At 40.1% G+C, this 288358-nt stretch overlaps 4 protein-coding genes across 9 annotated transcripts; 2 read left to right on the plus strand and 2 right to left on the minus strand.

Annotated features, from left to right (window-relative positions):
- Window positions 1-16601: 16601 nt before the first annotated feature.
- ZDHHC2 (zDHHC palmitoyltransferase 2) lies at window positions 16602-85799 on the plus strand. Of its 2 annotated transcripts, none has more exons than XM_081220720.1 (13): window positions 16602-16919; window positions 45928-45954; window positions 47066-47160; window positions 58346-58466; window positions 62329-62398; window positions 63138-63170; window positions 68899-69019; window positions 71186-71318; window positions 74621-74747; window positions 75022-75114; window positions 78876-78979; window positions 80788-80862; window positions 83828-85799. In XM_081220720.1, exons 1-12 carry the CDS (start codon window positions 16793-16795, stop codon window positions 80826-80828), a joined length of 1092 nt encoding a protein of 363 aa, XP_081076846.1. In that variant the 5' UTR covers window positions 16602-16792; the 3' UTR covers window positions 80829-80862; window positions 83828-85799. The 2 variants fall into 2 exon arrangements, with proteins under 2 accessions (XP_081076846.1, XP_081076845.1); XM_081220719.1 differs by having other exon boundaries at window positions 16604-16919; window positions 78876-78988.
- Window positions 85800-89646: 3847 nt separating this feature from the next.
- On the minus strand, window positions 89647-106527 carry CNOT7 (CCR4-NOT transcription complex subunit 7). The gene is made up of 7 exons (XM_081220721.1): window positions 106364-106527; window positions 104622-104832; window positions 102572-102765; window positions 99018-99179; window positions 96147-96291; window positions 93702-93812; window positions 89647-92071 (listed from the first exon to the last, which is right to left on the minus strand). The coding sequence occupies exons 2-7, from the start codon at window positions 104736-104738 to the stop codon at window positions 91943-91945; spliced, it is 858 nt and encodes a 285-aa protein (XP_081076847.1). The 5' UTR covers window positions 104739-104832; window positions 106364-106527; the 3' UTR covers window positions 89647-91942.
- An 86-nt stretch (window positions 106528-106613) lies between these two features.
- VPS37A (VPS37A subunit of ESCRT-I) lies at window positions 106614-144762 on the plus strand. 2 transcript variants are annotated; one of them, XM_081220717.1, is made up of 12 exons: window positions 106614-107038; window positions 118788-118862; window positions 120762-120876; window positions 121419-121519; window positions 131889-132114; window positions 133801-133871; window positions 136450-136577; window positions 136658-136716; window positions 136795-136863; window positions 140535-140678; window positions 142171-142247; window positions 143821-144762. In XM_081220717.1, exons 1-12 carry the CDS (start codon window positions 106914-106916, stop codon window positions 143828-143830), a joined length of 1200 nt encoding a protein of 399 aa, XP_081076843.1. In that variant the 5' UTR covers window positions 106614-106913; the 3' UTR covers window positions 143831-144762. The 2 variants fall into 2 exon arrangements, with proteins under 2 accessions (XP_081076843.1, XP_081076844.1); XM_081220718.1 differs by having other exon boundaries at window positions 106616-107038; window positions 142171-142251; window positions 143821-144544.
- Window positions 144763-150892: 6130 nt separating this feature from the next.
- MTMR7 (myotubularin related protein 7) lies at window positions 150893-254163 on the minus strand. Of its 4 annotated transcripts, none has more exons than XM_081220713.1 (14): window positions 254021-254163; window positions 211523-211645; window positions 210151-210313; window positions 201955-202112; window positions 192445-192573; window positions 185452-185586; window positions 175706-175838; window positions 162852-162961; window positions 161644-161769; window positions 159755-159804; window positions 157461-157661; window positions 155705-155845; window positions 154019-154145; window positions 150893-153306 (listed from the first exon to the last, which is right to left on the minus strand). In XM_081220713.1, the coding sequence occupies exons 1-14, from the start codon at window positions 254069-254071 to the stop codon at window positions 152944-152946; spliced, it is 2010 nt and encodes a 669-aa protein (XP_081076839.1). In that variant the 5' UTR covers window positions 254072-254163; the 3' UTR covers window positions 150893-152943. The 4 variants fall into 4 exon arrangements, with proteins under 4 accessions (XP_081076839.1, XP_081076840.1, XP_081076841.1 ...); XM_081220714.1 differs by lacking the exon at window positions 254021-254163 and adding an exon at window positions 249213-249268; XM_081220716.1 differs by lacking the exon at window positions 150893-153306 and having other exon boundaries at window positions 153538-154145.
- Window positions 254164-288358: the final 34195 nt, after the last annotated feature.

A 288358-nucleotide genomic window follows, 5' to 3' on the forward strand; every position in this document is an offset into this window, starting at 1 on the left:
TTTAAGCTTAGAAATTTTAAGCTCCCAATTTGATAAATATTGTCATATATTTTTATGGCTTATATTTTCTTTGTATTTAACTAAAAAAAAAAATCCACTTGGGATTAATTTTGTTACATGGTTTTTTAAAAAATGAGGCCCTAACACTAGATTTCCCTGCCAATTTATCCAGCACTATTTACAGAATAATTCTTCCTTTTTGCCATCTAATATAATGCAACTTATTTTTAAGTATTTTTACATACCTGAATCTGTGTTAAGAGTCTGGCTATCCTTGTAACCACATTGTTTTAATTATTTACAATGTTTTCATCGTTCCTAAAACTAGTCTATCTCCCCCTCTCAAAAGCCACACACAGATCTCTCTTCTCTTCAGAAAATTTCTTAACTATTACTTGTTTATCCTTTCAGATTAACTTTAGAACATATATAAACATATATAGATATGATAGATATGTTTAGAATCATATCTCCTCCAAATAGTGTTTTTATTGGGATCACTTTGAAATGATAAATTTGGAAAGAACTGACACCTGTATTAGGGTTCTCCACAGAAACAGAACCAATAGGATGTAGATATACAGAGAAACAGATTTATTATTATAAGGAATTGGCTTACAAGATTATGGAGCCTGACAAGTCCCAAGATCTGCAGAGTGAGTCAGCAAGCTGGAAATCCAAGAGAGCCAATGGTATAGTTCCAACCTGCATCTGAAGTCCCGAGAACCAAAAGAGCCGTTGGTTTAGTTCCAGTCTGAAGGCTGGCAGGCTCAAGAGCCAGTGTTTCGGTTCAAAGGTAGTCAGGCAGCAGGAATTCTTTCTTACTTGGGGGGAATTAGCCCTTTTGTTTTATTCAGGTCTTCAACTGATTGGATGAGGCCCACCACCTTAGAGAGCTAATCTGTTTTATTCAGTCTATTGATTTCAATGTTAAACTCATCCAAAAACACCCTCACAGAAACACCCAGAATAATGTTTGACCAAATATCTGGGTACTCCATGACCCAGGCAAGATGACACCAAAAAAAAAAAATTAACTATTACAACATCTTTATAATATTTTCATCCCATCCAGGAACAGTTATTCCAATTATTCTCAAGATCTATGGCTTTCACTATCTAGGTCATACTTCTCATAAGGTCTTTTCTAGATCCTACATACTTACTATTGCTTTTAAGAGTAGGATTTTTTCCCATTAGGTTCTCTATCTGATTACTGTTGGTATATAGAAAAGAAGTTTGATTTATGCAGCCACTAAACTGAACCCCTAGTAGTTCTGACATTATTTTCCCTTGAGTCTCTTAAGTTTTCTGTTGGCCAGTCATACTATATGCAGATGACGGTAACTGTCTTTGCCATTCCTATATTATTGCTCTTATTTCTATTTCCTGTATTTTTGTGTTGATTATAGCTTTCAGAACAATGTAAAATACCAATAGCAATAGGAATCTTTTGATTTCCTGTTTCAATAGGATTATATCTAATGTTTCAAATTAAGCATAATATTTTCCTGTTGAGTTGAGACAAATACTTTATCTTGTTAAGAAAGTATCCTTTATTTCCTGAATTTGAAAGAGTCTGGAAAAAGGAGTGTTGAATCATCTCAAATGCCTTTTCAGCTTTGACTGACATGATTATACATTTTTCCAATTTGATCTCCACATGCAATATATCTGCTTTACAGGCTTCCTAGTATTAAATTATCCCATGTTATTGTAATAAACTCTGATCATAGTAGACCATTCTTTTTATTCCCTGGTCTTAGACAAGTTGCCTTCCCTGTATCAGGTTCCTTATCTCTAAATTGGGGCTAAAAACTGTATCTGCCCCATGTTACAGGGATGAGATGAGATGAGATAATTCACATAAAGTAAATTTGTATGATTTGCAGTTACCATCTTGAAATTCTTAATAATGTTATCTTTGAATTTTTGTTTTGTAACTGAAGTCAGTGGGCCGATGGAGCTTGTGCAGGGGCTTGGAGCCTCTGCTCACACCCAGGCCTCCTTCCCACTCCCAGGGATGGGTTCTTGGCTACCCTCTGCTTTGTCCAGCTTCACCCTCCCCACCCCTGCCCAGTAACTGTCTCCATACTCCAGCCCCTTGGCAGGGGTCTAGGTGCAGGAATGGGGAAGGGCACCCACACTGTCAGAGTCTTGGGGCAGAGTATGGTGGAGACCATCCTGCTCTGGACTGGCAGTGCAGCCACGGTGCATCAGCTGGCAGCCAGCCAAAGGCCACAGGTTGGTGGAGATGAGCCTTTCTCCCATTCCTAATCCGAGTGCTTAGAGCTTTCTAACTCCAAGGTTTCGATACCCTGGGGGTTGCTTATTCACTGTGGGTTGGGGTATCACGCCTTTAGGAAGAAGAAATGTCTGCCTGAACTTCCCCAGGGTGCTCCCCAAGCTGAAGCACAGTGCATCAGTCCAGCAGCTGGTGTGAGCAAGTGTATGTGCATCCTGAGTCACAGGATGGGGACCCAGGACACCTGTGAGGGTCCACACTCACCTTGGAAGCATCCCCGTACCAGAAGGAGCATGCCCTTGGCTTGCTTCATGCTGGATGGACCTTCTCTTCCTCCTCCTCCTCCCAGCCTTCCTGAGTCTGACTCAAGATGCCTCAGAAGCATTCTCAGAAGCTGTGCCATTAAATACGAATTATGTAATTTTGGTGATTTCACATAGAAGGTAAATGCTCTGCTATTTGCACTTTAAACAGACATTGTACAATATAAAGATGAATGGTAAAAGTCATGCTAATAACAAAATTTTTAAGTTTTAGTTACTTAAAATGACATTAATTAGCAAATTAAAAACATCATGACATGTTGAGAGAGAGAGACTATGGAAGAAAGAAAAAGTTTTCTATTGTAATACCTTAGCACTTTTTCCTGCTTTGTTGAACAAAGAGCCCTGCCTTTTCATTTTGCACGAGGCTTCAAAAATTATGTAGCTGGTCCCTCCCTGGAATGTGAACATTTGGGCCAGTGTGCAGGGGTGTCTGTGGGTTTGGTGAGATATGGGATGGTAAGACACACAGGAAGAAAAGAGTAACATTTTATGCTACTTGAAAGTGGATATTGATTTTCTCAAAACTATAATGGAGAAAATGGTTTTTGTGTTAGAAAAAACAGAAGAGGAAAGAAGGCTAAGATGGTAAGTGTGCTGCTTATGATATGGGAGGTATATGGCAACAGCATAGCATTAAGGCCTAGGAGAACTTGGTGTCTAGAGAGCAGTTTACGATGAACTGTCTGAACTGACCCCCTGAGTATCAACAATATGACTTAGGGACTCTACTTAACAAAATTCCAAGTAGGTTCACTTATTTAAAAAATGTACAAAGTTAAGCTATAACTCCAGCAGAATGTAAATTTATAAAGAATAAATCATAGCAAGATAGTATAACATGTTTAAATTTCACATGAGGCAGAAGGTATTTTGATAAAAACAGGGGTTTAAAGGACACACAGAACATACCCTAACTGTGGGTTTGCGCTGTGGGCTATGGGCAAATGACTGTAATAGATAACCTAACCAAAAGATAACCTAACCTTGGGGCAAATTAAAGGAAGGAAATGAATGACAGCTGGGGAAAAAAAGTAAGAACTAGCGAATAACAAAGTCACCTGCTGCTGCTTTAATGTACCTAATGCTGGAAAGAATACTGGTCACCTTAATAATAAGTAGACAAATCATCATCTTCAAACACAGAAGAAAAGGGTAAGGAACAATTCTTTAAAAGACATAGCAATGGTCCTCACAACAGGTACTTCAGTAATTACTGTTGTCACACAGTGTCTTGCTAGAGAGGCATTTTCATTCAAGATGAATATGTGGTTGATTAGCACTTTTCAAAAAGCAATTGTCTGAGGTTCTCTGTACTTGATATCCTGGTACCATTTTCTCATTAAGGTGATTCATGAAATTTTTCAATGAGGTTCCTATGGTATTTTTAAAAAACGATTTGGTTTCACCCTTTCAACTAAATGAATGAGTCAGTGTATCATTCAGACAGATGTGGACTTGCATAATTATAAAGTTAAATGGTCTTTGCATAGAATTGAGAAGATGAGCAAACACTAAAAGCAGAATTCAAGATGACATAACTATATCAAAAAGGATATATCAGAAAATATGCATAAACAGGTGAAATGCATTTAGCCCATCCATTCAGCACAGCATGGTTAAGCAAGGGCTCTTGAGTCAGCCTTCCCGAGTTCAGATCCTGGCTCTGTCACTCCCTACCTTTGTAGTTAAGCCAGGTTCTTACTACACTTTCCACACCTCAGTTTCTTCGTGTGTACAATGAGGTAACAGAGCAGCTGAGTCTTAGGGTGGTTGTGAGAATTAAAGGGGAAACTGCCTGTAGAGTACTGACTTTAGCAAACACACAATCAATATTATTATTCCTAAAATAATATTCCTATTCATTTAGAAGTTGCTTATTTGTAATCATGTTCATAAACTTGACCTTGAAGATTAACACAAAGGTAAAAATTCATGGACTATTGAAAAATATAAAGTACTTATTATTAAAGTGGACGAAAAATAGTGAAAAGAAAATATCTTTTTAAAATCTCTTTTGGTAAATATGGCTAAGCACTTTAACCCTATCCTGTACATGGTTCCTACTTTAGTTGTTGTCACCATCTTCATCTCTTAGATCCTCTTGGTTTCTGGGCACCTACTTAACTTTAATGAATATTTTATGCTGTGCATGTGAAATATATAGTCCATGTACCTAGGACTACTTCTGTCTACTAGTTTTTCTTGTTTCTAAAAACAGAAAAGAGGAATGCCTACAGCTAAAACGAAAACTTCTCTCCCTCTGTCAGCTCCTTCTGCTGATATTTCAGCACTCCAAATTATATATTCGCATAATTTGGATTTTCCGACTCTTAGTTTTCAAAACAACAACAACGAGAAGTCATCACTAAAATACATTGCTTTTTATAGCAGAAAATAGCTTCCATTGCTCAAAGCTAATTTGGAATAAAATCCGGTCAACCCGAAAAACATATATATATATATATATATATATATACATATATATATATATACACACACACATGTATATGTATGTATATATATGTAGACATGTATATGTATATATGTATGTATGTATTTAAATTTGGCTGCAGATCCCTTGTCACACATATTCCCACACAAACGTCTTTTTAATTTTTTTAATGTAATATTTTCCTTTAAGAAGTGGGAATAAAGCTTTATTCTTGTTGAAAAGCCTTGTTCAATCCTATGCTTAGCATAGTACCTGGGATCTGGTCAATACAAGTCTGTTGAAAGAATAAGTGGGTGAATCTATGAATGAATGAATAAATAAACAAAGTAAGGCATATCAAGCCTGAAAAGTAAATATAGTCTTTGCCTGACTATTACTTTACTCCTTAACGTATTTCCTAAACTGTGTCTCTGCCTTCCAATATTAAAATTAATAAATACAATCACTCACATACTTGAGAGTTTCCTAGTAAAACACACATCCCAACAACTAAAGTGCTTCAGCCTCAATAAAATGAATTTTCCTTCTGTGATAGTAAATGCTGACAGTAGCTAAATATATTCCTCATGTATATTATGCATATAAAATGCTTAGTACAGTATATACATATGCTCTATACATATAGCTTCTCTTTATATGCTGGACACGAGGCTAAGCATTTCTTATACATAGTCTCATTAATATCCTCAACAATCCTATGAGGTAGTAGATACTAATATATTTCCCAGTTTATAGCTGAGGCTTAAAGAAGTTAAGTAATTCCCTTAACATCAAATAGCCATTAAGTATCAAACCAGGAGTCAGACCCACGTTTGCCTAATTCCTGAGTCAATCTCTTAACTGCTGTGATGAATTCATTACCGTGATACAAGATCACTGGGAAGTGGACAGAGGTGAATTCTAATTCCTAGAAGAGGTATTAGTGGCAGGCTATGGTTTGGTGAGAGATGAAGGCTTCTGAGCAGATTGGAGAGAGGTTGTGGTCTACTAGGCATGGGGGATAGATGGAATATTAGACAGAAAACTGGGCGGAGGGAGGGCTGAGGTACTGGCCTCTATCTAGGGTCATATAATTTATCATCCAAACCAGGACACTTTTGAAAGTGAAAGAGGGTTCCTGCATAATTACACCAGGATAGCACCACAAACTGGACTATCCTGGTAAACTAGGACAACAGTCACCTTCCCCATGTCCCTCTCTTACTAACTTTTTCTCTTTTATTCCTTCTTTCTTCTTTCCTCTCTTCTTTCCCCTCTCCTTTCTCTTCCTCTTTGTTCTCCCCATGTCTCTCACCAACTCGTTCCATGCAGCTTAACTGGCAATAATTTGCCATGATTATCAGGAATTGGTATGCTCACTAAATCCCTCATATTTGAACTTATTTAGACAAATGCTACAAAGCAACATTTTCTTTGCTACTATATTAGTTGTGGCTGCATAACAAATTACCCCAAAATGAAGTGGTCTAAGAAAACATTTATTATCTCACACAATTTCTGAGAGTCAGGAATTCAGGATCAGCTTAGCTGGGTGATCCTGGCTCAGGGTCCCTCATGATGACCAATCAAGCTGACAGCTAGGACTGCAGTCATCTGAAGACATGGCCGGAACTGAGGGATCGACTTCCAAGCAAGCTTACTCACATGGCTCTTGGTTGGAGGACTCTGTTCCTTGCCACCTGGGCCAACCCACAGGGGTGCTCATGACACAACAGCTCACTTCCCCAAGAACAAATGATCCAAGATAGAGGAGAGAGGCACAATGCATTTTACGACCTAGTTTCTAAAGTTTCCCTCTCTCAGTTCTGCTACATTCTATTTATTAAAAATTAGTCATTAAATCCAACCACACTCACAAGAAGAGGAATTGGATTCTGCCTCTTGAAGGGAGGAATATCAAAGAATTTGAGGAGACATTTAAAACCACCACAATCCATCCTCTGGCCACAAATTATTTACATTTTCCCACCTGCAAAATATACTCACCACTCCCAAGGTCCACAAGATCTAATGCATTAGCTCGAACTCCAGAATCTAAATCAGTTCCTGGTATGGATGAAGCTCCTTGGGTATAGTCCTTAAGTACAGGTCCCTAAGCACAGTTCCTTTCAACCTGAAAATGTGTGAACGAACAAGACAAGTTACCTGCTCCCCCTGCCACACACACACACGCGCGCGCGCGCGCGCACACACACACACACAAAACCAATATACAATATATTGTACAATGGTGGAACAGAGATAGCATAGCCATTATAGGCATTCTTCTTTAAAAGGCAGGAAACTGGAGGAATGAAGGAGTCAATGGTTGATAGCATTTCTGGAAGTATGTTAAAGTGCTGGAAGTTCTTGACAAAGATTTACTATTACTCCTGCCTGGGAATAATTCTCCATGGCTCTTAGATCTATTCTCTGGGCTCTTGGTTCTGCCACCTTAGTCATCCTTCCTTTTCCATAAAGGGTACCACGTGTTTGCAGCTGTGCGATTTCCTTAGTAGCTTCCCACTTATAGAAGTCTGGAATCCCAAAGGCCTCTTTTTATTATGTATTGTCTCTGTCCCTGGTAGTCCGAGCCAGCTCTATTTCTATGAAGATAATTCTCTTTAAAACTTGGTGGCTCTCCTATGTATCTTACTGGGATTCTCTCCATTAGACAAATGCCACACTAACAGATGTCTTTGAGATCAGACCTTCTCTATGTTGGATATGTGCTGAGACACAGAAGACTTGCCCAGAGCTAGACTATTCACCTCCAAGAAGACTCACTCTCATGGCTGTTGACTGGAGGCTTGTGTCCCTTGCTACAGGGCCCTTCCATAGGGTTGCTCGTGACATAGCAGAGCAAGTGATCTGAAAGAGAGAGGAGAAAGTCACAGTGTTTTTTACCTAGTTTTTTTTTTTTTAATTTATTTTTGGCTGCGCTGGGTCTTCGTTGCTGTGCACAGGTTTTCTCTAGTTGCAGCAAGCAGGGGCTACTCTTCGTTGCGGTGCGTGGGCTTCTCATTGCAGTGGCTTCTCATTGCAGATCATGGGCTCTAGGCTCACAGGCTTCAGTAGTTGTGGCACGTGGGCTCAATAGTTGTGGCTCGCTGGCTCTAGAGCCCAGGCTCAGTAGTTGTGGCACACGGGCTTAGTTGCTCTGTGGCATGTGGGATCTTCCTGGACCAGGGCTCGAACCCATGTCCCCTGCCTTTGCAGGTGAATTCTTAACCACTGCACCACCAAGGAAGTTCCTTTACCTAGTTTTTGAAGTCATCCACCATCAATCCTGCTCTATTCTATTCATTAGACATAAGTCACTAAGTCCAGTCCACACTCAAGGGGAGGAGAATTAACCTCCACTTCTTGAAATGAGGAGTATCAAAGAATTTGTAGACGTTTTTAAAAAATCACTACAGCTGCATAACTTTTTCAAACTTTAACTGTTTAATTTTATCTCTGGGACTGTATCCAAAGAAAACAATAAAATATAAGGGAATGCTATGTGAGCCAAGCTATTTACATTATGTTATACCAATGAAACATTAAAAAACACAACTAAATATCCAGCAATAGAGGAATGGTTTGATGAATTACAGTACTTCTACAGAATAGAATATTGTACAACTATTTAAAATTATTCCAAAACCTGTATAGTAACATGAAAAACGTTTGTGATGAAGTCTTTATAAGAGAGGACAGAAAATTGTACATTGAAAAAATATACACAAAAAAGAGACCAGATAGAAACATACCAAAATAACAATGATGGTGAAATCATGGGAGGTTTATTTTTCTCTGTTTTCAAATTTTCTGTTATGTAGCTGTTTCCAAAATTTTTCTTATGAATTGTTCTGTAATGTATAATTCTGTTATGATTTTTTTATTTTAAAAGAGATAATTAAGATAATACTGACTTTATAAATAAGGATTCAGTAGGCATTTATGTATTTTTTTTTCCTATGTAGCAAAAAATAGACTGTGCTCAGATTTATAGATAGACTTGTGAGGGGTTATATTACTGATGGAAGAGGTAGGGAAGAGGTGACACACTCGAAAGTGGTAATTAATTGAGAAGAATTTAATTAAAGGAGACAGAGTATGGTTGAACACCCTAGGGAGTTAGGTACTCACCCTGCTTTGGCTTGAAGAGGCAAAGGGAAAGAGTATCTGTAGCTCACAGAAGCTGTGATCTTCAGTGATCAGGCTCAGGGAGGTGAAACAAACAACCCTATGTTATTCTCTGACTCTCTAGATCACATGTCCACTTCCCACTGATTGAACCAACCAGAATCCAGAGTGGAAAGAGTCTTCCAATAAAAGGTGAGCCTCCCATAACACAAAGAAGGGTAGAAAATGGATCTGGAAGAGCAAATAGAAATATCTAGCACATGGGGATTATTTAAAATAGCTGCGTGGTGCTCTGATGAGAAGATTCCAAAGCTCTTACATACAATTTATACCTTTATACTAAAACTGTATATCAACAATGTTTGAGGAATATACATTTTGGCATCAAACTGTTTACATAAAGATGTCCAGATATCACACTAGTTATGGACATTTACACTTTTAGACACAAACACACTGCCTGCATTTTAGATCATGGCAATTCAAACTGATTCTTGCATCTGTTCATACATATCTTATACCAGGTTTTATATTAGTATAGGCAGATGTACACAAACCAGAAGGACATTTTCAATGATACACCAGTGACCCTCCTGATAAAGTTATTCTCATTCAAGGAAGAGATGTAGAAGTGGACATTTCCTTTAGCTGGACCATGAATTTCACCAAGGCAAGCCCCTTATTGGGTTGGGTTTAATTTGGTTCAGTTTTTGCTCACCATGCAACCATCACCTATCATAAATGTTAACAGGAAGTCAACAAAATTTGTTCAATGGATGAATGAATGGATTTATTAAAGACTTTATCTTTTAAAGCCCCTAGTGATATTTAAGGAGGCTCAATAGATCCATGATTTTTAAATTTTATAAACATATTGGAAACTTTAGCTGTTTTCTAATGATTATAGTTATAACTGACCTTTCTATAGAAAAAATTAATTAGTACTTTTAGCCAAACTAGATAGTTTATTCCAGTGTTGGAGGCAGTATAAGTCATTGCAGTGCTCTCTATTTAACAAATAATGGAACACTGATGTTTTTAACGTTAAAGTCACTGGAATTTGCATTCAAGTATGTATATTCGTATTCCTGCTGGTTAAAGAGTAGTTATAAATTTCTATAGGTAACTATCTTTACCACTGTAGAAGTTTCATTATCACATCGTGTATAAAGTCCAATTTACCTCTTACATCCATTCAAAATATTTTAAACCTGCATAATTTCTGCATTATTATTAAATTAACATACTTTCCAACAATTCACAAGGTAACTATTCCAAGCTGTCAAATCTTTTCCACTTCTTGGGAATTAAAACTGTTATCGTTACTATTTTATGGAGTTCAAGGGAAAGCTTAAAAGAATGAAAATTTATTACCCAAACCCATTATTTGGTTTAAAGCATAAAATCCAAAACCTCTAATCATTTGGATTTTGAACCTTCAACCACTATATAGAGTTTTTGAAAAACAAAAAAACACATGTCTCATATTCCAAAGGTTACTGATATTCCACTGCCAATCTAGCATTTCATAGCATGACCCATTATCAAAAAGACTGAAATATAAGCAAATGGAGAAAGGTTTTAGCAACCAGTGAAACAGTCCAAAGAAATTCAGAATCCACAGTGTCCAAGTATCACTTGAAAATAATTGTAGACTCAAAGACTCTGAGGTATAAGACATAACTTACACTGAATACATTCTAGCTGATGGAAGAATCCCTGATAATCAAATTTTTTTCTACTACAAATCTGAAGCCAACATACTTTTTTGTTAAATGTCATCATTAAATATTTATTCTCCATTTTCCCTGCTCTTTTTAAAGGCCTGAGAAAACCCTGGTAAGATTCTTTTTTCCCTTCTACAGTAACAAACTGCAATGTGAGCTTGATCGCTAAGTTACATTTAAAGTCTTTGACAACACTTGGAAATACTTATTAATATTAAACATTGTATATATTTTTTCTTTTTTTTGCAGGACAAAAGAGTGTCTTGAACCAGAGCCAGTGTGAGTTTCTACAAACCACTGGGCAGGACATATTAATTCCACCTCCTCCCACATCTGCCATACAGAAAATCCAGCATGACTAATCTAGCCTACAGCTTGACAGAGACAGAACTGAATATAACCGATTATTCTTCCGGTCCCCCAGTTATTATCTGCTCAACCAACAGAACAGAAAGTGTCCTGACGGCCACTGGATGAAGACAGACGATCCTGTGCTCAAAGGCTGGAGTTATCCCAGAATAAGGCTGTATCAAGCACTATCGGATGAAAAGCTAAACCCAAGATTTAGCTTTATGAATAGGAATTTGAGTGAAGTATTGTAATATGTTTCTCCCTTCATATCCCTTGAAAGTAATTATTTGTATATAAACCTCAGGTTGAAGAATCTATAGTGTGACCTCTTGTCCCTTTAGTATGGCTCCTGACTCTTTAGATTCTTGTCTTCAAAGGAAGAAATCTCCTAATACTATTAACCTAAAAGTGTCTTTAACTTCCTATTACCTTTTTTTTTTTTTTTGGTTTCTGTAAAACAGTAGAGATCTAATTAAAGGCAATTTTTTTGTTTCTTGCAATTATAAATATAGAGCTTGCCTCATGAATATTCAGACAAGATTAGTTAGCTCTATCCAATGGAACCTTCTGTGATGATGGAAATGTTCTAGATTTTCACTGTCCAGTACAGTAGCCACTAGCCACATGTGGCTCTGAGCACTTGAAATGGGCTGCTGCAATTAAGGAAATGGAATTATTTTATTTTACTTTAATTAATTTTAATTTAAATTTGAAAAGCCACACGTGGCTAGTGGTACTTACGGGACAGTGCAGGTCTGGAGAGTGCAATTTGAAGGCACCAAGTTGGCTCCCCTGTCCCCAAATTCCTGTATCCCTATTTCTCATAATGCCTCGGTCTCCATGACCCTTTAAGAAATGGGATGCTGAATGAAATTAAAATTCTGTTCCAGTCAAAGTTCTTGGTTGCAAACACAAGTCAATGCCAGTGGACTTACACAAAAAATGTCTTTGCGAGTATGTATACACCCCACAGAATCAACCAGAAGCCTGGAGAATCAAGCTTGAGCTGACACAGAGGACGCTGATGCCTGGCCAAGGGCCTGCCACTGAGAACAGTCTCCTAGGATGCCATTGCTGGCCTTGACATTGTTGGACGCTTGCCACCACACTGCAGGATTCTGCTGCCCTTGGTCACTCTCTGCTGGCCATTGAACTCTCCATTCCACAGTGGCCACGTCTCATCATCTCTAATTGAACTTTTGCCATTGTGTCACCACTTAAAGATCATGCCAGTCCATGGAGAGGAAATATCTGCTCAACTTTTGGGTTCATAGATTCTGCTTTCTCCCCATGTAGGGGCAAGGGGGGGGGGGTTCGGTGTAGGCAAAAGCACTCATTTAAATGAAAAGTTCCAATTTTATTTCTAAAGAGATTAACCTTCGTGCAAACTGTTAAGAAGTGGAAGCAGAAACAGAGCAATTGCATTCTTTTCAATTTTCTGAATATGGTTTTTATTAGTCATTAGCCACTAAATTATAGCATAAAATTGTATAAATATAACATAATTATAATTAGTTATAAGTATATATAATTAGTCATGAAGTTATAATTCATCATTTATAATTGGCTTGGTTAAACTAGTGGCTGATTCTATCGAAATCTCTACAGAAAGATTTCAGGAGAGCTGCACCGCTTGGTGTGCGCCTGCCCTCTAGTGGCAAGATGCTATTAACACTATCATAGAGATCCCACAGGGCTGGAAAGGCAAGGTTTGCCAGAGTTTTTCCCACTTTACTGTTTTCCTAACGTTTTAACCCAATCCACCAGATACTCCTTAGGACTTTGAAATGCTCTTCCATTATATTCCATTCCATTCCACACCAGGTTGACTGCAAACTATAAATCTCTGAGAACCAAAGTGTATCTTAGCAGCACTTTGAACCACATTCCCTAAACCAACTTCACTAAGACTGCTTTTATGTTACTTGTGTCCAGAAACGATGCGTGGATTGGGCATACCATTAAGGTCCCACAGAGAATATCTTGGCCACTATTACGAAAATGCAAAACACTGGAGTCCTTGATGTCATGGATTTCTGACTTCTAAAGGGATTTTTGTTTTTTCCCCAAGAGAGTGATAAGCTTAGTTTAAGAAAACAATGAAAGAGGATCTATCGGTATTTTTTTCAGGCCGCTCTAAGGTGGTGTGGCTGAAAAGATGAGATAAGGTTGCGATAGGCAGCATGAATGGAAGTCCATGCTCCCCAGGGACAGGCTGGGTCCAGGGGCTCCCTGGGCTTGGTTCAGGCTATTCTTGATTCATACAGTGAAAGGCAATAAGTAAACATTTTTAATCTGGATCTGGAAGTAGGGGGAAGATTTGGAGTATTAACCGGGATGGCAAGACAGATTTGAGGTTTGGGGACTGAAGAATCTGGGGACCATTTCAAAGTAGATCTTGACTGGAGAAGAGAAAGATCGTTTCCTCTGTGGGGGTCAGGGTATGATGACAGGGGTTTTGAAAAGTGAATGACTTCCATAAAGCTGCTGAGTGGGTGGAGCATGGAGGCAGAGGTCTGGTAAGGGCGGAGCTATGGTTCTTAGGGACTGGGTGGGCCAGGTCAGGGGGACTCGCTCTTCTTCTCAGCCGCTCCCCTGCCCTGATGCTTGCCTGGCCATCCCCTTCTTTTTTGCCTTTGTGTTACCGTCTCCCTCCTTTGCAGTGGCTGACTCGTTTTTTTCATAAATAGCTGTAGCAGTTTTATCAAAATTATTACATGGAATTCATAATATGACTTACTGGGTATCTAAAGTTGGTGAGTTGAACCTTCTGTACTCCTCTTTTAAGTATCCAGTGAAGTTCCTCTCTTAAGAGTAAGTCTCTAGTGAAGTTTCTTCTTAACGGTTGATGACCTTCAAATTGTTTTCTTGTTGATGCACAGCTCTAAATAAAGCCCCCCCCCCCAAAAAGGCTCTCTAGTCCTAAAAATTAAAGTTACCTTTCCACTCTCATCAGAGCCTAATATCTAGAAACTGGCTACTCTCCAAAGAGCTTACATTTGTGCATGCATGCTCATGCCTGTCTAATTAGAGCCTAGGCACAGCTATCATCCTGTGGCTTTAGAGACAATTATTCCTGAGCTAGACTTTTTTTTTTTTAGGAGAACTCAGTAATAGTAGCACTCTTAAAATGACCCAAAATAAGTCGCGATTATTCCACAAATATTTATTATAAATATGAACAATAACATGTTAGATACGTAATAAACATGTAGCCTCGGGGCTTCCCTGGTGGCGCAGTGGTTAAGAATCCGCCTGCCAATGCAGGGGACATGGGTTCAAGCCCTGTTCCGGGAAGATCCCACATGCCGCGGAGCAACTAAGCCCATGCGACACAACTACTGAGCTACTGAGCCTGCGCTCTAGAGCCCGCAAGCCACAACTACTGAGCCCCCATGCCACAACTACTGAAGTCCGTGCGCCTAGAGCCCGTGCTCCGCAACGAGAAGCCACCGCAATGAGAAGCCTGAGCACCGCAACAGAGTAGCCCCCACTCACCGCAACCAGAGAAAAGCCTGCGTGCAGCAACGAAGACCCAACGCAGCCAAAAATTAAATGTTTTAAAAAAGCATCTTAAAAAAAAAAATGTAGTCTCCTTCAAAGATGTTACACCTGCATATTCTTCCAAAAGGGTAAAAGATGTGAAAACTGTCGAATGTTCTCCATTTCTGATCTCAAGACCCTGTAAGACTGTTTGCAGAGAAGCAGCACAGGGCGCTATAGCATCCAATATCTAAAGAGGCACACTTTGCACTTTCTTCCACTGTTTCCAGTATGGGAAAATTGATCCCTTACTTTTCATTGCTTAGAATTCTTCAGTGACCTTCAACACTGATTTTCTCACTTTTGTGGAGGTATCTCAGTCCTGGTACGAACTTTTGTTTCTTGTTTTTAGTCTTCGGACTGGGAGCATAAATTTGATATCCATGGGAAAAGTTGTGGATTCCAAGGAAGTTATATTCTTATATTAACCTACCCTATAGGATATCCATAAAGGGTATAAGGCGTTATAGCAATATACAGTGATTCACTGGGATAGAAATGATCTCAGAAAGATAATTGCAAAGACATAAGAGCTTAAATTTCTTTATGCAAATCAGTACTTTTTATCTATTCATTCTATAGATGAATACGAAGTCATTTCATCCAATATGGTTGCTGTGTTGTGTACACACATATATCCATTAATGTTAAAATCGTGCACATTATATATAATGATTATGCACATAATTCAGAGACACTCCATTTACTGGGGTGCTTCCGTGCGGAGTCAGGTGCGTTCATAATCAAAGGAAAGAAGAAAGAAAACAATCTCAGAAGCATTCGTTTCTTTTCCGTTTCACCAACCATAAAGCCGGGCCTTCAGTCTCACTACCTTCAGGATTCTTTCGGGGTTTTCAGCAACCACTTTAGAACCAGCTGTATGCTAAGTTGAGAATTGCCACCACAAAAGAAAACACTGTAGTGAAGAACCGGCTGGGAAAAAAGCGTACACCGAGAGAAGCCCCGGCCTTTCGGGAGGCGGCGGTGGCGATGGTTGCTCCTACAGTCCCTAAGTAGCTTAAAAGAGTTCAAATTCTCAGAGCACATGATTTGTGTTTCTAACTCCGGTGGTCTCTGGATTCACAACCCAAGGTGCTTCCTCCTCACGCACAGTCCACGGCGGACGTCGGCCCCGCAGCCCCTCTTGGTGGTGCATTCCCGCGTCCCCCCAAAACGCCGCGTGCAAAGGAGGCGCCCCGGCCGCTCGCGCCAGCCTCCGGGTCTGGAGCACCGGCCCCGCCCTCGCTGCCCCCCACCTGTTTACCGGGACCCGCAAGTTGAGGCTTCCCTTCCTAGCAGGAGGCAGGGACGTTGGCCCCGGCGCCTAAGGACGTCGTCGAGGCGCGTCCCCAGGGGTGGCGGCTCGCCCCCTCCGCGCGGTGCCGGCGAGGGGTCCGGTCAGTGCACACGACTCCCGGGGCTCTCCCCTCCCCGGCCCTGCCCCGCGGGCGTCTCCGCGGCCCGCGTCCGCCGCCAAGGGTCCTCGCCCCCTGCCCGGCGCGTTCGCCCCAGCCCAGGGGCCAAGCCGGGCTCCTTCACTCCCCGCCTCGGGCGCCCCTGAGGTGCCCAGCGACGAGGGCGCGAGGCCCCGGGGAGCAGCGGGGACGGCCCGGAGTGCCGTGAGAGGCCGCCGGAGGGCGCAGCGGGCCACCTCGGGCAGGCGGCCGCGGGGGGGCTGGGGCGCGGGCAGGACGCGCGGAGGCGGGGCGGAGGCTCCCGCCGCCTCCTCCTCCCGGACCTCCTCCGCCTCCGCCTCCGCCTCCGCCTCCGCCTCCGCCTCCGCCTCCGCCTCCGCCTCCGCCTCCTCCACGCCCTCCTCTCGCAGCCACCGCCTCCGCCGGACGGAGGAGCCGGGAGTCCGCGGCGCCGGCTCGGGGCTGCGGGATGGGGAGTTAGCGCCACGGCGGCGGCAGTGGCCGCGGCGCAACCGGCCGCCGCCCCCGGGCCCGTCCCGCCGGGGACGCCGGGAGCGGCCAGCCAGGCCCGCGGGCGGCGGCGGCGGCGGCGGCGGAGCTGGGCAGGTGGATGCGGCTGGAAGATGGCGCCCTCGGGCCCGGGCAGCGTCAGGCGGAGGTGCCGGCGGGTCCTGTACTGGATCCCCGTGGTGTTCATCAGCCTCCTGCTCGGCTGGTCCTACTACGCCTACGCCATCCAGCTGTGCATAGGTGAGTGCGTGCCCGCCCTCGCTCGGCCCTCCCACCGCCCCCGGAGGGCCGGCCCGGCCACTCAGCGGCCTCTGCGCTCGCCCCTCGCCCCCTCCGCCGCCCACTAGACAGTCCCGGGACGCGGGGACGCCGAGCGCACGGCGCCGCGCGCCCGCTCTCCCCAACTCGGAGCCTGTCGCTACCCGGGCGCCGCCAACTGGCTGCTTCTCGGCCGGCGCCACGGCCGAAAACAGCCTCGCGGCAGCCTCCTTCCGCTCGCGCTACCGTCGCCTTCCCCTCTCAACTCTCCGGCTACGGTGTCACCTCCACCCCGACGCTCGCGCAGCCCAGCCACCCCCGCCTTCGGCAGGACGGCACCCGGGACAACGGCGGTGTCCGCCGCCCCAGCCTCCGCCGAGGGGTGAGGCCCGGGGAGGCTGCGCCGGAGGCTGGAGGGCTCCGAGCTGGGCCCAGGATCTGAGCTGCGCCAGAACCGCGCGGGGGACGGTGGCCTCGCGTGTCAGAGCTGGCCGTTTCTGGTTGTCCTTAATCCACTTTTTAAAAAATTTGTGACAGCCCACAGGGGCGTTTTTGCTGCCTTTATGATCTTTGAGCATTGCCAGTTGGACACTTGCTAGTGAAGAGGAGGTGGAGGTGGGTGGGTGGTCAGCTACTATAAAGTATTTTCGAAGATACATGCAGTACGCAAGACCGTAATTTACATGTTAGAATAATAGAAGGAAGAAAGGAGGCGACCATCTGATGTTTCTTCATCCAGAGAGCCAAGTGGCTCCAGTCCAAGTTTTAGGCTCCAGAATCGGTTGGATGGGGGTATTTGCAGCGCTGAAGAGGAGAAGAAAAAAAGTTGATTACGCACGATTAGGGAATACAATTCTGTTCCTTAATGTAAGCCGGTTTCTACCTTAGAGGTTTTGTGAAAGCTCATCTGTGTTATCAGAAAAGGTGATAAACCAGAGGATGACCTTTCTGCCAGTGACATGTGAACGCTTTTTGTGTTTTGTGTTTTCGCCCTCCGGAGCACTAGCTTCCCGTGAGGCCAGGAAAAAGGTTAAGTGGTGGCCTGTTTAGTTGAACCTTCTCAATTTAAGCGTTTTTGCAAGCTGGAAGATTCAGTCATAGAATCTTCTCTGAAGCCATCTTACCTCAAAATGTTGCCCCTTGTGAGAAATAATAGGTGTCAGAAAAATACACCAAAATAATTACTGGCATAACTTTTAACAGAATTGAGACTAACTTCCCATTTCATATAGTTTTAAAATTTGATATTATTACTATATTGTTTATTGAATTTAGAAACTATTTCAGTACAAAAGTAGCTTTTTTAAAAAAAAAAGGATTGGGTACCGAAATCATCAAGACAGTGCAACTGAGTATGTAGCATTCAAGTTATCAAAAATGTATAGGAAAAAATTTTCAGAAACATGTACTTTTTGTATTAACTGTTAATATTAAAACAACTTGCCTTATTGAGGTATACTGAAATGTTACATAACTATTAGAAACGTTTGTTGTATTTCATTCCTTCTCTTAGAAGCAGTGAGCAGTTTCAATTACTGTAACTGGTGCAAAAGAGGAAAGTCTCAGAAGGCCTCAGTTATCAAAACAGGCAATTTATTCACCTACATTATCACATTAAGATAAGAAGCTTAGCCTGATGCAGTCTCATGCCCATCAGGAAGAAACACATGAAGGCTGGGAGAGCTTTTCTTCCCTTACAATGACCTCTGCCCCAGCTGAGTTCTACATAGTATGTCTTACTGTATTGAGTGGACAGGTGATGGGGGAGGAACTAAATGGAAAACCGCTGTGTTATCTGGATATTATTTATATTTTTTATATATTTTTATTTTAACTTCGGTAAGTTTAAGGTAAATCTAAAGTATCCATGAAATCCACATCACTATTTTAGTAAGTGAAAATTTGACTGAGAGGGGAATGCCTCTTTTTAAACTGCCTAGGTGACATGGCCTGTTTTTGATACTTTCCCTGGAGGTCAAAAGTGAAGTCTCGTATCGTTTCTCATCACTGCCTCCCTCGCCGGGTACAATGCCTGTCATGTTGAAAGCAATCAATAAATAGCCTTGAATAAACAACAACAACAAAATGATTCAGAGACAATCTCTCTGAAATTGTCAGAAAGTAGTTTTTATATTAAAGCTATAGAAACAAATTGTAAGGAATCATATGAAACGTCTAGATCCTAGAGGCAAGAAGACAGAGAAAATTGAAAATGAATTTGATTCTAGACGCTGTGACATTTTAGGAGGGGTAAGCTCTAAGAGCTTGGATAGCCTTGGTTGGGTGGGAAGTTGAAATTAACTGTAGAGTTCCCTTACAGGCACTGGGAGAGAGGGGCACCAGTGTGGCAGGCACACAAAACCAGGCTTCTCTCCTTTTCACAGACAAAGCAAAGAGGAATGCCAACCTTCCCTACCCCCCAGCATTATTCGAATCTCTCTGACGGCCCTGCCCTTTGTGGATTCTGTTTCTCTTGAAAGTTGCTGTTTACCATCAGATTTCCCAAATTTTACTCATAAAACATTGGCTGGGGTTGGGACCAGAGGATGGGGGTTGGAGGTTGGGAGTTAAGAGTGAGTAACAAACAGAATGGAAACACAAGGCGGTTTACCCTGGCCTTCCTTCTGTATCTGCTGTCAGCAGAGATGACCCTGAATATAAATTACTTTGTGCCCTTTGCTGAATTAACTGCAATTTAGGAGTAGTGCTTACCCTGGTATCCTTGGAAACCGGAGATAATGATTCTCATTACAGTTAGTTTCTATATTTAACGACGTGGATGTGTGTGGCTCTCAAGGCACTTTTCAATTAGCATAATGTTTGCTTAGTGTTTGTATTTTAGAAAAAATAAACATCTCTTTTTGGAATATGTGTACATAAAAAATATATGGGATGTACATATATTGTATGAGAGTCAAGTATTTGGGGTTAGTTTCCTTCCTCGTCTGCCAAAGAAGAGATAAAACAGAGCTGCTGCTGTTTGTGATCATTTCAGAACATGTTTATCTAGTTAATTGATTAACTGGTCTCTTCTAGTCCCTCCTTCTGGCTCCTACTGCTCTCTCCACTCCAGCTTCTTTTGTGTCTTATCTGTCTTTTGATCCCTTTAATTACTAATTAGCTCATTTTCCATAAAGTAAGATAAATTCAAAGGGAAAAATTTGTAAGGTGGGTAATTAGGATGCAGAATAGAGGGAATGAGGGTAATCTGCATTCATGCTTGGTTCAGGGAACATACTAAGCACAGCTTATGTGTTCTCCAGATCCATTATGGCAGTCATTGTGTTAACTTTGTTGAATACGGTAACTGAAGTTTTCCCTTTTAAGTGCTAACATTTAAAATTGTTTTAACTATTTTTATACCTTTAATTTGATAATAATTTCAAAGTTACAACAGAGTTTCAAGAATAGTACCAGAAAGCTCCACATACCCTTGTTTAATAATTTTGGTTTCTACTTTTCTAAAATGTATTCCTTCCCTGCCTTCACCTTAGGCAGGTGCCATGGAACATTTATTATTAAGTTGTGTGCTCATGTGGTTCTGAGTTTGCTTATGGATTTACTGAAGTCATTTCAGAGAATCATGAAGATTGCTGAAAGCTTAAAGATCATTTAGGCCAACTCTCTCTGGCGTTTGTAGATGCAGACATGAAATGTCCAAGAGTTGCTACCAGTTCTATGTCCTTTTTCCAAATTAACCAATGTGACTTCAGCTTCTGTGGTACAAATGTTAAAATGTCTCCCTTTCCTTGCAAACCCCTCACCGAATCTCTCTAGCCCAATGAACTCCTTTAGCAAGTTCATTAAACTTTATTGTTGTTGTTTAATAAGAGTTAACACAGCTCTGAAAGTAAGGGAAACAGCCTTTATATAATGATTTCAGACTTTTCAAAGGGTTTACAGTTTGGGCCAGGTAGTTACAACCACTCAACACTACTGTTGTAGCACAAAAGCAACTTTAGATAATTTAACAAATGGGTGTGACTGTGTTCCAATAAAACTTAATTTATAAAAATAGTCAGCAGGCCAGACGGCCCTTGGGCAGTAGATTGCTGACCCTGGAGTATGTTAGAAGTTAGACCATTAGAATATTGGGGTTTTACTCATGGTTTTGCAGTCTTTATTATTAATAAACCCTTCTCAGAAATGACTGCAACCTTTTATATTCCACAGTGATTATTGAAGATGTTCAAGAATTAAAAGATTAGTCTACATACTTAGGGATCAGTTTAGGAGATAGAAAATTACGTCTTCCTTCTTTTAAGGATATCTTTAAGGATAAAACATATAAAACCTCATACGTGGATTCTGTTATGATCTACCATTAATTCAAGGCCATTGCACGTTCAAAGATGGAGACTGAATGGGGCTCTAAGTTGTTTTCCATCATGAAATGAATTTGAGCCCCACAGAGAAAGAACTGTGTTTTTGTTATTGGTAAACTATCATTTTTTAAAATTATGCAGGACATTAAAACTTTTTTAGAAAAAACTACTGACAAATGATCTTGAGAATACAAGTGTTACAAGTCTATAATTATTAAAATGGTTTTAAATGACACAGAAAGCACATCCATAGAAGATGTACACATGCTAAATGTTTAATGCCTAAATACTTAGAAATTATTTCATGTTGACAGTTGATTTAAACTATATTAGTTCTTAAACTTTTCTTGATATTATCAAATACTTTCAAGATTTTTAATTGTCTAAATAGAGGGATAAGAACTCAACATTTCTTCAAATCTAAAATTCAAATGTATAAAATGTGATATACTCCACATTCTTGACCTATGTACCATTTGACTTTAATATAAATGGTCAGTGGGAAAGGAGAAAAAAAGACTCTGCTTAATGCTTTCTTGGTTCCATTTAGTGTGTCAGAAAACTCTTTTTAATTTATATATTGGACAATGCAGCATTACTGTTTGCTATTAAATCCTATTAGAGATGACATAGGTAACGCAGTTACCATGGTACTTAGCATGCAGAGTTGCTCACTAAAAGTCGAATGAATTAATGTCTGATTTTTATGAAACAATTGTATAATGTAAATAGGTTAGAGAAGAGGGTCTAGAAGTCAAAACTCAATTTAAAGTTTGTTGTGGAGAAAAAAAGTTTACTTTCAAATGCTTACTGAGAATGCCGTGTCCACGCCATCAAATTAAATACTTGCTCAAGTGTTTCCAGTAGTTAAGCAGAAGCTGAAGGGATGGTTTCTTAAGTCAGGATAATTGTCTCTAGAGAAGGTGCATTTCCGCAAGGTTAGGAAGAGGCCAGCTTCCGAGGGGTCTGAGCAGGGTCCATTCAAAAGCGTTTATTGAACCTTTGTTATGTGCTGGGCACTTGTTCCCCACAGAGATGATTTAGAGGAGAACTGAATAGACATCTTTTCCTCACAGCTAAGGGGGAAAATTGCCTCTGGAAAAACAAAACAGAACAAAACTGAAGCCTTCCCTCCAGCTTGCGCATGAGGAGAAGGGTTGGTAACTTTCAAAATGCGGCTCCCGTGGCACAGGGGCAGGAAGGAGAAGTGGAAAATGCAACACCCCACTCCTGGGAGCCTGTGAGTTGGTTGCTGTACCAGTGTTAAATCAGAATGAGCAATACAGCAGGTTAGAAGGGCTGACGGAGAGCACTTCACTGGTAATGCCTGTCTAATCATGTCATCCATCTGCCACAGACAAATAGCTCAGAGCGAGATTATGACCAGCAGTTTTTGCCTCAGCTGCGTACTCCATGGTTGTTTCAGTTGCCTCATTTCTTACCTAATGCTTGGGCAACTTTTACTCTGCTCTCAGCTTAGGGCCTGTGACTTGGTGAGTAAATGTGAGAACTTCCTGAGCACAACTCATTGAATCCACGGGAAGACTGGAGAACCTAGCTTAGAAAATGAGCAGAAACCAAGAGATGGTGGCTGAAGCAGAGGTGACGTCATACCCTTGGAAGGAGCTGCTGCCCTAGTGGCCAGCCATCCCAAGCACTGGAGCCATCCCTGCGCCCTGTGACTCCATAAAGATGGTTCTGGGAGCATCGGCTGGCCGAGCTGTTGTTGTGCCCACATCCCAGGCAACAGGGTTTATTTAGCAAGAGCAGGTGTTTGATCCCTTTGGCCTCCATGGTAGGAAGAAGTGCCAGGCGGAGAAAAACCAAACAAACCAAGAAGAGGAGTATTCCAGAGATTAGTGTAGCTGAAGAGATTCTTCAGTGAGAAGATTCTCAGTGATCTTTGTTTGCTTCATTTGTTTTTCTTTTTCATCTTGATGGAAACTTTGTGGGTTTTCTTCTCAGAAAAATGGAACCAGGACTTACATGTTGTAATTTATACTGCTGATTTCGCGCATTTTGACTGTTGTATCACATCGCTCAGCCTTCTTTCCTCTAGGAAGTGGTGAGTTCGTGGGTCCCCTGAGACTCCAACATTGTCATGACTGGAGAAATACTATCTCATCTTACTTGCAAAATGATAGATTTGCCATAGATTCTTAATGTTCTCCGTTGGGCAAACAATTTTACAAAGATTGTTTAGAAAGAGTCTTAAAAGTATGTGGAAGCCTACGATTTTCTATTACCGTGTAGATATATAACAGAGAATTAATAATAAAAAGCATAACATAATCGAATTAATTTCTTTAATAGTCCATTAAACATTGTTGAAATATTTTTCTCTAATTCTTTTAAGGGTAATTTTATGTTATCTTAATTGTTATCTCAGTCAAAAATGCTGAGAATGGAAAAGGGTGGAATTTGCAGGGCAGGGGGTGGGGTGAGGGCAGCTGGGAGGAGGTAGGTGACCTGATTTCTTAAGAAGCATATGTTAGCAATGAAATAACCGGCTATGATTGCCTGAAGTTTTTCCTTTCAAAATTAAATCACATTTGAAACGCCTGTGTAGCATTTTTCCTAATTTGACTTTTCATCTGTGACTTTTAAATTCAATTATAAATGTTTGTGCCAGAAATGTTAAAAATCCATTTTTATTTGGGAGACACTGGAGCAAAAATATCTGCATTTATCATCTTAGCGCTTCTCTGCACTCTAAAATGCATACTTGATGGTAGTTCATTTTAGATATGTTGTTGATTACATTTTTAAATGCAAATGAAAGAGAAGTGCTTTTACAGATGACTGAGCTTTATTTCTTTGCCAGTATTTCTCCATGGTATCCTGAAATTTCTCCTCATGTAGAGTGTCAATTAAGCTTTCCTGCTATACTTAAAGTATTTTGACCTCTGGATTTATTCACTAGCATCACCACCCTAAAGGAACAGCATGGTCCAGATTAGTTCGTCAGTAAAATAAACACCAAGCAATAATCAAAAACCCTTTTTCTCTACATCCTTTAAAACCAAATATCCAAAGAGTACAATAGTTTCAAGGTAATTTGTTTATCTTCATGGTCATCTTATAATAGATACAGTCCTTGTAAAAAGCAGTTCACGTATTTACAAGAACTTTATAGATTTATTTGATTATAACTCGGTGAAATTTGGCAGACCAGAATGCTTTTGTAATGCTTATCTGTTTTCTTATATATACAGATAAAATTAAATTTCTGACTCTGTTTATTGCATTATGTAAAAAATGGATTTTCACTGTATTTGAATGCGTATGTTTAGAATGAGGTGACTGAAAACCCAGACCAGATTGTGTCCCTGATGGTTTTGGGGGCCCAAAGGTCATCTCAGGAGAGGTAGTAGGTGGCTGAATCTGAAGTGTGGCTTTTCGCCAAATTGGTAGGGATGTGAGAGATGGTGCAACTTCAAGTACAGTCTCTGTAATGTCCGTATAATTCACACTGGGAATATGATAGTGGGAAAGACAGCCTGCTTCAGAACAGCTGATGCTGAGCCCTAATGAGAGACACCTGGTACCATTTACCGATGGAGGAAAATGATTTCAGTGTTATGAGCCTCAGACTGTAAGTCCCAAGCCTGCTCTGAATTGCAGGGACTAATTTGTGATCAGGTTTTTTACTTGGTGGCCAACTCCATGTGACATGTTGTAGGAAGAAAGGCAGTAAGGGATGTATGTGCTTAACTATGACTAGTGATTATACAGGACACCTCCAGGGAGGTCCGTTAATGTGAAGGGATGACAGGGCAGAGACCAGCTGGACTTAATCAAGGTTTTAATTGTAGCATATTTTTAATGAGATGCAGCTTATTCCAGGGCTAGGACATACTAAAAACTAAGATATGCACAACTGAGAGCTGTCTGTCGGTTGGAGGGGGTGGAGAGCAGTGATTCACTTGGAGGCCCCCATAAACTTGCATTTTAGCAAGCAGTTTTAAAATCCAAGAATAGAATGCATTTCAAACCATCCATAATTTATTGAGTACCTCCCTAATTTGTTCATTCATTCAAAAATATTTGTTGGGCTTCCCTGGTGGCGCAGTGGTGGAGAGTCCGCCTGCCGATGCAGGGGACACGGGTTTGTGCCCCAGTCCCGGAAGATCCCACATGCCGCGGAGCGGCTGGGCCCGTGGGCCATGGCCGCTGAGCCTGCGCGTCCGGAGCCTGTGCTCCACAATGGGAGAGGCCACAGCAGTGAGAGGCCCACGTACCGCAAAAACAAAACAAAACAAAACAAACAAATATATATATTTGTTAACGGCTCTTAGAGTTTACATTCTAGTTGGAGGATAGGAAGAACAAGAGACACAGTAGCTTATATAATGTGTTAGAGGCTCCTAAGTATCATGACAACAAAGCAAAAAAGCAGAGCAAAAATGATGGGGAATGCCAGTGGAAGTTTTCCTTTTTTAGTTTTTAGATCTCCATAATAAGTCTAGTTGTCATCTGTCACCATTCAAAGATATTACATAATTACTGACTATATTCCCCACACTGTACTTTGCATACTTGTGACTCATTTATTTTGCATCTGGAAGTTTGTACCTCTTAATCTCCCCCACCTATTTCTCTCCTCCCCCCACCAACCTCCCCTCTGGCAAACACCTGTTTGTTCTCTGTATCTAGGACCGTTTAGTTGTGTTGTTCATTTGTTTTGTTTTTTAAATACTACATATAAGTGAAATCACATAGTATTTGTCTTTCTGTGTCTGATTTATTTCACTTAGCATAATGCACTCTAGGTCCATCCATGTTGCTGCAAATGGCAAGATTTCATTCTTTTTTATGGCCAAGCTATATTCCATTGTATATATAGACCACATCTTTTTATCCATGCGTGTGTGTGTGTGTGTGTGTGTGTATGTGTATGTGTGTGTGGTGGGATGGTCAAGGAATTTAAGCAGTGACTCAAAGATGCTGAGGGATTGAACCATGCTTGCACTGGGAAGAAATGCATCTCAGGCGGAGGGAACCGTCAGTGTGGAGGCCCTGAGGCAGGAGTGTGCGAGCGGGTTAGAGGAGGAACACAGTCATTTTGGCTGGAGGGGTGTGAGCAGGGGGAAGGGACGTAGGTGACAAGGTCAGAGAGGTGCAGAAAAGGCACAGATTATGGGGCCTCCTAGGCCATTGTGAGGATTTTGGCTTTACTTGGGGTGAAACGGGGATCCACGGCAGAGTGCTGCGTAGCACAGTGACGTGCTATGACATATATTTAAAAAGCTCATCCTGGCTGCTGCGTACTCTGCGCTGTCTGCTTCATCAATCCAGGTGAGAGATGATGATCTGTCAGACCACGGTGGGGACAGTGGGAAGGGAGAGAGGTTGCCAGCCTCTGCATTTATTTTTAGAGACAACAGGATTTCCCGATAGACATTTGGGAGTTGTGAAAGAAAGGAAGGAGCCAATCGATTCCAGTGTTTTGGCCTGAACAGCTGGACGAATGGAGATGAGCTGAGATGCACAAGATGTAGGCAGAGCGGAGCTGGGTGGGGATGGGGTGACGTTAGGTCAGCAGCGGTATGTGGACATGGAAACAGAGATGCTGAGTGAGCAGTTGGGTAGATGAGTTTGGCATTGGGAAGAGAGTCTGGACGGGAGGAGTGAATTCGGGAGTCCTCAGCGTTTAAACCGATGTAAAGACTTAACATCGGATACATTTCTCCCAACAAGAGAGTGAACGTAAACTGAGCAGAGACGAGGACCAAAGATGACCAGCACTGAGAGTCGAGATGAGTAGGAACCAGCGAAGAAGCCTGAGAAGGGACGACTAGTGGAGTGGAGGAAAACTAAGAGGATGTGGGGTCCTGAAGCCCGGGGAGAAGGTGTCAAGGAGGAGGGAGCAATCGATGTTGACAGATACGCTCATATGTTAAGTAAAATAAGGACTGAGAGTTTAACAACGTGAGATTGAACTCTTGTTTTAATTTATTACTGACTAGGCTCTGAAGACCCCCGAATTTAATTTTTAAAGTTTTACCAAAATGAAACACATATACCAGTGGTGTGAGTCGCTGGGCTATCTGGATTCCTTCAATGCAAATTAAAAAGACCTTATTCTATTAGACAAGCTTAACTTTCTTATTATCTGAAGATTACCTATAGAAAATTTCATGAGAGCAGTAACCACGTCTGGTTACAGTTATAGCCCTGATGCCTGACACAGAGTAGCATTCAAGACATACTTTTCTTCAGTGAATGGATGCCCACTGAACTTGTTTAATTGAGCCTTTTGTGATCGCAGTAGACATTTCAAGCTTCAAAGAACATGAATCCTTTATGAGAGAATTACCTGCTTAGCTTTTTATTATTTGATCACTCAGATGTTCATAAACGAGTTTGTAATATTTTTATGGTTTCAAATTATTATGGGCCAAGTTGTACCCTTCCCCCCCCATTTCATATATTGAAGTCCTAACCCCCAGTACCTCAGAACATGACTGTATTTGGAGATAGAGCCTTTAAAGAGGTAATTAAATTAAAATTAGGTCATTAGAATGAGTCCTAATACCATATGATGGGAGGAAATTTGGACACACACATATAGAGGGAAGACCATGTGAAGACACAAGGAGAAGTCAGCCAGGGAGAGAGGCCTCAGAAGAAACCAAACCTGCTAAATCTTGATCTTAGATTTCTGGCCTCCAGAATTGGGAGAAGATAAATTTCTGCTGTTTAAGGTACCCAGTCTGTGGTACTTTGTTATGGCAGCCCTAGTGAACTAATACACAAATATAATAATCAAATGCCTCCATTTTTCTTTCTGAATATTGAAATGTAATCATCTATAATAAGGATTTAGATGACAACATTAATTTTATAACCCACTTGAAAAGTTAAAAGATTAGGAACAATTTAGAGTATGCAAAATATTTGCCCTAATATATAAATATAAAATAATCACTAAAAAAATGAGTGAAATGCATTTGCAGGAAGCACTCAGACTTAGCCAGCATTGCCCAAAGATGCTACATTCCATTTTTAAAGTTTTCAGCTAACTAAAATCTCCCCTGATTATGCTAAAATTTTTACCCATTTTAGATTAAAAAATAAAAGACTTTCTAAAATATTCAACTCCCCCTTCCTCGCCCCAGCCTTCTTAAATAGAGTCTGCTGTACATAATTTAACTTGAATTTGAAGCTGTCAATCTGAGATGGATACATGTATGCAGTTAGTATCCAAAAATACCCAAGACCCTTGAAGCCTTTGGATTTTGCATTCATTCACTGAAAAAGGCCAAGGAGGTGTGGAATTTGTAATTTTGCCTGGGTGTTCTTCTGAATCTCAGACACTGAGAATCTGGGAAGACTCATGAATGAACCACTTCAGTGGAAATGCCTAGCTAGACATCTGCGTCTCAACAAAGCTTTGTTTTTCTTTACTTACCAGTTTTGAGCTTACTTTCTTGAAAAGATCAAACAACAAAAATTCTTCCTTGTAGAAATAACCAGAGATGAGAAAGAAAACTTTAGCTACAGGTGAATATTAGTTTAATTTGTGGTTTGGGAATAGTCTCAGGAGCAGGTGATTTTTAAATGTTTTTCTTGTGATAAGATATACGTAGCATAAAATTTTGCCATTGTACCCATTTACCATTTTGACTGCATTTTAAGTGTGCAGTTCAGTGGCATTGAGTACATTCCCACTGCTGTGCAACCATCACCACCATCCATCTCCAGCCATTTTTAATCTTCCCCAGATGACACTCTGCATCCATTAAGCAATAATTCCCCATTCTCCTTTTCCCCCATCCCCTGGCACCCACCATTCTACTTTCTGTTTCTATGGTTTTGACTATTCTAGGTACCTTGTATATGTGGAACCATGTATTTGTCTTTTTGTGTCTGTTTATTTCACTTAAACATATGTCTTTAAGGTTTATCCATGTTGTAGCATGTGTCAGAATTTCATTCCTAATGACCTATAATATTCCATTGTATTATATACCACATTTTGTTTATCTGTTCATTTGTTGGTGAACATTTTGGTTGTTTCCACCTTTTGGCTATTGTGTATAGTGCTGCTGTGAACGTTCGTCTGCAAATACATGTTCAAGTCTCTGATTTCAGTTCTTTGGGTCTATACCCAGGAGTGGAATTGTTGGATTATATGGTAATTTTGTGTTTAATTTTTGAGGCCTGCCACGCTGTTTGCTTGGAGCAGGTGATTTTGATGGAACTGTGATTCCAAGAGAAGCCTGTATATACCCTTGTAAACATATCTAAACTTGAAGGTCTCTGGAAGTGTCTGTGAGGTCCATATTCAATGTCACCGGAGTAGTTTTTAACTACCTTGCCCTTTCACAGTGCAGCAGGAAAGCTGGTGGTCAGGGAATTGTGAGCAACTCCATTTTGCCCATGCAGTAGCTTTCTTCATTCCTAGGGACTGTGTCCCTCATGAGAACACCGGCCATCAGATACGGCCAAGGCAGAAATGTTGAGAGCTGCTGGCCTACTTTACGTAGTCTAAAATTCAACAACAATTCTTGGGTAACCAGAGCACTAATGATAACTGGTAGAAATTTTATCTTTTTAAAGAGCAACATGTTATGAGTTTAAATGGTACATATACTGGGTAAACATGAACTGGTGGCATGAGCTGGTAGGGAGAAGTCGAGGAAACATACCTGTGTCTGTGGATGCGTCAGTATCCCATGGTGTTAGTATGAGCTATGTCCTTATACACAGCACAGGGAGTGAACACGATTCATGAATGAATATCAGGGTATTTGTTTTGCCTGCCGATCTAGAGTAAGTGACAATGGTTTCAGGGACAGAAAGCAAAAATCAGCACATTAATTTGTGGAGAGATACAAGTAGGAAACATGAGATGCAACTCACACATTGAGCAGAGAAAGGGACTCAGTCCAAGTATTGATGACTGTCTTAGTTCTGTACACAATGGTGTAGAACTTCCTGTTTACATTAATGAATACATCTAGTTATAATTAGGTGGTACTTGTATACTATTGTGCTCTTATACTGTGCCTTAAGCAGTAGTAGGACCCGTCTTTCATCTGTGACCTGCCAGTTTACAACTATGTCAAATTTGCTTTCGCTGCAACTGAATATAGGTACTGTCACCACAATGACTGTCCAGCGGGCCGTGCTAGTGCTGTTGGTAAATGCAGTATAGAGTAAGGGTATGATTTGCTGCAAGTAAGAGGAACAAGGCACACTGTAATTCAAGCTGAGATCAAAGAAAGATTGTGTGTGTGAGAAGTTTACTTCATGAATATATGACAGTGAAGTTATAAAAGAAAATACTGACTCACCTTTCAATACCCAGCACAGAAGGGTGAGTCAGTGAACAGTTTAATACCTTTGCATGTTTTAATAGATACTGCGACTCAGTGCTCCACTGCAGTAATACCTGCTGGTGCTAATGTTGTTTTAAATCTTTTAATTCATCCCTTCAAGTGTGCCACTGTAAATTCTATTCTGATGAGCATGATAAACACAAAGGTTGGAATTACAGCTTTGTACCATTCGTTTCTTTCTCTGGAGTACTATAGAAGTGTCAGATAATTTACATGAACCTAGAAATATCGGTTTAATTTTTAAATATGTTATATGTGCTCTGTTATAAGTGCCCTGGTCATTTGGTACTCAACATGGAGCTGCTAACCCCAGGAGATAGTTTTAGAAGGTTATCTGTTTCCATGGAGAAGCACACAAGAAGCACTGATTTTTCACTTAATAAATCAGAAAGCTAATGTTCAGTAGTGAAAAAAAAAATTCTCACAGTACTGTCCTCTGTGATAATTCTGAGTACACCAGGTAATAAGGGATTGATCTAATAACATTAAAAAATACACTACAAAAAGTGTTTCCATCTGATCTTATATGTGTATTTTTAAATGCTGAAATAACCAAAATACAAGTGGGAATTTTGCTTACTATGAATAAATAAATACATACATATATAAGAAAGGTGAGTGGTTACACTGAGCAAAATAATCATTAAGGCCCTTCGAGTTCTAAAATTTGGGTTCTGACTAATGAGGGGGATGTTTTCAGGATTTAAAGTCTCTGCTTGACCTTCCCCCAATAGTAGACAAGCATTATTTGGGAACCGGGGAGAACTTTGCTGAAGGTGTATTGTTCACACCAGCCTGCCTGATTCAGAGGAGTCGGTCATGCCTCTCAGGGCCAAGCCAAAGAAGGGCATGTGGAATCGGCAAGGAAGGAGACTGGCGTTGAAAAGACCCAGGCGTTGCTGGAACTTGAGTTGAGCTGTAGCCACGTGTGGAAGACGGGGGGACCCGTACAATTCTGTCTAACAGGGTAAATAAACTCACCTGCCTTGAAATCTGTACAACTTGCTGGCACTGGGAATCTCCTCTATTTTAACTGAGACAGAGGGATTACAGGATTCCACTGAGTAAGCTTTGAAGCGAGGACACTAAGCCAGGGACCAGCCCTGAGATCAGTCCCTTGTTTAACAGTACTGCTTAGTACACTCAGCGAGTCAGGAATTGTCTTTCTCTTTGCCGAGAGGAAAGTGGCAGTGAGTTTTTTCAGGGCCATAATAGTGAGACAGAATCTTCATTCCCCTTTCAAAACTGATGAATCAGAAGACCCACACATCCCTAATGATTAAGTACAAACATTCGGTGTGTTCCCAGCCTTCAGTTGGGAAAGTCAGAGTTGACACCAAATGTTTCTGCAGAGTAGAGCTTCTTAGGTATTGAGAACAACGATTTGGTCAAATTGCCAAAGAAATGTGGAGAGAGAGAGAGAGAGAGAGAGAGAGAAGAACTTCTAACTTGGAAAATTTTGATAACGGTAGGAATTAACAAATTCCCTTTCCGGGACAGATGTATGTTCCCTCACTCTTCGTTGCCAGTTTCTACCAGTGAGGGATCTTCCCGTAAGGGAGTGTACCTGGGCTGTACTGACCTCAGGAATGATCTTTCCCTCTGCAACTGAGAAGGCGGGTCAGGAGTCCCAGCGTCCCCTCCTCATCTTCTTCCCTGCGTCACCATCTCACTCTTATCCTCGGAACCTGGAGCTCTTCCTTCCTCAGCTCTTGAATTGAGAACTCAGGAAAGCCAAGCACTCAGCACTGAAATATAACCAAATATTTGAATTTTTTTGTGCCCAAAGTTTGTAAAATGACCTGTTTCCAGGTTATGTTTAGGTTGGTTGGTGGAGGAAGGGTGACAAAAAGAGGACGTCTTGAACCTTGATCTCCAGAGCATCCCTCATCACACGTAACAGGTAGCGGCCCAGGTGTTAAACACAGAGGGGCCACTGTGTGGGAGCAACCAGAAAAGGAACAGCTGCCCAGGACAAAGAAGCCTGGAAGGGATATGCAGTCGGGGGGCGCCAGATGTCACACATCCTGGGAGGGCAGGTGGAATCCTTGAAAGAGTTTTGGAGTCAGACAGACCTAATGTGTAGATCCTAGCACCACAGATTATGACTTAATGACATTAGGAAAGTTATTTTACTTTTGGGAGACTGTTTTCCCAACTTTTAACATTATGATAATAATACCTTCCTTACAGATTGTTGTAAGGTTTAAATGAGATAAACATTTGAAAAAAATTAGCACAATTCCTGGCATAGAGTAAACATTTAACACAACACTCCCTTCCTGCAGTTTATTCTTGCCCCTTGTCATCTGACCCCCCCCCCACCAGCCCAGTGATGCCCTGTCACCCCGACCCAGCCTTCACCTGGCTCGACCTGCAGGCTTCTTTCAGAGAGTGTTTTGGGCTGAACTGTGTCTTCCCCCAAGTTCATAGGTTGAAGTCTTAACCTGCAGGACTTCCGAATTTGGAGATAAGGCCTTTAAAGAGGCAATTAAGTTAAAATGAGGTCATTAGGGTGGACCCTAATCCAGTATGACTGATGTGCTTGTAAGAAGAGGAAATTTGGTTCTAAAGATATACAGAGAGAAAACTATGTGAAGATACGGGGAGGAGATGGTCATCCACAAGCCAAAGAGAGAGGCCTCAGAAGAAACCAGTCTGCCAACACCTTGATCTCAGACTTGTATCCTCCAGAACTGTGAGGAAATGGCTGTCTGATGAAGAAGCCACGAAGTCTGTGGTACTTTCCCAGACCGACTAATACAGGAGTCATCACTGAAGACTTGGGGCGGGCGGAACGTCTGCTCTCGTAGCCCAGCAGGTAGGGGAAGAGAATGAGGCAGCCTCTTGTCTACCCTGGTGGAAGGGAGGTGAGTTTGGATGTTCCGAACTCAAAAAGGCTCCCCTGACACAGAGTAGCTAATTCTTGTAATATTGTTAATTCACAGTTTTGTAATATTGTTCCAGGTACATTAAGTGTTAGAAAGGCTTTTGATGGCTGGTATGGAGGCCTGACCATCCAGATAACATACAACTTGCATAACCTTTTGGATCATAACCTGTTCTTCTTTTTTTTTTTTTTTTTTTTTCTTTTTTGCGGTACGCGGGCCTCTCCCATTGTGGAGCACCGGCTCCGGACGCACAGGCTCAGCGGCCATGGCTCACGACCCAGCCGCTCCACAGCATGTGGGATCTTCCCGGACTGGGGCACGAACCCGTGTCCCCTGCATCGGCAGGCGGACTCTCAACCACTGCACCACCAGGGAAGCCCTTCTTTGTTTTTTTAATTTTTATTAAAGTATAGTTGATTTACAGTGTTGTGTTAGTTTCAGGTGTACAGCAAAGTGAATCAGTTATACATATATCCATTCTTTTTTTAGATTCTTCTCCCATATAGGCCATTGTAGAATATTGACTAGAGTTCCCTGTGCTATACAGTAGGTCCTTATCCGTTATCTGTTTTATATATAATAGTGCGTATGTGTCGATCCCAATCTCCCAATTTATCTCTTCCCCCACTTTCCCGCCGGTAACCATAAATTTGTTTTCTACATCTGTGACTCTGTTTTGTAAATAAGTTCATTTGTATCGTTTTTTTAGATTCCACACATGAGCAATATCATATGATACTGGTCTATCTCTGACTTACTTCACTTAGTGTGATCATCTCTAGGTCCATCCATACTGATGCAAATGGCATTATTTCATTCTTTTTTATGGCTGCATAATATTCCATTGTATACATGTACCACATCTTCTTTATCCATTCCTCTGTCAATGGACATCATAACCTGTTCTTAAGGTTCCTGTTCTTCCTGTGTCTTGGTTTATACTGACTGGTTTACTGCCGTTCTTTTTTTTTTTCTTTGATGTTGCATTGTGCCATTCTTCAGGAGAAGGTCTCCTTGACCATTTTCCATGGTTGTTTGATAATTTCTAGCACACAAAACATCTAGTTTAGATCAGTATAGTTTGTTAGATATAAATCCTGGGATAGAGGCGGGGGGGATGCATCAGACTACCTGGGAAATCCTACTTCTCCCCAAATTACACAATTTCCTCCACTCCTCACATTGAGATGCTGATGCATGCCAGACCCTATCAGAACCTGGACAGGCCTTGGTGGGGTGGGGATGGGGGTGGAGGTGAGAGGAAAAGAGTTCTGGAAGGAGTAGGGAAAGAAAATGTAGTTTTGTTTTGTTTTGCTTTTGCGGTTTGCGGGCCTCTCACTGTTGCGGAGCACAGGCTCCAGATGCGCAGGCTCAGCGGCCATGGCTCACGGGCCCAGCCGCTCCGCGGCATGTGGGATCTTCCCGGACTGGGGCACGAACCCGTGTCCCCTGCATCGGCAGGCGGACTCTCAACCACTGTGCCACCAGGGAAGCCCGAAAATGTAGTTTTAAAATTCACTGGTTTAGTGTTTTCTCATTATGTTAATTTGCCCACATGGTAATTTACCTGCATTTTTCTGCTTATTCACGCTCAAAAGTTCTTCCAGCAATTTATTTCCATGAACTTGGCATTTCACTGTCCAGAAAATTGTAGCACTACAGCAAGCTAAAAATGCATGGTGTGCTTCTTTCTCCGGGTTGTTTATACAACTGTTAACACTAAACCTTGGGGAACTCCTACTCTTAAGGTATCACTGTTTCGTGATTTATTTATACTCCATATTCAGCTAACATTTATCGAGCTCCTCATATATGCCAGCTTCTATTCGAGGTGTTTTTACTTACATTACCTACTTTATTCTCAAAACAACCCAATGAGATACATATTGAGATGAGACTGAGGAGAGAATAAGTAATTTGGCAGAGATAAAACGTCAAACTGGACAGAGCCAGGATGCAGACCTCAGTGAAGGACATGGAAAAGAAACAAATAAAAACAATTACAGCCTGTGCTAAGTGCTACGAAAGAAACAGTGTGTGGTGGTAAGGATTGTAGCTGGGTACTGGACAGGAGGACCTCTGTGAGAAACTGACCTGTCACTTGCAAGCTGAAGGATGATCAGGCGTGAGCCAGGAGTGGCAGCAGGTGAAGAGGGTGAAGACACTAAAGTTTAGTGTGTTCTGGAAGGTCAGCCTGTTTGCAGCTTAGTGAGCAAGAGGATGAGCAATGAGAAGTGATCTTGGAGAGGCGGGTAGGCCCGGAGCCCGAGTGTGTTGGCGCACCGAGGCCCGAGTAAGGAGACTGGACTTTAGTGTAAATTCAGTGCAAAGCCACGGAAGGGTTTTCAGTGAGATGACATCAATTGACATTTTAAAAACGACCATGGTTTTCTTATTGCCAAATGAGTGTTTAAGGAACCGTATGGGGATCTGACAAGGAGTGTAGACTGTCTGGCCTGTGTTTGTGGTTGGGATTGTGAGGTCTGGCTTTTATGTAACCGTGAGAACCCACATTGGAAACCATGTGTTTTCGGGTCCGGGTGATGTGAAGCCTTCCCTTATTCTTTGTTTCTGTTCTGAAACTGCTTTCCTGTCCTTGACAAAACAGTTCCTACAAACCCACCGATTCTACTTGTAGAATGACTTTTGCCCCAAGTTTTTATTTTTATTTATTTATTTACTTTAAAATTTTATTTATTTTATTTATTTATTCTTGGCTGCATTAGGTGTTTGTTGTTGCGCGCGGGCTTTCTCTAGTTGCAGCAAGCGGGGAGCTACTCTTCGTTGCGGTGCGTGGGCCTCTCATTGCGGCGGCTTCTCTTATTAAAATGGTCTAGCAGCAGTGTCACCAGTGTTCATGGGAATGATTTGATGTATTTCTCCTACTGCCCCAATTTTGGTCTCTAATACATTAAAAGTGAACTAGTGCTTCTTGGAAAGTAGCTGAAAGGACAAAGGATTCTGCTTCAAGGGGTTTTCACTGGCCGGTTTCACCAAAGAATTCACTGTCAGTTCAACAAAGCATTTCAAAGAGAGAGTAATTAATTCTGTTAGAGTAACTTGAGTACCAAGAATTAGGGAGGGTATTGGTGACCTTGACAGGACTGGTAGCAGTGGAATGTTGGGGGTGCAGAACCACTTGGTGGTGGTCGAGGAAGTAACAAGAAATTAGGTGGTAGGGACTTCCCTGGTGGTGCAGTGGTTAAGAATCCACCTGCCAATGCAGGGGACGCGGGTTCGAGCCCTGGTCTGGGAAGATCCCACATGCTGCGGAGCAACTAAGCCCCTGCGCCACAACTACTGAGCCTGCGCTCTAGAGCCCGCGAGCCACAGCTACTGAAGCCTGCGTGCCTAGAGCTCTTGCTGCGCAACAAGAGAAGCCACCGCCATGAGAAGCCCGCGCACTGCAACGAAGAGTAGCCCCCGCTCGCCACAACTAGAGAAAGCCCGCGCGCAGCAACAAAGACCCAACGCAGCCAAAAATAAATAAATAAATTAATTAATTAAAAAAAAGAAATTAGGGGGTAGAGGCAGTGCGTTTGGATGATTGTTAAAATAAGTTTTCCTGTGAAATGGCCAGAAAAATGGGGTGGCAGCTAGAGACTTGAGGTCAAAGGAGAGATGTTAGGACAGGAGATATTAAAGTATATTTGTAGCACTATTCCTGTTTTCATCTTAATTTTCTGAATCTGAGGGGCTTCTGTTTCTTAATTGAAAATGTTTTACTGTTTTAATGTCCCTGTTTTTTCTGTTAGTTTCAACTTCTATGTGAAATGGCCCCATGAACTCTAAGCTTTTTGAGCAGAGGGATGGCGTCTCATTTACCTTTTATCCTCAGTGGTGTAACTATGGTAGAGTCAGTGACTGTTTTTCGATAAATGAGTTAAAGATAAGTATAAAAAAATAGAGCTTGGCTCTAAAGTTATCCTTCAGATTCATTCATGACAACCAATTCTTTACTTTTGGTGTTCTTCATTATCAGACTGAATATATGGGGCTAAGGTATATCTGTGTCAGACTGCCCTAGTGGATTTATACAGAGAAGATACTGTGTTTATGCAATAAAAGTAAATTATTCTTCCAAAACAGAGTTTGAATTTGAAGGCAAGAAAAAGAATATTCAGGTTAAGAACAGATAAAAAATCACAGCAGTATACATTTGTGATGAAAACACCCCAAAACCAGATTGTTTTGGAAAAAATTATGTAACTGTTCTTTGCTAATTTAAGGGGGAAAGTACTTTTTTTTTTTTTACCTACCATGAAGGCTTGTCTTAGTATCTGAAGTTTTGGATTTGGGACGTACTTAGGACTGAAAGTTGAACTGGATTCACGTTACTGACTAACAGTGGTAGGCTGCTACTTATCAATAGATAACATTTTTGACAGCAAACTCTCAATTGTATAATCACCAAAGCAAAATTTTAAAAAATCAGTTGGTAAAATATAGGACTGGAAGGATCTTTGAGGTGAACCTTTGCTTTTAATCAAGATTGAATTTAAATCAATCTAGACTAAATCGGCTCTAATATTTTTAGAGCTCTTTAGAAAATAGGGTTGGATGGCATCCTTAGGGAATCATACGGGTGTATATATAAAGTTAATTTGAATAGGATTATTTGCAGTCAAATTTTTAGAGTATGACGAAGGATTTCATTATTGTTTTCCCTCTAGCAGATCCATAAAGTTAGTTTATGTAGTTACTTTGCTAGCTATAATTCCAATTTATTAATTTACAGTAAATAATGAACTTGGCTTCAGAACTTACACAGAAGATCAACACATGTCTTCTTAGTAAACTATTTCTAGAATGAAATTAGATTCTAGATGAAAGGTGTGATGATTAATTTTATGTGTCAACTAGGCTAGGCTGTGGGGGCCAGCTGTTTGATTAAACACCAGTCTAGCTGTTGCTGTGAAGGCATTTTTTAGATGTGATTAACATTTAAATCAGTAGACTGTGAGTAAAGCAGGTTACTTTTCATAATGTAGGTGGGCCTCATCCAATCAGTTGAAGGCCTTAAGAGCAAAGACTGAGGTCTCCTGAAGAGGAAGCATCTCTGCCTCTAGTCTGCCTTCAGACCCAAGACTGCAACATTAACCCTTCCCTGGCTCTCCAGCTTGCCAGCCTGCTCTGTAGATTTTGGACTTGCCAGCTCCCATAACCCTGTGAGCCAACCCTTAAAATTCATATTCATTCATTCTCTACCCTCTTCTCTCTCTCCTTCCTTCCTCCCTCCTCCCTCCTCCCTCCTGCCTCCTGCCTCCTCCGGCTTCCCTCTCTCTCTCTCTCTACACACACACACCCACACACACACACCCACACACACACACCCTATTGGTTCTGTTTCTCTGGAGAACGATATTTATACAGGGGTTGAAAAGCATTCTCTATAGAAGGCCAGATAGTAAATATTCTAGGCTCTGCAGGCCATACTCTTCCAGTCACAACTACCCAACTCTCCATTGTAGTGCAGAAATAGCCATGTAAATGAACGCGTGTGTCTCTGTTCCAGAAAACTTTATTTACAGAAGCAGGTGGCTGGCTATATTTGGATTGAGGACTGTAGTTTACTGAACCCTGGATTAAACGACTGCTTGATAATTCATGTGGAAGAGATAAGTGATGTATACCTTTAATTTTTTTTTGTATGCATTTTTCAGGATGTTTACTCAAGTCAGGTTTAGAATAAGAAGCAGTTTTTCATCCTTTTGTATATTAGGGGTTACTACTTTGGCTGACAGTCTGACTCTTCAACTTTGGTTTTACCTGTTTTATTTTTACACAAGAGTTTCTTAAAGATCAGCACTACAACAAAAGTATCATGCGTCAATTCTAAACTGATGGCTGACCAATCAGCCTTTTCTCTAATGCCCCACTCTGTTTCTTAGAGGAATGATTAATGAGGGAGGAGGAGGGTTAGCAGAAAGGGTGGCCAGAAAACACAACTGGCCACCCGACCTACCAGTCTTGCAGTTATACTGACAGTTCCAGATTCCAAGATGTAATTCTTAAAGGCCTTCATTTTGCTCTTGGCAAAAGGAACATTCTTGCGGACACTGGTAATAATTTATCATTCCCACTTTCTCTCTTCCAATAGACCACCAGTGCCAAGAAAGTACTTCAGTTCTTTAGGATCTTTCAACAAGGCAGAGTTCTTTTTGCCTGGTTGTACTGCACTTAATCTGGGAGGAGTGTTAAGTCCTGCAGGTAGATTGAAAGTTAGAGATCTCTAAAGCAGCATATTATCATTGTCGGCTCTGGAACTGGAAAGACATTAGGCTAATCCAAGATAAAATTAGGCAGTTAAGTTTTTGAAATGAAAATTAAAATCGTGACCCGTGGTGTTACTATTGTATGTATTTAGATGGTCACCATATGTATGAAGGGTAAATATTTTAGTGTAATAACAGCAGTGCTCTTATTCCCAAGAGTAAATTGCATCTAACTTTTTTGGAATGAATATAAGATTTAGGCCTTTAAAAAAAAATCATTGTTCTTATTCATTAAGTTGAACAGATTGTGTCACATCCAAAATAGATCTTCTCACTTTTAGTGAAGTTCTCACATGGACTGACTGCCACATCAGGAATGAAGTTTTTATGTCTCATCATTACCCTGTGTAAGGATGAGTACCACCATTTTTATTTATCACGTTTCTGGAATGACACATCTATATAAAAAGGCAAGATATGGAGATCTAAGTTATTTTTCACCTTTTATTTTTCACTTTGTAAAGTCTATTTTTAGTCATTGATGTCTTTCAAAGGTCTGTACAAATACCACTTGTCTCTTTGTAATTTTTCTTCATTTGTAGTCCCCTTTCCTATATGTTATCTATTACAGTTAGTGTTTGCAAAATTAAATATCATGTATTATAATTGCTTGTATATTTGGGGGGCTTACTGTGTGCCAGGTACTGTGTTAGGTACATTACATGTATTACCTCTTTTCATTCCACAGCAGCTCTGATGATATTGCTGTTGTTATTACTACCCTCGCTTCGTGATGAAATATGTAGAATCACTGTGTAAACCAGCAAGTGGCAGAAATAGGATGGAGCTTTGCCAGTCTTTATCCAGGGCCTTTGCTCTTTAGTTTGGTTGTGCTTAGTAAGATTCTTCTTCACTTTGACGAACTGAACTATTAAAAAGTAAAATACTAAGGAAGAGCCAAAATTAGGAGGGGAAAACCCTATAAACGTGTAAAACCTTTCTATCTTCTTTTTTTTTTTTTTTTTTGCGGTACGCGGGCCTCTCACCGTTGCGGCCCCTCCCGTTGCGGAGCACAGGCTCTGGACGCGCAGGCCCAGCTGCCATGGCTCACGGGCCCAGCCGCCCCGCGGCACGTAGGATCTTCCCAGACCGGGGCATGAACCCGTGTCCCCTGCCTCGGCAGGCGGACTCCCAACCACTGCGCCACCAGGGAAGCCCTCTATCTTCTTTTAAAGTTGCTTGAAGCCAAGTTGAAGCCAGTGTCTTCTTCAAGCTTTTAATTTTTAGAGGATCATGAACCACTTGGTCGTCTCTGTCTCCTTTGTGTAATGAGGTATTGTCTTCACTTCTGGGGATATATTCTAGCAGTCAGTACAGATACAATTACTCTTGGTTTTTCAGATTACTAGTTGAGTTTCTACAGTGTGCTAAGATGACAGGTAAAAGAAATAACTTTGTTCTTGAAATTTTCAAGTCAACAGAAGGAAGAATTAACATTTCTCGTAGGTGTGCTTTGGGATTCCACTTTTATGATTCAAATTAATGGTGTTTTCTTCTGTTTGTCTTTTTTTAAAATAAATTTATTTGTTTTATTTATTTTTGGCTGCACAGGGTCTTCTTTGCTACGCGTGGACTTTTCTCTAGTTGCAGAGAGCAGGGGCTACTCTTCGTTGCGGTGCGCAGGCTTCTCATTGCAGTGGCATGGGCTCTAGGCGCACGAGCTTCAGTAGTTGTGGCTCGCGGGCTCTAGAGCGCAGGCTCAGTAGTTGTGGCGCACAGGCTTAGTTGCTCTGCAGCGTGTGGGATCTTCCTGGACCAGGGCTCGAACCCGCGTCCCCTGCGCTGGCAGGCAGATTCTTAACCACTGCGCCACCAGGGAAGCACTTTCTGTCTTTTTTATTCAGTAAACATTTATGGGGCAGATGCTGTATGCCAGTTATTGTGCTTTAATAAGGAACTAATTTTAATAAGATCCAGCAGAGCCCAAGTCATAATATTTTTGTCACATGCATAAAAGTTTAAAATTGAAAATAAAAGAATTTCTCAGATAGAATTAACTAATGTGCTACTCATTGTGACTTGGAGTAAAGCTCATCTGCCTCCATTTTCTTTTAATAAAAATAGAAATAACTATATTAAATTACCTCAAAAGTCATTTTTAGAAAATATGTTAAAGATGGTTATAAAAGATTTGAAATTTCTTTTTTTTTTTTTTTTTTTGCGGTACGCGGGCCTCTCACCACTGTGGCCTCTCCCGTTGTGGAGCACAGGCTCCGGACGCGCAGGCCCAGCGGCCATGGCTCACGGGCCCAGCCGCTCCGCGGCATATGGGATCCTCCCGGACCGGGGCACGAACCCGTATCCCCTGCATCGGCAGGTGGACTCCCAACCACTGCGCCACCAGGGAGGCCCTGAAATTTCTATATGTGTGTAGTTGGAGAATAAGTATCAGCATAATTTTTAAATAGACCAAACTGAAATTCTGTGAAATAATAAAATTAAATTATACTGAATAAAACTCAAAATTCACATTAAAACCCAGTAGATCTTTGGAAGATCTGTCATAAATATGATCAGTATTGCTATTTAATTCTCATGTTGATGTAAATAGTCAAGTTATGTTTGACTTAGCATCTGTTTTTGACTTACCATCTATTTGACTTACCATCTATTTTTTCCAAAAATGAGTCTGTATATCCCATATATTTATATTGGAAACATATGTGGCTAAATTATAACCTTTTCTTAAACAGTCATTTATGAACAAGATAGAAAATAACATTGTATTCTATGTGGTTTTGTCTGAGAAAGGAAATGTTGAAATTGACAACTCTTCCACTAAATTGAAAATTACAAGGTGAACCATTGACCTACTAAACAGGTAAACATGGTTGAAAGAACATTAATTTCCTCAAGATCATAAAGCAAAACCAAGTATAGTCCATATATCTGTTAGTGAAATAGGTCAGTTTGAAAGTTTTGATACTGCTATTTAATCAGGGATAAACCATAAGATTTTGCTAGTATTTATTGTCTTTTTTTTGCTGCGCCATGCGGCATGTGGGATCTTAGTTCCCCAACCAGGGATCGAACCTGCACCCCCTGCGTTGGAAGTGTGGAGTCTTAACCACTGGATGGCCAAGGAAGCCCCTAACCTATTAAGTCATTTGAAAGTAGTTATATACAACTTTATTTGGAACATATGTAACAAATATGGGATTACTTCCCAGAGTACAATATAAAAGGCTCTCAATAAGTAAAAGAGAAGTAGACCAATGGGAAAGTGGTAATTTAATCAGAAGAGATAGGAAAAGCCAATCATTTTATTTTTTAATAAAAATTTTTTAAAGTTCACTAGTAATCAGGGAGATGAATACTAAAACAGTGATTTTTTATTTTGGCCTAAAATGTTGACAAAAATTAAAGACATTTTACATTCATAGGAAATTGGATAGGCTCACGATTTGGGGAGTGTAATTGATACAGCCTTTTTGAACTTTCACATTTAACTCTATAAATGTTATCAGAATTATTTACCATAAGCATGCATCCATGAGTAACTTGTTTAAATGAAAAAACAAAAGAAGAAGATCTGTGAATTTTGAAGTACATTAAGAGAAAAACAAACTGTGAAGGGCAGAAATAGCTTTTTAAAAGATGTCTTTGGGGCTTCCCTGGTGGCGCAGTGGTTGAGAGTCCGCCTGCCGATGCAGGGGACACGGGTTCGTGCCCCTATCCCGGAAGATCCCACATGCCGCGCAGCGGCTGGGCCCGCGAGCCATGGCCGCGGAGCCTGTGTGTCCGGAGCCTGTGCTCCGCAACGGGAGAGGCCGCAGCAGTGAGAGGCCCGCGTACAGCAAAAAAAAAAAAAAAATAAAAGATGTCTTTGAATGCATATCCACTCAATATAATAATGGTCCAGGGCTTCCCTGGTGGTGCAGTGGTTGGGAGTCCGCCTGCCGGTGCAGGGGACACGTTTGGGCCCTGGTCCGGGAGGATCCCACATGCCGCGGAGCAGCTTGGCCCGTGCGCCGCAGCTGCTGAGCCTGCGCTCTAGAGCCCGAGAGCCACAACTACAAAGCCCGCGTGACACAACTACTGAAGCCCGTGTGCCTGGAGCCCGTGCTCTGAAACTTGAGAAGCCCGCGCACCTCAACGAGGAGCGGCCCCCGCTCGCCGCAACTAGAGAAGGCCAAGACGCAGCGGCGGGGACCCAGTGCAGCCAAAAATAAATAAATGAAATAAATAAATTTATTTAAAAAAAATAATAATGGTCCAGGGCAAAAAACTTCTCATCTCATACTAACTGTACTTTTTCTTTTTTTTAATGTCATTTTGTTTTACTGTTTCAGTTCTGACAGCTAGAGTCATGGGTTAGCAAATACATTTTCTTTAAAACACCAGCACCTCTGAAATGGTCATTAAGGGTCATTCCTATGTAAATGCACGAATGAATTAAAAGTGCCTTTGCATTTCATTAGATTAGCTGAAGGAGCAGAAATGTTGATCCAAGGAAGAACTGTAGTCAATTTTGGAGCACTTTGAAGACAGGGAAGTCAGAGCCTGGAGAGAAATGCATGAAGGGAGAGGTGGAGGTCAGACAGAAAAGACAGGTTGGTCCTTCCTCTGGCCTCACATTAACCTCTTCACGTATTCTGTGAGAAAGTGCACTGTGACTCTCGCCTCTGGTGGACAGGCGCACTTGTGGAACAGGCCATTTGTAAGTCAAAGATCATCTGTGTCTGCCTGTCCCATCATGGGGATCAGAAAGGTAAAAGGAAATTGAGAGACCAGGAAATATTTAAAGGAGCCACATCAAGGTTGCTGAGAAATCTGGAAATCATCTTTTTTTTTTTTTTTTTTGGCGGTACGCGGGCCTCTCACTGTTGTGGCCTCTCCCGTTGCGGAGCACAGGCTCCGGATGCACAGGCTCAGCGGCCATGGCTCACGGGCCCAGCCGCTCCGCGGCATGTGGGATCTTCCCGGACCGGGGCACGAACCTGCGTCCCCTGCATCAGCAGGTGGACTCTCAGCCACTGTGCCACCAGGGAAGCCCGAAATCATCTATTTTTTAGGTTAAAAGAGAACATATGAAGGTCTGCCATTTATATTTTTGTTTATTGCTACAGATTGGAAGCCTAGATTCCATAGGTAGAAGCCGCAAGAGGCTCATTCCTGCACCCTCTGATCGTACAGTCATTCTTAAGAGCAATCCAGGAAGGGGTGGGCTGCTCTCCAAAACGGAGTCTCCTGCTCAGTCTAGAAATGGCTAAACAGTAGCTCTCCTGTGAAGGAGGTTGGTTGGATCAGGTAATCTTAAAAATCTCTCACAACATTACCCCCTGGTTTCAGGGCTTCTTAAGGCAATGAAAATATACTCCAGGACAAAGGCCCGGGATACTGTACCCGTTTAAATAGCCAAGGAGGAACAAAACTACATAAATAAAGTCAAATCTTCCCATGCTACAACTGAGATAGGCCAGAGCTTCCTAAAGACTTTAGTACAAATGGAGGATGACCACCACATGGGAAACAAAACAAGGAGACAACACAGAAGGCAAGAAGACTGCCGGAGTGGGGCTTCTTGTCCCAGCTTGTTTGAGCTCTGTGGTCCCTGTCCTCAATCCACCTGCCACCTTGCGATATTTACAGCAGCCCTTCAGGGATGGCAGTTTCTCAGGCACGTGGTCCGGACCCCTTGTTGTACAGTAGGAAGCAGTTAGTCATTGGGCATAAGAATTCCTCCTTTCAGAAATACGGCAAGAGAAGTGTATGCCGTGGACACAACATTTTTTTCCTTCTGGAAAGCTAACTCGGTGGTTGCCAACTTATAAAGAGCAATCAGTGTCGCTGGCAGTGTGATGAGCTGGAGAGCTTTTATCCGAGCTCTGTAGTTGGAAGGAAACCCGAGAAACCCATCGATAAAGGAGTAAGACCCGCCAGGGCCACGCTTGGCGGGGTTAGTTTTCTGCGTGGGAGCCAGGGCTGGAGCGCCAGCGGGGGCCTGGTTGAGGGCGGCCCCCGCCTTCCCTCCCCACCTCTCTCCCATAGTGCTCGTGCCTCCTCAAAACAACATTGAACAAATATTTAAAGAACGTTGGTTTGAAAAGGAGCCAAATTATTAACTTGCTCAAGCGTCTTCTGTCTCTGTCAGGCCCTTTGCCATAAGCTTCTTATAACCTATTGCCTCTTTTCTCTATTTATTTCTATAGTGTCCATGGAAAATATTGGAAAACAAGGTAAGATATATCACTGCCTTCAGTCTAAACTTTTAAAAATCGTTGGAAAAAACAAATAGCATTCATTTTGATTTGGTTGGAGTAAGTCATACTTGGAGAATGTTGGAGTCAGGGTGGGTTAAAGGCGTCTCATTCTCTCAGTCCCCAGACTGAATTCTCTCAGACGCTTGGCAGAGAACTTGACCCTGAAATGGCAGTCACTGTGCCAAGGTTCTTATGCCTCCAAGATACACGAATATCAACAATCTCCTGTTTCAACTCAGAGTCTGACCCCATACCTGAGTCACCTATATAATTCATGAAAAATATCATTGGGTCTAGTCATCTCACACCGATTTAAGTGCCTTATGAGGTAACTGAATGTTTTAATGGTTCTATAATAGGAATATCAGCTTCTTTTAAAAAGCTGAAATTGCTGTTAAGGTTTAAAAATACCAAACATGCTATATTTTAAATTAAATTAGCATATTTTAGTCAACTGTATCTTACACAAGTAAGTTATATATTAATGTATTATCCAGAATTAATCATTCTCACTGTATACAAAATTAATATTTCAGCTTTGCATAGGACTTCAAGACTAAAATACCACACAAAGTGTATTTATGTACACTACCTTAAAAAATATTCAGAATGCTTTTGTTAACAATTGTCCCATGTGATCAGTAAGAAACTTGAACTGTTCTTGGAGGAAATCTCTCTTTGTTCAGAAGATCTCTGTTTAAAACTACTGTCCTTGAAACAGGACCACCAGATTTGACTCGAGCTGAGCAAAATAGGCAGACAGCTCAAGAGGGAACTGCTTTTGCTATTCTTTGTTAGTGAAGCAAAGTTCTTACAGCCTGAATGCTTTAACGTTCGTTTAACACTTTGTTTATTATTTAAAGTTGCAGGCATAACTGCCTTATTTTTACAACTTAGGAGAGGTCCCAGTAGCCATGTTGCTGATAGATGGGCTTGTCTACAGATGGGAGGGTTCTAATCATGGGATAGTAAGTAATTAAATAATTAAATGATTTGGTTATTTTAGGACAAGCACATCTTCTGTGAATACCATGATTTTAGTATGTACTTGCATATTAAAGTGATAATTTTGTTTCTCTCGTTTTAGTTGTGTGCCTGATTGCTTATCATCTACTTTTTGCAATGTTTGTCTGGTCGTACTGGAAAACTATCTTTACATTACCAATGAATCCTTCAAAAGAAGTAAGTTAAAATATTAGTATAGTTATGTCCTAAAGATGGAAGTCTGTAATACTGATGTCTGAAGAATGAGTTTTATGTCTTTTTATTAACGTTGCAAACTTAGTGTAGTGATTTTTTATATTAATGTGTTAATTAAATACTTGAATTTTCACTTGATAAATATTATTTCTGCACTGGATGAGTATTATATTTACAATATTAAATATGTTATATGTTCCATTTCTACTTTAGAGTCAGACACAAGGATGGATGGATGGATAGATAGGTAGAAAGATAGAGCTGAAGGTGGACATATTTCTATTATAATTGTCATACTAATGGTGCATTAGTTGGCTGTCAGCCACCAGAAACAACAACAACAAATTAACGACTTAACTAATCTTCTCTACTTTCTTTTTTTTTTTTAAATTAATTAATTACTTTATTTTTGGCTGCATTGGGTCTTCGTTGCTAGGTGCGTTCTTTCTCTAATTGCAGCGAGTGGGGGCCGTGCATGGGCGTCTCAGTGCGGTGGCTTCTCTTGTTGCGGAGCACAGGCGCTAGGTGCGCGGGCTTCAGTAGTTGTGGCACACGGGCTCAGTAGTTGTGGCACATGGGCTTAGTTGCTCCGCAGCACGTGGGATCTTCCTGGACCAGGGCTTGAACCCATGTCCCCTGCATTGGCACGTGGATTCTTAACCACTGCGTCACCAGGGAAGCCCAATCTTCTCTACTTTCAAAGTGTAGCTAGTCTACAGCTGTCAGGTACCCAGGCTCCTATCCTGTTGCTCTGACATGTATAGCCTCCGTTCCCAACATTACCTCTTGGCCTAAGATGGCTGCTTCATTTCCAGCCATCATGTCTACATTCCAGACAGCAGGCCAGAGAAGGTAGAAAAGAAGAGTCAAAGTAAATGTCCTTCTCTTTAAGGACTTTCTGGAAGTTGCTGATGCCATTTCCACTTACATTTAGAACTTAGTGTTATGGCCACATTTAATTGCACAGAAGACTGGAAATTTAGTCTTTATTCTCAATGGCCATGTTAACCACGTTAGAAGGAGTAGATATTGGAGGACAACTAGCAGTTTCAGCTACAGAAGGTTTTAAATAGAGTTATATGTTCAAATATGCATTTTGAAAAGATCTTTCCGGCGAACTTTTTGTTTCTGGGTGTTTAGTCCTGGTTAAATGTCCTTGAAGCAGAGGACTGTGTTTTACTCAGTTTTGTACCCTTGGCACTTAGTCTAGTACATGGTGTTGAACAGAAATAAACTCCGCTCCAGTAATAATAATGTCGTTTTAGTAGGCTAACGTTAAGAAAAAGAAGCCTAGGCATCACTTAGAATTGTTTCCTGAAGTAATCTGTTTGAAATGCAGCAGTGCTCAAAAAGGCCAATAAATATGCTATAGGAACTGGGAAAGGATATTAAAAACAAAACCACAGATATTTGCACAGTATTAATGGCATGCTTGGCTTAGAATGCATTAGGTATAGCCTTTTTTTCTTCTTCTCTCTACTTACGTTTTTTCCTACCTCTTTTTCCTCCCTCCTACCATGTTCTCTTCTTTCCTGTCATCTTTCTTACCCTCATCCTGGCCTTAGTTGTAGGTTTGAAGGAAAATGCTGACTTTTATCATAGGTCATCTCATCCACTCTGGTGGTTTGCCTGGGACCTCTGTGTTGACATGTCCCAGATCTGTTTCTAGCCTGACCTCTCCCACGAATTTCAAATGTATATATCTCCCTGCCAAACATAGCTCCTTGATCACTGCACTGACCCCGCAAACACAACACATCTGAGACTGAGGCCACCACCCTCTCCTTCCCCAAACCGTGACTCATCTGTTTCTTCTACGGGTTAATGCCACTGCCAACCACGTCGTCATTCGAGCCAGAAGCTTGGCATCCTTGCGCCTCCGCCAGCATCCAAATCCTGGAAATGTTTGCACTTCCTAATTGTTCTTTTTCACTTCAAGCCCCTTTCTCTTTATTTTCCATCACTGCCCTACTTCAGAGTCTTGGTCATCTCTGTCATCTGAGACCTTGCAGTCTTCTCCGTGGTGTCACCCTTGACAATCTTGCCTGCATTCCCTTCGGAGAATTCTGCAAAAATCCATCCTCCACTCTGCTGCTTGTGCCTATTCAGTGACCCTGCCCATCCCACAGGGTGAAGGCTAGTCTCCCTAGTTTGGCAACGATGACTCTTGTCCAGATTTCTGACTCCTCACTTTGTACTCTAGTAGTTCTTATGTACATGGTTTCCTGTGTACACCATGCCATAGTTTTCTTTCTAGAATATTCTTCCCTCCTTTCTCATCAAAATAATTTTATTTTATTTTATTTTTTATTTTTTTTATTTTTTTTTTTTGCGGTATGTGGGCCTCTCACTGTTGTGGCCTCTCCCGTTGCGGAGCACAGGCTCCGGACGCACAGGCCCAGCGGCCATGGCTCACGGGCCCAGCCGCTCCGCGGCATGTGGGATCTTCCCGGACCGGGGCACGAACCCGCGTCCCCTGCATCGGCAGGCGGACTCTCAACCACTGCGCCACCAGGGAAGCCCAATAATTTTATTTTTATTTATAGTGGCAGCTCCTTCTTGGGCTCCTCGGCTGGTTCCTCATTCTCTCCTGAACTTCTAAAGCATTGGATTATCCCAGAGTTCAATCTCCGACCTCTTCTCTTAGTTGTCTGCATTATGACTTTATATACCATCTCATCGCTTTCAAATTACTCATGAGCCTGATCCTCTCTCCCAAACTCCAGACTCCTTTCCAGCTTCCTATTTGGCATCTAATAGGAATTTCAAATTCAAATTCCAAGTACCTGAAAATAAACTTCTGATTTTCTACTTGCTCCCCAAATCCTTCTGTTCCTACATTTTTCCCATCTCAGTAATGGCAATTCCATCCTTCCAGTTGTTCAGGTCAAAATCCTGGAGTCACCCTTGGCTACTCTTTTTCTCTCAGATGCCACCTCCAATCAATCTGCCAATTCTGTAGGCCATACCCTCAGAGCACCCAAGTGTTAGCTCGTGCCCCTCCATGCTCCTACCGTGGTCCAAGCCACCAGCATCCCTGCTGGTATACGTCCAGGACCCTCTCAGCACGTTTCCCCGCTTTTGTGTTTGCCCTCTTCTGTATATTTTCAGCATGGTACCAGAGTGATCCTTTCAAAACACAAGACAGGGCTTCCCTGGTGGCGCAGTGGTTGAGAGTCCGCCTGCCGATGCAGGGGACACGGGTTCGTGCCCCGGTCTGGGAAGATCCCACATGCCGCGGAGCGGCTGGGCCCGTGAGCCATGGCCGCTGAGCCTGCGCGTCCGGAGCCTGTGCTCCGCAATGGGAGAGGCCACAACAGCGAGAGGCCCGCGTATTGCAAAATAAATAAAGAAATAAAACCGAAGCAGAAGACAGTTCCTACTATTCCTCTGCTCAGAACTTAGCTGTCATATCTGAGCTCACTCAGAGTAAAAACCTAATTCTCTCCTGTAACCTACCAGGCCGCACATGGCCTGGCCTCGCACCACTTCTCTGACCCTCTGTAATGCTGTTTTAGTCACATTGGTTTCCTGGCTGTTCTGTCAATACACTAAGCATGTGTCTCCTTCAGGGGCCTTGAGAGCTGCTCTTACCCCTTGATCTGGAACACTCTTCTCACAGATAACTGCATGGCCAGGTCCTTCATTTTCTTGCTATCTCTGTGTCTCTGCTCAAGAGTACCTTTCAGGCATTCCATGACCACTTCCTCCAAAATAGCAAAACCCTATCCCTGCATTCCTTCTAAAGCTTACCTTGCTGTATTTTTCTCCATGGCATATCATGCTGTAATTCATACCATCATCATTTTTTATTACCATCCCTAGAATATAAGCTGTACAACAGCATGCACTGTATCTGTTTTATTCACTAATCCATCACCAGTACCTGGTGTCTGAGCAGTGTCTGACCCTTCAAAGGTACTCAATAAATATTTGTTAAATGACTGGAAGTTGAGAAGTTATGTGTGTAGAGGCAGGTTTGTGTTTATAGCTTTGGCAGAAAGTTGAAGTGACTTTTTTTTTTTTTTTTGCGGCACGCGGGCCTCTCACTGCTGTGGCCTCTCCCGTTGCGGAGCACAGGCTCCAGACGCGCAGGCTCAGCGGCCATGGCTCACAGGCCCAGCCGTTAGGCGGCATGTGGGATCCTCCCGGACCGGGGCACGAACCCGTGTCCCCTGCATTGGCAGGCGAACTCTCAACCACTGCACCACCAGGGAAGCCCTGAAGTGACTTCTGATTTCTCCGTAAAATTATATGTGAGATCAACAACTAAGAATAATGGGGGAAGTACGTTGACTGAGGTTTCGAAGAGCAGAGAAGGTTTGAAATAGCAGTTAGAGAGGAAAAATGAAATGATAAAAAACACGGAATTGAGGGAGTAGTGGAAGCTGATGACAGTGAATTTACAGTTTGGTACCAGGCCTTGTTGGATGACTTTTGTACAGAACACATATACCGTATTTGATTCATATTACTGTAGGAGATGGATATTATTTATTACCATTTTACAGATGGAGCAGCAGGCTTGAACATGAACTAATTATCCTAAGGCATGAAGCACTAGTATGTGGCAGAGCTGATAACATTCAAAGCAAAGTCCTTTTGACCATGGAGGCTGCACTCTTGTCACTACACCACGCTCTAGCATGAAGAGTGGACCCCACATCGGGGGCTGTGGAGGGGACGTGTGCCAGGACGTCAGTTGGCGCATGGAGGAAAAAAATAGCCAAACTTGTATATATACGCTGTTCTTTTATGTTTCTCCTTTTTTAAAGTGTCTTATATAAGATACATACTATATTAGCTAATAGCACATCTATAAATAAGTAAATATGCATGTATTGGCAGTGCAGTCTCAAATTATTTTTTACTGGTAGGGGTACATTATCAAAAGAGTTTGGAGAGTGCCTCCCTGGTGGCGCAGTGGTTGGGGGTCCGCCTGCCGATGCAGGGGACACGGGTTTGTGCCCCGGTCCAGGAGGATCCCACATGCCACGGAGCGGCTGGGCCCGTGAGCCATGGCTGCTGAGCCTGCGCATCCCTGTGCTCCGCAACGGGAGGGGCCGCAACAGTGAGAGGCCCGCGTACTGCAAAAAAAGAAAAAAAAAAGAGTTTGGAGACCATTGTCATGAAAGAAAGAGCCCTTGCTTGCTGGTTAAGAATCTTGGGTTATTCCATTAATAAAATGCAAGATCTTGGGCTTAATCTTCTAACTGATTTGCAGCCAGAGACCCCCCTCACTTGTAAAATGAGGGTCTTGGACTTCAACTGACAATAAGGTGCTCTTAAGTGCTAAAAATCTTTGGAAAATGGGACTAAAAAAGTAGGAGAAGAGATAATGTAAGAAAATAATGTAAATATTTTCTTGTCACTGTTCAGTGAATATAATCTTTCAATTCATAACATTTTCTCCCGATATTAAAGTAATAGAAAATTATATTTTATTATTATATTTTGAAATTATATTTTGGAATTATATTTTGAAAATGAAGAGTAGGCAGAAAGAAAAAGAAAAAAAAAATCCCACCACACTAATTCAGCCAGTTTACATTCTGAATTTCTTTCTGGTTATTTTTCCTAGTGGTATTCAGAGCACACATATTCCAATTTTTTTCATGTAATAGTTCTTCCTTGTTTTATTGTCATTTTTATTAACAACATGATATTCTCACTGAAACACTAGATTTTTAGTCCAATCCCAACTTTTCATGTTGTAAACAGCGTTGTTAAAGTGTTTGTTCATAGAGCTTTACCCATATTTTGGGTTATTTTTCTTAATATAAATTCTCAGAAGTAGAATTACTAGACGAAGGAAACTTAAGTCACTTGCCAAATTGTTTCCCAGAATAATTACAGCAATTTCTAAAGCCACCAGTTCTTATCAGAACCTTGGCACTGCATTGCTGCTCTTAAGAAAACTATTGTGAATATAATAGGGAAAAAAATTTCTACGTTTTAATTTGGACATTTTAGATACTAGTGAGGTTATATTTCAATTTTTGTCCTAAGTCAAAAACAACTAGCAAAAAGGGAAATACAGTTCTTTGAGTTTTCTGTTTATTATTGGATTCTGGCTTTTTTCTTAATTTGTGCACCCTTTTAAAATTATACTCTCCTTTAATCTGAAAACTGTGTTTGATCCCAGCTGTTGGTTTCTAATATCATTCTCTAAGGAAAGGACAAAGGGCTCCTTGGAGAAATGGCTGATTCTAGAACTAGGGTAGGATATTTTGAAAATGAGCCTGGAGCGTCTTATGCCAAAAAGTAAAAGGTACTCCACAAACTAAAATAAAGTATATTGAGGGTGGTATATCAAAGGGACATAGGATCCAGTTGACAATGTCCCAGTGACCAAAGCCAGAACAATTTCAGCAGGAAAATAAATAAAATAGTGTTCATTTATAACTCAGAGTATAAAATAAATATCTTTGGGCTTCCCTGGTGGCGCAGTGGTTGAGAGTCCACCTGCCGATGCAGGGGACACGGGTTCGTGCCCCAGTCCGGGAAGATCCCACATGCCGCGGAGCGGCTAGGCCCGTGAGCCATGGCCGCTGAGCCTGCGCGTCCGGAGCCTGTGCTCCACAACGGGAGAGGCCACAAAAGTGAGAGGCCCGCGTACCGAAAAAAAAAATAATAATAAAATAAATAAGTAAATAAATAAAATAAATATCTTTGAGTCTACCGATACAAAGAAATGATTGAATGAATACATAAATGGGGAGAAAAGAGAAATCTCTTTTACAGAAGAATTCCGAATCATTTATGTACATACCCTGCCCTCAAGAAGGGGAAGAATAAATCTCCACTCCTTAAATGTGGGCTGCATGTGGTGAGTTCCTTCCAAAGAGTACAGGGTGAAGACAGGGAAGTAATGAGTCACCTTACAGTGGAGAAACCTGAAAAACACTCCCTCAGCCAGGTGATTAAAGTCAGCATCAACAGTGCTAAGTCACATTGATAGTATGTTCCCTTGATGGGACGTGGTGAGAATGGCACTTTGCCTTTGTGGTCTTCCTCCCCAAAACCCGTAACCCCAGTCTAATCATGAGATAAACATCAGAAAAGTTCCGATAGAGCAGCATCTTACAAAATACCTGATCAGTACTACTCAGAATTGTCAAACTGAACAAAAACAAGGAAAATCTGAAAAATTGTCTCCGCCAAGAGTAACTTAAGGAAACGTGAAAAATAAATGTACTGTGGTCTCCTAGATGGGACCCTGGAACAGAAAAAAAAGATACTCAGTGAAAACTAAGGAAATCTGAATAAACTGTGGACTTTGGTTAATAACAGTGTATCCATATTGATATATTAATTGTCCTAAATGTACCATGCTAATATATGATGTTAGGAATATCAGTAAGTTAATGAGAGAATAGATGGGAACCTTGTACCATTTTCTCAATTTTTCTATAAATCAAAATTGATAAAACTACTTAAACAAAAACAAAGCAGCTTGCATTACTGACCAAAGGACTGCTGCAATCTGGAAGATTGGAGGTCAGGTATATTATCTTTTTCACCCCAGGTGATCTCTCATTCCTTCAGATCTCTACAAATGTCATCTTTCCTCAGATCTATGATGTGCGTTTGTACATAAAAGTGTTCTGAGGGGGAGAGGACTGCATATTTGGTGCATTCCAAGATAGAACTAGATACTTTCGACATCCATCTTACATAAATAACAATTCCACCAACATTTATTTGGTTTTTAGGACCTGATGGTTGCAGTGTGTTATGTTTATTTATTTATAAAAGTATTAAACATACTAAGGACTCTTCCATTATCATTCACTAGAACTTACCTCTAAAGTTAAAAGGATCCAGAACTCTGTAGAAAATGTCATAAAATGTCGATGGCTTTATTCCTTTTGAGTATAAAGTCTTTTACGAAACTGATTTTCAATGCTAGGTTTTAAATTACTTTTAGAAATGGGCAAGGGAGATATATCTGCCTGAATTATGGGACTGATGGTTCTGACAATGGAAAGTTAGAGATTCGGATACAAAATCACTTTTGCTTTGATATTCAGGGCTCTGACTTAGGCTTCCTGGTACTTGTTCCTTTGTCCATTCCACAGTTCTAGCAGAGGGCTTTACTCTGTGCTAAGCTTGATCCCCTTGTGGGGTTACATGCTTGTGGAAGAGATAGACAAAGGACAAATGAACCAACAAAATAATTTCGAATTATGGTGTGTAGCACAAAGAAATCACACATGGACCTGATGGAGAGTATGGCAAGGGGAAGGAGCAGAATGATCAGGGTCCCTACCCTAGTAAGGCAGTCGTAGAAGTTCTTTGAGAAGATGACATTTAAGCTGAAACCTGCAAAATGAGAAGGAGCCACCCAGAAAGTGTAAGGAATAATGTTCTAGGCAGAGGAATCAACATGTACAAAGTTCATAGATACTTTCTCTAGATCGACCCTACCTTTTCTTGACTACTACAGAATTACAGCATCATTTGATGTTATACATTTTCTACCACTCAAATATTTCCAAACAAGATAAACAGTTCTATAAAGACCATCAGTACACTTACCTGTTTGTCAGTGTTTTCTTTTTTTAAAAACAATGAATAATAGCATGTTTCAAATTTTAAAGTAGTGTCATCAACAGGTGCATGGTGCCCAACCTTGAATTTTTAAGGAAGAAAGAAAATCTGGCAAATCCTCTGATAAACCAATATGATTGCATATGATGCGTCAATAAACAATTTGAATTTTTCTTTGTTAGGTCTTTAATTCTGTTAGTGAGACCTGAATGGTGATAGCTTTCTCATTGCCTCTGCTTCCCAGTGAACTGCTTTTTCAGAGTAACTCTGAAAACAATGGAATAGATTCTAGGAATACACAATCCAATTGGGAGATAGTTTTCCACCTGTTGGAAATGTGGTTCCCAAACTTTTCTTTGACTCTTAGGTATTTAATCGGCTGCTACTCCTGCCCCAGACTCTAGGATCAGGCTGCAAGGTCCTTTTTTTCTGGGTTTGAGACTCACCACTGCTCACTGCCACTCACTGCCCTCATGTATATAGTCATGCAATCCGGAAAATTGTGTAAATATATTTCATTTTATAAACTGAGATTTAAGGTAGCAAGCGAGTGAAGAGCATCTGATAGAACGAATACACCAAGGCTTTATAAATGTGGCCTTCATTTATTTGTTATTCGTATTCATTTGAAAAAGGACTGGTTAAAGTGTAATTTGAAACACTATGAAATTAATAGTAAGCAAATGCTGTGAGCATCTTGCAGGAGGAATATTTAATGTGGAGAATACTTTTTTTCAAATAGCTTTCACAAACTCTTAAGGGGCCTAAGTGTAACATACCTACTAATTTAATGTAAGTAAATTGGATATACTAATTTAGAATAATTCATATTATGTCAATTTCTACTTAGAGAAAACTTATTTTTATTTTCTTTACCTTAATGAGCCTGAAATTTTACAACTATATTAAAAATCATGCATTTGTGAATATTATAGTACCTTAAAATTATTTACATTTAGAAGCTGAAGATTTGTTTCTTTTAATTTATTTATTTGTTTTTATTTTTGGCTGTGTTGGGTCTTCGTTGCTGCGCGCGGGCTTTCTCTAGTTGTGGTGAGCGGGGGCTACTCTTCATTGCCATGCGTGGGCTTCTCATTGTGGTGGCTTCTCTTGTTGTGGAGCACGGGCTCTAGGCACACGGGCTTCAGTAGTTGTGGCACGTGGGCTCAGTAGTTGTGGCTCGCGGGCTCTAGAGTGCAGGCTCAGTAGTTGTGGCTCACGGGCTTAGTTGCTCTGCGGCATGTGGGATCTTCCCGGACCAGGGCTCAAACCCGTGTCCCCTGCATTGGCAGGTGGATTCTTAACCACTGCGCCATCAGGAAAGCCCTGAAGATTTGTTTCTAATTTTAAAATAACCTCAGTAGAATTATCAACCTCTAAACAAAGATTTTTAATTTTTATTTCTCTGAAGGTAATGATTTAGGTTCAAATATCATGACCTCATTTTCATCAAATTGTTTTTCTCTCCTTCATTGACATACTCAAATCACTTTTTAAAAACTTTTAAAAAGTTGTAAAATATGTCTTTACATTCAAAAACCGTATATAAGGCACAGTTTAAAGAATAATAAAATGAAAACACAAAAAAAATGAAAACACCTAAACAATCACCCAACCAAATAGAAGCATTATTTATATTTGAAGTATCTTCTGTGTACTTCTATGTTGTATTTCCCTACATTTCTCAAGAAGTAACAGCTATCCTGAGTTTTGTGTTAATCATTTCCTTGTTTTTAAAATAATTTTATCATATCTACATATCCCTAACCATAATAATATATAGTAGTTTATTTTATATATCTGTTCATCAATAGGTTGAGAGTCTTGGTTGTACACAGCTGTAGTTCATTAAATGTTAAGTGCCATATAGGATTCAATTATTTGGATAGATCATACTCCAATTTATTTATCTATTCCCCTTTTGATGGACATTTGGGTTGTGTTTAGTTTTTTACATTTTAAACAGTGGTGCTGTGAATACCCTTGTACATGTCTCCTGGAGTACATTTATAGGAGTTCAAATAGACTTTTAAAACCATTTTTTTGGGATTATCAAGTTGGAGCCCAAACAAATTTTCATTTTACTCAAATAAGTATTTTTGTAAATTGGTTGGGCCCAATTGGCAGTATAAGAAGTAAAATCAATGACTAGTTCTTCTGAGTGCTAGAGAATTCATGTAATGATTATCCCTAAGTTAAAACTCACTTAGATGAGAATACATGCTTGATGTATTTGTTTCTATTTTTGTTTTTAATTATAACCAATTGAAAAATGCATCCATTGAACCAAACTTGTTTATTTTGCCATTTCATCTATTAATGTAACTAATATTTGGATAGAACTCTACAGTTTATAAAGCACTTTTATGTACCTTATTTCTCTTGAGTTTCACAAACATCTGAGGAAGTAGGTATTATTATTCTTCCCTTTTTTTAGATTTATAAACTAATGATCCATGAGATTAACAGACTTGCCCAGATTTTAAATCTATTACCTCTGAATTTATATGCTATATACTGTTAATATTTTATAAATGCCTCTTTGTGGGTATAGTAGATAAATATGTTATCATTTCTTTGAGAACACTGATTAAGATTTAAATTTCTTCCACAGTTCCATCTCTCTTATGCAGAAAAAGAATTGCTAGAGAGAGAGCCAAGAGGAGAAGCCCATCAGGAAGTTCTTAGGCGAGCAGCCAGAGACCTTCCCATCTACACCAGGACCATGTCTGGAGGTAGAGGATAACGAGTGCTTTGTCAGGATGGGTTGTGGTGATGGTTAGAAAGCATATCTATACTTGAAACTGTCAAGCACTCATTGAAACACATTGTGCTTCAGCTCGGATTATTATTAAATCTCTCCTGTTCAGTCCCATAAAACAGAATGGAAACATGAGTAATGCTATGGCACAGAGATCTCAACCAAGTCAGAACTGACTTTACTTCTATTCTGCCTTCCTAGGTGTGACTCAGTGAAGATGTTAGAACTGCTGAAACTTGATTTGTAGTTGCGTTCATTTTTAAAGTTTTAATTCCTATTCTTATTTAATTCAAAAGAGCAGTATCTGTTATGAACATAACATTGATAATCTTACATAAATTTAAAATTTAGTATGTAAATTATACAAAACTTAATTCGGATATTGATAAAATTTCTTTATCTTTAAAATTTATGTTTTTTTTTTTTTTACAAAAGCAACTCAATAAATCTCATTTACTTGGACTAAGATTTTTAAGGTAATTTAACAGCTATCTAATTAAAGAATTGTCTTAAAAACTGACACACATGGACTACTGGTACTTGCCCACAGAGGCTCACCCAGAAAGAAACTCTCTGACTTTAGATGTATCCTGTCCCTTTCAGTGGCCACTAGCCCCATGTGGTTGTTGAGCACTTAAAACGTGGCTAGTCCAAATTGAGATGTGCTTTAAGTGTAGAACACACAACTAGTTTCCAAGGCTTGGTATGAAAAAAGGACTGTAAAATACCTCGTTAATATTTTTATATTATTTATATTTGTTTCTAACTCACTTTAGAGTCATAGTTGAATATAACGCTAAGCTTCACACTTGATTTTTTTCCTGTTGTTTTTACTGTTTCTCAATGAGCAAGTGGTCATCCCCTGATTTAATATTATGCCACTGGTTCGATCCCATAGAGAGAGCGATGTGCTTATGTATGTTTACATATGTTTACCCTGTATAAGCCTAAACTAGTATTGAGGAAATTTAAGCCCCCTAAAAATAAGTTACTACACAAGTTGCCAAAACTAGTTAATGGCGGCGACAGTATCAGGTGCAAAACTCTCATCTCCTCATTCCTAGTGAAGTGCTTTTTCTACTAGACCCCTTGCTACACCACATTAAGACCAAGGAGGGAAGTATAAGTCATACCAGGATAAAGTATTGCTATTCGTTAATAACAACTCTCCTTTGGATTTGTAAGTTATCTCCTTGTGTGGGTTATGTACTGGTGAGGCTGTCATCGCTTGTATGCCTGTCTCCTGGGATGAACTTATGTTTCTCAATATCTGCGACAGTCTGGAGCAGAACCTGAACTTCCTGATACAGTCTTTCTATTTTTAGTGCAAAAATTCTGGATGCATGCTAAAATCAATATTAACAGACTAGAGTCACTGACTCACATTACAGAAAGTATAATAGATAATAATGCTGGTGTGATTGGTCTCCTTCTGGAGCATGTGGAACGTAAAGGTAATCATGATGCAGAAAGGACGTCCAGTGGAGCAGCCACAGTACCCCCAAGGCAGGAATGTGAGCAGGGTCCTTCTCACCCCATCCCCAGCCAAGACCCTTGGGTTGTTTGGATAACTTCCTTCTTCACCCTGCGAAAAGCCATGGACTAAAGCAGCTGAAAGGCTCTGTTGATGTTCACACACTTTATACGTCTTAAGAGAACTGAAGAAAGTAGATGGCAATATAATTTGGGGTTTTCCTATTCATTCTAAATCCACAGTCCTTCCTCCAAACCTAAAAGAGAAAAATACCAGCTGCCTATACACTGACTGCTGTACACAGAGAACAAATCCAACCATATACGGACTTGGGTGTAGGGTGTAGTGAGGCAGGTATTAAGTCTCCTCATCTCACTTCTGTTTGTCCTGTGCTTTCTTCTGATCCAGCCATCTCCTGCTTTCTTACCGGGTTCTCCAGACTCTATCATATTATTATTTATTTTTATTTTTATTAATGAGGACTATTTGCTTTTTTAGCTCTCCCTTGCTATCGATCCTTTCCTACAAAAAACTATTTGTAGACTTTTTGACAAGGAAGGTAACCATTAGAAGTGAGGTAATTAGTGTATCATTTTGCACACAGATGTTGGTAATGTTTCCTTTTCAACATGTAGCAAAAAAGTTTTAAATCACACAATACATGAATAAATTCTCAAAAAATTCAAGCAAGACAGTTAAAATAAAATGCCCCCTCCGCTGTTAAGACTTTTTAAGTGATAACTAGATGGCTCATTTAAAATTCCAGTGGGATGATTTTAGTTGAATATAATATGGCACATGTGGAGTGTTTTTTTATTATAAGACTAAATTTCTGTTTCTAAAAGACAGTAAACAAAACCTTTTTCTACATTGTTTTGATTTCTTGTGAGTTATTGCCCACTTTAATTTGAAAGGTTTTTTTACCCCAGTGTACTTTAGAGATAATCACCACTTGGAGAGAATCTAGCATTGCCCACCAAAACTCACCTGGAAATTCTGTGACTTTAGACCCATGCTGCCCAGTATGGTAACCACTAGTCTTTATGTTGTGATTACTGACAACTTAAAGTGTGACCGTAAGTGTAAAACACATAACAGGTTTCAAAGGCTTGGTATAAAAACAAGTAAAGTATGTCAGTAATATTTTATATTAATTATATGTTGAAATAATATTTTGGATATATTAGGTGAAATAAAATATATCATTAAAATTAATTTCCCCTGTTTCTTTTTACTTCTTTTAACGTAGCTCCTAGAGAATTTAAAAGTACTCATGTGGCTCACATTATATTCCTTCTGGACAACACCGCCTCACACTTTGATACTTCGCATGAGCCAGTGATACCTTAGAGCTTCACTTGGGATGTACCTGTGAGGCTCCTTCATTCAGGAGATGAGCAGGCCATGCCATCCATCTCTGGAATTTCTGAAAAAGAAAGTTATAAGGGGATGATTAAGGAATTATTTCAATATTGAAAACAACTCCATCTAGGCCTCGTTGTCTTCAAATTAAACCTCATTTTATTCTTAGTTTATAACAACCATTTCTGTTTTTTAGAGATTATAGTATTAGCTAATATAATCTTGGTAACTGCTTGTTGCAAGTATTTTTTCCAAATTTTAAGTTCATTAGTATTGGTTTTGCTGGTCCTACTGGACTGCCCACTTAACTGATCTCCTGTAATTTTGGCAGACTGAGTGCATCCTGTCAGATGCCTGTGTCCTGGAGGAGCCTCTCCAGATCAGTCCTCCATAATTGTCTCTGATATCCGTATTAGAGGAGGAAGGGTCAGGACTTCAGTCACAAGAATTAAAATTCTCTATTGGAAATACCTCTTGCAATACTCACTTCTAATCTTGTATCTCACCCAGCAGAAAAGGTGTGAGTGCTTTCCCAATTCAAGCAACCAATTGAGTTTATTCACAAATTTCTGAAATGTGTTTTCTCAAAAAACTTCTAGAATGTGGTTGTATCCTCCCCTAGTTATCCTGGCAGGGTACTGGAAATGAATTGATTTAGTGGAGGGAGACATTCTGTTTACTTTGATAGAAATGGACATGGTTGCACCCTTTGTGAATCTTACTGTGACTGCTTTATAATTCTGTAGTATACTTATAGTTGAGCGTGCCTTAGAAACATTTCCCCCAAAGATTTTCTATTTTTGGGAAACCTCTCCAGAGAACTGAGGCTATAGGCAAATCATTCCATTTTTGTATTTACGCAGTCGGGTATGTCATATTTACCGAATTTAAATTTATTATGCTTTTTAGAATTTAAATTTGGATAGATGATTAAAAGCTATTTAAGTGTGTATTCAATTCACTGTTAAATCTAAGGCTAAGTGGAACTCTTTGTTCATAGCAATCCGCTACTGTGACAGATGCCAACTTATAAAACCAGATCGCTGCCATCACTGTTCCGTCTGTGATAAGTAAGAAAACCTTTTACTTCTAAAATGTCTACATGCTGGTGGTCTTTTTATTTAATATGTTTCTTTTCTCACCGCTTTCCACATTATTTCCTTTTCTCCTTATTCATGCTTCTCAGACCTTTCTTTAGGAAGTATAACCAGCATAGTCCCTTGCATTAATATGAGTGTGGCTGAGGGCCAAGATTGGTTGCCCCCCACCCCCCAGATTTCCGCTGATATGAATGAAGTGCATGATTTTTCGCAGCTCATACTTGGCTGGTTCTAGTTGACAAGTACTTCTGTGATTCATTTCCCTCTTTATAAAGATAACTCAATTGGCTTCATGACAGTCACATGTTATTATATGCTTATACTACAAGGACAGTACTACTTGGCTTAAGGTTGGATATTAACGGAAAAGCTTTACCCAGACTTTCTATAAATCTGTTGACATTTTGCACTTTATCTTTAGCATAAGAGTTGTATATTACCATACTGCTTGTTTTTAGAAAATTATTTTATTTGCATCTTAAAGTATGTAGATTTTGAATTTAAAGTTCTACTGTCGGATCGTCTAGAATTAGCCATAGTGTGTTTATTTTAGATGAAGCCTTTGGCTACTGTTCAGTTTTTAGATAAGTAAATAACTTTGTAATGTTTTACTCACCACGACTCTTTTGAAATAGTATTTCCTCTTTATAATGTATTGGGATAAAAATTTGATGGGATGTTGAGTTTTGTATGTGTGATTTTTTTTTAGATGTATTTTGAAGATGGATCATCATTGCCCATGGTGAGTATGGCTCTATACTTAAAGAAGTTTCTGTCCTTTATAACATAACAAGTTGCATCATAGATCTATCTAAATCTTTTTATAAATGAAATTTTGCCTTAGCTGACCTAGTAGGACCTTTCAGATTAAGTTTCTAGTATTTGTTTAGTTAGCTCAAAAGAGCCTTTATTCAGGAGAGTTTCCGTGAAATAATTTTAACACCAGTAGGTTAACAATGTAAAAGTTATTTTCTCATATTTGCTCAGAGCAACTGCTTTTCTTTGTATGCACATGCATCAACACAGAGATTCTAAAATACTTCTCAGAAATGACACCAAAACGTACACATAAATTATACACGATACTGCACTCAAAGTTTCTAATAAAGAATGAATTCATCTAGAGCTTTCACAATCTATTTTAAATAAAACTTAACATTTAGGAGTAGAATAGGAAATACACAAATACACACATATGTTTAAACAAGGGTTTCCCCTTAGAATTCATCAATATTTTCTTAAAAAGTCTAAATCATGAAATTAGATAACTTAATAGAGGATTATTTGAAAGATCTATTTAACTAATGAAGGTTGATTTTTCTACCTTATAATTCTTCATCTCAATGTGCACATCCCTGTGACAACCACGCTGAAGTTGCCAGCCAGGTCGGATTTAGACATCAAGCATGATCATTCTAAAAGCCTTATCTTCTTTCTGGGATGGCACTAGGGAAAGGTAGACGTGCCCACAAATCTACACCAGGGGTAGGTGGAAACATACATAGTAAATGGTTATCTTAGCTGCTGGAAACAACAGAGGAATGTCGGGTTTGCAATGTTATTTCTCTCTCTCCAGGGAAGCCCATACTTTTCTTCACCTAGACTTTCTGCTTTAACATGTCAAGGCTAGTTAATGCCTGTGAGAATAACGCTCCTCTCAGAGGAAGTTGTCGGTAAATCCCCTCTCTTTGGAGCATTAGTTTCCATTTGAGGTCATTCTTTGGCTTTCCTCATTCTTTCCTTCATTCCATTCACTCTCTTCTCTTTCTCAGTGAGTCCTTTCCCCCTGATATCTCCAATTATACGTTTTCTTAGTCCTCATTATACTCCTCTGTTGATCCTTCTAGTAACACCTGCTGTCAGTCCCTCCCCGCCGCCACCATATCCCCACCATCCACATCTGCATTCTCTGCACCTGCAGTGGACAGTTCCCAAGCCCACCCACTGCTCCCACTTTGGGCACTGCCTTTTCTTTGCTTCTCTGCCTGAGGGCTCTCTTATGTCTAGGGGTCTGTTCAGCTCATAATCCAGGCAATTCAGAAGTGCCAGGGCATTAATGCTTCCAGAGGCCACTCTCACCCAGTGAGGGACTGGCCAGGAACACATGCTTTCTTGGCTTTTCTCCTCCTTTCTGGATGGCTGGGTGGTCTAGCTGTGATTGAGCAGAGTGGTAAAGAAATCAGGGGCGTAGAGTTCACTCCCATTTTCGTATCTTTTTTTTTTTTTTTTTTTTTTTTGCGGTACGCGGGCCTCTCACTGTTGTGGCCTCTCCCATTGCGGAGCACAGGCTCCAGACCGCAGGCTCAGCAGCCATGGCTCATGGGCCCAGCCGCTCCGCGGCATGTGGGATCTTCCTGGACCGGGGCACGAACCCGCATCCCCTGCATCGGCAGGCGGACTCTCAACCACTGCGCCACCAGGGAATCCCCCGTTTTCCTATCTTAAAGTAAGAATGGATAGTGATGGTAAGCAATGGAGAGCTGGAAACAGGATTAATCCCAAGCTAGTGCACACCTATAAAGCTTGCCATGCCCTTGCTATCCTCAGAAAATTACACAAATAGAAAGGATGATTTACTATAATAGCAGTCTTTCTGGTTGTTTTTTTTAATTAATTTATTTATTTTTGGCTGCATTGGGTCTTCATTGCTGAGCACGGGCTTCTCATTGCGGTGGCTTCTCTTGTTGTGGAGCGTGGGCTCTAGGCACGCGGGCTTCAGTAGTTGTGGCTCGTGGGCTCAGTAGTTGTGGCGCATGGGCTTAGTTGCTCTGCGGCATGTGGGATCTTCCCGGACCAGGGCTCGAACCCGTGTCCCCTGCATTGGCAGGCAGATTCTTAACCACTGCGCCACCAGGGAAGTCCTGATAGCAGTCTTCCTAAACCTGAAATTAATTGAGCTTTAGAAGAAACGTAGCATAATTGGATAATCTTTTAAATTTTGACAGACCCTATTAAATAAGGGGAACAGATGTGACCCTAGAGTTTTTTAAAAATGGGTTCAGATTAGACGTCTATACACTACCTGTTGTTACCTTCACGCTGCGTGGCCACGTGGAAGAAGTTGAATGGACTGACTGCAGTGCCTTCAGCTTCTGCGTTGCTGCTTCTCTTCACTGTCACCTCCTGCGCTGCAGCCACTGCCCCAGCCACCATCCAGATCCGGGCACTCCCTTGCAGAAAGCAGTAGCCAGGTCGACTTGTGAAGGGTTTGGTGCCGAGGACCTAATAGCCCCCTGGTGCCGGCGGAATGGAGCAGCCATGTTATTTATTTTAAATTTCAAATTAAATTTTTAAATGAAAAAATGTACAGATGATACACACTCGCAGTTCCAAATTCAAAAAGAAAAGGTGCAGGTGTTCTTCTCAGCCCCTCCTCCCCACCTTCTTCCACTCCTCACGGGGAACCAGTGTTGGTTGCTAAATGTCACGTGTGCTTTTCAGATATAAATCTGTATGTGTGTGTGTGTTTAATATTTTTTATACACACAAGAAAATTTTTACACACTTTTTTAACACAAGTGTTTGCCTTATGGACTGGGTCTCTGCCTTTTTTTCCCTTCACTTAATATATCCTGGAAATTGTTTCATATCAGTATATAAAAGATCTTTTTTACAGCCATTATGTGAATGTGTAACAGTCACTTACTAAGACCTTTAGTATGTTCCCAAACTGTGGGGAACCTTTTTATCCAGGTCTTGTGTATGATTTTGAAGTTCAGTATCTGTCAACTTTTAGTGTTGGAAAAATCATAGAGCCATACCTCTTCTGTTCTCAGTGACTTCAGCATACCTGCTGTGGCCAGTTAAGAGTACCCATCAGGGTGCAGGGGGTCAACCTCACACTTCTTTTTTAACTAAAGTAGAGATCCTGTAGTATTTGCCTTATTGGGTTTCCTATCAGAGAAGTGCTTTTTCTTTTAATATAAATTTTTCATTTATCAATTAATTATATTCACAATATACCTTGACATGCTTGCTAGTGGTTAGGTAGCACTAATTAAATTAAATAATTTTAGCCTCAGTTTATTGAGTGCCTGTAATGTCTAAAGATGATATATCCATATATCTGTAAAAATCTGTAATCCTTATAACAGTGACAGATATTATTAGAAATTACTTGTTTCATTTTAAAGAAGAGGAAAATGAGCCTCAGATAAAGAGTGGGCTTAAAGTCATATAGCAAGTTTTTTGGACTTCAGAGGCTACTTTCTTTCCATCTTTTTTTTTTTTTTTTGTATTATGTTCTTTTTCCAATTTAGACTCAGAAAGCAATTTCCCTAAAACAGGGCCAAGAGCTGTTTACCCTGAATTTAAACAACATTTAAGGTATATTTACCTAGAATGTGTTTTATTTCTCCATGTAAAGTCATTCAGACTCAGAAACATGCACTTCCTTTTCAAATTGAGTCTACAGAGTAGTAGGCAGTTAAAATGTCTAACCAAAAGCTGTCTGTCACGATGAGACTAAGATGTTATTAAAAATAAATATTATTACTCTATTTCCTCAAGTTCAAAGTACCCATCAAACTCTAAAATACCCGGTCTTCATTTACTGACTTTCTCCTGTTTCCTGGCTCTGACATGGCAAATTACACCGTGACCCTAAGTAGAAGTTAAAGTAAGCTAAATTACATGTTGTAAAATCTACGTTCAAAATCATTTTCCTTTCTATAAAAACGCTATTTGTCATCTAATACAAAAGCTGCTTCTTACATTCCTGCAGGAAGAGGAACAGTCTTTCCTATCCCTTCTCACTTTCCCCTCGTCCACAAAAGAGTCCTTGTCTCCATCCACATGTCCCGTCTCAACGCACCCAGCCTTTGTCTGCCCGTTCTCTCCTCTTGAAACCAACGCACGGAAGCACAGGGAATATCCTATATCCTTTTGTGACAGAATACATTTAGGCTAGGCTAGTATGGAACTGTTTGCAGTATTATTTCTTGCCATTATTTCGTTCAGATGTCGTAAGAGGCAATCTCAGTAACTGGTTTGCACTCACACTGGAATCTGTAGAACTGCACATGTTACTGTTTCCCTACAGCGTGCACCCACAGTTTTGCCTTCTTTATGCATTTGTCGTACACAATACCCTTAAGTTCCAAAATTACTAAATCTAATGCTGTTCCCTTCGCCTTATATTTTTTAAGGTAGAAGATGTACACATTTTCCATTTTTGTTCCAAATTTCTGTTTATTCATAAGCCCAGTGTTTGACTTTTGAATTTTTTTAATTACAAACATTTTTTTAATTGTACGAACACTTACCACGAGCTCTATCCTCTTAGCAAACGTTTAACTCCACAGTACAGTTTGCACAGTGTTGTACAGCAGATCTAGAACTTGTTCATCTTGTGTAACTGAGTAAACATTTTTCATGTGAACATAGTTTCACCTTAAGAGAGAAAGAAAAATGTTTCAGTTTATTGGCAAAGTCAGTAGAGAGCAACATTACCTTATACTAACATTAGAGTAGGAACAAAGGTGTTTGAGGGGAGGAAACACCTATGTGTTCTATGCAATGAGTTTATTATACCAATTAACAAAGTGAACCCGTGAAGATAGCAGCCAGTTCCACTTAGGTGTTGTGTCACATTTATACATTATCTAGGAATTCTCTTGTCTTTATGAAAAGGGGGGGGAAAGCTTTGATAGAAAAAGTGTGACTTTAAAGTATGAGCTGTATTTGTATTTATGTTTATTGGTACAGTAGTTTGAATTCTTACCACCCCTCTTACCAAACAGAGTGATTTCAGAATAAGGACTGAGAATTATATATCTCCATTTTTGGAATCATAACATATAAAGCTGGCTCTCAGAAAGGATCTCAGAGTGCTTGTTTGACAGATAAGGAAAATGAAATTCTTAGAGACGATGGCACTTTATCAGGGCCACATAGTTATTTAGCATCAAATGTGCACGACGACCTGGCTCTCTGGTTCCCAGTCCTGTTTCTTTTCTTAAACCTACCACTTAATATGCTTTGATAATCTGGTTGCTTCAGTGCTATACTGACGGCATGCAAGTAGTCTCTGAAGAAACTTCATCTGATTTGGGAAAACTTGAAAGATTTTTAAATTACTTAATCATAGTTAGAAATCAAACCCAAAGGTAACACAGAGAAGAACTTAGAAAATTCCTTTTATCTGCTTGGTATTAGTAGATTTCTCACAGTATCTATGCTTAAGGCATGTGTTTATTTGTATAACTGGACAGGAAATACAGGGGTCATGATTGATTAAGCAGTATTACATATATATCAAATTTTAAAAATCTGAACATAGAAATTCCTTTTTAGTGAAGTGGATTTTTTAATGTTTGTATGTATAAAGAAATCTTCTGAGTTATGCTTAAAGAAATGCCAATAAATTTTAAATGTTAGGAAACAAAATACTTGTATTAAGGTTGAGCATATGTATACCTAGGGTGACAATGTAAAACTCATTGAAAATGTTGTTTTTGTTTTGTTAACAGGGTGAACAATTGTGTTGGATTTTCAAATTATAAATTTTTCCTCCTTTTCTTGGCTTATTCTCTGCTGTACTGCCTTTTTATTGCTGCTACAGATTTACAGTATTTTATCAAATTTTGGACCGTAAGTCATTACCTTGGCGACTTTTTTGGTATACAAAAATACATATTATAGATTTTCAGTAGTGAATTAATCCAGACACTAATTTTATAGAAGAGAGCTAACTTATATATAGTCAGTCCTCATTATTCGCAGATTCTGTGTTTGTGAATTCACCTACTTGCTAACATTTATCTGTAACCTCAGAGTCAATACTCAGCGTAGCTTTTGTGGTCATTTGCAAACATGCACAGAGTAGGGAAAATGTGAGTCGCCCGTGTGCACATTTCTAGTTGAGATCAAACCAGAGGACCTGCTGCCTTCCTGTTGGAACTCACATACTGTAAATAAGTGTGCTTTTTCATTCTATTTAGTGCCATGTCTTTTGCAATTTTTGTGCTTTTTTGTTGGTGATTTCATTGTTTAAAAGGTCTTCAAGCCTAGCGCTGAAGTGCTGTCTAGTGTTTGAGCAGAAGAAGAGACTGAGATGTGCCTGACGGAGAAAATACATGTGTTTAGTGTTTAGATAAGCTTCCTTCAGACCTGAGTTATGGTGCTGGTGGCTGTGAGTTCTGTTATTTAATATGCATTAAATAAGGTATAAATTAGGTTTTATAAGCAGAAACACACAGAACAAGGTTACGTATTGATCATTTGACAAAAATATTGTGACCAGAGGCTTACAGGACCCTAACACTGTATCTTCCCTGGAGAAATGGTTCAGGATTCACAAATTCGGTGTTCATGGCAACTTTATAGAACAGCACCACTGCGAATAACGAGAATTGACTATATAAGAAGAATTTTTTTCTTAGTATTGAAAAATAGAAGTATTTCTTTATGTGTAAAACGATTATTAAACTACTATACCTATAATGTCCTGAATTGTTATTAGGTATTGTATATGCTTTAGGCAGCTCATTTGTTTTCTTCACTGTATATTTTAAACGTAAGCAAAATGAAATTAGAACTATGTGTTTTAAATACCCGAAGATATTCCTTACGAACACCAAACAATGGTAAAAAAACAGTTATCCCCTGCCAGGGTTGCTTTATTACATTCATTAAATTATCCTTTATTATGGTAAGGCTTTCTGAATTGCTAGATCACTGATGTGAGATTTGAACCACATTCAATACTAAAGATTTGTTGAATCCTGTTATGTGCCAGTTAGATTGCTAAGTGCTAGGAATCCACAGGTGAATGAACATGGCCTAGCCTTCAGGGATACTTCCAGTGTCCAGCTGGAAGAATGGTCTCTAATGAGTGTCTGAGAGCCTGTGGCCTCACTGCTTCTCATTCCTGTGGATGGTTTTATTTCCAAACCACAAACAAATTTGTGAAGGAATGACTGGTTTTCACTGTGATGACTCTGCTGTCAAAAGCTATCAGTGAGATCTTGTGACCTGGGTCAATCTGACAGGTACTACAGGATATTGAAACAGAGTATCAGAAGGGGACACGTCCTGGCAGCTCTGGTGCTTCACTAGGTGTCCCCAAGCCTGCCATTCTAGAGGGACTCCAGATCTCCTTGGACATACGAACAAGGAGCAGTCTGGTTTTGCTTTGAGGTGGCCTTTTTCATCCCATAGGTATTGTAAGGTTTATTTTAGACAGGTGTTATAAACTAGTGTTGATCTTTTTTGTGACGATGTTATTTAAAGTAGCTTGAAGTATTATTGTGGATGTGTTCTGTGTGTTTGTAGTTGATGCTGTTGTTTGTAGTGATGTAAAACATCAATGAGAAGAGTAGCTAAATTGTGCCCATTAACCTTCCATTTTCTGGCATTATAGTCAAACTGTTTAAGCATTTGTAAATCTGGAGCATGTTAACAAAACATTTTCAGGAAGTAAATTAAAAGCTATATTTTACAGCTTCTTTTATCTTGCTCCCCTACTGATACAGTTTACACACATCATAATTTTTCTATGAATTTGATTATACAAAAGAAAATAAATATCCCAAATTTTAATATATTTTCCATATATATATACATATATATTCATGTTATAGTAAACATTTATTCGAACCTGAAGATGTATTTTTTCCTCAAAGTTTTAACATAAAGCCATATATCTTTCTCCATACCTAAATTTAAGAAAAATTTTATGCAAAAAATCTTACTTATAAAAGTAGGGGAATACTTATCCCTTTGACAAAACATTTTATTTTCTTCCTTTCTTTATAGAATGGCCTACCTGATACTCAAGCCAAGTTCCATATTATGTTTTTATTCTTTGCTGCAGCTATGTTTTCTGTCAGCTTGTCTTCTCTGTTTGGCTATCATTGTTGGCTAGTCAGCAAAAATAAATCTACATTAGGTGAGTATCCAATTATTGTAGTTAACAGAACTTTAAATACAAAACCAAATAGTCATCAGAAGTCGCCATATGATTAAATGCTAACCTGTCCTGAAGCTGTAAAATCATTCTTGTTTCCCACATTGTCTTGTGGGACAAATACAAATTCACTCATTCCGTATATTTTTTGACTGTCCATTGTGTGTAAAGCATTGTGTATATACAGTCGTTAGCAAGGGTAAAATAGTCTAGTGAGGGACACAGAAAATCAATAACCAAACATAAATGTAATTACAAAATGCAAAGTGCTTTGAAAGAAACAAACAGGATGTTCCGGTATGAATCAAGGTCTGGGAATGGTAGGTAGAAGGAGTGGCCTAGATGGAGTGGTTTAGATGGAGTGGTCAGGGAAGAGCTCACAAAAGCAAAAAGTATATTAAACTAAGAAGTCAGAGCCAGAACATCTCAGGCAGAGAAAACAGTATGTTCAGAAGCCCTGCAGAGATGGGATACAGCAAAAGCAGTGCTTAGCAGGAAATGTATAGCTATAAATGCTACATTAAAAAAGAAATACCTCAAATCAATAACTTTACACCTTAAGGAACTATGAAAAGAAGAGCAAAAAGTAAACCCAAAGCCAGAAGAAGGTGGGAAATAATAAGGATTAGACAGGACATTATGGAAACAGAATTCTAAAAAACAGAAGATCAATGAAATCAATAATTAGTTTATTGAAAATATCAACAAATATGACAAGCCTATAACTAGAAAGCAAAAAAGAGGACCCAAATCATGAAAATCAGAAGTGAAAGTGGGAACATGACTACCAACCTTGCAGAAATAAAAAAGTTTAAATAGGTAACCTTGGGACTTCCCTGGTGGTGCAGTGGTTCAGAATCTGCCTGCCAATGCAGGGGACACGGGTTCAAACCCTGGTCCAGGAAGATCCCACGTGCCATGGAGCAACTAAGCCCATGCATGGCAACGACGACCCAACGCAGCCAAAAAAATAAATTAAAAAAAAAATTAGGTAACCTAGATGTAATGGACAAATTCCTAGAAACACAATCTACCAGTGTGACTCAAGAAGAAATAAAAACCTGAATAGACTTATAATAAGTAAGGAGATTGAATCAGTAATTTAAAATCTCCCAACAAAGAAAAGCTCAGGATCAGTTGGCTTCACTGATGAATTCTATCAAACACTTAAGAATTAACATCAATTATTCTCAAACTATGCCCAAAATTAGAAGAGAAGGAAACATTTCCTAAGTCATTCTGTGAGGCCAACATTGCCCTAATACCAAAGTCAGACAAAGACATCACAAGAAAAGAAAGCTATAGACCAATATTCCTTATGAATATAGGTGCAGAAATTCCCAATAACATATCTGCAAATCCAGCAGCATGTTAAATCCTACTTTGTCATGGTATATAACCTTTTATCCCAGGAATGCAAGGGTGGTTCAATGTATAAAAATCAATCAATGGTAATATACCACATTAATAGAATGAAGGGGAAAAAAGCACATTTTTATCTCAACTGTAACAGAAAAAGTATTTGACAAAATACAACACCCTTTGATGATAAAAACACTTAAGCTGGAATGGAAGGGAACTTCTACAAACTGACAAAGGACTTTATGAGAAATTCTCAGCTAATATGATACTCAGTGTTGAAAAATAAACCTTTGCCCTAAATAAATAAACCAAGGATTCCGTCTTTCACTACTGCTGTTCAGCACTGTACTGGAAATTCTAGCCAGAGAAGTTAGTCAAGAAGAGAAACTAAGGCATTCAAATTGCAAAGGAAGACGTAAAACTATTGTTTTTGTGGATGAAATGATCTTATATATAGAAAACCATAAAGAATCCACAATAAAAACTATTAGAGCTAATAAAATCTGCAAAGTTGCATGATCAATATGCAAAAAAATCAGTTGTATTTCTATATACTATCAATGAACCATCCCAAAGGAAATTATTGAAATTTCTATTACAATTTCAATGGCCTTTCTGCATAAATGGAAAAACTAATCTTCAAATTCATATGGAATTTCAAGGGGCCCCAAATAGCAAAAACAATATCCACCACAAAAAATTGTTAAGTTCTTCCTGTTTATAAAACTTCCAACAAACCTATAGTAATCAAAACAGTGTGATACTGGCTGTGAGATTCTGTTATTATAATAGTCCGTGAAGATTAATTGTAGTATATAGTCAGTGAATGTTCATTTTTAGTATTCAGGTTAAATCTTATCCCAGCAAGTACTATTGGGGTGAAAATATTGGTATAATAATTTCTAAACACAGTACCTTATTTTAAATTATATGTAGAGCAATTAAATTATTTTTCAAATGTAAATTTTTCTACTAGCTTTTAACTTCTAGAAACGTCTAGATTTAACTTGTAACACTGAAAGGACTTCCTCTGGACAGTATGGTCCTATAATTATTAAAGTGTTTTATAAAAAGCTATATAACCTAGGTTGATAAATGTTAAGGATCTTGCAAATCACATTTTTCATAGTACCATGACTCTGCTAGTTATATTTTTCCTTTTTTAAATTATGAGCAGAAATTATTACACTTCTATGTTTATTTGCACCCCAAAACTAACATTTTAGATTTTGCATCTCGGCATTATTTAAGAAGAAAATGTAGCATAATAGACAGAACTTTGATGACCTTATTCAAGTTCCACTTCTGTCATTTATTTTTTGTGATATTTTGAGCAAGTCGCACGGTCTCTCTGAACCTCAGCTTCCACACGCAGAGTGGGCATAACCAGCTATGGTGGATGGCTCTGCGTTGGACCCTGGTTTGGACAAAGAGCTTTAAAGTACATTTTTGATCAGCTAGAAAAAAAATTATGATTGGATGAGATAAAATTTTAATGAAATCGGAAAATGGAATTTATTAACTGAAAAAGGGTTGTAGAATGTATCTTTAGTCGCACTTTGGTTAAAAGAATGTTCATTTGTAATTATTTTCTCTATCCATCCAGCCATCCATTTAATAAAGATTTAGAAGATGTAAAGTTTTATCTACTTGTTTGCATTTTCTAATTTTCTACAATGCAGATGTGCTGCTGCAAGAATAAATGGGTTACTTAAAAACTAAAATAGATCTAATCATATTTTATGTTTGTTTTAAAAGAATAGACAGTCTTCATTGCAGGGCTGTTGATAGGCACATAAGCAGTCACAGGAGGCTAGCCATTGGTTTTCAGAGTTTCCTCATTTAATTCAGTCATTTCTAACTATAGGCGTTGCTAGATGATGTGCTCTTTACTCATGTGATTGCTCTACCATCTTTTCTAGAGGCATTTAGAAGTCCAGTATTTCGACATGGAACAGATAAGAATGGATTCAGCTTGGGTTTCAGTAAAAATATGAGACAGGTGTTTGGTGATGAGAAGAAGTACTGGTTGCTACCCATTTTTTCAAGGTACTTTGTTGTGAAAATTTTCAGGGTTTAGACTGAAAGTGGAAGTAATCCAACAAAAGAACTCTGTAATTCTGCATAAAAACTCCTCTATTTTTTACAGTATTATTTTATGACTCACTATTATATCAATGTGGAAATCGGTTGACTCACATCTCCATAAACATACCACATTCAAGCCAATGTCTGATGTACACGTTTTGTCCATAATATAACTATGTTCTCACAGAGATCATCTTTTTTACTGCATAATTGTAAGTTTTTATTTTAATTATAGTCTAGGTGATGGCTGCTCCTTTCCAACTTGCCTTGTTAACCAGGATCCTGAACAGGCATCTACTCCTGCAGGATTGAATTCATCATCTAAAAAGTGAGTCTGTATTTTTTTTCTCTTTTACTTTCAAAGAATATATTTTATCCTCTTGCATCCTTCGGTTATATGTTCCTTTGAAAAAAATTTTTAAGAACTTAAGATAATTTACTACACTGGTTTCTACCTGGAATGAGGGTGAGAGGACAGTAAGACTGGGGAGGGGTACATAGGGAGCTTCAGTCCTAATTATAAAATTCTGTTCTTAATCTGGGTGGTCAGTAAACAGGTGTTAACTCTCTATACATTTTTGTTAACTGAAATAAATTATGATTTTTTTTTAATGTGGTGCTTAAAAGAAAAAAATGTAAGTCCAAATTAGTCCCCCTAGTGATCAGGTGAGCAGACAGGGTAAACTTTCCCTCTGACCCTCCAGGCCTTTCTTCCTGGCCGTAACCGTTCTAAAGAGATCAAAAAACTTCCCTGCCTGGGTCAGGCCTTTGGAGATGAAATGGAATCCCAGACATCTGCTTGACAGTCCCATTAGCAATGGGCACCGTATTCTTGGTACTCTTTAAAGACCTCTAAGCATGATCTGAGCCATTTCTGTGGAGAGAGAAAGGAAGGAGTCTTGGAAATTCATTGTCTGGAGACTTTGGCTACTGCTTTAAGTCTCTTTTGGTTCCAATCTGTCAGGCATTTGAGGAAGACCTGAAATTGGATTCTGACTTGGCTACTAACTGCCAAAAGGCAAAACTATCTAAACGTTTCAAAATGCTCTGCATGAAGTTTTAAGTTGAAACATTTTTTTACATGTTCAAGACAGACTTTTTTTTTGATGTGACCATACCTCTAATTTTTAAATGAAAGGCAATAGTAAAAGCATAACCATAATATCATTAGTTAAATTTTAAAGGTTTTCTTAGTTGCTGGAATGCTATGTTCACAGCACCTATGCTTATAGTCTCCCCATCTAGTTCGTGTTTCTTATTGATCACAGTGCTTTGTCCCTTGGAGCCAGATGTGACCCCAGCATCCATCTCAAGGCGGTGATTCTGGCAGCCATTCCAAAATCATATTAAATTGTCATGAGATGAAACCTATTTGCCCCACCCCCCATCCCTAGAGTGAGCTATGTGCAGTCCAGACTCTACCAGTTAATGAGGAGGCCGTTCTCATGTGTGTCACAGGGACATTCAAAGGCACCAGAGTCTTACTGGGTCCTGCCCTGTGAGTTTTGGCTTTCAAATTCCACAGAGCTAAATGCTCTTTTTTTTTTTTTTTTTATACCTCAGGGCAGAAAAATCTAGTTTTAATAAATTACTTAGACTGCTTTCCTGCTTTCATAAAATTTAACAGTAGTTTTCAATAATGTTTTTTATCCTTGTTTAAGAGGTTTTTGTAGTTTAAGACTATTTGGGTTTTAGAGATAGTATCTCTCCAACTAAATGTACTGTGGGCGTTGGGAGAAATCCTAGTTCTGGCACTGTTACCCAGCTAGGTGATCTAGAAGAGGTCAAGTAACCTCTCCGGGCTTCTCTTCCCTTTCCTTTAAATGTTGAGATTGGATTTTGACAGCTAAAGTCTCCTCTACAAAATTCTATAATTTCCCCCGATTAGCCCCTATGAATTTTCTATGGCTAGTGCTGGTCTCCCCTGTGTACTCCAGAGTTGTATATTTGATTGTCTACACAGTGGTCCCACCTAAACATCTAAAAGTCATTGCCAGCTGAACAGGTGCAAAGCAGAACTCTTGATTCCAAGCCATCTATACCCTCGCCCCACCCAAAACACGATTCTTCTTCATTCTTTCACGTATCAGTCGTAGTGACCTCCATTCTCCCAGGTGCTCAGGCCAGAAACTTGGGAGTCATACTAGATTCCTCTCTTTCAGGGACCCTGTATCTACAGATCTAGATCCTGTTAGATGTCCCCTCCAAATATATCTATAACCTGGATACTTTCTTACCACCTCCAAGGCTGCTTTCCTGGTCCAGGCCATCATTTCTCACATGGATTATTTCAATACCTTCGTTACTGACCTTTCTGATTCCATGTTTGCCCTCCTCCAGTGTATTCTCCATTAAAATGTCAGAGTGATCCTTTTAAAGCGTAAATCATATTGTGTCACTCTTCTGCTCAGAACCCTCCACTGATTTTCCATCTTGCTCAGAATAAAAGCTAATGAATGTCCTTACCTTGCGCTGACTTATCTCTTCCCCAGCACCTCTTGAGGTCACCCCGTACCACTTTCCCGACACTCACAATCCTCAGGCACACAGATCTTGCTGGTCCTCAAATACACCAAGCACGTTCCTTATTCAGTGGCTTTGTACTTGCCACTTTGTACTTGTCCTATTCCTAAAGGTTCCTCCTCTGGATATCTGAATGGTCTGTGCCTTCGCTTTACTTTCTGCTCAGGTGTAGCTTTACAGTAGAGGCCGCCTTTGGAAACCCTTGGATAATAGTAACCTGCGCCTCCATTCTCTTTATACTGTCTCTTACTGTCGTCAGAGCTCTCCTTACCACCTGACTTACTGTATATTTATTACACTTCTTCCTCAATTACAACAAAATTTCCATGAAATCAAAGACTTTACTCACTGATGTAACAGGTACTCAGTGAGTATTGTTGAATGAGTGGATCCTTGCCATTTGTTAGCTTCCTGTTAACAGTAATGAATCTCCAAGCAGTCCTTAAACCAGGACTTAGTTAGCTGTACTTGGTCTAAGGTCCCTTTCCTGAGGAATAATTAGAATTAGAGTAAAAGAGATATTTCATATGAATAGGAGACAGGCTTTTCTTTTTTAAGATTTTCCTCCCAAAATTTTAGTAAGAGGTTGTTAAAGCAGCACAAAATTGAAATAGTCTCAAATTTTAGATATGAGGTAATTGTTAAGGAGCAAAGGCATATCCTTTAAAAAATATAATAGTTATAGTCAACTACAATTTGTGAAATTACTCTTGGAAGAATTTTAAGTGGGTTTTTCTTTTGAACAGTATTATAATTTCTATTTCGGTGTGTTGTAAAATAATACGCTAATAGTTTCTGTGCCAATAATTTTTTTAATCTAAGTGAAATGTTACTCTACTTAAATTTTAAAACCTAAAGTCTTTCTTTTAAACTCTTTATTTACCAAATTGAACATCAGATTTTTAAGACCTGATAATGTCAGATGTTTTCAACATTCCTGCAAGATAACGTTCAAATTTGTTGTTTCAGTTTTATAGAGAATTCTTTGTTCGAGACCAGTTAGGCCACTTTAGAAACAATAAATAGGTCAGTTTTTCTCAAACTTATCTTTCTACCCTCATCTTCATATATTTTTTTCCACATTTTTTCCACTTGTAAAATTAACATTTTTCTTTAATATTTTTATTTAAATTGCCACTTAAATTTTTTTAAACCAAACTTTATATCACTGTCATAAATGAGAAATTAGTATAATTTGCCATAGAGTATAACTTAAAAAGAATAAAATCAATAATAAAATACTGTTAAGTTCTAACTAGATTCCCTTACCTGCTAAAATATTAGGCTGAGGCCTATTCTCCATATTAAGAATGGAGATTTGCCAAAGTCAGAGATTGTCATTGTATTGTAATCAGAAGAAAGAAAAGTGAACTGGAGTGAGAACACTTTTTTCATTGTGAGTCAGTGTAATTTAATGCCTTGTTCCTGTTTTCCCCAAATTCTCTTGTGTAACTCCTACAATTATCTTGCACCACAAGTGGGCTGAGTTCCATCCTTTGCAAAACACTGACCCGAATACTATCAAGAGTTAACCTAATGATCATGATGATAATTATTGTTATTCAGTCCTGAAAACCATCAATTTCCTGCAAAGCCATTGAGAGAGTCCCAGAGCCACCTTCTTACTGATTCTCAATCTTGGACAGAGAACAGCACAAACCTGGGAAAAGGTAAAGCTGGTAAGAGAATGCTTGTTTGGCTATTTCGATATATTTTATTTTTAAAAGGTGAAAGTGGTAAAAATTTTTCATTCTTATTACCTGTAGAATTTTTCTTGTTTTGGAGTCAGACTACCATTATAAATATAGAACTGTTTTCAAAGAACTGCTTGTGAAGTGCTTTGATTAATGTCTGGAAGCTGTAGAAAATCATTTTGTGAAAAACAGATTTACATTGCCTTTTTCCAGTTCAGAGAACCAAATCTTTATTACCGCATATTAAATAAAATGATAAACTCAAAATATAATTTATTTAAAAATTGGAAAAAGTGCAGTAAGCTCAGACAAAAGGTTGAAAAGTATCTACTGAAAGGGATCTCAAATTATGTAGTTTTTACTCAAAAGTTTTATCCATTTCAAAATGTCAAAGTAAAGCCATTGCAGAATTGCCATAACTTTAGCTACCTGTTATTTCTTCATATCCCACTCAGAGTTCTCTTGTTATTGTTGATTTTAACCTTTTGATTATTTGGGTCAATATAGTTTATTGGCAAAAAACGAGGAAGTGTTTGAAGGCAGACAGACCTGATATCAAATCCCAATTTGGGCACCTAATCAGTGTGTGGTATTTGTTAAGTTACTTAACCTCCTTTAGACTTAGCTTCATCTTTAAAATACTACTTATTTCTCAGGGTTGTTAAGTATTAAACAAAATATGTGATCATATGTGCAGGGGTGTGTATATATTATATGTGTGGTCTCCTGAGTGCAAAACCATGCATGCTCAATTAAGGCACTATTAGCCAGACAATCTCCAGATTGACCTATTTAAGTCTTCAAATGTTTCTCCTTCATTTCTAGTCTTTTCTTCAAACCTTTTCCTAGTGCTTGCCTGACTTTGGCTTACTGCACTTTAAAGTGTTTCCTGGTTTATTTGAAATCTCTTTGGGATTTAGTGAAAAACAAACGGATAGTCCTGAGTAAAAATTCTTAAGTCATTATTTAATACATAATCAGTCACATTCTCTCTTTCTTTAATGAGTCTTGTTCTTGAGAAATGTGTATGCCCTCTGAAGATCCCCATGATTTGAGTATTCATAATTTGGTCTGTCTCTTCAGCTTCAAACATTCCATTCCATTTTTCAGTCTGTGGGAGGGACTAAGTATTACCTAAACAAAATTGATGACACCTGTTTGCCTTTTGAATCCCTCAGTTTCCTTAGAGACAAAGAAGTGATGTATATTTGGGGGGTAGAAAGACAAAGAACTCTCTTTCAGAAGAGATTCATATTTCACTTTATAGTTCTACATTAATGTAGAAGTGATTTTCTGGTTTCTGTGTGCTGTTCATTTGGAGACATAGATTAATTTTCTGTTACTGTGATAGACGAATTGAGAAATTATTTAAAGTTTAAAGGATGGTGTAAAAGAAGGAAGAGAAATATGAAAATGGTGAGATGAGAAAGGGCTCCAAGATTAGTTTGACAAGAATGAGGTAGGTAGGTGAAGAATTAGAAAACAGTGACTTAAGGTCGTGTGAGAAGTGCCAAGCTCAATGTTTCTTACATTGTTTTATTCGCACCCCTACTTCCTCAGGTGTATATATTTAACTGTTTTTAAAGTGCTTTTTTTGTGATACCTGTTGTGGCCGACTGTACTGTATGTGTGTGTGTGTTCTATATAACATCTTCTAAATACCCATACTACGTACAGGTCACTTTTGGAAAAACACTGGCAGGATTCCTGACTGAATAAACCAGTCTCTGCCTATTTGTTCAAAAGCAACACCAAAAATTGCTAACTTATGTTCTTTCTTGAAGGTATGAGCAATCCTGCACTGACCATGGAGAATGAGAATTAACTCTTCTAACAAAATTTACTCATACTTTACGGAAGTAAGAAAAGCTTTTCCTTTCTTGTTATGTTTTATATTTTCAAGAGTTCTCTAGCTCTCTTAGGGCAAATAGTTTCCATAAACATTTATTTATTTATTTTTATAAATTTATTTATTTATTTTTGGCTGCATTGGGTCTTTGTTTCTGCGCATGGGCTTTCTCCAGTTGCGGCGAGAGGGGGCCCCTCTTTGTTGCGGTGCACGGGCTTCTCACTGCGGTGGCCCCCCTCCCCCCGTTGTGGAGCAGGGGCTCCAGGGGCGCGGGCTACAGTAGTTGTGGCACGCGGGCTCAGTAGTTGTGGCTCACAGGCTCTAGAGTGCAGGCTCAGCAGTTGTGGCGCACAGGCCTAGTTGCTCTGCAGCATGTAGGATCCTCCCGGACCGGGGCTCGAACCCAGGTCACCTGCATTGGCAGGCGGATTCTCAACCACCGCACCACCAGGGAAGTCCCAACATTTACTTTTGAGTGACTCAAATAGAAGATGTCTTAGCTGACCCTTGGGATTGCATCAGTCATGCTGGAGACCTCTGGACATGGATTTAGCTTGAATGTTAGCTAGTACTTAGGTTAACTTGATAAAATATAAGTTGAACAAAATTCATTTTTATAGTAATGCCTTAAATAGCAAAGATTGATCCTAAAATATTGAACTTTACATGACAATTGTCTTGTCATTTCATAGGATCATACAATTTTTTATTTTTATTTTTTTCTTTCCTTCAGGATATCCAGTGGTCTTATTCTTGACCACCCATTAGTTGAATCTCACTGGGTCTAAATACAAGATAATTATATCTTGTTAGCACAAGTCTCTGCAACCCCTATTTTTGGTCACAGTAGAACCCCAGAGCATGTGTCACCCTTAAAATACTAGGTGTTCCAAGTCATTTTCTTTAACCCATAATTTTTTTAAACCTATAGTTCCAAATTAGTTTCCTTAAAGTGAAATCTATTTATAAGGCTGCAGTCAATAAAAAGCTACAATAAGGAGCCCCTCTGGAACAAAGCCATAAACATCTTAACAAATCAAACAACTATGTGTACTGTTACAATAAACAATATGAAGAATTGGACTTGTGGTTGTCAAGGGGGAGGGTGGTGGAAGGGAAAAGGATTGGGAGTTTGGAATTAGCAGTTGCAAACTATTATGCATAGAATGGATAAACAACAAGGTCCTACTGTATAGCACAGGGAACTAGATTCAATATCCTGGGATAAACCATAATGGAAAAGAATATGAAAAAGAATATATGTATATATGTATAACTGAATCACTTTGCTGTACAGCAGAAATTAATACAACATTGTAAATCAACTGTACTTCAATAAAATTTTTAAAAATTAAAAAAATATATATGAAGAATTGAACATTGAAATTATCAAGATAACTCTCTACTTACAAAACTGTGACCTAGCAAGAGAGTAGCACCTAAAACCAAATTGTATCCAAGTAGTTCATGGATATCTGGTTTTTATTTTACTTGGTTTTGGTTTTGATGAATAGCCATGTAATTCTGTGTGCCATTTGGCCAGTGTTTTGGTTTTAGATGACTCTATATGATGGTATAGTAGATCAGATTGATTGTAACTATGGTTAGGATAGTGAAAATTTAATGTTCTTAATTTGGTTAATTAGCGAATACAGTGTAAATTTCTGGAAATAATTCTTAAAATATAGCTGATTATATAAATACGAATCATTAGCTAATACCACAAACAAAGTATTTTACAGAACATAGTTCTGTAAAGCCTACAAAGTTTAACAGGATTTTTTTAGTACGTTGAATTAGTTATAATTACCGTTGTATGTGAGGTTATCTGTGTTAAATATTTTATAAGCTTACATAGTAACGTAACTTTGTGTGCAAATCCAGTAGATTTCCCAGTATTTTGACAAGATCAGTGTTGTGTTTGTTCATCATTGTTCTCAACCCTTTGCAGTGCCAGACACATAGTAGGTTCTAAATAAACAGTTGGTAAATGGGTGATAAAATAACATAATTTACGTTTAATATCTCACAGAAACTTGATGTTATTACATTTGAATATATGACAGTAGTGGTCATAAAAACCCAATTGTAGCATGAATCAACTGCGTTGACATAAAAGAAAAAAAAAGTGTTTTCTGATGTAATGTTTTTCATTCTGTTGACATACCAGTGAAAAGTTCCTTAAAAAGTTGAATTTTCCTAAGGTAGCTGATAGTCAAAATAGTTTTTTAAAGCTTTTCCTGCTTTATACCTCAGACTTGCAATTCATTCAATACACATTTATACTGAACAATATTATCTGATATTGATACATCTAATTTGATTATATTACTAAATGATATCTCTTCTCCTTTTTCAGCTACATTAGTAAATGACCTGTGACCTTTTTATAAAATATTTCATGGTTCAGTATAGTTTCCACACAGCCAAAATGTGCCTAAATCCATAATGGTGCTAAAGTATAGGTTAAACTTAGCCTGCCCAACCTTCACTCTTACACAATAGAAACTTTAAAATGCTGTGATTCTATGCACATGGTATTTCAGAATTACTTCCCTAAATCCCCTAACAACTCACTTGTCACTTGTAAACTCCTATTGGCCTCAGACACATTCCGAACTAAGAACATAGAACCCTGTGGCTCAAATTGGGGCCCCAAACCAGCAGTATTGACATCACCTGGAGCTTAACAGAAATGCAGAGTTGTGGACCTTACCCTAGACTTACTGAATCAGAATCTGTATTTTCTGCATTTTAACAAGATCCTCTTCTCTTGTATGTGTGTATTATAGTTTGAGAATTGATGTAAAGGTCTGTCTATATGCAAGAACTTATCTGATGAGCCTTCAAGTATAGAAAACATTTAATTCTGAACAAGGGATGTTATTGCAACAATGAATGAGTTGGTTCATTTTTTGTTTGCTTGTATTTTTATAGTTAACACGAGAGTTTCACGTTTTCTGTTTCATCCCAAGGTAATCAGTGCTGTCGATGGATGGAAGAGGCTTCCCGCAGGAAGGCACCACTAGCTAGCTGTTCCCACCCCCTCTGGCTGGATATGCAGAATGTGAATTGACCATTTCTCTCCGAGCTGTTGCTTAAAACATAACACATTTTTACTCCAGTATACAGATTGTTTCAACTAACACAAATTCCTCTTAAACATTAAAAGTAGTTATGGTTTATGAATCAAGGACAAAAATATCTTCTATCATAAAAACTTGGAATAAATTCATGGGCCAGTTTTCACCCAGATATTTGGGGAGCACAACTTACCACATAAAAAACCCACTGATCCTCTGATTTTCTGATTCAGAAAATTGAGACTATTAAGATATTGAGATTTAAAAGATTTCACCTAACATTATAATGATAAGCTTTATTTGTAAAACCTGTTACCTACGAGAAGGTGGAGGTAGAGGTAGCAGACGAGACTTGTTTACTCCCTCTGATGTGAATCTAGCCTTAGGCTGCGTGAACTGTAAAAACTATGAATTCATTACAAATTTCAAGTGGCCTGCAGTTGAAGATGACCATCCTTTTTTTTTTTGCCAGGCTTTAATTCTAGCCTTTGTTCCCTGCTGGAAAAGAAATGTGATCATTGAAGCTTGAGCTCAACTGGCTGGAAAAATCTTTGTCAGAATTAATACATTTCTATTACATCAAAAATATATTTTTCATTTCTTTTAATTATGTGAAAAATGGGGGAAAGTCTATAATAACAATTATGAAGATTGGTTTATGATATTCTTTTGCTGGTTTAGCTTTTAAAAGTCTCTTTTTAGGTTATTTCTCCTATTGAACATAGCAAACATTGAATTTTTGTTAAGAATTCCTGATGGGCCAATGGATTAATCCTTCATTGACATCTGTATTATTTCTTCTTCCTCTCATCAGAAATATGACAGTTAAACTACATAGGTCCTCAAATACCTGTTAAGATTAAATTATGCAAATCATCAAACAAAAGTCATATCCTTTTGGAAATTTAGTCCAACATGAACTGAATGGTGTGCTGTCTGGAAACTGAGTTTAAGATAAACTACAATGGTGTGTTTGTTGATGCCAAAATGTTCGGCTTCAGTAAATATACTAAGAAGCTCTTGTGCCTTCTATGCACTATTAAAAAGTCTTATTCTTTTCTAATTTGATGGAGTGCAAGTTTTGTAAATGTTAGCAATTAGAATATGCTGTATACATTTTTTTGGTACTGATTTTGAGAATTTAAAGCAGATTACCCTTTAAGACTACACAGCTAAGGAACTGGTATTTAAACAAAGAGAAAATGGTATTAAAGTTTTCAAAATCTGAATTAGATAAATTCAACACAAAGTAGACTAGAAGACCAGAGGATAATGTAGTAACAGATCCTTGCAGTTGCTCATCCTTGCTAAAAACATGAAGTTTTATATTAAATGACTTTATGAAAGAACCACTGTCAGCCCGGTCCATTTTATAAATCATTTGAGTGCAATTCTTTGAGCAATAGGATGATGGTCTTTTTCAGGTTTTTTTTTAAAGCTAAAGATTTTGATCTGACAATCTACTTCAAGAAAACTCAGAAGATATGATACATTCTTACTTTTATCTTAAAGCATTGTTTGGTCATCATTTTCATTACCTGAAGTGCCAGGTTGGAACCTATAGCTACTGTTAGAAGTCTTAAGGGCAAGAGCATCACATAATGTATTAAGAATTACGTGCAGCCAGATGTTTTTCAAAGCACAGTACTAGAGCTGTTTTTACAGACAGGATTCTGTTGGGTGACCCCTCCTGTCAAACTAGAAATTAGGGGAGAAAGAGGGCTTTTTATTCTTTACTTTGCTAGAGTACTGTTAATTTCCCCCCCTCCCTTTAGCTCTTTCATGTAATCTTTCAAATCCATAAGTCAATACACATTAGAATCAGATGAAAACATTTTTTTAAATAAAGTTTTTTTCATTACGTTGTAATGGTTCCCTTTTTGGTTTCATACAGTGACTAATCTTTAAAGTGTTTTTTGTTTAGTTTTGTTTTTAACTCTAAGGGGTTATAATTTTTGGAGATGATGGCATATCTCATTAGATTTGCAGTATAAATTTTATCTGAGTGAACAGAGCATCAAATAGACCTACGTTTTGTATATATTTATAAAATGTACCTTAAAAACACTTTAAACACTTAAAAAATTTTAATTGCTTAACTCAAACTTGAAGACACTTGAAGTATAAGTCCTGACAGTCCATTAAATGATAATTTTGATTTTTCCTGTTTTTAGAGATTATATCATATAGGTATCGATATTTAAGAATTTTTTCATTTAAAAATGTTGTACAAATGCTTCATATACATTAGCTATTTGCCATTGTCCAGTGAAAGATTTGTTTTTTTCAAAGAGAAAAAAACTGCATCTGAATACAGTGATGAGACATTCAAGTAAGTGCTTATCTATGAATTCCCTCCTGTTATACCATAATAAAGTCTGGTTGATCACCTTTGTTAGCTGTCTATATGAAATTGCCTTTGCACTGACAATCTAAATTGCTTTAAACATATGCTTTTCCTAATCATCTACCAGAGCTCCTGCAGGCAAGATTCATGTCTACAACCTGGTTATAACATAGGTCTTTGGAGAAGAAGTGGATGACAGGATGAAGTGATTGCTCGTTAGTAGTTAAAGGAGTCTGAGGACAATTAGAAAAAGATTAACATTTGAGTGTGCTGTAATCAATAGATAACTGTTGGAAATATGGCATATGTTTGACAGAAAACCATCTTCACTGGGAAAATCATACACAAAGGTCTTATAAACCATGTTCATAAAAAATTAAGCTAGTAATGTGATTCTCATGCTTCAAGAAAACCACCTGTGAAAATGCTGCTACCCCCTTATATTATAAACTAGCAAATTTTCCCTATTTTGCAATAGTACATGTAAACCTGCTGGGCTGATTCTTAAGTTATACTGTATACTGTGGTACACTTATTGTCAAATATTTACGTGTAAAAGTGATAGTTCTGATACTATTATGAATTTAAAAAAAAACACCACGTATATTCAAACCTCGTAAAACTTAAACGCAAATCCACTTACACTGTAAACCGTGATGAAGGTATCCTCCAGCACGACCATCCCCCTTCCACAGACTACAAATTCTGATCTGCTAACATTTTATCTGAAGTGATGCATTTCAACAATGGATTTTCACTAGTAACATACATCTCTGGGTAAGCTCCTTCTGTGGAAAACTTCTAAGGAACCCCAAATGTTTTTTAACAGCCTGCACTCCTTTTCCACATACTTAGCCAACTTAGAAGTACTTCTCCTTACCTGTGGAAGCAAATTGTGTTACACACCTCAAGGATTTGTTACTCTTTTACAAAGACACCACCGGAATTTTTTTACCGTGGTAAAAATTCATAGATTCTAATTTTTATTAAAACTTCAGCAATTTGATCATGTCATTTACTAAAAACATTACATTCCAACATTAGAGGTCTTGATTTAAAACTGAGCAATCTCTTCCTCCACTAGATTCAGAATTTACTACCAAAATACCTTACTTTGTTACAGAACACAGGCAACCGTGTTAGACTTTATAATGGTCCAAACCGTGCACCCTTCCTTTTGTCTTTGCCATGATGGATTTGTTATTCTTTTACAGTAGTGTCCCGATTTGTATCAAGTGGACATCACTGAAGGGATGAGTTCAAGTAGGCTTGTTTCAAAGGAACTCCTGTGGATCACAAACTATGAACGTGAAGTATCTCCCAGCACGATGTTCAGTATAGCAGGAGGCTCTGAAATAGGATGTTTTTTCCATCTTCCAAAAAAAAGGATGTAAGTAAAGAGGATGCTTGTCCATAATGCAGTCTAGGTTATTAACAGCTCAGTCTCTGACACCCTTGCATTGTTCTTTACCAACAAAAAGGTCAAATGAAAGTCTGGCCAGTGCCAACAAAGACAACTTTAAATCACTTGCAGCCCTCTCACTGCAGGAGAGTGACTGCAAAAACAAAATGGTCACAACGCCCAAACATAGATCTTTGATGTTCCTGTTCATATAGCCAATATTCAGTATTTCTGTACTGTTAGCTTACAGTTGGGGGGGAAATGTGTTAATATTATTCATCTTTTGTGTTGACTTATTTCTGAGTACCAATTAAACCAAAGGGGTCCTTTTGATAAGTGACTTTAAGCTCTGGTTTATGCTAAAGCAGCTCCTTATTGCTCAGAAAGGACATATTATTTTATGATTCATGAAAACAAACTGATTTATGTTGCATCTTCCAGGGAAGATTTAACAATGTAAGGAGTTCAATCCTGACCTGAATTTAATACTTAATGTTTCTTGTTTGACAGATAAAGGTGCTTAATCAAATTAAGAAAAAAACATAATTGCCCAAAGTAGAGTTCTGTTGATGCTGAATTAAAGAACGGTTACCATGGAAAGCTTCAGTTCTGTTGTTTTTTATTCAGCTGAAACTAAGATTGTCAGAATTTAGGTTTGTGTCTTTTTCTGTCAGTATGTATAGCCACTAAAGCCTAGTATTGAAAGTATCATAAATGCCCTTATCATTTATAATGTGAAAGTTGAATGTTTTTAAAAAGCAACCTTGATTATATACTAATCTTAGTGTAACATACAAACATGTTTTAAAGTTCTTTAAAAATATATACTTAGGCAAGAAGTAGAGAATATGGATGAGCCCTGGAGTAATGGCTAGAAAGAATCAACAGGAGGACAGTCTGTATACAGATGTATACTTCAGGTACGATTTTTTTTTTTTTTGGTTTATGCTCTTTCTACATGGTCTTTGCAGTGGTATAAGACACCAGCTATCAGTAAACAATGTTAATTCTTGTTAGGAAAAGAAACAAAACAAAGGTGTATGACACAAGTGAAATGGGTCCCCACCAAACCAAACACCTTACATTTCCACAAGTTTTAAAATTTGATTAAACTTTTTCCTGCTCCATGCATACTTTTACCATCAGTTATATCACATCCTTGTAGATTCCACTTCAGGTTGTACTGACTTAGTGGTTTCTCAACTTCTTTGAAAATATTCTCACCTGTAGTTACTTCTTTACTCAAACTCAGTACTGATTTCTCAAAACTAAAAAAACAGCTGGCAGTACTGATAACATGACTCATTAAGAGCCAAAGAAAAACACTCAAAATCATTTGTCTTGTTCCATAATTAAGTGCTGATGTTGTGCCCCACTCTTCAAGCAACTGTTCTCATCAGAAAGCTGTACACAAAGCTTAAGTTTTCTCTGGATACATTCTTTGGGCTACTGCATTCAGACATGATATATAACTCACCATCAGTAAACAGCTTTGCTTGGCTAACAAATGGGCCACTTGTAAACATACTTTGGCTGCAGGCTTATTTTCATTTTTTATTTTTATGAAGAAATTATGCTGTGATGAGATACTCCATTTTAAAATTGCTAATTCTCCTGTTGCTTTCCCATGAGTTGGAAATATTGTGATGAGGGCTCAGTCTGGTTATATCAACATACATTGTATTTTTTTAGCACAGTTATAATGTCACAGTTTATTAAAATTTGGTAATATAATTCACACTCCAATGTGCCTTAAAAAGCACACCAAAGTGCACTTTTCTTGTTTTGACACAGTGGGTACGAATTGGTAACGTAAACCAATAATGAAATGTTGTGGTTCAGAGATATACATGGCACAGCTGCTGTCGGGTCATGAGATGATGAGAATGCCATGGACAGTTTCTGTCGCAGCTACTCAGCTTTCCCATTGCAGTGCGAAGATAGCCATAGACAGTACATAAATGATGCGGCTGAAATCCAATAAAACTTTATTTATGGATAGTAAATGCTGAATTTCATAATTTTCACATGTCAGGAAATGCTCTTTTCTTCCCCCCAACCATTTAAAAACTGTAAAATCCATTCTCATGTCACTGGCCATACAAAATACAGGCAGCAGGCTGGTTTTGATCAGTAGGCCATAGTTTGCTGATTCTTGCTCTAGTAGATTTAACAGAATATGGTTAAGTCCAGAATTAATGGCTTAGGAACATGAAAAAATGATCAAATATCTTTTATCCAAAAGCTAGGTTTAGTAAAGGTTATAATGTTCCTCTTTGAGAAGTTATAAAATATATTAGTTCTTGGAGACAGAAACCAAAACCAAAAAATTGATACAAACTCTGAAATTCAGCAACTACAAACTGAAATTCAGCAACTACATGGCTATTTAAAAGGCAATCTTTATAAAAGATCAAAAGAAAAAGAAACCAATTAGATACCTGCTAATTTGTGTTGACTTTAAAAGAAGCCACAGTAAGTTATACCAAATGCATTTACTTTGTACATCTTTCAGAATAAATGGGGAGACAGAAGTCAAGTCTTAACATCTAGTTGAGGTATGCATTAAAAAATAAGCCAACACTGTTGAAATGTAGAAGGCTCAGGTTGGTTTTTTCAATTAACAGATTAAAAATCAGCTAGTTAATGAAGTTACTGAGTTCAGTTGCCCAAATTAAAAAAAAAAAAAAAACCACCACAATAGCCCCCAAATATTTCTAAAACAAAATTACTAGTTATCAACATATATAAGAAAACATTTCTGAAGCTTTTATTTACAAAAGCTTTAAAAACAAATAATCCCTCTGTTTCACAAATGTTTTGTTTAAAAAGGACCACCCAGTTACAGCATTGAAGTATCATGAATAAAGAACGTACAAGGGAAACAAACCAATGTGGCTAACATTTGGAGATTTGCTACTACTACTGATTGAAGTGCAGATAACACACATCATAACTTGTAGTCCATCATTCCAGGGCAGAGTTAATGATTACCAAAGTGTCTTCCTATACATGCTCTGATCTGGTCACATATTCTGCATGGCTAAATATTTCACAGTTTCTTTTGTCAATATATATAAAATAGATTGCAACGATATACACAAAAAAATAAACAAGCATTACACTCCTCAGGTAATTTTATTAGCTACACTGTATATAGCTAATAAATTTATACTTTTTGTATTTTGTTTTGCACCAAATCTCTCCATTATTTATCTTTGTAGCAACTATGAAAGCACAAATTTTTTTGTCTTCTAATTTAATCTGGTACAAAATATACCTAAAGACTTGCAATCTTTGGATTTTAATGAAATTGATTTGTGTAACCAACAAGAGCATCATTTAAGTATGGCTATAAAATTTTTAAAAATTGAAAATAAGGGTAAATAGCGATGGAGTAAAAAGCAGCAGATCAAGGGAAGTGTGCTATCATAAAATAACCACAGCTTCAACATCTTGGATACCAGTTTCCGGGCACACACTAAACATCCAATCACAAAGGATTTTTCCTGAAGGGTGTAAAGCTGGTTTGAAAAATTCTTCAGTCACAGAGCAGCCTACACATGCCAATTAGAAACTGACAGACACTAGATGTGCTTGGGAGGTTAAGTACTACGTACAGAAACAGCAGTTACTAAGCTCCTCAGTAGTTTTTTTGTCTTTTTTTTTTTTTTTGTAGTCTTGCTGAATCAACCATTTGCACAATGCATGTTCTATATTCTGTGGGTCAAAAGCAAGTAAATACTGTATAAAGTTGGCAGATGGTCATTTTTCCAGCTAAGAGCAAGAAAAGCCAAAACTGCTGATAAAACAGAGGATTTGAGTCAGAATCACTCTCTAAAGTGCAAAATTGATGGTCCACAATCTCAAATAGCTAAAACTCCTGCAGAATGGGAGACATGAAACAGGGAAATAAATTACAGTCAGTGCTAGTTAATTTAGGAAAGGGAAAAAACAAGCTCAAGTAAGTAAAGTTTATCAAAGTATTCAATATGATGTACTGAATAGCTTTCCCCACTCTCTGTCACACACGCCTACTAACAAGTATATTAAGGCCAGATTTAACCTGAATGCTTTTCTGTTTATTAAGATCTGAGATAGGAATGGTCATACTTAGTACCAAAAGGCAGAAAATAAAATGAGCTATGAAAGAAAAAAAAAGTAATGTCTGTTGTTCAAGGGATTCAACCAGAGATAAAACCTATATACAAGCATGTGTGTAGCTCAAATAAAATAAAAATAAAAGAACTATTTCATGTCATGACTGCTTGTTGGCTTCCTCTTCATATGCATTCCCTGTGCCATTCTGTACATAGGATGAACCAGAACCAAGGCCATACAAATGACCACAATATTTGGCATCATCAATATGATCTTCAAAGAACATCTAAAAAGGAATTTTGGAAGAAAAAAAAGATAATTTTAACCAAAAGGTACCACTGGTAATTTATCTTTCAGCAATGTAAGTACTGACTGTTCATTAACTATGACAGCTCTTTTCTATGGTGCTCCTCTGAAGCCACACGTTTAAATTAAACGTATAAGACTGACTTTCTCAAGAAGTACAGAGCTCAAAAGAAACCAAAGAAAAAGACTACCAAAACAAATGTATAAACACAACGCCTTTCCTATTAACATTCAGACCATTTTTGAGAATTTGTAATGGGAAAATGGCAGGCATTTTTATTCCATTAATTTAATAATACTTAATTATGAGAATGAATAAAAATAGCCAATAATGGGCAGGGGAGGGGAAGTTTAGGTTTATAAGTAGCCTTGAGTCTACGTGCAAGGCTAAGTTGGCTAAAAACAATCAAACCCCAAACATGTCTGGACAGCAAACCCTGAACATTCAGATTAGGTTATTATCCTTAATAAAGCCAAGAAAAATAAAGATAACTAATTAGTAGCAGAGAATCCACCATTAATTGAACCATTAAGGCATTTTAAAATGCACAACTGAAAACTCAGAAGGTTGTCTTAATTCTCTAATGAAGCACTGGGAAGAAGTACAAAACAAAATGTTTACTTGTCATGAACAGCCCAAATCACTTGTGAATCAACACCACTTGGCAAAATAGCTATACGCTTGCTATTGTATGTATTATTAATACATTTCTACAAAAAGTGTTAAATTCCCAGAAGTATTCTCAATCATTTCTTTAATGTCTAAGAGGATATACTCAAAAGAATTCTACAGTGAATATTTTGCAAGAAGGAAAACTTTTTTGTAAGCAAATTCCGTTCTGTTTTGTTTTTGCACAACTGGCTTTCTCTTCTTTGCATTTAGCTACAGTGAAGTATACCTGTCACTTAACCTAAGAGTAGACTTGGGTTCATTAAATTTCATTCTCCCATACCTAACTTCTTTATATTTGAAGAACTTATCTCTGTCTTTTGCCACTTAAGGAGTGTCTGCCCAACATGATTTTTGATTTAACTATTTCAGATTTAACCCCTTTAGAATTCAAAACCTCTTTGTAAGAATCTACTAAAAAGCATGAGTCCTACTCTGTAAATCCTCAAAGAACTGAAGAATGGCAAGAGCAAACAGTATTTTCAGCAGCAGTTTAATACCCAAGAAAAGCCAATGCCAGGGGAAACTTAACATATGGATTCCTTGACTTGACAGAAGCAACACCGATGTGGCCAACAGAAAGTCCTCTGGAGTTCTCCCATTAGTAATGGGTATGACCTTGGATAAAGGCTACTTGCATCTGGCCTCAGTTTCCTCACCTAAGAAATAATATGGTTGGACCTACATGACTTCTAAGGTAGTTTAAACTTTTTATTCTACAAAGAACTTATTTTTTTTTTATTGCCTTCTGAACTACATTTCAAGATGACTTCTGATGACTTTTGATTACTTTCATTCAAGTGTAGTGAGTATGACTTATACGGTACCTATAATTTTATCTTCACTTAATATGTACTTACTGCCCCCAAACTTTTGCCATTAGATTTTAATGTTCTCAACCTAACAACCAACTGAGAAAAATGTACTGATGTCCCCATACTTCTCTCATTTTGAAAAAGGCCATTCCTGTGAGCAGTGAGTCAGATCCTGCCTGATGCTGTGGTCCTATCCGCTCCAGCTCTAACTGTTCAGCAACTTCCTGTAAACCACCCTGCAAGAAAGAAAAATGGCTTGTCAAAAGGAAGAAACATTGCAACACTCGAATTCACAAATTACATAACTTAGACAATGACCAAAATAGAAATGAACTTCAGTATGTAAAGATGGACCTTATGAAGATCAGCAAAAAACAGAGAATGTGAATTACTGATGTATTTGTTGAATGGGAGAGATGTTTATAATTTAATAAAAAATGAGATCCTAATTGGGAAAATTTATCTTCATCATACTCTCTAAGGCACGTGGCAGGCAAATAACTTCCCTAAAGATATGGGGGAAGCAGATCATATATAAGGTAACAGGTACACAGGGTAACATTTACCAAGTATATTCACAGTACCTCTATCCATCCATCAATTATTATAAAACTGACGGTAGGCAGTTACTTTAAATTTTCTTAAGCTTCACACCAATCTATCTCTAAATAGTTTCATCTAAACAATTTGCACAAAACAAAGCTGTTATGATTAGTCAAATCCATAAGAATTCACTAAGTGCTTAACTATGGTTTTGTTAGTTTTAAAAAGTTACGTTGTTACAAGAATACAACTCCTTAGAAGGGTCTGCTAAACACGCTCCTATGTAAATATTGCTAGGATTAAAAGAAAGATAATGAGATTGAAAGAAAGGAAGAGAAAGAATACAAGAAAAGGAGAGAGGGAGTGAGGGAAGGAGAATAAAGGGGGAAAATGGGAGGAGAGAAAGGAAAGAAACATCAGAACCAACGACACACACGAAGAAATTTCTCTAAATTGTTAAGGCCTCTACCACCAAACTAGCCCTTCTCTACATCACAGCTTGAAACAGCGCTTTGCACAGCACCTGCTTCAGAGCTAAAAATAGCACAAGGATTAGGTATCATTAGCAGCTGCTTAGGAGAGCAACAGAATAGGGCCATTCAGTACCACTGACTATAGGTCAGAAAGTACCTTTGTCATTAACCTAAATTTTAACACTGCCAGTAACTTGGGGCATATTCAGAATATCTAATATGCTTAGAAATTTTTCAACAACATACACATAATGAACAATAATTCAGTTCTCTGTTCCCCAAAACTGTCATTGTACAGACATGTCAATTTTAAAAAGCATTTCCACAGCCAGATTAAAACATGTATGCCTTGGATTCTCAGCACACAATACTTTCAGGGGGTACCCTTTCTAGAGTAATGAGGATAACCTACTGTAAGTTCACTTGAGTCACAGTAGTCTCTTCAAATTGCACAGAATTCTGCTGTTCTCTGGTGCTACAAACATGAAGTAATATTTCTTAAAAACTTCCCTGGTTATATGCTATATCCTGTAATGAGGCAAGCAAACTTTGCACAAAAGACCACTCTCATGGTTTTCAGTTCATCTGTCAAAAGCAAAGTTTCCTTTTATTCAATTCCTAAATTATTTCTTTCTGCATAAAAGTAAAACTCTTAAAGTTTTTACCATCTTCTAAAAGTATAACCTTCCTTGCACTTCTAAAAAGCTGGTGAGGAGAAAACTTGATTAACCTTGATGTAAAGTTCTATGAAGCAACCACTTTACATAAATGTTTTTCTTGAATTACAGCTTAAACACAAACACCAGAAAAAACAAAACCACTATATTCCTTAGGAGTCTGTACCCCCATAGTGAATTCATTCTAAGACTAAAGGAGCACTTTTCCTTAATAAAGACACTTTCTTTTCTTTTTGAATTAATGTTCAGAAGTAACAAAATCACTATACACATGGTAAGCAGTGTCAGAATGTAAGCTGCTGTCTAGACACGACCTACCCAATCACTAGCACTTACTACTAACAAGCTGACATCTGTGGGCCAGGGGAGGGGAAAAAAACCCTTTTATCTATGTAATTTACTCCTAGTAACATGACCCTATGACTAGACCCAAGAAAATAATCTTTCACGAAGGTAAGCTGAAGGGGAAACTCTTTTTGCTAAACAACTGACTATATCTGCACATTGCTGGCCACTTCAGACTTCATCTTGCATGGAAAGATTATGTGCGTGTTGCAAGAGAGTGAGGACTTGCACTTCTGGGCCTGAGAGGCTCCGATTCTGTGCTAGTTTATGTTCAGTCTGGCAAGCAATGACAAAAATCTGATCTTCTGTTTAAATCTTGTTGAAAATTTATTCTGCCAATATATATTGAAGCTCTGAAAAAGGATTTCCTATAAACTAGTATTTATGCAAAAAAGGGATCAGATAATGTAACTGCATTTAACATAAAACTTAAAAATAGGGTTTAAATCAACATCCCAACCCAGCACCTTGTAAGTCAGTCACCCATTCTGAATACTGTGCTGATTACAGATAAAGCCATTCGAAGCCTTACTTTGAGATTTTTGCAGCTCTTCATGAGGTACTTCACATCATAAATGACAGGAAAAAACAATCGAAGGATCTCAAAAAAGTCAAGTTCTTCTTCAGGCAAGTTAGAGTTGGTCAGGATTTTGATTAAGTAGCCAAAGTCATAACCACTACAAAAGGGTTAAAGAATAAAGAAGAGGAACCATAAATACCACAGAAATGAAAAGATAAATTTTTTCCTGATACAACTTTTAAGTGAGTCACACTGTAGGCGGAAAAAAAAAATGAACCAGAAAAAAGTACACAGAAGAAAAGAGAAAATAAATATGTTTACAATTATAATGGGAAAATGCCATCCTTTACAGATAGTGTCATTTCATCATTCAGGGATACCAATATACAGAGATCTCTACTACCCTCCTAAGCGTGTAGTCACTAAACTACTATTTTGCTCATCCTTGAACAGAGGACTCTCTAAAGAGTATCAAACTGTCCATAGCAGGTATCTCAAAAAATAAAGATGAAAGGAAACTTGGCAAAAATGTCAAATGACGCAGGAAAACTGGCATTCGGAAGGCAAAAATAATGCATATCTTCCCATCATTTACATAACAAGGTCATACACTTCAAAAACCCAAACAGTAATTCCCTAACAAAGTATCTGCACTTCCCTTAAGTGATTTTATTAATAATACTCTCTTCCCTCAAAATTTTGTTCCTATCTCAATCCCCAAGAGATACTAATGGTAATGTTGAACCTTGAAGTGCAGGTAGTAAAGGCTGACAACTAGTATCTAGAAACTAAAAAACCACAACTCCCACACTCTCAAATCAACACCTCCTCTCCCTACTGTTTGGCTTTTCCACAGCTTTATATCAGTACCTCTCTACACTCCCATGCCACAAGCTACCGTTCCTTTAAGGACCTCCCACAGGATGCCTTCCCTCCAGAGCTCAGCTCCAGCAGATTTCTCAGACAAGCTGTTTTCTTGTACTTCCCTTTAAAGCACATGTATTGTTTTCTCCACGTTTAAAGGGTAGGTGTCACATCTTAAAAAATTTGTTTTCCTTATGGCACATGGTTGGGACTCAAATATTTGATGAGAGATGCTATTTAACATATCTTTCAGGGGAGATTACAAATAAAATTTCAATGTTTAGAATTTTACTTCTTACTTTAAAAAGAGAAAAAAATGTTTTTACATTGAAGACCATTAAGGAATATCAAGGAATAAACAATAAACAGCAGAAACCTTTAAATTTCTGTTAGCTAACGAGGAAGTAACTAACTTTGCTGTCTACCTAAAATATGTCAATATGTTTGCTTAGCATCAATACTAGTAAAAGGAAGATCATATTAGAGTTTAGGATTTATAAATTTCTTCAACTAGTCTTTATCTACTAGAAATAGATTAGAATATGAAGAAAATATTTAATGACATTTAGTAGAATAAAATCTTAACATATCTTGACAAATACTCAAATATATCAGAGTCTAATCCAGACTCTGAACTCTAAGAAGACATGACCCCTTTCTGTTTTTGTTCATCTTATCCTAGTACCTAGCACATGGTATTTGCTCAGGGTATTTTTTGAAAGAAAGAACCTGTCATACATAGTAATAAAAAAACAGGACTATGCTTTCCAGTTCTTTTGTATCTTTATGACCAGGAAAGTAAAAAAAAAAAAACTCAAAAAACGTTCCTGAAATTACCAGAGACTTAAGCCTCATCTCCTGAGGTATAGGCTCAAATGGAGAATAGAGAAAAAAGATGATAGGTGGAAATTAGTATGTTCAACACTCCAACTCAAAAATTACTGCTTAGTACTGCATTGAAGCTGACAATATGAACAGTCCTTCACTATTCTCATTCATTACACAGGCCAGCACTGGAAATTCTAAAGCATGCAGAAACTCTTGTTTTTTTGTTTTTAAATGTGTGAAGTGGACCAAGTATAAGAACATTAATGTATGCAAAATGCAGTGCTTTTTAAAAAGATAACAAGAGGCCAAATAAAATTCCCAAGGTCACTATTAGTCCCCGGGCTGCCAATTTAATTTAGTTTACTTAGATAGGAAAATTCTTCCTCTTACCTAAAAGTCTATATTTACAAAATGGAATTAATTTCCTTTCCAGAAATTCTCTTCAACAATCTGGTTTTATGATAAGAAAGAATTTAAAACTACCACTTATTGAGAATTTAACTGTGTGTAAAGCACTTTACTAGATGCTTTAAATATATTATTATCGACCATTAAAACAATTCTGTAAGATAATTCTTCTAAGTGATTTCTTCCTAACACTCTATTAAAAAAAAACATTAAAATCCACCACAGAGACCCACCCCTAGCTTTCTCTTTGCCATTTTTTTTCCATAGCACTTAATCACCATCTAACAAACCACAATATACATCTCATCATTTAAAAAATTGTCTGCCTACTCCCACCAGAATGTAAACTCCATGAAATGAAAGATTTTACTCTACTTTGTTTGTAGCTTAATGCCTAGAATCTTACCACGGTGCTTGGCATATGGCAGATAATAAATAACTATTTTTAAAAATGAATAAATGTTTTCATCCTAAGGCTTAGAAATGTTAAATAACCCTAGGTAACAAAGGTTCCAAATGACACTGCTGGATTTAAACCAAGGTCTATTTTTCCAGCCTGTACTCTTTCCACATGCAATACTGTCTCTTAGTCTAAAATGGATCCCATATCATTAAATTTATCTTTAAGTAGACCAACATTAGCCTGTCAAGAGTCAGGAGACTGCTATATGGCAGCCGATTTTTTGTGACTAAGCCTGAAATTGCTGACACAGTGACCCAAGTGAAGTGTGAAGCAGCCAGGAAATGGTAACACAAATGCCATTTTCAATGTAATCTTTTTACCTATGAAATGATAACCATTTGACCCCTTCACAGAGGACTACTCCTGATGTCATAAGAAGTTCTGCAAAGTACTGGGTCTCAATTCCTTCCTCCTCATGTTTTTTAAACTGGATACCAGATGTTGTTAGTAGCTCTATGGAGTCTTGGGCATACATGTCCTCCCTGGCAGAAGAAAAAGAAAGACAACATTCAGAAGTGCCATACTTCAAACTGTTTTTCTCCCACTTATATCTACAACTACAGCGCCAGAAATATCAAGAGAGAGAATGGGCTTGGGTCCATTTATTCCAATGCTTCACATATATGGAAGGAAAATACAACTTAAGTACAAAGGTCATTTAGTATTTTAGAAAAATGTTCATCTAGTACATAATCATTCACAACAGTCCAATGGTGAGATTTTCATCTTTACTATCAATTTCATGAGCCTTTCACAAGTTAAGTAAATTTAACTGGGTTTGAAACAAAGGGTCTTCTTCTCACCAGTGGCTACCCCCACAAAGTAAGAGACGTGTTCTTATCGGGGGCTTTCAGTCTCAGCAGCCCTTTTAATGCTGCCACATGGAGCTGCAGCCCCGGGGGTGAAGGCCTGTGTCTATCTCCCAGGATCTCAGCAGGAAAGAGACTGAGTAGAAGACATCTGCTGTGGCTGAGTTAAACCACATTCCGTCTTAAAGAAAAAGGAGATGCCTCCTCTCACTAATGATGAGCCTTTCAAATAGTTCTGATAAGCAGTAAACTGTTTAAAATGAAGGGCTCTGCTAGAATAGCATTAATTTCTTCTTCTAACAGCCTTACTCCTAGAAGATTACCTCCCAAAAGTCAAGCCAGGAAATCTAAATATAAACCAATCTTTCAAGACTTTACTTAAGCCAAAAAGAAAGCCATCTCTAATTTCTAAGCACAAACACACAGGTATCCAAAACATTATATTAAATCAAAAAAGTGATCAAAATGAAAGTATGTTTCTGAGAATAAAAAGTATTCCATGCATTGCCCACTGGATGTTTCCTTTTATTTACTTTTAAAATTGTTGAGAATACTGGTTTTTACCACTTAGCAAAAGAAAATTCTACAAAAGTTTTAATAAAACAAAACCAAAAGGAACATTACACTTAGGCCAAAAAGTATCCTTATGGTCTACTCTCTGGAAATCAATTTACTATTAAATGTCTTTGGAAAAATAACAAAACTAGCAACTGAAATATTTAAAAACAGAGAGGAACCACAATGATCACTGTGAGTCAAAATTCCCTGGAAAATTTCCCTGGAAAACCCTTGTTACAGAAGGGTATCTGAATAAATCCAAGTTTTTTCATTACACAACAGATATTATTGTCCTTATTATACTAAAATAGGTAGCTTAAACAAGCAGAATCTCACTCATCACGCCCCAATACTAAGAGACATGCTTTAGCAGCTATAACCAACCAATGGCATACCAGATTCTTTCTCCAGGCACACATTATTCTGGGCCGTATGTTCACTTACTTTTATTTTAGTTTATTATCTCTCTCTCAATCAGAATTTAAGCTTGAAGAGGGCAATGATTTTTGTCTGTTTTGTTCAATGTTGTATCACCAAGGAGTACTGCACTATTCAAATCAGTATTTCCCAAACCTGACCAATGATAACAGTCACTCAGAGAACTTAGCAACAATATGGATTCCCGAGTCCCAAACCCGGACCTACTGGATCACAGCCTCCAGGAGAGAGACCTGGATGAGCACCTCTGGTGTTTTATGATCAAGTATCAAATTATACTTTAATTTTCATGTACATATCAACTCCAAATTCAGTTTACAGCAAATTCCCAAACATTGTACTTTGGCAATAGAAAGCAGACAGAAGAGGTATAGGAACACTAAGTTATAATGACTATGACCAACCTTCTTCAACACTATGTCCCCGGGGCCTAGCACAGCTGCTGACACACTCATTCTAGGCACTCAATAAAGAAGTCAATTTTCAACTTTCTTCAAAATATCCAAGATTCATGGTGCTCTTTCTCCACATTAGGTAGAACTGGTTTTATCTTCCAACTGACCCTTTCTACTTAAACAATATTTTTCACTGTATCCTTAAACATCTCTTAAGATATTAACATTAGTATGAATGGTAGCAAAACTACAGTAGCCCTCTCTGTATAAGAAAAAAACATCTTTCAGAGATTGTAATAATAAAGCAGTTATTATTAGAACAAGGATGTTTCTAGACAAGAAAAATGTCAACTTTACCAAAACTGAGACACTTAATGGTCACCTACTCACGTAATACGATCACAGCAGTATCTTAGTAAAGACCAATGTTCTAATGATCAGCTTGGAAAAAAGGTAACATGGAACAAATGAAATGGTAAAGAACTGATTTGAAAAAGGGTTATCTTTTGGGAAAAGGATAAAAGGGAATTTTCGGAACTAAAGTATGTATAAATGGTTATTATCAGTTTTAACAGAGATGAGTACCTTTCACCCTCTACCAAGTTCTGGAGTGTTTATTATTAAATTCAACAGAGTAAAAACAAAGAGTCAGGCAAAACATAATGAAATCAGAAGCCATACTATTGCACCATTGACAACACTACCCTCTGAATTCATCAGCCCTGCTTTTCTTTAGATCTTATATGCTAAGTATCACATTACAGAGAATGGAGGTTCTTCCGTGGCACTACCATTAATTGTCCTACAGCTTCTTTTACAATTTTTCAAATCGGATGTTAGATCATATGAAACAATCAGAGGCTGTCAAACAGAAGGACAGTGCAGTATAGTAATGTATTAAATGTATTAAATGTATTAAACATTTCCCTATCTTACAGTCAGTTTGTAAACAATCTGCCCTTACCCCAAAACACTGGAAACTTCCCTAAGCTATCAAGACTACTCGTACCAATGATATAGAAATATTGTGAGTAAAGAAACTGGGTTTTGACCCAGGGCTTGAGTTAGAATTCAGATTCTGAATTGTTTCTAAAAGAAACACCAGGCTCAAAGATACTATTACTTCTCCCATATATAACTTACAAAAGGTTTGGTGGACTGACCTGAGAATATAAACATTGTATAATATTGATTTAAAAGGAAAATGCACCCAAGTTTCCAAGAACTATCTTACCACCTGTGACATGTAATCTACTCATACACTGGAGTATGACCATAATAAAAATCTCTTCACAAGAAGGATAACTATTACAACAAAAACATACATATTTCAAATTGCACTCAAAGTTTGAAAGCAAAATTAATGTTGTAAGATTATTTTTTCTATCAAGAAGTATTCTCAATACCCAGGTTTTCCAACTTTCAAAATAGTGGCAGTCATACTTCTCAAATAACATCTCTAAAACTCAAAGTATTTGCATTTAAGTCTTCTTTAGCCTAATTTTTTTGTCCCATGATAAAAAGAAACGTAAACTTTTGAAATTTTAGGTTTTAAATATTTCCAGGATAATGACACCAAATTCAGTTAGAATTTCATTTGTCATACTTGAGGGAAATTAATTCCTAAAATTAAACTAAAAAAAAATGTTTGGGTTAAATTTATTTCCCACTTACGTCAAATTAAATTTAAAATTAAACTGCCAAGTTGAAGTTCCTGGAGGGTATTCTCCTTGCTCATTCATAAATGTCAGTCCTAGCTGAATTATCTTTAACAAGTCCACATTACACCGTAATAGTTGGTACTGATAGTCAGCATTGCTCCTGAATTCTCCAATGGGTCTTGCAACCACACCTGGAAACTCGGTGTCCTGTAAAATAGTTTTAAGGTTCATTATTTACTAAATGGCTGAAACCACAATCCACAAATTCCTAGAATAAATAATCAATTTGGGGTACAAGTCAAAGAATCCTGTTACAGGTTATATTCTACACAATTCACGTTCAATTGCAAAGTACCTTTTAACTAGGAAGAGCATTACTTTTTAGAACCATAAAAGAAAACTCTGCAAACTTAACGACTTCTTCTTACTTTAAATATCATATTAGTAAAAAACTACTATGTAATAGATACACATAATAATGCAACTGAGTACTCTATTCCCAAGGAAGGGGGAAAAAGTCACAAATTCATGTTTCTTAACCGGTGTGTGAAACTATGCTCACAGTATTCTAATGTTAAAACCAATGAAGAACTGTTTAAAAAGAGCGGAAAAGGCACCATACTTTCCAATTGCTTTTCTGAAGTAAGGTTTATCTAAACACCAAAACCCTCCTAATTTCTTGGGCTAAAACAGTACTCTCTCTACAGTCCAGAGAAAGCACATCCTTTAAAACTGCTGAAAACTGCATGCCACCACTCATTCCTGTAGAATGTTAAACCCATCTCTAATGTTGTCACTCCTTATCATCTGAGAAAGAAATGATCACTATGAATTCCTACTAGAAAAAAAATAATAATTTCATTCTAATTGTAAGTACATCTATTAAATAGGACATTATCTATGTACACGCAAATATTCATATTTTAACCAATCAACCTGCCCCTCCCCCAAAAAAGTATTAATTTATTTGTATTAAATATACTAAGAAAATAATATATCAGTTTAGTATTAAAATTCAAATTAGGAAACTAAGAACAAAACCTAAATACCAACTCATATGAAGCAGTAAAGAAATTAAAACTTTTCTAAGTTCAGTCCAACTCAACAACCACATTTATTGGACGCTATGTGTTATGCTAGGTGTTGGGGAAGAAAGGATGATTAAGACACTAATCTCTTACTTCTCAAAGCTAATAATCTAGAAAACAGTAGAGAAGCCAAAACACAATAGTAAAGAAGCAAAAATAATTAACTGAGTAGACAAGCTAGGCAGATTGAACAGTATATGCAAAAGTAGAAATGCTTAACAGTACAGTGTGTCCACGAACTCCACTGGTAATTAAAAAACAAACAAAAAACTGCAGATCAACAATACTTCACTGGGAGATGTGAATTTTTTTGTTTGAGAAAGACATTCAGGAGTTCCATCTGGTATTAATATTAGGCCTTAATGTTGCTAGGAGCAGACCTGGCATTCACAGCTAGGTCCTAGCATTCCTCTGCTGAATATAAACAGTTTCACACTATAACATCAGACAAGGCCAGTCTGTAATCATGACTGAACATACGCAAAAACACAGACATTTGTCCAAACCACAAAAACGACCAAACATCTTTCTATCTTGGCTGAGTGACTGCTGCTGCTTTATAGCTTTAGCCTCACTCCAGTCTTCTCTCATTCTAGTTGAGACTCAGTAAGATACCCTATCATGGAATTACCCAAGCTTACTAACAGCATCCAGTTCAGAGCAAAGCCCTGCTTCCTTACTCCTTTCCTAAAACCACCTGCCACAAGCCCAAACCCTAAAAGTCCTTTCTAACACTCTCTTACTCAAATGCCCCATGGTTCTAAGAATGCATCTTCCCTCAGTGCAATGAGTAAGAAACCCAACTTGTCATATTACAGGTGTGTTCTTGGTGGTCTTTAGTTGGGGGTCATCGACAAAATTCTTTTTATAATTAATCACTAAAAAAAATCAGCCAGAAGGGTTGAATTCAAGATGTTTAAAATCCCCTTTCCTCTTTCATAAAAAGCATTTTAAGGATTTTGCTCATAGGCATACCATAGCAACATAATTATACTTTCGGATAACTTGACGAATTTTCTTCATCTCTTCATCCAGGTTGCAAGCCCAAACTTCACAAATTCTTTGGCTATGATCTACAGTCGCTGCTGGCATAGTGAGGGCACAAGGAGTCTAGCTGCCAAGCATCAAAATGTTATACTTGATTGAAGATTTGTTTCGTAAAATACTTTATCCTTTATTTATGTACCTGTCAAAATAAGAACCAGCTTTATGAGGAATCTGAATCACAGAATAATTGAGTTGACAGAAACCTAAGAGATTATCTATACACAGTCCTTGCTTTATAAGAAAACCAAAGTTTAGAAAGTGACTTGTCTAAAGTCACACAGCTAATCAGTAGGAGAAAAAGGACTACAACATAGGTTTCCTGGTTCTAATATGTTATGTAAAAACAGTGTTTTTTGTGTACATACTAATCATTTTTAAAATTTTTTCATTACTTAAAAACTGCTCTAAATTCAACTCACTCTCTGAATAAAACTTTATAAAGACATCCCTTTCCAGAAAAAAAAGGAAAAGTAACATGCTGATATACATGTGAAAAGATCAGATCAGATGTTACTAGGGCAAAGATAGTATTTGCTTTTATTCCTCATTAACTGAACATTCAAAGTCTGATTTAACTACAAAATCTACTGGAATTTATTCAAGTCAGATTGGAGGGGCCAAAAGTAAACCAATTAAAAAAAAAAGTTCTGCAATAAGTAACAGCCACAGAAACTGTTTCCATGTCTGTAACTGTGGATGGGAGAAAGCAAGCAAGCAATAGAGGGTCTGCATTTCAAATTGTTTCTTTCTAATGTCCTAAAAACCAGAGCATTTCCCCTGGTTACCAAACACACATGTCACGTTTCTGGTCCCTAAACACAGGTTTCATGGTATATAATGATAACAGTACAGACCAACATTTTGACTCTTGAGCAGGGAAATTCCAGATGCGCTTTCATTTTTCACACAACTTTGAAAAAAATCATAACAGAAAGTGTAAAAAAGGGAATTATGACCTCCCCTTCCAAACTATGCAGTCACAAATGGAACCTCGAGTGCTCTAAGAACAGAAACCAAAGATCCAGGGGCCCATTCCTTTATAACCCTCTTCGCTACACACACACACACACACACACACACACAGGGGAAAGACCCTGTAGTTGAACATTGCTTTCCTCCACCTCTCTCTACTACAGTTCCAGAAGCCCCGAAGAGGCATCAGAGGCCCTCATTACTGGAGGTAGCATCTCCGAACAGCGGGTTCCCAACGAAGCGCGAGGACAGTACAGACACACATCTCCGAACAGCGGGTTCCCGACGAAACGCGAGGACAGTACAGACACACTCAATTCACAGATAACACTCTTCCCTGGCAGAGAGCCAGAGCGAAGGTGCTGATAACCATTGACCGGAGCCGGATGGACTCCCAAGCACCGTTGCGTGAAGGAATACGAGAAGCTAAGGATCTAGGCCACCGCCCTCCACTCCCAATTTCCGCCCCACACCATCGAAGCCCCAGGTACAAAGCCTTCGCGTCATCACTCCGCGCCACCCCGTTGACATACCCCCAGCCCCAGTTACCCTCCCCACCTCCACCCGCCGCCCAGCCCTTTCCTTCGCCAGCCGCGCTCCAGCTGGCGCCATCGCGCACCCGCTTAGGTTCGTTATTCCCGCCCCCTTTCTACTTCTCCAACCCGCCCCTCCCCCCGCAAGTCTGTGCCAAGATCTACTTGTGTCGCTGAGCTCGCGCTTCTCCTCCTCCTCCTCGCCATAGAGACAGCACCCAGCGGCGGCGGCGGTGGCGGCAACGGCGGCGGTGGCGGGTGCCCCATAGACACCTCTCGCCCTGTAAGGGGGAAAGGGGAGCCGGAGCTGCGCCGCACCGCGCTGCGCCGTCGCTTCTCGCACGTCCGGGCGGGGGCGCCAGATGATGACGCGACACGCAGAGAGGGCGGGGCACGCAGGTGACGGAAGCTGGGGTGGTGGAGAGCTGGGCGGTCAGGCGTCCTGACTGGCTGGTTGGGGCGTCAGGGCCAGGAAGGGAGGACTGCCGGTCCCGGGTGGCGAGTTCCCTGTCTCCAGCTGTCCGCAGTCAGAGCATGCCCCCCTGACCCCGAGGACCCCCGGCCGGGATTGCTTAGAAAAGACGCGGCTCCCCAGCACTTGGGCTGGGGCGTCCCTGCCCGCTCCTCCTCTGTCGCTGGGGGAACCGCCGGGCTGAGCAGCTGGGAGAAGCAGGCCAGAGCCTTCTAGGGCCTCGGGCCCGGGGACCCGTGGAGGATGAGCTGGCTCTTTCCCCTGACCAAGAGCGCCTCCTCCTCCGCGGCTGGGTCCCCCGGTGGTCTCACCAGCCTCCAACAGCAGAAGCAGCGGCTGATCGAGTCCCTCCGGAACTCACACTCCAGGTGACTGGTCGCCGCCTCTCCGACAGGAAGAAAAAGTAGGGCGGGAGGGCGGGCTGGTCCTAACTACACTCGCAGCTCCTCAGGCCGACTCCCGCCAGCTGCCGCCTTTTGACCTACCTCCCTTCGTCCTGCCTCTCACGCTTGCTCTCCCATCCCTGACCCACGTTCAGGATTTTCTTCCGGGCCCTCCTTCCCTCCGTCCCGCCCCACCACTGCTCAGCTCCTGTAATTCCGATGTGCTCATCCCTCCTGACACAGCGCTGCTGACTGTAATCTGTCTCATAGTCTGTCTCCAGTACGCCTTGCTTTGCCCGGCTTCCTCACTAATCTTTCCCTTTGCCCACCTGTTTGCCGCGTTGGCAGAATTGTTAAAATTCTGTACTTGGGTAAAAAGAATCGTGAAGAGTAATCTCCAAGTTTCACAAATAGTGGACCATTTTTGAAAAAAAACAAAACAAAACTGTTTCAACATTAAAGAAAAGGGAAGACAGTTTTCACCAGTGAGTTCTTCTCTGGGAGTGAAATACTCAATCCTCTGAGGTCTCTAATAGAAGATTTACCCCGTTCTAACCACCTCCCCCCAGCTGGCCACTATCAGTCTCTGTTCATTTCTCACTTTGTTATTCTTGTTCCCACACTCAGGAATTGCCTTAGAGTCATCTTGATTGTTCTGTTGGCGTTGTATGAGTTGTTCATTTTCAGCGTGGTCAGATTAGAAATATTTTGCAATTCAAATTAATTCAACTGTTTTTATTGTAAACTGGTTTGCTGCAGCCCTTTATATTGCAAAAATCTGTGACCTCTAGTGGTTTTCAAAAATTAGAACTGCCTCTTTATATTATATGAATTATGCAAGTATATTTATTTGAGTGTCAGCACGTATTTTAATGTAAAGATGTCAACATCTTAATAGACTTTTCATACATTTAAAATATATATATTCGGAGATATTAAAGTTGATTAATTCCTGTTGAAGGAACTTCTAGGAGCCATTTTATCTGTTACACTAAGGATTTTTTCCCAAGCAAGTTATAGTGTAGAATAGTTTTAACTTAGATACCGTGTTAAAAGCAAAAATCACTGCAAAATGAGTTTGGCTAAAATGAGGCCTATTACTGATTGAACTTCAGGTGTTTCTTGGTTCTTTGTCTCAATTGTTCTGCTTGTTGAGAACTTTAGAAAGGTGAGAATTTGTGGTATTAAACGGGAAAGAATGGCGTGGTATTTGATTTAATGGTGGCTTTCTTTTTGGAAAATTAAGTTCATAGAGTTCTTACAAGTCAGTCTTGCTCCAAATAGTGTTCTCTACTAACCTGTAAGAGCTACTCTTACAAAATATGCTTATGAAATAAGGTGACTCCTTTTTAACAAACAACGAAAGTTTGTCTCCTTAGAAGGCATCACCTTGGAAGACTGTATACTATGCTAGTACTACTAGTGCCAAAATACTTTTTAGAACCATACTTTTGGAATTAATTGCTTTTAAGCCTTTAGTGTATTCTGTTAGATATTCTCACTGCTGGCAAATTTTTATTCTTTGAGGTTGGAGTTGAATTTTTCAAATATTCCAAAATCCCTTGCTTCTAAGGCTGGTAAATAAGGAAAGCGATTGATGTGAAATTTATTGTATATATTTTTGGCCTTCCAAATAAGGTGAGATTCTAAGGAAGGAATTGCTAATCTAAGGAGTTCTGGAATTGGCTTAAGAGGATCGGTAAATACTCTGAGTCAAATGCAGAAGGGCTCTATTTTGTTATTTTTTGAGCCAGAAATTATGGACATAATCAGACATGTGATATTACCTACATATTTGTAATGTTTTATGAACAGCTAACTTTAAGTACTTGATTCCTTTAAGTTCTTTTATAAAAATATTTGAAGTTTTTATTGAAATATTTCACATTTATAAACTATACTTGGATAATTCCGGTGACAGTTAAGGAGGTCATGTACTTCCATTTTTCAGAGAATGGTACGATCCCCGAAAAAATGTCTTTACCTATTCTTGTTAAGTCTGCCCTTTGAACTCATGACATACATTTTAAAGCTAGCCGGTAAAAATGATGTATGTGTGCAGTATCTGAAAATATGTTGCTTGAGTAACCAAATTCAATACTACAACTTATGCTTAAAGATTTTTGTATAAAAAGACACTGCGATTGGTTATTCTGAAGGTGCACTTTGTAGAAGTTCAAAGAATGTTTCGAACGGTATTTTAATGAATAATACAAAACTTCCTCAGTTATGAGTATTAATATCTTGTTGCGTGCTGCCCACCTGCCTCATGTTTAATACTCTATTCCTTCTCCAAATATAGGGTCAGTAGCTCTTTCTTCGCCATGAAAGCATCTGACTTCTTTTCGACTCCTCAATAACCTTTCCCACCCCCATTCTCTCATCTACCTTCCAACTCCTTATAATGAAAAAAAAAAATCCCACTTCAGGAAAGAGTCTCTTTAATTCCCTTTCTCTAATTAATGTAAGCTTCTTTTCAGTTACCTTAAGAAATTCCTACCTCCTCATCTTCCTCAGGCCTCTCCTAAAGGTTAGCTGAATTTTATGTGTATTTATTCCTCATCTAAGTCTTACTGGTAAGGCAGGGCAAATGGGACACTGTCATAATGATGACCAAAAAAGTGTTTACCCAGAATATAATAACATTTGTCTGCTACGAAAATGGAAACAAAGTTATGTAGATTACTAGCCTCAAGAATTTTATTCCACCTTCTAAATAACAGTGATCACAGTATTCAGTTTACCACTAAAATTTCTGACTTTATGGGCAGGAGTAGAACTAATTCTGTTGTTTCTTTTACTTCCTAAAGAAACTCACTCTAAGAGACACTGTTGATTTCCCATCTAAATCCATTTCTTCTGATTTCTTGGAAGAACATTGTTTTTATATGGGTTCCTGGTCTGCGGGACCAATTATTTAATGGAGGCTGTGCTCTTTCAACCTGCTTAGGTAAATGATGATTGTTTACACCAATGATGGTGGTCTCATTCCCACTGCTAGTTATTGTGGAAGCAAGACACTTGACCTAATCTTAGTCAGTTGTGTGGGTTGGAGAAGAAGTCTGCTGGGGAGCTGCTCAAAACATTTTCTTAGTAATAGAAGTGTCTAAGAGGAAGTGCTTCTTTGTGTTTTGGATATCGTTGTGTTACATGGGACGTCTAGAACTGCTTGGATCATGAAGGAAGCAGACTGACTACTGAATGTGGTAGAGTAGAAAGATGGAAAGTCTGTGATAATATTGTGATGCTGAATTAACCAGATCTGGAAACTTCCTTCCTCCGGACTTCTTGCTGTATAAGATTATAGGATACATATACATTTGTATTATACATACAAATAACCCCTCACTGTTTAAGACACTTCCGGCCTGGTTTTTCAATTATTGATACTTGCAGTTGAAACTGCCCCAAGTGATACTCACTAATCCCAGTATTTAAAGATTCTTCGGAACTGAAGCTGTTAAGTATCTCCCTGCATTGACCCTGCAATCAGAAAATACTAAAACCTGATGGTAGCCCAACAGTTACTTTACCATCCTCACTATCCTGGTTTTTCCTCTCTCACAGTATCTACAGTTAATTAGCTTCTTTATTATTTTATTTCCTTAGCTCTGAAGGAACAACCTGGAGCTGTGTTGTAAATGGTAATTGTTATCTGTAATTAACTATATAAATTCAAAGTTACACAAATAGCACGCTTTCTTTGTTACCTTTTACTTAGGGAGATCAGCTCTCTCAAGTAAAGGACTTCTCCATTTTAATAATCAGTTAGCTATGTGGTAATTCTGGTGCTATTTTTATTTTATATTTAATCAGAAAATCTAATTTGGGAATTACTTTTATTAGAATTGCTTTCTTTTTCACTCTGGTATGAGATACTAGACAAAATGAATTTGAGGAACGTAAATGCAAACAAGCAAAAATTATTGACATTGGGAAAAGCAACATGACTTAGGTGAAGTCTGAGTTCCAATTCCCATCTGTAGAATCAGGAATTGTGATTTTTATGCTGCAGGATTGTTGGTATTTAAGTAATATATATAAACATTTATTAGAGTATCTGACACACAGTAAACAGGCAACAGATTGTATTCCTTCCTTCCACTGCATAGAATCAGTGTGCCTGGAACCTTTGCCTCTTAGCCTACGTGGATCTAGCCAGCTTATTGTTTATGAATTGCTCACAAGCCTACAGCTCATTTGCCTCTGGCAGGACTACTCCTGACTTTCCATTCAGAAAGCAAGTCCGGTCCAGAGAGTTCTTTTCTTCACAAATGAAATGTAAGATTTCATTTTGAAAGATTTCAGCCAATACCTGTAAAGAAACTAGGATGTTATCTGACACACAGTAAGTACTGTGTAAATGCCAGTTATTTTATCTTTGTATCTTCAGTATAATAGTGCCAACCTCATAGTTTTTAAAAATGGTTTTGAAATCTTCTTTGGTCGCCAGTCCTTGGATATTCTTTCTGATTACCCAGATTTTTCTAAAACACCTTATAACGTCTTTGGAGAGTCTGCTCTTGTATCATTTTCTGCCCTGTAGCTGTTAAGTTTAACCCCCTGTCCCCAGGTGTAAGGCTGTGTCTCCTGTAAACTCGTGGCTTTAGATTCCAAACCTTTCTTTCCGTAGTTTTTTGTTTTTGTTTTGTTTTTTTTTTTTTTTTTTGCGGTACGCGGGCCTCTCACCGCTGCGGCCTCTCCCGTTGCGGAGCACAGGCTCCGGACGCACAGGCTCAGCAGACATGGCTCACGGGCCCAGCCGCTCCGCGGCATGTGGGATCCTCCCGGACCGGGACACGAACCCGTGTCCCCTGCATCGGCAGGCGGACTCTCAACCCCTGCGCCACCAGGGAAGCTGCTTTCCGTAGTTTTTACTGTCAGCTCATAAGGACTCACATGCAAACCTGAGAACACAAGAAGTTTGCAATGAGAGGACATGTGTGTATGTTTTAACCTGTCTAGTGTTGTATTGTTTTAATAGACCTGTTGTCGACATAATTTGAGATTTTTCATTAAAATATCCAAATTTCCAACTTTTAGAAAATCGATTCGATTATTTAGGGCAGTTTTAGGTTCACAGAAAAGTTGAGCAGCAGGTACAGAGATTTCCCATATAGCCTTTGCCCTCTGCAACTTCTCTTTTAAAATAGAAAGATCTGGCAACAGTCCCCACATAACAGTGCTTTGCTTTGAGCTTAAGAGTAGCTGTCCTGTTTACTGGGCTGGGCTTCTCCATTTTACCAGCTGGCAATCACACCCTTTTGTACTACAAGCAACTGCCTTCATGCATGTACCTTTCTAACTCTTAAAGGTATTTGAGAGTAAAATTTTCTTGTGGAAAATCGAGTACTAAATCCAGTACTCTAGAATTTCTAAAAGGCTTTAATATGCTAAAGTGCATCAGTCTTCTCCAAGAGAAGGATACAGTCTGAAGCATCTTCCAAGCAGAGCACTGAACCATCTATTTGAGCTATTTAGCTATTTATTTTAAATTTCCAGTTTCTTAATTATTGAGAATGCAAATGTTAATAAGGAAGAACCTTTGTATTCTATTGCAAGTTAACTACTAAAGGGATGTTGCCTATTAGCTTCAATTATGCTTCATGGCCCATATCTGGGAGCCCTGCCTCCCAGGTAAAGAGCATTAAGCTCTTTACAAAATACCTTTGTTTAGCTCCTGAGCAGGCCCATCTGTGAATGACTACAGGGAGGAAGGAATTAACACATCCCCTCCGGAGGCTGACCGGAAACAGGAAGTGTTTGGCCTTACTCCCTCCCCTTTTAGTATAAAAGAAGCCCTAACTCAGGCAGGATGGTTCTTTGGGGGCGGTGAGTCCACCATCTTTTTTATCTGCTGATCTTCCAAGTGAAGTCGCTATTCCTTACCGCAACAACTCGTCTCTCAATTTATTGGCTTGTCGTGCAGCGAGGAGTTCAAGCTTGGACTCGGTAACACAAGGGCTATTTTCTTTTGTTCCTCTGAGGGTATTAGACAAATTGATAGTCTTCTGTTTGCTCATTTAACTCTGTTTCCTTGAAGTTTTGTGTTTGGGGCTTGTTGAGTTTGGTGCACGCTTTGCGTGGTTTTGTTTTGTTCAAACCTTTTCTGTATTTGAGATTCCTGGTTGACTTGTTTGTAGATATTTAATTCTGTTTATCATAGCCTGCCTCAGGTGATAGGTGAAAAAGAATGACTCGCTTTGTTATGGGCCAAGCTGATAGCGGTCTTTTGGAAATGGAGGCTTCCTGGGAGTCAGTAGCTTCCTAGGGCACTGCTACCTTAAAGGCTACAGCCCCATGTTGTTCGGGGGCAGATCTTACTGCTGTCCGCTGGTCGGAACAAGCAGGGCACCGGGGGAGTGCTCCAGCTTCCTGCTGGTCCACGTGTGCCCGCACTCTCTACCCTGAGAGGCGCTCCTGCCCTGCCCTCCACACTCTGGTTTGCGTTGAATCGGTTCTAGGGCTTGGAGGACCTTCAGACTGCTCCTACTTTGCGTTGGTCTTATGTTTTGGGTCGTCATTAGTTCCTGTATTTATTTTCTTTCTTTTTTTTTTTTTTTTTTTTTTTTTTTGCGGTACGCGGGCCTCCCACTGCTGTGCCCCTCCCGTTGCGGAGCACAGGCTCCGGACGCGCAAGCCCAGCGGCCATGGCCCACGGGCCCAGCCGCTCCGCGGCATGTGGGATCCTCCCGGACCGGGGCACGAACCCGCGTCCCCCGCATTGGCAGGCGGACTCTCAACCACTGCGCCACCAGGGAAGCCCTCTTTTTTTTTTAACGCTGATCTTTTCCTTAAATCTCATCCCATCTTTTTTTATCTTTCTAAGATTCCTCAAAGCTTCTTGTCAGTTTATGGTACTATTTGCTTTCCAGCACTGTTACTGATTTGCTTTTTAAAAGTCAGCTTTGATATTTCCTGGAGAAAATGGGATGGGAAAGGGAAATTGTCCCTTCATCTACTGTCTTGAAGCATCTAAACCCTTTATTGGAAAGGGTCACCTAAAAACTCTCCCTTGAGCTACCCAACACTGCCAGAGATGCATGAAATCAGTATCTTGAATTGCTCTTTTTCAGTCACTTGATGTGCTGTGTGCCCCCATCAGAGCAAAGACCACACTATTTCCATTTCCTTGGAAGATGCTGGATATATGGTAGCTGTTCAGTTGAACCTAGTCTTAATTACAAAATACAAGTTTACACAAAATACAAAGTAGGGAGATAAATGATTGTTCTATAAAAGGAATCTTTTAACCGTAACTAGTGCCTCTCTTGCATTTCAAGATCTGCTTGTTTACAGTTTTAGGGATTTAGGGACTATTAAAGAAATGTGGATGACGCATTCTGACAAAGTTTTCTGTTGTTGCAGCTTTCTTTAGTCCTGAGCCACTGAAGTAAAGCCATAGTAATTCACTGCTCTCAGAGAACCTAGAAAATAAAATTATTAATGGAAGGCTATTTAAATTTCCTCTGGTGTGATTACAGTATTACTTCAAAGTGTGTGTATATGTGTGTTTACATCCAAAGAGTACTTACCTGTCAGCATAAAGATATGGCTATATGGCTGTAAGAATGTTTATCAAAGTAGGGTTTATAGTAGTAAAACTTGGAAACAATCTAATTATTGATGCCAAAAACTCAGCCTCCGTGCACCAGTGCCAAATCAAATCTCGGAGACAAGAGTTTTGGAGGAAGTAGAAAAGAATAGCTCCATTGCCTTGCTAGGCAAACAGGGACATAGCAGGCTGAGAAACTGTGTCCCAACCTGGGAGGATTTGGTGAGTTTTATAGCAGTGGTTCAAGGGCGGAGTTGCTAATAAGGATCAGGGTGTGTGCTGGGCCTGCACTCCTTTAAATTGGCCTCAGGTGGTCTCCTCCCTTGTCTCTGCATCCCCTCCCTTCCCTGATTAGCAACTGCTCTGAATCTGCCCTTTAGAATTCAGGGAAGGTAATGGAGGCTGGAGTCTATTCCCTACAAACAAGAAACAGAGGACACAGAAAGGCTTCCAAGCCCAGGAGCCCCACAGGGTCCTGCTCAGTTTCAATATCTATTAGTATGGAGTAGTTTAAACAACATACTAGAACATTATGCAGCCATTTAAAAATATTGTAAAATAACATTTGCTGATTTGGAAAAATATTTTTTTTTCTAATGAGAATGAATTATTTTCAGAATAACTTTTTAAAAGTTATTTGAAAATAGCAAAAACTTCAAAATAAAGTTGTGATAAAGATTCAGGGAATGATTCTTGTTTTAATTTAGTAGAACAAATATCTGCCGTTTTGTCCAACACAGCTAGTGTAGAGGAGGAAAAAGCTTTCCTTGATGCTCTTAGGGTCCCTGGCTGGGTCTGAAAATTAAACTGACAAAGACAGATTAACAGGAGAAAAGCATAGAAATTTAATTAATATGAGTTTTACATACCAGGGGGGCCTTCAAAAGGAAATGGAGACCCAAAGAAACAGACCTGAGTGTTTTATGCTGGGTTTGATGAAGAGTGGACAGTTGTGGAGGAATATGATGGGTTAAGGGGTATGAGGCACGTCTTGGAGATATTGCGGGTTCAGTGCCAGACCACCTCAATAAAGCAAGTATTGCAGTAAAGCATGTCACATGAATTTTTTGGTTTCCCAGTGCATATAAAAGTTATGTTTACATTATACTGTAGTCTATTAAGGTTGCAATAACATTATATCTAAAAAACAATGTATATATTTTAATTAAAAATACTTTATTGGTAAAAAATGCTGTCATCTGAGCTTTCAGCGAGTCGCAATCTGCTGGTGGAGGGTTTAAAATATTGCAAGAATTACCAGTATGTGACACAGAAACATGAAGCGAGCAAATGCTAGTGGACGAATGGCACCAATAGACTTGCTCTATGCAGGATTGCCACCATCCTTCAATTTGTAAAAAAAAAAAAAAAAAAAAAAGGAAAAAGAAAAGAAAAAGGCAATATCTATGAAGCACAATAAAGTGAAGTATGCTTGTAAGTGTAGTAAATGGGGCAGGGGGCATGTGGTTGCAGGGTACAACGATGACAATAGCAAGGCCGGTTTGTTAGGATTCTTCTTGGTGTCCCTGTGTCTTCTGAGATAAGGATGCTCCTTTCCTCTTGGCATGGGGAGGGCACCTATTAATGAGGTTTTATGACCTGTTTCAGGGAAGAAGGGGGAGGGGGAGGAGGTCAGAGTAACCTTCCTGTTTCTGCTATTTTCTCATACTCCTTCAGCTTAAAATATTCAAGATGCCAAGGTGCCACATTTAGGGGTAGCGTGTCCTGAACCCCATCAATCGCCATGATTAACCTGTTGTTTTGGAATTTGTTAATGATGGTTTAGCTCTCATTAATGTTACAAATATTACCTTTAGTTATTTTTGATACCTCACTTGTGGAGGAAACTTGTCAAAAATTTTAATAAATGTCAAGAACATAATTATGGGAACAGTGAATTGAACACTTCTAGCCAATGATTTAAGTAAAAATCATTTTAATCAAATTCACTTTGTTTTCTATAAAAATTTTCTATAAAAATACAGTGTCTGAAAAAAGGAGTTAAAACTTTAGTATTGGGCTTCCCTGGTGGCGCAGTGGTTTAGCGTCTGCCTGCCGATGGAGGGGACACGGGTTTGTGCCCCAGTCCGGGAAGATCCCACATGCCGCGGAGCGGCTGGGCCCGTGAGCCATGGCCACTGAGCCTGCGCGTCCGGAGCCTGTGCTCCGCAACGGGAGAGGCCACAGCAGTGAGAGGCCCACGTACCGCAAAAAAAAAAAAAAAAACTTTAGTATTACAAATTTAGACAGACTCCAATTTAGATGTGTGTTCTAAATGCTTATTTAATAATAGCTAACGTATATTGAACAGTTATTATGGTATTATGTGGGGAGGGCTTTACATGCATTATCTCACTTAATCTAACAATTCTTTTAGGTAGATGGGTATTTTTAACATCTGCATTTACCATGTGAGAGATAAGGCTTAGACAGATTAAATAAGTCGTCTATGATCACACAAGTGAATGGTCGAGGATTTGATCCCAGGAAGCTTAATTTAAGAGGTCGTGCTCTTAATCACTAAGATGCTCCACTTGGCTTTGAACTGGCGGATGCTTCTGTGATCAGTATTCCCTTAAAGCACTGGACACCTTAGGGTCCTAAGATAACAAAGAGGAATAAAAAACTTAAGTCATTTTATTGATTACATAATGTTTATACAACTGAGAAGGCTGTTGGTATCCTACTCCAAATGTGATCCCCAAAGAGAAACTTTCATAAAAATTGTGTTAGTCCTAATATTGAATATCTTCTTGAGTCTTTTCTCAACCATTTCTTGTCTTCAGTCATAACCTCATTCCATGGGATGTCAGAGGAGACATCTATGATTTCTCCATAACTCCATCCCAACACTTTTGAACCTTTCAAGCTACCTAAAATTTACATATTTGAGAGGCTAGATTTTTATCAGAAGGCAAAAAAAAGTCATAGTCCAAAAAAGAAAATGAGGAAAATAAGGTTTTCTAAAGCTACTAATTGAAGCAACCAAAAGAAAAGTAAATTATGTAATTGCTAGATCTTTCAAAGTTATTTATGCTTGAAAAAGTTTCACGTCCGTTTGGATATTAGGCTTCCTTTCAGCGTTAACTCATTAATACTACTTAACATTTTTCCCGTTGGAAAGATTATGAATGTTGGTTAGCGTTCCAAGTCATCCCCCAAAAGATTTGGTTGGTAGATTATAACTGTAATAATTGCATGCCTGCAATTAAAAATAAAATTCTGAATGTAGAGTGTTAAAGTATATGGGACTTATACTAGTTGGCATTTATATTCAGCTGCTAGTAACAAAGACTCCCAAAATAGAAACTTAAACGTGATAAAAGTTTCTTTTTCTCTGCATACAAGAAATTCAGTTTGACAATTCCATAGCCATCAAGGACCCAAGCTACTTCTTCCTGCTGAGCTCTCCCTAGTGTATGGCTCCCGTTCTCAGGGTCACTCCTGGTCCAGTATGGCTGTTAGAAGTTCAGCTAGCAGGGCCAGGCTGGAAGGGCAAATGGACTCATACCAGTTTTTTTGTTCCCTTTTAAGATGCTTTCCTGGAAATTCCACCTTACAACTTTTCTATGTTTTATTGACTGGAACTTAAGTCTACAGCAACAACTTGCTGCAAGAAAAGTTAGAACGTTGCTACTCAGTATAAAATCAGGCTTCTCTGATTTAGGAAGAAGGGGAATATTTGGTTTCGGAAAGCAGCCGGCGGTCTCTATCGTAAGACTGTAGGAGACATCTCATCCAGACTTCTAAGTTGAAGCTCTTAAGGCCCAGGCTTCCCCAGCTATCTATACACCTGGGCAATAGCAGAATTATAATCAGAACCCAGATGTCTTGCTAACCTGTTCTAACTAGAGGGCTCACAATTGCTTCTCCTGAGGATGAATTAGATAAAGTGATAGTAAATCGATCTAGCACTAATACAAGGGTTTTTCTTTGTCTCTTAACCTCACCATCTAACTCCCCCTCTCAGCAACGACCCCACCCATATCTCAGAATAGTATTGCCTGCTTATTCAATAAACATGATCATTTTCCCCTCAAGATACAAGTTATATCGGCCATCTAAATTCTATTATTAAAAGTAGTTTTAGTAGACTCTAAAAATATTTAACATTTGTTCTTAACATTAATGGTTTTTATAACTTTAGATAAATTTTTTTTCTCAAATTTTCTCCTACAGTATAGCTGAAATACAGAAAGATGTGGAATACAGGTTGCCATTCACCGTAAACAACCTGACAATTAACATTAATATGTGAGTAGAATTGTATCCTATTTTTTCATGTAATAGGACTTTAAAATCTTTATTATTTTGTTTCTTAGCTATTATTAGAAGTAAACTGTTTAAAAGTGAATTTATTCCCTTTCTAGTATTTATCTCCCTCTCTAGTAACTATAGTTTATTAAACTTAAAATTTTGTGAAATAAAAATTTTTTAAAGTCATCATTGTAATAGATATTGCTGTAAGAAACTGTAAAAGAGGAAATGTAATAAAAAGACGTAATCGTTTTTATTGTTTTGCACTAAAGTCTAAGCTGGAGGTAGGCTGAAAGAGTAAGAATGATAATGACAAACACTCAAAGGGATCATGTGTGGAAAACCATTAGAGATATAGGCACTTTTACATCAGAAATAAGTGAAAATATTCTAGTTTTCGGCAACAGATATACTGCGTCAGCCAGAAAGCTCAAGACTGAATTTGATCTGCTAATTATTTTTAAAGAAAAAAAAATTAAAAGTTGAAAATGTAATCATGAGGTTATTAAGTTATAAAGAGGAAAGGTTGGACAAAGTGATTGCTGAAGTACTCATTTAGCCTTAAGTGCAGTTATTTAGCATGAAAGAATTAAGTTATTACCTCAGATTGCATCAGGTGGCTGGCCACTAGAGTGAGTGAGTGGGTGAGGTAAAGAGGCACTTAACTTGAAGATAGGAACCATACTTGTTCATCGTCCTATCCACATGCCCAGCATGGTGCCTGCGCATAGGAGGCCTTGTTAAATCCTAGTTGAATGAGCGGATTAAAGCATGACTGTATAACAGTGACAACCATTATGCTGTGTTATCTTGACACATGGGAGTTTCTCAATCATCACAGCAGCCCTGCAAATTGGAACAAATTACAGACAAATAGGTAGTGAATAGTGTAGTGGGGAGAGAAACCCAGATTGGTTGGGGTCCAAAGGCCATACACTGCCTTTTTTTTACCAAACTAGTTTAACATCTTCAACTATATAAATGAATTAGTTTTATCTCTCATCATGTGCCTTAGGTAGAGCTAGTAGGAGAAGCCAACAAGGACCCAGTTTTCTTCTTGACAGTGTTGCCAACAAATAGTTTTCTGAGCCAGAAGGGGAACGGAGTGGCAGTTTAAAGGGACATACTGGTCTGAGTTTTAGAGATTTGGAAAACGGTTCCATGTCCAGTAAACTCTCATTTTTAAAGACTTTACTCCCTAATTTTAAATTTGTAGTAGTTCAAAAAAGGTTAAGATTTTTACTCTTTTTATTTTTTGTATTGAGAATTTACTGTTATTTTCTTGAAACCATGTGATTGACCTCAAAGTTGGGAGAGATGTGTCAATTGAGACATTTAGAAGAGAGCCCTATAGAACCAAGGCATGATGACAGCTACACTGTTCCAATCCTAGCACTTCCCATTTTATCCACTCAACTCTTCAAAAAATTCAGCATATAATGAAATAATTGTTGGCAGTATTTCAAAAGTAGGAAAGCCATAAGAAAAGTATATGGCCAGAACCTGTGGTCCACTAAATAGCCAGACTGGGTTAAATTAGGGTTCACCTGATAAAAATGCCTGGTCTAATTTTAGCTGAGATTTTGGATAGTTTGGTATATTGTGTTTGAAAGCAATTAATTGGCATGGTGTGAAGAGTAGTCTATAATTCACGGTATCCTTATTCCACATTAAGAAGGATTTACTCTACTGAATTACTTTATAGTCTTGTTGCCAAAGTGTATCTTTTTGTATACTTTCGATCAGCTCAACAACCATAGTAGAGCACTAATTACTGAGTAATCCAAATGAAAGTATGAAAATTTTATTTGCTTTGAAGTAATTTTGTTTTCGGATTACGACTCTATAATATCACATTTGTTGTTTTTGTTTTTTAATCTGTTCTACCTTTACCAGATTGCTTCCTCCACAATTTCCTCAGGAAAAACCAGTGATCAGTGTTTATCCACCAATACGACATCACTTAGTGGATAAACAAGGAGTGTATGTTACCTCTCCATTAGTAAACAATGTATGTATATGGTATAATTCATTTCAAAAATGTTCACTGTATTTAATAGATAATCCTGATTTGAAGGTTATTTGTTTTTCAGTGGTGAGGACCTGTTGATGTTAAGAACTTTGGTTCATAGTAGATCTTTTATAGTGGTTAGGAAGGGATAAAATTCAAATATGCCTTAAATTTCTTAGGATATATATATATATATATGTATATATATGATTGATTAATGTGAAGGACTGTAACTTAAATGTACTCAGTATTTACCTTTGAACCTTCAAATTATTGTCAATAGTGAACTGTGGAAATATTTCAGCTCCATTATTGACTAAATAAACTTCTAACCTCATTTATGGTATTGATTCTATAAGAAAATACTGTAAGTTGTGGATTGCTGATATGTTCAATTGACATAATATCCTTTGCTTTTCATTTAATTCTTGACTTGCAAAAGTGGATTTAAGATTGAGTTTTACAGTTAAATTATCCTAATGAGACTTTATAATCTTTTTCTGAAGATGAATTTGATCACCGTGTATTACTGTTACTTTTAGTTTACAATGCACTCAGATCTTGGGAAAATTATTCAGAGTCTGTTGGATGAGTTTTGGAAGAATCCTCCAGCTTTAGCTCCTGCTTCAACAGCATTCCCATAGTAAGTATGTTTATATCGAAAGAGTTTATATATACATTTGTTTACTTTTGATCTAAGTAATCAAAATATAGTTTAAAAATTCAAATAATGTTAAAAGGCAATCCTCTGCTTTCCACATCCCCACCTTCACACACAGATACATTCATACTTTTCAGAGGCAACTGTGTTTTTCTTTATTAAGCTGCTTCTCTAATATTTACCTTCATCTTTCTAAATAATATATACATACTGCTATCTCTTGATTCTTTCATTTTAGATACTATCTATTGACTTCCTGTTATGGATTGATGATGATTTTACTTACCTTTCACAAACCTTCCTTTTCCCTTATCCTCTGAGAAATTTTTGATTTTTACTTAAACTCATGTTTGGTACTTTCATTACATTGACTCTCTAAATATTCCTTGCTGCTGAGCCTAGTACTTTATAATGATTATTTTTCCCTGATGGTATAACTTTGCTTTTCTCTTGAGTTAATAATTACTTCGATTTTTCCATTGGTTTTATTTTCTTTGATCTTTTTAATTTTCCACATCTTTTAGCAGCTCTGAAAAATACCTTTCAAATCGTTTTTTCACATCATCAAACCTGTCAGGTAATCTCTAGGTTCCGGTATTTTCTCTTTGCAGACATTGCTCCATTTTCCCCCTCCATTCTGAATTAGTTACTCTACAACTGCTATAAAGCTGTCATCCTGGGATTTCCCTTTCCCACTCTCCTGTGTTGGATTCTCCTTTTCCTGCATCCTAAGTTTTTTTCTTTCTCAGGCTATTTCCTAGTTTCTTGCATTACTGCCTCCCTATAGCTTCCTAAGTAACAGCATGTTCCAGTTACTAAGGATGAATAACAAATTATCCTAAAACTTGTGGTTAAAATAATGACAACATTTATTTTCCTTGTGAATCTGCAATTTGGTTAGGAACTAATAGAGCTTGTTTGTGCTCCACCTTCTGCATCAGCTGGCATGGCTTAAAGCAATGAACACATTTATTTTGCTCACTGATCTTCAATTCAGGAAGGGCTCATCAGGGAGAGCTCTTGTCTGCTCTGCTCATCATCGGTGGGCTCTCATTAGAGGCCTTACCTGGGGAGGTCACCTAGAATACCTGGATGGAGCCTGGGCTCCCTCACATCATAACGGCTGGGCTCCTGGGGTGAACGTCCTAAACGAGTTACGAGAAAGTCATATTCACCTTCTTGACCTAGCTACTGAGGTCATTCAGTTTGTTCTGCTTCATTCTGCTTCTGCTTCATTCAGCTTGTTGAGGCAATCAAGAAGTCCTGATCAGATTCCAGGGGAAGAAAACAGGCTCTTCCTCTTTATGGTGGAGTGGCAAGGTTCTAGAAGAGTATATGGGACCAGAAATAGTGCTGTGGCCACTTTTGGAAAATACAGTATGCCACAAGATGCTTGGAAGAATAATTTTGAGGCTTCTTTTTTTTTTTTTTTAACCTGCAAATGTCTTTAATATACCCTCACACTTAAAAGTTGGTAGAGTTCAAATTCTATGTTGAAGTGGTTTTCCACTGAGAATTTTGAAGGCATTCCTCTATTGTCTATATATAGGCTTCTGTTGCCAAGATGTCCAGTGCCATTTTGATTTCTGATCCTTTGTAACCTTTTTTTCTTTTTTAAATTTATTTATTTTATTTACTTATTTTTGGCTGTGTTGGGTCTTCATTGCTGCACGCAGGCTTTCTCTAGTTGTGGTGAGCGGGGGTTACTCTTCGTTGCAGTGCGCAGGTTTCTCATTGCAGTGGCTTCTCTTGTTGCGGAGCACGGGCTCTAGGCGCACGGGCTTCAGTAGTTGTGGCGCATGGGCTCAGTTATGGCTCACAGGCTCTAGAGTGCAGGCTCAGTAGTTGTGGAGCACGGTCTTAGTTGCTCCACGGCCTGTGGGATCTTCCTGGACCAGGGCTTGAACCCGTGTCCCCTGTCTGCGTTGGCAGGCAGATTCTTAACCACTGTGCCACAGGGAAGTCCCTGATCCTTTGTAACTTTTTATCTCAGATATTCTGAAATTGCATGATGATACAACTTCTTACAATCTTTACTTCCTCTTCCTGTAATACCTCTTGGCTTAATTACCCAGTTCTTCTACTTAATTTCCAAGAACTTTTTCTTGTTCAGAAGTCAGGTGGCATCTTTAACACTGCCTGGAAATCTGCTTAAGCTAGATTATCCCATTCATTGGGTATATCAGCCCCAGCCATCATCTTTGCCCTCCTGTGTCTTTGTCCTGGAGTCATAAGCCTCGCTGATATTCTTTATCTAAAAACTGTATTTCCTATCTTCTGTCAGGAAAGAGTTAAATATATCTCATTCACCTTATTTGAAGATATAAGCCAACAACTGTGATACAGTACACGTTGTTAAAAAGCAAGTTTGATACATTTCTTAGATTATTTTATAGGTTGTACCCGCTACTGAGATTAAAATAAAGCAGATTGGTTCAGAATTATTAAGACTATTTCAAGGATAGTACAAATATTCCCTCACATTCAACATATTCTTTCTAAATAACTTATGTTATATTTACATACCTGCTAATAATATACCTTTACATAAAAGTAAAGCTTTAAGATAAAGGTGAGCCATACTTTGAAATAAACAAGCTTTTTAGAGAACTTTTTTAAACTTAATTTTTTCAATCATATATTCACTTGGCTTAAAAATTTTTAAACTGTAAAAGGGTATGGGGCAAAAAGTCTCCTTCCACTTTTTCCCTTGCTGTTTACTTTTTCTTCTTATTGGTATCCAGAGTTTTTCATTTGGGTGCATATGTATAGAATTCCTGAGATATTTTATGCATATACAAGGAAATATGTACACATAGTATTATTCCCTCTTTTTTCACACAAATGGTAGCAAACTATTCCCTTGCCCTTTTTTTTTTTTTCCCCCTCACTAAATGGTATGGTTCAGAGAGCTTTCCATGTTGGTTACTAAAGCACTTCCTCATTCTTTATGACCACAAAGTACTTGTTTTATGGATATAGCATAACTTAACAAAACTCCTATTAATGGACATTTTTGTTGTTTCCAATCTTTCCTGAGAGGCCCATCCTTCTTTGCCCTCAGTGATGCAGTGAATAACATTAAAAATAATATTTTACCCAAGTGTAAGTTTATTTGTTAGATACATTCTCAAAGTGGTATACATGTTTGTAATTTTGACTAATACTGCAGGATTGCCCTACAGAGTAAGTTGTACCAATTTCTACTCCTGTACGCAATGCTTATTCCCTTTGCTGACATAGTAAATTATCAAAATGGATCTTTGCTAACTTATAAGCGGAAAATGTATTAGTATAACTTTATTTGTATTTATCTTACAGTGAAGTTGACAGTTTTTTCCTATGATTTAGAGATTTTTTTTTCCTTTCCTTGAACCTGTGTATTCTGTCCTATTCTCCATTTTGCTATTGGGTTGTTAGTCTTTTATTAATTTGGAGAAATTCTTTATATATTAGAGAAATTATCCATTTTCCTATGACATGTTTCAGATGTTTTCCCCCAATTTGTTATTTGTCTTTATTTATAATGGGCTTTGTCATGTAGAGGGTTTTTTTGTTGTTGTTTTGTTGTGTTTTTTATGTCATGGGATTTATCATTATTTTCTCTTATGACTTTTGAATTTGGGATCACAGAAAGTCCTTTACCACCCCAAGTTTTTAATTTCCCAGTGATTTCTTCCAGTTTTTAAGATTAAAAAAAAATCCAAAAACATTTTAAATTTGATACATTTGGTTGTTATTTTATTATAGATATGAGGGCTTGGCTCCAATTTAATTTTTTCCAGATGTCCCAATGCTATTTATTGACCGATCAATCTTTTTTTTTTTTTTTTTTTACTAATTTGAGATTCTTTTTATTATATCTTAATTGCCATATATCTTTGGGATTTTTCTGGATTTTGTATTCAGTTCCATTGATCTACCTATCCATTGCCAGTGTTATGCTTTAAAAAAGTTTTGTGTTTTTTTTTTAATTATTAAGGTTTTCTAATGTGTTTTGCTATATGGCAGGGTTAATCTCTCTTTACCCTCCTTTTTCAGGTACTTTTCTCTATATTCTTATTTATTTTTCCATATTAGCTTTGGTATTTTCAAAATCTGTGACAAATGTTTTCTTCCAACACAATTCCAATTTATGTTAACTTATGTCATTAAATATGACATTAAATTATGTCATGAAACAATAGCACTCCCGTTTAAAAAAATTGTTTAAGCTTGATATATTTTGGAACATTTCAATACTCTGATACCCGTTTTTTTTTTCCAACACCACCAAGTAATTCTCCAGTTCTCACCAGACACTGACTGTTTCCTACGAATTTAACTTAATTCTGTTGCTATCCACCGGGAGATGGCGTCAGATCCCACAGATTAGGGGCTCAGTCTCACAGGCTGCTCCATTTTACATACCAATTGAAAATGTATAGATTGTTACCTGTGCTATAAATCACAGGTTCCCATGACCACCTCAGGTTTGAGTAATTTGTTAAGTGGCTCATGGAACTCCAAAATAAATTTACTTATGTTTACTAGTTGATTATAAAGGATATTATAAAGGATACAGATGAATAGCCAGATGAAGAGGTACATAGGGCAGGGTAAGGTCTAGGAGAGCCCCAAGCACAGGAGCTTTTGTCCCCATGAACTGGGGTGCACCACCCTCCTACCATATGGATACATTCATCAACAAGAAGCTTGTCAAATCTTATTGTTGAAGGGTTTTTATAGAGCTTATTCAGCAGCCCCCCTCTTCCCTGAGATCGATGGGTGGGGCTGAAAGTTCCAACTTTCTGTCACTTGGTCTTTTTAGTGACCAACCCCGTCCTCAGACTATATAGGGACTCAGCCTAAGTCACCTCATTAGCATAAACTCAGATGTTACAAATAACAAAAAAGGATCCTATCATTTAGGAACTTACCAGGATTTTAGGAGCACTTTGCCTAGAACCTGATCAAAGACAAAATATGTTTCTTATTATACCACAAATACAAAGTAAAGTATTTAGTATTCTATTTTTTAAAAAAGTCTTTTTATCTTTTATACAAGAGTGACTGACCCATTTAAACTTAACAATATTAATTTAAGTATTGGTATTTAGATAATTCTCATCTGCATTTTGGCCTAAATTACACTAATTATTTTAGAGTGTGGTTCTCTTTGAACGGCTCTAAAAGAAAAAAAGTACTAAATGTAAAATTTTTTTAGGTATAATTAACATGTAACGTGTACAACAGAATGATTCAGTAGTAATTTATATTATAAAATGATCACCACGGTAAGTCTAGCAAACACCCATCGCCATACATAGTTACAAAATTTTTTCTTGTGATGAGAATGTTTAAGATTTACTCTTAGCAGCTTTCAAATATGTAGTATAGTATTATTAACCATAAGGATGCTGTATATTACCTCCCCATGACTTATTTATTTTATAGCTGAAAGTCTGTACCTTTTGACCATGTTCACACGTTTTGCCTACTGCTGCCCACCACCTGCCTCTGGCAAACACCAGTCTCTTTTCTGTATTTATGAGCTCAGTGTTTTTTTTGTATTTCGTTTTTAAATTCTACACATAAGTGAGAGCATATGGTATTTGCCTTTCTCTGTCTGACGTATTTCACATAGCATAATACCCTCAGGGTCCATCCATATTGTTTTGAATGGCAAGATTTTCTTTGTTTTTATGGCTGAATAATATTTCGGTGTATGTATACACCACCTTTTCTTTATCTAATCATCTACTGATGGACACTAGTTGTTTCCATCTCTTGTCTATTGTAAATAATGCTGCAGTGAACATAGGGGAGCAGACATCTTTTCGAGTTAGTGTCTTCATTTTCTTCACAGAAATACCCATAAGTGGAATTGCTGGATCATATGGTAGTTCTATTTTGAGGAGCCTCCATCCTGTTTTCCATAGTGGCTATACCAATTTACATTTCCACCAGCAGTGTACAAGCATTCACTTTTCTCCATAGTCTCACCAATGCTTGTTATTTCTTATCTTTTTGACAATAGTCATTCTAACAAGTTTGATAGTTAGTAATCTAATTATCAAAGAATTAACATCTTTTCTTGTACCTGTTGGCCATCTGTATGTCTTCTTTGGAAAAATGGCTATTCAGATCCCCATTTTTAAATCAGATTATTTGTTTTTTTGCTGTTGAGTTGTATGAGTTCTTTATATATTTTGGATATTAATCCCTTGTCAGATACATGGTTTGCAAATATTTTCTCCCATTCCATAGGTTACCTTTTCATTTTGTTGATGGTTTCCTTTGCTGTGCAGAAGCTTTTTAGTTTGATGTAGTCCCATTTGTTTAGTTTTGTAAGTGAGGTATTAAAGTCCCCTATTTTTTTTAATAAATGTATGTATGTATTTATTTCTGGCCACGTTGGGTCTTTGTTGCAGTGTGTGGGCTTCTCATTGCGGTGGCTTCTCTTGCGGAGCACAGGCTCTAAGCACGCAGGCTTCGGTAGTTGTGGCATGTGGGCTCTAGAGCGCAGGCTCAGTAGTTGTGGCGCACAGGCTTAGTTGCTCCGCGGCATATGAGATCTTCCCGGATCAGGGATTGAACCCGTGTCCCGTGCACTGGCAGGCAGATTCTTAACCACTGCACCACCAGGGAAGTCCCAAGTCCCCTATTCTTATTTTATTGCTCTCTATTTATCCTTTTAGGTCTGTTTATATTTGCTTTATGTATTTAGGTGCTCCTCTCTTGGGTGCATATATATTTATAATTGTTATATCCTCTTGTTGGATTGACCCCTTTACCATTATGTAACACCCTTCTTTGTCTCTTATTACATTCTTTGTTTTAAAGTCTGTTTTGACTGATATAAGTATAGCCACCCCAGCTTTCTTTTGGTTTCTGTTTGCATGTAATATCAGCATAAAGAAGTCCCTTTAACGTATCTTATAAGGTCGGTTTAGTGGTGATAACTCCTTTAGCTTTTGCTTGTCTGGAAAACTCTACCTCTGCTTCGATTCTGAATGAGAACTTTGCTATGTAGAATATTCTTGAAAGTGTTTTTCTTTTGGTACTCTAAATATGTCATTCCCCTGCCTTCTGGCCCACAAAGTTTCAGCTGAAAAATCTGCTGGTGGTTTTATGGGGGTTCCCTTGTACCTAACAAGTTGTTTATCTCTTGCTGCTTTTAAGATCCTTGCCGTGTCTTTAACTTTTGACATTTTAATTAAAATGTGTCTTGGTTCCTCTTGTTTGGGACTTGCTGGCTTTCCTGGATCTGGATGCTCATTTCCTTCCTAGGTTAGAGAAGTTTTCAGCCATTATTTCTTCAGATACGTTTTCTGCCCCTTTCTCTGTCTCTTCTCCTGCTGGTACCCCTATAATACAAACCATAAGTCCCTTAAGCTATCTTCACTTTTTTTCCTTTTTTTTCTCTGCTCTGATTATGGGAGTTCCACTGCCCTGTCTTGAGTTCACTGATCATGTCTTCTGGCTGATGACTGTGACATCCTTTGTTTACTGATATGGCAGGAAATATTCCATTTCTCACTCTGCTTCATCCCGTCTGCTGTTGAATCCCTCTAGTATATTTTTCAGTTCAGTTGTTGTATTCTCCAGCTTTGATTCTTTCTTGTATTTTCTTTCTCTTTGTTGAGGTTCTTTCTATGTTCAGGGAGCATCTTTATGACCTTTACTCTGAACTCTTTATCAGGCAAATTATGTATCTTCATTTCATTCAGGTTTTTTTTTTCTGAGGTTTTATCCTGTACTTTTATTTGGAACATATTTCTTTGTTTCTTCTTTTTGCTTGACTCTGTGTAAGATAAAACAGTTACCTCTCCCAGTTTTGAGAACAGGACTAGGAGATGAACCTTATCATTCAACCCTACCCTGGCTCTTGACTGTCTCTCAAGCCTTTGTGATTGTCCAAGCAACCTATTATTTTTTTAATAGCTCCCAGGAATTAAGGGTGTGCCAAGACCTGTCATTGCCCCACAGGGGAGGATATCATACCTAGATTTAGGCTGATTGGAAGCAAGACCCTCAGGCAGCAGCTTTTAATGTATACAAATATATACAGTTCTGTGGGACCACAAGCTTATTAAGTCCTGCTAGCCACCTGAGCCAGGTGATGAGAATGAAAACATGGTGTCCATTGGCCTCTGTTCCCTGAAGGTGCCTCCGTAGGCTTTCACATACATGGGTTCCAAGCCTGAAGCCCACCCCTCAGACTGAAGCTTCAGGATAAGCAAATAGGCCTGTTTCACATTAAGACTGTGGGTGTGTTTAAGTCTACTATCTGCAGTGCCCTGGTGTGGTAGCCTGCCAAGAACTGTCTACAACTGTTACAGTCTCATAGGACCCAGGAATGTCAGCACCCCTGGCCACCAGAGCCAGGTAAGTAAGGGGCATTCCCTGGTTGGCAGCCACAAAAACCAGAGCACCAAATACAAAACCAGGACACCAAACACATGTAAGATCTCTCCTGCAAGACATGCTGGCGTTCTGGAACATGCAGAGGGGAGAACACAAAGATAGTAGAGCCTGCCCGTCCTCTGGAGTCTATGGAAGGATTACAGTCAATCCTTAGAGTTGTGTTTAATTAGAAGCCTGCCCCTCAGGCTATAGCTATGATAATAAGCTAATAGGCCTCTTTCAGCAGAAAGACTGAGCTCCCGTTGTCTCATGCTGTTCCCCCGCGGGGGGTGGGGGGGGTAGCTGATTAAGCACTTTTTCTCCATTTCTGTGAGTGTGAGCCCCGCTGGCTGTCAGATTCAGACAATGTTGTGGTGTCCTCTGGTTGCCACTGCAAAAACAAGGGTATAAGCTCCTTTCTCTAAGACACTGGTGAGCTGGAGTGAGGCGGAGGGAGAGTGCGGAGATTGCGTCCACTGGCCTCCATTCCCTGAGAGCATCTCCGTGGGTGCCTAGATGTCAAAGCCCCTGGACAAGCACATAGGCCTCTTTCACAGAAAGACTGGGGGTTGCTTCTGTCTGCTGTCTATGCGGTGTCCTGGGGGTCATAGTCTACCAAGAACCTTCTCTCTGATTGTTACAATCCTGTGGGACCCAGGAATATTAGCCTGCCTGGCATCCAGAGTCAAGCAATCGAGGGATATTCCCTGGGCAGTAGCTGCAGAAACCAGAGCACCAGGTGCATGTAGGAGCTCCCTCTGGGTGATACTGGGTCTCTGGAGCACAGCAGGTGGGAAACAAGATGTCACCCACCGGCCACCATCCCCAGAAAGTATCCCAGCGGACCCCTAGATGTGTGTTAAGTTAGATGCCTGCCGCTGCCTCTAGCTGATGCTTTAAGATTGGCCAATGAGCCTCTTTCACATTAAGTCAGGTCCTCTTCTGCATTTGGCCCTGAGGCAGGGGAGTCCAAGAGTATGAGCCCTGTAAGAATTGTTTCTTAGTTCGCTGTAGCCTTGGGAGTCTGGGGGACATGAGCTCTTTTGGTCTTCAGAGCTAGATGTTTTGGGGGCTTGTCTTTCAGGTTCAAACTCAACCCTTAACTCCCCAGGGAAAAGCTCTGGGTTTTGAGTTTTCTCCAGCTTGTGGGTTGTCCTGCTGAGGGTGGGGTTTATGGTGAGATTATGTCTCAGCCTCTCTCACCAGCTTAGATGTCATTTTCTTCTTGTTTGCCCAATGTGTAGGAGCTGCTCAGCTAGTTTTTAGGGTTTTTTCAGAGGAAATTGTTCCCTATGTAGCTGTTGATTCAGTATTTCTGTGGGAGAAGGTGAATTCAGGATCTTCCTATGTCACCATCTTGATCCAGAACCCAATATTTATTACCTTGCAAAAATAAATTATTTTCTGATTATATCTTGAGTACATGCTGCTGTGCCACTTTTTCTAATATATACATAGTTTTTATACGCATCTTTTTTATGTTTTAACATTTTTAGCAGCTCATCTATACATTTAATTTTTCTTTGAAATTTTCCAGAAAAGCAGTCTTGACTTGCAGTCAGATTTTGCCAAATATAATGAAAGCTACGAATTTATTCAAGCTACACTTGAATAAATTTCCTGGACTTAAATGTTCTCCATTTCTTCTATGAAGATACTCATTGATGCCAACAGAAAGGCCATATTTGAGTTTTGAGCATTCTCTTCACTTCCAGTGTGACCAGTTGACTTGTATATTTTCTAAAACATTTTTCTTTTTCATGGAAAGAAACGAAAATTTTCTCTTGAGGGGTGTTCATATTTTATCAATTTATATGATATCTGATTCACTTATGTAATTATAATAACTAGTGGCACCTGCCATCTGTACTGCATAACCACTGTTATTTAGAACAATTTAGGAATACTTTCACAAACTTACCCCTAAAATCTAACCTCATGTTTTTCGTCTCTTTTTCTTTAGCCTGTACAGTAAAGCGGGTGGGACGCCTCCTTGTGCTTCTCCGGGTTTCCCATTTCTTCCTCCATATCCCCCACAAGAAGCTACCAGGACGGTCAGTTCTTTGTCTGTTGCCGACGCTGTGTCTTCTTCAGCGACAAGTCATACAGCAGCCAAACCTGCTGCTCCTTCATTTGGTGTCCTTTCAAACCTGCCACTGCCTGTTCCCACAACAGACACTTCAGCACCGGTAGGTATCAGATATCTGTAGTTTGTACCCTTGAAATATTCAGTCAGCCAACATTATATCCCTCCAGTATGCCAGCCACCATGGCACAAAAGATAAAGAGATTAAATCACATTTTCAACGTCAGTAACAATTTCAAAGAGGTAACCAGCAAATAATTAAATAATTGTAAGTAGAAGAGGTAGTCTAGAGCTGTGGCAAAGACACCGTTAAGGGAATAGTCAGTGCTCCCAGGGACCATCGTAGAGCTAGAAAGATACCTTTATAAAAGATGCAGTTCTTTTTCTTAAACCACTTATCCTTGGTGCCTCAAAGCATGCCTGATGCATAGTAGGTGCTTATTCAAAATGAGGCAGATGAATGAATGAATTCACACTTGGGGCCAAATTTTGATAGATGGTAATGAATTTGCCAGGATGATAAGGGGTCACATAAGGCAACTCTGTGAAGAGGCAACAGCGTTGACAAAGATTTGGAAGCATAAACCAGATGGCATATTTGTGAAGCTGCCTGTTATAGAGCCCTCTGGTTGTCATATAGGACACAGGCAAAGATATGAGAAGGATCGTGTAGGAGAAGCATGTATCAGATTATGGAGGGTCTGCTCTAGCATACTGAGGACTTTTAATCCAGTATCTCATTGGTGTTAAAAATTGTGTGTTCTTGGGCTTCCCTGGTGGCGCAGTGGTTGAGAGTCCGCCTGCCGATGCAGGAGACACGGGTTCGTTCCCTGGTCTGGGAAGATCCCACATGCCGCGGAGCGGCTGGGCCCGTGAGCCATGGCCGCTGGGCCTGCGCGTCCGGAGCCTGTGCTCCGCAACGGGAGAGGCCACAGCAGTGAGAGGCCCGCGTACTGGAAGAAAAAAAAAAAAAAAAAATTGTGTGTTCTTAAGTTAAGCTGGTATCTGCTGCCCTGTGGGATGTTACTGAAGGAGAGACTGTGCATTAAACATATTAAAGGGATTTTAAAACCTGCATTTTTAACCCTTAGTGAATATCACCCATAGTAATACTCAAATATTAAAAAATTATCATAATCAACTTTACTAATTTTAGTGTTTGTAATAATTTAGAATATAGACCCATTAGAATATAGACCCAAGTGGACTTCATTTTTCCAAAACCTTTCATCATTGTATTAATGAATATTATGCACAAATTATAATTAGTAGTATAAATAAAATTACAAGAGAACTTTCCATGGGTCCTTGATTTTAAAATGTCATCTATATTCAAACAATGTATACTCTATTCCTTATCTACCCTACTCTCTCATGGAACTTAGGTAACTATTCAGATTTTTGCCAACTTACTAATTTTTCTATACTTAATGCCTTTTACTTGAGACAAACATTCATATACATCAATGAAACCCACAGATAATTCTCCACATTTGTCACAGATACACTTAGGAGATTTATTTTACAACCGTATACTTGTCCAAGGGCTAAACACAGGTACTCACATGATCCCCATCAAAAAAAAAAAAAAGTAACCCTATATGTATAAAGATACACTGAAAAAAACAGTGAAGAAAGAAGGGTAGGGTAAGGACAATGTGAAGTGCAAAGATTAAGTGTGATCATGAAAACAGTTATGGGACGCGGTACATTAAGAATTACTTTTATAACCAAATAGGAGCAGTCAAAAAGATGGCTGAAATTTAACACCATTTCACACTCTCTTTAGATAAGCCAAAATGGTTTTGGTTACAAGATGCCTGATATCCCTGATGTATTTCCAGAACTCTCAGAACTAAGGTAAAAAAACTAGGAGAGTAACATTGCTGTTTGTTGTCTATTTAATTTCTAAATAGAAACCACATCATCATTTTCATATCCATATTAAGTTAAAAAAAAACTTTTAAATCATCACTCTTCCTGTATTGTGGTTGTCTTAGTGGGAAAGTTCTGTGAATCAGTCGTATGTCTTGTAGGTTATATTTATTGAGTTACTGGTCTGTGAGAAATCCTACAGTTAAAAAAGGTTTAGCTTTATTTGATCCAGTGTTTTACAGTCACTTGTAGGAAGTGGTGATGTGTTATTCTCTACTAATAATTAATGAAGTTTACACGCAGCACGTACACGTTAAAGCAGTCATACACGGAGTAATGCTTGCAGCAACCCGTGAAGTAGGGGCTGTTATTGTTGCTGTGTTACAGAGCATTCTCCTCCTCCTTCTTTTCTTCCTTCCCTTTAAAAACATTATTATGAAAACGTCAAAAATACAAAAAGGAGAACCTCTTTGCCATCTTCTTCCAGCTTTTTTCAGGAAGTATATGGGTATAGGTCAGGATTATTTTAAACCAAATCCCAAATATTATGTTATTTTTACCTATAAGTTCTTCACTAAATTTCTCCACCAGGTAAAGACTTTTTCTTTGCCATAATCCCAATCCACATCATCATCATACCTCACAATATGAATGCTAATTCTTTAATTCTTTGATATTATCTTATTTCCCCAGGGTCTTAATAATTAAATCTTTTGGTTGGTAGTTTATTTGAATCACGGTTCAAAATAAGATCTACCTATTGCATTTGAATACTGTTATCTCTTATAGTTCTTTTAATCATGAACCATTTCTCCCACGTTTATTAATATGTATGTACATGTACACACAAACACATACATACATATATGCATGCATACACGTACATACAAATATATATAATACACATATAAATACATATAGAGTAAATTATACACATATTATTAAATATTTATGTAAGAAACTGGTTATTTGTCCTATACACTTTCCCATACCCTGTTGCCTGATTGCATCCTTGTGGTTCCATTGAGGGTGCTCCTCTATTTCTCATATTTCCTTCTACTGGTGGCTAGATACAGAGTTTTGATTAGATGTAGGTTCAATTTTTTTATCAAATCATTACATTGTATACCTTAAACTTGCACAATGTCTCAAGGAAACTGGGGGAAAAAATTTAGGTTTAATTCTTTTGGCAAGAATATTTACATCAGTTAGTGCATATTTCCTATTACATCACATACGGTAGCAGTGATGTCTGGTTGCCTTATTTTTAGTGACATTAGGATTGAAACAGGTTGAAACACTTGAAATCACTGACTATGCATTATTTCATTAAGGATTGCAGATGTGATTTCCTACTGCCAGAATTAGCCAAAAGTCTATGAAGACTTTCCTTCATAGAAAAGGAAAGTTTAGTTATATTGAAATATACTTCATACAGAAAGACAAGATATATGCTTGATTTTTTGCTCTTAATTTATTGATTTTCAGAATAATGAGTTGATGTATAAGCTAGCTGCAAAAGTTCTGATAGGCGAGGTTTTTTTTGTTTTTTTATAGTTGTTTTTGAGTTATTATAAACTCATAAATTAAAAAAGAAATTTGTGTTTCAGTCCATTCAAACATTATTCTTTTTGCTGCTTAAACAGTTCTATCTTTAGTCAGTAGGAAACTCTGGCAAAACAAAGATGTCATAGGCTCAACATGAACATTTTTTTTTCCCCTGACCTGAAGCCAGCCATTTCTCTGAAAGGCACTTGTTCTTTTTCAAAATAACAATACTAATAAAATAACAATATCAGTAGTGATTATTGAAAGCAGGATAAGTTTTTGTTTATTTGTTTTGTTTTTTACGCTTCTTTTGTCTTTAGGATATAGCACACCAGGGAGGTACAGCCAAATACTATTTTTTAAAGTCTTTTCAGTAAAATTTCTCTGGATGATTATATAACTTAGAAAAAAAAACCAGGTTCATTTATTTCCATTTGCTTTGAATTTTAGAGACTGCTTTTTCTTTTTTAATTTTGTTTTTTAATTATATACTGCATTTATATGGATCTATATTTAGTCAAAACTGAAAGATAGGTTCAGAAAGGTTTCCCTCCCTCCCTATCCCACCCATCCAGTTCCCTCTTTCACTCTCTGGATATGATTTTTGCTCTGGGATTAGCCTTCCACGATTGCTTTTTAAAAACATTTTTATGACTGTATGTACACAGACACATACACATGTATCATTTATTGTGACAGCCACATACCTATTAGGTAAATAGGCTCAGAGGTTAAAATTGATAGGTTATTAGGGCTGTTCATAAACCCTCATCCTCATAGTCCTGTAGTGACTTGACACTGTACTGTATTTAGAGTACTTTTTGTTCTATTGTGATTGATGTTTTATTTGCTTTTAAGGTTATAATTTGCCTTCTTCTGTGTCTATGTAAAAATATATATGTCAAAAATTATTTAGAACTCTTATCAGCTGAATGAAACTGAAAAATGGTGAATATTTATGGAAAAAAACTAGTTGACTGATATTCATTAACATTTTTTTCTGTTGTGTTTCTAGTGTATCACAACTTACAGATATGAATGATCAAGAGGAGATATTACTAGAACAGTTTCTGACTTTGCCTCAACTAAAACAAATTATTACTGACAAGGATGACTTAATGAAAAGTATTGAGGAGCTAGCAAGTATGTCTTTCCTTACTTATTAAATTTCCTAAGAAAAATGTGATCTTTACCTAGCAATAAACTAAAAATTTATCTTACAGGAAAAAATCTCCTTTTGGAGCCCAGCTTGGAAGCCAAAAGGCAAACTGTTTTAGATAAGGTGAGTTAGTTATCATTTTTTAAGAAATCCATACAGTTTTAAAATAGAATTAAATAGCATTTGAATTTTCTCTTTTAGTATGAATTACTTACACAAATGAAATCAACTTTTGAAAAGAAGATGCAAAGGCAGCATGAACTTAGCGAGGTAAGATTGTTTAGCTCTTTTCTTTTACCATAAGAATTTTTAATCTTAATGTGCATGTGCCACATTTTTAAATTCATTATTACCAGAAAGCATTTATTAGGTATCTGAGTTTATCTTATCTGTTTATAAGTCATGATAAACAGCTCCAAGTTATGCAGATGAACAGCTGTCAGTTATAAGCCATTGTAAATCATTTGTGCTCATGCAAGAGCATTTGGTTCCAAAACAGAAAAGTATAAAAAGCCCCATAAAGCACTCTTCTGGGAGAGTTATTATAAAGGCAGTTTAACTCTTCTAATAAAAGCTACCAACAAAAATTTTAATTTTAGTCTACTTGTAAGCCTATATACAAGTATCTTAAATGAAAAGTTAGCAAATTGAAAAATATAATATATAAAAAGTATAAAGTATAATTCACCACAAATAATAGATTTTATGCTAGAAATATGTGAAAAATCAAAAACTTTATAAAATTCAACCCATGTTCCTAAAAAACCAAATCTTTAAAAATAAACAGGGCAAAAATCATTTAAAAAATTAAATGAAAGAGAAGAGGATATAATCTTCATATCTCATGTCAGTAACCCAATCATAATATTCTGTTTCCTTTAAAATCAGAAATTCTAGAAGGTAAAGCCAATTTAGTAAAACATAAAGTAGAAATAAGACAACAGCAAAAAAAATGATGGTAAAGGATAATATAAATTTATAATAGATTTCAGATGATCATTCTTTAGAATACAGTAATAGTAGCTGACATTGTACAATTGTTGTATCTTTTGCATTGCACTAAGCTATTTACATATATTGCCCATTATTCCACCCAAAACCCTATGAGGTAGATGTTGTTGCTGTTTTTCCATTTTGCAGATGAGGAAACTGAGGCACATGAATACTAAATAACATCCCTGAGGTCATGTAAATAGAAAGTGTCAGAGTCAGGAGTCACATGTAAGCAGTCCTCCCTCACTTTTAACTGGAAAATCTGACAGAGTCAACTAAAATACCTTTAGATGCTTATTAAAGCTTAGTAGACGCTGAAGAAGCTTTTCACAATACAGCATCATTCCTTAGACAAACTCTTAGTAAACTAAGATAAAATTAATTCCTTAATTTAATAAGGAAACCAACAGCAAACATCATACCTAATGACTCAGCATTTCCAGGATCCCTTTAATGTTAGGAATGAGACAGTGATGCCCCAGTATCACTGCTATTTAACATTGCTTGGGAGGTTCTGGCCACTGTAAGAAGACAAGAAAAGGAAAAGAGGTATAATGTGAAAGAAAAGATGAAACGGTTGTTAACCAAAACCAAACAAGTAAAAATCCTAGCAAATTGAGAAGGTTTTCCTCTAGATATCTTGCAATTACCAGTGCAAAATGAAGTAGAAGAAAAAAACTCATTTACAATGTAAACAAAACTGTAAAAAATTTAGAACTGAACCCAGTGAAGTAAGTTAGGAAACTTTACTGAATGACACAAAAGAAGACTTGAAGAAATAGAGTAACAGAATATTCATGGACTGAAAGATACAGTATTATAAAGATTTCATTCTTCCCAAAATAACAAAAATCTTCTATACTTCCAATCAAAATCCCACGAGTATTTTTTTTTAATTTAAACAGATATATTCTAAAGTTCTTCTGAAAAACTAAACAGGTTAAACTAGTCAAGAAGAGCTTGAGCAAAAAGAAACCCCTTCCCAGTATCAAAATACACTATAAAAGCTCTTTATTTAAAACAGTAGAGTAGCCTTGTAGGAAGCAAAAAATAGTTCTATGGAACAGATTCTGCAGTTCAGAAACAGACATATATATGAGTAATTGGTTAGAAAAAAATGAGAATTTAATAAAGCCAGTCCATTTAGAAAAAAGTTAGATCCCTATATCATAGCATACACAGAAAGATACTCTAGATAGAGTACATATTTAGGTGGAAACCATAAAATTATGAGAGACAACTATCTGCTAGAGTTTTTTTTTTAGGATTATGATGGGAAAATCCTTTCTAAGCATTATGACAAAAGGCAGAAGCATAAAATAAAAAACTGATGATTTAAGCTATATATAAATTTAAACTTTGTATACATTGAAGATCATAAAATCAAAGGTGAAGTAAAGGGGACAAATATTTGTAGCAGATATAACAAATATTAATGCCAATGGTCCATAAAGAAACCTTACATACAGGCAAAGGGAAGAACAGGAAACTCACAAAAGGAGAAATATGAAGGTCCAATAAACATTCTGATATAGCAATTATTCTGACTTCTTGAAATGTTTAAAAAACTCCTTGATTCCTAGGATTGTCTCTATAGATGTGTTCACTCAGAACCTCTGAAGATGATGACTCTTCTATACTCAAAGTATGGAAACCACTTCACTAGACTGTTGGTGCCATTAGTGCAGGAACCTGTCCTGTTTTTTCCCCCCTGTATACCCAATACCTTGGTCCAGTGCTTGGCACATGGTACATACTCAATAAATATTTAATGAATAAGTAAATAGAAACATTTGAAAAGATGCTCAACCTTACACTAATAAGCAAAATTACATTATCTGTGTGAGCGAGACTAGTAAAGATAGATAACCAGTGTAGGTAAAGGTGATTAAAAATGGTGTATTTCTATATATCCCTGTATGTGATGTATCACAATGAGATACCATCTCACACCCACTAGGATGACTATTAATAAAAACAGTTTTAGTTCCTACATTTAGATCTTTGATCCATTTTGAGTTAAATTTTGTGTATGAGGTAAGGTAAGGGCACAACTTAATTCTGAACATGGATATCCAGTTTTCCTAGCAATAGTTGTCCAAGACTGTCCTTTCCCGACTGAATGGTCTCGGCACACTTTTGAAAATATTTGGCCATATGTATGAGTGTTTGTTATTTCATTGATCTATATGTCTCTTCTGATTGCCAGTACCATACTCTTTTGATTACTGTAACTTTATAGTAAGTTTTGAAATCAGGAAGTATGAATCCTCCAACTTTGTTCTTTTTCAAGATCGTTTTGATTATTTGGGGGTCTCTTGAGATTCTCTATGAATTTTAGGGTGGATTTTTCTATTTCTGCAAAAAATGCTGTTGACATTTTGATAGGGATTACATAGACTCTGAAGATCACTTTGGGTAGTATTGTCTTAACATATTAAGTCTTCTGATCCATGAACACAGGTGTCTTTCTACTTATTTGTGTCTTCTTTCATTTCTTTCAGCAATGTTTTGTAGTTTTCGGTGTCCTTCACCACTTTGGTTAAATTTAATTCCATCACCTTTGCCATATTCTGTTCATTAGAAGCAAGTCACTAGGTCCAGACCACACTCAAGGGCAGGAATACCAGGAGAGGAGGATCATTGGGGATCATCTTAGAGGGTGCCTGCCACAATGATCTGATTCCTAAATTCCCAAGAGAGGACAGTGATCTGCCCAGTTTCTCTCACTTAATAGTTTGCAGGCAATGCATTGGTTTCTATTGTGTTAGGTAGCCATCTCATATCCAAAAGGTGAGGACTTAGATGGGACCAGATTTCCTCAAAAAGAAGCTATGTTAGGCACATAATGAATTGCTTCTCCCTACCTCTACCTCTAATCCATTTTCCTTCCCTCTAAGGAGTTTTTCTGAGCATTAGAAACTAATATATTTGATTTTCTTTTTCAGAGCTGTAGTGCGAGTGCCCTACAGGCAAGATTGAAAGTAGCTGCACATGAAGCTGAGGAAGACTCTGATAATATTGCAGAAGATTTCTTGGAGGGAAAAACTGATATAGATGATTTTCTCAGTAGCTTCATGGAAAAGAGAACAGTATGTAATACTCTTCAGTTGAGGACAAGTGACAGCGTAATATCAAATAACTTATGTATATTCATGAGTAAAAAAAACCTTAGCACATTACTGAGCTGGAGTTTTGAGTGCCATGAGAGGAAACTGAAGAGCCTCTATTGAGAATGATAGCAACATCCTGCTATCACTGTAAACCTGCTTGTTGTGAGTACACAAGCAGGTAAATCACATAATGGTTCTGTTTCAGAAATGATAGTATCTGTATCGTTCTGTAGTAAAGCTAGTAAATTAGCTGAAGTCTAGTCTTAATAGTTGTAATATACTCCTGAATAACCTGTTTCACAAGTTGTTTAAAAAGAGAATAACCTATATAGTGTGTTTGTTTGTTTGTTTGTTTGGCTGTGCCACACGGCTTGCAGGATCTTAGTGCACTGACCAGGGTTTGAACCCAGGCCACTGCTGAGAAAGTGCTGAGTCCTAACAACTGCACCACCAGGGAATTCCCTATACAGATTTTTAAAATTTTTTTGGTTTTAATATTACTGAGAACATTCTGGGGATAATTTCTGTTCTAGTATTTCCATTATATTTAAAGAAAAAAATTTTAATTCTGCTTAGCAGTATCTTGTCCTTTGATAGAGTCCTAAATATTTACCTAATCTCTCTGAAACATCAGTTTAAAAATAACCTTTTGTTAATAAACGTTATAAAACAGATGTGCCATATATATATATAAACTGTTAAGGAAAGTGTGGCAGATTTTATTATCCCTGTTTTCCATGAGAAAATTTGAAGTACAGGGACATTAATGACTATGGTTATGGCATTAGTGAAGCGTCGATTTTGGGTCCATTTTTCTTCGGTACTATATAACTGTATCTTGAAGTTTTTTTTGTTTTTGTTTTAATTTATTTTATTTATTTTTAGCTGCATTGGGTCTTCATTGCTGTGCAGAGGCTTTCTCTAGTTGTGGCGAGTGGGGCTACTCTTTGTTGCGGAGCACGGGCTCTAGGCACGCAGGCTTCAGTAGTTGTGGGTCACGGGCTGTAGAGTGCAGGCTCAGTAGTTGTGGTTCACGGGCTTAGTTGCTCCGCGGCATGTGGGATCTTCCCGGACCAGGGCTCAAACCCGTGTCCCCTGCATTGGCAGGCGGATTCTTAACCACAGTGCCACCAGGGAAGCACTGAAGTTTTTATTTGTTAAGCTTCCGGGGTAACAACAGTAGGATTTATTTTCATATTTTTAAAACACAGATATTTGAAATTATATAATCAGAGAACTGGTATAAAGGATCAGAGTGTGTTTTACACTCTGGAAGTTTACAAAGGTTATCTTCCAAACAAAATTAAAATTTTTTTCTTTCTGATTCTTAAATTCTGCTCTACCTTAGACATCCACAGTTTAAATAATGTCAACAAGTTAAAAGATTCTTACTTAGAATTCTGTCAAATTTAGCTAGTAGTAGGAAGATTACTGAGGAAGTGACTGGTATTTTAAATAATTTGTCTTCTAGATTTGCCACTGTAGAAGAGCCAAGGAAGAGAAACTTCAACAAGTGATAGCAATGCACAGCCAATTTCATGCTCCACTATAGGTAAATTGTATTCTAGAAGGTTTGAGTCTTCAGGCTATTGCATGGCTATTTTTAATGAAGTGTTCTTACCAGTGTTTGTTCAGCCAGCTTTAAGCATAATATTGTCATTATAGCTATTGTGCTATATAACATGTAGAATACTTTATATTAAGCATAATGTTTTATACCTAAGCATATAACCAGTAGAAATTGTTTGCATATTTTCTCAGTATGATATTGGCGTAAATGAATTTTTTTTCAGTATTTGATAGCTACTTATGTAGAGTTTAAGCTGTAATTAGTTCCTTTCTCTCAGCTGGTGTGGGGAGTATACCATATTAGTTGACATATTTCTCAGTAGTCTCTTTTGTCATTTCTTCCTTTAAAGTGAATTTCCGCTCAGTCTTTTTCCCATCTCACATCAGGATTATTCCAGTAACTCTGACCAGTCCTCTGACTTTAGGGTTTCTCCTTCCTGCTCAGCACTGACAGAGTGATCTTCCTAAAATACCACTCTGTGATAACATTTCTCTGCTCCAGGACCTGCAATGAACCCCTAGGGATGAGAAATGCCAAATTTCTCTCTCTGGCTTATATTTTAGATCATCCATTTTAATTTTCCATTTTCCCCTTATCTTCTCTCATGTCATGTTGTTTTTTCTACCACCATATCTTTGTTCATGCTCTCACCTGATCTCAGGACACTCTTCTGTTTTCCTCTCCATCTATCTTGTTTTAGGAATGATCTGGTGGCAAAGACTAGCTCCCACCTCAACAACTTTAGAAGCTTGTGTTACTGGATAATGCAGGGAAAACAGAGCCAAAATGCAGAAAAGTACACCTCAGTCACCTGGGAGTGAAAACACGACATGAGGCCATCAGTAACCAAAGCAGCTCCTCTTAGACCTTTCCCAAGACTGCTCGTTTTTCATTTCCGCATCTCACTTCTTTTCTGTCTCTCACTCCCATGTGCTTTCTCACTTGCTCTTCAGAGCTTTCTTTGCTACACCTGCACATGGTTCAACCAGTGCTGCCCACAGGCTTGATCATGACTGTCCAAACGGCCAATGGAGACTGACAAGGGTCTCACCACAAATTCAGGGAAAGAGACTGGCCCTGCATAGACAGTGTCCATCCTGACCTCAGCAGTTTGATGTAGAGATTGGTGTCATGTGTTCATCTGCCCGCTCTGCTGGGCTAAAGGAGTAGACTTTGAGAAGGGAGCATGGGAGGTTCCCTTAAAAGGGATCAGGCTACAGGGAGGGAAGTGACAGGCATTTCTCAACCCCATTCAAACTCATCTGCCCCTTTTCTCAATCTAGTTGTCCTTAACATTAGTAGCAACATTGAATTGTTTTATTTTACAAATCAGACTGTTAATCCCTGAGGGTAAGGGTTGATTTTTAATATCAAGTATGCATTTCTCAAGGTTGAGAAGTAAGTGGGCACTGAGTAATTGCTTATTGACATGAGCATGCTAGAATCCTTTCCCTACCTCTTTTCCCTCAGAGTCAGATTATCTTCTTATAGGTAAATCTTAATTTATCATCTTAAATTAAATCTTAGGTTTCGATTTTCTTTTCTTTTCAGATTTTCCTGAAAACATGAACTGCCAAGAGAGGAATGGGACACAAAACTAAGCACATTTATATTTATGATTTGCAAATTGGCATTTCATTACAGTGGCTGAATTCATAGATACACTATATAGATTGTATACAGAACTGAGACTGATTTTGTACAGATTAGAACGATTGCTATGATCTTTGCTTTGAGAAATTTTTCTGCACTATTTGCACTAAAAATGTTTATTTGTTGTTGATAAATCCTATATTTAAGTTCCACTGCTGTTCCTCTCTTACTATTGATTAAATACATATGCATGTAATTTTAGCTAGTTTCAATATTTTATAAAATTACTTCATTTAAGTTTATAATTTTAATTTGAAATTGCCTCATTGCTTTATCAAGAATGGTTTTGACTTTTTCCTCTCAGGCTTTTTTGAAAAATTACCATTTCAACTGTAGAAAAACTGTTATTCTTCCTGTTTCTTCCTGTATGATAAAACTTTCAAAAATAATTTGTTTTTAAATATTCACAGTGTCAGGAAACACCAAACCTGCCAATGTGCCGTCTCAAGGAAGTAACTTTTAATTCATACAATAAATTAAAAGAGTAAACCAGTGGTTTTTACCTATTGTTGTCTTATTTTTAAAATTAAAGTTGCACTTAAGAGGCAATACAGGTAAATAAATATTTTACCTAATAGAAAAAACTACGTTTCATTTAAAATAGTCCAACATAAACTTTCATACTAACTTTTTTTTTTTTTTTTTGGCCACACCACACGGCTTGCAGGATCTTAGTTCCCCAATCAGGGATTGAACCCGCACCCTCAGCAGTGAAAGTGCGGAGTCCTAACCACTGGATGGACCACTACGGAATTGCCTCATGCTAACTTTGTAAATATAAGTATCTGCTGGTTTGTGGTTAGGTAAGGATACGCTAAGTTCCTCATATTGAAGTTTAAAACAATATTTTTGTTAATAAATAGTTAATTTAAACACACAAAAGTCAGTGAATTTTTCTGACCTTTACTGTGTTAGCTTTTCATAACAGAAAAGCTTTAATAATAAATAAAATTAATATTAATTTTTAGGCAGCCTAGTTTTTAATTAATTTAATTGGATTTTCGCTTTAACTTGTACTGTGTTAAACAGTTTGCTTTTATACTACATTACTGAATGAATATATTCTATGGGTAGCTGTGAAAGCTAATTAAGTAGAAAATCTTGAACTACATATCTGAGGCTTGGTAAAGTAGTATCCAAATCACAAAACAACCTAATGACAATTTTTACTTAAAATTCATCACAGTATGATTGCCATTCCAAACACCAGCATACAGTACAGTTTTTTTCTTTTCTTTATTCTTCTTTCTATACATGTTTTTAGCAATAGAACTTTAGGAAAAACAAAATTTTCTTAGACTTGAATAATACTTAGTCTATGTGTGTGGAAGGGCAAGTATTCACACGGACTATAAAGATATAATTTGGGTAAAGAAATTAACTTTTTTTAATCACTTGTCTTCCTGGTACTGTGCTAAGGGCATGCCATTTAATCTTCAAAATGACCAGACGAGGAAGGTATTATTATTCCGGATGTGTAGATGAGATAACTGAGGTAGTGTTTCAAATTTGTGGCAGTCTTCTGGGTATTCAGGAACCTTTCCTTACTGTAGTGGTCACAGAAGCTTCAGCTTTCCCAGCAGTCACCACAGTGGAGGACACGGTAGTCCCAATCTTCTGCAAACAATCAGGAAGCTTTCTGAGAAACCAGGCCCAGCCCAGAACAAGAGGCCAGCAGACCACAGCCATTCATTCATTTGATCTACTAATTTTATTAAGCCCCTACTAAGAATGAGGCACTGTGGAAATACTATACAACAATGACTCAAACATGGTCTAGGTGTTTAGGTACTTATCTACCTTTTCCTCCACCAAAAAAAAAAAAGTCATTTTCTTATATAGTAGATCTCGTCTACATAATCACATAAGTAATTCGTCTCAATGTTTTTTATTCTTTAAACTTGAACTATCCCAGTTTCATTATGTACCAGTTAACATACCTTGGTTTCTCCTTTTAAAATTAATTTTTTAGATAACCTCCTTACAACCCAGTCATTAATAAGAGGAGTCTGATCATCATTACCTACATTTAACCGACAAATCAGTTCAGATAATAGGTCATATAAGTCATCCAGGATGGACAATAGTCTGCATTTGAATATGTATGAATTTTGGTTCTGTTACTACAATAAAAATTTTAGTGACTTTTCTTTAATCTTATGGATATATTATTTTCTTCTTAAAATTGGCTATATTGGAGAAACAGTGCCAGAGGAAGAAAAAAAAGCCTGCCAAAGCAGAGATTCTGATTTTACTTTAACACATAATAGAAGACTAGATGGAAGTCACAATAGTAGAGAAAAGCTTAGGAGTTATTAGGTTATTCAGAGTAGGGGTTTGTCATGGGTAGAAATATAAAGGCTAACATCTCAAAAATAGAAGAAACTTTTTCTAAATAAATGTGATACATGCTAAACATAATGTTTCAAAGTTGGAAGATTTTCTAGGAATAATTCTAGACTAGGAAATTTATATTGAAATAGAGATTGACAGGTCAGTCTGATCATAATTCATATGTGCTTCAATTGAAGGACAGCTCAGATTCATTTTTAGGGAAAGAAAGTAAACTAATCATGTGCTCTTAAAGAATAAAAACCTACACCAGGTTTTCCCTTCTCTTCACCTTCCTTTATTCTAAAAAAGTTTCTTTGTTGATTGCTGAGTCATGATCAAAATGCTTACCTACTCCATATTATTAAATTTTCCAGAAAATCACTAAATAATAAATCACTTGAGCTCTGAATATTACTAGTTGGGAAGTAATCTGTCTTGAGTCAGTTTTACATTGGTTTAAACCAACTGCTCTAAATAAAACACTTCCTTGATTGATGTTTGATTTAAAATGAGAATATACTGTTAGAGATTTTAGCCTTGTTGGATTGGCCATGCTCTTTTAAGGCTCTGTCCAGCACAATAAAGTTTTAATAAGCAATAAAGGTAACCTTTTTTTAATAAATTTCAGTGTTCAGTTAACTTATAAGTAGTCTAAATGAACATATGCTTAAATTATGTTTTGTAAAATATTTGGTGTGGGGCTGAAAAAAAATTTTGTATCTGATTTGAAACATCAAAGAACTAAATTTTAAAATATCGAAGATTTATAGTATTTGCTTTTCAAAATAAATGCATAATTCTGTTTGGTATAGTTACTGTGTCATTTTTTAAAATTTGTTATTTATTTTTGTAGATGTATACTGCCAAATGGAAGAAATTAAAGTCTCATCCTCAACATGAGGCAAAGAAGTTTCTAAGAGTTGATAATCAACTACAAGAGTGGTATGAAGTGAGTTATGTTATAAAAATGCAAAAGCTATTACAACTTATCCTAAGTATCATTAACAAGGTATTCCCTGCTACAGAAAGTTTGTACCTTTTGACCACCTTCCTCCAATTCCCCAACCCCACCTCCACCTCAGGTTAACCACAAATCTGATCTCTTTTTCTCTTTGGTTTGTTTGTTTGTTTTAAATTACACATGTAAGTGAAATCATACAGTATTTGTTTTCCTCTGACTTAGCATAATGCCCTCAAGGTCCATTCACATTGTCGCAAAAGGCAGAATTTCCTCATTTTTTATGTCTGAATACTATTCCATGGTGTGTGTGCTTCTTTGTTCATTCATCTGCTGGTGGACAGTTAGGTTGTTTCTATGTCTTGGCTATCTTAAATAATGCTGCTATGAACATGAAGGGGTACAGATTACCTTTTCGAATTAGTGTTTTCATTTCCTTTGTATTCCCACAAGTAGAATTTCTGGATCATATGGTAGTTCTATTTTTAAGTTTTTGAGGGTCCTCCATACTGTTTTCCATAGTAGCTGTACCAGTTTATGGTCCCATTAACAGTATACAAGAGTTCTCTTAAATTCACATTATCACCAGCATTTCGTATTGCTTGTCTTTTTGATGTTGGCCATCCTACCAGATGTGAGGTGATATCTCATTATGGCCTGGTTTTGATTTGCATTTCCCTAATGACCAGTGATGCTGAGTGTCTTTCCATATACCTGTTGACCCTTTTATATATCTTCTTTGAGAAAAATGTCTACTCAAGTCTTTTACCCATTTTTTAATTGGAATTTTTTTTTTTTTTTTGCTGTAGAATTGTATGAGTTCTTTATATAGTTTGAGTATTAACCCCTTGTCAGATATATGGTTTGCAAATGTTTTTCCATTCCATAGGTTATCTTTTCACTTTGTCGATTATTCTTTGGCTGTGCAGAAGCTTTTTAGCGTGATGTAGTTCTACTTATTTTTTATTTTGTTGCTTGTGCTTTAGATGTCATATCCAAAAATCACTGCCAGGACACATGCCAGTGAGCCTTTTTTCTGTTTTCTTCTAGGAGTTTCATGGTTTCAGGTTGTACATTTAGGTCTTAATCATTTTGAGTTCATTTTGGGGAGTGGTATAAGATAGTGGTCGTTTCATTCTTTTACATATGACTATCCAATTTTTGCAGCACCATTTATGGAAGAGACCATCTTTTCTCCACTGAGTATTCTTGGTTCCCTTGTCAAATATTAGTTGACCATATATGCTTGGGTTCATTTCTGGGCTCATAATTTTGTTCCATTGATCTATTTGTTTTTATACCAGTACCATACTGTTTCGATTACTATAGCTTTACAGGATAGCTTGAAATCGGGAAGTGTGATGCCTCCCGCTTTGTTCTCCTTTCTCAGTATTGCTTTGGTTATTCCTTGTCTTTTGTGGTTCCATATAAATTTTAGGATTGTTTTTACTACTTTAAAAAATGCCACTGGAATCTTGATGGGAATTGCACTGAATGTATAAATGGCTTTTGGTAGTATGATCATTTTAACAATATTCTTCCAATCCAAGAACACAGGATGCCTTTCCATTTATTTGTGTCTTCTTTGATTTCTTTCATCAGTGTCTTGTAGTTTTCAGAGTAGAGATGTTTCACCTCCTTGGTTAGGTTTATTCCTAAGTATTTTATTGTTTTTGATGCTCTTGTAAATGGGATTTTATTTCTTTTTCAGATAATTTGTTAGTATACAGCAATGCCATTGACTTTTTATGTTACTTTTGTATCCTACAACTTTACTGAATTTGTTGATTAGATCTAACAGATTTTTTTCGTGTAGTCTTTAGAATTTTCTATGTATAAAAACATGTCATCTACATACAGAGACAGTTTTACTTCTTCCTTTCCAATTCTGATACCTTTTGTTTCTTTTCCTTCTACTTTGGTCTACTTTGTGGTCCACTTTGTTGAGTAGAAGTGGTCAGAGTGGGCACCCTTATCTTGTTCCTGACATTAGTGGAAAAGCTTTCAGCCTTTCAGCAGTATGATATTAGCTGTGGGCTTATCCCTTTTGGCCTTTATTATGTTGAAGTATATTCCTTGTATACCTAATACTATACCTATATACCTATACTCTTTGTTGAGAATTTTTATCATGAATGAATGTTGAACTTTGTCAAATGCTTTTTCTGCATCTAATCAGATGATATTTTTTTCCTTCATTTGATTAATGATTTATCACATTGATTTGTGTATGTTGAACCATCCTTGCATGCCAGGTATAAATCCTAGTTGATCATGGTGAATGATCCTTTTAATGTGCTGCTGCTTTCAATTTGCTAGTATTTTATTGCAAATTTTTACATCTCTATTCATCAGGGACATTGGTCTGTAGTTTCCTTTTTTGGTAATGTTCTTTTCCAGCTTTGCTATCAGTGATGCTGGCCTCATAAAATGAGTTTTGGGAGTGTTCCCTCCTCTTCAATTTTTTGGGAAAGATTGGCATTAATTTTTCTTAAGATGTTTTGTGAAATTCACCAGTTGAAGCCCTCTGGTCCTGGGCTTTTCCTCCATGAGAGATGTTTGATTACTAATTCAATCTCTTTACTAGTAATTCGTCTATTCAGACTTTCTATTTTGTCCTGATTCACTCTTGATAGTATGTTTCTAAGAATTTTGCATTTCTTCTAGGGTGTCCAGTTTGTTGGCATATAGTTTTTCATAGTAGTCTCTTACAATTCTTTATTTCTGTGCTATCAGTTGTAATGTCTCCTTTTTCATTTACAATCTTGTTGATTTGGGTCCTTTCTTTTTTCCTTGGTTTACCTTTTCAAAGAACCAAGTCTTAGTTTGGTTAATCTTTTCTGTTGTTTTCCTATTCTCTATTTCATTCATTTCTGCTCTAATCTTTGCTATTTCCTTCTGCTAACTTTAGGCTCAGCTCTTCTTTTTCTAGTTCCCTAAGGCATAGAGTTAGGACGTTTATATGGGATCTTTCTTGCTTCTTAATGTAGGCATTTATTGCTGTGAACTTCCCTCTTAGAATTGCTTTTGATGCATCCTGTAAGTTTTTGTTGTTTCCATTTTCGTTTGTCTCAAGATACTCTTTATATCCCCTTTAATTTCTTCTTTGATCCATTGGTTGTTCACAAGTTTTCATTCTGTATGTTTGTGACTTTTCCAGTTTTCCTCTTATTGATTTCTAGTTTCATACCATTGTGGTCAGAGAAGATACCTGGTATGATTTCAATCTTCTTGAATTTACTGGCTTGTTCTGTGGCCTAATAATATATGGTGTATCCTAGAAAATGTTCGGGTTTCCCTGGTGGTGCAGTGGTTGAGAGTCCGCCTGCTGATACAGGGGACACGGGTTCGTGCCCCAGTCCGGGAAGATCCCACATGCCGCGGAGCGGCTGGGCCCGTGAGCCATGGCCACTGAGCCATGGCCACTGAGCCTGCGCGTCCAGAGCCTGTGCTCTGCAACGGGAGAGGCCACAACAGTGAGAGGCTCACGTACCACAAAAAAAAAAAAAAAAAAAAAAAGTTCATGTCCACTTGAGAAGAATGTGTATTCTGCTGTTGATAACAAAATGTCTGTTAGTACATTTGGTATATAGTGTGGTTCAAATTTGCTGTTTCCATATTGATTCTCTCCCTGGATGATCTATCCATTGTCTAGAGTGGGGTATTAAAGTCCCCAACTATTATTTTATTGCTTTTATTTCTCCTTTTAGCTCTGCTAGTTTTTGCTTTATGTACTTAGGTGGTCTATTTTTGGGCAAGGCATCTGTTTGAGCACTGAGGGGGAGGCAAGGGTCATTGGCTGAGATAGCCTGGTAGGACTGCTGGCTTGGTTCCCCTCCCACCCAAGTGAGGCTGTAGGATGGGCTTCATGGTTGCTTGGATTCTGTGATGTTACTAGACAGTTGGGACTGGATACTATACTCAGCATTAGGTGGGGCTATGAAATTAGCTTCCCTGCCCTGGTGGTGCAGCAGGATGGGACACAAGGCCTGCACAGCTCATTGTTTGGGGACCTGAATCAGGCAGGAGTGTGCACTGAAGGTGCAGGCCACCAGTCTTGCTCTGCAGACAGGGAAAGTCACAGGCTGTGCTCTCTGTTCAACTGCCACTGTAAACGGGGCTGTTGGATGGGTTATGCAGTTTCCCGTGTGTTCTGGTAAAGCTCCCTGGTCAGGCAGGCTGATGTGTTTTCAGCAATAAGTGGGGCTACAGATGAGTTTCCCTGCTCAGGCACCATGGGAGAAGCAGCTCGAAGGTCACTAACTGTTTGTTCGCAGTCTCAAGTCAACCTGTGCTCCAGGTTCCCTGGCCAAACAGGGCCACTGGCTTTGCTCTCAGGGCAGTCAGCTCTGCCCACCCGCTTCTCAGCTCAAGTGCTGCTGGGGTATGCAGCTTCCAGGTGTTCTCGCCACCCCTCCCTATCGGGTGGGGCTCTCTGTCTCCTGCCGGGGGAGGACTGAGAAGGCCCATTTCAGGCAGCTCCCAAATCTTCCTGAACAGGCTTTCTGGTCAGTAGGGGCCAGGAGCCACAGTCTGCAGCAGGGGCGCCATGGCTCAGCTCTTCTGCCTGGGCGTGGGCAGACTGGACTCCAGGGCCAGCAGCACGTCCCCTCGGGAGCCCAAGCCAGGCAAACCTGCGCCCTGTCGCATTCTCTGGTCAGACTGCACCACCGACCAACCGGACTCTGTCGATGAATGGGGCTGCTGGCTGAGATAGCTGTGTGGGCTCTTCAGGCAGAACGTCAATCAAACAATACTAACCAGTCACACGGTTCCTAAGGTAACAAATGACAGAACTTACTCCACGTGGTAAACAGACATGAAAACCAAATTCTCTGGCTCTTAATGTGACATCTTCTCATTGAAATGGTGCCCTGTGACTTTATACAGTCATACTTCAGGGATCAGGCTGGTGGTTGACCCACCCTGTCCTGGTGATGTAGTCTCTGGAGTAGTAATAAAAGGTTGTTATTAAAAAAGTTAATATGATCCAAATTCATATTTAAGAACCAGAGAGTAAATGTTGTTTCTACTTTATTAGGTGGTACATTGGTGTTAGAGAAAAGTGTGTTGTAAGTCTTAGCGTTTTTTAAATAAGGAGCAATATGAAATTCCAGGAAAAGGCAACGAAATTATTGTAATGATTTAAAATATATTACCTAAGAGAAAGTTAAAGTGAACAATAAACCTGAAAGATAAGCTTAAGTGCAGTTACAGAGCTCATCAGTTACAGAAGTATGTCTATTAACCATAACGTGTTCCATTATTAGAAATACTGAGAGTCAGGAAGGAAGGTAACAAAATATTTTAGGAAACAAAATACGCATCTGGAAGTGAAATAAGGGGAAAGGCCGAAGTGGTAAGTGTGAAGAGGTCAGGGCACTTTCTGACCAGCCGCAGGCTATCAAGGAAGATTTGAATTGATAACCTCAGGTGCTGGTAGAGGTCATTGCTCTGTAGTGAATAAAACTTCTTCCACAGTCTAGAATGATTTTCAAAATGGGGAATCATTTTCCTTATACTTGTTTGATAAAAGAAATGGCTACTTCCTGTTCTTCAACACCTGAAGGAACTACACGTTGGGCTTTTTTCTTTTTACTGCTACATTTGATAATTCTCAAGGACCTGTATCATTTGTTGGGCTACTTTGTCATGTGAAATTGCACTGTTCCCTTATTTCTGGAACGTGTTTCTGTGTGTCCTTTACTTGGGAACCCCACGGGGGACCTTCAGGCCGTGAGGAACACGGCCTCGTCAGAATCCCGGTCCTTGCCGCTGTCCTCGCTCGGCACGCACTCCCCACCGCTGGGGGAGCGGCAGCTCAGATCCTCCACCCCGGACTCTTGGTCACTGTTGGCTGACAGATCTGGGTCTGAGCTTTTCAGATTGTCTTGGGTTAGAATCAAAGCAGAATCTTCATCGCCCTGTGAAGGGCTCCTGGATGGAAATGATTTCATATTCCCGCTGTAATCCTGGGGAGTGTTGGCCGTGCTGTTGTCTGAGGTAGAAAACCCTGAGTGTTTGCTGGGTTCACTTTGCTTACTCTTCACTTGAGTGCGATTTAACTGGACTTTCTGAATTTTTTCCAGCCTCTAAAAAAGAAACAACAATTTCAGGGAACGATCATAAATCATGTGTCTTTTTTGTATATGCATGCCTAAAGGTATTCATTACCTTCCAGCTGGGTATAATGTTAAGAACATGGGATTTAGACGGACTTGGGTTGAAAACTAGACTTCATGACTTTGGACAAAATAATTAGATTCTGTGAGGCTTGCTTTTCTTCATCTCTAATCTAAGGATGGCACTGCCTTAGCACAGGTTTTCTATAAAATGCAGAAAACGTAGCATAGGTAGAGTACCTGGCATCCTTCTTTCTGCATCTATCTGGTTTTACATAAAGATTTTCATCCTGTGAACTCAAAATACATTTTTTAAAATGAGGAGTGAGGTGTTCATTATCTAATTTTTTAAATTAAGATATAAGTAGCTCACCCTCTTAAAGTGTACAGTTCAGTGGTTTTTAGTATATTCACAAGGGTACACAACCATTCACTACCATCTAGTTCCCTAATATTTTCATCATCCCCGAAGCAAACCAAGGAAGTGAGCCAAGCCAGATGTCTGAAACGTATTAAGTGCCTAGGTAAGTGCTCCCCTAGTGGGGGCTGTGTTTCTTGTTACCCACTGGCTAAAAATGTGAAATGGCTCTGTTGCTACATTTCACACATCCTGAGTCATGAGAGGCTTTCCCAGAGCAGTGATCGTCACAAAATAAGGTTAACAAGAGCAAGTGTGTCTTACTTCTTCTAGGGCCTCGAGTTCTTCCTCCAGCTGCTGGGTTTCCTCCTTCACAGCCATCAGGTAATCTGTGACCGACTGTCGGGGCTGCAGTCCCTTTTCAAAGCGGTTATACATTCCACTCCAAAATCTAGAGAGGACAGCAACGCTTCATGAAACACCAGGTCACAGTCTGTACATCCACATCCTCAAGTCTTCTAAGGGATCTTTCAAACCACAGTCCCACCGTCCTAATAATAACCAAATGCAAAGCACAGGCTCAAAAAAGCCACTTTAACTTAAGGCAATAATTTCATGTTGATGTTTTCATTTTCTTGAATCAGTAGACTTCTTTTGGGGAGAATAAATTCATGAAGTCTACTTGTATTGGTACTGAGTTAGTAGGCACATAACATATTTTTCTAAAACAGACTGTGAAGGTAGTACATGTTAACATCTTCTTTCTTTTTTGGGCTTAAGAAAATGGCTCTTAGTTTGGAAGTCAGCTTGAAAAATGAGTGTTTGGGGCCTCCCTGGTGGCGCAGTGGTTGAGAGTCCGCCTGCCGATGCAGGGGATACGGGTTCGTGCCCCGGTCTGGGAGGATCCCATATGCCGCGGAGCGGCTGGGCCCGTGAGCCATGGCCGCTGGGCCTGCGCATCCGGAGCCTGTGCTCCGCAACGGGAGAGGCCACAACAGTGAGAGGCCCGCATACCGCAAAAAGAAAAAAAAAAAAAAAAAAAAAAAATGAGTGTTTGTATTAACATGCAGCATCTTTCAGCCACAAAGGGAGTCTTTTAAATTTGAGGGTTTTCGCTTGTTCTTATCACTACCACCAAAAATTTACATTTGCAATAAATCCTCCCTTTTTTATTCTACACAGTAAAGCATACTGGAATGCAAATGAGAATACAGGTGCACTTTGCTTTACTGTGCTTTGTGGAGATGGCGTTTTTTTACAAATTGGAGGTTTGTGGCAACCTTGTGCCAAGCAAGTCTATCAGCACAATTTCTCTAACAGCATTTGCTCATTTTGTGTCTCTGTGTCACATCTGGGTAATTCTCAGAATATTTCAAGACTTTTCAGTATTATTTTCTTTGCTATGGTGATCAGTGATCTTCGATGTTACTACTGCTAGTCACTGAAGGCTCAGGTGATGGTTAGCGTTTTTTAGCCATAAAGTGTTTTTAAATTAAGGTATAGAACATGGTTACATTGTTTTTAGACGTAATGCTGTTGTTGCACACTTAATAGACTACCGTATAGTGTAAACATAACTTTTACATGCACTGGGAAACTAAAAAATTGATGTGACTCATTGCGATATTCACTCTGGCAGTGGTCGGGAACCAAAGCCACAGTATTTCTGAAGGTAAGCTGTGTCATGATCACTACCTAAACCTGTGATTCCACATTTAACTTCTAAGGTCCTCCCTCCCTCCCTCCTTCACTTTTAAATAGACTGGAACTTACATTTTTAGGATATCATTACTACAAAATATTGACTTCTAAAGAGAATTCCACATTTAGGGGGAAAAAGAGAGAGAGAGGAGACACTGGCAAAAATGCCAGATGAGATAAGCATCTTCCTTCAGTGTGTTTGCATCCAAAAAAGCCTTGAAGCTCATACACTTCAACTTCCAAATGGTAAAAAGTGCCAGAATCTTAAGTTCATAGCCATACTTGTGAAGGTCCTAGAGGTTTACATACTTGTACATGAAGTTGCATGGCGTCGTGGGGAGATGGAGGGTTCCCTGGGTCTGACTGGGATCACCTCTAAATAGAGGGTTCAGGTAGTCACCCCGATTCTTCCACAGGTGAGCCCATAAAGAGTATGTTCTTTCTTGAATTCTGTTACAAAGAAAATAAGCCTGAATACAGCTTATCTTCATTCTTACAAATAGTAGACATGTAATATTAAAGCTGGAAAGGGATCAAAAACTGTTATCTGAACATCAGGTGTCCCTGTTCTCTAGCAGGGAAATTTGCAATCTGTGTCTTCACGGTACAGCAGGAGAGCTCTGTAACAGTCTCGACTCCTCTGCTGTCCGTACTGGCCTCGGCAAGATGCTTGATCCCTCTGAGTAAAATAAAACCACAAGAATTTTTTTGGAATTTTTCCCCAAATAGTCGTTGGATTTTTATTATTTGCCAGGTACTATTTAAACGCTTCACATATTTTCTCTCATTTAATCCTCACTGAATTCCTATGACATTTGTCCCTTTTGCTAATCTGGCCCAACAAATCACAAAACTACCTAGGAAAACAGGTGAGCTTAAAGGATGTACTCTGCTACTTTTAAATCATTACAACTTATAGGAATTAAAGTTCCTTGGAGAAAACATTAACTAGTACCTACTGGAAAAAGTCATTTTCTTTCCATTCAGGCTCCATAAACTAGTAGAGTCTATTTTATTTGAACTGATCATTTCCAAAATTAAATCTGATATTATATTATATACCACACTTAAAGTCATTTTATTTTATCAAAATTTCAAAAATGTTCTTTCATTTGCAGCTCTAAAGTCACTTTGTGTTAAGTTTTTGACTTTATAAAAAGTCCACATTTCATCTACTTTTTCCCTCTCAATAAAAGCAATCCAGTTTTAATCTGAATAAGAGACTGACCTGAGTTTCTAATTTACGTTCCCAGTTATACAGTAGTCCACCTTTATCCATGGGATATATGTTCCAAGACCCCCAGTGGATGCCTGAAACTGTGGACAGTACTGAACCCTGTGTATACCGTGTTTTCCTATACATACACGCCTATGATAGTTTCATTTATAAATTAGGCATAATAAGAATATCCACAATGCCAGCATCACTACTCTTGAACTTTGGGGCCATTATTAAGTAAAATAGGGGTTACTTGAACACAAGCATTGTGTTAACCTCGACAGTCAATCAGTTAACCGAGACAGCTACTAAGTAAGTAACAGGCCATCCTGGGCAGGATGGAGAGGGGCGGCACAAGGTTTCACTGTGCTACTCAGAATGGCCCACAATTTAAAACTTACGAATCGTTTTTTTTTCTGGAATTTCCCATTTAATATTTTCGGACCACAGTTGACCTTGGATAACTGAAATTATGGAAATCGAAACCATGGATAAGGGGGACTACTGTACTTGCAATTCTTATGACAGACGCCAAAGATGTCTAACTCTTTCCTTTTAAATGCAAAAAATTGCTTTCTCTGACTCCAAGAAGCTTCCTTTCCATTTTCAGTACGTGAAGTCTACCTACCTGTCTGTGGACACTAGGCAGGAACTCGGCAAAATGGACTTGTACCTATCTTTGTCAGCTGATGGCATTAAACTGTTAAAGTGACGTCAGGAAAAAGAAAATAACTTTACTCTGTCAGTATAGATGTGTGGCTAAAACAGTCTTCAAAACTGTGGAAGGCCATCTGAAATTCTCAGTCACAAACTCTTTCGATAAAAATTAAACCCTGCAACACTTACTTGAGTTCTTGTCTCTCCTTCTGGCTGTTACATAGGAAGTTTCCAAACTGGCAGGAATAGATGTGGTGTTGAATATGAATCAAAAACCTCTCATTAAACTCAAAGGCACAGGGAAATTGTTCCATTAACTGCCAGACGCACTCAATGAACTGGTCAATAACTGGAGAGATTTCTTTGGGATCACCGTCTAGGTTGCCATATCTGTGAAACAAAGTATGAGAGACATTATGGCAAGGTTTTTTGGGGTTTCTTTTTTGTTTTGTTTTTTAACTCGAACGCTATAAATGCAAAAACAATCATAGAAGCAACCCTAATTCCTAAACAGATCTTATCTTATAAACCTGGAATGCAGAAGAAGTGGAAAAACATAACTTTTTAAATTCTAATGTCAAGAGAAACTTTGTAGTGAAGGTCTGAGCAGAGAAGGGACATGTTGACGTTACAATTACAAAAGAAAAGTGTTAGTGCTAGAGACAGAATTCAAGGAGTCTTTCCATGGAGAGAGCAACCTTTCATTCAAACGTGCAAAGTACATCAGAACTTCTGAAATAAATCTTCCACTTTAATTAGTGACAGAGGAGAATGGGAAGAAATGCCTAAGCAACTTCAGAGTTTTTCATTTTTGCCTGGTTTTGTTGGGAAGAAAAGAGGAAGAGAGATAGCTTTAAAAAAAAACTGGTTCCCCAAGTTTCTAGGGATATTTCCATTTCTAGACCAGTGTTAAAACTTGTCAATAATTTATTTCCACGTGACCACAGATTCCCACATACCTTTATATCTCTCGTATCATTGTTCTCAAGAGTACATCAGGAATCTCCTCCCTCACGTTTGTATTGATTTTTAAACGAAGACTGCCTCGTCCTTTACACTATTATGTGAATTTTAGAAAGAATCCAAAAGGGTGATTTGGGTGCCATCAAATACAGAATAACAATATAGAACCTCATCTTCTCAGACCTGGATAATCAACTTGAGGAACAGGAATGAGCAAGGATCGGTTTAGTCATTTTTTCCAGGGTGGAAACTTTAGAAACTGCCTGGAAACCTCTCAAAAGGTTTAGTCCCACTCACTTTTGGTGGCTTTAAAAAGGGGTTGCCCAATATGTGCTTTCCTCACAAGACACATATTTATCGGCCATTTCTATATTCTTTCTGCCACAGATCCTCTACCTCAGAGATCCTAAGTGCCTATCAGACAGTCGGTGGAACCCCCAAAACTGAAAATAACAATTGATCGTAAGGTTACTTAATTGTTTGGGGGCTTTAATTTTCTCATTTGTAAAATCGAATCACTGTGCTTTCTGGGAAAGATAATTAATTATAAAAATAGAATTCCAGAAAACCACATAATAAATGCTCAACTAATGCTAAATGCAAAAACTTACAAAAATAAATATGGGCAGCTCCATAAATTCAGAATTTATTTTAGGAAAACATTCAAACAAAAATGTATATCAAAATCTCTAAATTATTATCAGCATGCTGCCTAAATTTAAATTTTACCTCTAAAAGACGAGACCATACCAGCTACAACACGTAACATTCAGGGATTAGAGACACCAGAACACCAGTCAGACATTACCATCCACACTAACCAAATGAGGCCAGTAGCTTCTGTTTATTGAAAGCCCAGTAGATGGGCTAGTAGGCAAGGAGCTGGGCTATTCACATACACGGTCTTAAAAGCCTTGCTATAACCCCGTGGATTAGGGAGGGTCTCCCCTTTAAACAGATGGGAGGCGAATGCTCAGAGAGGACAGGTGCCCAAGGCCACACAGCAAATGCCACAGCCTGGACTTGAGGCTGGATCTGTTGGGCTCAAAGCCTGGGCCGCTGTCCTACATTAGCTCTCCAGGGATGCCTGGAACACAAATGCCGCAGGATAAGCCCAATTTAACTCCCCTTGTGGAAGATCAAAGAGAAACTGTTCCACAGGCATTTCACAACGTGCAGCTTAAAATGAATGTCTGCGCTTCCAAAATGGAATCATTTAGTAAATCAAATGTGTGCAGAAGGAAGGGAGAGTCCATCCTTTCTAGGTCGATTAATGAACAAGCTTCTGACTCTTCTGGAAGAACATTAGTTAGTTCTGCTCAGTAAATACCAACCGTTCTCGAGTTAGAACTTCTTTATCTGTGATACACATATTCAACAAAATTTAAACTTCCTGAATAAGATACACAAGGAAACTCTGAAAACAAGGCTATTTTCCCCCACTTAACTGAGAACTTCAGAAACAGATTATCTTTTTTATCCTGAACATTCACTACAACAGATTTAAAAATATTTCTTACCTGTGATTAAACTTATGACCAAAGGAAATCCAGTCCTTTTCAATTAATACCTACACAAGATAGAATATAAATATCATGGAGAGAAGCAAATGAAGGAAAATAAGAGACCAGCACCAATAATTCTGAAGGATTCTGAATTCAAAGGTTCTTGGAGCAGAAGTCACTCTCCTCCGTAACCTGCAAATGAACGAGCACTTACTGTTCACCCCTATAGAGATGCATGTCAGAGGGCCAAGTTGAAAGCCTTCCATAGGAAAAATAAAGAAGAGTGGACATATGAAAATGTAATGCCAGCACCCACAGAGCGCTTTCAGTGAGCACTGTTCATACTGCTTCATGTATGACCTCATTTCATTGTGGGGTAGGTATTATCACTCTCATTTTAGAGAGGGGGAAACTGAAAGAGGTTAAATACTCACCGAACATCACGCTACTGGCAAGCGGTGGATGCCACCTCGTAACCGAGCTCCAGAAACCACCACAGCCCATCCAGCCCAACTCTCAACCAACAGGCGACGCTGCTTGTCAATATAATAGCAAATACTAGCCGTTTTACAAGAAACAACTAGGGATGTTCTCCAGTGATCTTCAGTATACTTTAGAAGAATTCTAGAATGATGAGGGTCTGGAACATATTAGAAGTTTCAGCCCTGCTTTGGAGTTAGGGGTAACATGAGTTTATACTCTCAACTTGTCTGGATTAAAAAAACCAAAAAACTTTTAAATCAAATACTATAGGATAGTACCATCAATATCACCAATGCTCTGAAACAGCCAGAGCTTTTCCCTTAAAAAGAGTAAGGATTGGTTGAAGTTTGGCCTTGACAACGCCTAAGTTTATTGGGGAGGAATCAAAAAGAGCCAATGGTGGTGAAGGGGAGAGGCTCCCACACCCCACTCTCCAGACAGAAATGAAGGACTCCAGCCCCTAACCTCAGTCTAGGGGAGGGGTCTGAAGCAGGAATGTCACTCTGAAGTCTCAGTGCTGTCACAGGTGATAGGAAGTTCTCTGACACATTCAAAACAAAAGGAAAGAAAAAGCCCAAGAGTGGAAACCTGCCACTTCTCCCTCGTCCCCAGAGTGTCAGCTGATAATACTTGACAAAGGAGACCTAGCAGTAGAGGTATCCCATCAGGCTTCCTGGCTCAGCATCTATCCCAAGCATGGATTCAGGATCCTCTGAAGCACTTTCTACCAAATCATGGTTCAAGAGGCAGGAACCAGGTAATCTCCCAGCTGCTAGGAAGTCCCTGCAGTCACTAAGATTTTGCTTCTGGCTTAGCCAAAGCTTCACCCTTCCAGGCAACTAACAAATATTCTGCAGTTGGAAGCAAAATGTCAAGTTTTGAGGCACATCTAAAAGGTGCAAAATCTAGGAGAGGATGTACCCATTATTTCAGCAAAGAATGCAGAAACACTGTAAAGTTTTCAATATTCTCATCCAGAGTTGTGAAGACAATTTAAAATATAAAAGCAGTAAGTGAAAACACTTTTTCCTATAGAAAGTTTTTTCTCCAAATATTTTTTCTCGAAAGTGTTTTCTGTTTTATAGTCATGTTACCTCAAACTTGAAAATATGTATCAAACTTGAAATATATTTATACAAATGAGGTATAAAACTATTTTACAAACTGCTAAATAGATATTTTATATTTGCCCCCAGATTCACCTTTAATAGCATTGATTTGAATTGGTTCCAAAATCCCAGAAATTCACCTTCTTATTCCAAGCCTATTTCACCTTTTCCCCTTTAATTAATCATGCTGATCTACTAAGAGAAAAATAATGTTGATGAGGAGGGGGAAAAGTTGCCAATAGTTGTCAGAAGAGAGGTCCCTTCTGTCCAGGCACTGCGTGCATGGGACAGTGGCCAGGCGGCCACACTCACCATGAAGCCCTTCAGAGTCCGGTAGTGAGGGTCCAGCAGGAGGCTGGCCACCGAGCACACCTGAGCAGTCCTGTCCCAGCCATCGGAACAATGAACAAGCACACTTGCCCCTTCCTCTGAAACTGCCTGAAAAACAGGATGGGCAAAGGATGGCTGTCAACAGGAAAAATCATCAGAATTAGCTTTGGCTTTGTACTCGCAGAAAGAATAAAAAAAAGATTTACAGGCAAAAAATCAATACCAAAACCTGTTCCTTCATTTACTGAGTGTTCACGCCCCCGTGTAGTTAGGGCGGAGCCAAGGAGAGGTTTGGTGCCGGTAACGGAAGCGTCCCTTCCCTTCCCTTATATCCAGGGCCACGAGCCCGGCTTCTGTACCATATACAAGCAGGCTTCCTGTGTGAACGTCTCCTAGCCCACCCTCAACCCTCTCTTCCTCCCCACCGGGTTTCCACCTTAAGCCTTTCCAAATGAAATTCTGGAGCTGCTGCTGGCTGCAATCATTTTCAAAAAGGAAAAGACAAAAATTATAAATTGTAAAACTATGAAATTAGAGATAAAAGGATAAGAGCCAAGTAAAAGTGCCCAGCACTGAATAAATATTTGTTAAATAAATGAATTATCTAATAAAGGGGAGCATACCATGTCATCAGAAAAGATAACGGTTGTCTTTAGGTGTAAATCTGAGGGGAATTTATTTTTTAAAAAAAACGCACTGAGCAAAAAAAATAGACAATGCATTCAAAAGCAGCTTATATGAAAGTTTCAGCAAAATCTTCCTCTGGCAGAACAGAATCTACCTGCCAGGTTCAGGAACATGACTTGCTTCTGCCATCACTGAAAAGGGGGAGCTGTTTGCTAAGGTGTAAGTTTCAGGCCTCGGTCACTCAAGTGACTCACACTTGGATGTACCCTCCTATAGAACATTCTTTCCTCCACCCAGGACCAAGCCTAATTGAAGAGAGGCCATTCTGAAAGTATTTTACCACTTGATCGCCTTGATGATACACCGTCCACTGAACACCATCCTCTCTTTCACAAAATCCCATCTTCAGAGGGCCTACTTCATGGAGGTCTGCAAAGCCAGCTCCCCATGTGGTATCACCCCGTTTCGTATAGAGGAGCTCACGCGAGGGAACAAGATCTCCATTCTGAAGTCAGCACACTGGCTGCCCTGCCCCACAATTTATGTTCTCTGCGTTCGCATACCTTTGCAATGAAGATTCCTGCATCCATGATGGCCTTAATATGCCTCAGCCAGCCAGAGTTCTCCAGTCCCCAAAGAAAGTCACTCATGGAGGGAGACTTAAGTTCACACACTGCAAGATAAATTGTGTTACAGAAACAAAATACAGAAAATCTCTCATTTTACATGTGATCGTATTTGCAGGCAGTTCGTTAATGATTCCTTCACTGTAGTATTTTCTGGAAGACTTGAGTCAAGATAAATGCCCACGCTTACTCTTTCTACTGAACGGTTCTAAGTAAGGCTTTTCTATCTTCTTGGGTCACAGAGGACACTGCATCTGGTTAGGAGTATTATATTAGTAAAGTTTAAACCCTAATCAATGAAAATCATTGACTGTTACCATAGTAAACATAAGAGAAGATTTATTTATTCTTCCAGCAAAGATATTCAAAATGTGCCACCGAGAAGCACTTGAGTAAGAGTGCCCTGGAGGAAAAGACTCCTACAACGAACTCCAGCACTTTCCCAACTAGAACTCCATCATCCAAACACTTCAGGTGCAGACTGCCGTAAAAATATAAAACAGAGCTGTCCTAGAAGTCTGAAATGGAAATGATCAAACTCCTGCTACCAACAGTCCAACCCAAAGGGAGTAAAGCGTGTGAACTTAAATATGAGACCCTGCACTTCTGAATGCTTCTAGAGCATCAGGTTAGGGGTTTTCCCTTTGGTTGAAAATGAAGATAATCCAGGATTCCAATGATACCTATATTTTACAAAACTAAGGCAGGTGTGTAAACACTTCTATAATATTATCACAACAATTTCATCTCGAGAGCTTATCTTTTAGTTAACATGAAGCATGAAAAAATTTTAGGACTCAGCGTTCTGACTACGTATCACAAATATGACATTCCAAAGTTCACAGGGTTCATACCTATAAAGCCCTTTTGAGGAATCGTATAAATTCATCAATGAAAATTAAACAATGTTCCATAGATTTTGTTTGTTTAAAGTGTTTCTTTGGGCCTTGATTTCTTCACGTTTAAAACAGGGAAGGTGTACTAAAGTCTATCTAAGTGCCCTTCCAACTCTAAACTCCCAGATTCAACTTTAAGTCTATGAAAGCACTGCGCATTTGCAATACATAAAAACAGTTAACAACGTTTAATTTCTCAGATACCCTTCCCTCAAATATGCCAGATAACAGAGGGTTCACTCGTATTTCCCGCAACATATGAGCCACGCAAAAAAAGCACAAGTAGTTAAATTCTGAGTCACAGACGGCAGCAGTGAGGAAGAAAATAACACCAAGATTCCCAGCTGTTAAGGCCCTTCTTAAGAAAAAACCGTATTATGAATATGTTCAGGCAAGAGTCCAAACTCTTCCAAAAGCTTGCCCTGAGCTGGAAGCCCAGCTGGAGAACTGAGTTCTCTCCAGCACTGCCCGGGTTCAGGACACTGTCCCTTTGAGGTCACACTGCTGCCGGCTCCCCACCAGCAGCGATTTAGATTGTTCCAGGAAGATTATTAACCTGATTTGCAGTCTTCAAACGTTTTTGCACGTGTGCCCCTCCACTGATTTTTAAAACCATGTACCCTCTCAGGCACCCTCGAATAACGCACCATAATAAGGCTGAAGGTGTGTTCGCCGTCTGTAAGGTGGCAAAAGGGCAGTTCGTTAGGGGAGGTGGGAAAGGACGGCTGGTTCACACCTGGACGGAGGAGCATCTCTAAGGCAGGCGAGGCAGTTTTAGGGAGGACCACGTGCGGAAGTCAGTGCCATAAAGCCATCCAGCCAGGGCGCCCCTGGGAAACTCTTCCCGTGACCTCGGGGTGTATGTACTCAGTGTGAAGACAGACGCTGAATCTGCTGCAACTGAAAAATGCCAGCCCTGGTGAGAAACTGGGCCGGGCGTGGCTCTGCCCTCGGGGAGGTGGACGGGGACGGGCTGGCCGCAGTGCTGCCCAGAGCCTCCTTGCCGCGCACGTGACGCAATCCCCGCACCCTCTGTGCTGCGGCCTCTCCCGCGGGCGCCTGCTGTTTGGGCTTTCTGTCCAACCCCGGCCGTGACCCAGACCGTTCAGCTTAATCCTAAAATACACACATTCCACCACGTACAGTCTCTGGACCCACTGAGTCCTTTAAATCTTCCGCAGATAAGACTGACTCGCAAACAGTTTTTTGTTTTTTTGTGGGGGGTTTTTTTTTCCACTGAACTAGCCCAAATTTCTGGTGGTCATGATCGGGCTCAGGGCTAGCTGGCATCCTCCTTCATTTCAAAAAGTCCAGGGAGCTAGAGGGATATCTTGGCATCCAAGCTCTGAAGCTCAGTCCAAGGACAAATGATCCCTTTTGCCTGCTCTTCCCACCAGGTATGGAAATGACAGCAAGTTTAAAAATACAGACGCCAGGCTCTCCAGCTGACTGGGAGGCGGCTTGTGCCAGTGGCAACGGGGGACCGGCCAGCTCACAGAACAAGGCCCTAAAAGGTGCTGTGGAGAGGATGCCCAGGCCACCCTCTTCACTGGCTCACGGCCCAGGGGACCAGCTGCCGCATCTCTCCCAGGTCAGCTCCTTTCCTTCTACACGGAGGATGGCTCCTTGTTTAACACATCTGCTTTCGGGAACATTAAAACTGGGTGCATTCACTAAAACAGCCTCCCGAGGTTTCACGCAAGGTAACGGCTGAGAGAGTTTCCCCTCGCATGCTGAGTGGCAATGGTTAAGAGCAATCAGCCCACAGGTGATTAATACACATGGACAGATGGGGGTACACTTGAGACTCCCAAGAATTAGCGCCTGGATTTTTAAATATAAAACTGGTGGGTTTGTTTGGATAAACTCAGGATAAGGCAGAAATACTGATCGGTTCACCCCTGTTGCCAAAGCTGAACCAATATTTACAAACCATTTTGCTGAACAAAGTTCATTTCAGCTGACCTGAGAGGCATCAGCCACAGATCACAGAGAACCAGACTTATTACACTAACCTGGAGTTTAATGCCTGGGTCTAGTGACAGTTGTTTTACATAACAGGGCAACTATATCCCACAAACACATAAAAACAACACTTAAAAAAAGATCGATAATTATGGCACCTGAGGAAATAGGAAATTTATTTGGAAGAAAACTAACCTCCCATGATCTTCCTCAGCTATTTCCTATACCAAGCTCATTTCTTCCTACACAGTGACTGGATGGGGATCAGTGAGGGTGCAAAGTCTCCATCTGAGCCCTGTGGGACTGGTCTTTCTTGTGTCTAAGATCTAAGGTTGGAAGGTACATGGCCCTCCCTTACTTGCCAGCCAGACACATACCTGAGCTCTCCTAATGTCTGATTTGTCTCCTTCCCATTTTGGAGTCAAAAACCCAAGCCCAATGAAACGGCCTTCAAAGAACTGGCAAAATGATGGTAATTTCCCTCAACTGAACATCCCAGCAGGTGATACCATTTAAAGAGGACTTAATTATGGCCTGTCCAACAGAAGTGTTTGGTAAAGCCTGCCCTGTGGTCTCCCTTTTTTACTGAGAGCCCACCCTGGTGACAGAATAAACTCTGCAGTGAAGTGTACTCAGTCTACTACTGTCAGTGCTGCTCTCCTCCCCCACTCCCCTGCCAACTGACATGGACCCTCTTTATAGAGGCCTTTACATTAACTGGAGAGATCTGTATATTAGCTTCTCTGTATATTACTGGACACCAATAAGATTCCAGCTTTGTTTGTGATGCTATTTTCTGGAATCTCCACACAATTAACAATGACATGAAAACCTTTTTTTTTTTTTTTTTTTTTTTGCGGTAGGCGGGCCTCTCACTGTTGTAGCCTCTCCCGTTGCGGAGCACAGGCTCCGGACGCGCAGGCTCAGCGGCCATGGCTCACGGGCCCAGCCGCTCCGCGGCATGTGGGATCCTCCCGGACCGGGGCACGATCCCGCGTCCCCTGCATCGGCAGGCGGACTCTCAACCACTGCACCACTAGGGAAGCCCAAAAGCCATTTTTGAATAGCCTTGTCCTCCTCTAAAGAATTCGATGCTAATATAAAATGGTAAGTTGCGATCCAGCCTAAATTCTGTACACCTGTGCTACCACTGCTTGCATTAGCAGCATACATAACTATATGCAAACACATGGGCATGAATATGTGTCTGTGTCGAGCTACTAATAAACATGTATGTGTGTGTAAATGCATATATACACACACATTCCAGTAATACTAATTACCATTGACCTAAAGAAAATCAAGCAGCTGGTTCACAAAAGACTGCCCTATTAGGATTTATTAGCTTTGCATATGAGTTTTGTGTCTAAAGACACAATTTGCCACAAATAAATTTTAAAATATATGTGCCCATTTATGTTACATTTACCATATATAAGGCTTGGGAGTTGGTCATTTTCTCTCAGTGAACAGGAACTCAACCAAAGATAGGGCTTAAGGAATGAGAAGGAAGGGGTGCTGAGAGCCTGTGAAGTCGGGGTGGATGGAAGATATTAGTGGTAAATGCTGGAGAGAAGGCCGAGAATCATGTGAGATTAAGATGTTGGCAGCAAATAACAGAAGTGGTGAAATAAGCAGTACACGTAGCTGGGGACGTAACTGGTGGAAAAGCATTCCACGCTCATCACACCGGCTGAGCAAAGCTGCAGGACCAATGCACCCATCGAATCTGAGGCCACACTGTCACTGGCAAGCAGATACTGAATTGCCCCATCCCACCTGCAGCCTTGTGGAAAAACTGCTCACCTTGTGGCTAATATGAGTCATGTCTATCTTTAGTTTTATGGGAGACATGTTCTTCTATAAGTGCTCCTTTTGTAAATGTCCTAGTTATCCAAAAACTAGCTGTCATGATTAATAAAATGAAAACAATAATTCTGAGGGTGAAATTTTTTGATCTTTGAATTGTCCCAAGGAACATCAAGATACAGCATAATTAGAATAAAAAATAGCCATTCTTCTCCCATTAAATCTTTGTTTTCTCTTGTCCTCTCCTTTGCTCAAATCACCCAGAGATGAAATCTTTGGCTTTGACATCCAATTAAAACATTCAACCATCTGATCTACCCAAGGACAGCCCTCAGGAAGATCACTTACGAGAAAGCATCGTCTTCTCTTCCCGCCAGGATTTTCTGCCCTACATCAAGATCAGTAACGTCACTTTGTATTAATAAATAAAGCCTTTTTCTATGCAATGCCCAGCATATAGAAAACTCTCAAGACCTGTCTGATGTACAGATGACTGTCTAAAATAACTATGTAGCTCCCAGTGACTTCCTCTACATCCATTATCCACCTTGCAGCGTATATTTACTCCCAATTTTCAGATTAGCAAGTGTGGCTTAAAGAGTTTACTAAGTTGGGCTTCCCTGGTGGCGCAGCGGTTGGGAGTCCACCTGCCGATGCAGGGGACACGGGTTCTTGCCCCAGTCCGGGAAGATCCCACATGCCGCAGAGCGGTTGGGCCCGTGAGCCATGGCCGCTGAGCCTGCGCGTCCGGAGCCTGTGCTCCACAATGGGAGAGGCCACAGCAGTGAGAGGCCCGCAAACCGCAAAAAAAAAAGAGTTTAGTAAGTCATCCATGGTTACTCGGCCAGCAAATAACTGAGCTGGAGTCCTGGCCACAGCACACACGCCCCAAAGCTCACGCTCCTTCCTCTCTACCTCAGTGCTTAGAGCATTAGATCTCAGTCTAGATCGGGCGACACCATCCAGCCACATTTTACATCCTCTTACAACACAGAGAGAGCCAGGTACACACTCTTGATGCATTTCTTTCTTCCAAGTGACCATGAATTGATAACTAGTGGAGCCTGACAAGGAGACCTGTTGCTCTAGCAGAACGCTTATTTAAAAACCTTACCGCTAGGTGGGGCTATCCAGTTCACTTTAATGGGAAAGTAGGTTTTCTTTTTTTTTTTTTTTTGCGGTACGTGGGCCTCTCACTGTTGTGGCCAGAGCACAGGCTCCTGACGCGCAGGCTCAGCGGCCATGGCTCACGGGCCCAGCCGCTCCGCAGCATGTGGGATCTTCCCGGACTGGGGCACGAACCCATGTCCCCTGCATCGGCAGGCGGACTGTCAACCACTGCGCCACCAGGGAAGCCCGGAAAGTAGGTTTTCTGTGTGGAAACCCATGCCACACTGCTAAATTTTGAGGGAGTGTGACCAGATTTTCAGCCAGGTCTTATTGGCTGTCCCGTCTAATAGGTTAGTAATCTCAGGAAATTAATAATGGGGAAAGTCAGAAGATTGAGAACTGAAAAAAGATCAACCTTTATAGCTTTTCATTAGCTCACAGCTGGTAGAACCTCATAGCGTAAACTTGTAGGCCATGTTACAGGAAATACTCACTTTGAAATGAAAAACTTAAAAGTGACTATAAAAGGTTGAACTCTTCCATTTCTTCCAGGCTTCCTTAGCCATCGCCACATAAAGTAATGAGGGGAGGAAGAAAGAAGCAAATAAAAAGGACACTGGGACTGAGAGTTACAGCCTTACCTCTGAGCACAGAAAAATACTTCGTGGGAACCTCGGAGCCAGGTGTGTTAGGGGCTGTCCCCTTCTAGACCTTGGTGCACCCGAGAGCACCGGGCGGGGACGCCAGAGCAGGGAGTCATCACACGAGCACAGCACCCACGGCCGTGCTGCCTCCCATGACACTCTAAGTTCTCTGCTTTGACCTGTCCCTTCTGCACCCAGCAAAGGTTCTGAACGATCAGGCCTCACAACCTTCACACACAAGCACAGGTCACATATCTCTGGGGCCACCTGACTTTACCACAAAACTTTCCCCATCATCACTGTCCCCAATTCTAGGGGACACGATAAAAGTGGTTACCTCTTGGGGCCCTCTAAAAGGATTCCAATCTTTTCAGTTGAATCTTACAAACAGCCCTTCAGTATAGTATTGTCCAAACTGCTGAATGGGCACCGGGCCTTTGTTCCTGTGCTCTGGACCTGCTCCCATCTGATCGGCTGTCAGGCTGAGGTTTGTATCTCTGTCAGACAACTTGCTGAGAAAACACCCACCAGGCCCGGCATGGGGTTTATTAAATTATTTTTGATGAACTTGTGCTGAGTGGACACAGACCGTATCACAAGGCAAGCAAGCACTTCCATGCCTCTGAAACTGTGCTTACTCCACGTCTCTTGAATGAAAAAATTAAGAAAAGTCACCCATAAGAAAGCAGGGGACCTATCAAATACCTGCCTAGCTGCCTGAATTAATCTACAGCCCATTAGCTTATCCATTTTACGCAGTACTTATTTTAAACTACAGTACTGCTTCCCAAGAAAAAGCATAATGCACCTTATACTGGAAAGCACTTTACAGTTTGCAAGGAATCTTTTTTAACAAATCTGTGAGTTAGACAGCAATGATATATTGCTTACATTGTTTTACAAATACAGGAAATGAGGTTTGTTCATGTTTACTCAGAGACTAAGGCAAGAACCCAAATCCAGATCTTCAGAAACTTAGGCCAGGGCACTTTCTACCCAAGCCACCACCTAGAGAGACTGTAAAGCAAAAGTGGTTAAGAGTATGGTGTCTGGGACTTCCCTGGTGGCACAGTGGTTAAGAATCCACCTGCCTATGCAGGGGACATGGGTTCGAGCCCTGGCCCGGGAAGATCCCACATGCCACAGAGCAACTAAGCCCGTACGCCACAACTACTGAGCCTGCGCTCTACAGCCCATGAGCCACAACTACTGAGCCCACATGCCCAACTACTGAAGCCCGCGCGCCTAGAGCCCGGACTCCGCAACAAGAGAAGCCACTGCAATGAGAAGCCCGTGCACCGCAACAAAGAGTAGCCCCCGCTCACCACAACTAGAGAAAGCCAACGCACAGCAATGAAGACCCAACGCAGCCAAAAATAAATAAGTATAGGGCTTCCCTGGTGGCGCAGTGGTTGAGAGTCTGCCTGCCGATGCAGGGGACACAGGTTCATGCCCCGGTCCGGGAAGATCCCACATGCCGCGGAGCGGCTGGGCCCGTGAGCCATGGCCGCTGAGCCTGCGCGTCCGGAGGCTGTGCTCCGCAACGGGAGAGGCCACAACAGTGAGAGGCCCGCTTATCGCAAAAAAATAATAATAATAAATAAGTATATTAAAAAAAATTAACAGTGTCCAGTACATAATAATCACCCCATAAATGTTATATCATCATTACCATGTGGGTGGTTATCTGTGAGCCTGTCCAATAAAAGAACCACAAATCAACGAGGATCATGGTAAAATGATGGAAAGTACTAGGCTTAATTCTTGCTTTGTTATGTGATACCAAGAAGGGTATGTCTTTAAAAACTTTTTAACTAAAAATGTAATACACCGGACTTTGTAACTGAAGAGAGGCGCTCCTACTGGTCTTGAACAATAACCTGTCGTGTTGTGAACAGCTTATGTGAACTCCAGGACCTAAGGGTGACCGCCAGCTGACAGCGCTCAGGGCCCTCAGTTGAATGTAGCCAATAACCTGAATCAGCCTGGAAGCAGATTCTGCCCCATCCAGGTTTCCAGATGAGGACACAGTCCGGCTAGCACCTTGACTGCAGCCTTGTAAGATCCTGGGCAGAGGGATCCTGGCTTCCCATTGACACATGAGAAGTGCCCAGACTCGTGACCCTCAGAAACTGTGACCTGGTAAGTGTGTATTGTTTGTGTTCCATGTAACGTACCAACCATAGACAATTTTGTAAATAAAGAAGGAAAAAGAAAAAATTCACCCATCATCCTCTCATTCTAATCCAATTATCATTCTGGGAATTCTTCATAAATGTGGTTTACTGTATAGTGAATCAGAGTATGTATACAATTTTACAACCTGAATTTTTCACTTACATTATACACGTTCTCCCATGGCAGTAAGATATTTTTCACATTTATCATTTTTAATGGATGCAAAATTTTCTATCAAAAGGTAGAGTGTTTAGTCAGTCTACTATTGTTGAACATTCCTGAGGCTTCCAAAATTCTATTATTATAAATAAAACACTACTATCAAAATAGGCATTATATGTCTTTCTTCTTTAAAACCATATTTTGGATTAGTCCCTAAGGGGAATTAATCTGGTAAAAATATGTATCTCAGAACAAAATATATTAGGTATCTCTTGCCAATTTCAATGATATTAGAAATATTTAAAGTACTAGTTTTACCACATTCTTTTCAGTATTGAATATTTTAATGTATTTGAATTTAAATATTTAAATAAATTTAATTGTATTTAAATTTTTAAAAATTTTAAGTGAAAAATGGTACTTTGAGGTTTTAACTACATTTCTTTAATTATCAGAGCAAGTTTAAATGTTTTTCTATGTTTGTTTCAACTTATTTTTCTTTAAAGAATTATCTTAGATTGAGTTGCCTAACTTCACTGAGACACTTTCTTCATCTATAAAGTGCAGATAATATTACGTACAGCACACTATTCCTGTGAAATCAAATACAGGCAGACCTCATTTTACTGTACTTCACAGATATTGTGTTTTTTATAGGTTGAAGGTCTGTGGCAACCCTGCATCGAGCAAGTCTATAGGCACCATTTTCCCAACAACATTTGCTCACTTCATACCTCTGTACCACATTTTGGTAATTCTCGAAATATTTCAAACCCTCCACCAGTGAAAAGATTACAACTCTCTGAAAGCTCAGATGATGGTTACATCTTTTAAGCAATAAAATATTTTTAAATTAAGGTACGTACAGTGCTTTTTTAGACATAATGCTGTTGCACACTGAATAGACTACAGGATAGGGTAAACATAACTTTCACATGCACTGGGAAACCAAAAAACCCATGTGACTCACTCTATAGCGATATTCATTTTACTGAGGTGGTCTGGAACTGAACCTGCGATATCTTCAAGGTCTGCCCATTCATGAATCATTTAAGTAAAAATCCTGAGGAAGCCTGGCACGTAGCAGGTGCTCTGTGTTTAGTTAAATGCACAAATCAATGAATAAGGGGTCAGAACTACAGAACTACAGAACTGTAGTTACACAGAGCTACACTGTGGCCAACAATATTAATCTAAGATTCATGTAGAATCCAGGCACGCCGCAACTAGTGGTGGGGAGAAAGGTCAATTTTCTGGGCAACATACAAAAGGTGGAGCATGTTGACTGAAAAACAGGAAGGTGTCACTGCCATCATGTCTTTCCCATAAACACCCGCCTACCTTGAAAACAGGTATTTATTTACGAAGGGGCGCAATAGTGAGGCTCAATCTCAAAGCCCCGATGTGAGGTAATTCCATGTGCCCCTCTCTCCCTCCCTCTCACTGATTTCCTCCCCCCAAATCAAGGATGCCCTAGGAGGTTTTTATTTCCACATCTGATAACAATTTCCTCAGCCACGGAAAGAGCCTATTCCAGGTTCTTCTACTGCCTGTTTCAACAACAACAAAAGAAAGAAAATATAGGGCATCCTTTTATTATTTGAGGGAAAAACCATTATTTATATGATCAAGAGGAAAGGCTCTGTGGAAAGCACTTAATAAATCACACAACTGCTACATAACTGAAAGGCTTCATTGTTATCTCACTGGGAGGTGTGAATGCCACAAAATAGTTTGGTTTAGAACTTAGAAACCAAAGTCAACATGCAATCAATCAGCTCCATAAAAGGACCTACACCGGATGTGAACTTGGTCCTAGATTTCAGTTTCTGATGAAATATCCTGCAGCTCTTGCTCACAGACAGGGCTATTCTGGGCCAGAATGCAAACAATTTTTCACTTCTGTTATTCAGAATCTCTCCTGATAATATCAATATCCCTGATAAGAGAAATTTTGAAAAAAAAATAATACTCATGAAGGAAATGCATTATTCCGCTTCCTACCAAGTGACCAGCAGTACAAACCTTCCGATCTCTTTGATGCCAAGACAGCTGTTTGAAGGATAAAAGCCTCAAAAGGTGGGTGTGATTCCATCAGTTCATCAGCTGAGCTTCCACGAGCAGTTTATAATTTACTTGGAAAACAGATAGTCAAACATTGGTCAAGTCCCCTGAAAGGCATCCAGAAAGTTGTCCTTGCTTATTTCACTGACACAGAGCTGAAAAAGTGATGCAGAAGAACCATGATCCCTTATGAAACACAGGCTGCCCTCCCTCTGGAACTCGGTCAGTTTGCTGGTCCTTTAGAAATAGCGAGTCAGACCAAAGGTATGAGGGCAGGAGACATGGTTCCTAATAAGAAACCAAGTAAATGCTAATTTTAAAACAAAAGCCAAATCGCCATGTTACAAGCGCTCCTGGGAGCCACCTTCTGCATAGAAGAAAATATATATTCTCAAAAGTCAGCTTATGAAGTTACTAAATGAAAAATATAAAGCATGCAAATGTTTTTAATGATTCTGATACTGAACACTCTTCACACTAAAACTAGACTGCCCGTTCACTTACAGTACCAAGCTAGTCCAGTTTTTCAATGTCTAAAAAGCACAGCTTATAGCAGGGAGAGCCACATCGCCCATGATAATCTCCCAAAGTTTACGAAGTTCAATGTCCAAGGCACCCTCCTGTCACCTGAGACACGGCAAATTTCACGTGGAGGTAAGATGGAGATAGATAGCTCTGGGGCCGTTCTTTTTTTTATTAAGATGCAGGAAGAGGTTTCATCTAACCATTCAAACCCTCCATTTTAAACTATTTGCAATCGGGGCATCAAAGTGTGGACTCGCAGACTGTCAGAGCTGGATGGGTCCACAGAAATTATTAGTCCAGTCCTCTCCATTTACAGCAGGTAACAGAGCCCCAAAGAAGGTACATGACGTGTTCAAAGTCTCATGACTGAGATGACCCCAGGAATCCAGGAAGGAGAATGGAAATCAGGCTTGTCTGTGACCCTCAAGTTCCTCCAGCCCCACCGCTAGCTTCTCACTACATCCTGCTCTGATTAAGCACTGAAATGTGTATCCCGAGAAAAAGGGAATGCGGCACTTTCTTTGTCCCTCTTCACTACAGACCCCGCATTTCTGGTTCAGACCAGCCTGCCCACTTCCCTGGCACACAGCGCCGCCTCCCCAGGGCTTCCCCCCAGAAGTGCGAGCCCAGCATTTACAGCCTCCCCTGGTCCAGAGGAACAAAGCCCTGGGTTATGCATCCTCTTTCTCTTCAGTTCCCACAAGAGGGAGAAGTGGTGGACATAACAACAGACACCTCCTTGGGCCCTGACAATCGCAAGAGCATAAGCAGTAAACGAAGCTGGTTTTGCTGGAATATATGATTTCTGGCAATTAGTTTACGGCTGGTGTGGCCACATGAATAATTCCTCTATGTTGCATAACCCAGCTTTGCGACTTCCTCTCCCCGTGAGTACAGAAGCCTGGGCGTACGCGTCTCGTGGTGCTCGCTGGGTGGGGTAGGTGGAGGGGGCGCACTGCAGCAGTTGCTGCTGATGGAAGGGAGAACCAGGACCCCCCAACATCCTTCTAATGGCCATTCAGCCGCTCGGATTCAGTTTATGAACCTCACGTCCGCACGTGAACAGCTGGCGGTTGCTTTCGATGTAGGACTGCTTTATCTCCAAATGGTCTTGAATATGGGTCAAACTACTTTTATGAGAGAGAAAGAAAAAATATCCCCGTGCACTTTTATCTTAGGTGTCAGGTACCACCGGAGACAGCCTGGCAGCTAATGCCACGTGACAAAACCACTCCACGATGACACAAAAAAAGAAGAGAAAAGCTGTTCAATGTTTAAAGAGTCCCTGCATTTTGATATTCTTCCCAACTGAACCCACCCTTGCCAACAACATCACAGTAAAGCACAATTTTCACATCAAGAGACCATCTTATTCCATCTTGGCATTAAAACATTTAACTGCATTTTTTAAATGCCGTGCATTAAGGAAATGGTTTACCTTCCAGCATTTTTTGCAGACTGTTCCTCATGACATGGATGTTCTCTATCCCGATAAACTGAAACTTGATATTGGAATAATTGTCTTCGTTCTCATAGCCTTTCCCTGCAGCACGATTTGCCATCGCATTAAGCTGCAGTGGGCAGCAAAACAGAACAGTCACCAGTGATATTCATGAAACAATCACAACACTTCACGGCTCTCCGTAAGAACATTCAACATGATGTGCAGAAACATGCTTTAAATCCCGGGAACATTGTGCTGGGCTAGGTAGCTACGGACACTCGTGCTGAGCTTACATTCAACAACATCAGTTTGTTGATGCGGCAACATTTTCTGAGCTGGAAGCATCCTACAGATAAACCCTTTTGGAGACGTTCCCTGTCAGAGATGCCAAATCCAATGTGGGATTCTGTACAGAACCAAGTCGCCCCAATTTAATACCAAACATGACAGCCTTAGGTTGGCAGGAGAATATCAGCGGATATAGTTGGCAACATAAAGCTCTGTAACTTAAATTATTATATCTTCCAGTATTAGAATGCCAATAAACACATCAACATATAGGAATAGTTACGTCATTCTCATTTGCCTGCAAGAATCCCTCAGGCACCCAATTCATCCTTGAGCAGGAAACGCTGAACAAATCAGAGAGAGGGCAAGCAGGTGCTCAGCCTCCAGAGACGTTTCCTCTGGCCACCCTATTTAAATCTCCAGAGAGGATTTTTTTCTATCATTTATATCATTTTCCATCATTTTTTGTCTATTTTATTATCATAATTTCATATATAAAAAGTCACGGTTCCTAGTGCAAACTGGGTTAAATGGTAATGGACTTTGAAGAAGAAATTTATGATATGCAAACTTCTGCCTTATTCCTGTGTAACTAAAATCAAGAAGGGACAAGTCCTGCCTTAGCTGAGAAATACCCAGATTTCTAGAATGAATGTATTATTGTGAACGCTCCATTCTTGCTGTCCAGCTAAGCGGGTCATCACGTCCTAGACATCAATATTCACTGACCATTCTCTTCCTCTGCCCACAAAGGGCAGAGAACTCACTACCAAAAAAATATCAGTTTTTAGGACCACAAGGCAGCACTCGGGGGATATTCATACTTTTCAAAAATCTAAGCTTAAAAAGCCAAGTTAAGTTAAAAGCATACATTTTTTTTTTTTTTTTTTTTTTTTTGCTGTATGCGGGCCTCTCACTGCTGTGGCCTCTCCCGTTGCGGAGCACAGGCTCCGGACGCGCAGGCCCAACGGCCATGGCTCACGGGCCCAACCGCTCCGCGGCATGCGGGATCTTCCCAGACCGGGGCACGAACCCGTGTCCCCTGCATCGGCAGGCGGACTCTCAACCACTGCGCCACCAGGGAAGCCCATACATATTTTTTGATCCAGATTTCCTATGTGTGAGAATCTGACACTATTAAAATACCAGCACATAAAGACAGATGTCCAAGGATGTTTACTGCAATCTTTTTTTTTTTTTTTATAATAGTTGAGAGTAAAAAAACGGAAAACCTATGAATATCTCCATAGGGCCATGATTGGATGAATTATGGTATATTCATACCCTGGACTTCTAATAGGCTCAAGTAGAGACACAGAGATAGACAGCTATATAGATGTCTAGATATTGCGGGGGGAGGGAGGGAGGAGAGGAGGGAGGGGAGAAGAGAGGAGATACTGGGCCATGACATGTGAAGTGAAAAGAGTAAGCTCCAGAATAATATTCATACAATTATCCCATTTTTTGTAAAACAAGCCGACCTACAGACATGCATTTACGTTTATGCGTGTTGGGGTAAGCAGAATAGAGATGAATGGAAGGCTATACCAATTTCGCAGCTGTTGCAGCAGACAGACAGAGGCGGCATGTGTGAGGAGCGGCTGCCAATACTACTCCGGATGCTCCTCCGGAGCTTTGTTACAAACCAGATATAGTGGGTTTGTAATTTAAATAACAGGAAAAAAAAAAACATATGGCAGGCCCCTCACTTTCCTGCTCCGTGATTCAGCTCACGTGACATCAGCTGGGGCACGCCCCACTACCCTGTTTCCCATTTATGAAAAGATCATCCCCTTTCTCCCAGGCATGGTATGAGAAGGATAAAGGGTTTGGTCTCAATAAAGAAAAAAATATAAAAATAGTGTTATTTTAAAGACAATTGATGTTCATGCTTTAAATTTTTTAAATAGTTTAAGAGGAAAATTTTTCTAAAATTACCTATAGACATTGTTCTTTTGAAACATACTATTATAAAAATATCACTGGTTTGTATAATTATTTTCCAAAGTTGCTGGCTTATTCTTTACAAGCTTCATAAATAAAATGGTTAATAGGATACGTGCAAGTATCTTTACGTTACATGAACCTTATGTTTATTCTGTATCTTGAATAATTCAAGTTAAGCCTTCTCACCACATACCATACTCTTTTTAAACAGTGCAGTGAATAAAAACCAAAACACTATTATTACTTTAATCTATAATTAGGACCCTATGTTCACATTTTTTAGTAGTTGATTACCTATGACCTGGTAGAATTTATCGATGGCCTTCTTTAAAAGCAAAGGAGCCACACAAGATGGCCTCTTAAAAGTCAACGGTACTTCTCATAATGAACAGAAGGTGGCAATATTTAATCTACCATCCAAAGTGTACTTTCTTAAGGTTTCCACATATTTTACAGGCCCTGTCAGGATAATGGGGCACCAGCTGACCCTTCAAAGCAGGAAACACGGTTTCATAATTAATAAGGAATTCAGAAGTTATCTTGGACCTATATGTATATTCATTCAGATAGAGTATCTCTTATACGTGTGCCCTGTCCCTTAGGCTGAGAACTCCATTTCACAGGCAAAGAAAAAGCTGTTCATTTCAGCTCCTAAAAGTTCTCAAATAGTGAAAAAAAAAAAACAATCTCAAAAGGTCACATACTATATGTTTTCAATTACAGAACGTTCTTGAAATGACAAACTTATAGAGGTGGAGAACAGATTAGTGGTTGTTTGTGGTGATGTAACTGTTCTGTATCTTGACTATGGTACTGAATATACAAACATACCTATGTGATAAGACTTTATAGAGCTAAACACACACACACACACACACACACATACACACACATACACACACACACACAACTACAGTAAAACTGGGAAAATCGGAACAAGACTGGTGGATTTTATCAATGTCAATATCCTGGTTGCAATACTGTACACAGCTTTGCAAGATGTTACCACTGGGGGAAAGTGGGTAAAATGTACAAGGCATCCTTCTGATTATTTCCTACAACTGCATGTGAATCTACTATTATCTCAAAATAGAAAGTCTAATTAAAAAAAAAAATTCTCAAACAGATAAAACAATAGAGGTAACTGCATTCCAGTTTCAACCTATGCTTAAAGAACACAGGGCCTCCCTGGTGGCGCAGTGGTTGAGAGTCCGCCTGCCAATGCAGGGGATACGGGTTCGTGCCCCGGTCTGGGAGGATCCCATATGCCGCGGAGCGGCTGGGCCCGTGAGCCATGGCCACTGAGCCTGTGCATCCGGAGCCTGTGCTCCGCAACGGGAGAAGCCACAACAGTGAGAGGCCCGCGTACCGCAAAAAAAAAAAAAAAAAAAAAAAAAAAGAACACAACAGACAACTGAAAAGTGGTACTGGAAAAAGTGCCCTGTTTTCTAATCCAAGGTCACTCTGCTATTTGATCATCTCAGCATCTTTGGGTGCAAAAAAACTCCTAAGTGAAACAAAAAATTCACTCACTCTCAACAAACACTTAACGAACACCTACTGTGTGCCAGGCACTGAATGGAATAAAAACGTGAATCAGAAGTCGTTGCAGCCACCACAAGCTTATCATCGAGTATGCACGTGCAAGCACACAGCACCAGGACTGGGCAGGAGCCGAGAGCCTGGTAGAGGCGGTGGCAGTTGTTCGAATCTGGAACAGCCCCACGTGGCCTAGGGCATCAGGGGTAACGTTTCATGATGGAAGGAGGCCTTGAGACGGGCTTTAATAACCAGGAAGCATGGAGAGAAAGGGGGAGGGCATCCCAGATGAAGCGATGCGAAAGGGAAGAGGGAGGGTATCAGTGGCCACCAAAGAAGCAGGTGGGTATCGGTGAGTCAACCAGTGCGAGCACAGCGGAAGGTTCAAGTCTGGCAGCAGCAGCAAGAAAGGAGGCTAGGAATGATTCGCGTCCTCAACACACAGGCTAGATCAAGACGTTCTAACTTTATCTGTGGCAGCAGAGAGCCACTGGAGGCTTCTGAGCAGGATTAATTGAAACATTTGAGATTTAGTATCCATGACAGAGACGATCCACTGGAGTGGGGCAGGGGACGTGAGCTGCACAGGAAGGTGGCTGATCTCATTTATGGCCAGAACCCTATGCATCAAGCTGGCACAGAGCAGGCACTCGGTGAAGATTTACGGACCAAATAAATGCGTAACAGAGTGAGGCTGAGAGGCGAACGGGCCAAGAATGTTTAAAAAAAGAACAGAATCAGATTCTTTCCCCCCAATCTTAAATCATCAATCAAACACATCAAAATCATGGAAACTCAGTCAACCATCATCTGCATATCAAGTTAAAGGTCAGCCTGGTCACCATCTCAGTCTCGGAGTCTAACATTTCAGCAGAGCACATTCTGTACCTGAATGACAGGACCTGATCTGACGTGGCTGAAAAATGAGAATTGAAGTTGATCTTGGCAGAAAGAGGACTGGACCACGTTCCAGCCTGCGGTGTCAATTCAGGGTCCTTTTCTCTCCCTGCATCTGCATCTGGTGAAATGAAGACTCTTATCTTGTGATATAAACATGAAAATAAGAGATGATTTTATTTCTTGCAACTACTGTCTACAACTGTGCTCATCAAAATCCTCCTGCCCTACCCCTGAAGGAAGAATTAATAACTTTTGGAATACAATCAGAGAGGAAATCACCGTCCAGCTCAACTTAAAATCCCAACCCCATATATGATGCAAAATTTTCTCCTTCTCTTATTATAGGCTGTTGGGACTGGTGAGGGGTCTGCTCTGGTACTTTCCTTTTCTTCTTTCTTCTAGGCTCTATCTTTATATTGGGGAGGGGGAGGGAGAGAGGGGGATAAAAGAGGAGGTAAATATCTCCTTGTAAAGCTGGACGAGACTGCTGTTCTCTCTCCATTGGTCGTCACTGCTTTTCCGGTTAACACTTGCTGACCAGCACTGCCCTCTCTGGCATTAAGTGTCCAAATCCTAGGGCAAGTCCATGGGCTCCTGGGAGGAGGAGGTACACAGCTCGCTGACATGAGACCCACCTTGAGCCTGTTCCGAGGCCCCCGGCTTCCCTCCCCAGCACGCACCCCACAGTCGGCCGCAGCTGGGAACCCCCAGCTGGGGGGTGGGAGCCGGGCCTCAGCAAGATGGCTCACATACAAGTTTCTTACTCAGTGTCCACTGGACCCACAGGCGCCCCCTCCATCCCTGTCCGGCCGAAGAGGGAGCGCAGATGCCCCACTGCCACTGAACGCCGCGCCGCTCTCCTTCCCCTTGCCCGCTCACTGCCGCAGTGGAACAGGTCGGCCACGCATCCCACGCGGAAGTGACCTCCGAGCTACCCCTCTGTCACGCACCCCGATCTCTACGACAGATCCTCCCGGATCCCCCCTCACAGGATTCAGTGAGTGGAAACCACCTAATTACTGATTCCACAGACACAGAAAAACTTCCAACATGACCTCCTATCTCGCAGCTAAAGAATCGCTCACAAGGTGAAATCAGAGGCCCTTTAACCACTAAGCTGTCTTTGGAGGAAGAGCCAGGACAAGGGGCCGGGCGTGAGCTGAGTCCCCCGCCGGCCTGCTCACCCCTTCCCTCTGCTGCCCGGCACCCCTCCCAGGCCGCCTGCGTCAGAGCCTGGCTCTCAGGCCTGCTCACACCTCTTGCCCCGGCCTGAGCGTGTACGAGCCTGTGGTTGGTCCTTCAGCTCTGAGTTTCCAGCCTCACTGCAAATGCGCTCAGAAGGGGGAACCCTGTGGAACCTGACAGTGGACCCAAGGCTCCCCTGGATATCGCTGCCAACAGACCGTGATCAGACAGAAGTAGCGAGGGCTCCGGGCGTCAGATAAGCCTAGATTTGAACGGCTTGACCTTGGACGCATGACTGAACCTCTCTCAATCTGAGACCTAACCCATAAACAGAAAAGAACAGCTCCTAATATGCAGGATTATTATAAGAACTGAATGGGAAAGTGCCTGGCATTTTTACAAGCTCAGCAAAGCCCTAGAAGAAAGTAATGTTAAAGTCATGAGCGAGGCTGACATAGAAGGAGTTCGGTATCATTTTAAAATCCAACAACTATGGCATCAACATGATCTCCTATCTTCTTAATGCACCAAATTCTAGCAGTAACATGACCTCGAAGGTTATGTTTTTTCTTAACAGATACTCAGTTCATGCTGAGGCCCTCACTGCCTTTGCCTCCTGAGATTTTAATATCAACAAGCAATCCAGAAGCTTTCATCTGAACAGGCAGCATCTGGGGCGAGCCTTGCTCCAAGCACAAGAATGACTTCTAGCCTTTCTCCTTTTCAGTAAACCTGTGAGCAAACCTGGCCAGGGTCCATCTGTCTGTCCACCACCCACAGCAAACATGGACCTGGTCTCCTGGCTACCAAGGAATAAAAATCAACGGACGTGATCTTTAAAAGAATTGAGGGCTCTAAGCAAACAGGTGAATACTCCTGTGAAGGTGTGTGTGCCTGGGGAAATAGGAAAAGGGCACGACTTGTATGAGACACCAGTTTTCTTTAAGGGATCAGCATCCAACTTCTTATCGCCAAGAGCAAACGCACTCAGGGCTAAATATACCCTTCAAATCAAATCCTCTGGATTAATTTATTTTACAGCTGGACTATGCCTGGCTCAACAGCTGCCACATTTCCCAGAAGGTTTGCATAGCGTAGTACACGCTTGGGTCGTTGGCCCTTAAAGCAGCAGGCGAACCTGTCTGCCTTTATTTAAATCTAGGAAAGTGGGATCGGAGAAGGGCACCCCAATTCACTTGAAAGGCCCTGTCTTCCCGGCCTTTTCTTATCTTGTCTTCAGTACGTGTGTCTAGGACAGGCATTCATTCAGTTGTCTCTGACTGCTAGGAAATTCAGAGCAGCTCCACTGTCCTGACGCAAAAGGCACAATGACAGGAGGGAAACAGTCAATGCGAGAAGGATGAAGGAGAGAGAAAGCACAAATCGAAAGAGAGCAGTAAAAGTCAGAGCCCGGCACCTTTAGAGTGAAAACCTTCAAGCAAAGAAGCTATTTGTTTCCCAGTCTGAAGCTCTTCCCTGCTGTGCTTTGAAAATCTGTCCAAAAGGAAGGCAATCCTTTACCTGTCATCTACTAGAATGGGATCCAGCTGCAACATGTTTTGTCCTTGACCTGCATGGTTGGTCTGCTGATCTGGCATCTGAGAGTAACTCATCCTCACTACCCACCCTTCCATGGCCATCCCACAGGTACCCTCCCGTTAGAGAGGAAGGGACTGTGCTGAGGGCAGTGATGTGAGTGATCTTACACTAGGAAGACATGAAACTTAGTGAGCGAGACCGTGAATCACAATATTTAATGAAATAGGGCTCAGAGAAGCAGCAAAATTGCCAGGGTCTGAGCGGCTACACAATGGATAGTATCCAGTTTCCATGATTTCTCTTATCGGCCACGAGTATAGACCCTATCTGTAATTACCCACTCCTAACATCCGTGTAGACTTTGAAGTGACTTGGGGCCATTGGTCATATTTCCTCCTTCCTGTTCTAATGTTTCTATGTCCTTATGGGTTTTTTTGATGGCTTCTTTGACATAGAATTCACATGCCATATAATCTATCCATGTAAAGTATACAATTCAATGGTGTTTGGTATATTCACAGAACTGCGAATATACCACGTCACCACAATCTATTTTTAGAACATTTTAATCACCCCAAAAAGAAACCCTCTACCCATCAGGTGTCGCCTCCCATTCCCTCCCAGTCCCCTAGCCCTAGGCAACCACCACCCTGCCTGACGTCTCTATGGATCTGTCATAGAGACATTTCATATCAATGGCATCACACAATATGTGATCCTCTGTGGCTGACTTCTGTCACTTAGCCTAACACTCTCAAGGTTCATCCATGTTGTAGCACTTACCAGTACTCCATTCCTTTAGTAATAAGAGCCAAAGAATATTCCAGGGGATGGATATACCCTATTGTATTAATCTATTCTCTGTTGATGGAATTTGGTGGTTTCTACTTTGGGGCTATTATTAACAATGAATATTCACTTAGAAGCTTCTGTGTGGACATACGTTTTCATTTTTCTTAAATTCGGAGTGGAATTACGGGGTCACATGGTAACTTTTATGTGTAACATTTTGAAGTCCTTACGTTCTTTCAACCTTTTTATGATTAAAAATTCTTTCACACTGTAATTTATAAAATAAAGGTTTCTTAAAATCCTCCTCTCACCTCACAAGAAAAGCCACTGTTAACAGTTGACTATACATACCCTCGAACTTTTTTCAATGAAAAAACTATAGAACGTATAATTTTTATAATTTAATTATTATCACATACACGGCATCACGGATTTTCTGGAGCTCACTCTTGTTGCTTCACGGTCTGTCTTGGACACTGTTCCACACCCACGTGGAGAGAGAACATGCAGCTCTCTCTCACAGCCACAGGTCCAGGTGTACTTTCATAACTGGCAAGAAATTCCTATGCCAAATATGTTGAATAAGGGCCATGTCTCTGTGTCACCTCATTTTGTCCCATATATTCCACGTCCCTGTAGGTGATTTTGTTTCCATGTATTCAATGGCACATACCTTTGAGGACTCCATGTGTTGGTGGGTTTACAAAGAAATGGGTCGAAGGAGAGAAATTACAAATGGTACTTGACCTAACCCTGACTAATGTCAAGAACATATAAAGCTGAGTGGGTGGTGAGCATAAGATGGACTTGATCTACCCGTTGATAACTAGATTATTTCCTGTTGGTTGTTCTATTCAATTATAAAATTAATATATGAATACCTGCATAATTATAAAATAATATTTTCAAACGAGGTACGTAGAAAGTTCTCTACCTCCCTCAAGCCTCCTCTCTTCTCCATGCAATTTTAATAGGTTAGTGTTTATCCTTCCAGATCTTTTTCTATTTTAATTTAAATTTTTACCTACCTATAGTGTGGTTTTTTCCACAGACACAGTAGTATACACATTAATTTGTGACTTTTCTTTTTTTACTTAACATTACATTTTGTAAATCTTTCCAAGGCATAGCTACAGAGCAGTACAAGTGGAATTTTCAGTAGAAGAGGTGAATGTCTCACAAAAACTGAACTGTAGGAATTCCACAGTAAATTTCACACTGTCAGAGAAGAAACGGTCCTTTTATAAATAAACCAAAAAAATAATTTGGTATATTTAGGAGAGTAATCTCCAACACGAAACCACACTTTCATTGTGTGCACTAGGTACCAAGCACAACGCTCAGAGCAGGGGAAATATCAGAAGTACCTGCCAACCTCAGGGGCCCCAGAAGGCAGCTGAGCAGGGCAGCCACGCACGACTGTGCAAAGGGAAACAGCCCCTCTGCAGATGGGGCTCCCTGAGCAGGTGAGGGTGGTCAGGGAGCATGGCCTCATCTCCCATTCCATGATTCAGAGCGGCAAAGACACACACCAGCGTGGTGATACCTACTTTGGGCCGAGTGTCCACGACATAAATGAAGTCGCTTCCTGGACTGGCCTTCCTGATGGCCTGGAGCATCTGCTCGTCCTCCAGGCACCGGGCACTGAAGCCAGACAGGGGCTGGCTGCTCCGGCAGATGGAGACCTGGGGGGAAGCAACGCGGCAGCATCAGGCAGCAGTGTGATGGCACCTCCCTGGAACCCTCAAGCCCATCCCCACAAGGCCCCCCAGTTCACTGACGCCCACCACTAGCTCGTAAAAGTATCAATGCCTTCTGGAAACCGAGGTTGCTTTCTTTCTAATTCAAGTCAAGAAACCACTACATGGGCAAGCAGTGCAAAAAGTTTCTCTGTGTAAGAAATTAGGAATGTGTAAGGATGTTTAGGTGGGACCCAAATTATGAAACGTAAAGCCAGTTAAGTATCCTGCTTTCCTCTTCACCACTACTGTTTCATCTTCCTGCCAAAGTAGAAATATAAAGTAAGTAACTATTCTACTAAAATTTATAAAAATTATAAAAGTGACTTCTTTAGTGTTTCCATCATTTACTAACCCATTTAGAAACATCACAAATACCAAAAACCAATTCTAATCCTAAATGGGGCAGTTTTCACGGTGATGAAGCCCAGGCTGCTGCTAGCTTCTAAGGACAGCAGGCATGGACCTGGGCTGACCAGGTAAGTTAGAAGCAAGGTCTTTCTGGGGAATTGATCTGCATTCTATTCTTCGATTTCCCTACTCTGCGATTCTAAGAGTACAATACACCACGGCCCTGGTGACGCAGTGGTTGAGAATCCGCCTGCCGATGCAGGGGACAGGGGTTCAAGCCCTGGTCCAGCAAGATCTCACATGCCGCAGAGCAGCTGGGCCTGTGCGCCACAGCTACTGAGCCTGCGCTCTAGAGCTTGCGAGCCACAACTACTGAGCCCACATGCTACAACTACTGAAGCCCACACACCTACAGCCCGTGCTCCGCAACAAGAGAAGCCACCACGATGAGAAGCCTGCACACCACAACGAAGAGTAGCCCCTGCTCGCCACAACTAGAGAAAGCCTGTGCGCAGCAACCAAGACCCAACGCAGCCAAAAATAAATAAATAAATAAATTATATATATATATATATATATATACACACACACACACACACACACACACACACAGCAGCATAAACAATATATACATAACAGCATAAACATTTCCCTGAGTTATTAATAGGTGAGTATAGCCATAACCTCACAGCTGTAAAACTTATACTTTTGTGGCAAAGTACTTTTTATGGATTTAGATTTATTTTAACATTTAAATTGAACTCAAATCACCAAATACAATCTAGGAACGACTCTTCTGAAGAACCTACACTGAGCCCAGGCACCCCCTGTGTAAGAGGATGCAGGCAGCCCCCCAGCTCGGGGCAGGCTGAGCAGGGAAACCTCCCCTGAAAACAGCCGTGGCCCAGCCCGTTCAGGGCGCCTGCATGCAGGGCTTCGTCCTGGAAGCCACTCCAGCTCTGAGTCCAAGCACAGCTTAACTGTCCTTAAAGCCCATGCCAGCACTCCTTAGCCAGGGTTTGGGTTTCTCCAGAAAAGGAGAGCTCTGGCACTCCTCGCTGGGGAAGGCTTCTTACTAACTATATGATCCTCCAGCAGAGAAGCTCCCGGCAGCACCGAGAACTGCAGACAAGTAACCGGGCAGCTGCCCGAGGGTTCCACTACCTTCTGTGACAGAGGGGGGCAATTACTGAGGGGCTCCAGGAACTCTGTGCCTGCAGCCAGAATTCAGGGGGCCGGTGCCTGCGGAGTGGGAAGCAAAGCAAAGGGGCAAGAGGGGCTCCAGGGCTGCTGAGTTCTCGAGCTGTTGGCAGCAGAAGTCCAACCACAGAGTGGAGGAGAAAGGGCCCCGGGGGTCTGACCGTGGACGGGAGGCCGGCCAGCAGCAAGGCAAAGTGACAGCAGGGACCAGAGCGGGCTTGGGGACAACAGGCAAGCTGCACTGGATGGACAGAGAGTAAAGCGCTGCAGATGGCTCTCACTGCGCTCATCCAGGCTCCCGTCTCCTATGATGTGCAGAGGGGTCAGGTCAGCTGCTCTGACTGGAGCAGAAAACAATTCTGAGCTGGCTTTGTCTGGGCTGAAGAAATACTAATTAAGGACAGCTACCATCAGGCAATTTCTTAGATTCTATCAGAAGAGCTAGACGGGGAAGAGAACATATCTCAATGGGGAGAATTTGTCCAAGGAAGCATACGGCGCACCTAAACTCACTCAACTAGTGCAGGTCCAATCATGAAATGAAGCCGATTAGTGACAACTATTACTACTTACCTTCAGGCTGAGAGCAGTTTTCAGTGAAGGGTTAAGCCAGAACAGAGTTACACTATGAAATGTAGTCGATAAATTAAACCAGATGATTAAACAGACTACATGTTAATATTTTGTAGTTACATTTTCTTCATAATCTATAGATAGGCTCCAAACAGAACCCGTCACTGACTCAGTGATTGCTGGCACAGAGCTGTCCGCTTTGTAAAGAGTGGTGAGTGGTCTCTAAGTGCCCCATCCACCCTATACACGCCTCAGAGAGTCAAGACTGCTGAGAGAACCGCACCATTACCCGGCGGCATTTCTTACTGATGTCAGCCACCTGAGAGCAGAGGTAAGCCTCCTCAGTGGTAAGCTGTCATGAGAGCCTCATTTATAAAGGCTACTGATAATCTATAAAATAGCCAATATTTTTTGAATGCTTACTATGTGGTAGGCACTATTAGAAGAACTCCGTGTATTTTTATTTCATCTTCCCAACTACCATATACGGTAAGATCTATTATTTGCTCCATTTTATAGATGAGACAACCACAGCACAGAGAGGTAAAGGAACTTGCCCAATGTCACAGAGCTTGGAGTTGAATCCAGGCAAAATATTTCCTGAACCTGGATTCTGAACCAACATAATACAGTGCGCCCATGTGTGTAAATAAGTCAAAAAGCATGAGACAGGGCTTCCCTGGTGGCGCAGTGGTTCAGAGTCTGCCTGCCGATGCAGGGGACACGGGTTCGTGTCCCAGTCCGGGAAGATCCCACATGCCACGGAGCGGCTGGGCCCGTGAGCCATGGCCGCTGAGCCTGCGTGTCCGGAGACTGTGCTCCACAACGGGAGAGGCCACAGCAGTGAGAGGCCCGCAAACCACAAAAAAAAAAAAAAAAAAGAAGCATGAGATAGAATTAAGAGGCAGGATTCAAAAAGATGTGGCTTTTAATCCAAGGTGTGTTCTCACTTCCTATATAATCTTAGGTAATTTACCCATCATCTCTGAACCTTGGTTGTTCTCATCTTCAATACAGGGATAATAATAACACCAAAACTACAGAGTGTGATGAGGTATATAACACTCCTAGAACTATGCTTAACACACAGTAAGTTTCCATAAACATTATTTATAAAAGAGGGGCAAGAAGGTCTCTATTTTTCTTAAGGAAAACCGCCTCTTTGGAAATCTTTCAGACTTGGGCTTCCCAGAGATTTGGGCTGTGATTTTGGGATACCATGCTATTAATGATTGAAAGCAGAACTGCTTTCTTAAAAGTAATTAAAAGATTTAGTAAGAAAGAACAAAGGATACAGCAGCTTCCAAACACAAGTGGCACTGATACATCTCTAACTGTGATCTACAAAGCTGTTGAACGGTTTGATATCCAAAAAGATTCTGGGTGGCTCTATATAACTCATGTGTGGTGTAAGGCCTGAAATTAACATTACGTGCCGCCCTTAACAGCTGGTAAAATCGGGAGGGCCTCAAATGGCCAGCAGCAAGCTCCCCTCCAGACTCTGCTCCCGTGGATAAAGTCCCCAGCTAAGCGACCCTTCTCCCAAAGGACCAGATGCAGCTCCTTCTCATCCCAGAGCAGTGGGTTTTGCTCCCTGCCAGCCCATGGAATTACTCAAACCAGCCAATCACATGCTCCCCTGGGAACCAGGGGTCCACTCATCCTCCTGAGACGACAAAGCCTGCCTCACACCATCTCTGCTTGTTCACTCTGTTCCTGAGTGCAGCCTTCCTACAGCCCTGCCCGGCATGCAGTGCCCTCCTCCCCTGGGCAGTGGGCACGTGTAACTAATAAACCACCGTCAACCTCATTTGTCCAGTGTCAGATGTCATGTGTTCAGTCAGCCCAGTAAACCCTAGGGCAGGAATGCTGACCTCACCAAGGGTGAACAGGAAGTGATTACAACACCATGTATGATAAAAGCCGGTCCAAAGGTAATTATGTACCCTCGGGGGGGGGGGATTTGTATCAAAGGAGTCTCAACGGGGCTTCCTGTTCATGACATGAGGTACATGTCAAGCTTTTTCTTAATCTAATCACCAATTCCCACTACCCAACACTGGCCAACTCATCTCACCACCAAAGTCTTCAGGGCTCCTTGGGAACAAGGGGCTACATGAGGAACAGAATTTAACTAGAAAATGTGATATTCTTATTCCCAAGCCTGAGTTCTAGTGGGGTAGGAATACATACTCAAGTCTAAAAAGTCTAAAATCACAAAAAGGAAGAAAGAAAGGTCCGCAAACTTAGGTACTTTACAGCTGTTGACTTTTCACGGAAGATGCCTGGTTTATGTGTGGGTTTTTCTGAGCAACAATAGCATGAAATACTGCACTGATATTTCCTGTGTCTCCCACCGAACCACAGAAATCCACCTTCGCTAATGATATCTCTAAATACCCCTGGTCACCTTGGAAGGATTTATATAATTAACCTGGATATTAAAACCTGAGCGATGTTATAAAACCACAAATTTGATCGTATTCTACCTGAGGCATAGATTTTAGGTCGTGGGTGTGGGAGAGTGGGCATGCATGTACATGAAGTATTTCCCTGGGCAACCAGATACTTTAGCAATGCTTGGAAACCTTTTCTATCTTGTAAGAAGAGCTAAAACTTAAAGTACTGTTTGCTTTAAAATTTTAAGTACAGGAAATCAATTATTTTTAACTAGAACTGATGGCTGTGTGAGTTCATTTCCGGGCTTGGAGACCAAGTAAAGAACAGCGCACGAGAGCGGGAATGCGGTGATGAGGATCTGACGTCAAGAGGCCAAGAAGCTGGTCTCTGTGGCCTAACTGCTAAAAATTCTACCCTATCCTCAGACATTACATGTTTGCCCTTTATAATACTCACACTGACAAAAAATCCCTTTTCTCAAGAAAATCAAAACAGAAGGAAAAGAAGTAGGAAAAGAACTAAGCTCACTTTTAAAATACCCAATCCATACCCACCTCTGACATAACAAAAAAAGATTCTCCCTCCCTCTCCTCTCTTACTTCTTTATCAATGGATGCTACAAAAAAAAGTAAATGTTACTGGCATCCTAAATTCAAAGACAACATCATGAAATTCCACATCCCTTCTCATCCCAACATATTTTTTTATTATTTTTTTACAACTTTATTGGAGTATAATTGCTTTACAATGGTGTGTTAGTTTCTGCTTTATAACAAAGTGAATCCGTTATACATATACATCTGTTCCCATATCCCTTCCCTCTTGCGTCTCCCTCCCTCCCACCCTCCCTATATCCCATCATTTTTTTTAAAAAAAGAGATTCACATCTTCCTTTGCCTCTCACCATTGGTCCAGCTCTGTGTAGGCTGAGATATATTTGGAGTCAAATAATACAGGATATTAACGAAATACCTGCCTTCTTTAGGCCATTTCAGAGCAGTGAGTGTAACTGAAAATAAGACCATTTGTATCCTTTCAATTAACAGACCTGACACTGCTGAGTGACTATCTCCCTTCAAAGTAGGGCACCACAGAAGGCTACATGCTTCACTCTGGCCAAGTTGGCATTGCTCAGTGTATTTGTGGAAGCCTCCTTTTAAGAGCGGACATAGATCCTGCCCCACGCCCTGCCTATAGGTGCACGCACGGCACACACACTCACACACATCTGTTGCAATTGTTTATAGTTTGGGATTAAAGTCAAATGAGGCTATGTTATCTCACTTGAAAACCAAACGTTTTCGCCTGGCTAAAGTCACACGACCTCTAAAGCAGGTAACAAAGATCATTCTTGTCTCCCCAAATGTGTCTTCTCATCCTCCACAGAACTGGAATCACAGTTTTTAGCTGTGATTTACATGGTTACCCACAGGACTGTCTTTTCCCACAGGCCCTGTGCAGTTCTGATCAACAGGATAGGAGCAGCACCATCACACGGCAGTTTTGGGGAGCCTCCCTCCGAAAGCAGTGAGGGCACCACTGGGCCCCCTTCCACCTGTGGCCGCGCGGAGGTCACGGCTGGCACTAAAGTCACCTCTCACACCACGTGATGAGGGCGACACCCCAGGGCTGGCAGAGCAGAAAAGTGCAAGGAGCTCGGGTCCCTGAGGGCTGAGTGGCGCAGAACCAGGACACCAGGCCCTGACTGCCTACCTGGGGAGGTTTATGTGAGAGAAAATACAATTCTATCCTATTGAAGCCACGGTTACTTATGGTCTCTCTTAGTTGCAAACAAACCTAATTCTAGCTTTTACCAATATTATTTTAAAAAATCAAACTCATTCTCCATAAAGAAAGATTTCTTATACCGAAGATACTGAAAAAACATATTTATGTTCCATTTAAAAAAAGAAGAAAAAGAACGTGCCACAGCTTTTAGGGGCTTTTCTAAAATAGGCATTCCAGAGGCTCTTCAGTACAGAGCCTCCCAAGGTGACCAGTTAGAAGAGAGGACGGCGCTCACTCAGATGATTACGGTTAGGTGTGTTGTGACCCTTTCCCATTCCTTTATTGTCAAATAAACACGGAAGGTCAACTTCTACAGGAGATAAGGGTTTAAGCACAGTGGCGTTGTGTCATGTCGTACCACACACACAGCAATATCCACATACTTCAAAAAGAATTCAAACCTACACACACAGCAGAAGCCCCTGGAAAAGGCCTGTTTATGATAAAAGAAGAAAAGCAAAGCATGAAACAAAAGCATGCCTTGAGACTTACGTGGTTATCTTTATGGTAGTAAGAAAGGGCAGGAAATCGCCGTCTGCTCCGGAATTTGGAACTCCCCACTATGATGTGTGCCGTGGCCGTTTTGGGAACGTACAGTTCAGTAGGGTAAGAATCACAAACCTGTTGTGAAAAGCACAAGGGCATATTTTAGGCAATCTCGTCATGCTTTACAAACGGCCACCAGAAATTCCATTTCACTGGGCTTACAGGTTGCATATTTAAGTTTTCTTAACCAAGTTACAGAGCCACTTCAGAGAAATGGAGTGCTGGTTCTAAGAAATCACAGTGAAGCAAAGCAAGACACCCTTTATCATCCTGCCCTCATGCGTTGCCCCTTCTCTCCAAGGGCTCTTTGTGGGAGGTAAGACAGTGACAAACGAGCATTTCTTTCATCGAAAAGGGACAAACTGCAATTCTGCATCCTGGCAACTGAGCAAACTTTAGCTGCCTGTTTAAGATAGCCTGACACTGGAAGACAATGTCCTAAGATGCCAGCACCAGTGGTGACCTCCTCAGGGCACCTTCCTGTCCCTGGCACACCCTCTGTGCGCTCCTATCGGAGGTGACAATCAAGCCAACACCGTCCCCAGACATCTCCCCAAAGCCCACCCACACTTCAGGGGCCGACCCAATTCCTCTCCCCTGCGCTCCCACCCTCCACCACACATTATGACAACTTTTTGTTTCTTACGTGACGATTTTAGAAGTGGTAAGACATGATTTACCCTTTCTGTGCAGCCCTGGCCGTGATTTCCCCCAGTGGAAGCTCTGGCACCTTGGAATGGTCTGGCAATTCTGTCAGAAATCAGGGGTTTAAAATCTAGCTCCAGGGCTTCCGTGGTGGCGCAGTGGTTGAGAATCTGCCTGCCAATGCAGGGGACATGCGTTCGAGCCCTGGTCTGGGAGGATCCCACATGCTGCGGAGCAACTAGGCCCGTGAGCCACAATTACTGAGCCTGTGCGTCTGGAGCCTGCGCTCCGCAACGAGAGAGGCTGCGATAGTGAGAAGCCCACGCACCACGATGAAGGGTGGCCCCCACTTGCCACAGCTAGAGAAAGCCCTTGCACAGAAACGAAGACCCAACACAGCAAAAATAAATAAATAATTTAATAATTTAATAATTAAAAAAAAAAACCCTAGCTCCAACCTACCAACTTCATGACCTTCAAGAAGTCAAACTACTGAGCACTTGTTATTCTCTAAAACTGACACGGAACAGAAATGACATCCCCCGGGGCTGACACAAGGACACCCATGACGAGGCTCTTCATCAACCATGAATTCTGACAGAAATGGGAATGGTGGCAACAGTAATAGTCGACTTGTTGCTCGACACATACTTTGCTTTGATGGCAGCCAATCCATCCTTTTGCAACACGAGGACGGTTTAGATGGCAGTTCCTGAACTTTGTTTATTTCCTAGAAGTCAAGCACCTCCTTGGGCGCTTCAAGAAGAGTCCTCAAGCAGGTGCAGCAGCAGGGGAAATGTGTGTCTGCACATCCTCTAACCATCCCACCCGTCCTACAACTCACGGGACCGAAGGGAACGAGAACCCGTCACAAAGCTCACATCAGTTATTCTGTGATGACGCCTCCCTCGCCTGCCTTCCTGCCTACTTTGTACTTTGCTTCCAGCCTGGGCACCGCATTGAGCAGGAGACAGATGGGCCACAGAAGTGAAGTTCCCAGGCCCAGAGCATTTCCCCAACGGCATTTTAGGCAAGATTACCAAAGACGTCAACGTGGGCTCTGGCACCGAGACAAAAATCCCAGACCAAGAACAGATGGTCCAACCTACTTGGAACCTGAGATTTTACTGGAATTACTGCCCACAGACACTACACTTGCTTCCCTGCAAATCTGGTGTCAGGACCTCTCTGGAGTCAGGCAGCCAGAACATTATACTACACAGACCACACCTGTGCATCTGAGTTCAAGAGACATGTACTCATTGCACCAGACTTAACAACGTTTTCTTAAAATAGCAGTTTTAAAAAGGAAATTGGTAGGTTTTCAGTAAGTTCACTAAGTCTCAGTAAGTTCAGTAAGTTAAAACAATTCCTGCGTGATATTTTTTTAATTAATAAGGGAACGATTTTCTTTGTCCTCCGCCAAATAAGCCTGCCTGGAGCGCCTGCATGTCTTGCTTCGCCTGGCCAAGAGGAACCTTTTTTGATAATTCTTTCATTCATTCAACAAGTTGTTTTTATTTTAACTGAAATATATTTAACGTATAACACTGTATAATTTAAAGTGTAAAACATATTAATTTGATACATTTGTACATTGTAATACAATTGCCGTTGTAGTGACAATTAGCACCTCTATCATGTTACATAATCATCCTTTTTTTTAGTGGCTGGAATCATTAAGTTCTAGTTTCTTAGAAGTGTGATGATTATCATAGAATACTGGTGTCTATCAATAAATTTTTACTGAATACTTATTATGTGTCAGGCATTAGGTTAGGTGCTAGAGCAGTGATGAATAACAAAAGATTTACTGGTCTCAAGGAGTTCACATTCCCAGGAATCTTTGATCTTTGTTGCCCTGGTTACAACCTCCCAATACATGTATTTACCACTGCAGCATAGTATCCATCTGAGGGCCAGCCAAGGCTCTGTATTTACTGAGGACCCATCACTGAGTTGAGCACTTTAGGGCGAGGGTTAGTTGTCAGGAACTGAGATATATCTATAAAGACAACGGTCTTCTTCAACATTTAAGACCTCAAATTTATTTCAAGGAATTTTTGATGTAATGGGGAGAAGAAAAGGGGCATGAGCAGCATGAAATGATTTGCATATGCATAAAATAACATAATACATAATACATAAACTATAGCTGTAGAGAACTGAAATGAACAAGATTTTTAAAAATTACTGGTTTGGGTTATACTTTCAATTTTATTCCAAGAGAAACAGATTAAAAATTTAACCTAGTAATGAATGCCAATTATTTTATTTAAAGAAAGACAATTTTAAGAGTTAGGTGCAGGGCTTCCCTGGTGGCACAGTGGTTGAGAGTCCGCCTGCCGATGCAGGGAACACAGGTTCGTGCCCCGGTCCGGGAAGATCCCACATGCCGCAGAGCGGCTGGGCCCGTGAGCCGTGGCCACTGGGCCTGCACATCCGGAGCCTGTGCTCCGCAACGGGAGAGGCCACAACAGTGAGAGGCCCGCGTACCGCAAAAAAAAAAAAAAAAAAAAAAGTTAGGTACAGAAAGGAAATCTTAGCTTAGAGAGTTAGATTACCAGAAGCAAGTGTCTTATAAACAGGGATAATAGCAATGCTGATAGAGGTGATGGTGATAATAATTAGCCTGCCCAAGACCACATGGAGAGAAAAGGGCAGTGCTGGTTCTGGAACCTGCGTCTCTGTGCGCTATGTATGGTGTTATTTCCACCAGGGACAAAAGCTTCTTCTCCATCAGATGACATCACTAGCCCCACTTACATCAAATAACTTGTGAAAAGAAAGAAATAACTCTTATGAAAGAAGGGAGGAAAAAGTAGAGGTTTTTCTCAACCATGAGGTTAAAAGCAAAAGTAACGGATGATGACATAATCCTCCCGATGGACTAACAGTCAGAAATATTTTGATAGAACCAACTTTTATTATATTTTTTAACTGGTAACAAATGAGGGTTCATCATCTTTCTCCCTATTTCAATGATATTCGTAAAATCAGAAAATCCCCTAGGTTTTCACCTTTTCTGTTTCAACACAGTTTGTTGATTGTTAGTTTGGGTTTGCTGTATATTACCTTTGGAAAAAAAATGCTGAGTAACTCATGTTTTGCAGTCTCTATACTGTAGGACTTAAGCAACTAAATGTGAGTCATGTTTGTGGTGCTAAGACCAGAAGGAAACCTCATCAAAAATAACAAGAACCTGTGTTTTCAAGAAAATATTATTCCACAAGATGTGCCTTAGCCTCATTTTCTTCCTCACCCAAGGGTGTGTCATATTTTTTTTTAATTTTAAAAGGAAATCCAATTTTCTTTACTAAACTTGGATTTTCCTGCCTTTCATTTCAAGGCTAAAAATTCACTGCAAAGGTTGGCTTTAGCATGGGAACAAACTATTACATCAGCCAGATACTTTATAACGACTGAGACAAAAAGGACCCAAATGTCCACTCACAGTGTAAGATTATGATTGTTAGATTTAAGAGTAATTACAGAGAAAATTCAGCATCATGAAAGTGGCCATTCTATCCCAAATAATCTGTACATTCAATATATCCAGAAGAAGGATGTGGAAGGACCTGACTTGTAGAATATCAAGATTTACTATAAAGCTATAATAATCATAATTAGTGAAAATGTAACTATGGAAATTATACAGTGTAAATTGGGACAAAGGTTAGAGAATAGGCCAGGATTTTTTCTTAAATAATATGCTAAAACCATGAAACAAAATAGGAAACACTGACAACTCAAAATTTCTGAGGATTAAAAGATACTCTAGGCACAGTACATAAATTTCTCCTAAGAGGAGATATTTGCAACAGCTATAAATGACAACAGGGCAATGTAAAGAAAACCACACTGAGATCTATTTCACACCAATTGGCATTTTCTCAAATTTAACTTTTTGATCAGTTAATAAATTCACATGGAGGCTTCCCGGGTGGCGCAGTGGGTAAGAGTCCGCCTGCCAATGCAGGGCACACGGGTTCGAGCCCTGGTCTGGGAAGATCCCACATGCCACGGAGCAGCTGGCCCCGTGAGCCACAATTACTGAGCCTGCGTGTCTGGAGCCTGTGCTCCGCAACAAGAGAGGCCGCGATAGTAAGAGGCGCGCACCGCGATGAGGAGTGGCCCCCACTTGCCACAACTAGAGAAAGCCCTCGCACAGAAACAAAGACCCAACGCAGCCATAAATAAATAAATAAATAAATAAATTCACATGGTTATAAAAATAAAACAATACTAAAAGGTGCACATGCTCACCCTTGTGTTCTATTCATCCCATTCCCACCTACTTTCTAGGTTATCACTTTGGGGCAATTACACATCCATATGAACAAGTCTTATTTTTCTCCCTCTTTTTTAAAATAAAAGGTATGACACTATATTCATGATACTGTGCCTTGCTTTTTTGAACCTAACAATATACTTCAGCGATCTTTCCTTATCAGTAAATGGAAATATCCTACATGTTTTTAATGGCTACACATTAATTTAATTATACAAATAGACCCAAAATTATTTAACTGGTCCTCTATTAAAGAAATTTGGGTTTCTTCTAATACATGCTTTGATAAACAACGCTTCAATAAATAACTGTGTACGTCACTGTGCGTTTATGCTAACTCTTTAGAAGAAATTCCCAGAAGTCTGCTGGGTCAATAAGTAGGGATACCACCAAACACTGTAAATACCAACTGTTGGTAAGTCTGTGGGGTAATGAGAAATCATATCTTAGATGTGTAAGTCCATGCAAACACTTTGGAAAAGAATCTGGCAATAATGGGACTTCCCTGGCGGTCCCGTGCTTAAGACTTCACCTTCCAATGTGGGGAGTCCAGGTTCAATCCCTGGTAAGGGAGCTAGGATCCCACATGCTTCGTGGCCAAAGGACCAAAACATACAACGGAAGCAGTACTGTAACATATCCAATAAAGACTTTTAAAATGGTCCACATCAAAAAAAAAATCTTAAAAAAAAAAAAGAGGGGGCTTCCCTGGTGGCGCAGTGGTTGGGAGTCCACCTGCCGATGCAGGGGACATGGGTTCGTGCCCCGGTCCGGGAAGATCCCACATGCCGCGGAGCGGCTGGGCCAGTGAGCCATGGCCACTGAGCCTGCGCGTCCGGAGCCTGTGCTCCGCAACGGGAGAGGCCACAACAGTGAGAGGCCCGCAAACCGCAAAAAAAAAAAAAAAAAAAAAAAGAATCTGGCAATATCTAGTAAGGCTAAAATCCACATACCCTCTAACTCAGAAATTCTACTCTTAGGTAGAAACTCAAAATGTACTATGAGTCATATATAAGCCAGATAACGGCTTTATTTGAGATGGTAAAACAAAAGATAGAAATAAAAGAGAAAGAATAAATATAAGTTTAAACTTTGGTATATTTGTAAAATGGAGTATAAGACAATAGTGAAGAATGAGTGAACAAGAGCTATAGGTTTCCACAGTTACTAACTTCTTTACATCTTGGACAGTTAATCTGTCTCTGCCTGAGTTTCTCCATTTGAAAGCAAGGATAATAACAACACCTACCACACAGGACTGCTAACATTTTTTAAGCTTCTAGAACATAGCCTGGCATGTGGTAACTATTATACATGTGTTTGTTAAATAAAAGGAATCTCACAATTACAACTTGAGTGAAAAGTCAAGTTTCAGTAAGCAACATTCAGCATGATACCGCATACAGAAAGTGTAAAACACGCATGAAAAAATACTACATGCTGCTACTTACAAACGTAGAAACGTTATAAATAGAAAGGAATGACAACACCCAATTGCAGTCAGTGACCCTGGAGCAGGAAGTGATTTGGAGGGAATATTAAGGAGGTTTAACAGCATTGGCCATGTTTGTTCTTACATAGTATGCAGGTCCCTGCTGTTCATTTCATTATTTTTCAAAGTTTTGTGTAGGTTGGAAGAGTGGCATAATAAATAAACAGCTGTTTTAAAATGAAGAATAATCAATGGAAGAAAGCAGTAAGATGTATATTTCCAAAATTATCACAGGCAAATACAAGAAAAAAGCTATCTAGCTATAGATATGCAAAGGGGAAAAACATGACTAGTAAAACCACAAAGCATAGTATCTAGAACAATGTCATAGATATCAGTTACTGCAAAATCAAAATCTAACCATACCTAATTTGAGAAAAAACAAAACATTCCATCCTAACAACCCAAAGGTAACTACTGTTAGATTATTATTATTTTTAATTATTATTATTATTATTATTTCCCTGTGGCATGCGGGATCTTAGTTCCCTGACCAGCGATTGAACCTGAGCCTCAGCAGTTAAAGTGCCAAGTCCTAACCACTGGACCGCCAGGGAATTCCCACTGTTAGATATTTTTTAAAAGGAGAAAACATTCATATAGGATCACCGAAAGTAACGGGATAAGTAGAGCTCTACCAGGCAAATTCTGACAAGAAGAAGAAAACAGTAGAAACATAATAATACAGAATAGAATTCAAAGCATTCACAGGAAAAAAGGATATTTTAAGTTGATAAAAAGCACACCAAGCAGATGTCCTAAACCATTATGTGCTGGACAACATAACTTCAAAAACATACTGCAAACACTTTAGAAATGTAAGGAGAAAACGTCCAATCAACAATCGTAATGGGAAATTTTTACATACCTCTGTCAGAAATCAAGTGAGCAAAGGAACCAAAATAGCATAAGAAACTTAATTTAGATGGAGACAGAATTTTATACCCAAATAACAGAGAATATACATTTTTTCCAGACTCAAAACATTGATAAAATCAAATATTGATAATTAATTAAATATTGGGTGTTTTATGAAGATATAAATCTTCAAAAAATCCCCAAAGTTCAAATCTTACAGGTCACATATACTGCTTGCTATACAAGGGAACAGAAATTAACAACCAAATACTGATCAAAAGCAAAAACATCAATGGCCTGCCTGCTTGAAATCTAAAAAAAAAGATTTAAGCCTCTTATGCCTTGTAATTGGTCCTGGGAATTTATCCTAAGAAAATAATTTAAAATATGGGGAAAATCATATGAACAAAGATATTACTCCCAGAACTATCCATATAGCAAAAATTATGAGTAATCTAAATGTCTAATAATAGGGAACTATTTAAGTATATTATGATCATTCATGTGATGGAATGTTACACAGTCATTTAATTACTGATACGAATACTGTCACAATATAGAAAATCCATATGGTAAGGTGAAGAAAGTAATCAGGATTCAAAATATGCAGCCAGAAATGGTCAATTAAGAGTGGACAAGATATAAATGGTTGGCATGTACGAAACTACAATTCAAGAGATGAAGGTGTGAAGATTAAATTGAGAAATCACTTACCCCACTATCAAGCTGTCAAAAGATTTTTAAGAAATATACTCTTTAATGGTGAAGGTACAAAGACTCAAGCATTCTCCTACACAACTGTTGAGAATTTATATAAATTGGTACAATCTTTCTGTAGTTCTTTTTTTTTTTTTTTTCTGCAGTACGTGGGCCTCTCACTGTTGTGGCCTCTCCCGTTGCGGAGCACAAGCTCCGGACGCGCAGGCTCAGCGGCCATGGCTCACAGGCCCAGCCGCTCCGCGGCATGTGGGATCTTCCCGGACTGGGGCACGAACCCGTGTCCCCTGCATCGGCAGGCGGACTCTCAACCACTGCGCCACCAGGGAAGCCCTGCAGTTCTTTTTGATAATATGTACAAAAATTTGAGTAAACCTTTTGACATACAAATTCCACCTTTAGGAATCTGTCTTTAAGAAAAAGACTTTTAACATGGGCAAAGGTATAGCTACCAGAATGTTCTCACTATGTTATTTGAAATAGTGAAAAATAATAATAACCTAAATGTCTAAAAATTAGAGATTAGACAGATAGAATATGATATAGCCATACTATGTCATATTATATAATGTTTTAAAATGATATAAACTATATTTATTGACAGGATAACACTCACAATATGCTATGTGAAGAAAAGCAAAACACAAGGCATATGTAGTATGATTCCACTTTTGTTGTATATATTTGAACGGCTCCTTTGCCCTGACATTTTCCCATTGTAAACAATGAAATGCATTACTCACGTAAGAAAAAAGTTATTGGACTATGCAGATGAGAAAAAAATTAAGAAGAAATTTAAAACCTTCTAGAAGAATGTTAGGGCAATGGGATGCCGGCTCTTTTCTCTTTTGTAAATTCTCTGCAACGTTCTTATGTACTTTTATTACTGGAAACACTTTAAAAATTCACAGGGACACCAACGCTGATTTGAAAGCCCACCCTCGGGGAGAAGATGGAATTCACTCTGCCCCTCCTGCTTCGCTGCATCGCCCAGTCCCTTCTGTAAGTGCAGACATATTTCTCCTCATTTCTCTAGGGAAGGCTCTTGGTGACCCTGTGTACCAATCAAGAGTCCAGTGAGCACAGAAAGGGCTCATGCCAAGCTGCCAGCAGAGCCTCTGTGACTCCCCAGCCATCACTCACTGAGCTATAAAAAGACTGGCTGGGAGAAGGGAGGTGCTGGCCCTGAGGCCCACCGCTGGGCCTCTCCGGGTTTCCACTCCCTCATCCATTAGAGGGGATGTTCTCTGGGGTGACTGTTCAAACTTTCTGATTCTAGGTGCAAGTAGGAAATAGAGCCAGCTATAACCAAGGGAGACTTGGGAATCCACACACCTGTACCCACAGAGAGCTATCAAAATTAAGGAGATCAAACAGAAGTCCTGCTAAGCTATGTGAAATCATGGTTTCATTTGGATTAAGTATCTGCATTTCACCAAATGCCTCCACTCACTCTGTAATCTCTATTCACATCGCTGAGCTGCCAGTAATCATTAGGGAGGCCCATTCGCTTGTACTCTTCACTGAGATCGATCAGCATCCAGCCTTGTTCCCTTTCTTCTCTATCCAGCTTGGGGTTGAATGAAAAGCAGTATAACTCCTCATATTTCACTGCAAAAAAAGAAAAGGGGAGAATAAAGCCAAATCAAGCCAAGTCAAAGCCAGAATCAAATTCTCCCAAATGCATTCTGTCTGGGCTGGAGAGGCCAGCCTAGCTTCTCACCCCTCGGGGCTCTCCCAGGGGTACCCTGTCTCTGAGGTGGGTTCACCCACCTCTTCCCAACAATGACAAGACCTCAGGACAACTGAACTTAACTTTGCAAGAACTTCTTTTCTTTCAGGAGCATGGCCTTCCCCATCTTGTTTTTTTGTTTGTTTGTTTGTTTTTCTGATTTGCTTTTGAAAGCGAATATATTTTCAGACCACATAAAATATGGAGATTAAAAAGTAATTAAGAATATATGTGTACTTACAATAGCTAAGACACAGAAGTAACCTAAGTGTCCATCAACAGATGAATGGATAAAGAAGATATGAGATATATATGTGTGTGTATATATATATATGTATACATAAAATAGAGTATTACTCAGCCATAAGAAAGAATGAAATATTGTCATCTGCAGCAACATGAATGGACCTAGAGATTACCATACTAAGTGAAGTAAGTCAGACAAAGACAAATATATGATATCACTTTTATGTGGAGTCTAAAAAATAATACAAATTAACTTATTTATAAAACAGAAACAGACTCACAGACATAGAAAACAAACTTATGGTTACCAAAGGCGAAGGGGGTACAGAAATTAGGAGTATGGGATTAACAGATACACACCACTATATATAAAATAAACAATAAGGATTTACTGTAGAGTGCAGGGAACCATATTCAATATCTTGTAATAAGCTATAATGGAAAAGAATCTGAAAAAGAATGTATATGCATAACTTTGCTGAATTCCTGAAACTAACACAATATTGTAAATCGACTATAGTTCAATTTTAAAAAAAAGAAAAAAAAGAACATACATATTCCTTAGAAAACCAGAACTCAAATTTGTTTATGTATGTGGAGCTCAAATTTGGGATGGCCTCTCAGAGATACACAGAGGTCAGGCCACTGCCATGTTCTGATGCTCAAACAGTGTTAAATGACAAAACAGTTGAAAAAACTGTGGAATATATTTAAATGTTTGCACTTGAAACACTTGAACTTTTAACAACTACATAAATGTCAGAACTGTACTGTTCATACAGTATTTACAGGATTCATTAAAAAATATCCATTCATAGTACATGGCACCCTGTTCATGAGGGGCAAGTTGAAGGATGTGTGATGACAGTCTTCTTTCAGTTGTGCCAGGGCACCTCTGACTTCATGCATCACCTTTTATGCTTGTGAGGCCAGGCCCAGCAGCCATCCCCAGCAAGATCAAGGATTTGGTTTTCTTGCTCTGGCCTTGCTACACTGAGGGAAGCAACTAGGCCAGCGCTGTCCAACAGAAATACAGTGTAAGCCACATAGGTCATGTAAAATGTCCTCGTAGCCACATTAAAATCGTAAAAAGAAAGTGAAATTAATTTTCACAAAATATTTTATTTACCCCGTATACCCAAAATATCGTTCAACATATACGGAATACAAAACCTATTAATTGTATACATTTTGCTTTGTACTGTCTTTGAAATTCCATGTGTATTTCTCACCAAACAGCACAACCTAGTTCAGACCAGCCACATTTTAAGCCCTCGATAGCCCCGTGTGGCTAGGAGCTACCTATTGGACAGTGCAAATCAAAGCATTTCTGGTGATAATAAATCATGGTTGATACTCAGTGAACCCTTGTTTCATTCCAGATTCTGTTCTGATTGAATGTACTGACCCATCTAGTAAGCATCATGACAGGTCTCCTTGCACAGATGAGAAATCTGAGGCAAAGGGATGTTTTGCAGCGTCCCCAGGGTCACACAGCTAGGAGGTAGGGAGTCTGGCTTTCACCACCACGCACTCCACCCGCCCCCCCAAGGCAGACCCTTCTCTCTTCTCCCCAGACAGGCCGCTTTTGTATATTTTCTTTCCAACCATCCCCTTAATCTTCTTTTTTTTTTTTTCAACAGAATTCTTCCTCCTTACAGTTTTCTTAGATCATCCCATATGTTCCTTCATCTGTCAATGGCGCTCAGCATGGACACTTTAGCACTCCTAAATGTGTGTCTGGAGGCCCAACAAAGCATCTCACCACCAGCAAAAGGCCGCAATAATACACAGGCAGCCTAAGGTCAAAACTCAAGTTTCCAGCTTCTTCTGATTACTACTGAAATGACTCATCTACAAGGATGATAAGATAAGGGTCATATTTTAAGTACCAGACTTCTGAATTAGACATGCACTCTTTCTTGTAAAAAAGAAGCGAGAAGACTGGGGTTTATCAGTGCGATAAGCGATGTCTATTTCAGTCTCTCTCGATGTCATATTTCTAAATTTGAAAATTGAGCATACTGAGATTTCAACAAAGAAAATGCACACATACAGGTACATGCACACGCACACATACACACACTCACACACACACAGCACAGACACTTCCAGTAAAAATGGTTTCTTGTCATCTTAGCACGTTGAGCAGACAGCATATGAAACTGACATCCTGTTCTGGGAACAGTCGTCTCGACACTGACACGTGTTTTCCATCTCTAAGTACCATTTTCATGACTCAGGCTTCTGACATCATAATGTTAACCACAAATGCAATTTGTTTAAGATGCCAAGAGAATCTCTTGAGAAAGCCTCCGTTCCTTCAGTGAAAGAAGAGCTAAGGAAGATGGGGTAAAACGGAAGTTAAATTCCATTTGCTAAATGCCTACAAATAGGTTTAAAGGTAGAAGAAGAAAACCATTCTATGACTACTGATAGTTTGCTATGTATGGGCCCATTCTTGTTGCCCTTGGGAAGAGGTGAGGAAACTGCACATAAATTAATGCAAGCATAACTTGTCACCGACATTAAGAACATCACTCTTGAATTGGGAGACATCAGAATGGGTTGCCACTGAAATAATGAAATTTTCTCTTTCAGTTATTTTTAAGGAAAAGGGTGATCAACCATACCTTTGGCCCAATTTACCTAAAATTCTACATGCGGGCAGAGAAACATATTTTTGTCAGTCAAAGCTCAGTCTTGTTAATGTGGGCAAGCTTCTTACCCAGAGGCCAGCCCAGGAGAAGCCCTCAGCTAAGAACTGCCTACTCTGAGAAATTAAAAAATACCACTAACAAAGATCTAAATTTTACTGACTATTTCCCATTCATAATGTTTTGTTCCCCTCATCTCCATCTCTTGCAAAGTACATAGCAGAATGTTTAGTAATCAACATTATTAAGATAAGTTAAGTAAGGTAGGTAAATTAAAACCAAAAACAACCAAAGTAGGGCTTTGAGAAATCTCCGGTCTTTACAGAATCTGAACTGAGAGAAAATACTGATGTGCTTTGGGAAGGCCAAATCCCTGATTTTCCACCCCCTCTTAAAACAAACACGTTAAATACTCCACTGGCTTTTCACATCGCAAAGTCTAGGCCATCACATCCAACATAAAATGCCTTTTGCTGCTCGTGGCCTGGCACCTTCAACAGGGGATGCATTGAAGGCTTCGCCCCTTGGGGCCTAGGAGGGCACAAGAGCTCCTCCAACAAGAAGCAAACCCTCCGCATGCCTTTGGACGGTGGGGAGCAAACTGAATGTGCACCTCTAATTAAAAAAAATTTTCAGAAAAGCTTATGTGGAAATCATTCTAGCACTTACTTTATTTACCTACCTAAATCATATAACTGCTAAGCAAGGGCAGACTTCTATTTAGAAAGAAAAATGGCAATTTCTCAAATACTACATTAAACTAAGAATGAGTAGCATTTTGTCTATGGTTCTAAGAAGGCCAAGTCAGTGCTTCAGGACTAAGTAGAGGGCATGAGCTCCACCCAGACACAGAGACACACAGATGGGACTGACTTTATCTTATTTTAGCATCATTGCTCAGCGCACGCCTTAACACAGGGAAGCATGTGTGGCTGCAATCGATTCGATACCTACTGCTCTCATCAACTCCTTCCCGCTCAGATAATCCCACTTTCTACTCCTGGAGAAGATATGGGCCGTCAAGTGGAAACTCTTTCAACCTGGAAGCACCAAGCCCACAAATGGCCTTGTCTCGGCATCTAACCTCTGCTCCGTCCTCCCGTAAGAAAGGAAAGGGTGTTCATTCCACCAAATAGAGAGCCTTTGGGCAGAACAAAGCAGTTAGGAAAACAGAGAAAAAACATGGGGGCATTCTCTCTTATTATTGACTAACTGGGAAAAACCGAGGGTAATTTATACTAAAATCAAAAGTACTGGGGCTTCCCTGGTGGCGCAGTGGTTGACAGTCCGCCTGCCGATGCAGGGGACACGGGTTCGTGCCCCGGTCTGGGAAGATCCCACATGCTGCGGAGCAGCTGGGCCCGTGAGCCATGGCCGCTGAGACTGCACGTCTGGAGCCTGTGCTCCGCAACGGGAGAGGCCACATCAGTGAGAGGCCCGCGTACCGCAAAAAAAAAAAAAAAAAGTACTTTAAAAATCGAAAGGAAACTTGTAACAACCAATGTAAAACCTGAATACTACAATTACATTATTGATTGTTAAGCAAATTTTTTAAAAATCGAAAGGAAACACAAACATGAATTAGCATCAGCAGAATGTGAAGGATGAAGAAGGAAAGGGAAAAGTCACCAGCAGTCGCTGGAAGAACACAGAGGTTTAGAACCCAAAGTAAGGAAAGTTAAATTGCTCTACATGCCCTAATGAAGTCAGGCAACTGAAAATAAACGTAGTTGAAAAACCATTTAAAGAGGGGTGAGAAGATAACACAGCTATTAATTGGATTTTGCATATTAAAAAAAAATGAGGGGGCTTCCCTGGTGGCGCAGTGGTTGAGAGTCCGCCTGCCGATGCAGGGGACGCGGGTTCGTGCCCCGGTCCGGGAAGATCCCACATGCCGCGGAGCAGCTGGGCCCGTGAGCCATGGCCGCTGAGCCTGCGCGTCCGGAGCCTGTGCTCCGCAACGGGAGAGGCCACAACAGTGAGAGGCCCGCGTACAGCAAAAAAAAACAAAAAAACAAAAAAATGAGAACCTTCTTGTCTATTTTGAACAAACAAGTGCTCGAAGTAAACATCAGGATTGTGGAAGCTAACACTAGTAAAACAGGGCTACTGGACCCAGAGATTAGTATCGTCAATAAAAAGGAAACTGTGACTGTAAAAATTGCTTGAGTGGCACTGACTTAGATAAGAACAGTAAAAAGTTAAATTAAGCAAATTAGACTATATCAAGCCTGAGATTTTTAAAAATCACAGTAAACATGCTGAAGAATTAGGGACTAAGATGGGCTGAAAAAATACTGCAATTTAATAAAAAATGGGAAAATAAACAAAAGAGATGGCTTAAATATTAAAGGGCCCAAGAACACTACAGAGGGAAAGATCATTGATACAAAAAAATAAACAGCAGGAGGCTAATTAGAGGGAGCAGAAAAGAAAGAACATGGGAAAAATGGAAGCCCTCTGAGAAACAGGGGTCTTCAAATCAGAAAAATGTGTAACCTTATTAGTACATCAGATCTACAGCATTAATTTATTCTCATCTGAGCCACAGCCCTATTTTAACTTATTTCTTTACGAAGAATTAAAGAGCTTACTGGACTTGGCTACGTTATTTTTTTGCTGGGATCTTTTAGAGTCCATGACCAAATTCTGACCAATCTGAATTCATATGAAAGACAAACCAATAACATCTAGGCAAATTTTTTAGTCATTTGATTTACCCATATCCCAGAAATCGTAATTCAGTGAAGACAGACTCTCCAGAGCTTTGAAGCTGTCTCCTTCACAGGCCTTGACTGAAATGGACTCCCAAACATTTCTCCTTTTGTTAAAAAAAAAAAGTGTCCTCTACAGGACCTTAGCTGTGCCCATAAGGGGAGCTGAAAACACATGATTTGTGCTGGTGACCCACCACAATAACCCCAGAGATGGATATTGTGCTGCTGGAATTCAAAGTCATTTACACACACACACACACACACACACACACCCCTCCCCCACACACACACACCCCTCCCTCCCAGGACCTTTTACAAATTACACCTTTGCACTCCTCAAGGTATTGCAGAAGAGGGGTGTGTGTGTGTGTGTGTTTGGTGGGGAAATGACTTTGAATTCCAGCAGTCATTTCCCCACCAAACACACACACACACACACACACACACACACACACTTCTTCTGAAATACCCTGAGGAGTGCAAAGGTGTAATTTGTAAAAGGTCCTGGGATGGTCTGAGAAGCCACCACACTCCTGGTGGAAACTCCCTGCACCTTGCCTCACCTCCACCCAGATTCAACACCCTGCTTCCAAGGTGACAGGCTGTAATATGTCCTAATTTTAGCACTGCCTTTAGCATTAAATTGTGAAGCTGCCTGGATTCTATTTCCTCTTCCCATACTCATTAAAGTACGAAGTTTTACATAAACTGGCATTTCTAATTCCAATGTTTCACAATGCTGGTGGCTTTTTAAAAAATCTTCTAAGGTAATGTCTCTAATTCAATTAATGACTATAATTTCTTTCTTTGGTCCCTGGCTACAGCTAATACTGAACTCCCAAAACTTCATCTTTAAGAAAAAGTGTATATTTTTAAAAGCAGGGGAACACAGTGATTTTCCTCCCTGGGGACCCTCGCAATGTGAATCTGGGCACTCACTGTCATCTGGGGCCAGAGCCCTCACCGCCACTGTGATCTACTCTTCCAGTGCCTCAGCCCTTTCCCAGTTCTCTGGGCTATTCCTAAATCCCATTAATCCGGTCAGAGCACATTTATCATCCAGTACATCCATTAATCAGTGACACAGAAACTGCTGGCGCGCAATTCCCCTCGCATTCTCTGCTACATGCAACCTCACGTACATCTTCCCAGAACTTCTGTTCCAATTATAGTGCGCCCTCCAAAAAGTTCAACTGCTTTTCTGGCTAACTCGGCAGTTCTTTTCAACACACTGAGATGAAAAAGCCTCAACAGGCTGACTTGAAAGGGGAGCAAAGTCAAGTCACAATGACCAGATTCTGATGTTCCCATCACGTAACGTTAGCTCTTAGCTCTCAACAGACAATACAGTTGTATCATAAGAATCTGAGGACCCAACCAAAGGCTTTGAAGAGTTTACAATCAAACTTCTTGTCCTGAATCAAAAAGCATTTAGTAAAGTAACTATAAGCACATGTCCTATCTCCCTTATTAATGACTTCTGGGTAAACACTACCATGGATGTTACTGTTACACAAATGATCTCCTTTCACTGTATACTTCCAAGACACTGAACAAAGGAACCCTACAGTTCACACACGCCACATACACAAGAAACACCTATGTAGATTTTCATACATTTACAGCATAGTAAGCTATAAATTTCTTAGACTTAAAGCATAATAAGCTGTAATTCTAAAGACCCTAAGATGAGGGATATATAACCAGAGAGTAACTGATAGCATATATTTTTCAAATCAGCCATTCTTCCCACAACACTTAAGGAGGTTTTGTTTAGGAGAATCAACATATACATACCCCGAACATTCACTGATGCTAACAAAGGTCTAGTTATGCCAACCTTGGGAAATACATATTACTATCAAAAAGCAACAGAAACCAAACCTTAAAAGCCCCCAAATAGGGAAAACTGCCCTAGACCTGTTTGATATCAATGTTTTCCACACAAAACAATTTGTGGGTTTTGTCTTGGGGCTCAGTCAAGGTGGCTTGACTACCACAGTATCAGAAGGGCATACTTTGGGATGATTTCACCCCGAAAGTGAAGCACAACTAAAACCCCCTCCAGGATAAAAACTATGAATAATGAAAGAAGCTCGTACAGTAAGTAATTCGGACAGAGGCCCCCCGCCCTCAAAAGACAAGGAACTCTATCAGTCAGATTTCTTGGCCTCATCTGAAGGCTGGGATAATTCCTAAAGTACTGTAATTCTGAAGTATTAGCCACATGTCTTCAACACAATCTGTGAATGTCTTAAGAGTGGGTCCACGCTGAATGCCGAGCCGCTCTGCCCTACCTGGCCTTGCAAGGCGGATGAGAGAGATGTAAACGTCATGGCAGTCCCTCTCCTGAGGGATGATGAGCTGTAAGAGTTGAAAGTTCTTGCAGCGAACGAGCAGAGGGCACCCGGTGGCCGTTGTCGCCTGTTTCTCGATGGTGGAAATCTGACTGTGAAGAATCTACCACCAGAAGATAATGTGGGTAAACTAAGCACAAATAACAGATACACAGGACAAAAAGTAACACAGAGCTCTGAGCCACACACACAGACAAGAAACCCTCCCTGACCTTCAGCTGGCTTGCACTCAGACGACAAGAACCTACGTGTTCGGGGTAAGAGCCAACTGTCTGAATTTATCATTTTATTTTTCAATGGCAAGCTTTCTGATATCCAAGCTAATTATATGAAGCAAACTATTCAGCATACAATTCTGCACAGGTCCAGGTAAGGGAGCATTTGGGCCGTCAAATGTTGAAATGCACTGAGTAGCTAAAATTAAATAAGGTCATGAGAAGTTAGTAAAGTAAACCTTGCAATCGACAAAAGTTAGAGACAGCTCCGCTGGGAGGTGCCACCATGCTCCTCAATTCCACATGGAATGCTCTCAAGTTCAACAGCAACGTGAGATCGTTGTTTTCGAAGCTCTTGGTGGTCAGGCAGGCCGCAGAAGAGATTTATTTGAAAGGAAATCATGCTGAAGTGCTCTGGAATTTCAGGAGGGTCTCTCTCTGCTCAGCCCTCAGTGGCAACACTGCATCCTTTAAATTCCTCTCCACTATGTAGCGCCTGCCACCTTCTGCAGAAAAGATAAAGTCTACAGGCTACAGAAAAGGCAAAATCTACAACTCAGGGACTCTGGTTCTGGTCATAATGTCATGGTTGGGTGGCTACATAAAATAAGAACTATCTAATGGTCTCATTATTATGTAGCAGAAATACCTGATGATGGGACTGTTCCCAACATTTTTTTTCTTTTTTAAATTATGAGAAAACTGCAGACAACATAATAAGATGACTAAATGGCCTGTATTACAGGATGCTACAAATAAAGTGGATTGCAAATAAAGCACTGTGTAAATGCTGTATCTGGTACACTAACATTATTGAATCTCTACTTGACAGCTGTGACACGAAGCACTTATAGCTCTGGCTATTTCTATGTCTTTGACGATGTTCAAATAATTAGTGCTTAAAATGAGTAAACAGATCAAGTGGATGTGACCCTTTACAGAAAAAAGGCAAAACCCACATTCCAAGAAGAGTCCTCTGAACACCCAGTCGCCAAATCCCACCCTCCTCACCCTGAGGACAAACAAAAAATAGAGGGTCAAAACTCGTTACTTAAAACAATGGAAAACACATAAAGCCAACAATAAGGAATGCATACCCATGTTTCTTTCCTTGTGTCAGGTGCAGTTTCCACAAATATGACATGAGTAGCCGTCAAATACAAAGTACCAAGGGCCGCCTTTTTAGAAGATATTCGATCTACCAAGCGGACATTTTCAACCTAGAGAAATCAATGTGACAGGTTATATTAGAGCAAAAAAGCTGTTCACAAAAAACAATCAGTAAGTAATCTCGAGCTTGATCCAAATACAATTTTGAAAATTCTCCCAATGATAAAAACCAAAACTTGCCCTCTTAATTAGATCTCACAATGATTCTGTATATCAAAAGATAAAAATTCACCAGTTCCTTAAATATAACCTTCAATGTACCACAAAAGAGTTATAGACTTTTTTTTTTTTAAGATCTTTACTGGAGTATAATTGCTTTACAATGTTGTGTTAGTTTCTGCTGTTTAACAAAGTGAATCAGCCATATGCATATACATGTCCCCATATCCCCTCCCTCTTGCGTCTCCCTCCCACCCTCCCTATCCCACCCCTCTAGGTGGTCACAAAGCACCCAGCTGATCTCCCTGTGCTATGCAGCTACTTCCCACTAGCTATTTTACATTTGGTAGTGTATATATGCCCATGCCACTCTCTCACTTCGTCCCAGCTTACCCTTCCCCCTCCCCATGTATAGATCCTATTCTTTAAGAATACCCTTTCTGTGTTTTAAATAGGTCAACATTTTTCCTTCACTGTAATTATGTAATTTTAAGGCAGGAAGCATACACATGAAAGTTGAGTTTACACATTAACTATATATGAATAGCATTCTATTAAAAAAATAATGTATTTTCCTATGTGTTTCTCAGTTGTAGAAATGGCCGCAAGATTATCTGCTTCCATATAAACTAGTAGGAAATACAAATATACATACAGGAGCAAAAAGTATCAGAAGAATGTTCTGCATGCTTAGCAAGAAAATCTACCAAATTAAGATGCTAATATTTATAATAAAATCTTTCTAATAAATAGAATTCTCACCCCTGAGCTAAAATTCAAACTGCTACAGGAAACTTCTGGAAACAACTTTTATCAAGCATACATCTCTGAAATGTAGAGTAATTTCAAGAATATGTGCATCGAGGGCTTCCCTGGTGGCGCAGTGGTTGAGAATCTGCCTGCTAATGCAGGGGACACGGGTTCGAGCCCTGGCCTGGGAAAATCCCACATGCCACGGAGTAACTGGGCCCGTGAGCCACAACTACTGAGCCTGTGCATCTAGAGCTTGTGCTCCACAACAAGAGAGACCGCGACAGTGAGAGGCCTGTGCACCGCGATGAAGAGTGGCCCCCGCTCGCTGCAACTGGAGAGAGCCCTTGCACAGAAACGAAGACCCAACACAGCCAAAAATAAATAAATAAATAATTTTTAAAAAAAAGAATATGTGCATGGGGATCATTTCAATATGAAATGTAAAGGAAATGACAAGACAGTTTCTACAGGGCAAACGAAAAAAGCAGCAACGACGACTCCAACAAGGCAGAGCCACCCCAAACATTCGATGAACATTCCAGTAAGGATGGCAGTGTTTAGCAAGGCTACTTACTACTGCCAAGGATCAACCATCTACAAAAAGACACTGGCTCAACCCTCATCCCTCGAATCAGGATGGTGACTTGCTTCCTTGAGGCAGCTGAGAGACTAGTGAATCATATGTGTGCCATCCTTTAGTCTAATATAGAAGCTGTGGTGCTGATGCAGTTGGAGAGCCCAAGGCTTCTCAACCGCTCGAGGAAGCCCTGCGGGGACAGCAGACTGAATGGACACCCCTCAGGATCGTCAGGACAACTCCAAGGGCAAACATCACTCCACACATTCCACTGCCTCAGTTTCCTCTGAGCCCTGAGAACCAAACCAGCCTTCTGGGAAGAGTACTTGAGGGTCTTGTCCCACTTCTTCCCAATTTCTAGGGAATAATGAGGCAAATAAAGAATTAGGTATTTATTATATTTGGGGGGCATACAATTTATGCGGGGGGTGGTTGCACCATTCCTGAGGCCTTGTGAATGTCTATGTGTATCAAGAATGGTCATTCAACAGCAGTGTCCTTAACCTACCAGCTTGTGGTTTTAAAAAATACTTCTTTTGTCACTACAGTGCTCCACATTCTTTCACATGGTTATTCATCAGTGTGTCTCTTTCATAAATGGTCCTCACATACCAGGTGGTCATTTCTTACATTCATGAAAACTGTTTATATAGTAAGGATAGTAGCCTATGGCTTAATTGTTATTTGTATGTTTTATAACTGCCACTTTACCAAACTCTTTTACTAGTTCTAATAATTTTTTCACCAAAGTCTCTTGGATGTTCCAAGTAAACAGGAATATTTTCTGTAATAATTTCTCTCTTCCTTTCCAATATTTATACCTTCATTCCCCTTGTTTAATGGCATTAACTAGAACCTTCAGAATAACAGTAAATAACAGCGGTAACAACACTCTTGTGTTGCTTGTCATTGGTTTAATATCAGTTTTATTGAGACAGAATTCAGATACCATACAATTCACCCATTAAGAGTATACGACTCAACGCTTTTTAGTATATTCACAGCATTGTGTAGATCATCATTGTGCAACCGTCAATGTTAAAGCATTTTCATCCCCCGAGAAGGAAACCCTGTTCCCAGTAGCAGTCAGCCCTCTTTCCCCACTAACCACCTCAGCACTAAGCAACCATCAATCTACTTTGTCTCTACGAATTTGCCTATTCTGGATACTTCATATGAACCAAATCGTACAGCCTGTTGTACTCTGTGACTGGTTTATTTCACTTAGCATCATGTTTTCGATCCGTGTTTCAATCAAAGTTTATCCATTTGTAGAATGTGCCAGTACTTCATTTATTTTTACTGTCAAAAATATTCCATTATATGGATATACCACATTTTTATTTATCTATTTGTCAGTTGATGGACATTAGGGTTGTTTCTACCTTTTGGTTATTATTACTATTATTTTTTTAATTATTTATTTTTGGCTGTGTTGGGTCTTCGTTTCTGTGCAAGGGCTTTCTCTAGTTGTGGCGAGCGGGGGCTACTCTTTGTTGTGGTGCGCGGGCCTCTCACTATCGCGGCCTCTCTCGCTGTGGAGCACAGGCTCCAGACGCGTAGGCTCAGTATTTGTGGCTCACGGGCCTAGTTGCTCCGCGGCATGTGGGATCTTCCCAGACCAGGGCTCGAACCCGTGTCCCCTGCATTGGCAGGCAGATTCCCAACCACTGCGCCACCAGTGAAACCCTGGTTATTATTAATAATGCTGCTATGAACATTCTTATACAAGTTTTTTCTCATACAAGTTTTTTTTTTTTTTTTTTTTTTTTTTTCTTTTTGTGGTATGCGGGCCTCTCACTGTTGTGGCCTCTCCTGTTGCGGAGCACAGGCTCCGGACGCGCAGGCCCAGCGGCCACGGCTCACAGGCCCAGCCGCTCCGCGGCATATGGGATCCTCCCAGACCGGGGCACGAACCCGTATCCCCTGCATCGGCAGGCGGACTCTCAACCACTGCGCCACCAGGGAGGCCCTCTCATACAAGTTTTTATGAGGACATACGTTGGGTATATATATACCTAGGAATGGAATTGTGCCGGTTCTTATGTAACTCTGTTTAACCTTTTGAGGAACTCCCAGACTATTTTCCAAATCCAAAGTGGCTGTACATTTTACATTCCCACCACCAATCTATAAGGGTTCTGATTTCTCCATGTCTTTGCCAACCCTTGTTAAATAATTTTTTTTTATCATAGCCATCCTAGTAGGTATGAGATAGTATCTTGTGACTTTTAGTTGCATTTCCCTAATGGTTAATGATGCTAACATCTTTTCATGTGCACATCTGTTTTTAATGGGAACACTTCCTATATTTTACCCTTGAGTTTGATGTTTTTTAAAAAATCACATAGTGGAAGCGACCTACTCCTAGTTTAGTAAGAGTTTTGATTTTTGAAAATGAGGAATGAACATCATGCCTTTTAAATATATATTTGGATGAATATTTACTTTTTTATTTTAGTCCTGTGCTATTAATAATAGTAATAGATTTCTTAATCCTTAAAGAAGTCTTGGATCTTGGTATATGACCAACTTGGAATCAGTGTGTTAGTGTTTCAATATTCCTTATATTTTATCTGCTATAATTGTTTTATTTTTGTTTTCCTTTTTGGTTTTTTTGCATCTGTGCTTTTAAGAAATCATTACAGTTAAAATTACATAAATTAATTAGGAAGCTTTCAACATACAAATTATTTAGTATTTGAAAGAAATATGGGCACTTCTTTATACAGAAATACTTTAATAATTCATTCAATTTTGTACAATTATAGATCTGTTCAATATTTCTATTTTTTACTAAATCTCACTTTGACATCTATTTTCTTTTCAAATTATCTTATTGCCGATTTTCAAATTCTTTACAATCTTTTAATTCTTGCCTGTGGGTAAATCCCTCTCTCCTTACCCCTTCTCTCATTCCTAATACTGTGAACTATGTTCTTATCTCTTTGTGATTAGATATGCATATGTTTTTCTTCTAAGTAACAGGTCTTGGATTTATCAAGTTAATTTTTCTCTTTTCCAATCGCTACTTTCTGCTTGTGTTTGTTAATAAATGTTTTAACATGCTTTCCTTGAGTATATCATGTGGTTTTTGTTTCTTTGTTCATTTTAATTTTTTTATAATTTTTTTTCTTTTTTGCTGCACCATGAGGCATGTAGGATCTTAGTTCCCCGACCAAGGATCAAATCTGCGTCCCCTACCATGGAAGCATGGAGTCTTAACCACTGGACCACCAGGGAAGTCCCTCTTTGCTCAGTTTTAAATTCTTGGATTTAATAGCTCATCAATTTTCATTCTTTCTGATTAATAACAAGCTTTAAGTCCAATCATTTTCCTCCAGGTAAATCTCTGGCTGCATCTTATGAGTTTTGTTTGCAATATTATCATTCTTATTACTTTCTAGGTAGTTTATAACTGCAGTTTTTATTTCTTCTTTGACCCAAGAGTTCTTAAAGAGAATATTTTTCAATCCCCACACGATTGGATTATGGTATTTAAATTTTTGTCATTAAACATTCTATTCTGAAGTGACTATGAGAAAGATATCATGGAAGAGACTGTGGGAGGAGAAAAGCAAGGGGATATATTATTTTTAGGACATTTCTATGGGGAAAAACTCATTTGCATGCTGAAATGTGCCTAGCTAAATTAACCAGAGGTCCAGGATTGATATACCAATTAAAAGTATCTAAAAACAGAATGTAAATAATTCTCTCTGCACTTAGAAGCAATGAAACAAAACTTTATTAGGGTAACCACATTGAACATAAGATAATATTTTGAAGCCAAAGTATTTAGTATGAATTATTCTCCCTATAGAAGTGAAGAAAGCTATACCACTTAGATTATTTTTAGAAAACCTCAGTGGAACAGAACAAGGTTTGCAGATGGTGTTAGGTTAGAACACTTCATGAGATTTTTCCATGTCTTTTTGTTAACTTTGGATGCTGCCGCAGGAAAATTACAGTTCAAGATTTGGCAATCATTCTCACAGGTCTCACAGCTGTCAAAAGTAATGCTGAAGGAGAGGGAGGGAAAAAATAAAAAACAATGAGGGAAACACCAACAGCATGATTTCCCAGTGATGTCATGAAAGAAATGAGTAATAAAAATTGAAATCCCATTATCTGAGAAATTCTGTGCAGATGGGGAGCACTGTGCAGGGACCACCACGTGGTTTACACTAAGACAGCCAGAACGTTCTTGACTGTGATGCTACAGTCAGTCAATTCTAGACAAACTGAAATAAATCTCAAGGGTTTGGGTGCTGTCATGAAGACCCAGTGGTTCAATAACTCCGCCTCACTGTTGAGCTAACTTAATTCTACCTCATCTACACATGTAATAAACTATATGGTAATAAGGCTTCTTTCATACTTGGAGAGTTAATGACTCTTAGGAAACCACCAGCTTCTTTTTTTTTTATAAATTTATTTTATTTATTTTTGGCTGCGTTGGGTCTTCGTTGCTGCACACAGGTTTTCTCTAGTTGTGGCGAGCGGGGGCTACTCTTCGTTGCGGTGTGTGGGCTTCTCATTGTGGTGGCTTCTCTTGTTGTGGAGCATGGGCTCTAGGCTCGCAGGCTTCTGTAGTTGTGGCACGCGGGTTCAGTAGTTGTGGCGCACGGGCTTAGTTGCTCCACGGCAATGTGGGATCTTCCTGGACCAGGGCTTGAACCCGTGTCCCCTGCACTGGCAGGTGGACTCTTAACCAGTGTGCCACCAGGGAAGCCCAGGAAACCACCAGCTTCTTAAGACAAAGTTATTGCAATTCATTTGCATGTTCCTGGGAACACCACGCTTAAGACACACTTGGCATTCGTGCTCTGCAAATGGCAATTCATCTATGCAAAAGATATTACACTATTATCACTAACTCCTGAGTGTACATTTTTCACTTTCTGACATTTCCAAAAATGGAATGTATCTTATGATTAATGTGGTAAGAAGCCACTGTGGCATTTAACGGGCAGCACTTTTGTTTCTTTCTCTGTGGTAAATAAAATCTCAGTGCATCTTACAATCACTGACGTCTTAGGTTTGCTGAAATGCAGTTAAGTTTTTAGTCACTGGCATATAAATTATATTTGAAATCATGGGACTGAAAGAGGTTACCTCGGGAGAGCATGCAGTGACAAGAGGAAAGATCTGAGGGCATCCAACACTTAAAGCTCTGAGGCAAGAGGAGGAATCAGAAAAGCAAACTTGGAGGAATGGCCAGTTAGGAGGAAAGTCAGGAGAGCGTGCTGTCAGGGGAGAGGGTGCGGAGGGAGTGGTTTAAAAGGAGAATGTTTATGCCGAATGCTGCTGAGCAATCAAGTAAGGCAAGAACTGTAAAATGCCCACTGGACTCAGCAACACGGAAGATGCAGAAGGGGTTGTGGGGGCCCTGGGATCAGAAGCCATAACACAACGGCTGGAGGAGTGAACTCATTAGAGCTGAGAAAGTGGAGATTCTACTCTTTGTGGAAGTGAGGGCAGAAGCCAGAGCTGGGAACCTGACCACTCAAACTCCACCCCGGAGCAGCAAAAGACCAAAGCATGCAAAGAGCTTTCCAGAAGCAACAGGCCCATCAAGACAAAGAAGCCTATGAGCGTTGCCAACCAGGGGGTGTCTCACACTGTGATGCACACAGGAAATAAAATAACTCCCATTCGGAGGAAACTGTGAGAAATACGTTTTAAAGGATTAGAAAAAGGAGATGAGGATCACTGGGCAAGGATTTGTTGATCCTGCTTGTACTGAAGTCTCCCCAGTCCTACAAAGCTTCTCCTCCAGCTTTCAAAACTGGTCTTTTTAAAAATTAAGAAACATGCTTATTTATACAATGTTTAAAAATTCAGAAATACAGAAGGAAAGAAAATCACCCTAGGCCCATAACTGAAACACAAGCACTGGGACTTCGCTGGGCGCAGTGGTTAAGAATCCACTTGCTGATGCAGGGGACACGGCTTCGATCCCTGGTCCAGGAAAATCCCACGTGCCGCGGAACAACTAAGCCCATGGGCCACAACTACTGAGCCCGCACTCTAGAGCCCGTGAGCCGCAACTACTGAGCCCATGTGCCACAGCACCTGAAGCCCACACACCTAGAGACCGTGCTCTGCAACAAGAGAAGCCACCGCGATGAGAAGCCCACTCACCACAACGAAGACCCAACTCAGCCAAAAATAAATAAATAAATATTTTTAAAAACCACAAGCACTGTGAACCTTTTGGTGTATTTTAGAAAATATTTATACCTTATTTTAAGCATTTTTTTCATTACGTGGCAAAGTGCCAGGGGAAAGAAACCCAGGGATGGGGAGGAAAAATCTAATCTCTGCCTTTGCTTTACTGAACCTTTCCTTTGCCCCAAATCTTCAGGAGAGTAGGCTGTATACTGTACTGCCTTGATGGGTTGGACAAGGGCTGTGTAATAAAGTAAGAGGCGGGTTTTAATACAACACAGCTGAGTCATGGACCAGAGGGGCCTAAATGGATGGTGAAACAATCTCTAACCTGAACTAATTCAGTGGGAGCTAGAGGAGACTGTGAAAATGCAAACATCCAAGGGAGCCGGCAGAAAGTCTGGGAAGAGCTTTGGAATTCTGAAGGGAGTAGAATGGAGGTGTTCAAAATAACTACCAACATGGCATGGGTCAGGCCAATCCCAGCCGGCAGTTGGCTTATGTAAAAATTACCAAAATAATAATAACAAAAACAACAATTAAACATTTTTGGAGAACTTACTCTCTGCCGTGCATTGTGCTGTCACTGCGTGTCTGACCTCAGTTAATCCCCACAGTAACCCCATGAGTCGGGTCCTCACATAATCTGCATTTCACTGTTACGCTTAGAGACCCGACAAATCTTCCCAGGTCACACGAGCAGTACATGGGAAGGCTCAGCTTGGAGCTACGGTCTATCCAGCTCCGAAGGCCAAGCTCACAGGTCACCGAGGCTGTGGACCCTGGTGAATGCCTCTGAGGTCATTCTAGTTCTGTTACCCAAAATTAATATGTTTAGGATAACCAGTTAACAATTATTTTAAGCAACTTTATACATGAAATTAGTATTTGAAAACAGAATGCTGGGACGTCCCTGGTGGCACAGTGGTTAAGAACCTGCCTGCCAATGCAGGGGACACGGATTCGAGCCCTAGTCCGGGAAGATCCCACATGCTGCGGAGCAACTAAGCCCGTGCGCCACAACTACTGAGCCTGCGCTCTAGAGCCCGTGACCCACACCTACTGGGCCCCAGCACCTAGAGCCCGTGCTCCACAACAAGAGAAGCTGCCGCAATGAGAAGCCCGCACACCGCAACGAAGAGTAGCCCCTGCTAGGCGCAACTAGAGAAAGCCCGCACACAGCAACGATAGACCCAACGCAGCCAAAAATTAATTAATTAATTAATTAATTTTTAAAAAACAGAATGATTTAAGAGAAAATTATACTGTAAAACTATATTCACAAACCACTATGAGAACATTCTTCTCTGAGATAAACCCAAAGACAAAAGGCCTGGGAATGGGCTACGGGAACCGGAATGTTGGCACGAGGAGATGTTCAGGATTCTCAGAACCAAAAGAAAGAACAGTAAACATCCAATTCCACTCAACAAAATGCCTTTGTGTAGCACGGTGTTAGGTTCTGGGAAGAAGAACAAAAGGCTGATTAGGATGGAGTCTTTGTCCATCCTGAAGAATCTTACAGACTCAATGGAGAAGGCTGTGCCCCAGTTTAATAGCCTTTTCATTCCCATCCCTGCTCTGCTGAGGTTAGATTGAGAGGAAAAAAAGCTTTCATCAGCTTTTCTAGGCCGAGGCTGAAAAGCCTCAGTGAAAACATGGGGCCCCTCCACGGCACTGCGAGGCCTGAAACAGGACACAAGTACGGCTGGGTCCTTCCCCCATCCATCACAGGGAGACACGGCCTCTCCTCAGCCATTCTCCACTGCACCACCTTCCAATTTCAATCTAAATAGAACAGAAGTCTTTACTTTCTACCCTGCAGTTTGAATACTTGACTACTGAGCATTTTGGGATTCCAGAATCATCTCTGACTATCTGGAAAAGAAAAACTGCCCTGTAGAACAGGGAGTCCAAAGTGCAGTGTAGGGTTACCTTTTAATGAAAGAAAGGAAAATGAATGGCACTGGCCACCGGTTTTGCTTGGGCTGAAGACGAGTCCTCTAACCCATATAAAGTAGGCTGAGGGTCATGGCCAGTCAGCCGGGGGAAGAGATCCAGAGGCTGCCGAACAGGGAGAAATCAAAATGTCTGCAGCGGCCAAAACCGAAGGCAAGTTTATGTTCTAATCTAAGAAAAGCAACTAGATAAATAGTTTGTCGTGCTAAATTTGGTATCATGACATTTTCTAAGTCCAGGAACATGAAAAGTAAAATATTTGTCTGCGAGTCAGGAGGCCTCGACTCTGGTTCTGGTTCCGGTTCTGGTTTTAAAAGGGAACCGTTGGCTGCAGGCAGCTGAGCGACTCCATCTGGGTTCTGACTCCTGTAAAGGACCTACAGGTATTTAATGCCTTCCCACACTTGCACAGGTTAACTCAGAGGTGCTTCAGAGAGACGTCAGAAAACCCAGAAAACAGCAGTTGTGAAAATACACACGCTAATGACTCAATATTAAATCTCAAGAAATTTAGCGCCTCGGTACCGTGGTTGGCCAACAAAGCTCTAGCGATTTCCCAAGGAAAGGAAGCACCAGCCTCGGCCACGGCAGATGCCACAACACTCTCTGAAAGTGGCCCAGGGGCTGCACTGCAGCCCAGTGTTCGGGGCCCAGTGGAGAGAAGCCCCGGAGGGCAGAGCCCGGCCTCAGGTATCCACAGTCTTGGGTACAGAGGCTGTGCTGGCTTCAAGCAGTGCCCACTACCTGCTCACTCACTCACGAACTGCTGAGAATCACAATGAGGCCAATCTAGGACTTTTCCAGAAAAGCTGAAGGTAAAGAAGGAAGCACCGTTGAGGAAGACTTCTCTCAACTTCTCCCTTGAGCAGAAGGGACGAAAGAAGGAAGGGTAATAATAACAACAACAACAGTCGCATTAACTGAGCAACTGCTGAGTGTCAGGTATTGTCCTAAGTGTTGTCCGCACACTATTTCTAACCCTGGCTGAAAACTAGCCATAGTGGTCCCACTGAACACATGATAAAATACACATGCAGCCTGTAGACCTAATGCCCAAGGCCCCACAGCTAGAAAGCAGCAGAGCCAGATTTCAGACCAGAAGTGTCTGACGCCCACACGCGTTCCCTACATGTGCCCCCATACTTTACCCCCTCGGTCCAAGCCTAACATTGTAAATCCTCCATTTTCCCTAAAATTTCAATGACAGATTTACATGGTTAACACATAAAAAGTTCTGACTAAAGCTAAAGCACTGATAACTCGGTGTAGAGCATTAAGTTAAAATGGCCACGTTGGGCTTCCCTGGTGGCGCAGTGGTTGAGAGTCCACCTGCCGATGCAGGGGACACGGGTTTGTGCCCCGGTCTGGGAGGATCCCACATGCCATGGAACGGCTGGGCCTGTGAGCCATGGCCACTGGGCCTGAGCGTCCGGAGCCTGTGCTCCGAGAGAGGCCACAAAGGTTGGGAGGCCCGCGTACCGCAAGAAAGAAAAAATGGCCACGTTAACGCCGTCTATTCACTTCACTGGTCTGGAGGGGTGCATGCCCGCCATGGTACTGAGGAGGCCTGGGGAGCCTGGCTCCCACGTGGTCCCAGGAACAGCTGGCCAGAGTCATGACAGGTGCTCTGGCCTGTTTCACGTCATAAGGTGCCACAACCTTCTGGCAGCAGGAGAACCACATCAGGAATCAAGGTGCACTTCTCACCAGCCACGCATCAATTATAGAAATGTTTCATTTATGGTAGGTGTCCCTGTGGCACTAAGTAGGATTATTTTTTTAATAAATGTATTTATTTTATTTTATTTTTGGCTGCATCGGGTCTTCGTTGCTGCAAGCGGGCTTTCTCTTGTTGCGGCGAGCGGGGGCTACTCTTCGTTGTGGTGCATGGGCTTCTCATTGCAGTGGCTTCTCTTGTTGTGGAGCACAGGCTCTAGGCGCACAGGCTTCAGTAGTTGTGGCACGAGAGCTCAGTAGCTGTGGCTTGTGGGCTTAGTTGCTCTGTGGCATGTGGGATCTTCCCGGACCAGGGATCAAACCCGTGTCCCCTGCATTGGCAGGTGCATTCTTAACCACTGCGCCACCAGGGAAGACCAAGTAGGATGTTTTAAGTTTGAACCCAGAGCTCCTGGACAATGAATGATTCCACCTGCAAGTAACTACATGTGTGAGAGAGAAAGAGGAAAGGCGTCCATCTCTGTAGTTATGAATAAACTGTAATTATTGACAAACAAGTTCATAACAGAGACTTCGGAGATTTCATTCTTGCTCCCACTGAATGCTCACCTCGTGTCTGTGATTCCATTTCCCGTTACAGTAGTGGTAACGACAGAGTTTGCAAAAAAGATGGGCTACTCAATGACAGTTGCAGAATATTTTGACACAGATGAAGAAAAAGTGAAGCAGTAAAACATTTTTCAGACCACTTGGAATTGTCATAATCTCTTATAATAGGGAAAAAAAGCATCTGATTTTTCCAATTTAAAAAGAAGTACTTTCAATACTGTACTGTATATTTGAAAGTTGCTAAGCGAGTATATCTTAAAAATTCTCATCACAAGAAAAAAATTGTTAACTATATGAGGTGATGAGTGCTAACACTGTGGTAATCATTTTGCAATATACACATATATCAAATCATTACACTGCATACCTTAAACCAATACAATGTTCTATGTCAATTATATCTCAATAAAACTGGAAAAATAATATCGCATGGTAGGGACTTCCCTGGCACTCTAGCGGTTAAGACTTCGCCTTCCAATGCAGGGGGTGTGGTTGGATCCCTGGTCGGGGAGCTAAGATCCCACGTGCCTCACGTCCAAAAAACCAAAACATAAAACAGACGCAATACTGTAACAATTCAATACTTTAAAAGTGATCCACATCAAAAAAATAAAATAAAATCACATGGTAAAATATCATAATAAACTTGTTTGCAAAAAAAATTTTACTTAAAGAAATTAAGAGATACACGTTTTTCCTAGTTGCATAAAGTTGCTTGAACTCATAAAAGGGGGTAGTCAGGGACCTCCCTGGTGACGCAGTGGTTAAGAATCCGCCTGCTAATGCAGGGGACATGGGTTCGCGCCCTGGTCCGGGAAGAGCCCACATGCCGCGGAGCAACTAAGCCCGTGAGCCACAACTACTGAGCCCTCGTACCAACTACTGAAGCCCGCGCGCCTAGAGCCTGTGCTCCGCAACGAGAGAAGCCATCGCAATGAGAAGCCCGCGCACCGCAACAAAGAGTAGACCCCCCTCACCGCAATTAGGGAAAGCCCGCGTGCAGCAACAAAGACTCAACGCAGCCAAAAATAAGTAAATAAATAAATGTATTTAAAAAAAAACGGGGGTAGTCAGGAAGCTTCAGGAGTTTTCTAATCCAGCCGTTTGGTAGAAAAATCAGAAACACCAATCCTTCTCCCAAAAGTCAGATTTAATCTGTTTAAAACTATAAAACTAACGAAAGTCTTTTCCCAGGACCATTTTATTCAGAGGTCAGATATTGGAGAATAAATGAGGGAAAGGCAAAAATCACAAAGCACAATCCAAGAAAATATATGGCATGTAACCAGAAGAAATACTTAAGACATCCTGCCCTTCGTAAAATTTATAAAATATCTTTGACATAACACAGAGAGAGATGCGGGTAGGATACACACATTCAGACTGCATGAAAATAATCCTATTTTCAAGCTGCCTGAAAAATTAAGTCTTTTAAAAATGTATCCCGCTATGAAGCTAAATTATTCTCTAAAACTTAGTCAATACAGTCAGATATACTACAAAGCAAGGCACCTATTAAAAATCCCTGAGGGACTTCCCTGGTGGCGAAGTGGTTGAGAGTCCGCCTGCCGATGCAGGGGACACGGGTTCGCGCCCCGGTCCGGGAGGATCCCACGTGCCGCAGGGCGGCTGGGCCTGCGCGTCCAGAGCCTGTGCTCCACAGCGGGAGAGGCCAGAGCAGTGAGAGGCCCGCGTACCGCAAAAAAAAAAAAAAATCCCTGAGACGGCTGCCACCCATCAGTTTAACCTTTGTTAATGTAATTAATTTATTAATTCATGTTATTAATTTGTTGAGTGTCTATTCTGTGCCAGGGACCCAGACAAGTTACCCAGAGGCTCCTAATCAGTAACACTGCCCGCAGATTATCTGACTCCACCTCTGTCAGGATTCTTCCAGGAGCAAGAGACAGAAATTTCAACTTCATATGGCTGCAGCCAAAAGGGATTTTCATGAAGCATTTAACCATAACGATGAGACTGGCCAGGGGTTCAAAGCCCCCAGCCCCACCCCCACCCCCCGCAATCTCTCAGCAGGGGCCCCTCCCTCTCTGCTGGCTCTCAGCTCTCTGCTCACGAGGGCTCCAGAAACCCAGCCTCACCGCATGCGTTCCCCGCAGCCCACGCAGCCTCGCTGCATTTCACTGGGTCCTACGCGTACACTTTAGCCAGTCACAGTGGTCACAGGAATGACCTAATGAGTGGCCCGGTGTGAGCCACACAAAAACACACAGTCTGTGGGCAGAGCAGGCGTGGGCCCTCAGTGAGCCCGGGAGAATGCACGGTGAGCAGCCAGAGCCCGGCGCACGGCTACCACGCCCTCTGTTCCCAGACTGTCATCCTACTTCACGCCTTTGTCACATCACTCGCTGTTCAAAGCCTCAGTGCTCCCAGTACTACTGATCAGGGCCTCCCACAGCCTGGCAGCACCTTGCCTTTTCAGCAGGTTCCTTTTTTAATACCCAAAACCATCGCCAAAATCATATAATAGAGGCCACTGATTATTCTCCAAAGACATATTGCGCTACCAGAATCTGCGCATGCGCAGATAACCCCCCTTCTGCTGCTTCCTCCGACAGCATCTACTAGCCTACAGAGCCCGCCTCTTCCATCTTACCCCCTCAAGCACCAGCTTCTGTCCGGACAGAGCCAGTATCAGGCAGGTTAACTGAAGTAGGAGGGTTCAGATCTGGAAAGACTAAAACCCAGCTTGAAACAGACTCATAATCCAAGGAGCGTAGACACACCCATGGGTAGCTATTGGTAGAAAAGTTCATTCCGGTAATCTTGATCTAATTTTCAAAAGTAAGAGGTAGGGCTTCCCTGGTGGCGCAGTGGTTGAGAGTCCGCCTGCCGATGCAGGGGACACGGATTCGTGCCCTGGTCCGGGAAGATCCCACATGCCGCGGAGCGGCTGGGCCCGTGAGCCATGGCCGCTGAGCCTGCGCATCAGGAGCCTGTGCTCCACAACGGGAGAGGCCACAACAGTGAGAGGCCCGCGTACCGCACAAAAAAAAAAAAAAAAAAAAAAAAAAAAGAGGTAAAAGAATGAATGGGTTTATCCAGAATATTCTGTTATGCTAGTTGCACAAAAGGACAATGAAAATAAAGATTCTGAATTGTATGCATGTTATAAGGATGTTTAGTGTGTCAGCTTTCAAAGTGAAGAATCTACATATTTCCCCAACTGGCTGGAAAATTTAAGACCTTTCTCCACACAAGAAATAGGTACTTGACACACTTATTTCTACAGATCTACAAATCTCCAAATAATTCCAATAAATAAGGTTATACTCTGAAAAAATATAAGTTGTGGGAAATTTGCTTTTAAAAGAAGAAAAAAGTCAGTCAACTTTCCTATATAGAAAAGGATATTTTTGGGAATCCCCTGGTGGTCCAGTGGTTAGGACTCAGCGCTTTAACTGCCATGGCCAGGTTCGATCCCTGGTTGGGGAACTAAGATCCCACAAGCCGCGCAACACGGCCAAAATTTAAAAAAAAAATTTGAGTTAAAAAAATAAAAAGAAAAGGATATTTTTATCCAGCTTAAGCCAAGGTAAAGGAAATCTCTTGATGATTTCAGATAGCCCTGAATGCCTATAAATGGGCACAATGTTGAGTTCCATCTGCCCATACAATTGTTAAAACAGTTGATTTGGGACTTCCCTGGTGGTGCAGTGGTTAAAAATCCGCCTGCCAATGCAGGGGGACACGGGTTTGAGCCCTGGTCCGGGAAGATCACACATGCCGCGAAGCAACTAAGCCCATGCGCCACAACTACTGAGCCTGCGCTCTAGAGCCTGCAAGCCACAACTACTGAGCCCATGTGCCACAATTACTGAAGCCCACACGCCTAGAGCCCATGCACCACAATGAAGAGCAGCCCCTGCTCGCCACAACTAGAGAAAGCCCGTGCACAGCAACAAAGAGCCAATGCAGCCAAAGATAAATAAATAAACAAATAAATAAATAAAACAGTTGATTTGACTGACATTCAACTAAATTTTAAAAATTCCCTGAGGGGGATAATAAAGCTAAAATAGTAAGTGACACAGACCTATATAGCTACTTAAGAAATGAGATTGCTAGCAATTCTTGGAAAAGACAGAGAAAAGAAAAGGGAGCCCATTTTTGCTCAGGGGAAACTATAAACGTTATGCCAGCAGCCAAGCTCATAAATAAAGTCAGGCACTTGAGAGACTTGCACAGGGCCCATATAATTTATTTTGGTAGGATGACCCTGGATGTGTAGGCTTAAAAGAACATGCGCTGCTGAACAAGAGGACAGTCTCAGGATTTATTTCAACACCACCTTAAAATAACCTCAACCAAAAATACCATTTTCAACAAGCATAAATAAGAGAAAAAGAGGAAAAAAGAGATTGAGAGGAAAACAAATGAAGAACAGATCCTGGGCCCATTGTGACTCAAAGAATAAACCTATGGAACAACCTATTCAAGATAGCTGGCTTCAAAACAATAGTCATTTTGAAAACTAAAATAATATTGGAAGAATAAGACCTAGCTAGGAAGCAATATAGAAGGCAAAGGCTTATCTTATGATGATGATTTTCCTCTAAAAATATTTCTAAAATTCTAAAACGCTTCTGAAGTTGACATATTTTTGACAAAGGCACCGCTAGCAAAGGCCTAAACCATCTACTTATATAGCTCTTTGGAAACTATGGGAAACCAGTTTTCCAAGGGCGAATTGTGCCAAATGGAACTCATTGCTGGTCCAAAGAAAGGAGACAGCCTGGGCACAGAGAGAACCGAGTGGTATACGCCCCTGCCCCTCCCACCGTCTCCTGGCAAGTATCGGTGCCAGAGGGCGAAGGGGTACAGCCTGTCCACGCGGGCAAGGCCAGTTTCCAGCCCATTTACACATTCCCATGCCTCACCCTGGGCTCTGAGCCCCCAAGGACAAACTCTATAATCGGCACCACATTTTCCCCTTTCTCATCTTACAGGACACCCCTTGGGAGCCCATCATTCCCATTCTGGGAAATGACTTTACAGCAGAACGCCGTGCAGACGCAAAGACGTGGAAGCCTCTTCTGAGGCCCAATTAGAAAGACTGCACAACTGTCCTGTCACAAAGAGCTCTGAGGTCCCCAGGAGCCTAAGGACACCACTCACCCAGCACAGCATGTCCCCTCCAGCCTAATACCCAAGACCCGCCTCCTCAATACTGCCTCCCTTTGACCATCCCAGTCCACAGAGGTCATCCTCTCTGTGGATTGGGAATTGCTGTGGCACTTCTGGTCATTACTATTTGAATTGCTGTGGCACTTCTGGTCATTACTATTTATTTCCCATTTATTCTGCACTGCCTTATTACATGCTATTTTTACTGAACCGTTCTAATTGTTTCCCAGAATGCATATTCTCAAGGAAGGTTCTTTTATTTCCAATATTCCCTGCAACACCATGAACAATGCAGGCCCACACTTACATTAGAACTGTGGGAAGAAGGAAAAAGGAGATGCAGTCCTTGGCTTACTGGCATCCTGAAATGATGGACCATTACAATGGTATCAGAGCAACACTGCAACCCCTGGAGGAGAGGCTTCTTGAGGACGGGCACTATGTGCTTTTCATCTTTGTGCCCTAATGCTTAGCACACGCATGTGCTAAAATATTCGTCCAGTGACTGAAAGTTAATAGCACTATGGTAAAAACAAAGTATGTGAGCGCTTATAGGTAGATTCAGGTATGATTAACCAGGAATGCTCTATTATTGAATTTGAATTTTCAGACAAGGTAAGTAATATTCAGTGATGGAAGATGTGGCAAGGACAAGAAACAAGGAATAAAGACAAACAAAAAAACAAAACACCAAACTTCATCTGCAAAGGTGAAAACTAAAACTAAGTGCCATGGGACTAAGAGGTTTTACCTTTTTCTCCATAGCTGGGGTATAGGATGCAGCTACGGTTGAACAAGCAGTCTTCAAAAGCTGCTGTGAACACAAGCCAGCAGGTAAAAACAAAAGCTGCACCATTAAACTAGATTAGAGATTTAAAAAAAAACAAAATAAAACTCGTCTTCACACTGGGAAGACGTTACCCAGGTGGTACAGAAGCTGACAAGTTTCAAGAAACTTTAGGTCATTTTGCTTTAGGTCATAAACTCTTTATGTGATTGCTGTGATTATATAGCTCTTTGTAACATTCTTTATTTGAAAAGTTGAGACTGTGCAAGACACCATGTCTTGCCAGTTTCTGGGTACACTGTAGAACTAAATTTGGAGTGACTATGCAAGACTTTTTTTCGTGCTGTCATTTGTAATGTTTCGCGAGAATCCTTGGGGTTAAAGTTTTGGTTACAATGTTGCTTCACTTTTTAGAGCCTGGTAGTCCTTGCAAAACGAAAATCTGTGAACTTGGTACTAAATCCAGGTATAACATTTTTTTTGGAAGCCACAGTTATATTTTCTTGTAAAGTACTTTTGAATTAATAAAATATTAGCATAAATGTGAGAGCACCGAACCCTAACCACTAGAGTACCAGGGAACACTGGCTTAATTGTGTTAAAAAATAAGACAGATGTTAACTAGACTTATTGTGATCATTTTACAATGTATACAAATACTGAATCGCTATGTTGTATACCTGAGACTAATAATACTGCTATATGTCTCTTACTCCTCAATTAAAAATTTTTTCAAAAAAAAAAAAAGAAGAAGAAGAAAGAAGGCTGTTGAAAGATAGTGAAGCTTGGACCCAGTCACATTAAACCATTTCCTTGATTCATTCATTCAAGGAATCTTCACTGTGCACCTTCACTCTGTGCCAGGCACAGAGTGCTCTGGATGCTGCGGCTACAGCAGTGGACAAGACAAAGTCACTGCCCACAGGGAGCTTGCACTGTTTGGGGGGGCAAGGGAACAGGCAATGACAAATAAGCAAGCAAAGCAAACAAACATATATGCATGCCAGAAGGTGCTAGGGAGGAAACAGAAGCAAGATAAGCAGTTGGGTGGGGAGGGGCACCAGCATGTCCAGGGACTTCCTCTCCTATAAAATGATTGGACATTTCAGTAGAGACCAAAGGAAGTGAGAGAGCCGGCCACAAGGAAATCTGGGAAAACAGCATTCCGGGCAAAAGGAACCACTGCAAGACCCTGAGCAGGAAGATCTTTGAATAATTCAAGGGGCTACAAGGAGGTGGGACGTCTGGACCAGAGTTGGTGTAGAGTGGGGACAAGTTGCCATAGGCAGCTGGGGCCATCAGGCCTTTGAAGAGGATGCTAGGACACTGCCTTTCACTCTGAGTGGGCTGAGAAGCCCACACTGGAAGGTTTACAGGGGAAGAAAGGTAGCAGGATTTGGCAGATAAACCTTCTAAAAGTAGACGATTTTCCAAGGTCTTGACTTACAGTGATTATATCTATATTGCAATATTGGAATATTTTTTGTTTGCTTGATTCTTCCCTACAACGTAAGTTCCATTAGAGGTTCCACTAGAGGGCCTGTCTTGTTCACCACTGGATGGATCTTCAAGGCCTAAAACAGCACCTGGCCTACAGAAAGCACTCAAGGAAGAGCTGCTGAAGGTCCAAGTGAAAGGATACATGCATGAATAGGGTCTTTGAATCGATCCGCTTAGCTCAAGAAGGCAGAACCCCTTTGGTAAACCACCACTACTCATGCAGGCTGAGCAGCTCACTTCCATGTGGAAGTCAACTCCACCTTGAACATTCGAAATAATCTGTGCTTTGCTACATGCCCTGAGGAATGAAACTTTCTTTCAGAGCTTGGCAGTAAATTTCCTTCTCCGGGAATCTGTGATAAACAGTGTTTTAATACACGAAAAAGAGGAGAAAAGTAAACACACAATTTTTATAAAGTTGTCACAGCCTGCCACAAAACGTTAAGTGGGGTTATTTTTAAACTATTTTAAATGGCTGAGGGAGAAAGGGTTGGGCCTATGTCCTGGGAAGTACTTTAACTCCCAAAGGCTTCAACTAGCTGTCCACTAGCTGTCCACCAGGGGAAAGGGCACCAGAAGAAAACAGTTTACACTGTTCCTGGCCTAAGAAATATGGTACAAAATGAGCTTCTCGGCCTCCCTCTGAGTGCAACGGAAGAATACAAAACGGAACCATCACACGGGACAGAGTCACGGAACCCTGGGTGTGTGGTCAAGAGGTTTAATTTCATGCATACTTCACAGCTTGTCCCATTCAGAATGGAAAAACCAATAAAAATAAACTTTAAATAAGGATAAGAAAATACAGGCACATCTGTTCTGTGAAAACAAGCATTCCAGACACTGTGTGCCTGTGGAGATATGACAGAAGTGATAACTAAACCAAATCAGTCAATAATGTGAGTTCAAGTGAGATATGTTGAAATTCACGAATAAATAAATAAATGTCCAAAGTGGACATATGTAGGAGGTTACACAGTCATTCTTGCTCATTCCTCACAAGCATTCAAATATTTCAAGGTATATAATGTCTTAATGGTATCCCTTTTGAAAGCTTTAATGCAGACACCAATGTTACCATGTTACTTTCATCCACTAAAAAAAAAAAAAAGAGAGACTGTTTTCTCAGTTTCTTCCCACATCCACTCCAAAAAGACTCTCCCTCTGGAATCCTGGATGATGTCACTGAGGCTTCTTCTCCAGGGAACTGGAGGCCACGAGAGAGGCTTCCTGAGCAAAACTTGACACCTTACCTAAAATTCACGTGGTTGATGAAATTAACATTTTTATAAAAGAAAAATATGCTCTCAAGTATGGGTGTGAACTAGAGTTGGGTGACAGGAAAGGACTCTTTGTAGAGTGCCTTCAGAGGAAAAACAAGTCAACCCCACTGTAAAGTGAGGAAGTGGATGAGTAAATCAAATGAAATGTTTGGATAAAGAAAAAATTAGTATTCTCAAATTTCATAGAAGTTCTTCCAGCATACAAACCGGTGACCACCTCCTTTTGCAATGATGATGATAATAAAATTAAGAAAAACAGCTAAAGTTTTCTAAGTGCCACGTTATTAAGTGTTTTAAATGTATTCTCTCATTTAGTCTCCTAATGAGTTACAGATGAGAAAATCAAGGCTTTGGGAAACCTCAAGCGACTCATTCAAGACCATATACGCAGCTACAGTAATCAAGACTGTGTGGTACTAATTAAGGATAAATATGGAGATCAAAGGAATAGAACTGAGAGGCCAGTAAGAAACCCAGGCATCTATGGTCCGTGCAACTATAGTGAATTTATTTTCCACAAGGTTGTGGAGATAATTAAAGGGTATAAGATAAGTCCTTCAATAAAGGATGCTGGGACAACTGGAATCCCACATGCAAAAAAATGAACGTAGACAGCTATCTCACACCATATACAAAAATTAACTCAAAATGGATCAAAGACCTACACAGTGAAAATCTTTGTGATCTTGGATTAGGCAATGGTTTCTTAGATATAGCAACTAATGTACAAGCAACCAAAGAAAAAAATAGATAAATTGGACTTCATCACAGTTAAAAACTTTTGTGCTTCTAAGAACAACAAGAAAATGAAAAAAAGACCCACAGAATGGGAGCAAATATATGCAAGTCATATATCTGAGAAAGATCTGGTATTCAGAATATACAAAGACTTACAACTCAACAATAAAAATATAGAGGGAACATATGCTTTTTTTTTTGGCCACACGGCACCAGGCATGCAGGATCTTAGCTCCCCAGCCAGGGATCGAACCCATGCCCCCTGCAGTGGAAGTGCAGAGTCTTACCCACTGGACCACGAAGGAGGTCCCTTATAGATGGCACAATTAAAAATGAACAAAGACCTATAATATAACACAGAAGAAAATCTTGATGATCATGGGTTTGGCGATGACTTTTTAAATACAACAGCAAAGGCGTGATCTACAAAAGAAAGAACGGATTAGCTAGACTTAATTAAAATTAAAAACTTCTGCTTTGTAAAACACAGTCAAAAAATGAAAAGACAAGCCACAGATTGGGAGAAAACATTTGCAAAAGACATTTCTGATAAAAACAACTCGATTGAAAAATGAGCCAAAGATCATAACAGACACCTCACCAAAAACATACAGATGGCAAAATAAGCATATGCTCTATATCATGTGTCATCAGGGAAATGCAAATTAAAACAACAATGAGTTACCACTACACACTGACAGGAACAGCCAAAATCCAAACACTGACAACACCAAATGCTGACAAGGATGTGAAGCAACTGGAACTCTCTCATTCATTGCTGGTGGGAGTACAAAATGGTACAGTCACTTTGGAAGTAAGTTTGGCAGTTTCTTACAAAACTAAATACACTCTTAGTATGTAATCCAGCAATTACTTTCTTTGGGATTTATTCAAAGGAGCTGAAAACCTGTACACAAGTGTCTATAACAGCTTTATTCCTAATTGCCGAAACTTGGAAGCAACTAAGATGTCTTTCAGTAAGTGAATGAATAAACTCTGATACATCCACACAATGGCATATTCAGCACTAAAGAGAAATGAGCTATCAAGCCATGAAAAGATACGGAGGAAACTTAAATGCATATTATAAGTGAAAGAAGCCAATCTCAAAGGCTACATAATGTATGATTTCAACCATATGACATTCTGAAAGAGATAAAATTATGGAGACACAAAAATAACAGAGGTTGCCAAGGGTTGGGAAGGGAGGGACGGATAGGTGGGACACAGAGGATTTTTAGGGCAGTGAAGCTACTCTGGATGATACTACATTGGGGGATACATGTCATTATAAATCTGTGCAAACCCATAGAATGTACAACACCAAGACTGAACCCTAATAACCTATGGGGTTTGGATGATAATGATGTGTCAATGTAGGGTTATCAATTATAACAGAGAGACCACTCTGGTGAGGGATACTGATTACGGGGGAGGCTATGCATGTGGGTGGGGGAGGGGTATACAAAAAATCTCTGTACTTTCTGCTCAATATTGCTGTGAACCTAAAACTGCACCAAAAAAAAAAATTTTAAAAAGTGAAGAATTTGTAGAGATATTGCTCCAAAGGAGATACACAAATAGCCAATAAGCACATAAAAAGATGCTCAACATCATCAGCCATCAAGGAAATGCAAATCAAACAACAATATGAGACCATTTCACACCCACTAGGATAGTCATAATCAAAAAGACAGACAATAACAAATGCTGGTGAGGATGCAAAGAAACTGGAACCCTCACACAATGCTGTTGGGACTATAAAATGGTGCAGCCTCTCTGGAAAACAGTCTCAAAAGATTAAACATATAGTTACCATGTGACCCAATAATTCTAGTCCTAGGTATATACCAAAGAGAACTGAAAACATACACAAAAAACTTGTATATAAGTGTTCATAGCAACATTATTCATAATAAACAAAAAGTGGAAACAACCCAAATATTTATCAACTGATGAATAGATAAATAAATGTGGGTGAATATACACAATGGAATATTATTCAGCAAAAAAAGGAATGACATACTGATACAGGCTACAATATGGATGAATCTTGAAAACGTTATGCTAAGTGAAAGAAGCCAGTCATAATGAACTATATACTATAACATTCCATTTATATACAATGTCCAGAATAGGCAAATCTGTAGAAAGAAAAAGTACATTAGTGTTTGCAGGAGTGTCGGGAGAGAGAAACTGGAATTGATGGGTATGAAGCTGGGTATTCATAATGGGTATGAAGTTTCTCTTGGGGGTCATGATAATGTTCTGAAATTAGATAGACAGTAATGATGGCTACACAACACTGTGAATGTAACAAAAACCACTGAACTGTACGCTTTAAAAGTGTGACTTTTATGGTTATGTGAATTACTTCTCATTTTTAAAAATTATGCCAAAAGTTAAAAAAGTCATATACCTAATAAGGAAGTGGCAGAGTAAGAATTTAAACTGTGGTCACTTGACTTCAGAGCCACACTGTCACCCCCCCACTACCATGCTAAGAGCTGATGTTCATTTGTCAAATTAAGCATAGTTGGAATTCATTCATTCATTCAACAAATTCACTCACTATTTATTCAGCACTGGTTATGTGTTAGGGAATGTTTTTGCTTGGTTTTTTTTTTTATTGTGGCAAAATACACATAACATAAAATTTACCATTTTAAGTACATTCCAAGTGTTGTGTAACCACCACCATTATCCCCAAACTTTTTCATCACTTGAAATGGAAACTTTACATCTATTAAGTAATAACTTTCATTTTCCCTTACCCTAGCCCCTGTTAACCTTTATTCTACCTCTGTCTCTAAGAAGTTGCCCATTCTAGATATCTCATAGAAGTGGAATCACCTAATATTTGAAGCTTTTTGTCTGACTTATTTCAGTCAGCAACATGTCTCAAGGGTTCATGCGTGCTGTGGTATATATCAGAACTTTGTTCCTTTTAATGGCTACATAATATTCCATTATATGTATATACCACATTTTGTTTATCCATTCTTCTATTGCTGGACACTTGGATTGTTTCCATTCTTTGTCTATTGTGAGTAATGCAGTTATGAACACAGGAATACAAGTATCTGTTTGTGTCCCCATTTTTAATACTTTGGGGCATGTATGTAGGAGCAGAATTGCTAGATCATACAGTAATTCTATGTTTAAGTTGTTGAGGGACTGCCAAACTGTTTTCCATAGCAGCTGCACCATTTAACATTCCCACCAGCCACGTCCGAGAGTTCCAATTTCTCTACATCCTTGCCAACACTTGTTATTTTCATTTATTTATTTATTTAACAAGAGCCATCCTAATGGGTATGAAGTGGTAGTCCAGAGTGGTTTTGATTTGCATTTCCCTAATAGCTAGTGATGTTGGACATCTTTTCATATGCTTTCATTTGTATATCTTCTTTGGAGAAATGTCTACTCAAGTCCTTTGCCCACTTTTTAATTGAGCTCCTTGATTTTTTTGTTATTGTTGAGTTATAAGTGTATTAGTTTGCTTTCTGAAAACAGATGAAACCAGAGAAAGCAAAGCAGAACCTTTCATATTACAAAGGAACAATCTAGCATACCTTTAAATATTATACTCCTCTCATGCTGAGAAATGTATTTGTTTACTGTCCATCTTGATAAGTGATAGGCGAAGGTGGAAAAGAACAAAAATTAAACTATTGGGAGTAAATGTATTATTTATGTACAAGACAGAACATTCAATATTCAACTGAAAATAATTCAGTGTTAATTACTCTTTAAAAACAACGAGATCCATAGGAAACTCTGACCTAACATACAAGCATATGGCTTATGAGAAAATTTTCCAGAATGTGTATTTATTGACTGAATTTATTTACATCAGACTATTTTCAAAAGGATTTGAGACCTTTATAAAGTGATAAAAAAGAAAAAAAAAACAGTCCTATTAAAAAAGCATGCCACTCTCGGGCTTCCCTGGTGGCGCAGTGTTTGAGAGTCCGCCTGCCGATGCAGGGCACACGGGTTCGTGCCCCGGTCCGGGAAGATCCCACATGCCGTGGAGCGGCTGGGCCCGTGAGCCATGGCCGCTGAGCCTGCGCGTCCGGAGCCTGTGCTCCGCAACGGAAGAGGCCACAACAGTGAGAGGCCCGCGTACCGGAAAAAAAAAAAAAAAAGTATTGCCATTCTGTAGTTCCTTAAGGGGGTTCCCTGATCCTATTAAGGAAATCGCTTGTATGTCTAACAGGCATCTCAAACTCAGTGTGTCCAAAACTGAGGCCCGGGTTCCCTCTCACCTCGCTTCCCATCTTCCCCTCCTGTAGCTGTTCCTGTCTCAGCAATCCACCCTTCCAGGGCGGGGGCAAACAACCTTGGCGCTCTTCTTAACTCCTCTTTTTCTCTCCTCTCATCTCTACTCTGTCAGTAAATCCTTAGCACTCTACTTGTAAATATATTGTTTATTTCCACTTCCACTGCTACCCACCACCCCCCTCTTTCCAGCTTTGCCTACCCTCCTACCTCCACCCAGTTTATTTTTGCCCAAGAGCCTGCTAACTGTAAGTCCGAGCTCGGATTCCTCCTGGGTACCTCCTCACAGCCAGGTGAGTGTCCACACGTGCTCTGGCCCTGCTCCCCCTCAAAGCTCATCGCCCACGACTGCCCCATCCCTGCCCCTCACCTACCCTGTCTTCCTGCTCCTCCTTGAAGACTCCAAGCACACTCCTACTTCCAGACCCTCTGCTGTCCTTAGGTGAGCGGATACCTTGCTCCCTCACTTCTAGGCCTCTGCTCAAATGTCATTTTATCAGGAAGGCTGTATTATCAGCATATATCAGATAACCACCCTAACTCACTCCCACCAACATCCCTCTCCTTGAATTTTGCTATTTTTCTTCATTGAATTTTCTCCATCACACACACACACACACACACACACAGTGTATATCCCCTAATTAGAAAGCTACCTGGCAGCTACCTGCATTTACACAGTATTGAATGAATAGGGATTCTTAAGGTCTACGACACACCACGTGTTCTGTACCCACACCCGACTCGCACCCGAACAACCAGACTTCAACTAAACTTTTGCTGAACCTACTAGAAGTGACGATTTCAAGAAATGCAGGTGGTTTTGAGGAATGCTGAAAAAACTCCTGCTTAACCACAACTTGGAAAACTAAAGAAAAGGTAACGGCCGCCATTACACGCTAGTGGCGTGTTTCACTGTAACGAACTTATCAGCCTGGCTTTTGAAGTGAGATAGTGTATTTGATTACACAGACTACCTCCCCAATATTGTCAAATATTGGGCAACGGAAGAGACTTTAACAATTGGGCAATAATCTGTCTTAAATCAAAACAAAATGCTGACCTTGGTTCTTTCCATAAAACCAAACTGCAATCATAAGAAAAAACAAGGGGCATGTTTAATAATCCAGAGGCAGCCTCAAGGCAAAAATGTGAGCAGGGCTACAGAAGGCCTTGCCCTGGGAGTGTAAAGCCGGACGGGAGTGAGAACCCAGACCACATTCTCTCCCGCTCTCAACATCCAAACACAAGATAGCGTAGCTGCTGAGAAAACACTTTGCGGCTATACCGTCTGGTTCTGCATCCTCACTCTGCTCCTTCTAAGTTATTTCACCTCCATTTCCTCATCTGTAAAACGGGGATAATAATAACACTTACATCTAATAGAGTTATTTCAAGGACTAATGAATTGAGTGCCTAGCACACAGCAAGTGCTACTGAAGGATTTTCTTTCACCAGTACTATTATTATATGGCTACTGTTACAAACAACCACCAAAAGTATATTCAATCTCGGGCTTCCCTGGTGGCGCAGTGGTTGGGAGTCCTCCTGCCGATGCAGGGGACACGGGTTCGTGCCCCGGTCCGGGGGGTCCCGCATGCCGCGGAGTGGCTGGGCCCGTGAGCCATGGCCGCTGTGCCTGCGCGTCCGGAGCCTGTGCTCCGCAGCAGGGGGGGTGGCCGCGGCAGTGGGATGCCCGCGTACCGCAAAAAAAAAAAAAAAAAAAAAAAAGTGTATTCAATCTCACCAATAAGCAAAGCTCTAGTATATAAATTAATGAGAAACCACACTTCACATATCATTCTCATAAGAATAAAGGAAAAAAGTTCCTCTGCTACACTGGTAAAGCAGACACAACTCTAGAGGAACATCTAGCAGAAGATATCAAAAATCTTTAAGATATATATAGAAATGGAACCCAAAATCACACTTTAGAAATTTAATCTGAGGCAACAGAGAGATCTGCCCAACAATTTAAATTCACTGATGTTTATCACAGTTATTTGTCCTAGTGACAAAATGGAAGCAAATTAAATATCAAATATTAAGTGATAATAAACTTGGTTAAAAGCTGTAAAATGCCTGAAATTTTAGTCTGCTTGCAACCTAACAAGTCAGCCTGTCACAGTTTCATGGTTGCTGAGGGAAGACACAAGACTCCTGGGTCAGAAACAAAGGACTTCATTACTCTCTGCACACCAGGAAGCAGGAGCTCCATGTCTGCATCAGGTGCCTACACCCACCCCTCCCCACCTCCCCAGTCTGAAACAGCAGCCCAGTGGATGCTGCACTCAGAGCAGCTCTGTGTCCCAGATGAGGAAACTCAGAGCTTAGAGCATCATACAGGCCAATCTTATAAGAGCTCTGCTAGCAACCCTGACCAACCTTGGGCCCCGAGGAAAATGCTGTCTTTATTACCCGGACAGCAAACAAGTCTGCCCTTTGCCCAAGGGAGAAACTATTTCTCTCTTCCAAGGCTGTTTACTATAAAATCACCCTTGAAAAGATAATTTCAGAACAAAAGAACAGAAATGTTTACGACCCACGGAGAATTAACTGCCTCCCAACACTAAATAACTTATAATGCATCCACACAATGTGAGACCATGCAGTTACAACAAATCGCTTTTCAGAAGAATGTTTAATAAGGTGAGAAAAATATTTATGGTATACTATGACATACAAAACACAGACTCTCACCCCCCAAATTACACACACACACAGGCACAGAGAGACAGAAAGAGAGAGGGAAAACAAATGTAATTTTGTTTTATAACACTTTTCCATCTTTATATAAAGAAAAGGGCTCACAATATACAAAGTTAACAGCAGTTCTTCTTGGGTACTGAGATTATGCATGGATTTATTTTCGTTCTGCTTTTTTGAACTAAATTTTCTGTAATGCATTATCTTTTTAATCAGAAAAAAAGGGCTTTTAAAAAATATATACATGGGCTTCCCTGATGGCGCAGTGGTTGAGAATCTGCCTGCCAATGCAGGGGACACGGGTTCGAGCCCTGGTCTGGGAAGATCCCACATGCCGCGGAGCAACTAGTCCCGTGAGCCACAATTACTGAGCCTGCGCGTCTGGAGCCTGTGCTCCGCAACAAGAGAAGCTGCGATAGGGAGAGGCCCGCGCACCGCGATGAGGAGTGGCCCCCGCTCGCCGCAACTAGAGAAAGCCCTCGCACAGAAACGAAGAGCCAACACAGCCATAAATAAATAAATAAATATTTTAAAAGAGGCAAAATTCCTTTTAAAAAAATATATATATATATACATGGATATGACATCACAAACACAAGTGACAAAACAAAAACTGGGTATGGTGGACTTTGTCAAAATTCAAAACTTTTGTGTTTCAAAGGACACCATGAAGACAGTGAAAAAAAACCTGACAGAACGGGAGAAGACATTTGCAAGTCATATATCTGATTAGGAACTTATATCCATAATATATGAAGAACTTTTGCAACTCGATAATTAAAAAAGACAAATAACCCAATTAAAAAATGAACAAAGGATCTGAATAGAAAGCTCTCCAAAGAAAATATACAAGTGGTCATTAAGCATATGAAAAGATGCTCAACATAATTAGTCATTAGGGAAATGCAAACCAAAACCATGATCAATACCACTTCACACCCACTAGGATGAATAAAAGAGACAGACAATAACAAGTGTTGGCAAGGATACGAAAAAACTGGAACCTTCACACATTGTTGGTGGGATCTTAAAATGGCACAGTCACTTCCAGAAAACAGTCTGGCAGTAAAATATATATACAAATATATATACATACTGTACACACACAAAAAAACAACAATTATTGAAATGGAGAAAGATATAAATAGATAATTGAGAAAAGTAATAAAATAGTCAACAAACATATTTTTGAAAATGCTTCAACCTCACTAGAAATAAAAAAATGTACCATGAAATAACGCAGTGCTATCCCCCCTTTAACAAATATTTTTTAAATAATTAAGCAATGGAAAGACACTATGCCCTATTTCTGAAAATTGATATAATATTTTTGGAAAGTCATTAGGCAACATATATCAACCATAAAATTGTTCATCTTCCATGACACAGTAATTCCATCTAGGGCTCTAGCTTATATGCAAATAATAATTAATAAATAAGATATTCTTCATTATATTATTGGAACAGCCTTATGGGGAAATGGTTAATGTGATAATGACATTTCCATAGGATAAAAAAAATCACATAGTCTTCTAAAAGCATGTTTTCAAAGACCACAATAAGGTAAATGAAAAGGAGCACACTACAAAATTGAATTGGGTGATCCTAAATTTCTAAACAAGCAAATAAAAAGTGTGAGTATTCATGCAAAGAAAAAAAATATCAGAAGGAAATATACTCACATATTAACAGTGGTTAATTTCCATATTTTTCCTATTAAGGAATCAAAAGTAAATACACTTTTATAACCTGAAAATGTATACTTTTTAAAATAAAGATGAAAGAGATAACACTTAGTGCCGATGGTATCATGACAGTGAATGACACAGAGAAAGCCAATCTTCTCATGACTCTATTGATCTCTATCACAAACAGATCTTGCAAATGACATCACTATTTTCAAATGGGGGTATGGAATTTTGAGTTATAAACTGGTGAGTTTGACATTAAATCTAGGCAAGATTCTAAAACGGCTTCTTTAATGGAATTTTGTATGAACCTAGAAAAGAAAACTATCAGTCAGCAGGAGGATTCACTCAATCATTTGCAGGCTACTTCAGTTTTTTCTTTGATGAGCTATTTGGAGAGGTGATGGAAGCCAAGTTCATCAAACGGTAAATGGCACCAAGCTGAGGGAACTAGTGTATCTGGAGAACCTGAGAGATAAGGGCGAACTTAAGCTACTAAGAAGTCACATCTGCCTAATTTAGTTTCTTCCCTGGATAAGATCATGGATGAGGTAATAATAGAGGGCAAGGCTGTTAAATAGTGGATGGTACCCGACTGAGAGGAATAGCAGATGTGTATCAGGATCCAAAAACAGTGTTAGGGATTAAGCAAGAAGCTAAATCCAATGAGATAATATTGAACAAAGCTAAGTGTAAGATACTATCATTCAAGGAAAAGGCAGGGGAGACTTGACTTCACAGCTCAATGTGTGGAGACCACTTCAGGGCTCTCTTCCACAGTCAGCTCACCAGAAGGCCACTGAGCTGTGGCTCCGTGATATTTAAATTTAAAAAATAGTTAGCAAACTTTACTCTCTCCCAGTTCAACAAAACCTGAAGTAATCATATACTTTTTTAAAACTCATTGAGTAAAGTAACCAGGATATAAAGGGACTTAAAACCAAGCCACTGGTTGGTTGCCAGAAAAGCAGCGCTAAACCAACTACTTAGGTGAGAGGGAAGGATTATGGAGGTGGTGGCATCCTAGGAAATCCTCGAAGGGCCATTTCCTGGGATGAGGATTGATGTATTGGGGAACATCCCAGGGGACAGAGCTAGACACAATTACTAAAAACTACAGTGAGCCAGATTTTGACTCAATATAAGGACAACTTCCTAATGGCTAGAGCTGTCCATGGTCACCGTGGATTGCCAAGGGACACAGCAAGTTCTCAGCGTCAGAAGCAGGGAGCTCGGCTAGCTGGGCACTGGGCTCAGAGGAAATTCAAACAGGATTCTAGTCTATTCTCCCCTCAGATGCCTGAAACACCTTCACATCTTTGCTAACAAGAGTCATCCAGACTCTGCTTAAGACACCTGTAATCCTTCAAGAGATAAACGAATTTCTTTTCTACAACAGGCATAATTGTGGTAAAGAACTTCTCTATATGGAGCCAAGACCTTCTCCTCCGCAGTCCGTTCATTTATGCTCGCTGGGACTATAAAGGGTTTTTCTAAACCCTGGACCATAAAGAAGCTTTCTAATACTGAAAGATATCACGTAATGAGAATCCTTATATGGACTGTTCCTACTCTCATCATTCCATTCTGGGCAATAATTAATTAAGAAAACTGTACCAGGTATTTTCCTAGGGGCACAAAACCCACATCCCTATGAGTGGATACAGTTTAAGCAAACCCTACTCAAATGAATAATATGCAACCATTAAAACAATAAATAGGGAGATGACATCTGAATATAAAATATAGATACAGGGCTTCCCTGGTGGCGCAGTGGTTGAGAGTCCGCCTGCCGATGCAGGGGACACGGGTTCGTGCCCCGGTCTGGGAAAGATCCCACATGCCGCGGAGCAGCTGGGCCCGTGAGCCATGGCCGCTGAGCCTGCGCGTCCGGAGCCTGTGCTCCGCAACGGGAGAGGCCACAACAGTGAGAGGCCCACGTACCACACACACACACAAAAATATATATATATATATATATAGATACAAAATAATGGTGGGCAAAAAATTCAATAAGAGGGGCTTCCCTGGTGGCGCAGTGGTTGAGAGTCTGCCTGCTAATGCAGGGGACACGGGTTCGAGCCCTGGTCTGGGAGGATCCCACATGCCGCAGAGCAACTAGGCCCGTGAGCCACAACTACTGAGCCTGCGCGTCTGGAGCCCATGCTCCGCAACAAGAGAGGCCATGACAGTGAGAGGCCCGTGCACCACGATGAAGAGTGGGCCCTGCTTGCCACAACTAGAGAAAGCCCTCGCACAGAAACGAAGACCCAACACAGCAAAAATAAATTTATTAATTAATAAACTCCTACCCCCAACATCTTTAAAAAAAAAAAAAAAGTCCTGGTGCAGGTAATGGCCAAAAGAATTCAGAACATGGCAAATTAAAAAAAAAAAAGTCAGTAAGAGAGATAAAGCATGCTATTTTCAACTATATAAAAAGGGCATATTATCACAAATTAGAATTAAATATAACTTCATCTCATTAGGTTGTTTTTCTAAGAAATTGTTTAAATGTATAACAATAAAAATCTATACTCCCTTTTGATGTAAACCTACCTCTTCACCCGTTTAAACAATTAGTCCTAACGTGCCTAGGTTCTGAATACTACATAAATCATTCTAGATTATTAGATGTATATATAAGGAAAAAAGATTTAGTTGTATAATATGTAAGATGTCCTCATAGTTTCCTCAAAAATGAAAGTTACTATATGACCCAGTAATTCCACTTCTAGAGATACACCCAAGAGAACTGGAAAGTTATGTTCTCCCAAAAAAACAAGTGTGAGTGTTCATGTGCAGTGCTATTCATAATAAACAAACAAGTGGAAATAACCCAAACACCCATCCACTGACAAAAGGATAAACAGAATGTGGTATATCCACAAAACGGAATATTATTCTGCAATAAAAAAGGAATGAAGCACCAACACCTACTACGAGTTGGATGAACGTAGGAAGGGTTATGCTAAATGAAGCAAGTCACAAATGGCCACAAATTGTATTATTCATCTATACGAAATGTACAGAATAGGCAAATCTAATAGAGACAGGAAGCAGACTAGTGGCTGCCAAGGGCTGGAGTAGGGAATGAGAACTGACTACTAATAGGTACTAGGTTTCTTTGGGAGTGATGAAAATGTTCCCAATTAGACAGTGGTGAGAGGTACACAACATATAAATATACCAAAACACAATGAAATGTACACTTTAAAATGGCTAAATGGTGAATTTTATGTTATTTTAATTCTGTCTATTAAAACAATATATAATGACAAAATACATATCATTATATATATGCTATATATTTTATAAAATATACTGACATCCACAAGTACTTAATACTATTAGAAGACTGACAATATGGTACCTAGCATGGGTACAATGCACAAAAGGCCTGGATTACTAAAGAAAATATTAAAAACTGAAGGGCTGAAATTAAGAATTACTCATTCCTTCTATTATCCAATTCTTAATTTATTTACTGTGTGCTTACTTGGTGCCAGAAACTATGTTAGGGGCTGTGGATACAGGGGTGAACAAGATGTGATCCTCACCTTCACAGGGCTCCTGGTCTAAAAGGGGAGCTTGACATGAAACAAATAATCACTTGCATATATATAAAACATGTATGTAACAAGGGGCATAAGGTGAAATATGGGTTCCATGACAGAATATATCAATAACAGGCAGCCCTGATTTACATGGAGAATTGGGAATACCTTCCTGAGGAAATTATATTTAATGTGAAACTATGAAGGTGAGAGATTTAGGCAGGTGAAGAGCGGGGATAAGAGTATCCTCTGGATGGAACAGCAGTGCAGAAGTCCTGAGGCAGAAAAGAACCTGTCACATGTGAGAAACCCACGAAGGCTAGTTGTGATCAGAGGGTGGTGAGTAAGAAGACGACTGTCACAGAATGAGGCTGAGAAGTAAACATGGGTCCATCCAGGCAGGCCACTCTGGGGATTCTCACTCTATATCCTGGGTACAAAGGGAAGCCACCCAAGAATTTCAGCAGGGAAGTAACATGACCAATTTGTGTCATAAAAGCATCACCCAGGTTCCCTCTGTGGAGGAGGGGTTGGAGAAAAGCAAAGAGGAACCAGTTAGGAGGCTGTGAGAGTAACGGCCCAGACCAGGGACCGGGGTGGAAAGGAACAAAAGGCATTTTCAAGGTCTATTTGGAGTTTTGGAGGTCAACACATATTCTATTTTACAACTCAAATTTATATGTGTGGGAAAAAAAATGTCTTCCAGAAAGACCAAAGCATAAAAAGTAGAGATTACTTCACCAGGTTCCTAGACACGTTAGCATCTATCCGATACTAACCCAAACCCTACAAAACACTTCAAGTTACTTCTAAAAGCCCTGAAGGCTTTATATATAACTAAGTAACACTTGAACCCAAATTATCCCTAAGCTTCTTGCAGGGTTTTTTCTTACCAGCAAGTTTTCAGAGTGACAGAGAAAACCAGACAGAGAAGTAGAAACAAAAAGTTCACTGTGATGCAATACAGGTAATGCTTGGTGTCCTGACTTAAACCCAACTGCAAACTAGCTCCTCCCTGGAACATTTTTTTTTACTTATACAGGAACCATTCCGGGAGAGAAACAACGTGCTTGGTATACGCTCTGTTAAAGGCTTCTGTTAAACACACACACACACACACACACACACACACACACAGCAAGAAAGATGTGCAAAGCATCCAGATTATTCATGGGTATCTGTCTCCTTACACTGCACTCCAGAGCCTGAAGCAGAGTACAGAGGCTGTGGTGGATATCGCACAGCTTACAAAGAGTAAATGAATGACTTCACTGTAATAGGAAAACAACTGTACATTATACATGCATTTCCTTTCCTCTTAAAATAAACCCCTGCCAGCCACATGGTAAATACACTTCAAACTTGAGTGTATACCCCTCACAAGCCACCTAAAACATGAAATCGTACAATATAAGACAAACTATCTATTCAGCACCCCCAGAATATAATGGAAGCCCAAAACAAAGACGAATATGACCATCAAAAATTATACATTTTACAACACAAACTCTGTAAGTAGTACAGTCCTTTTTCATTTATACTGTGAAAATTAGTATTGCACTTAAAAACGTAAAATGAAATTGTTTAAAATATCGAATCACTATGTTGTGTAACAAGAACTAACACAGTGATGTAGGGCAATTACACCTCAAAACAAACAAACAAATAAACTCATAGAAAGAGAGACCCAATTTGTGGTTACCAGGGGGGCAGACTGGAAGAAGGTGGTCAAAAGGTACAAACTTCCAGTTATAAGATAAATAAGTACTAGGGATGGAATGTATAACATGATAAATATAATTTACACTGCTGTATGTTATACATGAAAGTTAAGATTAATAAATTCTGGGCTTCCCTGGTGGCGCAGTGGTTGAGAGTCCACCTGCCGATGCAGGGGACACGGGTTCGTGCCCCGGTCCGGGAGGATCCCACATGCCGCGGAGCGGCTGGGCCCGTGAGCCATGGCCGCTGGGCCTGTGCGTCCGGAGTCTGTGCTCCAAGACGGGAGAGGCCACAACAGTGAGAGGCCCGCGTACCGCAAAAAAAAAATTAAAAAAAAAAAAGACTCAGCTCTTTTAAGAAGCCTTCCCTCACCCTTTATGGTAGAGCTGATCCTCCATCCAGTGCCCTCTCTGCCCACTGTCCCTTGTACACATCTCTCTCCAGATTTACAACTGACTCCGTTCCAGACCAGGAGCTCCCTGGTCTGGAGCTTCACAGAGCTCACACAGGAGTTTCTCACAAGAAAGGTTCTCCAATGCTTGTGGAATGAAATGAGTGAACCCCCCCAACCTCTGTAGTTTTTAATTTTTTCCACCTGCCTTATCCTAAATGTTCATGACTCGCAACTCAATGAAATTTCAGACAATCATCCATTTCCCCCCATTTCTTTCTGTTTCCTGATAGAAGATTTATGGTACAGGGTGTTTATGAAAACGGGTTTTAAGAACAAGTGAGAATATTCCTTGATGTTCAGGTTTGCACACATGGCTTTGTAGAGAATGAGTTTGAATAAGGATGAGAAAAGGCCTTTACTCCCAAAATTCATATTCCATAGGAAGAAAAGCACTCAGTGTCACGTCACCCTATCACTACGGACATTCACATCAGACATCATTTTTATCAAGAGCCCCCTTCATCACGACAAAGAAAGGATGCCCCTGTCAAGGGCAGAGGGAGTTCATGAGTTAAATTCCTCATTCCAGAATAAATTATTTAGCACCACTTAAACCCTGAAAGCTCTGAGCCACCTATCTCGCGGTTTATGGCACTCTCCTCTAAGTTTACAATTTCCCGATTGTGAAGCAACAATTTAATTCCACAGTGCAAAATCAATACAGCTTAACTTTACCGTTGGAACTCACATTATGTGGCAAACTAAAAAGATTTTATTCTTCCACCGACATAAGACAATTGTAAAGCTGCCTTTATAAAGAGGAACCATTCCGGAATTTAGGAATGAATTTTTCTTACTGGACTTTGCACAGCAATGGCCCCATGAGATGAATACGATCCCTGGGGCCTCCTAAGTTCCGCCCACTCAGGCCCAGCTTTGACTTCACTGTCAGGACCTAGATTTTGAACAGGAGATCATCCCGGAAACGCAAGGCGCTGTAGTGGTAGTAACAAGAGACAGCCAACAGGTTCCTGAAATAGGTTTTGTCCCTAGTTTAGGGTTTTTATCAGGAATGTCGATCACCTTTTTCGCTCTAAATTTTATTACTAGTACAACCATGAATAGTAAGGTTTGGTACAGGGGTCAACGTTTCCAGTGTTATTTAACTGAAATGATCTGGGATCAGTCGCTTTTGTTGAGTTGTTAAGAGCTGGTGTTGTTTAAAACAGACCAGTGGACGAGTCTGTAAGCTGCAACCCACTGGGAAAGGCAAGAAGATGGAAGGATTGATAACATTCAGTCTACAGCGAACACTGATCATCTGTTCGGTGCAAGGTCCACTGCAGCTGATAGCCTGAGGACCAAGAAGCAGAAGGGCGGGTTGGGCGGGTCTGAACCCTTAGATTCAACAAGCTTCCCGAGTGCATTCAACGCACCTGCACGTAACTCGTTTCCCTGCACCTGTTATTAGAAAGGCTTGTTTCTCTTTCAACTGCTCAGAGCAGCCAACAGAAAAAAAAAAAAAAAAATTTTAAGCAGCAACCTAGTGCTAGACCAGAAGGGAGCGTTTATCAGCCTATCAGCAGCCCCATTACTCTACAGGCAGTTGGGGTTCCCTCCCGTCCAGCCCTCTGTCCAGTGAGCATCCCCAAGGACAAGAGGTTAGATCCAGCAGCAGCCAAGGCTAGGCCTGTGAGGCAGCAAGAGGAAGCCCAGCCTCCCGGCGAAGCGGGAGAGGCTCCGGCGCCGCCTCCTCCCTCGCTCGCTCGCTCGCGGTGCCAGTTCTGTCTGCGCCGGACAGGGAAGCCGGGCCTCCAGCTGGCTCAGCATCCTTCCTCTCGCTCCCGCTCTCCCTCCTCCGCCCGCTCCCGCTCTCCCGCCTCCGCCCGCGCCCGCAGCACCAACCTTGGGCGTGCGGATGTGCTCCATGGCGAGCCCGCGTCTGCAGGCCCCGGGCGGGAGACGCCTCACGCACCTGCGCGCGTCTGCAGCGCGGCGGGAGGGACGCGGGGAGGGGGCTTCACGCCCGGGAGCGGGCGGGTCTCGGGCTTTGGCTCCGCCCTCAGGTGCGGCGGCGCCCGCGCGAGGCAGGCGTGCGGGGCTCGGGGCGCCCGCGCGGCCCTAGAGCGCGCGTCTCTGCGCCACTGCCACCTGCACCGCCTGTCGCCGCCCCGCCCCTTGCCTGGCTGGGGTCGCGGGAGCCAGAGCCGCCCGCTTGCTCTGAAGAAGGGCAGCCAGCGCGAGACTGTGGGGTTACTGTTACCCGAGACACAGTGGGGGCCTTGCGGTGGGTGTGGCCTCTTGGAGGAGAGATGGGACCAAGCGCTGCTCCACACCGCCTATGGGCTTCCTTCCAGAGCGTCCCAGGATAGGTGGGACTTCAGGGTGGGGCAGGAAAAAGGCTGCCACAAACACTCCAGATCCAGTGTGGCCTCTTGGGCCCTGTCTGTATATTTCACCACAGGCGGCAGAGCATTTGGGATGAAGGTGGAAATAGCAACAGAAAGTGCTGTTAAGACAGGCATCTCACATCAGCCTGTGACTTTACCATTGGAAGAGACACTTTCCCTTGGCACCGTACTGGATGCTCATTTGACATCTTCACGTAGCTCTAACTAACTGAACTGGAAGATATAGATAACAAAGCATCCATTATAAAGCATCATTCTTCCATTTATGATATTAAGAGTAGTTGTTGCCACTGTTAGTACTAAGCCATTTGGAAAAGCCAAAGGGAAGAAATGCGCGCCACCCACCCCCGCCTTTTTTTCTTGCAAACCTGTGTGTAAAGGTTTACCATAACTAATTATTTCATAAAACTGTTCATAGTTCTTAGAATAATATCTATCCAAGTTTTTCCTAGCTCTTACTCATCTCTCTTTTACCTGGATTGTAAATTCTTTGGCTGCAGACATTGGGTTTTTTAATCTCTTTTTGTCCAGTGCATGGTAGGCACATTGCAACCTTCCAAATAAATGTTTATTTAATCAATACAGTATTGCATTTTTTAAATTTCCAGGTCCCCTTCACATATCTTTTATCATTTCATCCTCCTTTCAACCTGGGAGGCAATTAGGACAAGTTCAGTAAACTGATGTTTGCATATGGCAAAACTGACCCAGAGTATAATTTCTTGTTACTAAAAAACACCAGGAATAGCGTCAGGAGCACTCTGGTTCCAATTCAGCCTCTGACCTCATTCCACTTATTAGGATAAGTTAACATAGAATAAGCTAGAAATAAAATAACAATAGGGAAAGAAATCTCTGTAAGTAAACATTTGGGTTTGATCTAACAGTTCTCTGAGGAATCCTCCTTGACTTGACCCCCAGCCCCGATCGCTATCCAGCTTATTAGATCACAAGCTGTGTTGACCCCAGACAGCCACTCTGCTCTTTCTCACTTTCTCTGCACTGCCTCGTGCCCCCATGTTTCACTGCTTCTCTGAACCACCACCCAGTGGGGCAGAAGAGATTGAACAAAGCAGCAAGAGCTGGAGGGCAGTGGAGTGAGAGAAGCTAGAATACATGTTGATCCTAAGTAGGGCAGAAAGTGAAACCAGCCATTCATTTAGTTAAGAATCATTGATATTAATTTACTGATGGTCATGCACAAGGTACCCTGGCAGATGCTGGGAAATTGAAGGGAGACCCAGAGGAGGAGGATACCAAGTTCCATAACAGTGATATGGATAACACCAAGGAAGTGAAAAGTAGACCAGTAAGATGGCAACAGAGCATGTGGAAATGCCAAAAGTAGCCTCAAGGAGATTGACCTACTTCCTACATTTTCCATGTTAATTATATGGAAAATAATAGGTGAACTCGGGATCATATACTTAATTCCTAAAGTTTGCTACTGTTGCATTTGTTATGAACCATGGGTCATTTGGATAAATGTTGCACCTCTGAGTGTTCACAGAGCAGAAATCTCTCCATCTGGCACCAGAACCAAGAAGTAAGAAGGGTAGAAAAAAATGTATCCTTCTAACACCACATAATTTGCAGAGGGATCCACATCCATATTTATACTACATCAATTTACTTTTTACACTACAGATTGACTTTGCCCAGTGGGTTGGAAAATGGCTATTTTTTTTTTAAGCTAGCACTTGTGAATCCTGGATGGAAAATTCAACAAAACTATTTTCACCATCAAGCAAAATATCAGACAATAAGGTTAAGACCTAGTTACCTGCATATTCATCAAACTACTTCTTCCCTTGACAGCACACAGTATAGTTGTCCTCATTTTATCTTTAGTGCTCATGTTTCAGTGCTTTTCTACCTCTGTGAAAATGGTAGATATTTAATTCTCCTTTCCTTCACGGGCACACAGGAGACGATGCTTCCCCGCCCTATTACTGTTGGGTGGCACCATGGACCAGGGCTGTGTCACTTTGAAACCAAAGTTCTGCAAAACCTCTGTGGCCCTCCAGCTTTCTCTTCCCTTGTCTTGTTATTTGGAGATCTTATCTTGAAATTATAGAGAAAATAATGATGATAAATTCACTCTGAGTATATACTATGACTGTGGCCACAAACTATTCAGCATTAGATGGACGTGAAGAGAAAAATAGGCTGTTTCTCCAAGTCATTACTTGGCAGGGAGCTACTCTGAAGTGTCACAGCAGATTCTTTTGAGTGAAAAGAACAGCTTTTTGTAGTGGTGGTCGTTGCATGAAGCCACTGAGATTTAGAGGTTAAGTTTTGTACCTACCCTCGCCTATCCTGACATTCTAAAGAAGGGACACTGAGAGTCAAACTAACATACCTTCTGTGTCTCTGATCTTCTTTCAAGGGGGTTGATAATGTCATTGAAGAGATCTGATGACACAGGTCATCTGCCAAGACCTCAACTTTATTGTGTGTTACCACACTTCTTCTGCAGAACCTCTCCTTAAGAAATTTTTATCACACAGTCTAGTTGCAAATAATATTATCATAGGAAGTTTTAAATCCAAACTTGATATTCACTGGGAACTTCCCCAAATGCTGTGATCTTCAGTGGCATGAGGAGATTTGGATGCTTATCAGCACTTGCAAGACTTTTTCCAGAATTCTTACATTTCTCCTGAGGCAACTAAAACTTCTGATTTGGAGTGAAGCCAAGAACTCTTTCCTCAGGAGGGTAGTATTGCTAATGATTACAAACTCAGTAAAATCCTATTCAGCACTACTACGCCTCAGCGCTCCATGGGGATGAGTGGAGGAGGGCACCCATCTCTATACAAGCCGAGCCTCAGCTAGAAGCAGGCTAGATACCCAGTAGGATAGAGTTAGAGCTGCATTTGGGGTTCTGCCTAGAAAAAATAACATCCTCACCTCCAGGATTTTTATAAAGCCAATGATGCCAAATACCAATGTCTTCTTTGGCCTCGCCCTATGCCAGACATAGAGAATAGCACTCTGTGGATTGCAGGCAGCTCTGCCCTTTTTCTAGAAACCAAAGGGGACACTCTGGACCAGCATAAAAGGAGCTCTTACTCTATGAACAGGCAAGGTTTTAAACTAGACTCGCCTATTTTGTTCTCCCTCCAAGAAGGCACGTCACTCAGACACAAGTCTGTATCCTCAGAGCACTTACTGTTTATCCCTTCCCACTGCTGACCCTTCAACCACCATTTTGATGCAGACAATTCCCATGGCAATATTGCTAATCCTAAATTCTCTCCATACCTCACATATTATATATCCATCCACCTGTTGAGTACCTCCACATGGATGTCCCATCAATGTCACAAACTAGGTAGGACAGACAGGCCTATAGTCAAGTCACAGATGCAGCATGTGCTAGCTGTGTGACCTTGAACAAGTTTTTGACCCCTCTCAGCCTCAGCTTTCTTACCTGTAAAATGGAGATAATGATAATATCTGTATTAACTTTCTTCTTCTCAAGCTGAGGAGTAGATATCTATAGAGAGAGAGATATCTCTACATATATGATGTTTATTACATTATTTCCTGTTTATTTGTATATGCCTGAGGTAGTCCAAAATAAAAAATAAAATGGATAGCAAAACATGGGGCATAATTACACCTCCTTCTTAGGATGGATGTGACAATTCAGTGAGATCGAGCATATATTTTGTGACTAATATTTACTGAGCATTCTCTGTGAGCCGAGCACCAAGGATAAAGTGTGAACCAAAGCAATCACAGTCCTGCCCTCAAGGTGCTTCCGTCTACTAATATCAGCTACGATTATTATTATCATTGTCTTCTACCTGATACCAAACCTCCTCTTGACGTCATTATTTCTTTGGTTAATCTCAATCACTCAAGTTCAGAGCCTTCGAGTTGTTTCTGGCTTATGTCCCTCACCGGCCCCCATACCCAGACAGATGCGGATTCCTCATCCACAACTTTTCCTCAGCTGACCCTTCCCCTTCCTTTCTCACTGCCTTTGCTCTAAGATCCTCATTGCTTCTTCCTGGCTGGAATATTAGCCTCTGCTGCCAGACCAATCTTCATGAAAAGCAACTCTAATCATCACTCTCCATCTTAAAAACGTTCAGGTGGTTTACAATTGCCTTTTAATTAAGTACTATCTCCTTATTCTGTCATTCAAGGCCCAGTCACATCCTACCTTTCTCTTTCTCTTTTACAAACTCAGCAAAGTTAAGTCACTGGCGCTTAGTAGGTGCTCAATAAATATTTTTTGAATGTATCACTTAGTCAACCAATCACTTTCTATATCCTGCATTCACTTACCTTTATGTCTTTGTTCACACTATTCCTGTGTATCAAATCCCCTAGGTTCATTTCAAGATTCACTTCAACATTCCCTCCAAATGCAGTTCTTGCAAAATAACTCTTGTCTGTTCATTCCAATAAGCAGAGATCGTCATAAGCAGTTGATTTTCATCTGGACGTGCAATTTTATGCATCTCTGTCACAGCTTGTCCACAGGGGACCTTAATCAGTCCCCTGTTCCAAGAACCACGCTGGGTCACTACACTGACAATGTCATGCTGGTCGGATGGAATGAACAGGAAGTTGCAGGGGTCCAAGATGCCCAAGATAAAGCACACTTGTGTCAGAGGATGGGAGATACATTCTGGGGAAATTCGGGGTCCTGCCATCTCAGTGAAGTTTCTAGGCATCCGCAGCGGTGAAATAGCTTCTCCAGCATGAAAGGCAAGTTGCTTTGCTTTGCAGCCCTCTAGCCTATTACAGAGTTGGCCATCAGGCCCACCAGCTCTGAGTGGGGCCTTGGGTAAGAAAAGGGTCTCCAGCTGATTTGAGTTGTGGTGGAAACAGATCTATGACAGTGGCTTTTTGACCCCAGCAGATCCAAATATGAGGAGGTGATAAACATTAAATGAGGTCATAAGGGTGGGGCTCTAGTCCAATAGAACTGGTGCCATTATAAGAAGAGGAAGTGATCTCTCGCTGTCTCGCTCTCTCTCCCTCTCTATCATATGAGGATACAGCAAAAAGGCAGTCATCTGCAAGCCAGGAAAGAGAGCTCTCACCAAAAACTTGGGGGACCTTGATCTTGGAATCCCCAGCCTCCAGAACTATGAAAAATAAATTTCTGTTGTTCAAGCCACTCAGTCTGTACTATTTTGTTATGGCAACTCAAGCTAATGAATACAAATACCTAGAGTGGTTTGCACTGATCCCAACTTGATACAGATATTTAGAACAACATAATTTATGAAATGTAAATATTTCAGGCTTCAGAAACTTAGGAATATAGAGGCAATCACATGAATATTAATATCTAAAATCTCAACAGCCCTAAGCCTCCATCTTCATTATATAGAGTCCTCTTCTTCCTAATACTTCCAGAGGAACCAACGTGTATGCACAGCCAGTCCTGGTGGCTCCCTGCTGCATCGCTAGCCAGGGCAGGATCCTGCTGCAGCAGACACAGTGAGAGGCAAACGATGCTGTTGCTCTTCACCTGCTGCTCTTGCTGCTGGAAATCTGCTGTTCTCGATGCCAGGGAAGCTGTAATGCTGCCTCTATCTTCTGATTCAAAAATCAAACTTGCACTCAGTTTGGAGGATTTCTCACATCAAAGATGTTCAATATTCCAGAGTATGAGAGGTTTTTCCTTTCTCCACCATTGTTCCACTCTGGATCTTCGACAGCTTCATTCAGTGCCAATACTCAACTGAGACTTCGTCCTATTGTAGTCCGTCACCGCCACTGTCAACACTGCTACTCTGTGATCATCGACACCTACACTGCTGAAAACAGGCTCTTCTCAAACTTTGTGAGATTGTGAAGCCGCCATCGCACTCCAGCGCGGGACATCTGCCCATGGCAGATATTCTTGTGAAATGAAAGGTAAGACCTTCTCATGAAGCTCATTTAGGGTTTGTCCATAGCAGAGCTCCTGAGTTGCCAAGTGTCAGAGTTCACAATCTGTCAATACGTGGACATTGCCGTTTTCCACCAGGCGCAGAAACGGAATGTTTCTGAGATCAGTCAGAACCTTGGACGCAGAACCACCACACTCCCTTTCCGACATCAAGCCCTGATGCTAGGACGTACCTTTCATTTTGATCCCGTTTTCAGTCGTGATGAATTTCTCTCTCTTTGCATGGAGTTAGGTTTTGTGGGGCAGGTTGATATCGTCACAGGCTCCCTAATTCTTCAGATTTTCGCAAATATCTGTGCAGCATTCAAGTTTTTGTAAATTCAGGATGTTCTTCAGCTCCCGTGAAAATAACAGTATTCCAACGGACCCCGGGGGGACAGGATTCTGCCTAATCCAACAATCTGGAAGCATCTGAGCCCTAGCTCCAGTCCACCCAAGACTCCCTGTCACGTTTTGGTTGGTGAAACATTAGAAGCAATAAATATCAAAAAATAAACAGAATTTTGGATTTCCCTGGTGGCGCAGTGGTTAAGAATCCACCTGCCAGTGGAGGAGGCATGGGTTCAAGCCCTGGCCCGGGAAGATCCCACATGCCACAGAGCAACTAAGCCAGCGCACCACACTACTGAGCCCCTGTGCCACAACTACTGAAACCCGTGCCCCTAGAGCCCATGCTCCGCGACAAGAGAAGCCGCCGCAATGAGAAGCCTGCGCACCGCAACAAAGAGTAGCCCCCGTTCGCTGCAACTAGAGAAAGCCTGCACGCAGCAATGAAGACCCAACGCAGCCAAAAATTAATTAATTAATTAATTAACTTTTAAAATAAATAAATAGAATTTTAAAATAAAATGTGGTCTGGCTGTATATGAAATTCTGTATGAGCTTGAAAGTTTTTTTCCCAAAGGATACTTAACGACATAGAAAGATGCTCATAACAAAATTTTAAGCCAAAAAGCCAAGTACTAAACTGTATATACAGTGTGATCTGAGTTGTGTTTCAAAATGTGTGTGTGTATATGTGAAAGTAAAGAGAGAAAAAATAGAAGAGAAAAACACAGGCATAACAATTACATCTGGGTGTAGATTTGTGGGTGATTATAATTTTGTTTTTTTATATTTTACAAATATTTACATTGCACATTTTAATAATTACAAAGAATGCATACTTTAAAAAGGTAATTTCAAATAGAAAAATAATCAATAATCACGTCATAGTGTCAAGAGTCAAAGCAAATATTTTTGTGGAGAAAAAATTTATTTTGTTTTTTTAAAAAGACTACTGAAGAGTTGAGAGAATTTTAAGTGTATAACTAAAATTTCAGGTCAAAAATAGTCTTTCTGAAAAGTAATCATTTTTAAGGATAAAATCTGGCTTATTTTCCATAAGGAAACAATAAAAACAATATCCCAAGTGTGTAACAATAGCTGGAAAAAGAAAAGAGGAGGGCGCTCCCTCCTGAGTTGTAAGGATTTTGGCAATGCTGTTTTTACAACCAAAAAAAAAAAAAAAAAAAAAACCCCAAAGATTTTTCTATGAAGTATAATCAAGCTTGGAGGAATGTTCTGTGCTTCAAAGCCAATGTTCTATAAAAAAAATTACTTCACTGACTTTAACTTTTAGTAAAAAATCTGAGCTGTATCTTTGGTGTTTGGGTCATATGTAATTAATAAAACCTTATCTTAATCCCCTTCTTTTTAAAATTTAGATGCAGATGCTAAGTATTGGCAAAATATATATGAACATAGATCTCATAGCCAGGACAATTTGAGACTCTTAATAAACAGATGTAAGAGTTGTTCTTGGGTTACATTAGGGTTTCTTGTGGAGATAATGAGTAATTTTGAATGCTGGCTCTGCAAGGGAATTTTTCCATCTCTTCTTTGGCAGAGAGAATATTTTTGTAAACAAAATCAGTGAACAAGATTTGTGCAAGATGGTGAACTAAACACGGATTTGATCTGGCTCTAACTTGCTGAGAACCACCTATGTTTGCATTTGGATTTGGCAGACGTGATTGACTGTCTTGCCACGGCAAAGACAAGCCTAAAGAGTTTGAACACGGCACAAGATAGGAACCCCATCACCTGCAGGTAGAACAGATCACATTTATTTTCAGCGTTTTGTTCCTGATCATTTGGTCATTTTTCAAGGAGTCTGCATGAATAATCGCCAACTTAGGAATGAATTATCGTCCAAAAGTCACATTGTAAGAAGGTTGTTTGGTTCTCAGATTTCACAGACGATGACTAAATTTCTGGGCCATTCCTCAGAAGGGTCTGCAAACAATGGTACTAGTCGTACTGCTACTTACACTGTACTGAATTTCCACATATGACTTTACATCAAAACGCATAAGGAACATTGCATTTTAGGAATAGACCTCCTCCCTCCACCTTAGAAGCAGGAGGGGCCACTTCCACAAGCCCCAGAGCAGCCTTAAGTGATGGGGTGCCAACGGAAGTGACTTCTCTTGAAGACCAGTATCTCAACTCTTTCCTCTTTACATTTTTAGGTTAAAGAGCACCTGGAAGTCATAAAGCTCTTTAGGTTCTGTGGTCTTTGCAGACTATGAAACAGTATTCCATCAGGATAGATAGAGGATTACACATATGTAACTGTATGTGTGGCTATTTTTGCAGTCATGTATAGAATATCTCAACCATGATAATGTGTCAATAAAAGATCTGCTTTGTAGGATGCTCCCAAATTTTATGGTCATATTTGTTAGCAATTTGTTCATTCCTTTTGGTCTTGGGAATAGCAAACACAAAAGATTTTAAGAACATTTATAGGAGAAAAAATTTAAAGAGATAATTCCTTTTCCTGAAAATTGAGAAAGATTGATCTTATTCCATTTTAATTGATGGTATCCTGGTCCAACTTTTGAAAGCACTGTTTAAACTCTAAAAGTCTGAATTAAAGAACAAAGGAGAGTTGAGAGAGGTAGGCACTGACTCAACAATGATTTCCCATGACCTTATATTAATGACCACCTTTGTATGCCCAGGATCCCTGAAAACCAAAGCAGGACACAGACTCCCAGTTGACTAAACAATAGAGCTTCCCTGACTAGAAAGTTTTAAAAATCACAAAATTCCCTAATAGTGGTATAAATGGATATCATTCGTCTCTTTTCAGGATACATAACACATATGCTAAACACCAAAAAGCAGGACAAGTACATAGAGACAAAAAAATTTTTTAAGTAATTTCGTATCTCAATTCTAGTTTGCTTGAGTTACTTGAAGTGGCATCAGCATGGAACAAAAGCAATTTCTTTTATTCTTAGGAAGAGAAGCTTACTAGGAAAAAAAACACATAAGATTGAGTAAGAGAATGTGACGATGCTTGTTGACTCTACTGAAGTATTTATTGAGTGAAAACTGAACACCTGACTCCTTTGTGCTTTGAAGGAGGAAACAGCTGGCAGAAGCTCTGGGAACTTCCCTAGGCTTTCGGATCTCTGGAGTTTCGCCAATCTAATTTCCAATCTTTAATTTTAAAGATTTTCCATTTCTACCATTAGTGCCCTTCAACTGTCAGTCCTGAGCTTCAACAACCTATTTCTAGCATTTTGTACACTTTGTTTCTTTACATTTTCACTCACTATTTAATACATACTTGATAGGCTTAACTTCAAAAGTCCATGTTTCTAACTCAGCTAAACACCTGACCATGACTAGTTACTTACATCTGCTGCAATTGTCATATCACTAGTATTATTTTTCTATTACTAAGTATTTAAAATAATGGCAAAATGTATTAAATATTCAAATAATTGTACAAACTCTCCTGGACAAACCAAGAAAACAACATAGTTTAAAATACTATGCCAACTGGCCAGCAGGGTCAGCATGAGACACCTCTAAGTCTGTGTTCATCACTGAATAAGGAAAAGTTTACAATCTGCAACTTGGGGTCATCATTATGGAATATACAAAAGTGCAGGTTGTTTTAAGTCATGTAGGTTATTTGTAAGTCAAGGTATTCTCTTTATTCCTTCACCTCATCCTTTAAGTAACAAAGTATAATTCTATTTTCTGAAAAAAAATTAATATCAAACTTTTCATTCGAATACTATGGAGAGTGAATAATACCTCAATATAAATTTATCTCTATAAATAGAAGATAGAAAAATATACGTACACACACACACACACATGCACACACGTGTTATCTGCACCAAGAGGGCTCACTTCCAATTGTAGAGAAGTGCATTTGGTGCCACTGAGATTATTAATAATTTCCTCAAATTGTTTCTCCTACAACATAATGGGAGGCACTACCCAAGAAAATCACTTCATTTTAATCTTTTTGAGCTTAAAATAGAAAGAATTTTCAGTTAGCCTAGGAAACTCTAAAACCAATTATACGCACCGCTAGTGTTTTGTATTGTTTAATTAGTTTTGCTTAATTTGGTTTTGCTTTCTTTTACCTTATCGAGAGGCATGATAATGGGGTGCTTAAGAGTATGGGCCTCTAAGGTCGGCCCGCCTGGGCTTGAATCAGGCTCTCCACTTACCAGGGGAATAAGCACTTCCTAGGCTTAATCTCTCTGTGCCTCAGTTTCCTCACCTGTAAAATGGGAATTAATGACAGGGTTGTTGTGAGGAATCAGGGAGTGGTGAATTCAAAGCAATTGGAACAGCGCCTCTCACCTTATGCCCTCGAAAACCCCTCTTCTTGGGCCCAGCTCCTCCTCCACTTCATTTCTCTTTTTTTAACTCAAAATAGGCAGAAAGGAAAACACAGCATTTCTCACTAATGGGCACTATAGGGGTATTTGGAGTGGGACCATTAATTCCTGATGCAAGACGACCCACAGAGCATTTGTTGTCCTTGATCTCTGGGCACCAAATGCCCGCGGAACACCCAGTCATTGTGACGTCCAAACACAGTGCCCCTCCCCAGCAATATTTACAAATGCCCCTTCATTTCCAAATGTCCACCTGGGTTAAGAACCCCAGTAGATACTTACCACTTACTTTCACAGATGTCAGCTGAAGTTTAAGGGGAAAATACGGAAAGGATGGTAGATGAAACTGACAACAGTAACATTAACAACTACAATTTGTTGAGTCCTTACTATGTGCTAAAGCTTATAAGAGATCCATAAGGAGAGGAAGGAATGAAGACTTAAATAACTAATCTGGGTCACAGACGTGTCAAGGTGATATCAGAATTTTTTTTTTCTTTTGCGGTACGTGGGCCTCTAGCTGTTGTGGCCTCTCCCGTTGCGGCGCACAGGTTCCGGACGCGCAGGCTCAGCGGCCATGGCTCACGGGCCCAGCCGCTCCGCGGCATGTGGGATCCTCCTGGGCCGGGGCACGAACCCGTGTCCCCTGCATTGGCAGGCGGACTCCCAACCACTGCGCCACCAGGGAAGCCCGATATCAGAATTTGAATTCATGGTTCTCTTACCCCATACCTTGTGCTCTTGTTCAACAGCTAGATAGCTTACTGCTTTAAGTCAACTAAGTCAGCTGACCCTCAGACAGCGCCGTAAGTTTGACCAAAGACCAGATTTTATGCAACGTTAACACACTCATCTTTATGTCTATACGGTAGACCTTGAACAGAGATGGTTTTGCTCATCTTGAGCCTGGACTCTAGACTTTAATGATCAGGTAGAGTTCAAACAGTTTGTAGATAGATATAGATAACAATACCTGTAAGAATTCCTATGAAATCCACAAAAAGTGTATCAAGACTAATTGAATTCTCAGTCTGTAAAGTAAAAAGAATATAAGCCAGAAGTCTCTGGGTCTTTCTAGCCTGTGGATGTGACTTCCATGGGCTCACTGTCTCCATTGGCCCAGACAGAAATTCCTGTCTCCAGAAATGTTACCCCCAGGCATGTCCAGACATTCCTAGAGGCTTACTGGATACACCCAGGAACACCTGTTCTCCTCAAGCTCCACTCCGGCTTCTGTCTTATGAGAACCCCACCTGGGGGACACCTCCTCATCACCACTGCTACCATCAATGAGAAGGTTAACATCATGCCAAGGAGTTGTTTCCTGGCACCTCCAGGCTGACCGTTTAGAAGGGCAGGAACCATGCTGGGTTTCTCACAGACATGGGCAGGATGCCTCTCTCCCCAGCTCTGGGTCACATTCTTCTGAATTGCAAAGCAGCTCTGTTTGAGTCCAGAGTCCACAGAATTTCCCATGAACTCCTTTAGTTAGTGGCTCACCCATCTTTCCACCGGTGCTCAAACCTGTCTGATGAAACAATGTGTCCGTCACGATTTCCACTGTCCTTGCCTCTAAAGAAAACAAAAGTAAACCCCCTTATTTTGGTGGTTAACTTTATGTGTCAGCTTGACCAGGCTAAGTTGCCCAGTTGTGAGGTCAAACACCAGCCTACTTATTGCTGTGAAGGCAATTTTTTTTTAGCTGTGGGTAACAGTAGACTTTGAGTAAAGCAGATTACTCTCCGTAATGTGGGTGGGTCCATGCAATTAATTGAAAGCCTTCAGAGGAAAGACTGAGGTCCCTAAAGAGGAAGGAATTCTGCCTCCAGGCTGTCTTTGAACTCAAGACTGCAACGACTCCTGCTGGAATTTACAGCCTGCTGGCCTGCCCTGCAGATTTTGGACTTCTAGCCCCCATGATCACATGAGCCAATTCCTCAAAATAAATCAATCCATATTTAGATTTAAAAATAGAGAGAAGATAGATATAGATATGAAAGATACATAGAATACATATAGGATAATAGAATGTCCTAACAGGATAATAGGATAGAGAATAACAGAATATATATATATAGGATATTAGGATGATAAAATAAATATATAATGATAGATATATATAGCCTATGATGTCTTCTATATATTTTCTGTATATATCTCCTATTGATTCTGTTTCTCTGAAGAACCATGACTAATACACTTAGCAGCTTACAGACAACCCAAAAGTACTTGATCATAGCAACTTAAAGAGATGCTCAGATGACCTGCTTGCAAGGTCAGCAAACCAGCATTGATCGAAGACCATGCTAAGGTCCTCTGGAGCACTCTTTTATGTGGTAGGTAATGATTTGTAGGAGATACAAGGTGGGTTAGGGTATCAGTCTCGGTTTCTCTCACCTAGGACCCTAAACGAGCTAAGGGGATACCCACTGCTCTACCTTGCACCGTGTTGTTCTTTCCCCACCCAAGTGGCACAGGGGTATCTGCTTCTTCAAGAACAGTCCTACCACCACGATTTCTAATTCCACCACAACTGTAATTAGCTAACCTTTCCTGACTGTTTCCTCTTTCACCCAGACGTCAGCTGGGATATACTCACTCTCTGAGATGAAATTAGCTTAAACCCACAGTCCAGGCCCCATGAAAGTCCACATTTCTGCAGAGTTTTACATGAGGAGGAAAGTCAACACAGGTTCTAGGGTCCTGTTGCCTCTCTTCCATGGTCTGTCATCTTAGACTTACAACTCAGTTTTTCCTGTATTTCTACATAAAACAACTCAAACCAAATATTTGAGAATATGTAGATAATACTGAGGATATATATTTTTTTAATTTTTAGGATTGCTTATGTCACATCACCCAGCACAGTACTACCAATTTGAAAACACCTATTAGTGTAGTGAATATTACTTGAAATATGAATTGACGTTCCCTTTCCTTCCATTTCCTTTGACCATTATCTTTCTTCCAACTACTCAGGCAGCTATAATATCTTTCATGTGCTCTTAAGAGGAGGTCGGATAAAAGCTAGACCCCAAAAGCCCTTGAGTAGCAGAGAGTTGAGCTGAAAGCCACAATACCCGGAAAAAAAATGTTTTCTCAATTCCAAAAACTTAGCTTTAATTGTTAAGATCCAAAGCCTGAGGGAGGAAGACATAAAGTTTACCCTCAAACAATATATGGGGAGGAGAAAGATGAAGAGTCCATATTCAGCCCCTCAAGAAGAGAATGAAAGACTTTTCTTGTCGAGGGAAAGAACTTCAAAGGGGAGAGAAGAGCAGGAGTGTGAGTCTGTGAGTATTTGGTGCTCCTGGACCCTGGCCTCACTCCCTGCCTAGGCTGAGTCCAGGTGGAGAAGACAGCTGGAAATCCAAGATGGGTTTAGAGAACCCAAGGCAGGAAAGGACTAGATCTTCCCTCTCAAAGCATAATATGGGAAGTCTGAGAGTCTCTTAGAGAAACTGGCACCAGCAAAATCTGAAAAATGCCCAGACAGTTGGCCCAAGGGCAGCCTCAGGGGCTGCCATGGTGATATGGGGACAGCAACACAAATTTACTGTGGCCCCTGAAAGGGGGGTGGGAGTGACACTCAGGCCAGGGGACATGAAGGAATCTGGGATCTATGCCCCAGTGAGCAGGACCCAGAGTGGCCTGCATTCAACAGATCATCAGGAGGGTTATTGGGAGGACAGTGGTCACTTCAGCACAAGCAGCAGGACGTGCATCCAGAGGCTGGTGGGAGAAGGTGCAGCTCAGAGGCTGCCAGAGATGGATACGGGATGATTGAGGACCAGACATCCTCTTCCCCTGACCTGGATGATTGTTAAAGTCACTTCATTCTGGAACTTAGGTCACCTCCTGGGCAGAAAGGAGGGAAGAGTTGAGGAAGAATAGGAAATGATTGAAGTGATTTGATAGCCATAATCTGTGGAGTTTCAACCCTAAGTATCTGAGCTAACACTGAATCAGAAGATTAATTTGTCACTACCCATTAAAAAGGGGACTCAGAATTTAGTTCAATTATAGAGAAATGAAGAAAGTTCCAATTTTGCATATCTGTGCAATATATGAGGAAGGTGTATACAATTTTTGCTGAAAACATCAGGCATTCCTGCTGTTGAAGTGCCATGGCATTCACTCTGGGGTTTCTCACTGGCCCTTCACCCAGCCTTTCTTCTTCCTTCTGGATTTCTCTACTCACATTCACTTCTCTGTTCCTTTCCACCCAGTTTGCCTTGGGAACTCTAAGTTCTGCTTCCGCAATGTGCAGAGCAAGTCAACACCAGCTCCTAATCTCATCACACACAAGCCAGGTAAGTCTCAGGTAACATGAAGCATCTTTCCATGGAGCAAAATCCATCCCTAGAAGTCACTTAGGTTATGAATGGCATCTTTCTCCTTTTACAGCTACGTACCAGTAACGAGCTAGTTGCCTTATGTATGTCACCTAACGATAACGCAAGAAAACGGAAGGAGGCTCAGAAAGAAACTAGAAGGAAACATAGGCCAGAAATTGCACGGGAAATGTTTGCACCCTGCTCCCCTGTTCTGAAATCCTGCCACTGTATTGCCAATATTCCTAGTCTTTGCTTAAGAAGTTGCTTAGGGCTTCCCTGGTGGCGCAGTGGTTGCGAGTCCGCCTGCCGATGCAGGGGACACGGGTTCGTGCCCCGTCCGGGAAGATCCCACATGCCGTGGAGCGGCTGGGCCCGTGAGCCATGGCCGCTGAGCCGTCCGGAGCCTGTGCTCCGCAACGGGAGAGGCCGTAACAGTGAGAGGCCCACGTACCGCAGAGAAAAAAAAAAAAAAAAGAAGTTGCTTAACTTCCTCGAGGATGAGGTCTTGATCATGCCATTTCTTCCAAAGGCTTGGATTCCTTCCAGCCTGCTCCACCTGATTTACTGGTGAATGAAACGGCAGATGGGCTCTGTGTCTGCAGCCAGAGAGCTCATTATCTGCCTTCTCATTTTGGCAACTTGCTCAGGGGTACAATCAACCTCACTGCCTTTGAGGCCTGAGGGAATCTTTTAATTCCCCTCTAATGGGAACAGTCATTTCCTGCTCTGAGTTTCAACTGAAATTTGATCAGGAACATTTCCTGTGCATCTCTCTGGGAGCAGTAGCTGATGGGTGGTATTATTGTTTAATTCCTTCATGTCCCCCCTCTGTGGACTACCAGGGTCACCCGGAGCGGTGTTCCTGCAACCGTCTCTGAGGAAAATGACTCCAAAAGGGAGTTGATTTATGATAGTTCCCAACCAATGTTCTCACAAAATAGAGAGGGGGAAAGAGCGTTGTGTAAATGCATGGAACCACACAAAACACGTCACCCTACACTGAAAAATAGTGTGTTTGGAAATGCCTAACAGCTCATGAAAAGTAGACACTTCAAATATTTTCTCATTTCTAAAAAGACTAAAGAATAGAACACATTGCATTTATCCAATTATCATTACAATTGGTAATCCAATTATCATTACAAATTTTATCTATTTCAAGATCGTTTCACTCTGAAAATTAACAATTTTTGAGAGCTTTTGAAAACAATCATAGTTAGAAAAATAATCTTTCATAAGTTAATAAACTGTGCTATGATAACTAGGCAGTCAAGTAGATTAAACTCAAATCCAACTTGATTTCTCTGTTTTAGAAACCCTATTTATCAACTATACTCAAATAGAAAATAAAAATTAAATTAAAAATAAATAAAAAAATAAAAACCCTATTTTCCCCAGGTAGGCAAGTTTTTTTAACAATCAAAAATCAATGTAATTTACCGTATTATTAGAAAAAAACTCATATAGTCATCTCAATAGATACAGAAAAATCATTTGACAGAAACCAACATCCATTCCTGATTTAAAAACAACAAAACTTGGGCCTCCCTGGTGGCGCAGTGGTTGAGAGTCCGCCTGCCGATGCAGGGGATACGGGTTCGTGCCCCGGTCTGGGAGGATCCCACATGCCGCGGAGCGGCTGGGCCCGTGAGCCATGGCCGCTGGGCCTGCGCGTCCAGAGCCTGTGCTCCGCAACGGGAGAGGCCACAGCAGTGAGAGGCCCACATACCGCAAAAAGAAAAAAAAAAAAAAAAAAAAAAAAAACAAAAAAAAAACAAAACTCTCAGCAAGCTGGAAATGGAAGGGAACTTCCTCCATTTGACAAAGGGCATCTACAAAAAACTACAGCTCATGTCATACTTGATAATGAAAGACTGAAAGCTTTCTCCCTAAGATCAGAAGCAAGTCAAGGATGTACACTCTCACCACTGTCGTTCATCATTGTATTAGAGATTCTAACCAGTGCAATAAGGCAAGGAGAAGAATTCAAAGATGCCCAGATTGAAAAGGAAGAAGTCAACTTCTTTATTTGTAACCAACATGATTTTATACACAGAAAATCCTATGGAACCTACAAAAAACTATAAGAACTAACAAGTAAGCTTAGCAATGATGCTAAGGGTACTTAGTACAAGTATCCTTAGCAAGGATAGAAGATCAATACAAAAATCAATTGTATTTCTACATGCTAGCAACCAATAATTGGAAATTAAAAATAATACCATTTACAATATATTTAAAATGTTAAATAGGGATAAATCTAACCAAAAAAAATGTGCAACCCCTGTACACTGTGAACTATAAACATTGCCGAAGGAAATTAAAGACCTAGATAAATGGAGGGTTATACTGTCTTCATGGATTGGAGGACTTGATATTATTATAATGTTTCTCCCCAAATGTATTTATAGATTCAGAGCAATCCCAGTCAAAATTCTAGCAGGTTGTTTTTGTCTAATTCACAAACTGCTTTTACAATTCACATGGAAATGCAAAGGACCTAGAGCAGCCAAAACAATTTTAAAAAATAAGAACCAGTTTGGAGGATTTATAGTATTTAACTTCAAAAGTGTAAAACTACAAGTAATCAAGACAGTGTAGTACCAGTTTAAGAATAGACAAATAGAGTAAACAAAATACAGGGTCCAGAAATAGACCCACACATATATAGTCAGTTGATTTTCAACAAAAGAACAAGAGCAATTCAGTGGCGAAAGGATAATCTTCAGCAAACGGTGCTAGAAAAATTGGATATCCACATGCAAAAATAAACTGTGATTCATATTTCACATCATTCACCTCAAAATGGATCATAGATTTAAAACTATAAAACTTCTAGTAGAAAACATAGGAGAAAATCTTTGTGACCTCAGGTTGAGCAAAAGTTTTCTTAAAGATAACACCAAAAGCACAACAATCCATTAAAAAAAAAACATAAATTGGACTTTATCAAAAATCAAGAAACTTCTGCTCATTGAAAGACATCTCAAGAGGGTGAAAAGACAAGCCACTGACTGGAAGAAAATATTTACAAATCACATATCTGATAAAGGATTTGTATCTAGGACTTCTATATAAGACACTCTCAAAACTCAGTATTATGAAAACAAACCAAGCAATTTTTTAAAATGGGAAAACAAGACATGGAAACAACCTAAATATCCATTCATAAATGAATAGGTAAAGAAAATGTGGTACATAGACACAGTAGAATATTACTCATCCGTAATAAAGAAGGAAATTCTGCCATTTGAGACAACATAGATGGACCTTGAGGGCATTATAGTAAGTGAAATAAGTCAGACAGAAAAAGACAAATACTGTATGATCTCACTTCTTTGTGAAATCAAAAACATCAAACTCATAGAAACACAGAGTAGTTGCCAGGAGCTTAAGGGTGGAGAAATGGGGAGATGTTAGTCAAACGGCACATACTTCTGGTTATAAGACGAGCAAGTTCTGTGTGTCTAAGTTACAGCTTGGTAGCTATAGCTAACAGCACTGTATTGTATACTTGAAAGTTGCTGTGAGAGGAGAGCTTTAATATTCTCACCGTGACAACAAGATGGTAATTATGTGAGATAAAGAATATGTTAACTATCCTTATAATGGTAAGCATTTCACAATATAGGCATGGAGCGAATCATCACATTGAACACCTTAAACTTACACAATGTTACATGTCAATTATATTTCAATAAAACTGGAAAAAAATTTAAATTTAAAATGGGCAGGGCTTCCCTGGTGGCACAGTGGTTGAGAGTCCGCCTGCCGATGCAGGGGACACCGGTTCGTGCCCTGGTCCGGGAGGATCCCACATGCCGCAGAGCGGCTGGGCCCGTGAGCCATGGCCGCTGAGCCTGCGTGTCCGGGGCCTGTGCTCCGCAACGGGAGAGGCCACAACAGTGAGAGGCCTGCGTACCACAAAAAAATAAAAAATAAAAAAATAATAAATAAATAATTAAAATGGGCAAAAAAATTGAACAGGTACTTCACCAAAGGAGATACATGAATGGCAAATAAGCACATAAAAATATGCTCAACATGATTCGTCAATAGAGAAATGCAAATTAAGCTATAATGAGATATCACCTCACACCTACAAAAATGGCTAAAATTAAAAAGACTAACCATACCGTATGTCGGCAAAGATGTCGAGCAACTGGAATTCTTATACACTGCAGATGGAGATATAAAATGGAGCGAACACTCTGGAAAACTGTTTGGCAATTTCTTAAATGATTAAACGTATTCCTTCCATTTGACTCAGCCTTTCTGCTCCCAGGTATTCATCCAAAAGAAACAAAAGCATATGTCTACACAAAGATTTGTACATGAATGCTCATAGCACGCTTATTTATGAGACAAAAACTGTAAACAATCCAAACAACCCAAATGTTCATTGCCAGGTGAATGGATATACAAATTGTGGTATAACCATACAACTGAATACTACTCAGCAATAAAAAAAAAATAGAGCTGTTAATTCATGCAACATGCATGAATGTCAGAATACTTATGCTGAATGAAAGAAGCCAGACTCTCCCCCGGCAACACATACACACACATACACACACACACAAAGAGTAGACACTGTATAATTCTATTTATATAAAATTCTAGAAAATACAAACTAATTTATACTGACAGAAAGCAGATCAGTGGTTGCCTGGGGATTGGGAGGGGGTTAGTTGGAGGGGGTGGAGAGGAAAAGAGTAAGGGATTATGAAGCGTACAAGGAAACTTTTGGTGGTGATTCATTATCTTGATTGTGGTGAAGTTTTCATGTATGTCAAAGCCTATCAAATTGTATACTTGAAACATGACAGTAGGACATGTCTATTACAGCTCGGTAAAGCTGTCACACAAAACCCTTATAAATGATTTTAACTTATTCGATTAAAGAAAATCTGACTTTTTTCTATATCCTATATTTTAAAATTGAAAAAGTTAAGTTAGGGCTTCCCTGGTGGTGCAGTGGTTGAGAATCTGCCTGCTAATGCAGGGGACGTGGGTTCGAGCCCTGGTCTGGGAGGATCCCACATGCCGCGGAGCAACTAGGCCGGTGAGCCACAACTACTGAGCCTGCGCGTCTGGAGCCTGTGCTCCGCAACAAGAGAGGCCGCGATAGTGAGGCCCGCGCACCGCGATGAAGAGTGGCCCCCGCTTGCCACAACTAGAGAAAGCCCTCGCACAGAAACGAAGACCCAACACAGCAAAAATAAATTAAAAAAAAAAAAGTTAAGTTACTTTTGGAAATGTTTCAAGCAATCACTTTATAAGGACATTTACACATTTGAATGGTATGACTGAAAATGTAAAACTGCACAGTGAGACCTCTCAAAGGCAAATTTGTGTGAGCAAATGATCCCAAGTGGTTCAGTGTCACCAGGTGCCATATAGAGTGCTATAGGCGAAGTGTTCAAAGACTTTGTCTTTAGGGACTCAGGAGATTTGACTGTCCCAGAAATGCTGGACTCCTAAGGAAAATCTGACCTAGGAGAACACAGAACTGATAGCTTGGACTCTTGGGATGGGGAAAGTATAGGCACCAGGCTGACCAAAGAAATGTGATCCAAGTCTTTCTGGGGTTGACTGCACTCCTCGGCCAGCCCTCACCTACCCGGGCAAACAACAAGGGACGCTCTCTGACAAAGTGTGTGCTCGCTTGGTTCTTCTTTCTCATTTGTGGGAAGGCAACCACAAAATCCTGCTCTGGGGCATGAAAAGCCATACAGAGATCCCTGGTGTTCCTCATCCCCTGAAAAGCCCAGAAGCGCAAAGGGGACCAAAGTGATCCAAGGGTATGTTCTGGGCCTGATTTTTCTGTTTCTGCCAATTTCAAAAAAGATTCGAAGTGTTATCGTCAACAACACTGTATTATAAACTTCAAATTTGCTGAGAGACTAGGTCTTAATTGTCTTCACCAGAAAAAAACTGATAATTATTTCACATGATAGAGCTGAGAGCTGAGGCTGGTGGTCATCATATTGCAATATAGAAATGTATCAAATCAGCACTTTGTACACCTTAAACTTACACAATGTTGTATGTAAATTATATCTCAATAAAAAAGAAAAAGATTCAATGGGAAGGTTGTGCTGGCCATGGGGGCAGTGGGAAGGAGCAAACTGCTTTGGCTCCAGCCAGACATGTGCAAGAGGGCGGCTGCAGCCAGCAGATGAGTAACTGCAATAAGGCTGAGGGCACGTTCTATTCCAGTAGGAGACGGAGCTGACTGAATACTGACTGCTCACTGGGGACTCTAGGGTCTAGCCACGAAGGACTCAACTGTCGCACTGGGATGGGACAGTTAAGAATAGCCACCGAAGGGCATCCAGCCAAACTCATAAAACTGGGAGTCATCTAGACATTAAGGACAGAAAGGTGAAAAGCATGAGGCGTTCTTTGTAACTCCCTCAGAATTTGCTTTTACCTGTCTAATTAAGTTGTCCTACATGAGATGGTTTCAAAAATCTGATCTGTGATAAAATTCTGGAAATAAATATCATAGTTTAAATCATTGCTGCACATAGAATGTCCTGCCACCATGGAAATAGTCTTCATCTGCACTGTCCAACCTGTTAGCCACACGTGACCACTGAACACCTGCACTGTGACACATGTGAATGTTATTGAATTTTTTTTTTTTTTTTTTTTTAAAGAAGATGTTGGGGGTAGGAGTTTATTGATTTATTTATTTATTTTTGCTGTGTTGGGTCTTCGTTTCTGTGCGAGGGCTTTCTCTAGTTGTGGCAAGCGGGGGCCACTCTTCATCGCGGTGCGCAGGCCTCTCACTATCGCGGCCTCTCTTTTTGCGGAGCGCAGGCTCCAGACGCGCAGGCTCAGTACTTGTGGCTCACGGGCCTAGTTGCTCTGCGGCATGTGGGATCTTCCCAGACCAGGGCTCGAACCCGTGTCCCCTGCATTAGCAGGCAGATTCTCAACCACTGCGCCACCAGGGAAGCCCCTGAATTTTTAACTGTACTTAATTTTAATTTGAATAGTAACATGTGGCTAATGACTATGGTATCAAAACTTTTTTTTTAACCTATCCTGAAACAATCTGTATCTCCATTGGTGGTAGTGTTGCCCTGAGTGAAGTTTAAGAAACAAATTAAATTGCTACAAAAAGAAGCACCAATATTTTTGTATTCTGCATTTGAGAGCATCTCAAAACTGGCACATTTTGTTTTATTCCTGTTGTGGGATTTTTTGGTGAGGACTAAGACAAAAATTTAGAAAAGAAAATTCTTTTTTAAAGGAAATCAATTAATTTCATTACATTACAGATTCGTTTCTATCAACTTTTATATACTGAGCAAGAAAGTTACAGCCGATATATGTTCTTTTGTTACTCAGCATTCACTTACATTTGTCCTGGTAACAGAACAATGGTTTGTTTTTCTGTCAACACCACCCTAACCCATCCACTTTCATCCTGTCCCATCACTCATACATGGGGCCGGAGGTTGGGCGGGGGAGTAGAAACTTTCTCATCATCCAATCAGATCCAACCAAGTGAAATGAGATTTTTGTAGAGACTGTAGAGAAAAGACTGCTAATGTCAGCAGGACTGCTGGGAAATTAGAATAATGTGAACCTGGAGGGTCCATGTGAGGCCCAAGGGAGTCACCAACGAAAAAGAAGTCTGGACCCTGACTTAATAACTTATAGAAATTAGCGACTCATCTAAAGATGGGCTAAAGATTTTTACATTTTATTGACTCTAGATTTACGGTTAGCCTTCGTGACACGGGGTCTATGTTAGTTCATTTCACATGGTGGCTGCCTCGTAAATGTTTGTTGAATTAACCAATGACACAAATCACCAAATATTTACTGAACTCAACTCTGTAAAGACGCCAAGAAGAAAAGGTCTCTGTCCTCAAGGAGCAATGATCTTGCTGAGGAGGTTAGGCAGAAACACCTGCTCGTACTGGGAGTCAACAATACAAGATTCAGGATAATAATAAGAGCTAGCATGGGATTAATTGCCAGTTAAGTGATGGGTAATAGGTCGGGAAGAATTTCTGAGCAGAAAGCAACTATTCAAGCAGAGATGATCAAATGGACATTTTACAGGGGAGATGGTTTGAATTTGATCTTAAAAGTGGCTAAGCTTTGGGTGGATGAAGATGTGAAGGAAGGCTACTCTGAAAGGCATGAGAACAGGGAAAGGCAAAGGTTTCCTGTCTGAGAGTACAAGGGTATTGGGGCCAAGCTACTTATGTCAGAGCAATCAGTAGTCTTTAATTACCAATCTCAAAGTAGCAAAACAGCTCAAGTACTCTTTAGGACTTTGGATATTAAAATAAAAGAAATTAGCTAAAATTCAAGCTTTAAAAAATCAGAAATTTTTTTTCTGATTTCCTTTACTTGTTAAAACTACACTCTCAGAGAGTATCATTTGGAAAAGTAATTATCCTTTCCTAGTGTTTAAATTTAAACTAAGTCTCTGTGTTTTTGAGTTAAATTTCAGTTATTTAACTAAACAACAGATTCATTTCTTTCCCCATGAATATAAATGCTCATGGTAATTTTCAATAGAATGTGTGAGAAAAATCCCATGTCTTTGTCTTTTATAAGCCACCTTATTTTTTCAACTTCTATGTTTTTAATTGAGATTATGTACCACATGGGAAATAGTTTTCTGTTTGTCTTTCATTTGTCAACAGCCTATCAGGTTTACAGGTTGTTTCTCTCATCCCAGTAACTTGAGGTTCAGTTTTGGTGTCTGAAGTCTGCAAAGAACACTGTTACAGGGCAGCTCTGCCCAGAACTTAGACCCTGGTTCCCTGCACATGTGCCTACCTGTAAATGACAGCAAACTGGTTCTTAGACGTAGATTGCCTAGTTTTAAAATACATGCTTTTCTGTCTAAGAACAAGACCAGGACAAAAACTTTCCATTTGCCGAGGGAGTCTAATAAAAGAAAATGAAAAAAGAAGTATTTGTTATTGGGAAGAAAAATTGTCATCTTCTTTCCAAATAGTGCTAGAGGCACATGTCAAAATGTACTAAGAATAGAAAAAAAAAGTCTTTTTTTTCTTTTTCTTTTTTCTCTTTACTCAGTGTAACTTGCGTGAAGCAGCTGCAAATCTTCACTTTCATAGAAACAATCCCACACCCTCGTTCACCCCCAAGCTCTTTTTTCCAACTCAGATCAGATATTTTTCCCTTTCATAGGATCATAAAATTTTGAACCTTAAGGATCATTCAGTCTTATTTTATAAAGTGAATGAACAGGAAAAGATGATACAAGAAAACCATGGGAGAATTTACCCATGTATGCTATACCCTGCCCTTGTACTCATGTACAAGCTCAAAACACTCTAGTAACATTCAGCTTTCTCAAAAGCTCTGCTAAATTTCGGACTCCGCACCTTGGTACAGGCAGTTCCCTTGCCTGGAATGACCAGCTCCTCCCACATCAGAAACACACCTGCTCATCCTCCAAGATCCAACTCAGAGGTCACCTCATCCTTGAAGCCTTTCCCAGTTCTCTGAGGCAATCGCTGTCTTATGACCCCCATGTTTTCTTAGAGTGCCCAGCCCTTAGAGTGACATGGCCCTTGTCATGGCATATTACAATAATCTATTACACGTTCAGATACTCACTGGACCATGAATGACCAGTTTTGATTCTTCATGTCTATATATCCATTGCCTAGCATGGTACTTGCCATAGAAATAGATAACTAATAGCTGATGATCGAATGGTTGGCCGGAACTTCTGTGCAGCTCCCTTCACCTCTAGTAGATGGGTTACATATTCTCAGATCTGATTCTTAGCTAAATTGAAAGTATTACTTGAATACTGAACCCCACACTTTTTGGATAATAAACTAAATTAGCATGGTGGCTTGTTTTCAAACTTCTTTGATATGTTTGTTGAATACATTATTAACCACAACATACTATTCATTGAATTCAAGAAGTAAAGGGTCTTTTAGACTTCTCCCTAGAAAAATTGAATCACTGGACTCAGCAAATTTAAAATAAGAGCTTGATTATTTTTGCCTTTTCATAAGAAATTTCTTTGCCCTCCATTAACTAGATATGGTTAGGCTTCATAATCAAGTTTTTATAATCTCTTATCCTCACGCTTGGCCCTGGAGAGTTTTCTTTTACTCATAAGATCTCCCCCTACCCCAAGTATTTTAGGGACTAGGAAGAATAGAGTTTAATATATATGTATTTCTAAGATATTACCAAATAAAAGATGTCAGAAATTTTAAACTTAATTTTTTTTTAAAAGACAGCTCTATCCTTATCTTCTAGTCCAGTGGTAAAATGGAAATTATTTACCCTGGGAACTCTGACTGCCTTACTGATGAATCATTCCTGCTGTGACATGAGGTCCCAGCACTGGGTTCCTGTGTATTCTCTCCATTACCATCATTGGTTTTATATGTTTATTTAAAATGAGCCAAATTGGTGCAAACATTTCAGCCCCTATAGAAAGGCCACTAACCTGTCTGAAAAGGAAGCTCGTTAGGGGTGTTGAACAAATCTTTTGGATAAAAATCAAAGGCTACATAAAACTTGGTATAAGCAAACTCTGTAAGCACACATGGAGCCAAAAATAAATGTTGTATATTGGCAAAGGCTCAGCACTCAGAAGTTGGGCTTTGAAATGTCTAGTGTAAGTCTCGAACTTTCCCTGTAAACTGCAAATATTAGTATTTGCAATTTTCTATAGTCATAAGCATTTGCTCCCTACTACAGAAAAATACAGAAATTTAAAATGTTATTTTTATCTACTTTTTCCTCTATTAAGCCAGTTGATATATTTGGGTTTTGGGTACAGAGGAAAAATAGTCTTTAAAATTTGCCTTATAATTTCCTATAGAGAGTTTTACTGAAGATAAAATCATATTTCCTCATAATTGTGCTACCACATTTTTCTCCTGAAACACAAAAAAGGATTGTAGCACTTGTGTATCTATATCTCTGAACACCAGAACGTCATGTCTTGCTCTCTTATTTTTCATAAACAAACAAGTAAATATGTGTGTGTTTGTGTGTAGTATATGTATATATGCGTGTTTATATATGTATATATATTTTTTGTGTAAATACACACATACATATATATGTACAAATATAGACATAAATAGAGATTAAAATTACATTTTAAACAAATTATCAGATAGATCTTATTGACTACTAAAGACCTATGATAGAAGCTATGGAAACAATCCTCCATTAATAAAATATGTGAAGTACGTTTTCTCATTTTGCATTCTGACCACATCTACACATCCCATTTCACCTGGAAACAAAAATGGAGACGTACTGGGAAAAGATATTTATACACGTACGTCCTGATTAGAGCAGGAAGTAACTCTGAAAAATCTCGTGAGAGCCTTTCTTGCGACCAAGCCAGGCCAGTTTGGGAGATTCCAGATGTTTATGAACTTACCATAAACTTTGAAATATTATCTGAACCCTGACACTAAGCATGGACTCACCGTTATTTCATGCCTCCCCACCCCCACCCGCTAAGATTTGAGATGATGTGTCTTCATACCTTGAACTTAAAAAAGCGCGGGGGGGCTTCCCTGGTGGCGCAGTGGTTGGGGGTCTGCCTGCCGATGCAAGGGACGCGGGTGAGTGCCCCGGTCCGGGAAGATCCCACATGCCACGGAGCGGCTGGGCCCGTGAGCCATGGCCTCTGAGCCTGCGCGTCGGGAGCCTGTGCTCCGCAACGGGAGAGGCCACAACAGTGAGAGGCGCGCGTACCGCAAAAAAAAAAAAAAAAAAAAACTGCGGGGGAGGGGGTCGGGGGCCTGTTACCGCAGCAAAACCCTTAACCAACACCTTCCCGTCAATCTCCTCACCTTCTCTCTAAACCACCAAAGAAAGGCACCAGATCACTTTCTAAAGCTTTCAGAATGTAAAACCTCGTTTTCCAATATTATGTCGTTATGAATTCAGCTCTTTGGGGAATTGCGTTTATTATTAGAGCACTGATTTACTTTCTCTCCAGGACAGAACACTAGGGCTGAGGGACAACACCCGGAACCAGGCTCTATATTATCTACGTCAGATCCCTAGCCTTCTGCGGCTCTAGCTCCCTTAACCCAGCCTACCATAGTGGGCAATAGCAATTAAATATTTTCCAAATTATCTGAGTAAGAGAAGCAGATACAGATATAGATTTGGTTTTGCAAGTAAAAGAGAAATTCTTTTTCAACCGGAAGTGTTCTTTGGGTAACTTTAAATACAAGGAGGCAGGTAGACAGGAAAATAGTGCCGGGAGATAAAACACCATTTGGCAATTGGCATAAGTCTGTCCCCTTCCTTTGAGGGCAAAGACACACCTTGTCTGGACATAGCCTAAGCTTCCTCTCCCTCTGTGAAGTCACCACCTAGCTGGTGTGTCATTCTCGTCACGTGAGTCAGTTACCTTACCATGTGTGGAACGTTGCCTACCATCAGATGGCTTTGTTTCAAGAGGAGATTTCACATTATTGATTTCCATGCCCAAGGCCACTGAAAGTGCATCATTAGCAAACCTTTCTAGGATATTTGTATCACAAGATGTTTGACATCGTTAAGTAGAGTTTGCAACGATGATTCAAGCCCAGTCAAGTCACATGGAAAATCAGCATCCATGCATCCATAACCCAGTTTTCTGGGGGCAAATTCTTGGGGGAAATGAATTGCTTTATAAGACTAAAACTTCACTTTGTATTATTAAATAAAATTGTGTGCTTCATTAATAACATTTCATAAATAAAATGAGTATCCTTTCACTTTCAGAACTGGTCATTTTTTAATGATCATAGACTAACAGCAAGTCATAGATGGATCTAATCCTTGTGGCACGATATTCGCTTTTAGGAAAAATTGGTTGCAGTTGTGTTTTTTGCCTCCCAATCAACGATTTTCCCCAAATCAAGGTTCTTTTACCCCTTGGGAAGCTATTTTTTAAAGCTTAAAAAATGGTGATTTTTGATCTGCTACAATGTTATTTATGACTCTTGTTATGTGAAGTCAAGCGAAACCACATTAAATACCATCCCCCTTAGTAAGTGAAGGGTCTTCCTTCCGGGATTCATCTGAATGAGTCATCTGAATCATCTGAACTCTGGAGTGGGAGGAGCCTGGTTACCATGGCAGCAGCAGTAACCAATAATACAGAGAAGGAATCTGAGACTAGGAAAGTCACCCCTCACTGTGTCTTAAAGTGGGTAGACTTACTAGCACTTATAGGCATTCACTGCTTTAGAAGGCAGGGATCAAGAAAAAATATTCGGATACAGATTTTTTTTTTCCAAAGAGCAGGGACTCGCATTTATTTATTTATTTATTTATTTATTATTTCTTTCTTTATATCCTTGGCTGCATTGTGTCTCCTTCGTTGCTGCACGCGGGCCCTCCCCAGCCGTGGTGAGCCGTGGCCTCTCCCGCTGCAGAGCACGGGCTCCAGGCGCGCAGGCTTCAGCAGCTGTGGCGCACGGGCCCAGCCGCCCCGCGGCATGCGGGATCCCCCCGGACCGGGGATCAAACCCGCGTCCCCTGCACCAGCAGGCGGATCCCCACTGATCCACCAGGGAAGCCTCTCGGATACAGATTTTTTTTAATTCTAACATTAGAAAATATTCTAAGAAGGCGGGAAGCAGAATTTAAATCACTATGTAAGGTTTACCGGCAAATATGAAGTTGCCTAAGTTTTTTCAGATTTATTGAGATATGATTGACATATGACAATGTATAAATTTAAGGTGTACAGCATGAAGATTTGACTTACATAGTCTATGAAATTATCACCACAATAGTTTTCATTAACATCCATTACCTCATATTGTTACCAAAAAAAAGGGTTTTTTTCCTTGTCCTGAGAACTTTTAAGGTCTACTCTCTTAACAACTTTCAAATATGCCATATAGCAGGGTTAACTATAGATGAACCTTGGGGGCATTATGCTTAGTGAAATAAGTCAGACAGAAAGACAAATACTGTATGATCTCACTTACATATGGACTCTTAAATAAAACAAAACAGAACCGGTTTGCAGGGCAGAAATAGAGACACGGATGTAGAGAACAAACGTATGGACACCAAGGGGGGGAAAGCGGTGAGGGAGGGGTGGTGGTGGGATGAATTGGGAGATTGGGATTGACATGTAGACACTGATGTGTATAAAATGGATAACCTGCTGTATAAAAAAATTAAATTTAATTAAATTTAAAAATTCAAAAAAATTAAAAATAAAAAAATAGATACCACCTGTGATGGTCAATAAATAAATAACTAAAATTGGGGAAACAAAACAAAACAAAGCAAAAAACAAAACTCAGAAAAAGAGACCAGATTTGTGGTTACCTGAGGTAGAGGGTGGGGGAATTTGATGAAGGTGGCCAAATGTACAAACTTCTAGTTATAAGAGAAATAAGGACTGGGGAAGTTAAGTTTTGTGGTGGTTTTCATTTTGTCCTTTCTCCCGTGTCTCATTTCACTAAGCTTTAAATCAGAGACTATCCTGTGAAATGCAGTGGACTAAAATTAGTGCAACAGCAGCCAAATCACAGGACTAAATAAAAAAGTAAATAAAAACCAATTCAATAACATCTGTTCCCAGACATCCAAACCTGAGTAGCTCCTACCAGCTTGATCGATTGTAGGTATCCAAAGAAACTGTTTGGTTCATCCCACAGGAAGGAAACCAGCACATCCAGGGGGAACTTCTCTGGTGCTGAGTTTACATGAGGCTGAGCACTGTGGGTGGATAACAGCCAATCAGGTGGTGAGAAGGAAAAGCTGCAGAGAATCAAGGAGTGGAAAGCAACACGGCAGGAACCAGATGAAATATCAGAGGAGACTGGGTTCAGGGACCTTGCAAACTTTATAGAGAATAGAGACAAATTTTCAAATGAGTTGCAGTACAACTGAAACATGAAGGATAGAGTCCAATAAAGCATGGAAACTAAGAAGAAAATGAGGGTGACACAGGTGTTGGGTTAACACAGCCATGCAGGTCAGGGTAGCAGTGGTTGAGCTCCAGTGATGGAAATCATAATTTGGTTGTGCAGTGTTTATTATAGGTTGGCTCCGGTTTCAAAGGTATTAGGAGTTGGTAGAGAGCCTTTGGGCCGAGGAGCTGAGGTCCTCAAAGATTAGAGATTAAAGAATACAGAGCCACATCTATCAAAGAGATTGCTATTTGAGTTTGGGTCTAAGCTGTTGGTGGTTCTCCAACTTTTATACGTACTAGAGTCAAAGTGGTGGGAAGTGGGGGAGCTTGTTTAAAATACAACCCAATCCAGAGATCCTTTTTCAATAGATATTAGGTAAAAATCCAGGAATCTGTATATATAACCAGCATTCTCGGCCATTCTGATGAGAGTCAGCTGCGAGCACAGGTGCAATGTGGTGCCAATTAGAAAAAAGCGCCTCCTCTGGGTGGACAAATTTAACAAGCTCTCCTTTCCCAGCTCCCACACACTCCTGCCAGAGAGCGCCTCCTAGCCAGCAGGGCTGGTGGAGAACAAATTGCACAGCCTCCTTCAGTGGCCCTGATTCTTTAAAGGGGGTTCTTGAAATGCAATGTGCAAAAAAACCTACTTTAGGGGCTTCCCTGGTGGTGCAGTGGTTGAGAGTCCGCCTGCCGATGCAGGGCACACGGGTTCGTGCCCCAGTCCTGGAAGGTCCCACATGCCGCAGAGCGGCTGGGCCCGTGAGCCATGGCCGCTGAGCCTGCGCGTCCGGAGCCTGTGCTCCGCAACTGGAGAGGCCACGGCAGTGAGAGGCCCGCGTACCGCAAAAAGAGAAAAAAACAACAACCCTACTTTAATTCAACATTTCCTAAACTGCCCTGATAGTAACAGCATCCTGGGAACTTATTAAAATGAGAGCTCCCTGGGTCCCACCCTAAGCCTACTGAATTAGACTCTTCAAAGGCAAAGGTTGAGAATTAGGGGTTGTTTTTTTTTGCGGTACGCGGGGCTTTTCACTGTTGTGGCCTCTCCCGTTGCGGAGCACAGGCCCCGGACGCGCAGGCCCAGCGGCCATGGCTCACGGGCCCAGCCGCTCCGCAGCACGTGGGATCTTCGCGGACTGGGGCACGAACCCGCGTCCCCTGCATCGGCAGGTGGAATCTCAACCACTGCGCCACCAGGGAAGCCCAAGAATTAGTATTTTTAGTGCCTTGGTCATTGTCATCCTCATAGACGTTGGGAAACACTGATTTAGGGGAAAATAAAACACCAGAACAACCTTTGTCATTGGCGTGTTCTCTCACCTGGGGAAATCAGAGGCATCTTTCCACTCCACATCTTATTGCTTCTCAGAATGAAATAGAAAGGCATCACAATATGGACAGAAGGGCAGACTTGAAAAAGGCTCGGGAAGTTCACAATGAAGGATGATAACAAGTTACGCGTTTTCATGGAAGAAGAAATTGGGACCATTTCCTTGAAGTTTGGGGCTTAAGCAGCTGTAATCATGGGGTCTGCACCCACAATGTCTCTTTCCAGGTGTCATATTCTGCAAAATGAAGTGAATGGGATGTTATCATGTGATCACTCCTACATATTTTTAATACTTTAAGTTGTTGTAAGCTTATTTGATAAAATTTATTCATAAAATTAGATGACATATGTCTCACTGTTTTCACTTTCATTTTATAAAACAATACCAAAATACAGGCAGGCGTACCTCAGAGATATTGTGGGTTCATTCAGTTCCAGACCACCGCAATAAAGCGAGTCACATGAATTTTTGGTTTCCCAGTTCATATAAAAGTTATGTTTACACTATACGGTAGTCTATTAAGTGTGCAATAGCATTGTCTAAAAAAACAATGTGCATTCTTTAATTTAAAAAAACACTTTATTGCTAAAAAATGCTATCATCTGAGCCTTCAGTGAGTCATAATCTTTTTGCAATAGTAACATCAAAGATCACTGATCACAGATCATTACAAAAATATAATAACAATGAAAAAGTTTGAAATAGTGCAAGAATTACCAAAATGTGACACAGAGACATGAAGTGAGCAAAGACTATTGAAAAGATGGCACTGATAGACTTGCTTGACTCAGGGTTGCCACAAGACTTTCATTTCTAAAAAAAAGAAAAGAAAAAAAAAGCAATATCTGTGAAATACAGTAAAGCAAAGTACAATAAAATGAGGTATGCCTATAATCCGTCTGTCCAGAAAAGAACAAAAGATTGTCTAAATAAAAATGTGAGAAGTGAATATCTGATTTAAGTATTCTTATTTCTTAAATATCTTAAATACTACAGCAGAAATGTAAATAAAATATGTGCTTTAAGAGACCGGTAATTTTCTTATGGGGACCAAATCCCTATAATGTGAAACTTTATAGGATAAAAATCCTACAATGTGTGTAGTCTGGAGTTATAGGATTCATCAGTGTCTTACTCTTCTGAAACTGAAAAAATAAATCTCCATTATGGTGACCTAGAAAGTTAGAGTCTGTTCTTAAAGATATTCTGGCCAAGAACTGGATTAGTAATGGGTAGATGGTTGTAATATGAGTCAGGATAACTTTGGGATGTTTCTGGCTTGTATTTGTGATCATCTAGGGTCCCTGATTATTTGATGGTCTAATGACCACTCCTAACCAGGCCTGGGGATTTGGTTAACATCCTCAGGTCTTGTGTCCTTCCAGCAGACTTAACAAATTGATTCCTCATGAATGTAGATGTTCAGATCTGTTTTTGAGGGGGGTACCCATGCTGTGACTATTTGCTAAAAAGTGATAAACATGAAAATCCAACATGAAAAGACCATCCTACGTCAACAGATGTGCTTTTCAAAAAGACAGAATTCTTTGTGAGCAGCCAATAGCAACCTTGCCAACTATATGATTAAAAAGCCACAGGTTTGAGTGACTACACTCTGTTTATAGAATACGGGTGCCATAGAGACTGGAGACATTGGAAAAGTCTCAGTCATGGTTCCTAGGGCGTGGTGCTAAGAAACTTGTCCACGATCTCTGACACTGCTGGAAGGAGGAAACAGAACCGGGACTTGCTTCTCCCCATACACAGCAGCAGTTTCCTTAACATTTAGATCAGTTTCTCTGAGAAATAAATGTAAACATTTTTTCTTTTTGTTCACAATCAATATTCTCAAATTGAAAATAAAGAGCATTTACGCTAGAGTTGGTTTTTAAGGCATGTATTTGTTTCAAAGGCATTTGGGGGCGCTCTACATTAACTCATTGTGTTGCAGGTGCTTGGGTGTTCTGTCACTGCCTCGTGTCTGTATATGACTCAGTTTACATGTGCCTTGGAGTGTGTACTGCCACAAAACCAGTAGTGGGTCTGAATCAGAACATATTACACTTGTAAAAATGGATACGGACTTCTGAACTACGCATAGAGACTAATAGCTACTGCCACAGTTACCCGCTCTAAACAAGTTGCATGTGCTGTTAAAACAATAAATCAAAGCTGGATCCTTTAGAAAGTCTGGTAGCTTGGAGCTCTATTAGTGAGAAAAGTAACAAGTAGTATCTGTTAGGGAGTATTTAGCTTTGGGCTGACTTTTAGGTGTAGTTTGCCTTACATTGTGGTAACACTGTCTTTACCCAAATACTTTCCCCTTCCCCTTTTTATGCACTCCACAAACTACCAAAGTTCACGCAAGATGAAACAGGTAAACTGAATAATGCTGTAAGTATTCAAGAAATTGAATTTGTAATTTTAATCCTCCTGAGAAAGAACTATCCAGACCCAGATATTTTCACTGTAAAATTTTACCAAACATTCAAATAATGAACACTGACTTTATACAATCTCTTTCAGAAAGAGGAGAGAATACTTCCTAATTCCTTTCACAAGGCCATTATTACTCAAACCAGATAAAGACAACACACACACAACTGCAGACAAATAGTTCTTATGCAGTTAGATGCAAAAATCCTCAACATAATTTTAGCAATTCAACAAGGTATAAAAAGACTAACACAACAAGACTAAGTAGAATTAATTCCAGGAACATAAAGCTGGTTCAATACTTGAAAATCAATCAATGTAATCTACCGTGTCAATAAGCTAAAGAAGAAAAATCATATGGTCATATCAATTGATGCAAAAAAAAATCATTTGAGAAAATTCAACGTTGACTCATGGTAAAAACTCTCATTACAATGAGAATAGAGGGAAATGTCCTCAACCTCATAAGGAGCCTCTGCAAGAAATCTACAGCTAACATTATATTTTATGATGAAAGACCGATTGCTTTCCCTATAAGATCAAGAACAAGACAAGGATGCACACTCTCACTATTGTTACTCCACATTGTACTGGAAGTTCTAGCTATGATAATAATACAAGTAAGAGGAATAAAAAACAAGCAGATTAGAAGGGAAGAAATGAAACTATCTCTATTTGTAGACAACAGAATTGTCTACATAGAAAATGCCAAGGAATCTACAAAAAAACTCCTAGAACTTAAAAGTGAGTTAAGTAGAGTCACATGATACAAATCAACATACAGAAATTGTTTCTATACACTAACAACAAACAAGTGAAAACTAAACTAAAAAATGCAATACCGTTTATAATTGCACCCCCCAAAATGAAATACTTAGGTATAGGTCTAAGAAAACATGTATTAGATCTAGATAATGAAAATTACAAAATGCTGAATAAAGAAATCAAAGGAGACTTCAGTACTTGGAGAGACATACATGTTCAAAGATTGGAAGACTCAAAGTAATAAAGATGTCAATTCTTACAAATTGACCTATAGTTTCAACACAACTCCTATCAAAATCTCAGCAAGGTTTCTTATAGACATAGAGAAGCTTATTCTAAAATTTACATGGAAAGGGAAAAAGCCCTAGAATGGCCAAAACAATTTTGAGAAAGAACATATTGGGAGGAATAACTTCCCAAGATTAAGGCTTAGTACATAGCTACAGTAACCAAGGCTGTGGTACTGGCAGATACAAAGACACATATAAATCAGTGGAACAGAATAGAGACCCAGAAATAGATCTACACAAATATGGATTCAATTTATTTTTGACAAAGGGGCAAGAACAATTCAATGGAGGAGATATAGCCTTTTCAATAAATGGTACTGGAGCAGTTGGACACCCATAGGCAAAAAAAACAAAACAAATTAAAAAACCTATATCTCACACCTCACACCTTATACAGAATTTGACACAGTATGTATCCTGGAGTTAAATGTAAAAATATAACACTTCCAAGGGGGAGAAAAGGCAAACTTTGGGAATGAGGACTAGATGAAGAGTTCTAGACTAAACAATAAATGCATAATTCATAAAAGGAAAATTAATAAGTTGGACCTCATCAAAATTAAAATTTTTTCTTCTATGACAGATTCTGTTAAAAGATGAGAAATAAAAGTTATCAACTGGAGAAACTATTTCTAATCACACATCCAACAAAGGACTTGCATCTAGAATAAATAACTCTCAAAACTGAACATTAAAAATATCCAATTAGAAAATGGGCAAAAGAAATAACTAGATATTTCACCAAAGAGGATATACAGATGGCAAATAAGCACATGAAAAGATGTTCAGTATTATTACTCATTAGAAAAATGCAAAGTAAAACCATAATGAGATATCACTTATCAGAAAGGCTAAAATTTTTCATTGGTGATAACACAAAATTCTGGAGAGGACGCAGAGACACTGTATCACTCGTGCATTGCTGATGGAAAAGTTAAATGCCACAGCCACTCTGGAAAACAGTTTGTCAGTGTTTTATAAAACTAATCATGCAGATACCCTGCAGGCCAGCAATTATTCTCAAGAACAGAAACTTATTTTCACGAAGAACTTCAAACATGTTTACAGCAGTTTTATTCATAGTAGTCAAAAGCTGGAAATTAACCAAATGTCCTTCACTGACTGAATGGGTAAACAAACTGGTACATGCATGCCATGAAATAAAAGTTATAAACTATTGATACATGAAGTAAGTTGGATGAACTTCAAAGAAGTTTTGCACAGTGGAAAAAAGTCTCAAAAGGATACATATTGTAAGATACTGTTTATGTAACATTGGGGAAATAATATAACTGTAGAGATGGAGAACAAATTTGGAGTCACCAGGGATTACGGATGGGGGAGGAAAGATAGGTGTGGCCATAAAGGGGTAATGTAAGGGAGTCTTGTGGTGATAGTAAAGTATCTTCTTCCCCTCCCCTCCCCTCCCCCTCCTCCCCTCCCCCTCCCCCTCCCCCTCCTCCTCCTCCTTCTTCCTCTTTTTTTTTTTTTTTTTTTTTTTGCGGCAGGAAAGGGGCTTCCCAGGTGGCACAGTGGTTGAGAGTCCGCCTGCTGATGCAGGGGACGTGGGTTCATGCCCCGGTCCGGGAAGATCCCACATGCTGCGGAGCGGCTGGGCCCGTGAGCCATGGCCGCTGAGCCTGTGCGTCCGGAGCCTGTGCTCCACAACGGGAGAGGCCACGACAGTGAGAGGCCCGCGTACCGCAAAAAAAAAAAAGATGAATAAATTCTGGAGGTCTGCTGTACAACCTAGTGCCTATGCTTAACATATGGTGCTGTGCACTTAAAAACTTATTAAGAAGGCAGATCTCTTACTAAGTGTTCTTACTACCATGAAACAAAACAAAATGAAACAAACAAAAAACAAGCAAGGGCACACAAGAAATCTTTTGGAGGTGATGGCTATGTTTATTATCTTGGTTGTAGTGATGGTATCACAAATGTATGCATATGTCCAAACTCATCAAAATGTATACATTAAATATGTGCAATTTTTAATATGTAAAGTAACCTCAAGAAATGATAAAAAAAAGAGAATAGAGCGCTCCCTTTCCTGGGCAATAACACATGATGGCTACTTTCTGTTCTATGTTGGCAGTAAGTATCTTGCCTATAGGATATCCCTAGTGTAAGCAGATGTGTCGTACAGACTTCTGGATGCAAATCTACTGATGATTTATAATAAATAAACATTAATGATAATGTTAGCCTCTCTTTATATTAATGCTTTAACATGAATCCCACACGCTGTTTTATGTGTTTTTATATGTCTGATAAACACAAGTATTGATCCCTCCCAAGGCTATAAAAATCAAATACAATTGGAAAGCATCACGTGTGACTGCAGCTACAACCATGAAAATTCACGGGGTGTTATAAATCTCGGTATTTTCCTGGAAACAAGTCGGTTGACTAGGAATGGGTGCCTGGCAGCCTCAGTGCCTACAGTACTCTACTTTTGCTTCACAGAATGTTGCAATTTGTAAATACATCTTCATTTGTGTAATTGTTGAATGTCTCCCTCCCACTCAGTTTGAAACCCCAAGAGGACATGGTCACATCCCTTTCCTTCACGCCAATGGCCAAGTTACTTCACAGACTGCCTAGCTCATGGTACCTGATGAATATGAGCTGAAGTAATAAATGTGAGCGTACAAGTAGGTATGATATTCTTCAGGCTATCAGAGTAGAGAGGAGAAATCGAATATTTATAAGAACCAGTTATGTGCTAGGCACTGCGTATAATTCTTATTACAATCCTCAAGCTAGTTATTATAATTGCTTTTGAAATAACCAAACTGAAGTTCAGAGAGGTTGAACCACTTACCCAGGGTTACACAGTTTAAGGGTTGTTGACCTTAAATACTTTTTTTTTCTATATCTCACTGCCTTCTTAAGCCCTGCTGAGAGGAGAGGATGTAATGACAAAATCCCCTTTAGAAGGGACTGGAAAATAATTGCAGGGTCATCTGTGGAATAAGCTTAGTGGAGAAAAGAGACCAACCTAGTAAATATATATTTTACGAAGTCCTTGCCTACAAGGTCCACATATCAGGGGACCAATTGCTGTGTTGAGGCTGGACTCCAACCCCACCAGGTAGGTGAAGAAGTGACAGGGAAACCCATAGCCCTAGAAGCACTGTCTTTGGAGAAGACCTTCTCTCATGGGGTAACACGGAATGTTACTGACCCCACAGTAAAGCTGTCCACTGGATTTTTTGTTTGGCGACTCTCCTGAATCCCATTTTGGTTATAACATAGCAGCTTTAAAGGCTGCCTGAAGAATTCTTGATGATCTGAGCAGCTAAAATGTTTCAAATCTTCTGCAAAACCCAATATCAGATTTACTGTTACATCTCTATATTATCCCCAAGCACATCTATTTAAAATAAACTGATTGTAGTGTCACTTATACTCTATTAAGGAACAAGGAGCAAAGGACCAGTCACCTCGACAAGACCAGCAATGATCATTCCTTCAACCAAGTCTTCTGTGCCAGGTGTTGTGCCAGATGTGGGAACGCAAGGCTAAAGAACACAGTCACTGTCTTTGTGGAGCTAACACTTCAAGTAGTTATAAACAATAATCAAACTCTGATCAAAATTCCCTGGATAAAAGTCCAACCAAGAGGGCTCCCCTGGTGGCACAGTGGTTAAGAATCCGCCTGCCAGGGGCTTCCCTGGTGGCGCAGTGGTTGAGAGTCCGCCTGCCGATGCAGGGGATACGGGTTCGTGCCCCGGTCTGGGAGGATCCCATATGCCGCGGAGCGGCTGGGCCCGTGAGCCATGGCCGCTGGGCCTGCGCGTCCGGAGCCTGTGCTCCGCAACGGGAGAGGCCACAACAGTGAGAGGCCCGCATACCGCAAAAAGAAAAAAAAAAAAAAAAAAAAAAAAAAAAAAAAGAATCCGCCTGCCAATGCAGGGGACTCG

This window comes from Mesoplodon bidens, assembly GCF_964165515.1.
Source record: "Mesoplodon bidens genome assembly, chromosome: 20".
Taxonomy (NCBI): Eukaryota; Metazoa; Chordata; class Mammalia; order Artiodactyla; family Ziphiidae; genus Mesoplodon; species Mesoplodon bidens.

What these genes read in the sequence shown, in the direction of transcription:
- ZDHHC2 (XM_081220719.1), top strand. Translation starts at nt 16,793, where the DNA reads ATGGCGCCCTCGGGCCCGGGCAGCGTCAGGCGGAGGTGCCGGCGGGTC. An exon ending in ATTTTATCAAATTTTGGACC is followed by an intron (nt 69,020 to 71,185) that starts GTAAGTCATTAC and finishes CTTTCTTTATAG; the next exon opens with AATGGCCTACCTGATACTCA. An exon ending in TTGAATTCATCATCTAAAAA is followed by an intron (nt 75,115 to 78,875) that starts GTGAGTCTGTAT and finishes ATTGTTATTCAG; the next exon opens with TCCTGAAAACCATCAATTTC.
- VPS37A (XM_081220717.1), top strand. Translation starts at nt 106,914, where the DNA reads ATGAGCTGGCTCTTTCCCCTGACCAAGAGCGCCTCCTCCTCCGCGGCT. An exon ending in CTGACAATTAACATTAATAT is followed by an intron (nt 118,863 to 120,761) that starts GTGAGTAGAATT and finishes TACCTTTACCAG; the next exon opens with ATTGCTTCCTCCACAATTTC. An exon ending in CAACAGACACTTCAGCACCG is followed by an intron (nt 132,115 to 133,800) that starts GTAGGTATCAGA and finishes CACTCTCTTTAG; the next exon opens with ATAAGCCAAAATGGTTTTGG.
- MTMR7 (XM_081220713.1), bottom strand. Translation starts at nt 254,071, where the DNA reads ATGAACCTAGGGGATTTGATACACAGGAATAGTGTGAACAAAGACATA. An exon ending in CATCCGCCTTGCAAGGCCAG is followed by an intron (nt 202,113 to 210,150) that starts GTAGGGCAGAGC and finishes CTTTTTTTGCAG; the next exon opens with TGAAATATGAGGAGTTATAC. An exon ending in GGACTCTGAAGGGCTTCATG is followed by an intron (nt 159,805 to 161,643) that starts GTGAGTGTGGCC and finishes TATCTTGTGTAG; the next exon opens with GTATTAATTGAAAAGGACTG.
- CNOT7 (XM_081220721.1), bottom strand. Translation starts at nt 104,738, where the DNA reads ATGCCAGCAGCGACTGTAGATCATAGCCAAAGAATTTGTGAAGTTTGG. An exon ending in AATTTTAAATTTAATTTGAC is followed by an intron (nt 99,180 to 102,571) that starts GTAAGTGGGAAA and finishes TTCTTCTGCCAG; the next exon opens with GGAGGACATGTATGCCCAAG. An exon ending in AGAGCTGCAAAAATCTCAAA is followed by an intron (nt 93,813 to 96,146) that starts GTAAGGCTTCGA and finishes TCTTTCTTGCAG; the next exon opens with GGTGGTTTACAGGAAGTTGC.